Genomic DNA, 288358 nt, shown 5'->3' on the forward strand with positions numbered 1-288358 from the left:
AGTGGCTCCACGAGTGCCCTGCTCAACGATCAAGATTTGGCGCGTGTTGGTATTGGTACCGCGCCGTTCTGACCTGCCAAACCAGAGCTATGGTTCTACCAGTTAAAGGCCCAGTCTGGACCTTCGCTGGGATTTCTTCGGACGAAACAAAATACTTCTATGTCGTCCAGAGCATCTTGGATTCCGCGCTGAGCGAGATATTCGACATATTGGCAGCGCCTGCGGCTGCTGACGCGTATACGAAACTGAAGGAGCGACTCATCAGCATGTATGTGGAGACCGAGGAACGCAAGTTGAATGCGTTGCTGGGTGAGGTTGAATTAGGCGATGGAAAGCCGTCGCAATTACTACGACGCATGAAGGATCTTTCGCAGGGGTGAGCGACTGTTGCTGTCTTCAAGTCACTCTGGCTGCAGCGCAGGTGCAAGCCGTTCCTCTCGGTGTCTGAGCAGGGAAGTGTCAGGAGCACTACTGCAGTTACTGCATGTAACCATCGACACCTTGTCGGCTGATCACACTGGATCCTCGAGCAGTCTCGAGCAGTCTCGAGCTGTCTAAAGCAGTCTCGAGCAGTCTCGAGCAGTCTAAAGCAGTCTTGAGTAGTCTCGAGAAGTTTCGAGCATTCTCGAGCAGTCTCGGACATTCTAGAGTATTCTTGAGCAGTCTCGAGATGTCTCGAGCAATCTCGTGCAGCCTCGAGCAACCTCGAACAGCCTCGAGCAGCCTCGAGCAGTCTTGAGCAGTCTCGAGCCATCTGGAGTAGTCTCGAGCAGTCTCGTGCAATTTCGATCAGTCTCGAGCAGTCTCGAGCAGTCTCCAGCGGTCTCGAATAGTATCGAGGAGTCCAGCAGTCTCAAACCATCTCGTGCAGTCTCGAGATGTCTCGAGCAATCTAGCAGTCTCAAACCATCTTGTGCAATGTCGAGATGTCTCGAGCAGTCTCGAACCGTTTCGAGCAGTTTCGAGCAGTCTCGATCAGTCTCGGGCCGTCTCGAGTACTTTATAATGACAAATTCCTGATACTTTGTCTACATAATGTATTCTTTGAAAATTGCATTTTGGCTACCTTTTTGGGAACTGTTAATTGTTTCGTAATCATCGAGTAGTTACACACGATCGTCAGACCCGATAAATCGTCCAGTTGCCACACGATTTCGATTCGAAGCTAATCTTGTGAAAGTCGTGGCCACGAATGGCAAACGCTGTAGCACCGACGTGACGGAACCTTGCACTTCGTTCGTCAGAAAGTGGCGACCGTTAGCTCAATAAATACGATGTGCCCCGACCATCGCAGCATTTTCGCGTTAGCGAAATCCCCGTGGAAATTCACAGGCATTACCGATTTACCGGTACCAACGTCTGCACGAGGGAATGCCGGTTTATTGAAGACGGTTTTGTTGACAACGAGCAGCGCGACGAATCGGCCGCACGAAAGATGACGCGGCCAAAGGTCTCGCCGAGAGCAAGCTGGGAGTGGAAATCGCTTTTGGACTGGGGCTGCCAACCCTGGCAAAGAGGATTCGATGGAATGTATTGTGCAGCGTATATCATTATATTTATTATGCAGCGTATATCATTTCATTGACGATCACTTCACCGACATAATTTCATCGACATCGAACTTTGGCTGCAATATTTATTCACCCACGCATTTAGATTATCGAGTAGCGTTTCCTCGGAAGTATTTATTTATCGATGGAAATTTCTAGCGCGTATCGTGATTATTATTTTTATTCAATCACTGATAATATGCGCGTGCAGTGAGTAACGATATTGTTTGAAATACAATAACGTTTTCAAACTTCACCAAATAACTTGAATTTTTTTTATACACAAGACTAACTGATTTATTAGACAATAAGTAACAAGACGTGTGCAAGAATTACAATTAATTGGCATGAAAAACAAAAATAAAACACACACACATAAAAGCACAAGCACACGCGTTCAATGTGCTTCTAGCTATTTTATAGAAATTAAAAGTTTACTAAATGACTTATATTTATAAAAGTTTACGCTTAAATCGAAGCATTGGTTCAAAGTAAGACGAGATATTTTCTTAAGCTATTTTTTTTCTAATATCCTTTTGCTGCTTATCTTGTTCAAGTGAAGAAATTTATATCGATCCATTCAAATAGACAGATATTGATACTAGTATTAGTTACTTATTACTAGACTCCGGATTTTATGTATTTATGGCAAAAACGAGTAGACCGAATGCAAAATAGCAAAAACTTCCAAAAAATTTGAGAATGTTTTTTTATTACTACCAATTCATGAAAAATATTAAGAGAAGGAATTATATTTTACTTTAAAATATTTTCGTTAGGAAGTAAATATTTCTCCAGGGTTTTCATCAATTAAATACCAAATAATCGTTAAAATTGAATTTTCATAACAAAATTAAATTGTGAATGTAAAAGTTAACTTTTAAAACAGAAAAAGAAGTAATTCAGAAGTTAAAAGATCACCAAGTAACTTATATTTATAAAAATTTATAATTAAATTATAATTATATTCAAGCCCTGCCCAAGACTGCAACTTCATCTAGACTTGGTAGTAAACAACTAACTCTACGATATCTAACAGCTACGATAGTATTATTAAGAACTGTTATTATGAAGAACTGAAGAACAGCTCACCGAAGCAGGTGATACTATTTTACAGGGTTTTGTCATCTCCCAGTGTACACTGCAACTTGCACCTGCAATTAGTGTCGTCATAAAAACGACCCTGACATACCGATTCTCCGCTAGTTGGCTCAGCATTCGACGGGCACGTTTTGATGCGGTTTCATCGGCCCGTATTTATGTGCCTCATTGTTCCCCGTTGACCGGGGACGATTGTATACGAAAACGTACCTGTGTCAATTGCATAATATAACGTAACGGTATGTCGAGCCGAAGGGAAACGTGACCACGTTGCACGAACAATGAGCCGATTCGCAGTAACGCCGCGCGAGTTAAATGCCCCTCGATTTTTGTTCGCCACGATAGTCGATGCAACGGCTGAACGGCCACAGTAAATTTTACTTACCGATTGGCCGTGATCTCTTAGAACGATAGACCGATCGATGGTCGCACACCTGTCTCTCTGTGCGTGTTGCCATCTTCTAAGACGGAGGAAGAGACGAAACGTCCCGGTAGCATTTTAATGAAAGCTCGAGAAACAATAATGTGGAGTTGTTAAATGGTATTTAGCATCGCGTCATATTACCTGTTTAAGGCTTGATCATACGTTTTCACTGGACTAAAGAGATGGTTATGTATTTATGGCAACTTGTATAACTCGCGAGCACGCATCAAGATTTTAATGATGTCTCAATTTAGAATGCAGTCAAACTGCAACCACGGGAAATGGATTTTAGACCTAATTGTCTTTTTTCAGAGCTGACGTGAACCACGACTATCACGGTGCAGTAAGAATCTTGGTGATACAGTTTCGGGGCCTTTTTTGAACAAAGAAAACGGGGCATATAAGTAGTGGATTCAATGATTATGATTACGCTACGGATTTTTATAACAATGATCTATTCTAATTACAGGAGCTACGTAGGTATTTATTTTGTTTGCTAATAATGGCATTTTTGTTTTATTGTTTTTTGTACGATCAACTCATCTTTGTTGTAAATGCATAAAATCTGCAGTCTAATAATTCAATAGTAGAATCAAGACTAATCGATAGATTAGGGTATAAATTTATTCAGTAGATAGTGTGGAACGTTTTAAAATAAAAATAAGACAGTATCTGTTTCAATTAATTGCGTATCAAATCAGGAAGATTAATCTTGTGTAAGATCACCTATTAGAAGCAAATATCCAAGTCGTTGTAACAACGATATAATAACCATATTGATAAAAATGATACCGTTCGTTATTTCGGCTTATAATAAAATACTTTTCCATTTTAGTAAACACCGACAGGGCTAAAGAAATGCAAATGATTTGAGAAGAATTTCAAAAACACAGCACAGATTAAACCAACACCGTTCGCAATTAATTAAGCGGCGTATTCTCACGATCAACTTTTTAGCATCGCGCTGCTATCAACGACCCCGATCGCGACGCAAGAAACGCGAAATGGGCCCATTTTGCCCGATCTGTTGGATCTAGCGTCAAGAAACACTTTATTTGCTCCGGGACCCCACCAGTCTACGGGCTTCCCAGCAGCAGCCAGCACGATCCCATCGCGGAGAATAACGTGTATTCGAGCACTATTAAACTATAACACGACACGTAACATTATCGATACGATACACTCGGCGTTTGGAATGTCCCCTGGTGGAGGCTCACCGACTCCCTTAGTATCCTCTTCAGCGAAACGGCGCATTATCGCTATTAGCGTAATACATATCCCACGCCTTGGAAAACTGCCGGCGCATTCTGTGCCGTGGATATCTCGTCCGTGAACCCCGGCTCGAAACACTCGATTTACCGTTCGCCTCGGAGCCGTTCCATATCTATAGATCTAGGATAGACACGGTTTTCCCGTACTAATTCTGCGGTCTCTAATCTCCTATCACAATCTCCGCGTGATAAGGGCACCGGTCCCCCCGCCGACCCGCAGCCGGGAATCTTATCATTATGCTGATGAACGTAAATTATTATAATAGTCCGGCTAGTGATCGTAACTTTGTGGATCCTTACGCTCGCCGCCGCGAAATCGATAGTTTAATTATCGGCACCGGGGCAATCGTGTAACGCGCGCGGCTTTAAACATCGTTGTTGCGTCCCGGCTCGCATTACGTCCGGGGATCGGTCTTATGGGATAATGCTCGTGCACACGGCCGATCTAATGCATAATAAATGTCGACGGAATTCGGAAAATTGTTATCGTCCGGGGAACGAGCCGGCGCATTTGTTGCGCGATAAAGGACGAGGAAGCGATTCCATAATCCGCCGATGGAATATCCGAGGGTTAACCGATGATTTTCATTTATCTTTTCATGATGCAGCCGCGGATTATTGATATTTTAGATGGGATGCTGTGAAAACGGAGTCCGTTTGTCTTGGCTGATAAATTATAGCGGACGGTGAATTTAACTGAAATTCATAATCTGAGTTCATAATAAAATTGCTGTAACAACAATTTTTACTTAAATTCGTATCAAAATTTCATTACAAGTTAAACTTACAATAAAAATTATTAAATTATTATATTACAATAAAAAAAATAAATAAAAAAAAATAATAAAAAGTAAATAAAAAATATATTACAATAAGAAATTATGATATTACAATAAAAATTTATTATGATTGATAATATTCTCCTATCTAAAATCAATTAAATTAAATTTCTATTGAAAATCAATTGTGATATAAATTCAGTCTACCCGATTTTTATTTATCTGTTTACTTGTACAGGCGAAGTCGGATGCAAAGTTGGCTATGTGAAAATACAAAAATAAAGTTTCTATTAAAGATAGCTTTGTAGTTAGATTTTTCTAGCCTACCGTGTACATTGGTACGGTTTCGATTTCAGGATTAAGTGGCATGGCATCGACAATAAGATATCGATACTGATCAGCATCGATACTGATTCCAGAAGTATACAGCTACTGTATCGATTACTGAATTAAATTATTGCGACCATTAGACAAATTTACGAGCACTGTTACATGATTATTCTCCTCAATTTATTTCAATTATTAAAGGATGGAATACATTTTTATTTAACCTTCGTTCTGCACAAGTAACGAGAAAAGTTTATATGCTACACGAAATAGGTTTTATAATTCATTAAAGTGACGCCCGAAATTTCCGACAAATTAAATAGATTTCTTATCTATGTCGCGTTTCTTAAAACATTTCAATTATATTTATGAATTTTTTCATAATCTGAAATATACATGGCGTCCCTGAAAAGCATGTACAAGCGGGCACCAGGTGATTTCTCATAAAGAAACATGAAATAAATATAAAACAGCTTTTTTGGGGGACAGCGATGTGGGCGTCTAATGGGCGATTTGACCAAAGAATTAGAAGAAAAATCAATAAGTTCAAAAAGTAATTTGCAAACAAGACTAAAAGGAGAATGGGATTCTATTTATTCGGAATATTTAAAAAAGATTATTTACAATATGCTCAAATGGTTATTTTATGGTTATTTTATTATATGGTGTCATTAAACACAAAACGGATTTGCGAAAAATATTAAAATTGAGATATATCTCATAACATACGTATCAAATATTTATTTATCTCAAAAATGTTCGAATATTAATGAGACAAGAAAATGTAACAGCTTTTCATCTCTCCAACGTATTGTATTAGTAAATATTATTGTTGGACAACAATTATTTGTGTATTTTCAATCAGCAAGAAATGGCGAATCGTTTTGCATAATAAGTGATGCCTGAATCACGCACCTTATACGAAGCAAAAGAGATAAAGAAATAGCATTCAAGGCCAATACGGTGTGCGCCACATTAACTTCTGTCAACTATTATAGGAAATTGCACAGAGGTCTCATTTTGATGGAAACCAATGTTCGCGAATGCGCCCTGTCGGCAAGATGCTGCGGAATCGGTGACGACAAGCAGGCGGAGTTTTCCCTTCGGTCGACAATTCTGCGAAGAAGAAAGTAACAGTACTCGTACTGTTCACGGGGACCGCATAAATCTCGAGGTTGCAAGCAAATTGTCTGGTCCGTGGATAGAACGAGACGTGTGGAAGGAGCTACGCGTTGTGCGCGCAAGAATAACAGCTAACAGGAAACGTTGTACGTTGCCTGTTGTATCTGCCGTGTACGCGTTTGTAGCCGGCTATGGTAGTCCCGTTTGTGTTGCCGGATACTTGCGGCAGGAGAGATCTTGCGGCGGAACTCGGGCCCCGATTTAATCTCTCGTTCTCCTACTCTCGTATCTACTCGAGATGAATTCCGCGGATGAACGTATATGGCGTACGGTAATTGTCTCCGCAGGTGCCGGTGGTATCGATTGATTGAACTAGTCGATGCCCGAAGGAGTTTTGCGAAAACAATCTGAGAATTTGTGAGGCAGAGGGATGAATGTATAAAGTATTGGACGTGGTTAATGAAACGCTCTCGTTTGTGTGTAATAAGATTTCAAGATTTATTCGACGCCGTAGAGATAAGTACGTGTATTGGAAATAGTTATTTATATTGCGGCGAAGAAAATTGTTAATTGAAATAGTATCTTTTGGAATGTACTGGAAATAATTATTTGAAATAGTATTTCGTGTGTTCAAAATTTCTATTAATTGTTTGAAATTCTACTTCTTACGAGCAACATTTATGAGAGAAAATATAGAATATCGTGTTATTAAACAATATGGATTTGCGAAAAATATTAAAATTGAAATATCTCGTAATATACGTATAAAATTGCATAATAAGTGGCATGATACCTGAATCACGCACCTTATACGAAGCAAAAGAGATAAAGAAATAGTATTCACTTATAGAAAAAATACAAACACGTTGAAAAATAGGTTTTTTCTTATATATATATATATATATATATATATATATATTTAAGTAACGAATGTAATTGGAACATTTAACATTCGTTTGCTTTTAACAATGTACATATCTCAAATAATAAGATCGAAAAATTTCGAATTTCATGAAATTGTTTTTCTATTCGATTGTTTCACTTCACGCACAATAAAAAAAAATATTTATTTCAATAAAATTTTTCAGGCTCTTGTAAAGTATATATTTTAAATATGTATTATATATTTGTAAAATCAGTTAAGTGTTTCAACTAACGTTTCATTTAATACAGAAATAAATTACTACTTCAAACGAAGCACATGTGACACAGTTGAGAGAAATAGTATTCGCAAATATTTCTATTTCTTAGTTAATTGAAATATTTTCAGCCAGATCTGATTCTAATGTTATTGTATTGTAGAATCTGTTATGTAATGTGGCAATGATGGAAACATTCGTTAAGAAAATGTAAAATATATGGAATAAAAATTGTAGAGTTTTTTCAACTGTTTTCTTAGAACGGAAAAGTTAAAAAAAGGATAACTGTTACCAATTGAAAATTTTAACAGTTTCATTGAAGCACTGCTTTTTACAAAGAGCAAAGAGAAAATACCAAGAAAAAAGTGATTTCATTATTAAAATCATGTACTAAATCACGTCTCCAGTACTTATTTATAGAACAGTATCAAAGCAAATTCCCTAAGATAACTGTAAAAGTATAAAAAAAAAATGATTTTTGATACGAAGATGATGTTCTGCTTTGTTCCACGCACGGAGGTAAGTGAGGTACAGCTATTTACACATTTCACCGACACAAACAACATCTTTGTCCCTGTCATCACCTCCGGCATATGTACGCTGAGCCTAATCTTGGCATTCTAAGCACCTAATCCATCCTTCTGTGGATTCAGGAAACGAATGGCCACAGAAATACATTTAGCGTCGTCATCGTCTGCCTTCAAGGATGTTCGTTCATAAATTATTTTTTCAAGAAGTACACTATACTTTTGTTGTGCGTTCTTATTCTACTAGAGTTCTTTTTGCAACACTTTTTAAAGCAGTAAACGGGTTAGTTTTTGTCGAGACTATTAGATCATTAGGTGTTCTTCAAAGATAACGTGTTCGTTTTATTTTAATATTGTATTTGATCAACCAGTGCCTGTTGCTTTATGAACAAATATAGCGAGCACACACACGAGCTTATTTTTTTAAATATCATAATTAATATTTTACCAAAACTTTGCAAATAGATACTTCTTGCAAGAAATTGTCGATATATTTACGTAGAAAGTTCATTTAACATTGATTTTATCTTCTACACATGTTTTAAATCGTATTATTTACATCGACTTATCTTTCAACGTACAATTTTATCTATTAATAATTGAATTTGATAATTACAAAGGCTTCGCATAACGTTTCAAAGAAGAATTTTGCATCATTTTAAAGGCGAATTAACTGCAGGTAGTATAACAGGTAGAATGTGAATCTTTATGCGAATTTACATTTTCATAAAAGTCTGAAGACGGAACAAGCGTATTCCTAGCCGCGTACGTCGAATAATAATACAATTAATATTCGTTTATATCTACTTGCATTTTACTTTAAACTTGCATATACCATAAATGATCCGTAGTCTAATAATAAGAAATAAAACATTGCAAGTATTTAATTTCAAGGTGTTACGTATCGCACGAATTGATTTTGACGTCTGTTTCCAAGTCGTACAACTATCGGATGTCGTAGAATTAATTGTCTACAGTAGTTTTAAGTACCTTGACAGAGAGAGAGAAAGAGAAAGAGAAATATAAAAAGAAGAAGAGAGAGAGAGAGAGTGGTATTGTTTATAGCAACGGTGCTCTATAAGCTCCGGAATTTATGAATCCTCTTACTCTGCCGCTGTCTGTTCCTCCGTATGTCCATTAGATGTCAAGAAGAATAATTTGGTCCGTAGATTGGAACGTAACTGCGGACATCATTGTCTAAAGTTTTGCTAGTCAGCATAATTTCCGGTGGCCACGGACTTTTTTCTCACTCTATGATCGTTAATTTCCCCTTTTCACCTCTATTACTCTTCTTATTCTCTTTCTGTGGGCCAGCGCTGCTGAACACAAGCCACGCTGCTAATGGGCCTTCCATCGCTTTATGAACATTCGTTTTCTTATTCTGCCTCCATTACTTTCTTAGCTCTGCCCTTTCAGAGCCAGTACGAAATTTGCGGCAGGTAGAGGGCGGTGCTCGTCATTGGTAAACGTTACTACTTTAGTAACATGGACCAATCGAAGCGTTTTTTGGAACCATTTTTTTATTTATTGACCTCTCTTTATTTCTCAGCTGTTTTTAATGTCATTCAGGTAATTAATAAGGGTATGTAGAAGTTTTATACATTTTTAAAAATTTCTTTTTATTTATACGTGATATATGGGGTGAGTTAAATTTCTATTGGAAAGAACTCGTCATCTCTGCAAAAAAATGGTCCAAGAAAGATTTATTGTGTTGAGTTATAATAAAATAATCTTTAAATGATCTTGTTTATTGTTCATATTAATTTAGACAGAAGTATTGGAAAATGATCTGCCCAATGTTGAGATCCAAGGACAACGAAAGTTCACACTGTTTCATGGAATAGGTGCCGTTTAAAAATTTCTGTCTTTCTCTAATAATATTATAAAGTTGACAATAATTGCATGGATATTCTTCAATTCTGTGAATTTGTCTCTTGTTAAAATATGGACATTTAAAAATGGCACCTACTCAGACTTGCCATAAATACATACAATTACCGATAAAACTTATCATGTTAATCAGTTGTAGGTGTTCTAGGGTGTAGTAAATCATCTTAACATAGAATCGAAATTTGTATTGTGTCAACGAAAATATTGATTTTATTTTGTAATAATTTGTTAACTTTTCATTTCTATTTCATTTCTTTATCTTTACTTTTCTATTTCCTTATATTTATAAATTTTTTTAAAATATTGATCGTTGTTTCTATTTGTATATCGTATCAAACAATATCAAATGTCAACTTCTGTCGGTACATAAAATTCGCAGTGTGCGGACTGCTTGATCATTATTTAATCACTAAACATAACTGAACACTAATGCAGATCTTTATACAAAATCAAATTTGTCTACCACGACTGCAACAAACTAAAGCAAAGTAAAAGCTTGTTTTTCTTCTTAATATCTATTTCAATCTATTTTAATCTTTTCACTGTTTTGCATTCTGCAGTCCGCTAATCATTATCGCACATTCAAACTTCTCAATTTAAATTTCGCTAAATAAACTGCTCCGACGTTATGGAAATTCCAAGCTTTGCAGTATCTGCACTCAAAGTCCCTGCCAGTCATCGTCGTTCCAGGCTTCAAGATCGACTGAAACCTTGCTCCATCAGTTTAGAATTATTTACTCTGTATCATCGACTGAAAAAGATACAGTTCACGATAATATTACAAGCTTACGCGGATACCAAGCCTCTGTCCCGTCCATCGTGTTGCTCGCATGCTGAATCCAGTTTCATTGGAATCAATTGCCGACGCACAATGATCCACTTACGGTTCTGGATCCACGGCCGACCAGATGGAGGAGCAGGGACCCGGCGTTCATCGGAGAATGAAGTGTTGCTATCGCGGATGAAGCAGTTTACGTTGGACAAGATATCGCTTACAGCGACAATTTAGCGCCGCTAGTTAGAATTATGCGCGAAACTGAATACTAGCGCTCATATTACGCGATAGGGCGATTTATAGGCCAGGCAAATCCGGCGCCCTCACCTAGCTCTTCGGCGAATGGGGCACGAATTAAGTTTCTCAGCAATATGAGACGCGAATATTCAAAGTCGTAATTTCAGCATACTCTATTACGAAGTTCTCATGAACTCTAACTGGACTTCCCGTTCGTTCGTTCATCGATCATCCCGTTCGATCCTGGATACCTGGTCCCGTCGCGTCGCGTCGCGTCTCGTCTCGTCGTGGGATCTCGAAGGAGAATCGAAAACACCTTCGGACCCCGTCACGGATTAGACGAAACGTGGGTGAACACATTCTTTTCCACCACGCTGGACCGCGTCGACGCCACGCTAATTTGCATCGACGATCAACCGTAAACTGTCCTGCAGCCTGTAATTAACTGCGGTGTTGGGATTCTACCGGCGATCAAGACGTAACTGTATTGACCCATTAGTTTGGTGTTTTTTCTTTCAGGAAGTATGTTAACCACTTTTCAAACTTTTTTAAGATCGATCCAAATGACTTGAATTTTTTTTTGAGATGTTAGATCCATTAGTTTTTTTTCTAGAGGATGAATATGCAGAAATATTTTTACATATTTTTATTTTGGTCTGAGTGATAGAACAAGTATAAAGTAGTGTTTTTCTTTCAACTTTTGTACTTGAGCTTATAATAAAAATTAATTGAACGGTTAAAATATCGTTTCATACACTCTGTAGTAAGTATTTTATATTTTTACCTATTACTGTTCTAATTATAATAGACTTCTAATTAAAGACTAACTTGGAAAGTATGTATGAGGAATCGTGTGAACATCGTATTGCGTGATTTACGCACCCGTTGTCTCCTCTGATTTATCATGTGTAACTTAACAGGATGTTTTGAAAGATTATTTACAATTTTATAAAAATGACGTATGTGCGGAAGCGTTACGGCGTGGGAAAAACTGATATCTGTAAAAGTAAAAGTAAAGCAATTATAAGCAATTATAATGCTTTTTTGTGCGATTCGATTACATCTGGTACAGTATATTGAAATTATCAGCGTTGAAATCAAATTATTCTTTTAATTACGAGCAAGTCGAGACTGTAAATTTAATTTTTTTAAATAAATGAATAATTTGTTTGTATCAATTCTAATTGTTAAATCATTTTGTTCGCGTCGTTTCTCGTTGTTAAATCATTTTATTCTGTCATCATCTTTTGATCAATCATTTCTATTGATTGCGTGAATTTTTTCAACAATTTGATAAATATTGTTCAACACGAATTATTTCTATTCTCGACATGAAATGTCAATAAACAGTTGTGTAACAGATGTAACAGCGTTACTGTTGCACAAACAGTGTAACAGATATAGGATAACGCAACGATCGAACATTGATAAGTGAACTACTTTACGTTCCGGATATTTTGTAGGACTAGAAATTGATTGTCATGCGTTCCCCGCTAAAGGAGGAGAAAGTAAGGTCACTATGTCACATGTAAGTACTTATAAGTCAGTATTCTTGTTGAATATTAAGTTTATCCGGTCGTTCGTGTTTATGTCAGAACGAGTCGTACATAATTCCTGTAGGACCTTTTATTATATAGAATCGTTTATTTCGCTCTTACAGAGTGATCTGATAAGTTGTTTAAATTAGTTCGACATTTCAGAGATTTATTGCTGTCTAGGAAATGAAATACTATTACTAAATATTCATGAGAGGTATAACATTAAGATAAAACCACAATATTTTTCACTGTTCTCTAATCGTTAACCCTGACGTTGCTGGCTCAAAACGGAGAACTAAAACCACTTGAAAATGACAGTACGAATCTTCTATATCTCAATTATATCTCAATTACTTATTATAATTACTATTTACCCAATTACTATTGTAAACTGGAATTGAAAACATTGCCGAATCGGAATTAACGAAATGTTTTAGTTAAGACAAGATGCTTACAATAAATGAGCTATAACAAACGTAAATAATAAACGATTTCCGGCGAAGAAACGAAATCAGGCTTGAAAAATGTAAATTCTAAATGCGTGAATTAAAATTTATACAGCAGCACAGAAAGTGAAAATAATGCAAAGTTTCGAATAAGAAATAAAACATTTCAAAAGAATAATTGAAATTTCCATATGCATCCTTTGCACAATTTTACTGCATATAAACTTATCGAGCCAGAATTCTGCAGAATTTCCATGATACGAAATAAACATTAACTTGAAATAAAGTTCTACGACATTGTGCTAACGTACAACATTGAAATAAACGTTAGAAGGAAGTCGTAAATATGGGGAAACAGAAAGCATTACAGCCTGTATTTGTAGAAAATAAATTGTTCAGAAAAAGTAGCAACCACATCGTACACCTGACAGAACCACCCGGCTCGAGGATTTTCTACATTGAATTCCATGCTGCGGAATATTCTTAACTGTTAGCAAATTCTTTGGGTCGCGAGCAACCCATCTTGATCACCACCGCTATTACCATTTTTCCACAGTTGGAAATCACTTCTCAAAGTAATTCCGTTACGACAGAATACGCGAACGGGACGTTGTAATAGCTCTACCCGGCGGGAATTTTGCTAAATAAAAAGAAATATGGGTGCCCTCTCTCTTTCCTTGCCTCCCTCCCTCCCTCTCCCTCTCTCACTTTATCTCTCTCTCTATCTCTCTCTCACTTTATCTCTCTCTCAATCTCTCTCTCACTTTATCTCTCTCTCTCTCTCTCTCTCTCTCTCTCTCACTTTATCTCTCTCTCTCTCTATCTCTCTCTCACTTTATCTCTCTCTCTCTCTATCTCTCTCTCACTTTATCTCTCTCTCTATCTCTCTCTCACTTTATCTCTCTCTCTCTCTCTCACTTTATCTCTCTCTCTCTCTCTTTCTCACTTTATCTCTCTCTCTCTATCTCTCTCTCACTTTATCTCTCGCTATCTCTCTCTCACTTTATCTCTCTCTCTCTCTCTCTCTCTCTCTCTCTCTCTCTGGTGCTCTCCGTTGCTGCCCGACTGATTGCAGGTTAAAAGGCATCTTTGTATGTCCTCGCCCATTTACCGATAGCAGTAATCAAGAAACTGGCAAACTCACCGCCAGCCTACACTCGATGTTCCCAACGAAAGCAAACCGAGAGCGCCGACTTCAACGAGTCCAACATTTACACTAAACTTAACATTGTACAACCTCGTGTTATCGTTAATCGAAACGCGCGGCGCGGCTTCGCAACGGAGAACACGAAACAAGACGAGTTCGTATGACTCCATCCGTGGTGTGTATCCGTGCACACGGGGGACGCGCACGACTTCGCGTTGCAACATAATCGCAATTGCAAAAACACTGCAACCAACGGACCTGCCCGAACAACTCGGGCCCGCGTGCGCACAACGAGCGATACACCTCGCATGCACGTTTAGCAGCCGCGATCGAAGGTTTTGCAATGTTCCCACGTGAAAACGCCGATACCACGAATTTATTCTTATTACCCGGCCACAGAAAGCAACATCGCAAACATTTTTACGATAACGATCGGTGGCTGATGTTTTCCCGTTTTAGCTATTCCTGATACGAAGTGTTAGCTTTCTTTTACAGCAGAGTCTGGTGTAACGCTATACGTATTAGCTACCGAGACAAGTTTGGAGCTTTCAAACGTTTTGGAAATCGAATGGATTCGCCTGATTGCTATTCGTTATTCGCACTAAAATGAGCCGTTTAGTTTGAAAGTGGCATAAGTTACTTTGTTTTTAAGTCGATATATTCAAGGGTTTGCGTTTTAACACGTTTAAAAATATGGATGCTAACTTTCGAGAAGATTTACTTGTATTTGTTATCTCAGGATACTGATATTTTTCTCGGTATAAATAATTTCGTATAAACATTAAAAAATCACCACTTTTCATTACGGTAAAGTGACTTATGCCACTTCTTTTTGGCTCATACTGAACCAATTACTCGCACTGAACCAATTCCTCGTCATTAAATTCCGAATCTTTACATATTAATCGCGTTTACACATTTTTAAGCTGCTGGAAAACGTGCATATTCGCAAATATTATTGCCTAAAATTCACATCTTCAAACATCATTTGACAAAAATTAGAGAAAAGTTACCAAAGTCAATTAAACGATTGTTCATTATAAAGTGAAAATAAAAGTGCTATTTGACCTTGTTAGTTTACACGTTTTCCTGTATTTTAATGATCTGAAAATGCGAGATACTCAGTCGCTATTTTATTTGTATCTTAAGGAATTTTCTAGTTGGTGCAGCAAATTATACTAATAAAATAATCATACAAACGTATACTCTGTTTCTACTCTAAATTAATTTAATACTTGCACAACGGTCCTTTTTTCAATATTGTGCCGGAATATGCTTTTGCCTATTAAAAGATCGAATTGATTCTTTACAACTAATAAATAATTAGTGTTCGTATAGATTCTGTTCATTTCTTATTATTGAAAGATTCTTAAAATGTTCTTTTTAGTTTACACCACAAAATATCCGGCGAAATATTGCGAAATTGTTGATACAATACTACATTTTGACATACCTTTTTTTAAATTTCGAATTACCCCCGTGTACGTACCCGCGTACGTCTTTGAGAATTTAGAAGCGATTATCCAAACTGTGCATGTAATAGTTAATTGATATATTAACTATGTAGTTGATAGGCACTAAATAAATAAATAAAATACTATAGTAAATATAGAGTAATGCAACTATTGAACATTGATAAGTGAACTACCTCGCGTTCCGGACATATTCTAGGCCTACAAATTGATTTTCATGCAATTAACTTTATCACGGTTGTGCTGAGTTGATTCTCCCATTGCTTACCCAATTACGAGACCAGCCCGTAGCAAACTATCGTGCACAGCAACATTCTAGAGTAACGAACCTCCCTGAACGATGGTGCGGCGATCATAAAATGACGGTGGATCGACGAGCTTTTCCACGGCGAAAACTATTGCTATGTAGCCGTACAAAAGCGAAGAGCAAGAGAGAGAGAGAGAGAGAGAATTATAGAAACAGAGGGAGAGAGAGAATTACAGAAACTGAGAGAGAGAGAGAGAGAGAATTACAGAAACTCAGAGAGAGAGAGAGAGAGAGAGAGAACTATAGAAACAGAGGGAGAGAGAGAGAATTATAGAAACAGAGAAAGAGAGAGAGAATTATAGAAACAGAGAAAGAGAGAGAGAATTATAGAAACAGAGAAAGAGAGAGAGAATTATAGAAACAGAGAAAGAGAGAGAGAATTATAGAAACAGAGAAAGAGAGAGAGAGAGGATTATAGAAACAGAGAAAGAGAGAGAGAATTATGGAAGCAGAGACAGAGAGAGATCTACAAAAACAGAGAGAAACAGAGAGAGAATTACAGAAACAGAGAAAGAGAGAGAGAGAGAGAGAGAGAGAGAGAGAGAATTACAGAAACAGAGAAAGAGAATTACAGAAACTGAGAAAGAAAGAGAGAATTACAGAAATTGAGAAAGAAAGAAAGAATTACAGAAACTGAGAGAGAGAGAGAGAGAGAGAGAGAGAGAGAGAGAGAGAGAGAGAGAAAGAGAGAAAGAGAATTATAGAAACTGAGAGAAAGAGAGAGAGAGAATTATAGAAATAAAGAGAGAAAGGGAGACGGATGTACCCGTACGCGTTCGAACGCGAGTCGGTGCATTCCCGGCGATATGTCATTGTCGCCAGGCGTTATGAACGCTTGCTATCTCGGCATGTAATACGTGCGTGCGCGCGCGCGGGCACCAGCGTCGCGTCCGCAGGACTTTTATTTTCATTAGGATCGTTACAAATCAGCTTTGCCCCGCGATACGCACCTAACCGCACGTACACGCGGCATTCTTGACGGTATGTCACTGTCGCGCAACATTATGATCCCAATGTGTCCTGACCAGTCGCGTTGCACACGCGTGCACTATGCGTCTCTACGCTCCGCGGATCACGCAAGCGCCGCGTTACATAAGCATGCAACGTTTTAGTCCTACGCGCGGTCAGTTCCTGCATCCTGGAGAGCTGCTCGGTCGCCTTAGAAATTCGAAAGTCGAAATCATCGGCTTCGAAAAGTCTCGCGCTGCTTGCAACAGCGATCAATGACAGTTCAAAACATTATTTTGATATCACGGCGCGACAGACTTAATCTGGAAATTTCGATGCAGCGAAGTTATTGTTTGAGAATTTTTGGGTAACGAAGACATTACGTACATACAATGGCTATCTCAAAGAAACCAGGACATTATGGCGAAATTTTGGATTGACGAAAGCATTGTTTGGGAATTTCGGCGAAACCAGGACATTGTTCGTGAATTTTTGAGAAACGAAGACATTATTTAGGAATTTTCGGACAATCGAGAAACACTGTTTAGTAATTTTGGGATAACGAAGACAATATTATTGATTTTGGCGTAACGAGCACATAATTTGGAAATTTTGTTGCAACGGGTAACGGAGACAATAGTTTGGGAATTTTGGAGAAACGAACAGATTATTCGGGAATATTAGAGAAATAGGGAAATGCATAATTAATTTGGGAATTTCGGTGATACAATGAGATTGATTATTTGGGAATTTTGGGGAAACGACGACGTTATTTGAGAATTCTTTTAGTAAGGACCACATTATTTGGAAATTTGAGGGCAACGAAAATAATTTATATTTTGATATATTTATATATTTTTATATATCTTTTAAACATCTTCACATGTATTTCAATCGAGTAATTAAAGATAGCAGACGCGAGCTATCTTTTCGTCTGGGACTGTATCGACTTGCTACACCTTTACAACGTGCAAATCCTGGTTCACCGCGTGCTTGCAATCCGAAGCACTGAATCAACAATTGCGAACCAAACGCGACACGTAACAGACAAAAGTAAAATCACCTCGAAAACATCTTCGCAGAAAGTTCGAACGACACCCGACGTTCGTCTTGTTTCGCAACAATGGTCCCACAGAGTTATGGCAACAATGACGATACACCGGTGTCGCGTTCGACGACAGAATCTCTGCCGGCTCGGGTGGAAGCAGATGAATATCTGATATGGGAATCCTTGTCGTGTGAACGCGGACAGGTCCCGTACTGGTGCGTGTACGCGCGACAAAGCCGCGTGCATTGTAGTCCGATGCAAATCACGGAACAACGGCGAGCCGCGGTAGCGTCCCTTCGCGGGCAAATAGGAAATGGGACTTTCTCGTTCTCAAGCGTGGCTGGGGGGCCGTTTTCTGTGATCGCTGAAAGATAAAACCGCCGAACGGACGCTGTCTCGCAGTCGGGCTCCGCGACGCGCTCTGGAAACGCGCGGATTCGTACCCGAACAGGAAAAACCGGGGGGGAGTGAAAATCCTTTATGTAACACCGGTGGCACGCAACATCTTCTCGCTCGTGTAGATCCTATCTGCGGTTGATTAGGCATGCCGGTCCGTTGGGAACGATGCGCCACCGGAGTTTCACTTTTGTTCGCCGACGCGATCGTTGCACGACGCCCGAGGAAACGCTAGGCCCGAGAAGATTGCGGTGGGAGTGAGGCTGTTAGGACGTGTCTTTACCCGGTGCTTAATTACTGGACCCGCTACTGCCGAGTTTAGGCAAATGTATAACTTTTTTTTTCAAACTGGACAGAACGACTTGAACGTTTTTGCATATGGCAGTGGGACTAGTCTGCAAGACAATGACCGAATTGCTCTTGATTTACTTTTTTATGTAAGCCTGTAATGCGTTTTCTAGATCTCCGTGACATATGCACATGTTGAGAATTTCATGGAAATCGGGTTGACTTTGATATGAACAGTTTTAAAATCGCAGCTTTTTGACACTTTCGACTAGTAACCGTCAGAAATCTGCTGCAATTACAACGCATACAAATTGATAACTGTAAGTTGAATATGCGCACTTTAATTGGAGTTTAATAAGTAACTCGTTGATCGTCGTTAACAAACGCAAAAAAATTCTTGAGGAAGTTATCAACATTCTTTCGAATTCTTCATGGCTAGGTGCAGTAGACATTCTCTTGCCCTGATCTTTTTACATTCAAATCTGACCGAAATCCAGCCAGAGAATATTTATTGCGCAATGTTTATCTTGCTTGATATTCGAATGAAAACGAACGTGAGAATTGTAACTAATTGTACATTGTGCAAACGTGATGGAAGAAGGCCGCGCATGAAAAGTTAACGTCCTTGTAACGAAAGATTAACTTACCGGAACATTTTGCAAAATGCGATTACGAGATTCGTGTCTAAGAAATTATTTTTCGCTTTCGATCTTGCGCAATACAGCGATGTGAAGTTTAACTTTTGAACGATTAAAATATATTTATGTATAATTATTAATAGTAATTAATATTTTATTCTCGCTAAATGCGATTTCAGCCGGAGTCGATTCGTTTAGAAAACAATGTTAGTTAATCATGTTTTCGACTTTCTTGTATTGCTTCAAAATGATTCGAAGCCGTTACGGCTGCAGTTTATTTTTATTTACGTCACGTGTTTACGATCTTTATAAACATTTAATTGAAGAAAGCATTAGTGGTTTAGTGATTATTATAAAAACATGGCATAATTATAATATAATAATAATAATAATAATAATATAATATAATAATAATAAATAATTAAGAATTAATTATACCTAGAAATGTTCATTGTAAATTTTGATTTCTGAATACTTTTTAAATCGTATAATTCTATGCTGTAGTGTTGAAAGGTTGTTCATTTCTTTTTAAATTTTCATAGAGGTACACAAATGATTTATATGAATCGATTAACAAATAATTATTTCTGATTCTACATATTCATTGTTAGAGGTTGATAAAGAATGAGAGTTAAAATTAGATAATGTGTCTTCCATTCTTCTTGAAGCATGCACTTATATTCTGTTTAATAAACTAATTACGAGTCAGTAAATCGAATTTGATACTCAACGTTTGCGGATTTGAAACATTACAGTGTCTTTTTCAGATACTTCTCATTGATTTTTCAAACTTTCCATTGATTTCGATAAACATTATCATTGGTATAATTTACAGAAGATGTTTATTATTTAACGGCTAATTCGACATACATAAATACACCATGTAAATGTGACTGCGAAAAGTATTATAGTTTCTTTGCAAGAAAAATCTCAGAGGAAGTTGAACAAAATGCGATTTACATTAGAACGTCCAATTAAAAGGGATTGTAGCAACGGTTCTCTGATTAGAATTTTCACAAAATATTAACGTAAATTCACTTTCGAACCCCTAACCGCAAGTGAAATAAGACTTATTCGTGGTCTATTGAACCGTAAGTGGAACCGATTTTGTCGTGACCGCAATTAGAACGGTGGCAAATCAAGCGATGTCGTTTTCTCTTTTGTTACGTAGCTGGCAGCAAACTTTTCTATCTTATGGCTTCTCCAGGAGGAGCGCTGGTTAAAGGATGTCTTAATTACTTCTGTGTGATTAGAACAAGTATTAGAGTGTTCGCTTACCTTAGAAAGCTTCAGGAATCGTTGCGATTTTAAAAAGGAAAGCATTGTTTCGTAGCATGAACGTGAAGTGCAGTTGTCACACAGGTTAAGTTTTGCAATATTCACGTTTTGTAGTTCTATTGTCTATCGAAATTCATGTTTGTGAATACAGAAATTAAATAGAAAGTGTGCAGCTAAATACTTTAGACGTAGATCGACGACTATTGGACGGAATGCATTCAGAGTGCACTTTCATAATGAATAAGGTATTAAATGGTAATGCGGATTCTTATGCTATATAAAGACTAGACTATACACTAATTACAAGACACAGAAGCTACATAGTTACTAATACCGTTTCTTAATCAATTTAGCAAGTTGAAATAGTGCAACAGTATCTTTGAATTTGTTAAGGATGTAGAAATTCCTCACCCCGTTCCTTTTAAAGTAGTCTTTTTCAAAATAGTCCTTTCTCTTTTGCACTTCTTGCTTCATCATCTTGCACATCTTTCTTCAAATACTTACAATCAGAATATTCAAATAATTACATAGAATGTATTTGTACGCCTTCTAAAACGAAATAACTTTTTTTGATGATTGGGCCAAGAGATTTAAATTTTCTTAAGATGTTTAAGAGATAAAAAAATTGAGAAACCTCAGTTTTTAATTTTTTGATAATCCCAACCAAGTACAATTTCTGAAAAAAACATTTTAGCCATTGTCTAGTAAACTAACCCCTCTAACATTTAAACAAAAATTTAGATCGCTTGGCCCAATTATAAAAACGTTATTCCGTTTTAAAAGGTCTACGAATACTTTCTATGCGCTAACTGTGGTTACAATTTTCCTCGCTGCTCCTTTTCACAAGATCTCCCGATATTTTCAGAAAACTATACGTTGCTTCCTCGAATATATCCAACAATATCCACTGGAAGAAATATTTTCATATACTTTCAGAGTAAATGAAATAAAAGAAAATTAATTTCTTGAAGGTTCTACACTAGAATCCCCCCTTAACTTAAAGAGACTAATTAAACTTTTACATAATGTAACTGTAATGTATGTAAATATATTTAGAATTAGTTCATTTTCAACTATTTAGGTTGTGGTCATACTGAATCCGTTATGACCGATGCAACATATGAAAAAAAAGTTGATTCTAAACAGTATCATGAAATAAATAAATCGACGAACTATAAGAAAACACTTCATATCCCATTATTTTGATTAAAATCGATTATTCCCCGTACAAATTTCTGTACGAACAAATTCGTATTCGAATCAAATCTTATTCGACATCTTATAACGAATGTTCGAAGGTCGTCGAATTAAGACCATTATTTTCGAACAACTATGAAACGAAATGTGCAGAGGCCGCTTCAGCTACCAGAAAGCTGGCGTCCACCATGAACCCTCGCAGCGACTTATCACCTTTCCTAGCAGTGTACCATGAATTTTTCCGACGGCCGCGCGAGGCATCGTGGGACTTCCCCGTGATTTCTGCGTTCGTAACCGGTAATCCTTTCGGCCGGCACACAAGATTCCATTTTCTCGTGTACGCAACCTGTCCGACGAGGTATCCTTCAGGCCAGACTCTCACTTTTCACGGTATCCAACGTGGTCCTCCCACAGCCGGGTCCACGGGACGGCGTTCTGCTCTCCAGCGTACGCGCGCAGGATTTATGAAGCTTTCTCCCCGCGTCGAACAACGATCGACTCCCGGGGTCCGTTTGCTTTTATTCCGGCTGTCGACGTGATAACCACGGGAGGAGGTGGTGCCAGGGCCGGCCGCGCAAGGCCGGTCCCTCTATCGGAAGGTAGCATCCTCTTGGGCAAACGCTTGTACCGCTATCAGCGTGTGTTATGACGTGATACATGACGTGGACCACGATAGCAATCGTCGAAAGGCATATTCGAAGTCAAGGCTCGCGATGTTCCAGACGGCTGCACCGCCGCCCGAGTGTCTCGGCGAAAAATTCGCCGGGAAAAGGAATCGTTATCGGCGCTGTTCATCTCCTATAATCTACCAGCTCGATAACCTACGACCGCGTAATTTATCGACTGGTCACTCGACCGGTGCGTGTACCCGTTTTTGTCAGGGTCCGAGTTTTTCGGACCCTCTTGCGCGTTTACACGTGTATCGTGCTCGTCGGATATTTTTGCTCGCGACGTCTTACTCGAGATTGCTTGTCTGCCGACCGGTGATCACAATCGACCCAGTTGGAAATGTTTTATTCCGTTAATTAGTATCTTATTCGTAAGTTACAAGGGAACTTGACCGATAACACGTTCACACGATGTACTGTATGTGTGAGTTCTAAGGGTTCTTGAACGGAACGTGTACGATCTTTGGATCGAGCGCGATTTTTCGCAGCGCGAAATTTCTATAATGCCAACTTAATTTTCGCTTCCGTTTTTATAATATTATCAAGTTCAGTACTTTGTTTTATCTGTATTCATGTTTTGATGTTATTAAGATTGTTTAATACAGTAATGCGGCTTGACGTTAGTTACAAAAATGCATTAACCTACTTACAGTATGTTGAAAAGTTAATAGTTTAGGAGATATTTCAATTTAAATAATCGTATAAGTCACCATTTCTGTCGTTATCTCTGTATTTACCAACGTTGGTGTAACAAAAAGGATTGGTTGTATGTATTCGGTAGCGTTATTCAAAATTATTGTATTCTTTTATAAGACACTGCTAAAGTGTCTCGATTAATATCGCAACACTTAAACAACAATATATTTATACAAACGCAACATATTTATTCGCAACACTTACACAACAATATCTTTATGCAAAATAAAAATTCTCTACGTTCATTGCAACAAGCAGAAGTTGAATAAAACTTGATTCTCATTCTTAACGTTTTTAATCAGTTGAGAATAATCTAACAGCATTGTTAAATTTATTCTCTGCATTTACTGTTTTGTATTTTACCTGCTGCATCAAGATCTGCAGCCTATGTACGACACAGGCCGTGTACGCATTAGGTTTATATACAAATTTGTACAATAAATACATTTGTTGACTTTCTTTATATTTAATGGGTTCTATATGTTCCTTTTTATTTTCATATTGATTATTACATCCTTCAGTCAATAGTGCGATAAGTTCTTTTAGTCAGATCTATGATCACCATTAGTATAAATTTTTATGAAAATCGTAGGTTCCACGTAAATTGTACGAAACAGAAACAAATGGAAATGAACTTCTCCTTTTGATTATTTTAGTAAGTCGATGTTAATTTAATAATATTCATAACGTTATAAATTGAACTGCGATATTTAATTTATGGTTAATTGTAATAGAATTATATATAATATATGTAATAGAATTATATATTTAATTTATGGTTAATTGTAACAGAATTATATATAATATATGTAATAGAATTATATATTTAATTTATGGTTAATTGTAATAGAATTGCTGGAAGATTTAACAAAATATATTTGATGCCAATCTTTCTTATAATCTTGTTGATAATTATGTTTGAAAATTATCTTTAAGAAGTCTCTGAGAACAACCATAAAACATGTAATTATCATACGTGACACTATTCGAATTAACCATGAATGAAATATTACAGTTCGGCTATTACAATTATATATATAAATCGAGGTTAAATACTACAATAAATCCCTTTTACAATTTCACACAGTTTTGCATTTTACTTATTCAGTTCCACCATATTTCCATAAAATCTTAATACTTCATTGATACTGTTAATTAATTAATTGTCATTTATTTATGAAGCTTCTTCTTATAGATTCATCATCCTTCAGGAAATGTATCATTAAAAAACACGAGCAATTTCTTACGTATTAATTTTAGAATTGTAAAATGATTAAAAGGATTTAATAATATCATTCCGTTGCTGTCCGAACATATTAAAATTATTGAAGAAAGAAAAAAACATTTTCTTCCAGTTCTTACAATCGACTCGGCTGTTTTTTATTTTGCATGAAATTATTCGATTCGCAGCTTTTATTATATAGAGTTGATCGGTTCAGTTGATCCGTCTCAATTGTCTCGACTATCCCTTTTCTTGCGATCCAATCGTTTGGTAATCGACGATTTAGGCGTAGCCTAGAATGCGCTCGGTTGAATTCGCTTGGTACCGGTAAAACAGCTTAATAAATTCGTACAGACCCATATACAGGTCCGTGTGGCCAGCGTTCACGCACCAACGGCTACGCGTTCTGGCCACTGATACGCTTCGATACGGTTATTGTTGATAAATTCCTCCTTTTGTGCGGAACGCGTGCGTTACCCGCTCGGCCACCGACAGCTTCCTGTACGGGGCTACGTTATGAGCGTGCATTGACTAATTCGATGACTTGATCGGCCCGATTTATGGATTCCGGAGTAGATCAAGTGTGGTAGCACTAGAGTACTTGCATTCTTCCGCGGCTTTTTTACCGTGTTCGATAAGGTGAGACTAGTTCTCGCGATACGAGTACAAGTGTTGCACCGGATCTAATGTTAGAGCTGTCTCACCTGGAGCTAGAAATCACATTTTCTACGAAAGGGTCCAGCCGGATAAGATGGTCAAATCTGATCCCAGCGTTTTTTCCAACGAATATTGCATCGTCCCATATCTGACTAAGAAAGACTTCGATTTTTATATTTTCGTGACTTTATTCCACCCCTAAAAAAATCTGAGAAAAATTGATGATACTGTTGTTGGTGATATCTTTCGATAAAATTAAAATGGCGAGAGTAAAATTTTATGTTTCCGAAAAATCTGAAATTATTCCATTTTTATTCCGTTTCTCATCTCTTTTTAACCGCAGCTTGAAATTCTGAAAAAAATCTCTAATATGCGGCTTCTAATCATAGTTTGAAAAAGTAAGAAACAAATTTGGTACAACATCTTTTTATCCGCTTGAATTATCTGGCTCTTTCGTTTCTGTAATTACACCATAAAATGGGAGCACATTCTTTAGATGTTGTGTCTTTTTCTTTAAATGTTGATTTAATTTCTCATATTTTGCCTTGGATAAACTTGAATCAAGGAAAATTGCTAATGCTTCTTGAGAAGAAAAGCTATTTAATTTTATTGCTGAAAATATGAAATCACACGTACGACTGCGGAGCTCGTAGATAGTATTGCAACTAACGATAATGACAAAGATTCTGTTCAACAATAAAAATAAAGGATCACACTTTCGGATGCATAGCTGCATTGGTCGACTTAACGATTTTGTAAGGCAACCACTTATTTGTCGAATAGAATCACGTTCATCCATTCGTGATCCTACGATCGAATTGTAGCACGGTAGTCGCGATCCAGGACTGGATCCTTAGATCCCCTCGAACACTCGTTAAGAGCATTCCGCGACCAGCCTAGACTCCTCTGTTCCTGCAGCCGGCAAGCTGGGATACGATCTACCTCGAACGTATAGTAGTTAGACGGTGCTTCGAGTGTGATCTCATACAATGCGATCGTGATTTGTCGACTTTGGATGAGGTCGATGCTGGTATGCGCAATTTACTGGCTATGTTCACGTGCAACCAGATTGAAAAACCCGTGTCCGCTAATTAAAGGTGGAAGGAATTGAACAACCATCGTGGAACGGGGTGCTTTTTCACATTATATGTATTTATATCTAATGTTTTAGATGACTATTCATGTTCGTAAATCTGCTACTTTTACGTATAGACCGTAGACTTACGTATGTACTTAACCCTTTGCGCTCGAGTGGTGACTCTGAGGCACCACTAAAATTTGTTATATCACGTTTCAAGATAATTTTCATATTAACAAAATTTCGATTTGAAAGATTGCTAAGAGTTGAATTATTGCGCGAGTCCCAAGAGTCAATCTTGTGCGCATAAAATGCATTTTGTGTCACGTATAACAGAAATACTATAAGATGATTTTATATTTGAAGAAAGATGATTTTATATTTACAGTTAAAATAGCTTCGAGTGCAAAGGGTTAATTAGAATACATGCTGGAAATAGTTCCACGAATTTTCAAGATATAGCCGATTCACTTATAACACGATAGGTTCCATTCCATGTTGCATCGAAACCATGATGCACACCATGACACACGTCGAACGACTTCTATCAATAAACCACACACCATCGATGAATTGAAAGATAACATGCGACAGGTTATTCAAGGGATTGAGCAGCCATTGCGCGAGAAAAAAGAATTTAGGAAAAGGAGTGATTGAGTAACGTTTTTGAACAAGAATTTTTATTTAGAAAAAAACTATCGGCTAGCTCTTGTTCAAATCTAAATAATTTGATGGATTATAGAGGAAATTATGGTAGTTCTCGAACAATCTTTGCAGAAATTCTGAATTGCTGATCTTCGATTTAAAAAAATTAACAATCAGAAAACTGTCGGTTAACAAACATCGGTTAACAAACAAAAGCGTTAACAAACGAGCTTAACACGTCATTCTTCAAAAACTTTATATCACGAAATTGTATAATTATACTAATTATTTTTACAATTATTATACTAATATTAAACTATTTTATTAATCAAAAATCTATGTATTATTATATAACATCTATTTCTACAATTTGATTATAATTATATTCCTATACTTTACGAGATTTATTGATAACATTTTTTATAAAAACTATAAAATTTATATTAAATATATTTATTTAATCATAATAATTTCTAGATTTCTATTAATATTTATGTTTAAAAATAAAAATTCAACAATTATTATAAATCCAATTATAAATTATAAAATCTTCTCTCAAAATTTATACTTACCCTTTATTTTTATTAACTTCCTTAATAATATTATATTCTTTAATAACTATATATTTATCAATAAAAACATATTTAATAAGATATGAACAATCTTTACGAAAAATTAGAAATTATGAAAATTTCAAAATTTCAAAAATTATCAAAATCAAACTAATCTAACCGTTCCAAAGTAGAATTCCGTAAGTTCATAAATTTGCATCGGAATCGTTTCAGGATCTTCCGGCATCGCTATACTACGAATTATCTAGCAAATAGCAGACGTGTTAGCGCGTGCAATCTATCAGCGCAAAAAGCGCGTTAAATTTTCTGTAACACATTGCACGTACGAACGGAGGTCACTAGATGCACCTTGTAACTGATTTCCGTGAAACGCGTAGGTATTGTCCGCGGCGAGAAAGCCGGCTCTTGTCCTCTAACTCGTGCCAGCTCGCTATCGTAAGCAATTGTGTTCGCGGAGGGAACGCGACTGGGACAGCTGCCGCCGGTCGGTGACACGACGAAATCGCGCTTTTTCGTCATTTTCTGTTGGACACCTTTAGGCGTGTCGGGTCGATAGTGGACCGGCGGACATTGTAATATCCTTGTCGAACTACCGTTCGTGGGTTTTCGTTCGATCGCGTGGAATGAAGTACTTGGGCGTGCAGTTGTAACTTTGCCCGATAAGATCGACTGCCCGTTGCCGCGCACGACGCGACGGTTTGCTGGAAAACTTTTTCTTTCGCGACCGGCTATTTTAGTAGCTACACTATGCCGAGGTGGGAGTTAATGTGGCTGCGTACTTTTTGCTCGCGCCTCCTTTATGTTTGGTGATAATGTTCGCTGCGCCATTTGCACGAGGAAGCACGTTATTTCAGGAGTCCGAGCGAGCTGTGGATCTTTGTCGGTTTAGGAAAGATACTGGTTGAGTTACGTAGGTTCGACTAAGTTCGGTCGTTGACACGTTTCACGCTAAATATACCGAGCCCGTCAAAATGTCCGTTTTCACATTTTCCGTTTTAAGATTGTTGAATTTATAAGGACTCTTTCATAGGAAACAACTGAATGAATATCTTTTATGCATAAAAATGGCGAAAAGTTCAAGTAAATTCAGCCGTGTCGTTCTTATAAAACAACACACGTTACTCAATTTTAGCGATTGTCAGGTTTAGTTGACTGCCACGTCGATATATTGTGATATAGTCGTTCATTCGCGTCAACGAATTTTCATTAAGATTTATGCTGTCTAAGAAAATGAAAGAAGTAAACATTGTGGTGACATAAAATTTGTAAATCTTGTCATATCATTTTTGCCTGATTAAAATTATTGAAACAAGAGAGTTAATTTTATCTTATTTTTGTTTCTTATAATACTAAACTGCCGATCTTTATGCAAAATCCCATTTTAATACGTTATTTTACGAAATTCAGAATTAGAGAAAAGTTTCCTTCGTGAGTGACGAATAAATGCAATAGACTCGGCACATTCCTATTTGGTGTTCCAGATTTAAAGACTGACGAAATATTATTTGAATTTAAAATGGTTTAATAAATAATTCAGTGAAAATACACCAAATTAATGTATCCGTCTGATGTGTTTAAAATCTCCACTATGCGGTATTTATCTATTGACACCAGTAAAAAGTCCATACAAAATATTTTTCGTAACAGCACTATCGTAGGCGATACGATTTCACGTTCTCTTTTAATTTTCAAACTCGAAGGATATTTAACAAAAAAGAAACATTGGTAACTTTATAAACTTCGAGAAAATTACCTCAGAGAAAACATATTTTTCGCAACATATTAGATGTTTCAAATTAAATATTTAGGTAGCCATATTTATGCGAACCATCCTGCATAATTATAACAAAATATCGTAAGTTAAAAACAATGCTTGTGCCATTGGTGCCTGATTTTCCATTATTGGTCACACCTTAATTTCAGCAACTTCGAAAACACAAAGAGTACCGACTTTTAGAATATAGTATAGAATATGGTTTAGAATATGGCATCAATGTGGTTACCGATAGTTCGTGTTTCAATTACAAATACCGGGTACTCTTTTCACTTACTTATGAATATCAACAAAATTAGCTTGCTATCTTCTTAGCGCAGATTGCACGACTCCTCGAGCGGAGCCTACGAGGGAAAGTATGCGAGCCTCTCGAAAATATTTGGGTATTTATCGGCACGTAACTCGGCCGGCCAGTCAATCTGATAATTGGAAGCGGTTGGGCATTGCTCGTTGGTAGCCCTGGCTCTCAATCGAGCCGGATGGCTGGTCAGTCACGTAGCAGACTGTGAAGTTAGAGCCGGTTTCGCGCATTGCTACCGTACTAAAATATTGTTCGCCGTGGGTGGCTTTATGGGCTTTGCTGATGTAAGGCCCCTTCCGATTCCTTCTCTTGTCAGATGCAAACTTATTGATAGTTCCAGCGTAGTCTACCGGCCGGTATCTGGCTGGTATGCCGCTATCGTCAGCCACGGCCGTTCGGGTATGTTCGACGCGCGGGTATGCTCGGCAGTATGGCAGAGAAACGAAAAAAAAAAGAAGAGCATCGGTTTGCGAGCACAGAGTTGCGAGTTTTGCACGGCACAGCCGCGCCGATGCCAAATTGAATTTATACCCTCGGCCCTAGCACCTACCCGTCCTTCGGGCCTGACGCGGGATTGGCCTCCAATGGCGCCTGGGTCCGTTGACTCGGCGCATTCGCGCTTCGTTGCAGTCGCTGCCGCGACTCGGAACGCTTCCAGACGTCTTAGTCGAGACATCCGGAAGTAGAGGTTGTAGACATGTTTCTTGCAAGAATGTTGCACACGAATGCAAATTACGCTCGCCGGACTCTCGCTAAGGAACTTCCTGAACAGTCAAATTACGACTGTGACACGGGGCCTGGCAGATTTATACGGCAAGGGTGGATATTTAACGCCTGCTTTTGAACGTCTATGATTCACTGCTCAAGATTTCTTGGGAAACCGCCAGACAAAAATTACGATTTCTATCGTGTGCGTCGGGTCACATCGAATAATGTTCCAGGTCTTTTGGAGTTTGATGAAAGAAGACTTCGACCTTGGTTGCAACACCAAGGCGGTCGTAACGCGTTAAATATCTCAAAATGTATGGCAGACATTAATATACATTTCAGATGTACAGGGTGGTTCACCAGATATTACCATCTCGATTTTCGTAATCATTATTATACGTAGCAAAGAATGTTTATGGTTTCAAGGTAGGCACATTTTGGATATGAAGGTTATTAATATTTTTTTAAAATATGTATGTTTTTGCTGCACCAAACCCTTGTAGGTTGAATGCAAATAATTGACAAGTAATTGTCAAATAAGCTTGACCCGTCAGCGATAAGATAGCTTAATATGCGATAGCATTCCGAACAAGAACATATAGCATTCCAACACAAACTTTATATTATGAGTTAAAATAGCCCTCCATTCGTCTACCGAGACCATCGGAAACCATTCGTCTTCCGAGGGTTGGTATTCTCTAGAAAAAGGTATTAACCCTGTAATTTTTTGTAAAGTTTTTTAAAGTTTTTTGTAAAACCCAACTTTTGTATCACGTTCCAAAATCATTTTTACATTGTCAAATTTGCTTATGTTTATAAAACTGTGAAATGTGTAACCGTTGTATGATACACAATATTCAGTTTGATACCCATGAAATTCACTGAATCATTTAAAATTGAAATATTGTAAGTAAACCAAAAAATGGGGTCTAATATCGTCGTTCCAAAAACTGGTGAACATGGGGCATCAAATAATTACATGAACATCAAAACAATTTATATGTTTGCCATAACTGAAATATTGAATAATGAAGGAAAGACATGGTAATTTTTCATACTGCATTTCTTATTTTGCCTTTTGTTATGTGTATCATCCACTCTGTATGTATATATGTATATGTATATGTTATGTGTAATAATCCACTCGGGGTCGAGTATTTTTTTTTTTATTAATAACTTAGATATTCCAAAATGTATAACAAAATAGTTGTGCTTTAATAATGTTAGATAAGTGGATAATATGATCATTATAATCGTTATAAATGCAACAGTTTTGTGTAATTTTTTACAGTTTTTTTGTAGTAAATTTCTAAATGGTTTAGAAACTAATATTAATATTAACATAATTACTCGGAAGCAATGTAATTTGTTCCTTAATTATGCTGAGACGAAATTCAATATTATAATACGATATAAACAAAGGGGTGTATTTCTTTTATCAAAATCAAAATTTAAGTATGTTTCACAAGATTTCTACGTTTGATTGTTTTGGCCCTCTTCAAGGGACATAAGAATTATGCTAACTCTTACATTGAAGAAAGCAATTGTTTTTAAGCACACATAATATTGATTAACATTGAAAGAAAAAAAGACTGATGGCAAACTTGACGGATAATGTGATAATGTGTTTTAGTTAAATGATTTAAATATTCAATAATTCTTTGTCACTTAAGTGATAATATAACGTCACCCTAACCTATATTTACGCAACAGCAATTTTATAAAGTACATCGTATGAAACTTAACGTTCAGTTATGGAGAAAAAGGTATTCCCGTCTAGAGTTAAGTTACGTATAAGTTGATGATGATTAGTTACTTCACTCATCCCTTTACTCGTTCATTATCGATCAGAAGCATGAAACGATGAAACGCAACAACAAGTTGATGCGCGACAGCATTATTTGCAGTAAAAGTTTCTCGGAACCAAAAATAAAACGGCGATACTTAAAATAATTAAAAATCGTCATGTAACAATAGTCTGTTCGTTAGACTATACCATGAGCGTAGAAAACTGACAGTTTCCTCGTAAACGAACGGTAAGCTCGCGGTGAACAAGTGACAGTAAATTTGTCGGCGATGCAAAGGGTTTCAACCGGCAGCTCCTCATAAACGTACAAACCGCATTCCATAACTATTAATCATAGGAGACAGATTATACTGCCCCGCCCTCGGTTAAGTACTTAATTCGCGAAGGAAAAGGATCCGGGGTCCACCGAGAACGTTCGCTCTGATTAAAATCACCGCTAATCACTCTGATTACTGTAATTTGCAACGTTGTCATAATTACAACTTCTAAAATACAACAGCTGCTCCGCTGTGCTATCCTTACTACCAACCTGCGAATCATTTGCTCTCTTTTATATTCAACCAATTACCGGACGCTTGATAGATGCTGCGAAATTTGCATAGTCTCACCAAACTTATAATCTTTACCGTTAATAGCGCCAGCAAGATAAGTGACATAAATAATCCTTAATGATTCCTCTGGATATTCGAAAGCGTAACTTATTTTCATATACTTACGACCTCAAGTGGGAAATGTAAATTTTTTAATCCGGTTTCGGGAAACATCGATATCTTTTGTTCGGCGAGCACTTCCGGCAAAAAAGTCTGACAAAAAAATGTTTCGAACAAAAGTTAGTTTTTAGTCAGCTGCAGATTGCAATGTGACAAATTTGAGAGAAAATATTTTGTTGCTAAAAATCAAGATCACCGTCAATTTCTTGAATGGCATGGTATATTTTCTTCTTCACATTTTTGTAGCTCGAGCCAAGACAAATTCATCGATCTTTTATATTACGACCTTCGGATGATCTCGGCCTCGAAATACAAGGGAAATCAATGAGGTGAATTGGCACAACGTAAACTACAGATGACCACAGCACAAATTCAAACACATAAATATTTAGTTACGATGTCCTATATGGTGTTACGATCTTCTGTCGAGTTAGAGCAAGTTTTTTGACGTCAAGGTCACCCGAAGGTATAACAGATCGTTGACATCCTCTTGACAACAGTCACAATAATACGAAGTAAAATATACATGTTCCATGCCACTTAAAAAGAATGAAGATGACCTTGATGTCTTGCAATAAAATATTTTTTCTGAATTTTTTTATATTGCTAGCTGTAGCCGACCAAAAACTATTTGGTACAATGACAACATTTCTATTCTGTTTGACATAAGTAGACTCATGATTTTATGCATTCATTATAAAAAAGAATTAAAATATACTCTCCAGCTACTTTTAAGAAACGAAAAGTCGTTAAAAAATGAAATAAACGTGTACCCAGCTCCAGTATCTTGTAATTAGTGCGAACAATTTTTATATTGCATAAAAAACCGCAGTGTAATCATAATCGTCGAATCTACTATTTGCAGCGTCCCTTTGTTAAAAGATCGACCCAAGACCAAGATTCCTAATTTACTGCGACATTAGTGTAAAGTTAAGCTAATTGAAATTTTCACATGGTTCGTTGACGTCTGTAGAAAATCTAATGTGTCTAGAAGGAGCACTTCAAAAAATTTATTAAAGAAAGCAAGCATAATCATTGTCAGTTACAATTCTGTTAAAATGGTCCACTAGTCGCGTATCAAAAGCCTTACATGCGATTAGATCAGGACACGCCGATGATCACAAATTTCCTTCTTTTCCCAGGTACAATTACCAGCCATAAAACACCTTTAATCAGGAGGAATGCGAATGAAATCTGAACGCGATGGTACTCGCCGATGGATTCGCAGCTTGGCGCGCGCTGATCAAAATTAATTGGAGCCAATCGGGTCTTCGAGAATACGTATGCATCGGCGGCGCATTGAACCGGCTAGAATCCCCGCGACAGTCGAGTGACAGTTGCGTGACAAGCGAATCACGCGAGCAAAGGAACGTGACAAGCAATATCTGTTTTATCCGACGTGGCCAGTCGATGATAAACGACCGCCGGCCGATTAGGCAAAAGGAATAGGTCCGGCCCGACGCGAGGCATGGCGGAGGCGATTTTTACGGCTACGCCCGTATTTTCGCCCCGCGTAATTTATGATCGACCATTACGCGATGCCGCGATAGAGTTTCTTAAATAATTTATACGCTACAACGCTCGTTTTATTCGTTTACCGAGGCGATCGCGCTTACAGCGTCCGCTCGCGAACGTATCGCCTCGCGCCGCGCCGGGGTCGCGGATGCGCTTCTAGGAAATCGATCTTTTTTTTACCGTCGCCGGATTAATCGACTCCCTGACCTAACCTTAACCGCGTACGATGTGGAACGAGGTGAAATTCCTTTGGGTGCTTGTTATGAGCGGATATCGACGGGAACCATGCTCGATCCGTTTCGTCGTTCTCGGATCAACAGCACTCGTTGAGCGACGAACGTTAGTCTTTAATCCTGAAATGTGGTCAGAACCCGTCAAATTCAATTTTTACATCACATAAGAGTTCATTATAATATATATCCTTTGTTTAGGATACTCTATTGAAGTCCCTGCGATGGGTGGTAGAAGAAAATGCTCACATTTCTAACCTTAGCATGCTTAACGAAGAGCCAAAAAATGTGCAGAGAATTTTAAATTTGGATTTTTGTTCTAATAATGTTCTTTTATAATTTTCTTTATTATTATATAATAATATCTAAATGTATAATTTAATAAATATATATACCTTGGACAGAGAAAATAATATTTAAAGTAAAAAGTATTCGTACTCTGAATTTTATAGTTTACTAATTTATTATTTAATTTTACAGTTCGAATAATCGTATCTCCTTTTTTCCAAATTGCCCACTTTTGTGCGCAATCTCAGCGCGAATTAGGGAAAAATTACTGTACATACATATCTTACTTAGGACAATTTATTTTATTGGTTATTGATCTTCATTCCTTCAATATTTTTCTAAGCTTATTCATAAGCTTTACAGAAAATTCCACAAATTCAGTATAAAAAGATTGAAATCATTTTTATGGTATTTTAAGAACTTTCGCCTTTTTCATGTTTAATTTTAGTAAATAAATAGTAAATTGAATTTAAATAAACAAATTTAATGTCTCATTCGATAATTATACAGTTAATTATGCTTGAAGACAAACTAAAGGCATAATAATTGTATACCTTACAGTAATTGGCTCCACTACTCTAGTTACAGTGGCCCACAGAAGTGTTCGTACTCCTTTTAAAACACAATAACTATTTTAAAAGTGAACTAAATGACTTGAACTGTTTTTTAGATGACTGGAGGACTAGTTGTTTAAATATTATTAAGCACCGCCGCTGGATGAAGTTTAACTTTCTTCGCTGCGAACTAACAATTAAGTTTTTCAGTTAGACAGAGACTCAGCGTCGACATCGGCTGCTAAATGAAGCTTTGTCCTGCATACGTACAATGGGTTTAGAAAGCCTCTCCATACATCATTCAATCATCCGTCATACTTATACGTGAACTTAGAGTGGGCGGACCAGTAAATCAGTAAAATCTTCTCATACATTTGCGCAAACTATTATATTGAAACTTTTCATTTCTTAGTTAGTAACTTGCTTTACAATCATTACAGCCTTTCCGTCTGCGCGGATCTGATTTCAGACAGTTAAAACAATATTTTGGATTGTATGGAATTCATTGTATATAATTTGAACTTATGTTTGTTCATAATATACATATATTTGTTAAAATCATTACCATTGAATCAGTTATGAAGAAATTATTAACTGCCTTAAAATACAATACTAATAGCGATCGTTCAAAAAATAGATATTTATATATATTGTAAATAATTATTACATATTCTTGTAATACACATATCAAATTTCATTTATATTATATCCTGCTTTCAAAATTTCTCGAAAGAAAACAGATACTGTTTTTCAGTTTAAAGGAAAAGCATCATAATCCTTTTGATTTCAATATTTACAGTAATTACAGTATTAAAATATTTAAACAAATAGTACAGCTGAAACAGTACAGTATTAAAATATTTAAACAAATAGTACAGCTGAAACAGTACAGTATTAAAATATTTAAACAAATAGTACAGCTGAAACAGTACAGTATTAAAATATTTAAACAAATAGTACAGCTGAATAGTACAACAGTAACCAGAAAAATTGACAAAATTGAGATCTTGTAGAATAGTTATTCTACAACAGGATTCTAAGTTACTCTGGGGATGTTACTCAACACTTTCTAGTGAAGTCCACGCAGTGAAAAACGATCTCAAAAAGGGCCGATAAAGATTTTCCTGAAATTGAACAGTAATTCCTTTACGAACGATGAAGGAAATCCAATTCAATCAAGAATTTTTATATGAATATGAGAATACTGAATCAGAAGATAATAACTAATATTAAGAAATTTGTACAATATTAATTACCAGCTTTATATTCTGCAAATATAATACATAACAACATCTGGACATTCATGAGAGTACATATTTTGATTTCTGTAAAAAATTCTTCAATTCAACCCTTTTGAATTTCATCGTTGAAAATGAATTTCGACGAAAGCTTAAATAAATCGGTTACCTAACCAACAGATTAATGGATCGTTGGCCTAGACATTTCAGCTGTTCGAGAAACCACCCGTACACACGTGCGGCGCGAGATTCTCACAGTTAATGCACCTGCAAGCGTGGGGAACGGATAAGGTTACCATTCGGTCGGGCTTTTCGCCGACGAGTACAGCAGAAAATCAGCCGATGACAAGTGGCTTGTGTCTTGCAGTGGGAAACACGTTTCCGTAAAGGCAGATAGGCCGGCGCCATTGCGTTTTCGGATGGTTTATCGCTGTGGTTTAATAAGGCTAAACAGCTGAATAAGGCCTCGTCGTAAGCCATGCGCATTTCTAGGCGGGAATCGGTTACTGGGTCATTCGGAACAGCTGAGTGCAACGCAATCATTCGGTTTTGCTAATCTTTACAACTACATCTCGCGCTGCGAACATTCGGGTACTGCAACTTCGAATTCCATGAAATCTTTCTAATCGTTAAAATACACGTATACATATATTAATTCAAAGTAGTAAGACTTTTTATCCATTTTTATGGGAAGGTACCTTCCAATTGTTCGATTGAATTATTCGTTTATTTTCTAGCTTTTACGATGGCACCAATGAAAATTAAAAATTGCATGACGATTCGCAGGCTGTTGACACTCAAATGACAAACCTTTCTAGGAAATATATAACTTAGCTTGCTTAGGATCATTTTTAATTATATTTATTAATATAATTTAATATGATTCAACATATAATATGATTCAATATGTTTTCAACATATTTTTTAAGATACTCCTTCTAAATTGTATATTAGTTTTTCTTCAACCCTTAATGGAGCACGTGTGAAAGATAACTGAATTTTCAAGAACTAGATAGTCAAATAACAATTGTATTTATAGTCGAGGTCCAAATGGGCCCTAGACCGGCCATCAAAGTGTTAATCATTCAAACATTATTCTTATCACGGACTATGAAGCATTTTGTACAGATTTATTTAATCTTCAATTAAAAAATTTTGTCACCACTTGATATTTAATATACTTGTTTTAATCCCTTTTAATGTTACGATTACTGGACGAGTCAAAATATGTGGTTTTGGATTTAGAATTTTACAATTACCCAAGCTGTAAAAATATTTCGTGCCTCTAATAATTAATATATCAACAAATTACAGTAAAAAGAGTGATAAAGAACTCTTTATGTAATGAGAAGGTGACATTATTTAAACCTCTTCTTTAAAAATAAAACTGTAGAAAAGAGCTAGGAATTTTTTACAAAAGAACGTCAGAAGTCATTAATTTTGGCCCTTTCTCTGCAGGACCAAACACTGTATCTTCGTGTTAGTATTGATTAATATTTTTATTTTTAACAAATTCGAGCAAATAAAGTCGCCTTTAAAGCGAAGTTTAAAGTGTCCAGAAGTAGAACTAGAAGAAGAACTAGAAGGCATGACCCCCATTTCTGCTGCAGTCCGTTGTCGCTCCTATAATCGCAGGCAGTGATCGATATTGGTCGAAGACGGTGACAAAGATCAACGACTGGTAGTAACGAGACCAAGTGAGACGGTCATTTTTCCGACCTTTGTCACCGTCTTCGACCAATATCGAAGGAGGAGCGACGAAGCCAATCGCTCGATTGAAGAATACCGGCGTTTGGCTTTTCGAGCCAAACTAAGCCAAAACTAATCGTCACTTCGTGATTAAAGCCGCACGGCATGCCTCAGCGGCAAAAGTCAAGCCAGTGGAAATCAGCCATAATGTTCGCTAATTACTTTGAATCACATTCCAGGGCAGAGTTTGGCAAAAAGTAATCTGATCAATGCTCAACGATTACAACTATCATATTATAAGTTATTCTAGATTGTTATAAATTAGTTATGTTATGAGTTACTACAAATTGTTGTAAAGTCGTTATAATAATTACCTTTTGGCCAAGTCTGCTTTAGGATCTAATCGGCACTGGTTCGTTTTCACTTTTGCCGATTCCTTTGAATCTTCGGTAACCCGAGGAATTCCAGTAAATCGCGAAGAAAGAAAACAATGAGATGATGCCCGCGAGTGGTTGGAGCCGCTCATTTTCGAAATTTATATCTCGGTACCTAAGGCCGTTTAATCATATTCCAGCATTCCGGGAATCGCCTTCATTAGTGCGCCATTTATTCCGCATTAATCGCGGGAACGCCGGAGACCGATAATTCCGGACCGTTCTCTCCGCCGAGCGTTCCCGGTTACAAACGAGTCAATTAACCTTAATTACCGCGTAATCGTTTTAACTATGTCCCTAGACGGCTCATTTCTTTATGCACTCGTGCGTACACGTGCAAACTAATTATTCCGCGACGCAACCGAATAACGATAATTTCAAGGAAGGTGCGACGTCGCGGCGCTGTGCCTTGCCGCACCAAAGATGGCCGACGGGAATTCTATCGGGACGTTTTACGATCGTCCTGCACGGTTTACAAGTATGCCAGCCCGCTGTAATAATAGCCCCGAGAGAGAACAAGGACTTCGCAGCCGACCGTGTCAACGGTCTGACGCAACAGTTTCAACGTTTTAACGATTTCAGATTGTTGGACGCGATGTTTCATATTTAGGATGGGATTAATTCCACGTTTCAGAGCGTCGTATCGGACCTCTGACGAAGATTTCAAACAGTCTTTAACGAATACGAACGACGTTCTGATCCGAGAGATCGAGACATTTCGTCGTGCATTAGGAGACGTCGGATTATTCGGGGTGCAAGAAAAATTGGCTCGATCGTATCTTATTTATTCGTAAATGTGAAAAACTCATTAGTTTACATAGGTTATTGAACAATTGCAGGCGGTACAATGTTCTTCAAATAGATTCTATGAAACACATCTAACGAAATGCCGAATAATTCAACCATTTGAACAGTAATTATTGGCAAAAGTGGTAACGCGAGTAATCTACGACAATTTTGGGAATGTACAATGATTAAAAAAAGTATTCGTGCACTTAGATATTGCGCAATAATGTTAAGTAAACAAATGATACATTAATGCGATCTGCATTAATTAATAGTCTCTCGTGTGTAGAAACAATGTGTGAAACAACTATGTTTCTCTATTGCCTCCTGAAAGAATAATATAACAAATGTTACAATTTTGGAGTCAAGAATGTATTCGCATACTTATCAGTAAGAACAAGTTCATAATTATTTTAATTTGTGTATTACATTTAATATTTCGTGGGCATTCGTCAGCAACAATTTAAGCATATATACTATAATGTTCGAAAGAGATAGGCTCACAAAGAGAAAAATTAAATCGAATTGAGAGAAAACGAAAGAACAGTACTCCAGGAAGAAACGAATCGACCTACAAGAAATTTAGACCGGAAAATGCGGAGATGTAGAGTAGACAGAGATCCTGGCATAGTTAGACAAGGAAGAGCAGCTACAGGAATAATATGAAAGAATAATTGAGAGCAGATATAATATATGGTGCCAAATTATAAAAGAAAACGGTAAAGCAAAATACATACCAATTAAACGTAAAGGACGTAAACAATCGATGATTGCCAGATTGAAATGTGAGAACGTAGAAAAATGAAGCAAATACTGGGAAAAATAGGAAGAGAACGAATGTAGATTATGCAATGAAAAGACTGAAATGACATCACATGTAATTAACGAATGTGTAGGAATAGAGGAGGTAAAGGGAACAATATATGAAACTACAGGGTGTTCCACAATTATTTTAACAGCCGAAAATGAGGGGTAGCTGAGGTCATTTGATATCAAGGTTATATCAAGGTTATATGAAGGTTAATATCAAGGTTATGTCAAGGTTATGTCAAGGTTATTGATAATATTCTTCATATTTCTCTAACAAACATATCCCTTACGTCCTTTAACACGATTATTATTTATTAAATTAGCTTTGCGAATTATTCGTTGAACTGTGTTCGGACACGGAATTATTTAAATTAAAATATCATTTACGTACTTTGTTAATCTTCACTGTAGACCTTGCTTAAAAATTTCATGCGTTACACACAAGGTGTCATGCACACTAGAAAATTAAAACGGCCGTCACGGTTAAATTACTTACTATTTCGGGTCCGAAAAATTAGTAAATATTCTTCGGACGTTCTAAAGTAAAGGTGAACAGCGTTTTTCTTAAAAATATCACTGTTACGTAGTAAAAAAAATCCGGAAAGTTCTCGCTTCGTGATTTGTTCAATACTTCGAACGTGGCTCGAGTCCGTCCCGACCATCTGTCAAAGCCTCGTGCTGCGGGCTCTCGAACTTCGCGCCGTCACCTCTCATTGGTCAGTGTTTGCCGTTAATAACTCGTAAACAAAGCCGCAGATTGCATTTTCGCAAAGGAAAAAGTTACTTCAAATGACCTCAGCTACCCCTCATCTTTGGCTGTTAAAATAACTGTGGAACATCCTGTATATGAGAATCAGGAATTATGTAAGGAACAACCTGAACAAGGAATATAATTGGAAGAAAAAAGAAGAGAAGAAGAGAGAGAAGGGCAAATGAGATATTAAAATATGCAAATGTTGACTTTGTAAATTTTATACATATACAGGGTGAAGTATTCTTGCTTGCTTGTAACGATAGAAAAAAGGGGATCGAGCAAAAGTTGTTTAATTTTGAGGAGCACATAATGTGATGTCAATAGTTTTTTCGTTGGTGGAGGCGTAGGAGAGATATGAAGATCAAACTTGGTCTTTTTAAATGGGATGATATAGTTTTTTATTTATATTCTGATAGAGCCTTTAAACACGAGTGCAATAACCTATAAATGAAAGTCATTCTAGGTTGTACAAAATCAATGCATACATAGGCACTGATTCTTTCATATAATTTGGCATAAATGAGAATTTCCATAAATGAGAATCATGCCGATTCTTTCGGTTTTTGTATAACGCGTATTTCAACTTTGATCAGTCGATAAATTAAAATCATTGGAAGCACAGATAATGCTATGGGTAATTCAATTATATTCAATTACAAGCTTGAATGATTACAAGAGTGATACCAACAAGGTACTAACAAGCCGAGAATACATGTGATTCGACATAGAAGTGACTTGAGACAATTTAATGTTAATTACAATCGACTTTGTGTGATCTTAAATAATTTTCATTCATAATTCATTGTATTCGTTTTGAAAGACTCTATCAGAATATAAATGAGACTTGTATCTGCTAAGGCTTACAAACATTTGACTCCTATCGATGTGGAGTGCGATACGTGAAACGTTCTGTAGAAATTTTGCAACAATGATGCATTCTACCGGTTTCTTTTGTTTTCTTTCTTCTCTCTTTAATCTTTTGTCCGCTACTGTACGCGAGAATCGTTCCGAAAGAGAGAACGCACAGGTTCGCGACAGAAACCGGCACGACAAACTTCTAAATCGTTCGCAGGCCAACCAAGAATGGCGGGCCGACCTATTTCCTCTTGTACACGAGGCCTCGTCGATATTCGTCGGCACCCCGGCTGCGATTTCCTTCGCGGCTGTCCCGAATTTCCACAGCGATCTGAATTCTTCGAGCGGCTGGGATTCTCGAAAGACCGGCCGGCCTTTCCCTTTTCAAATCACTGTGATTCTACGAAAGTAGAAATCTTGACGGGCCGTGGGCTAACCGTTCCACTTTCCAACGATTTATCGAGCCAGCCAACGATCTTCGGTAATAAGCCTGCTGCGGCTCACCTTTAGCGGATCGATCACGTAATTTCGCATTGTCGTTTCGTAGCCGTCGTCCTCCATTGACCGCTTTTTTCGACGTTGGTGGAGAAACACGCGTTTGCTTCTACATATAGAAGCCATTACACCAGCTGTGACATCAATGGACGCGCGTCTGACATCCTTTTTTTTCGAGGGATCCTCGGACGCTTACCCCTCCCCCCTCCCCTCTGCGGCTTATCGACAACATTTATGCATTCTTTTCTTAGAGAAGCATTAGACGAGAAGTTTTTGCAACACTTTTACTGGTTACTGTGTCACCTATTCGCGTACCATTTGTTGCTACAAGCATTGCTATTGCTTTGGCTTCAACAATTTCCTTGGCAATTAACATTCGTATATTTGTTGTATGCCTAGATTCATTTAAAATCCATGTTTATTATGCGCCTAGATTTATTTCAAATCCATGCTTATTATACGCCTAGATTTATTTTTAATTCATATTTACTGTATGCCTAAATTTATTTTAAATTCATGTTTCTTCCATGCCTAGATTTATGTTAAATTCATGTTCATCGTGTGCCTAGATATACATTTCAAATTCATATTTATTGTAAGTCTAGATTTATTTTAATACTGGTATAGTGATAACAGGAAAACCAAATTGTGTTTAGATTTAAAAGGATTGAATAACGGTTGTACTTCATAGATTCTCTTTGAAATCTTCCATCACTAGTGTGATTAATGGGTTAAGATTAAGCGATTGTACGTATTTTCCAATTTGAAGAAATCTATTTTTTAAATTCAGGACGGTGGAACCTCGATTATACGAACCTTCGACATCTGAATTGTTCTTATCTGTTCTTATCTGTTCTTATCTGTTAATGCAGGAGATTAGAATTTCGTATAAAGATTCGTAGTATATTTATAGGGTCGTAAACATTTCATTCTTAATTAACAAAATTATTTTTAATAGCAAAAATAAAATGTATGAAGTTTTTTTGCGGTAATTGCAATTGTTCTTTTAAATTATTACTGTAAGTGAGATAATAATGAAACTGCAAACATGTACTGAAATTTTCTCGCTTGAAAATGTACGATTTGTGAAGAGTCAGCGTATAAAAATTCGTCAAGTATGTGCTTTTTAAAATGTTATCAAGTTATGTCTATTACCGAATATTTCTATTTTTATTAAATACCAATACCGACATGCTATTATCTGTCCTCCACGAATCAAATTATTTCTTGACAACTAATTAACAAAACAGAGTACAATGTACGTAATAATAAGTAATAATAATTATCACTATTCAATGTTTGATTAGATTAAGAAAAAGAGAAACATTATTTGATGTCATAAACGTTTTTACTTTGTTGGATGCTGCACATTTTTCTATACAATTCGACGAATGAAACAGCTTCGTTATTCATACCTGTTACTAGAAGTAGAAATAACCTATAAAGGTCAGACACGCGACCCAAGTGGTACTTGACACTAGAACTATTGCACGAGTTAAAACAACCTAATCTGGATTTCTCGTGTTACAAACACTGAAAACAGAACACTGCCATAATTTGATATTTCATATTGAACAAAATTCAGAAAAAATGTTGGAGAATACACACTTGTAATTTCTTTGAAAATGCATCATCGTGTGAAATAATTATTTATAATTTCTTTCTTTTAATTCTTTACTAACCAGTTCACTAAATTAGAAGCAAACCTAATCGAAGTCAACACTTCATTGTAAACGAGTACTCAAATCAGACGTTCGTATTTCAGTTTGGTAAATTCAATTGTTATTTTCTTAACTATTTATATTGTACAATAGGGCTCTATAGCCGCTTCAATAAGTAAATAAATAAATAATGTTCCGATGTTTTTCGTCTTCTTCATAATAATTTCACGTTGGATTCTCTAGAAATGTCTGATCTTTAAATGAATAATAGAAACTTCATATCTCTTTTGAAAGATATTTATTTAATAAAAATATAAGCCATTTGCTTCGATACACTTTTCCCAATGAGTTTTTAATTAAAACAAATGCCATTATTAAAGAGCTTCTAGCCTGAATGAATAAGCTCAGCTTATAAAAACGACAAATGACAAAAATACAGATTTCGATAAAACCTCCGTAAAAGAGGTTATGTCGTAAACAAGAACATATCTTCGAGCATTTTATATGCACGAATCTAATATTCGTTCTTGTACGCTTCGTGTAATAATAAATATTATTATATCCACCAAACGTAAGAATATTGTAAATTTATGTCAAACAACATAATTTTTCAGTATTCATAAAATTTTTTAGGTGATTGGCGCCGGCGATCAAAGTGCTGAGGCCTCTAGCTTCCAGGGAAACTTTAAATAGTTCGTGTTAGCTGGAAACTCAAAGTCCCTTTTGCGAAACTATCGATAAATTCCGAGATGCCTAATTTTTCTGAAGGCGAGTTCACGCGGCGTGGCTGGTACACGGGCTCGCGCCGGCCTATTAGTTACTGTCGCAGAAATTAACGACGAATATATACGTCGTATATCAGAGGCAAGTGTTGTGGGGAGGGCGCGAAGCCGCGGCCCAGAGACCAACTTTAATTATGATTAACTCGGCGTCGCATTAACAAGTAGCAATCCGTTTGACTCGTAACACCCGTGAAATGTACACTAGGGTCCGAGGGCTCGATGAAGTCGCTGACCCGCGGTTACTCGCGGGTCCCACAGGTCCCGCCGGGTCAAGGCAGTTAGACAGCTATCCGGCTACGTTCAATTATACTTCATTACGTTCGATCGGCGGTGTGCTCATCACCGCAGTGCCGCTTTATCGGATCGTTACCAACGTTGCGCTTGATGTCCTCTCCATTTGACACGCGACGCCGCCGACATTTTTCTGTCGAGAACGGAGCCTTCATACTTCTCACGTTCACCGATGTGTCAACCGTGTGTGGATTTACAGGAACAATTAACGCTGGTGTCCGGCTCAGCGACTTAGTTAAAAGCTTCACATGTTTCATTAACCCCTTCGCAATTTTCCGAAATTTTTGCAATCGCGATGCAGCCGTCTGAATTCCGTTTTAAATTCCGCACATGAAAGAATAAATAAATTAGTTACATTTCTATCGTTTTGCGTTGAAAAATGTTGAATATACTTATTCGAAACGATTAAGATACGGTAAAATATGTTCTCCGCTATGAATAATTAAAATATAAAAAAATAATTAACGGTTTTGAAGCGTACGATATGTTTCAAAACATTTTGGCGAATGAAGTGCACCTTGCGTTGCTGCAAGGGCTACAAGCTGCAACTTGAAAAACAGATGTTAATTTATAAACAATGACCTTCGAATCTCGAAAAACATATCTTGATAGAAAAAGCATACGAATCATAATATTCTTAGCTTCGAACTAAACTAATTTGTTCGGAGACACAATATTAGAATCTTGTTGTATCTGCTGAGTTTGGATTTTCGTGAGATAAGCCGTTCCAATTGTTTTTTTCTTTTTTAACGTAATAAAATATTCCGCAGTCGGTTGCAACGCGCCTGGACATTCGATTGCAACTTCCTCGAAGTTAATCCCGCGGCGAACCAGCATCGCAACATCGCTCGGAGTGGAAATTTCACCGGCGGATTTACAGGCGGCCCGATAAAAATGTTCGAACACGAATTCGCTGTTTGACAGAAACACAGTTGAACTTGGCACGGAACACAATTGAAGTTCTTAGAGGTGAAGGGAGCCAATCTGATAACGGCCGGCAGTTCTTCCGTGCCACAAAGCTCCTCTCTGTGCCGTCACGTTCAATGAGAGTAGACGCTCTGCAATGTTATCTGTCAGCGATCGAACGTGCGGCAAGGTTGCAAGTGTTGGCATAATGCGGCTGTATCAAACGGCGTGGTGCATAGTCGCCTCCATTAAAACTCTAGGAAGTTGTTACGTCATCGAGCCGCAGGTCATCCCTATTATATTGGAATTTCAGCGGCGTAATTGGTGGCAAGCCGGGTCCCTAACCGGTGATAGGTGACCGCTCACGGTATTTATTAACCCTGGTCACATTGCCACGGTTGCGCCGATGACGGTCAATCTTATCGGCCGTTACCGTGGAACTGTGTGTACGTATGTTCCCGAGGCAACTGGTCTCTCTCTCTCTCTCTCTCTCTCTCTCTACGGGTTACACGTTCGTAAACCTTCACTCGAACCGGACAATCTATTAATCCAGCCGTTTTAGAGATTTCAACCGGAATTCGCTAAGAACCGGAAACCGTTAAGATTTTCATCGACGCGAATTTCATTACGTCATTCTTCAGTTTATTATTGACGTTCTTTCCTCAGAATTTTAATTGCGCCCCATCCGCTGATTCGAAAGAGTCGTTGAACTTGGTTTTAAAAGCTTCGCCATTAATATTTAGAGGGATTAGAAGTTGCTCGGTTTAACGGTAATTCGTTTTTACAGTTCGATAAATTCTTTATAGAGTTGAAAGCGTTTGGAGAAATTGTTTCGTTTGTCTGGCAATAAATACAGGGTGGTCCGCAAAGAACCACTCGGAAACCGTTTCCTTTATAGAAATATGTTTCGAACAAAACATGTATGGCATCGACTGGGGCATACGCTAATATAATTCTTTTTCTATATTGCTTTCTTATCGAGTTTTGATGGTCACTTTGAAAACGTATGTTGATCAGAATGGGCGACATTTTGAACATAAGTAGTTTTCTTCTAACAATGTTCTTCTAAACGTTTTTTATATTTTATTTCTGCAGATACCTAAATGTATTATTTAATAGCATATAATAGCGTATTTCTTATAATACTTTTCTTTAAGCAGACACTAAATCTTCTAATGCCTTAAGAGTCCTAGGATTAATACAGAACAATTCAATACTGTTTTTTCGATTTAGCACGCGTTAAAAAGTTATTTGACTTAAATTCTAAGGACAATTACTTCCATTAACCATAACTATATACAGGATGTCCCAAAAATGTCTCGCAATCCGAAAGTGGCGGGTTCCTCGGATCATTTGAAGCAACTTCTTCCTTTACAAAAATTTTCTCCGAGGCATCGTTAACGAGTTATTAACGAAAAACAGTGACCAATGAGAGGCGAGCTCGGCTGGCGCGAGGCGACCGAGCCAATGAGCGGAACTGGGCTTCGTGCGCTGGTTGGCTGGGCCGCCTCGCGTCAGCCGTCCTCGATTCTTATTGGTCACTGTTTTTCGTTAGTAACTCGTTAACGGCGCCTCGGAGAACATTTTTGTAAAGGAAGAAGTTGCTTCAAATGATCCGAGGAACCCGCCATTTCCGGATTGCGAGACATTTTTGGGACACCCTGTAGACATATTTAGGACAGTACTATTTTTCTATGTTTGTACACGATGTCTTTTTTTACAGGTTCTTTTTTCAGGAACGTTTCTATCGTGAAACAAAGCAGAATTGGATGTACGTCTGAAGGAACTGTTTATCCCGAATATGTGACAATTATAATGGCAAACTGAAAAACTGTAATATAATACAATAACAGTCATTGGTCAACTATGCATAGAAGTAACAAAAATTGTTTATTAAGAACGAAGGAGCGATAATCAGCAGATCTGCGAAAGAAATCGTAGTGGAAGGTGTGTTGAACTTGGAAATAGGTCCGAAATCCTTTTCGAATCCGAGGTTTTGGTTGCTTGTCCGGTCATCCGTTGAGCGTATCGCAGGCCAGCGGCTTTACGTTCCCGGCGATCTGATAAAAATGTTACGCATTCAACGCATGCCTATCCGTCCGACATATTAGCCATGCTCTCGGGCAGCCTCGGCGTTTCTGTAGGAATCCTCAATTGGCCAGAGAGTCTCGGCACGGCGAAAGAACTCGCGGAAGAATAAGAAAAGGAAGGGACGGCTTTGTGGCCGGGTTCAGAGCACTCCAGCCATCCCTCTGACCGCGTGTTCCTCTTGAGCCCGGCGCTGCGCATCGGTAACCGACTTCGAGGTCGTCGATGGACCTTAGTCCTTCGGCAGACGATTTATCAGAACTGAAGGATCAGGCCAGGTGAGCAACACACGCGCGATCATAGACGCTAACACGTATCAGGCGGATAACGCCGTGCCCGTACACGATGGCTTAACAACGCAATTTATCAAGGGCTGCTTTCATCCCAGCCATTCTATGTAGCAATTAACGTGTCCACTGCGGGAACATCGTATTTTAAAGGTTTACGACGCCGGCACGCCCATACAAAATTCACTAGCGACGCACGCTACGCAAAGATTATTCTCTTTATCGAGATTCGCGTTTAAGTGCCGATGACAGCTTTCGGACACCGATTGATGGCCAAGCGAATCAGCCACACCGATCTCGCCGCGATCCGATGGCCAATATGTTCTCTCATTGATTCAGATGGGACGCTTAGGGGTAGGTGGATACGCTCCGGTAAACCGAAGTTATTGCGGGAGAAGATCGTGAAATAGCGTTGCTTTTCTTTATTGGGTTTCTTAGGTTAAAGTGGATTTCGTTTGCGAAAGATAAAGGTGATAAAGAGACTTTATTTTGTGCCAATTTAGAAACGATAAGTAGACTTGATTCTGTGCAAATTTAATTCATGCGCGTATTGTTTTTTTGTTTGTAGAAAATTTGTCGACTTCGTTACGTTTTCGATATTGATTCTTTTCGAAGTGTTACAACAATGTGCTGGGTTTATCAGTATGTAAGTGGAGTAATTTTGCGACCAAATTTATAGCTTGCGCTGATTTAAATATCTTATACGATTAAATTATTAAATGATCGCTCTTTCCTACGTTAAAAACGACGGCTTCAATTAATTGTGGATTGTGCCAATCATTTTTAACGTGATCACTGAACATCAACAATTTTATTAAATCTTATATCGTCTATTATTTTTACAAATTTTTCAGCGGATCTATTTAAAGCATTTGTAACTTCGTCATGCCGTATTAACAACACATTAAAGAAGAAAAAAGACCAGAAAACATTTTTATCACTTGAATAGATTTTGCGAGAAGGTATGATCTGAATAGTAAAAAGAAAATTGTCGGTATTTTCAATCTGTTGGTATAGTTTTTAAATATAGGTAACCGCAGACAAAATAAATATAGGTTTACTTAATATTTTTGCGTATGTATTTAAAAGATTATCATAAATTAAGAAAATTAAGAAATTAATTAATTACGAAGAAAACTTAATATTTAGTTGGTCGTCCATTGTTTTTTATGCCCTCAAATGTCTTTTGCAATATTGAATCTATTAATTTCTGTAGCATCTGAAACAATGTAAATTTAATTTAATTAAAATTATTTAATTTAATTCATTAACAGCTGGATATTGTTTACCATTGCTGTAAACTCTTCTTGCTAAAATGCGTCACAGGTTTCCAATGTGCAATAGGAAATTAAAAGATTTCCGAATTTTTGTAATATTGATATATTAGTAATCGTATCAATAAAAAATTATATTATTTAAAGAATTGAATGTTTCTCTGAATGCATTATAACGAATCACTTATTAATTATAAAATACAGAAATATTATGTAAAACATAATATAATTCTTATATTAATATATAATTGTATATAATAGAATTGTATAACATAATTGTTATATCGCGAAGCTGATATAAACGTCAACGTATTAATTAAAGAAAAGAATGAACGCTGATGCACTAGTACCACGCTTACTCGAACTAAACAGAGTGACATGAACGTTTAGCTAATAGAACAAATGCTAAATCACACAGAGTCATATTTCATCATTATTAGTTTGCCCAGTTAATCGGTTTGCACACATATAAGTTGCCTCAGCTTGAATCGATTGGACGTGAAACGGTGTTCGCGTAATATTTGATTCGAACAACGATTCGTAAAAACTGAATTTTTCCAAGGACAATGAACCGAAAAGTGATGTGCACACCGGCGGTTTGAGAGACCGGCCTCGAGGAAAAGAGCTTTCACAGGTATCTATCCGTAAAACGAGCACGAGAATCTCGCTCACTATTGGCATTGGGATCAAAGCGGCACTTAAGGTTAATCGCGGAACGCTTTTTCGTGGCAACGGTGCCGGACGATGTTCCCTGATAAACTCCGATGCCATTGAATCCGAGAGCGAGGCCTCTCCGCGGTCCCGAATGAACCCGAGAGTCGAGAGTCCAGCCAGCATCGATACTCCGTTTCTTCATGCCGGGCGGAGGCGATCGGCTCGCCTTCCAGTTTAGGAACGCCGCGCTGGCCATTAAGCGGTACGCGCGCGAGAGGAAACATACTTTAGACATTAACATTGCAGTCGTTCGGTGTCGGTGCATGTTAGGGGCCCCCCGACTTGCCCCCTCCGCCCGCTATTCTCTAATGGCATTCCGAGTTAAAGGACAATGAGAGAGGGCCTCTCTGACTCGGAAGGCCCACCGCCGGGACTTTATCAATGGCGTATACAGCATCTAATGGAAAAGTTGCCCGGGAGCCTCTTAACGCGTCCACGAGTCACCAATTACCGAGTTTATTCGGTGGACGCGACAACTCCATGAAATCGGCATTTCATGACCGCTCGGTCATGGCTAATTTAGCTACGGACGCTACCCGCCGTTTAGAGCATTCGCGGCTCTACCCTATCATGCTCTATCTACTCCTTTTGTCATCGTACACGACGGCGCTTTAACCTTCCGCCGAGCTGCAGGATATTTAGATCACCGGTGATAAGTTCCGATTAGGTACAATCGCTCTACTTTATTACAGTCTGCGACAACAAGATAGCGCACTTTAAAATTACGTGATTTTTTTTATTTATTTAACATTACGACCTAGGTTTTGTTTTTATGCAGATTTGCAAAACACGGCTATCGACGTACATAAATGAGACAGAATTGAACTCTGCTAGTCTATACAATTCCGTTTGAAAAGAAAGAATTTCTGTAGGGATATTGTGCGACAAAATGGTAGTATGTTTACTGAAATTTTTTTAATATTTTTTAATATGTTAATATTATTAATTATAATTATATTAATTATATATTAATAATAGTAATGATAATAATATAATAATAATTATATTATATTAATTATATAATATTATATTAATTATAATAATATTAATATATTAATATTATTTCTCTAATTGCTCTCACTCATTTTGACTACAACTTAAGATCGGATGATCTTAATATCATTTGAAAATCGTTGGGGAAATCTGGACAGAATTTATTTTAAATAGTAATTCAAAAATAATCATCTCAAATAAAGCTAATTGATATTTCGTAAGTGGTGTATTTCAAATAATTTGGTATTCTTCATTTGGTCAATTAATAGCGAATTGAAATACAGATTATTTGCTGAAATAACATTGATTTCTGAATTGGAAATTTGTATAACGATGTAAATAACGTTCATACTAATGTTCATTACATTGCTCAACGCTATAATCTGGTTTTAAATGAGATTTAAGATCAGATAGGGCTGCAAACTGACCTTTAATTTTCACATTATTTGGGCATTTCTTACAATTTGGTGTTTACAACAACGAATAAAGTACGCTTGTTAATTGCAACTTCAAAAAAAGTACAATCTAATGAAGCCATTATTATCGTTGTAATAAACGATTCTCGAACACGTCTAGAACTAGTAGCTGCATAGCAATTTTTCCTTCGACTCGTATTTCATAACTTCACATTTCACACTCCAAAATAAAATACAAATATAATAACTTCACGCGTGAAAGTTCATTCCATACTGATCTGCTTTCTCCACTTCGTAAGCAGTAACGGCTAACAACAAACACAAACCATAATAGTGAATCGGTCAATATAATAAAAATACTCGATCAAAGTAATCGCGCATTATTCTCAACAAAGTATAATAATAATATAAATTATAAATAAAATACACATATAGTAATAATATGAAAAGCAATGGAACATATTAAGAATCTAGTTATTTCGGTTAAAACCAAATAACAATAAACAAAGAACGAATAACTAATTCCGATATCGAATAACAAGTAATACATATTTAAAATAGCAAATAAATTGAAAACACATTCATGCATTCTCCCTACGAAATACTTTCCAAAATAACTGTATCACTTTGGAATTAACAATTGATCAAACAACTCTTTAAGATAATATGTTCCGAACATTTCTGAAAATGTCCACGTTTGCCCAGTACACGGTTCGAGTCGTATCGATTCGAAACACCGTCGAACGATTAATAACAGTAAATCCACGCGAAAACTCGCCGCACCAAAATCGATATAAACAGCCGAACCAGAAGAAACAGCCGCAATAAGAAATCCAGTTCTTTCACGAGACCTAAACAAATTCCCCAGTTAATCGCGAAGACCACGCGGAGACCGACCGCGCAAAAATCGAGGAACAGGTCTGCCGGTGGACCGGGTACGCTCTCGTAATTATTTCGAGCAATTTAAATAAGCTCTGGGGACAGCTCGACATCGGGTTGCAGTGATCGACGGAAGTCGGTCCAGCTCCGCGCCGCTCCGCGCCGCTCCGCACCGCTCCGCGCGTCTCGACTTGGCTTGGCGCAGCGGGCCGGTTGATTCGGCAAGAATGTTAACGAATCGCGGAATTCTGAAGGCAGATGGATAACGGCGGTGTCGGTCGTTCGGAGTCGCAGATGGGCGCTGGCCTGGCCTGGCCTGGCCTGGCCACCGCGTTCGAATCCACGGGACCGCGTGCGTTCCGAGTCGAAGGGTCATCGAACCGACGCGTTCGAATGTTCGGTGCACAGGCTGCACAGGAGTACCAGGAACCGAGAACAAAGTACCGGGTACCATTCACCGTGAAAGCGAGCGACGTCGTCGGGGGCTCCCTCGCCCGATAAGGGCGATCAGCCCCCACCTTCGCCGAGTCGGAACCCGTGACCGTCTCTTCCCACAAACAAGGAGACGGAAATCGCGAGCTGGACGTCCTGGCTAATGATGCTGCACTCTCCTGTCCGGGGACTGTACGCCATTCGCCGACTCGATGCTCTTTCGGCTAATTATTTACCGAAAGGTAGGTGAGACCGGGGTCGAAAGCAACAGGGGGCGTCAGTAACGATGTAAATAATTCGAAATCTATTGTAGCTATCGTTGGACATTTTTGATGTGCAGTGGAGCCTCGTTTATCTGAAACTTGATTGTACGAACGGCTTGAGGTCGGGCCTCTGTTATTCGAATTCCCAAGCGAATCTCTAATTAACGTAAAAGTATCTGCTATGGAACGCTTTTTTCAGGGGTAGAAGATTATCGTCGATTTTATTACAACTGGAAAATGTTATTGCTCAATATTGTTTAATATTTATACTACAGTTCGATAGATTTTTTTTCTTTATTTGAATGCAATGTAACTATGTAGTGGATTATTATTAGCAATGGTGGTCCACGAAAGTGTTCGTTCACCTTGAAAAATGTAATAACTTTTTCGAAACTGAACTGTATTACTTGAATTTTGTTCAGATGATAGAGCGATTAGTCTACTAGACGATGACTGAAAAGCTTCTTTCTTTTAATTTTGCTGTTACTTGGAATGAAAAGAACAAATTAAAAACTCTCGTTTTTTGACTTTTTATCTGAGCCTATAACGTAAATTTAAAGAATGCCTTTCGTAGATCCTCGGTAACTTATATGCGCGCTGAATTGCGATTTTTGCGATCTTTAATTTGTTGTAACTCGTAACAACGTGAATCGATTTCGATCAAAATTTCAACATGCATATAAGTTACTGAAATCTGTAAAAGATATTTTTTAAATTTTCGTTACAGGCTCAGCTAAGAAAGTACAGGCTCAACTAAAAAACGAAGTTTTTAAATTTTTCTTTCCATTCCAAGTGATAGTAAAATTAAGAAAAAAAAGCTTTTTTTAGTCATCGTCTAATAGACTAGTCCCTCTATCATCTAAAAAAGAAATTCAAATCATATAGTTCAGTTTGGAAAAAGTTATTGCGTTTTTAAAGGTGTACGAACACTTTTGTGGGCCACTGTATCTAGTGTTGAATAGACTATTTATTATATTGCAGCTGTTTCAAACATTAGCTGTTGTTTCATAGTGATATTATAATCTACGATCAGCGTATCTCAATATATTGCCGCAACAATAAATAATATATAACAATATATAACAATAATAAATACTTCCAATCGATGTTTCCATGGAAAACGGATTTTTGCCACTATCCCGGAATTGTTCGCTACTGTGCGCCGTAACAGTGGCTTCGTGGAAATTTCGGGGCAACATAGTTACACGTTGTTCGTAAATCCCGTTTGATAAACAAACGATCTCGGAACGCCAAAGTAAATGTCCCGGCGCTGGTAGTTCTTCGGCTGGCATCGCGTCGCGAGTGCGACGTGTTTCTCGTCCCACAGACATGGGGAAGAAGGAAATCAGAAGCTGGACGTCGCGGCTAATGATGCTGCACGGTTGTCCGAGTTGTACGGCAGTAGACTCTATTCTTTATTCGTATTTTATTTGCTTCTCTCCCACGTACAGCCGATTCGCTCGCGTGTCGCGGACGCCAGTTACCTCTTCCGTCGTGTAGCTTTTTGCACGGGCCGGCCGCCGCGCCGTTCCGGCTAATTTATGTACTTATGGGACACATCGCGTTTCCAACTGGCCTTTTGTTCGAATAATGACACCCGTTCGTCGCGTAATTTACGCTTTTTTGCTCGGCATGGAATGCAGCTCCGCCATATCCGAACGGCAAAATTTGTGGCTGTTTAACGCGTCTTGCCGGCTCGCCAACGTTCGTGACATAGTTCTTAGCAAATGCGAGAGCGACAGCGGGAGACACGATGTCGCAGAACGAAAGAGAAAAAGAGAAGAATCTAGAGAGAAAGATGGAGAGGAGAAATAGAGATAGAGAGTATTACATTGTATCACACTGAAGTAAAGAGCCGGTTACTTTAGGATGACCAATTACTGTGTCTTTCATTTGTTCTCGAACATGATTATTAACTTTATAGTCATCGAATAAGCATATTAAGTCTTTTTATTCTTATATTTTGTTTTATTTTTCATAAAAAGATCTGACGGCTTATTCAATGAATATAATGTTAACCCTTTGCACTCGAGCGGTGACTGTAAGGCACCATTGAAATTTATGATGTCACGTTCTAAAATAATTTTTACATTAGCAAAGTTTTGATTTAAAAATATTGCTAAGAGCGTAACCGTTGCGCGAGTCACAAGAGTCAATTTCGTGCACTTTGTTAAGGTTTTATAAAAATACTATAAGTCAGAAAAATTATTGTAGATTTACAGTTGAAATAGCTTCGAGTGCAAAGGGTTAATTATGTCCGATATTGGTCAACCCACAGTAATTAGCTTCACTATCCTAGTTCTCTCTCTTTAGGTACGTTATTGTTAGCTACTATTATGTATTAGTCTTATTATTATTAATATTATTTATTATTATTGTTACTGTTGGTGCCATTTCTACAATTTCTATCATTATTAGATGTCCTCCTCAAAACGTGATAAATTTTATTTGAAACATTTTTGAAACGAGGTATAGTTTAGATGATTGAGTGCGAAACTTCAAATGGGACACCCTGTATTCTGGGTGGTCAGTGTCTAGTGTGGTACAATCGGGAGAGGGATGATTCTACATGCAAAAATGAGACAGAAATGTAGCAAAATATTTTTTTCATGTAAGGCTTTGTTCTCGAGGACAATTACTTTGAGAAATAATAGCATTGAATAGGAATCAATTGCTGCTTTTTCTTGTTCCACTTCTTGTAATACTACAAGCCGAGCGAATTTGGCACATCTTCCAACTTATTTTCCTTGAGAAACATATACAGTAATGTCTCCCTAACCGACGCTCAGATTGTGCACAAAAGTGGTCAATTTGGGAAGAGGAGATACGATTATTCGAGCCTTGTAGCTTGTTTTTTAATAGTTGTGGACAATTCGAAACTATAAAAACGAACCGGAAGGCTCAAACGATCGTATCTCCTCTTCCCAAATTGTCCAGTTTTGTAGACAATCTGAGCGTCAATTAGAGAGACGTTACTGTATCTCTTTGAAGAACACATTTACGAGCATACTTATACAGAAGAAATTTGTTTGTTTTACGATTCTAAATCCATGTCTAAAGTTTGGCGAATTAACCCGAGAGCATCCTGTATAGTGAGATAGAGATAGAGAGATAGATAAAGAGAGAGAGAGAGAGAGAGAGAAAGAGAGAGAGAGAGAGAGAGAAAGAGAGAAGGAGAGAGAGAAATATAAAAGACTCATGGGACTGCCCTGGCAATTCGAATTCCCACGCAACCTTGAATCCTATCGGTCCTCGCCACCTGCGGAAAATAAAGTTATTATTTATAGAATGATCGGCTATTTAACAAGTCCCGCGAATGTGTCCCAGTAATACCAGCGCAATATAATTAGCATAACCAGACACTGGGAAACCGTGCGGACACACCGTGTTCACGCGAGCTGCGTGCAGACCATCTCGGGCCCAGCTCGGGCTCCGCTCGGGATCCGTTCGGACCCGCCTCCACGATAAAGGACCGTCGGGATCGCACGGTCGATCGGCCGATGTGGATCATTATGCCAGATACGGTGATAGCCGGCAGTCGTTCCTCAAGGTATTTAACGGTTGCCGAGTTCAGAGGCGAACCCCTGTCTGCCCCGGGTTACATTATTGTTTCAATTGCATTTCACGAAACGGGATCCCAGAGACACTAGATTGAGGATTTTATGCTTAGCACGTTCGCGCGGAGATAGTCTCGCAACGGATACAATTTTTATAACGCATCACGCGAGCGTTGCCGCGACCAAAAATCGATTTCCTTTGTGTTTCGATCAATTAATGTGAACATAGAGAATAGTGGTTTGTTTGATTCTTCGACGTTACCCGGATACGGTAATGTCTCTCTAATTGACGCTCAGATTGTCCACAAAAATGGACAATTTTGGAGGAGGAGATACGATTGTTCGAGCCTTGTGGCTCGTTTTTTTATGGTTATCGATTGTCAATGACTATAAAAACGAGCTTCAAGGCTCGAATAATCGTATCTCCTCTTCCCAAATTGTCCATTTTGGTGCACAATCTGAGCGACAATTAGGGAGACATTACTGCACGTGGAAATCGAGACTTGTTGGTTTTGGGGAACCGACGTTGTTCGATTTTGTAAGTATACAATATTGATTTAAGACGCTATTCTAGTGCAAATTGCGATCTTGTTTAAGTTTCTTTGTGATTCTTTTGCAAAGAAACACGAAGCTTTCGGCGTCACATTTGAGCCGTTTATTTTGAAAGTGGCTTAAGTCACTTTACCGTAATGAAAAGTGGTGATTTTTTAATGTTTATACGAAATTATTTATACCGAGAAAAATATCAGTATCCTGAGATAACAAATACAAGTAAATCTTCTCGAAAGTTAGCATCCATATTTTTAAACGTGTTAAAACGCAAACCCTTAAATATATCAACTTAAAAACAAAGTGACTTATGTCACTTTCAAAATAAACGGCTCATTTATAGGATTATGTGTTATGCTTGTTTCAAATAACATTTAGAAAGTTTTCGGGTGAAACAAAGTCCAAATTGGCTCCATTGGCTCCATTGAAGGACAAGTCCGAAGTCCGTTTTCATCTACACTAATTAATAGACATATTAATTTTTTAAATTATTTCGAATGTTTTAAAGAAGATATAATTCAGTTTTATATCCTTCAACGAGTTAATAAATATCCTACTTGTCGTAAAAATGTCAAGTAGAAATTTTTCTCCATAAAAGAAATGTTTGGAAAACATTATTCAGTTCGATCAATGATCTAACCATTGGTGCAATGTTAAATAGCAATGAAAATGTAAATTGTTGTCTAATCACTGAGCACGTCCAAGGACATTTACCTTACGATAATTTAATACGATTTTCCGGATTGCGGAATCATCTAATCACGTCCATTCAATTTCTTTATGGTCCTTCGCTAGATGCAATCGTGTAAAACTTAATGTTGCTGAAACAGCTTAAAATGTATTAAACGGCTATAAATAATTGATAAACTGTTTTATTTAAGACCGATTTATCGCGGCGGCTCTGCGAAAATGCTTCGGCGCGCGTCGTTGCATCATAAAAAAGTGAAACCGTAGAAATAGAGTTCTGGTTATATCATTCAATTACGCCTGGCACCGAGTGCTCTATTTTCAGGGAAACTGGAGTCTTTATCGGCCGCATGACTCATCGTATATAAAGTAATTAGTAGATCGGCCAGTTTCGCAGGCGTATTTTCTGATCCAGCAGGCCAATTTTCCGTTCCATTCAGTGACCGCGAGGACTCGAATATAAACCCGTATGCCTGTTAATTACCGGCTGACTGAAAGATTGCCCGTGTTATCGTCTGTTATCGATTGCCAACACTCCGCTCGCTAGTAGGTAACTGTAACTTGATGGATCATACGGCGTAGATCATATGATTTCCAGCGTGACTAGCTCGAAGCGATCCACGACAGGATGTTCCCATGCCGGTTGACGTTTCACCTGCTCCTTTTTTATCGTTCGCGAAGAAATTAGCGTAGCATTACCTGCATACTCGTATACTCACGGCCTGCGGATGCCGTAAATTGGGCTACCATCGATCCTTTTTTATGAAATTTTAATCTGGTGCCAGAATTGGCTTCATGGGAAATCGTTCAGGCGTCATTTCGTCGTCTCCGTGTCCGTCAAATTTTCCAAGGAAACTTGCGCTCCGCTGCGATTCAGAATTTATTAATGCAGTGCGCGACGAGATAAGGCGCCAAGTAGCAATAGAAGATTTAGGTCATTTTTCGAGGTTATTTTTCATACTTCGAGGTACTTTTCGAGGTACATACTGCGGCATTATTGTCCGGTACAATATTTTGTTCGACTGTTACAAAAGTTCACCATTAAACTATCGGTTATTGTTAGACATCTTGACAGTTATGACAAAAATCAGGGGTTCGGATGCAAAACAGTGAAAACATTTGATGACTTTAACAATACTGTTGAATTATTGCCAGATCATTAAAATCATTAACCCCTCTTAAGTGGAAGTGACGAGTCTCGTTCGCAAATATTTTCTCTGCCAAACTCAAATTTGACAGGCGATGCCCGTCGCATATTTAAGCGTTTAAAATTATATAAATTTCTTCTGACTGCTACGAAAAAGAATTGTTATGATATTTATGATATTTCTATCTTAAATATTGTCATCATATTGATATTTTCGAGTGGCAGTGACTTCTAAGCTAATTAGAAACTAGAAACTTTAAAGTTAAGTTAAGTTACTACTTTAACATAAAATTAAGTTAAGTTACTACTTTAATTTAAACTTAAGTTAAGTTACTAAAGCTAAGTTATTAGAAACTTAAAGGTTGATATTTTTGAAAACGGAGCCCCGGATAAAACAATGGTTATACTATATTTATTTCTTATTTTTTCACGTAGAATTACTCCCTGCTCTATTATACTACGAATTCTGCGGCCCATCCTGTATAACTGAGTGGATCATTCACAAATTTATTTATTAATCTTTGTCAACATATTCTCAAGATACTTTTCCTAGACGCGTTCATTTTTCAACGAATCTGACTAAAATATGAGAAAATTTGTATTGAGTGTCAGAAACTGCATAACGAAAAAACAATATTCAAATATTCATTATAATTAAATTCATTATAATCTATATATATATATATATATATATATATATATATATATATATATATATATATATATATATATATATAGATAGATAATAGTCTATACTATATAATATATAGTATATAATAATATAATATATAGTCTATACTATAATATATAATATACGATAATAGACTATATATATATATATATAGATTATAATTTATATATATAGATAATAGATCTATATTATATAATATATAAAATTCATTATAATTCACACAAATTTGTGCCTAACAAACGTTGAAGAAAATGTGCAAAGCAATGATGATGTTTCGTACGGCCACGCAGCTTGGAACGCCCTGTACATAACAGTATCCATTTGAAACCAGCTTTTGGCCGCCACTGTAACCTCGTTGGTATTGAATATTCTATGGAGGCAAAGTTTCATCGATCAAACGCGTAGCGGACAAAAGGCCACTTCGCCGCGCGGCGAGTATCAAAAATCGGTTCAAAATGTTATGATCGATGGCGAGTTTTAGGGAGACACGTTATCGTGCGCTATCTACCCGATCGGTTCTGGCCGACCGTTTCATGCAACAGGAACGGGCTCGCGAGGAGGTTTATTAATGGCGTGACATGTTATGTATCATTTCGATTGCTAGCCTCTTGTCAGAGGTCTTTTGAGGCCGCGCGGTTAAGACCGATGAGAAACGTGTGCGCTTGATAGGGGATCGCCCAAAGAATTCTCGCCTCGGTCTCGAATATATCGGCAGCGCACCGGGAAACTGAATGCACCACTGTTCGTTCGTAAATTTCGTTACCGGAGAAGCCTTGTATGAGAAGTCCTGTGAGAAACTTTCTAAAACATCGGAGAACATGTTCGTAGCTTCTTTGAAACGATTCGCAGCAATTCTTTGCGGTCTGTTGATTTTACGCGATTACGACGAACAGAAAGCTTTAGACGAATTCACGAATGTTTTATTTGATTTTTCACTAATTGAAAATGTCCAGAAGAGTATTCGATTCATTGAATAAAATAACAAAAAATTGTGTCGCGGAGTGTAAGTACGGAATTTCTTTTGGATCTCGGCAGGATTCAGCGTTAACCCTAGAAAACCATATGACAACGTACGTAAAAGATAACCATACGCTTCAGAGGCGCATGCTTTTCTAAGGCGTCAATTTTATACTAACAATGGATATTTATTTAAGTTAATCTAGTCATTTTAAAGGTTTGGCATTATTGTAAAAATAAAATGCATTTATATTATATTTTTTTATATTTTAAGTAATTTTAAACTTAAATCACTAGACCTCTATGAAAAATCAACAAAAATCAACAGTCTTCGCAGGCGCCTCTGCGACGTAGGTTATCTTTCTCGGGTTAAGGAGACGAAAACGCGTTGAACCTTCACGTTATAATCTATAGTGAAACGAAGTCTATGAACATATCTTGGGGAAGAATCTCTTCGAGGAGCGAATTTGCCAGATGGTGTGGGCCTGAATTGACAGAAACGCAGCGCGCAGCCCGATCACAAACAGCAGCTCCAGCTGGTGTCAGGTTGATTAGCCCGAGCCGTGAGTTTAGTGGTGACCGTTATGTGGACGTGACCTATATCGTCAACAAGAGGAGAGACCTAGGATCAATGAGCGATCGTTTCTTGGAAGTTAGGGTTATACCCGTGGCTATGCACAATGTTCCTCTCCCTGGCTGCAGAGAATCCTAACGGTTTGCTGGTGCACCAGTGACCTGAACACGACGCGCCAACTTCGCCCTATTGCATTGTTCTCCGTCCGGGAGCAATGAGGCTGGATACCTTATTTCTTTACAATTGCTACTAATAAGTGTATTCTAATGGGCTTTCACGGCGCGATTTTTTGCATTACAGGATCCGAGATTAGCCATTGTTGCCGATGAAATTTTCGAGTACTGTATTCGCGACGTGAGATCGCGATAGGCGAACATGATAGCGATCACGTGAATTCGATATTATTTCCTTTTGTTTAGCAATCGTTTTTAATATCTATGAATTTCATTTTTTTTTTAAATTTCGACCTAGTATTTGTTTACGAGAAACGTCCAAGCTAGGTTCCCATATCAGCGTGTAGCTTGTATACGTTGCGAATGCAATGATAAATCTATTTATTAGAACTCGAGTATAAATATAATTATATAACTTGCATATTTTTATGCTTTCAGTGTAAATCGATTTCTAGTAGAGATCTAACAGCGATTGTGCTGTTTGTCAACGCACATATGCAAAGCCATTTGTTGACTAGTTTGATGGTTCTCTAGTGTTAATAAATGTATGTGTTGGAATTTTATTTAAGATGGCGTGATAAACATGAAAGTTTGATGCAAGCAATAAATCATGACCAATCGTATGACATACAAGAAGACACAGAATTAATGAAAAGTGAAATGAGAGTTCCATGTGCTCTCTCTACATTCATAAATGACACTTCGATACACTGATACAACCATTTACAACAGTATGCTTGTTATTTTTACGCGATGCTGGACAAAAAGTTATCTGATTAATGGTTAACGATTATAACTAGTTAGTTATTATTAGACTACAGAGTTTATGCATTTACGATAAAAATATGTAGGAGGAGCTCGAAACAGGTAGAATATTAAAAGAATTTAGTAAGACTCTTACAATATTTCCAGCAGATTAAGACAATTAAGAATTTTCAGATCTTTCAGAGAATATTCTCGAAATATAATACTTACAAAAATAATCAAAATCAAGAAATTGGTTTTTTAAGATCTCTGACTGAGCATGACCCTTTAAGAGAAGGAATTACTTTCTGTTCAACTCTTGTTGCTCAGAATAGATGCAAAACATTTTTATTTTGCATAAAGATTCGCAATCTAGTTATTATAAATAAATTCTTCCTCAATACTTAATCAAATTTAAATAATCTATTTTAAAATAAATACTAAAATATATTATGTATTTAATAATTTGTTATATTAAATAAAATAAATACAAATATTTTAAAAAGAAAGATTTATCATGAAGAAACTATTTTATTTTATTACGAAAATATTTTTATATCATTTATTCTATATTGTACTATATATAATAGAACATATAATATATGTAGTTCCTTTCAGTGCTCCGTAAACCAAATGTTAAATAAAGAAAACCCTTAGAAACGGTGAACTGATCGTTTCAAAGCATTGCCTGAGTGTTTTTACTGTCAAAATGAATCGTTCGAAAATCGAATAATCCATCTCGCCATTCAATTGCTAAAGCACCCATTGTCCAAAGGGTTGGAACACATTTATCGGGCTCCAGAAGACTTTTCCGAGCAGCAATCCGCCGCAACAAGTTCTAACATCAGGTGGTTCACCCTACGCACGCCTCGGCGTTCGATAAGGTCGCTGGCCTATCTGACAGGGTAGAAGGAACGAGAATTAAATTAAAAGACGGTCTTTTATTTCCGCTCGCATAAACAAAATCGAAGGAACTTCAGATAAGTCATCTTAATTCCATCGTGACACGCGACGAGAAAAGCCCCTAGACAACTTGATCCACGTGTTCCTGACACTCGGGACGAGGTTTTGCCATTTCTCTTTCATTCCGCCGATCGAACTGACATGAACGAAGATGCATGGCAAATCAGGGGTCAGGGAGGGGGAGGCACGGTGGCTCTGCTGGCTGCTCGAATTCCTCGCGTGTCGCACGTCCACCTAATTTGATCGACTCGGCGAACGAACTGCGACGGTTTCCTTCTTTTGTCGCACGATCGAGGCCCCCGGTCGATCCCTTAGATCCACCGATTAAGATAAAAGGGGAACCGAAAATTTGCCGAGCAAAATCAGGGGACGCGCAGCGCAGTGCTTCGACTCGAAAGCTGGCAACAAGACGATTTACAAAATTTTGTGTAAAATATCAAATCGTTGCTCTCTTAGATAACAGAATGTTCATTATACAGGGTGTCTCATGCAACTCGACATCTAAAATATCTCGCTTGTTTTTTTTAAATAGAAAGAAATGTCAGAGGAAAACGTTAGTTGTTTTAGAGGTACAAATATTATGATAAGTAAACAAATTTGAGATTTCAAGGTCATCGAAGTTTTTTTTAAGTGGAATGACAATTTTATTATCGCTACATGATAGTCGAGGAAAAAACGAATCCAACGATCTTCGAGTACGAAAAGTTCATAAAAGTAAGATTCATACAATTCACATAATCTTGACAGAACTTTGACACAACCTTGTAATGACTGTGAACACGCTTACAATAAATTGTAAATACTGATGAATTGTTAATCTTGACATAACCATCGTTTCAGAGAAGCAACGTTATCTTATCGAATAGAATTTTAATATTTGTTACATTTATTCTTTCTAAAACTCAATATTAAAAGTAGTTATTTTACACATTATTTCTTCGCCCGAGAGACTATTAATTAATACGGGTATCGTTAATGTATCATTTGTTTATATAAAGATATTGCACAAAATCTAAGTGTTCGAATACATTTGTTACACACTGTATGTAGCTGTGAAAGACATCGTAGTGCAAAGGGGTGAACTTGAAGTTCAGATTTCAACAACAAATTTGCACGCTCGACAAACACCTGTGGACAGTTTGAAAAACTATATTTCGTTATTCATAGTTCACGATTCAAGACTTCTAAAATCTTACACTTCGAATTGAATGAGTGCGATGAAAGATGGCACCAATTTATTTAAATCGATAATTGCGAAAGAAAATTTGTATTGAAGTAAAATAATATAAAAAATCATATAATATTTATAATCATTTAAATCGATAATTACGAAAGAAAATTTGTATTGAAGTAAAATAATATAAAAAATCATATAATATTTACAATCATTTAAATCGATAATTACGAAAGAAAATTTGTATTGAAGTAAAATAATATAAAAAATCATATAATATTTACAATCATTTATAAATCCATTTGAAAGTTTGTTATTCTGCGCATTTTATTGTGAAATTGTGGCAATCGATAGTATTAATTCATTTCCAAGTACTTTTGTTCTCACGAAAACGAATGAAGTCGTTTTAGCCAGATTTTGAGCACGATTTCGACGACCGTCGTCCAGGGGTGAGTAGCTGTATTTGGCTCTCGGCAGTCAGCCATGCCAGCTGACTGAAAGGGGAGAGAGAGACCCCGAGAAGCTGCTAACAAGTCGGAGCTAATCCGCTCGTTTAGACGCCAAGTCCGGACGCGAGAAATGGGACTAATCCAGTGAGTTCTGGTCCGCTCGGCTCGTTAAAGAACTTCTGAAGGATTTGAATACTTAATTCGCTCGGATGTTACGGGCCCGTTCGGTGCCTAACGCAATTTCACGTTCGAATAAATTATCAGATCGAAAAAGCGAATCGATTCCAGGAACATTGGAAAAACTGTCTTTGGCGTTTTTGTGGTAGTCCTTGAATTTAATGAAGTTTAATAAGCGGTCGGGTTGCTATTATAAACTATTTGTGGCGGTATTAGTGTCCGTTTATGGCGCAATTACCGGCCAATAAATGGAAGTGATTTATATTGGCCAACGGTACAGGTGAGATCGAACTTATTCAGATTTTGTTTGGATTTTTTTATATGAGCGAGCAAAGACGTTCAAAAATTTCTCACCAATAGATTTTCTTATTTGATATGATCGTATTAGGCTGTTTGGAAATAAACTGTGCAAAAACTGTGCAACTGTGCAAACTGTGCAATTGTACACTTTTATGCAAAAAGATTCCACAGCTATGATCTATACGTCGGATTTTTGTGACATTTGTGCTTTCAAATAGCGTATTGTATAATAGTAATGACAATAATAATATATTTGAAATGTGTACGTATGCCTTAAAATAAAAATAAAAGAGAAAATCACAAACAAGTCATTTAAATAAATAAATCATACTTGCTTGATACTAATGGAAACAAAATTTGTCATATTGTTCACATTGTGTTGTAACTTCTTCTAAAATAAATATAGGTCAATAATATGAAGAATGGTTAATGTAAAAGAAGAGATATTTAAAGAATTTACTGTTATATTTCTATCAATTCATTCAAATTATTAATAAGTGAAATGAATGTGTATATAGCTGCTATATCTTGCAATTAATAAATTAATTATTTTTCACAAAAATTCGCGCGTAATCTATTCATCACCTATTATATTAAACTGCAGATGCTTCTTTATTATTATTTATATATCTTTGATTCTAGTGTGGTCGCATGATCTGACTACATGGCTTACAATGAACTCTACATGAAGACTTATAACGTAGATTGTAGATTATAATTAACACTTTAAAGGATCCTCTAATTTCCAGAAAAGATCAAGTCGCAATTGCGCCCGTATTCGAAGAGGACACTCAAAATTTATCCACGACTTCCTCGCAATTAAACAAAGTCCTCCCGAATGCACTTTACGTAAAAATGTTTCTATTAGATCGCGATGAAAACAAGGACTAAAAACTTGATAAGAAGTTAGTAAATCGAACGCTTAATCAACGTCTTCGCGTTTGCCCTACATTTTGAACAAGCATCCTATAACAGCAGAAAGAAGAGCCACTCGCTCGAATCTTGTCGATCGGCCATCAAACTAACAAAATTGCACGTTTCGCAGGCAATTAGTCTCCGGACCCGCCTTGATAAGATGATCTCACTGCTCCCAGCATGTTTGACAAGTCACTTAATCTTTTGTCTATAACGAAGAAACACCGTGGCATAATACTAATAACAAGCTAAGTAATATATTACAGCCGACTGAAAACGATGTAATCACTACCCGGCAACCATCCGCGCGTAGTCTATAGGCCTCATGATTGACGCAATTCGAAAAAATTTCACCGTGACCTCGACCTCAATCTGTTCTCTTCACCTCTCCCCGTCGGCCCTCTCCCGCCCTGTGGATCCACGCCACCCCGTGTTCCAGTGATACACGAACTTTTCTATGGCGTTGATCCCGCAGCCTCATTACATCCACGCCGCTCATCACGTTCTGATGATGATACTCTATCCACCTGGAAAGGAGTACGAGATAGTTAGCTGCTTGTAACGACGACGGGGTGATAAATTTTCGCGGTGTCGGCTAACAAGGCCGCTCCGGAACAGGACTCGAAAATTGCATAGCCTTTCTTAGAAATTCACCGGGTCCTTGTCACGGTTTAGCTACGCGCGGTCGGCTCCAGACGAAACCACGTAGGCGTCGCAAGGGACAACGTCCTGCCGCGTCAGGGTGCGTTCACCCGCGCGCGGCCACTCGCGAACCTTTGATCCGAAATCCTTAAACGGGGGGCTGGGGAGCTGATGACAAGGGTACAGGATCTCAGCGAGATCGCGGGGATCATTGTGAGAAGAGGGCATCGCGCCCACGTCGGACAAACCGGACCTGTCCGACTCTTCTTTCGCCGGGCTGTCCATGACGGTCGCATTTCTCATCCGACGCTTGCTACCTGCTCGTTTTCACCCGTGCTACGGGATGACTAATAGCGAGACGATTGCTCCAAGGTGTTAGATACTTTCCGTTTGACCCGTTCGCGTGATCAGACCGCGGCATTTCCACTCGTTTCCGCCGGCTGTTGTCATCCAAGCGGATGCGGCACCGCGAAATTCTACGACGGTTAACACCATTCGCGGTCGTGAATGCTGCGGCATACATTTTCATTGTGATGCGAAGTTACGTGAAAGATGTAACGTTGAAATTTAGGAGGTACATTATCGTGCGTTCAAATTGTTTCTAGCGTTTATTTTTTGAATTGATTTTACACGTTAACACACTGGTCAAATTCACCGATCTTTGAATTCTTCGTTTGCAGTCACTGGTATTGTAAAAATATTCATGCGAGAAATGTTTCACGTAAATCCAATCTATCAGTCACTATAAACAAATATGCATTAATCGCGTTTAGTAGTCTCTTATATTTCTGTAAGCATTTAGATTGTACTTTAAGACTTTTCTAGTTGTTTTTTAAACAGTTTCTTCAAATAAAAGTGTTAAAATGAATGTGAGATATTAATATGAACAAAAAACAAATAAGAACACTTACAGGAACACTGCTATGCAGCTTACTTGATACAAATTGACAAGAATTATTTTACTACTTAAATTAGGAGTTCTGACGACTATTAAACTGTATATTGTATAATGTGAATAATAATAATAATGATTTAAATGTCTACATTACTATAAATGTAATTACTATTTCTGTCCATTTCTTGACCAATCTTCTCCTATTTTATTTGACTTAAATATGGATTATGGTATTCTTTAATTTTTAAGTTCTATAAGTACCGCCGTTCACGAACTAATGTTATTAATTTATCTGTGTCCACGATTACATTCTTTTCTGCGAACGAGTTGAAGCGAGGGATCAAACACGTTTGAAAGATGAATTCGTAGCACTATACGTATACGCGACGGCAATCAATGCCGAAACAATGAAATTATATTACTACTACACTGCAGTTTGCTTAAAGCATTAACTAACATTCAGACACATTTCACGGAACGGAAGTCGGCAATTGTTTATCACACGATGGGGATCAAACGTTCTGACGAATTCGTCGGTCTTCTGTTTTCAAGAAACGCACCCAATGTAACCACTCGCATAAGAATCAACGTGATTGATTGTTCCGACGTGTACGACAGAAAGCTATTACGTACAAATGCACGTCCACTGTAACTGTAGCCTTATTAAGCGACAATACCTCGAAGGTGAAAAACACGTGACTTGCGTCTTTCTTCCTTGCAGTCGCATAATTATCCGAGCCACCTCGTGAGAAACTATAAAGGATCACTGAACAATTCACGGTTTCGCGATGATTCGCTAGGCAAAAACCCGTCGTCGCATTACGGGAGGTCGCACGGCAATGATCTTCCACGGTTTTCGGTAGCAAACCGTGCTATACTCTCCCGTACACTCCCACTCTCCTTCTTATTAAGTCTTTTACTTAGCCCGATGGGATTGTCGCGCGCTCTAATCTTAAGGTGCAGCACCGTTTCACCGATGGCTGCGAGCTCCAGGATTCTATTGGGTCGGCAACTAAGTAATTGCCGATTTGTTCAATGAAATAAAAAATTTTTTTACTTGGAATGAAGTTTAATCTGTAATGTATTTTCCATTTTGTTCGATGACCTTTTGCCATCTCTCTGACAACTTGAAAATTCCACGCTCGTAGAAAGTCTGATCCTTTTCGGCCAAAAACTGAGTTAAGTGAGATTTTACAGCGTCATCATCATTAAAAGTTTTACCACAGAGGGAGTTGTCCAGGGATCGAAATAAGTGGTAATCCGATGGCGCGAGATCAGGGCTATATGGTGGGTGTAACATCAATTCCCAATCAATATCCATCAATTTTTGCCGAGTGGACAAAGACGTGTGCGGCCTAGCATTGTCCTGGTGGAAAATGGCACCTTTACGATTGACCAATTCTGGTCGCTTTTCCTTGACCGCTGCTTTCAATTTGTCCAGTTGTTAACATTCGCGGATAATAAAAAATAACATAATAATAATAATAATTTTATAATATAATATTTACGGATATCATAAAAATGGGAGTGAGAGACATCTATAACTGAAATCGGCAATTACTTAGTTGCCAACCCAATAGTATTGGGTCTCAGACGACGGGGGAAATCCCGAGCGTCTCTGGGGTAGTACTCCATCATCCACGCCAGTCAAAATCCTTTTCTGACGGGATGACACGACGCAGGGTGGAATGGATCTTAGATGGAAGTCGCTTTCCTTAATTCAATAATAGGAGATCGGGTTTTATGGGTTCTGATTGCCTCCGAGCTGTCGGACCTGTGGGTGGTAGCCACCCCTTACCTGGACGGGATTTCACCCCCTTTTCAACCCCTTCACTGAGTACGGGATTTTTTGTCTGATCGCAAGTCGAGAGAGGTCCCAAGAACCGAGCAATCCGGGTGCCTCTTGGCGGCTCGTGGTCCGGTTCAGGATATCATTGGAAGCTCGACCGCACTCGGCGCGGAATTTGAAATAAGAAATCGATTGCTAATTTATGCAAAATTTCCTCGTGCTCTTGAGACCCATGAGTGCGCGTGTGGCTTCAAAGAGGATCGACCGGTCCACTGAAATGGCGTTTCCTATCGCCGCTCTATGTAGAGAAGTGACGTCGCGATTTTGTGTAGAAGGTGATCCATAACATGTGGGTTCCACTTTGGCAACTGAATGAATGTCTAAAAGTAATGAAAAAAAATATATGTATATAAATACATGTCGTTTATAATAGATATAAGGAATTTTTTTTCTAGATATAAAGAATTGTTTTTTTTAGATATAAGGAATTTTCTGTTTTAATTATCTTTACAGAAGATGTTCAAAATTGAGAAAGCCTTGGATTTGAAGACAAGCCTGCACTTATCTTGTCTTCGATCAGATTACTCTCTCTCTCTCTCTCTCTCTCTCTCTCTCTCTCTCTCTCTCTCTCTCCCTATCATTCCTAATGTTCCTCGAATTTGTAGGAAGCTTTGTTCTGATCTATTTCGTAGTATTACAGCATTTTCAATAGAAAATATTTTATTTTTTTATTTCCAGAAACTGCTCTGTTCATAAAATTCATTATATCTCATAAACGAAGACAGATTGGACATTTAATTTATATAACTTTTTTCATTGTTTTTAAACGTACAGTCAGCTCCCGAAGTGGGGTCCCACATGTTATGGAATACTCTGCACAACGTTCTTAATTGAAAAATCGGTTCCAATATTTTGTGAATATTTTGTTTGTTTATTTTCGAACAAGAGATAATCTGTCATTTTAATTATATTTGAATAAGTGATATTTGTTAATTTTCTTCACTTCGAATAAAACATTTAATATATGTTATTCAATAAATAGAAAGTTAATCATGCCCGAACAAAAACCAAAGACACAGCAATTGTTCACCCTCTCACCCTCCCCCGGATCTCCTATCCTTCGTACAAATGAACTAAATCTGTTAATATTCTATAATAATAATAATAATAATAATATAATAATAATAATAATATAATAATAATAATAATATATAATATTCTATAAATTATTTTTCATAATATTATATAACGATATTATTTTGAAATTCTATCAATCGTTTCTTTCTAAATAAAATAGATGTCCCCTTTCAGGACCAGTTCGCGTAGAAATAGGCGCACAAGAAACGTCCGCAAAACCTGGTGTTACCCTCATCGAACGATGTGCCAGCAGTTTGGTAAACCGTGACATCGTTTGGCAGTCGCTAGCCGAGCCCCATCGCAGCCCGGTGCCCTTAATAGGATTATTTCAACAGGCCGTTCGACAAACGCGCGGAGTTAACGCCTGAGAGTGGACAAGATTCCACTCACGCCTCTCTCCCTCTTCGCTCGCAGAAGAACTGTGTCAGTGTTGCGTGCCTCGTTTCGCAAAGGAACGTCGCGAATCTCATGCATTACGCATCGGCACCGGACTAATCCCGACCGTTCTTGATTGCAAGGTTTCGCGACGCCCAGGCAGCGGAGGAATTCTTCTTCGTCAGCGTGTCCACGATGCCCCTCGTAGGCAGCCGCCGGGGCCCCGATCTGGCCCCTCCGCGTATGGACGAGAGCCCCGAGACCGAGAGACGCGGCACGCGTCGGTATTCCGAATCGCGTCCCTGCGTTTTCCGGTTTGCGCCTCCGCCGATTCCGTTACTTGCGTTATGCGATTGTGCCGATGGCTCGAATTCAGAGCCGCGCTAATGACTGGCTCGCGTGTAGGCGGCGGTAATTGTCCCGGCGAAAACGGATGCCCGGCACGTCGACTTTGACGGCTCTTGCTGGACGATGATTTTTATCCGTGCGATTTTTACTCCTGGGATTAGCCCCTTAACGTGCACGCTCGAGTTAACTCGAGCGCGCTAAACTGGCCAAACTGTGCACACTCGAGATAATGCGAGCGGCGTTGTACTTTATGTTGCTATAATTTTTCACACTCGAATGCAATCGAGAATCGAAAATAACAATGTGAAAGCAACAAAAAAACAATCGTTTTATTGATATTTATCATTTACATGGGATTGTAAGCTATAACACTTACTTATTCAAGTATAAAATATATCCTTTTTCTATACTTATCACTTACGACTTATCTTCTTCCTTGTGAGCCGCTTTCCGACAGCGTATTCATATTCAGAGTCTGATTCGCTCATTTTTCAATATATATTTTACTAAAATATATTGTAAAATAAAATATAATAATAATAATAACAATAATAATAATAATAATAGTAATATTCTGAAAATTACTAGTATTGTTATTATTTATGTTTTAAAAGTATAAATAAATATTTTTACTGATAATAATGTTTATTCTGAAATGGGAATTCGAAAAGAAAGATTAAAAAAGTCGATGTACGTGTAATATTACAATATTCGACTATTTTCTGCAATGTTATCAAAATCCAGAATTGCAATAAAAATTTTGATTATTTTTGTATTTTTGTAATTTTCTTGCCAAGACAACGTTATAAATTGTGTTTTTTTACATTAACAAAAATTGATTTTTTTTGGCCGGCCTTTTTAAAAAAAACTGTGCAATAAGGGGTTAATTCAAGAACGATATCCGGGGTGAGCGGAACACAAAACGCAGAATTTAAGGGGATATTTTTGTCTGAGGGGGATATTCTTTTATTGTACTCTCTTAAAGTACATCTTAAGGTACAGAATTGGGGTAATATGTGCGAAAATAGGGGCCTGGACTAATCGCAAGTATAAATATTTCCACGTAGCCGATAATTAAAACATTAAACGCGCTTTTCTCGAAGGATCCCTCTTTGAACTGGTGTGCACGATATCTTACTTATATTATATTACTATTATAATATATTATATTACTATTATATATATTATATTTTCTACTATTATATATATTACTATATTATATTACTATACTTCATCGATTTAAACGAATTTGCACATTGTTTTGCACATCGAATTCGCGCAGAAATGTCCCGGCGCGAGTCACCGTAGGATTCGCTTACGCATTTTCCGCGGAATCGTAGAACGGTTCGCGAGTCTATCAATTCCGAGTTGGCAGTTCTCGGTTCGTGCATCGAGATTGGATCGATTCTCAAGAACGAGAAAGTAATGGCCCATCAAAATTCACGAGCCACACTGCACGGCGAGATAGGCTGCGTGGTAAGTGGCTAATCGTGATCATGAATAAACATTCCCGCGGAAATTGTGACATCTCCGTGACGATTCCCGCGGTTAGCTCATCGCGTACCGCTCCTCTCCTCTCGTCCCGTCTCACAATGGCCCCCCCCCCTTGTAAAATGCATCGGGCCAAGCTAATTAATTCCGTGTTCGGTGTCAATAATTAACCCATGAACCCAGACCAACGGCAGCGAGAAACAATTACCCTTTCGTGTTCCGGGGCGACCAGGAACGGGTCAGTATGATTTCAACCATGTACCGCTAGGCGCTACGAGTATCTTGTTACGATCTAAGCGCTGAAAAATTTCATAGTTTAGTACTCTTTGTTCGAGAGGCGTGAAAGTGAATGTTTCGATTATGGAAAGATATGCAAAGGAGATGGTGTTATTTAAATGCAGCGAAGATTGTTTAACGAATTTTTCGAGTTTTATATTTATTACTTTCCGGTTTTGGTGTTCAGGTTTTTTTAAACATTTGTATTTAAGAATTGTCCCGAGTATGGCGAACGTGTTATTTTGAACGAAAGTGTAAAAGTGTAAAGGGTCGTTCAAACAGTTTACAGTTACTCTGATGTATTATACTTCGAGTTACAGTATATTACAAGCATTTTTTTTTAAGTTGACGGCGCTAATTAGTGGGTTTTCCGGTAAAAATTAACTTGTATGATGTTATTAGTGCTTCGTTAAATTTACTTGAACATTTCGCGTAATTCCATAAATCCTGTATATTTGTAACGTAGCACTTATTTTCTTCTTCATTTTCTCCCTGCAATCACCAGGAATGTTTTTTAATTGAGCTATTTATTTACATTGCATACATATACATAGAATGTTCCATCTAACTTGACCATCATGAATATTTTGTTTATTTTTTATGATTAAAAATATCACAAGGAAGCATTATCTTGTTCGAGGAGGAAGTACAATGATGAGATAGATATTTTTGTTGAGGTCATATTCTTCGAGATTTAAAGGTTATCAAAGATTTTTAAAATAATACATATTTTCAGCGAAATAATATTTTTAACGAACATTTTTCCCTATCATAAAAAATAAGTGAAATATTCAAGATAGTCAAGTGGTTTACTCTGTATATTCTTGTCGAATGATTTAATGGTAAACTTATTGCTTCCAATTTCTGAATCGTAGCTATCAAGGTGTTTAACACTAGATTTACAAGTCCTGTCAAAATGACGGGTAACTAATTTTTTAATTTACGATTATTCATATCGTAAAGATACATTTATGAATTACTTATTCAATTTATATGTTACTTACGGAAAAATGTAACAATAACACTTGTTAAAAATCAGAATAAGAACAGCTGTTTTTTGTACTCCGTAAATCTAGTATTAAATAAGGCTTTAATAACATTGAATTTTGAATTTTAGAAATATATTGAAACGTGCTCTCACAGAATTCACCTCGTCGCTTCAATAATAAAACTGAACTGTACGAATTCAATATACAGATTATTAGCTACACATAATATTCAGTTATTAACTCGCCACCAACACTATTCGGTTATGATACAAGAGAGAGTGCTGACGAATAGATTAAATTAATTTATAAAGATAGATGGTCCAGATAGGCACGATATATGCATGTGCACGTCAAATAACATATGCAAAATATTATTATAAGTGTTATGTTATCAATACTAATCGATCTCTCCTGACAGAAAAACTATTTCAGATTTATATAACATTATAACATTATTATATAACATTACCATTATTGTAATAAATTAATCCGTACGGTAATTAAAAGATTGAATTGAAGTTGTGTGTTTACTGTTTGCATTCAGTTCTAAAGTATCATTAACTACGAGTTACGTTGCCGGTTCATTAACGTGTTAAGAAACTTATTTTCTCAATTACCGTGAATTTCTGAGCTCGAGCTCATCCAAACGCCATTGTATAGTGCTGAATACGTTTTCTCATCAGCTATAACAGTATGAAGTTAATATTATAATATACAGTGCTATGTAAAAAAATCAAGGAGACCTTACGTTTTTATTAAAGCAAAGAAGATTTTCGGAATCGTTATCACCGCACTTTATTCTCATCAAAGTGAATAACTTTGACCGGATAACTTTCATACTTTTTGACTGAATAACTGAATAACATTTATTCGAACATTTTTTCTGCCAGATTGACCTAAATGCCTCGGAAATCGTTGCGACCGTTAGGATGAACACCCTATATAAACCTTTGAAACAGTTATTTTCGGAACCGTTTCAACAGCTGGGGAAAAGGCATTGTGCGGCATGCCGTGAAAATGGTCCCGGCGATTGCAAAGAAAAGAGTCTCGTGAATCCTTGTCCTTTATATCCCCTGGTGAAATTCAACGGGGGAAAAAGAGAGATACGGCGGAGACGTGGAAGGTGCAGTCACAGTGAAACGACCGGTAGGTAGGCTGTAAAAGGTAAACCCGTCGTACCGGCAGCGTTCGTGGTCCGCGGGCATTCCAGGCGACGCCAACGTGCTCTCCTCCTCCGCCTCCTCCAACTTCTCTTTCTTCTCCTTCTTCTTTTCCTCTGGCCCGGCCACCTTCTTCCAGCCCCTCCACCGCCACCCCTAGAAGTCTCTCCCATCGCCGCCTCGCAATAATGCAACTGCATGCAGTTGCGTTACCGACCAACTATAGGTAGACTACCGTGTCGGAGGAGAGAGTGATACTGTTCCTGCAGTTACGTAAAAGTCGATAGAAATTTCGATTTTTGTGTCTCCCACCACCACCTCGCCAACCCCAGTCCTCCTTCGTAGAGTGCGGTTTCCTCCATGACGAGCTGTCCGATCGCTTCTTCGATCCCATTTCTCTAAGCAGATTAAGGTAAAAGTACCTATTATGAAACACTTCCCAAGGGGTTATAAGATTATCAGCCGATTTTATTGCAGCTTAAAAGCGTTATCGTTGTATGTTTACAGTGCTGTTCGACAGACTGATGCTTCCAGATAATCTAACGAACTTTTTAAATAATTATTTCATGTGACGAACGTATTTATTTAATATTATGGAACAACGTTTCTGTAACATGTCCCCGTGTATCATGTTCAATGTCCCTAATGTGGTACGTCCGTGTGGCATGTCCGTTTCAAAATGGGGACATTGAATAGAGATGCCAAAAATTCCAGAAATCGGGACAATGGAACAATTGAAGTACACAATGTGGAACGGTACGTTCTTAATTAGAAACACCCGTATTAGAATAAACATTTTTTTATTACAGCTGATTGTTACATAGCAGTATTTGTATGAGTGAATTTATAAAGAACAATGTTGTAAAACATGGGCAGAATTTTTACATCCACTTTCGTATGCTCCATCTATATGTTATTGTATTATTTGTGTCAATGTTTCAAGCAGGGGTCACAATTGAGCGGTGTCTCATAATAGGTACATACCTTGCCTTATCCTAAACGCAGTGTTAATTTCGCGTTGCATTAAAATTCAGATTCTATGCTTGGCTTTTTAAACACGGTTCGTGTCGGAGAAAGATCATTATTTTCAGAATTAATAATACGTGTGAATTAATTAATATAATAATGCAAATAATAAAAATTAATTAATAATAATCAGTGTTTGCAGAATAGAACGACAGGTTTTTTCTGTATCTGTATTGCTTCTTAGTAATGAAGCACTTAATGAAGTACGTAATGAAGTACTCAAGTATGTAACAAAGTATGAATAGAGTAGTAAATCTGTCGAAATTTTTCGCATATCAGTAGCTCTAATAGCGGCATTTCTTTATCTAAACATTGTAGAAATTAGCGATTAAGAATAATTTCCCAATGCTAACATTTTGACAACTATAAACGATTATGTAGCATCCGATTAATCAGCATTCCGTGAGTAATTTTCAATTGTTCTTCATTATTTAAGTCACTGATCTCTGCATCTTCAACATCGTGTGCTTATGCTAATTCTATTGCATACGTTTGGACGTTGTTATTACATCTCTGCGGACATGACGAATTTAAACGTAATGCCGAGCTATTATGCAGAATTACGATGATATCCAAGAGAAGTATTATGGTTAATTAAGGTAACATCATAATAATAACTAGACTGCGGATGTTCATGCAAATGTATATTTTTTTTTTAGAAAATAGAATTGCCAATGGAACATGAACAGGAATTTATGTCACACACACAAGAGAGAGGGAAAGAGAGAGAGAGAGAGAGAGAGAGAGAGAGAGAGATCAGGTGCTTCCAAAAATATATTTTTTATTCTGTTATTTTCGATTCTATACGTTGAAAATAATATAACGGTACCTTAAGATTTTTCTAATGTGTATCCACTATTTTATATTTCACTTACTCATTTTTGCAATAAATGCATAGAAACCGGCAGTCTGATTACAATCATCGTTATAATCATCTTATCGGAATCGTTGAAAAAAGTGTGAATTTTTTATAAGGCAATTATGATAGTAACAGTATAAATGAATCATCGAGAGCCATATGTTGAACCTTCATTTAATAGTATTTACAAGGCAGCATCTCATAATTTTTTAATTGCACTAATTGGGCATATCCATGTATATTATACTTATGCATATCATTGTTCGCAAGCAATAAATTTTCCACGACCGTGGCAGTGTAGCAAAACCACGCTGTTTTACTATCACGAATAAGGAAGTTTCTGCACGGCCAAGAATAAAAGGGCATTCATTGCTAATTTGAGTGATTCTAATACTTTGTGACCCACTCTCTGCAGTAATGCATAGGCGCACAGGCTGCGCAGCTAGGCAGGACGCGTTGATTCATTCGACTCCGTCGCGGTCTGAACTTTATGGACTACCGACAACAGATTTTCTAGAACTACTTGCTATGCATTGAGCATCGTCTCAAACGATAGGGTGTCGTCTAACGTGGGTTCCAGCGTCGCTGCGCCGAGCGCACTGCGTGCTGCATTTGCTAGAATTGAATTAAGCTGACGTACAACCGGCAGAGGCGCAGTTCTAGAAGCACTTCCCGTTTCCTTTTCACTTTCAATTACCTTTTCGAACAGTCGACAACTTTTTCCGTTTAAACAGTCTTGTCGTCGCTTCAAGTAATAGAACATTTTTTAAAATGCATTTCAGTCGTTGTGCAGTCAATTAATCCTTCTAATGTCTCGAAAAAAATCAAGTCATTCGGTGCTGTTGATTTTTTTCGAGATATTAGAGGGATTAGTTGACTGTACAACGACTAAAATACATTTTTTTTAATTTTCTATTACTTGCAGTGACTGAATGACTTTAAAAAATTTTTAAATATATTTTAAAAATTGTATTTTAGTCATTGTACAGTCAACTAATCCCTCTAATATCTCGAAAAAGATCAAGTCATTCGGTGCTGTCGATTTTTTTCGAGATATTAGAGGGATTAGTTGACTGTACAACGACTAAAATACATTTTTAAAAATTTTCTATTACTTGCAGTGACTGAATGACTTTAAAAAATTTTTAAATATATTTTTAAAATTGTATTTTAGTCATTGTACAGCCAACTAATCCCTCCAATATCTCGAAAAAGATCAAGTCATTCGGTGCTGTCGATTTTTGTCGAGATATTAGAGGGATTAGTTGACTATACAACGACTAAAATACATTTTTTTAAATTTTCTATAACTTGGAGTGACTGAATGACTTTAAAAAATTTTTAAATATATTTTTAAAATTGTATTTTAGTCATTGTACAGTCAACTAATCCCTCTAATATCTCGAAAAAGATCAAGTCATTCGGCGCTGTTGATTTTTGTCGAGATATTAGAGGGATTAGTTGACAGTACAACGACTGAAATACATTTTTAAAAATTTTCTATAACTTGGACTGACTGAATGACTTTAAAAAATTTTTAAATATATTTTTAGAATTGTATTTTAGTCATTGTACAGTCAACTAATCCCTCTAATATTTCAAAAAAGATCAGGTCATTCCGTACTGTCGATTTTTTTCGAGATACATTTTAAAAAATATATTTAAAAATTTTTAAAAGTCATTCAGTGCTGTTTAAAAAAATTTTATACCGCTTTAAACGTGTCCGGGAACTTTTGCACGCCACTGTGCCTCAGCTAACAGCTTGACATTGTCAAGAACGCTTGTTGCTTTTCTAAAACCATCTGCTGCACCGCGGAAAGAGTTTCCGCGCATCGTGACAGATCACGCAGAACCCGGTTAATTGAGTCGTCCCGATTTTCCTTGTTTCGCAGCCAGGCCCCGACCCTTCGCTTTTAACGCTATTGATGACCGTTCGTTTAATCTCGCTCCATTCTGCGAACCCGCATAAAGGGTGCTCGTCCATCATGCCGAGATTATGATAGGAGGCTGCTTCGCTAAAGACATTACGGGCACGATGGCTCGAGGATTCATCTTGACTGCCATGTATACGCCCGCGATTGTGCGCTCCGAGAGTCGCCTTGAAACGCAATCTGCGAATCTACCGGGGATTTTTCTCGATGAACGGTGAATCGAAGACGCTGCGCGCCTCCGGCCTTTAACGTCGCTTCTGAAGGAAGATAAAGTTGACTTCGCGGTGAAAACCTGCGCGGCTTTGATTTTTCACAAGCGATCCTCGAGATTACTTCTGGCCGATGAAGCAAGGATTAGAGCTTACCACGCGATCTTTTTTCTTTTTTTCTAGGACAGATTTCGTGCAATCAATAATGATTATCTGATTCGTGCGTTCTGTTCGTACTTTAGTTTCATACATTGTTAATTTGATCGGAAAGATTGTGCTTCCGTTGCTTTACGCGGATATCTTTTATGTATTGTTGTTATACGTTTCTATACAGGGTGTCCCAGGTTTCAGTGTTTAAAGTTTGTTAGTGTATTCTATGGCTCAAAGTAAGAAAAAAATGTCATGTAAACATAGGTCATATAGAGCTTTATTAAGAAGTTATAACAAACATTCAGAATAGGAATAGTAATCAACTTGCTGTTACTGCGAGCATTGGCTTGAATAGATCAGCACATGTTGTGTGTTTATGTAAGCTGTGTTTATTAATACATTTCGAAATGTATTAATAACCGTTGTTGACAATACATGATTGACATCGATCGAAGATTCTTCTTTATTTTTTATTTTTTTTTTAGTTGATTACTATTCCTATCCTGAATTTTTGTTATAACTTCTTAATAAAGCTCCATATGACCTATGTTTACATAACATTTTTTTCTTACTCTGTGCCATAGAACATACTGACGAAGTTTGAACATTAAAACCTGGGGCACCCTGTATGATGTATTCGTTCTATTTAATTTCTTTTTACGACTCCAATTTTTAGTTAACCTTCTCATCAGCTTCAACACATATATAAAATCTATCTGAACGAAAAAAAGTTTTCGTACACCTTTTGAATCGCTGTAACTTTTTTAAAACTGTACCAAATAGTTTGAATTTTGTTAGATGATAGAAAGATTAGTATCTACTAGACAATGACTGAAATTTTTATTAATTTTGCTATCACTTGGAATGACAATAAAAATAAAAACTCTTTCTTTTTAACTTTTTTTATCTGAGCCTATATCGAAAATTTAGAAAATGTGTTTCGTAGATCTCGTTAAGTTATATGCGTGCTGAACATTTCATCAGGCCCAAACTTGGGTCTCATATTAGGTATCCATCTTACAAATTTGTGAATTTGCATACATTTAGTTTTCTCTTTATTACGAAGAAGCGGAATTTTATTTCTCTACTTTTCAGTAGATTGTTAAAGAATACATACTGTAGCTTCTAAACGCGTGCCTACTTCTAACAAAAACATTTTCAATAAAAAATTACGATTTTTAAAAAAATGTGTCTTAAAAATCAGGCACCTTCATCCTATATATTATCACATCATTTTGGAATAAATCGTTTCTGACAAAATCTGATATTGTTCACTAACAAAAGACGTAGAACCGCCTGCATCCTTTTCAAAATGTCCAAGCAACCTCCCGAATATCTTTTGATCCTTTCAAGCCAACCCTGACAGACAAGATAGTGTTACAACCACCGCCGAATCTCCTCCAACTATACACCCTTCGCTAACTCTCCTTTTCGGAGCTGCTTCGAATCCTCCATCGCGAGAACAAAAAATCGTTTGAAAATGTTTTTTCCCAGGTTTCTATTGTCTGGTTGCGCGGATTGGCAGGCGTATCTTCGAAATCTGAAAGAAAGCGTTCCACTTTGTCGCAGCGATGAAGGACAGCTTGATCGCGGTGTCCATCGCACACGGTGAATACAGGGTGTTAAAAAAAGAGCATTCAATATTTATACGGTATATGGGGCACACTGTACCGAGTAAAAAGACCTTAGTAAAAAGTTGGGTCGTAAGTTCAATCGTCTCTGAGATATAAACATTTCTGTTCGATAGCATCTATCGCATGCGACGTTTTTTCGTCGGGAATCAGTCAGGGGATTTGATTAGTATCGCGCAGGTTACATCAATATTACACAGTTATTATCAATTATGATGCTAGCAAACGAAAGTGTTCATATCTGAGAATTTTCGTCGGGGATCTGATTAGTATCGCGCAGGTTACATCAATATTACACAGTTATTATCAATTATGATGCTAGCAAACGAAAGTGTTCATATCTGAGAATCGGTTGACCTTTTGACCTCTGTTTACTAAGGTTTTCTTAAAACGCCTCATTACACCTCAGAAGAATAGAATGTACGTTGTATTGAATATACGTATATTGTATTGAATGTACTGAGGTACAGTGTGTCCTATATACTGTATCGATGTCGAATGCTTTTTTTAACAGCCTGTATAACCTGAAAAGGTAGAGGAGAGAAAGCAATAATATTGTCTTCCATTCTTTGGAAGTGCAATGAGGCGTTTTTGGATCGGCGATGACTGCCGATGAGCGTCGAAAGTTACGTTCGGAATAACTTACTGCCGCGTTAGAATTTCACGGATCGCTTCCCGGGAAGATCTAGTACGTTGAACATTATGGGACCCGCGCTGCCGGCATTTTGCAATCGCAAGTTGGTATTCTCCTCTCATTCATCTTGGGGAGGCTCAGTGAATTTTGAATAATACATTTCCTTTCTGTGAATCTTCATAATTATCAGGATATTTTAATAAACATGGGACGATTTTATTATTATTATTATTATTATTGTTATTCTTACTGTTATTCTTATTGTTATTCTTATTGTTATTCTTATTGTTATTCTTATTGTTAGTCTTATTGTTAGTCTTATTATTAGTCTTATTGTTATTCTTATTGTTATTCTTATTGTTATTCTCATTGTTATTCTTATTGTTATTCTTACTGTTATTCTTATTGTTATTCTTATTGTTATTCTCATTGTTATTCTTATTGTTATTCTTATTGTTATTCTTATTGTTATTCTTACTGTTATTCTTATTGTTATTCTTATTGTTATTCTCATTGTTATTCTTATTGTTATTCTTACTGTTATTCTTACTGTTATTCTTATTGTTATTCTTATTGTTAGTCTTATTGTTAGTCTTATTGTTATTCTTATTGTTATTTTTAATGTTATTCTTATTGTTATTCTTATTGTCATTCTTATTGTTATTCTTATTGTTATTAGGACATTCTTCCGACGTTTTAGAAATTGGAAGTTCTTCAATCAGTAAATTTTTATTTTGATATTATTATTGATATCAATATTAATATTAAATTTGATTTCCGTACACGTTTAATTATATTGTAGGAATATATCATTTTCGATCGATTTGAAGTTTAATTAATATATTGGGTCGTTGCATAAGTAATTTGTGTTTCTTTTGTAAGCTATCCATTTGGAAAATTGAAATTACTTTTGTAACAATCCAATACTTGGATTGTTTATGCGCATGATTTAACGAATAATTTAACCTTTTTATTAGATTTTGTCTTAGTTTACGAAACCTGTGTACATTGATTAGTCATATTGTCAACAAAATGTAACGATGACAATCGTAGTATAAAAACTGAATAAATTAATACATAAAGGAGTCTTTGTAACGCAAGAATTCCGATATGACAAACAGTTATCATAACGAAAGAAACAAATGTAAAACGGGAAAGCTTAAAACGTGACGTGCTGTACATGCTCGATTCATCATTAGCATTCATCACAGCACTTTTTTAAAAGATCTTACCAAGTGATAATGATGATATATTAGACAGACGTTCATAAAAGCTGTACGGATCTTTCATCGGTAGAATCTCTTGAATATTAATAGGTAACTTCGCGTAACTTTTTTTTTATTAATCCTTAATTAAAATTTGTCATTTGTGCGGGTGGAAACGTTTGATACACCGATTTAATTTATATTTAAATAAGATAACATCAAATAGAATAAAATAACTTATACAACGAATTTGGAATATTAATACATTCTTATAAAATTACGCGCAAGAACAGAAAAATATCAACAATTATTCCCAATATTATTCGTATTATTTTACAATATCTATTCGAACAAATAGATAGAATAATTTATTACGAAATAATCGTTATACAAATATTGGAATAAAATATTTTAAATTATTATACAATAATATTAAATTATATTATATATTATAATTTTAATTTAATTATAATTATTATAAATTATTATAAAATATTTTAAATTTTAAAATATAAATTCGAACAAAAAATATTCGACTAAAAATAATTCATTCGTACAGTTATCACGGATCAAATAATTCGAATAACGTCCAACTCCGCCATAAACACGTAAAAGTCCGCAATCGAAATTATCCACGCTGCAAGAATTACCTGATGCGTAATTCCCGTCGAAAATTGACGTGAAAAAATGCGCAGCTCCAAGAAAGTTGCTTCGCTCGTCCGCAACTATAAACTACAGTTTCGTTATTTAAGGATAAGACTGACAATGAGATTGAGCAACATCGCCGGTAAAACATATAGTAAAGGTCGCGGGGGAGGGGACCCGGGGGTGGGCGGACTATTTGCATTTTAATTTGCATATTAAAACACGACTCGTCGATCAGCCGAGCAGGGCTGCGAAATATGATAGCCTGCGCTCCGCGGCCGTCGCATTAACGTTGTAAAGGTGAGTTACACGACCACAAGGCAACCCGACGGCCATGAAATCGTTCACGCATGCCGATCTTGAAATATGCACCCATGGACCAAGATTACCGGGCCCCGATAGCGCCGTTGTTCCGATCGGTATGGGTATACACACCGTACCGTCGCGTACGCGTCCCTGCGATTCACTATTTGCTCAGATCCCGGTGCGATCGGCCATGAGAGTGAGTGAAAACTACCGGCCAGGAATGGCGATGGCTGTTCGGGCTTGCCGGTCGTCCGATTTTCCCGCCGTTTCCCGAGATTTCAACAGTTCCCGACTGTCATCAATTTGTCCCTGTATTTATTGCACCGAATTGGCCTGATCGATCGTGATATCAAGCTTCATCAAAGAGATGATTTATATTTACAGTTAAAAATGAAATGTTGCAGAATAAAGGAAAATATAGAGAATATAGTATGGTCACTATTTTGAGCCGTTTATTTTGGAAGTGGCGGAAGTCACTTTGTTTTTAAGTCGATATATTTAAGGGTTTGCGTTTTAACACGTTTAAAAATATGGATGCTAACTTTCGAGAAGATTTACTTGTACTATATTTGTTATCTCAGGATACTGATATTTTTCTCAGTATAAATAATTTCGTGTAAACATTAAAAAATCACCACTTTTCAATACGGTAAAGTGACTTATGCCACTTTCAAAATAAACGGCTCATTTAACCGTGAAAATTTACGTTAAACTTGAAATTTTTCAAGAAAATTGTGATCCTATTAAATACCATGTACAGTGGGATTTTTTAAAATGATTGGAAATCTCATCATGTAGCTGTCTCTTCAGAATTTTGAAAAAAGATCAGCGGGTCCTGAAATTATTTCAAGGAAAAATTATGATTTCGTTAGTTTGTCACTTAAATCGATCTTTTCTCAGAACATCCAAGTGATAAATAAATTTTGCGATTGTAAAATTCGAAATTATCATATTAAAGGTGCGGGAAATGATATACAGGGTGGGCCGGAATTCGTTGTAAAGGGTGACACTACATGAAAAAATAAGAAACAAAATAGCATTTTTTTATTCGGGGCGCAGTTTACGAGAAAATCGACTTTAAAGTTTGTTCATCTTTGTAAAGGGTTCAGTTGTCGTCTATTCTTCTAACGCAATTGCCTCCATCCAACAAATTGAACTTTTCTAGCATGTTTGGAATTCAAAAGAGTTAAAACACCATCCACTACGATAAATCTCAACTTTCTAGTTTCAGTTTCATTAACCAAATTGCTCAGATTTCGTAGATCTCTTGAATTTTCGGGATCGATTTTCAGTACTTACGTTAACGTATTGATGAACATAATTAAAATGTTCGTCCTGGACAATAGCTGTCGCTCAACAATTTTTTTTATAAAATCGCATTACGCGAATAATGGACGTCTTCGACGTATAACCAAATAAGCTTGAAATGCTTGAATAAGAACACGATAAAATTGCTCGTTCCGTAAAATAATTGACACTCAACAATTTTTTGCAAAATCGCAGAGCGCCGTTTCAAGAAAACATGATAGCATTACACGATTAATACAAGTCTTCGATACACTTTTGTGTGCCGAAATAAGCTTGCAACGACGAAATAAAAAAACACGACACATAAAATTCGATGAAACACCGATCAATGGAATTTTCGAAGGAAGCATCCGTCTTTACGGTCTACTTCCAGCCCATGCAGTGTAACACCGTAGTCGGGTTCATTCGCGATCAAGAGAATTGAAAATGCTGAGATAAACACACCGGCTGGCTCTGACTTTGAGGAATAATAACGCGAGACGATCGTCAGCGGCTATAGGTCATTAATGTTTTACGAACACGTAGTACGCACAGCTGCGTCTATTCAATTATAGCCACGAGTCGGTCGGCGCGCGTTTTCTCTGTCTGGCTATTCCCATCGTCGGCGCAGCGATCCACGTTTACGTCCATTAATATTAACGGCTCGAAATAACGATAATAACGGAGAACTAAAGGGATACAGAGGTGTTTTACTTGACGATTCCGATGCCATTACGGCCCCTGCTGCTCCGAACACCGAGGGACGCGTAATATTGGTTTTCGGTGATTAATTCGTATTTCGATGGTATTAAGGTTGAGTAATGGATCTCTTTTACCTTCATCGAAGAATGCTCTGTCATTATTATTAACAAACACTGAAATCAAATACCTCGATCAACGCTGAATACGGTATACTTACTCATTTTTTTGCAGCGGCGGCTTGGTGTTCTTGGAAAAACGGCTGTCCAATGTTCAATTCATTTAAATCACTTCGTACTCGTTATTTATACATTTTCATTTGTAGTTGTTATATACGGAAAGTGCAATCCGTTCTACGATTTGACGTAATTATAAATATAACAGTACATGAAAATATAGCAGGCTGTATGTGTGCGTGTGAAAGTACGCCGTACGTACGCTTTATTTGTGTCTACACGCATTTTTCGTTGCATGACTGTTGAAGATAAATCATCATCGTCGATAATAGCTCGAGGTTCTGAAAGTTTTATTAATAATGTTTTAAATAATGCAGTCTCTTCGGGTGCGGAGTTTTTAATCTTATATGTCGTAAATTATGGCACCTGATTTATGCAACTCTTTAAGCCACGCGTGTATAAATATGGAAATGTTGCACAGCGATTGTGTATTGCATGTCACTGTACTTATGGTGATTCGGTAATACCATAAATGAATCGACAGAAAATTAGAGGGAATTTTGTATATGGCCAGTTTGTAGCAAAGGCCATATAAAAATGGTTCTTTTAGGTACTTACCTTGGGAGTATAAAAAATTAACAAGTATTACCGTTAGTTAAACCGTTTATGAACTTTCTTCTGCTTCAATTTTTGTAATGTTGGAAATCGATATTTTATTCTCTATAAGATTTAACGGAAGTCATTTACTTTATTATTTTGATTGTTTGCGGAAATCATGGCGAACTTTCCATAACTGTTATATATTATTATTAGATACACGTTACAAGCGAGTTATTAAAAAATTAACAAGTTTTACCGTTAGTTAAACCGTTAATGAACGTTTTTCTGCTTCAATTTTTGTAATGCTTGAAACCAATATTTTATTCTCTATAATATTTAATGGAAGCTATATTTACTTTACTGTTTGATTCTTGCGGAAATCATAGCGAACTTTCCCTAACTGTTATATTATATATATATATATATATATATATATATATATATATATATCATTTATATTTATATATCATTTTACATAACGGCATAGTTATTCCGATCACTTGCTATACTGACCGATGGATGCAGTTAGATACACGCTATAAGTGAGGCATTAAACCTCGAGGAATCATGAAAGCTTACGTTATTAATCCATAACAGCTTCCGGTTTTAAGATTTCGATTTGAATTCCTAATGTCAGACTGGAATTTAACATTACTTTTTACGATCTTCGAAATGATCAACTGAACGAAAGATTATTTTCCAGTGGCTAATTCGAAGTGACTCATTTTTAAAATAGTACCAATGAAAACAATTCTAAATCATTCCCAAATGCATTTTGCTACTCATTTTTCCTGTCATTTTGATATACATACATACAGGGTGTCGCATAACCGATTTTTATACTAATTAAAATATTTATTTATTTTTTATTTATACTAATTATTATATTACTATATTTATACTATATTTATTATTACTATATTTATACTATATCTATTACTATATTTATACTAATTAAATTTATACTAATTAAGGAGTGTTCACGTTTTTTTACTTGGGACAAGCAGAATGACCGAAATCATGGACACCGTGAGACGACCTTATTTTGTGACAGTAATTTTAACCTTTCTTTGTTCCAAAAAATGCTAAAACTTCGTCGAAATACATACCAATAAATCTTATCAATTTGACTGCAAAAACTATAACTATATATTCTTTGCAAAAAAAGTCTTAATAAAATTAAAAAAGCACACACTTCACCCTAGAATAACCCTTAACTCCGTAACCGAACAAAAAATCTCCGCTCAAATTAAAACAATTATTTATTCCCTTTCTAAGCGGGGAATCGTTGCTGCAAAAAAATAAAAATCCACGTCGTTGTCGCCGTAAAGCAGCTTCATCGTTGTCTCGGAGAAAACCTGGAGGAATGTTTCCGCGGACGATCGCACGCGAACGACGCGAAAACCATCGGCAGAAGATTATGCCTCTCAGGGATTTTTGATCGTGACAGGATCCGGCTCTCCCTGAACCATGGACGGCGATGGTTCCCATCTCCCTCCCCCCAGCTCCCCCCGTTCATTCTTGTCCCTTATTTCGCCCCTCGTAATCCCAGTTGCATCGTGACGCGCGCGGAGCTTTCCAGTTTCTCCGAAGCGTATTCGACGCGCGTAATCACACGTTCAACGAACGATCGGCTTGGCACGTCACGCAACGACCGCGAAACATCCACTTCGGCCGGTCTGGCACGAAGGGGAAAACTGGTCCCGGGGGCCCAGGCCCGCGAGACCACGTATGTATGACGAGTTAATAGATTAATCGTTGGAAACGACCACCCTCGCCAGATAAACCGACCGTTCGACGCGCCGCGGCCGAGCGGCTTCGACGACCTAGACCTTCGAAGGACGCCGATAATTTCCGGTTTCAGGAACGCTCTCTCGTTTACATTCTGCCGTTGATCTCCGGCGATCTACGCACCGCGAATAAGCTCTTTCACGGTGCCTGCCCTCGGAATTCGTTCGAACCGACGATTCTCGGTAGAACGATTCCCCGGGCGCTCCACGTTTCTATCCCCCGGGACGCCATCCGATCGGGGGGAGAAGGAAGTCCAATGGCCTAGAACGGACTGCAACAATAAAGTAATGAAACCGATCCGTTCGGGTATCGGCGGTTCGTTACGCTGTATATAGTGTTCCTAAACGGCGAAATCGTAGTCAAAACCTTACGACGCGTCGTTCAATTAAATCAGGGACCAGTATTCCGGGTTTTCTGGGAGCGCTAATCGCGAATCTGAAAAGACATTTTAGAAAAACGAAATGAAGAACTTAAACTGTTAATCAGGTACGAAGAAATATTTCGTCATACCAGGAAGGCAACTTGAATGACATCTCGACTACTTTTTTCGTCATGGAAAATTTTAAAAGTAATATACATTTTATTATTGTTCTTGATCATTAAAATCTAGTACGATTATGCAGGGCGTTTATTCTAACAATAGCTAGCGTTTTTCTTGCAAATATTAAATATTAGAAACAAACTGAAAGTGGAGAAAGTTATACTGTTTTTTGTAAGCAATGTAATATTGTTTGTAATTTTCTTTTCCCTGCATTATTTTTTTAGAAATGAAGATGATCATAAGTTTATTAAATGGAATGCTATGTATAATGTCAATGTATATAAGGTCAATGGATATGTATATAAGCTCAAGTGGAGGTTTTTTGACATGTTATTGTTTCCAATGTATGATATTTTTGGAAGTTTTTATTGTAATGCTGAACCAAAAAAAAAAAATTGAGGACTCAGTGGAAAACAGGCACATGCCACATGTAGATCTATTTTGTCTTCTTGCTTTATTAGCTTTTAATATAGTCTTTGAATCATTCCATAACCTATTATTGCCAAATCATAAAATTACATTTTCAGTTCTAATTAATAGAAAATTATATCAGCAATGAAACAAGACTAAACCTAGTTTTCGTACAAAATTTAATTTCTAATAATTTTTCGTAATTTTTCGACACTCTTTTTGCTCGAAAAAGGTAATAATCTTATAATATCCTCAATTTTGGTATTTTTTAATGCAACAGTCGGAGCTGATTTTAGTGAAAATTCTTGATAAGTATTTTTTTATTTTCTCATAGGTGAGAAACGAGCTATGGTTATTTGAATGAAAAGTGACAAGTAGTGGGGATAATCAGTGGACTCCTATTATACGAACCTACCCGGTTATATGAACTGGTTGGCCCCCGTCGAGTTTATAATGGAGTTCTGCTGTATAACTAGTCGCAGTGTACTTACACATTTCTCTCGGTAAGGTTAAGGTTCACGATGGGGGAGATTAGGAAAAGTCTCCGCAAACGTACGGAAAAGTCTTCGCACGTAACGTAATATTAAAAAATAGCAGGAAATTTACGAAAATATTGACTACGGTGAGGTGCGATTGTATAATGAGTAGATAGCGAAATTTTCTGCAAAATAAAAATTGTGAGCAGGAATTGCAAAACGCTGGAGTTATGTCCACATTTATAAATGCATAAAATCCGCAGTCCAATAATGAGGTTTTGATATTTCAATGAGCTTAGAAGAAGTCAATAGGAGATTATAAAAAGTATAAATGGAATAAATGTAACAGTATAACGATGATGCAGTTCGAAATTTATTATTAAAAAAGTATGACCTATGTGTGTCGAAAAATGATTGGTTTACGAGGTATTTTAATTTCATAAACTCAAATGCTTGTGTTAATAATTTTCTTTGACATTATTTAAAAGTAGTTTTAAAATTAATATAACTTCCTGACAATTAAATATATAAATTAATAATAAATTACTTAACATGGATGCCTATCACGAATTATACAATCTTTTGTGTCTCAACTTTTAGACAAACAAGATTTCATATTTTTAGGCCAAAAGAAAACTGTAGGTCAGTTTCTAAATATTAGATTTCTCCTAGCAAATTGAGATTGCTCCGCTAAAGGTACATTAGTAGTAAATAGAACGCCACTTTGATTAGTTGCAAATCAGTGTATTTTCAGATAAAAACTATACAATAAGAATCTCTTCTTGCGAACGTTCACAATCAGTACGCAGAGTATTAACAAATGTACAAAACGCATGGATGACATTTCAGTCGTTACACTAAGCTTACCATCAAATTTACAAAATGGTGGACGTATCATTGTCCTCCCTTAGGATAGCCTACAATTAAGAATCTTCGTTTAACCCCTCCAAACCCCAATTCATTCCACTGGCCAGACAGAGCTTTCACAGTATTACAAAAGTATTAGGAAACTATTATATGGGATTCGTTTATTTATACAACATTTTTATACATATACACATACAGATATTTTTACACACATTTTCAGCACCTACAATGTTTGAAATGCAATTATTTTTAGTAGTAGGTAAATATCGGTAAAGAAAATTAATTTTTCTAATCAAGATATTTTAATTGTTTCCCGAATTTTTTTATTATAAATAAAATTATTTTTTTAATTATAATAAAATAATTTTTCCCAATCTTTTCCCTTTAAAATTGATCTATTGATACTAATAAAAGCAATACGTTCTGACGTATGTTTAACCAAATAAACATAACTTCAAGTCCGTATATTTTTTCATTCAGAAAAGAAACATCCAATTCTAAGCAACAACGTTCGCAAGCTTGTACGATAAAAAGGTACAAATATTTTTTAATTTTACTTTTCACTCTCGCCCACATCAGAGACGTCCAAGATCCGCCGGTTTAATTCAGCACAGTGGGTTTGAAGGGGTTGAAGTCGATGATCTACGGACGGATCGAAAAATCACATAATTCCTCGCGATCATGCAGGAACTGTTCTTCACAAAATATCAGCTAGACGTTCGTCGCTCCCTTAAAACCAGTTCCTTACATATATTCTCATCGCAACAAAACGTTGGGTCGTGGTCTGTTGCGAATCGACGCTCGCAAATTTCACGTTCGCAGTATTCTCTCCACAACTGACGGATAGATCTCTACCGTAATTGGTGAAAAGATCTGTACCGTAACTGAAGAAACGTTAACCCCACCAGTGGGAGATTCTTCTTGGAACCAGTGAAGCGTTAAACACGCTCAACGATCGAACCAACGACGTGTCGAGTGTCAGTGACACTCGCACCAATGCAAGCGAAGCAAAAGTGTGTTTTCATCCTCATTTTTCATTCTATTTTACGAACTTTTCTCAAATACTCTCTATTCGTCTCGTTCATCTGATCAAAACAACGCCAAACATGATACAATTGCGATCATAATTACCTGTGTAACAAGCGATTAAACTTTCGCGATTCAACTAATTACTAATTACTACTGATACTAATTGCTGCGAATTGTATGCATTTATGGTAAGTGTTACTAGATCAAATACGAAACATGGAACACATCTAAAGACTTTCAAAAAGCTATTACATTATTTTCAACTTATTAACATTTCATCTATCGGCACTTTTTCAACAGTCTTTTTAGAAACGAACATCAACAGTTAAGAGTTTCTCAAAAAATTATTCAGAAACTACAATAATGTTGTTTGCAATCTAAATGAATTATTTAGATTAACGTAATGTAACGAGTTCTTCTGAAATTATTATTTCAACGAAAATTATCGATCTCCTCTTAGACACGGTTTATTCTTCGAAAAGTCTACTGATAAACTTCCGATAAACAAAGTATTAATTTGATTCAGAGAAGAAACATACTTATATTGAACTAGTATTCATTTGACATAAAACTTGTACTTATCAAAAATCCACAGTCCACTTGTTACACAAGTAATTACAATCGTAATTATACCGTGTTTGATGTTATTTTAATCAGCAACACGATACGAATATGCTGCCATAAGTTTCACTGCCGAAAAACCAAAAGCAAGGAATACTGGTTTTTTAATTTAAAAGCCTAAGCTCGCACGCGTCGTTCGATATCTACCGAGAGTCTCGATCCTCAGTTCACCGGAAAAAATGTCGTTCCACTACCATAACTGTCACTCGGCGGACCCGAAATTGGGACAATTACGGAGAGAATACTGTATCTCATTTACCTTGTCGAGCCGTGCACAAGTTAGTTCTTAGAAGGGAACAGTATCCGGTACATCTAAATTTACATATGCTGGCTCAAAAATCGGCGTTCCGACACGTTCCGCGCCGATCCGTTTTGATTCGACTTTTCATTCAGACCATTTGACGTTTCAAGTAAAACTTGACATATTACATGTAATTATTAATTATTCTACGTTCCCTTTGTTCTATACTGTATCTTCGCGTAACGCCTCATTCTTTTCGTGGAAATATTAGGTCTACTGGAAAGTTCTGTCCGATAGTGTCACTTCAAGTTTCAATCCATATGCACATGTTGATTTGAGACATATATGACTATCTCTCTTTATCATCGCATTTACACGCATGTACTCTCCTAAATAAACTGAAACAAAGATGTCTCATGTCATTATTAAGCGAGACGCGATCGTGAAAACTGTAAATTTTGTACACTTAACAACGGAAACGAGTGAATAAAGTGCGAGCAGTCGAAATATCGGAAGAAATTAAAGTTGCCGCTACACTCTTTTCAATTGATTAAAATTATTGCAAACAGACAATTTCTGCTTAGCTTCAGTCTCTTGTAATTGACACAAAATTTTTGTATTCTATAGAAAGATCCGCACTCTAGTGTCGACAATTGAGCACTTATTTGTAAATCCAATATATTAGGTCTACCGGAAAGTTCTGTCCGATAGTGTCACTTCAAGTTTCAATCCATATGCACATGTTGATTTGAGACATATACGACTATCTCTCTTTATCATCGCATTTACACACATGTACTCTCCTAAATAAACTGAAACAAAGATGTCTCGTGTCATTATTAAGTGAGACGCGATCGTGAAAACATGGCTGCCGATGATAATGCCAGACCACATGCTGCTTCGGCGACTCGTCAGGAAATCGCAGAGCTAGGCTGGGAAATTCTGTCGCATCCACCATACTCCCCAGACCTAGCACCCTCCGATCATCACTTGTTTCTCTCTTTGCAAAACTTTTTACAGGAGAAAAATTCAAAACTGAAGCCGATGTCAACCAAGCACTAGTCGAGTTCTTCGCCTCTAAAAATAAATCATTTTTTAAAAATGGCATTTACAAGTTGCCATCACGCTGGCAAGAAGTCACAAAGTAACGATGGAAAGTATATTCTACAATAAATATTATTAAATGTACGAAAATTGTGTTATATTTCAATTCAAAAACGGACAGAACTTTCCGGTAGACCTGATATTTATATTCGGTCCGAAAAACTTGTTATAAAATACATGTTCCACGCGCGGCCTAAATGGAAAGTTTAACGTGTGCCCATCGGGGCCGGCACACGTTGCACGGAACGTGTTAACCGTGCGCTACTGTAACTGGAACTCTGCGGACTCGAAGTTTCTCCAGTTATGGAGAGACTACTGTACATATTTTGTCGGTGATCGGATAGAAGCGATCAGCCGGTTCTAATAATATCGATCAGCCGCAGCACAGATTCCCGGTACCGGAAGTCACGCTGCGTCCCGGCGAGGCCCGCTACATCCTCTGTACACGCACGGGACCGTAATTACGCGATCATTTTCCCCGGTCAACAGCCTTGTAAATCTTCCGCCCGGTACCCCGTGAAGGACGCCGCCGTTCTCAGCTAGGAAAAAGGGGAGAAAAAGACCTCGGAGGGATAATTTCTTCGGCAAATGGCGTTGTAAATTCCGTTGGTGCATCGCCGCGCCGTTTCTGCCCGAACGGTTCTCCAGTTCGACCCAGGAAGTCGCGTGTTATCTCCATCAATGAACGCCGGGGACTCGATGCGTTCCGATATTGGTCGCCGTACTGTTAAGGGGTCATGCCTAGTCAACAGTATTAAAACGAAACTTTTTCGAATATCTTCGGAGATGATTGGACTGCGTACCTTTACAACCAATAATGTGACCGAAGCATGCTTGGGATCGTTTATCATTTTATTGGCAATTTTTCGTCGACGTAGGTTTTGAGTTACATTCTCGAGATACGGATGATTTTTTTTTATGCGTTGTTGAAACAGGTATAGATCGTACTTGATTGTCAAAACCCGGTATTTTGTAGTTTTGTATACAGGGCGAATCACTTAACATTTTTATTGATAATATCTACGCTTGTTTTCAATGATATGAGAAATATGTAAGAAAAAAACTGTGTTTCACTTGGAACGGCAATAATTTAGAAAAAAATCTCTTCTATCGCAATGACTGCATCACGAAAGACAATGAAGATATTTTAGGTGACAATCTTAGGTAATTCAGCCAGTATACTTACTTTTACCAAATTCATTTTTAAATCATTGTGAGACAAGTTGAAATACCAATTGTGAAGGAAGGTTAAATTGAAAGTGTCAAGTTTCTTTCGAATCAAGTTGTTTCTTTTATGAGAATAATACTAAATAACGATTTTGATACCGTGGGTCAACATAGACCCAGGGTTAATAGACTTTACTGTTTTAAACCAGTATATTGTTTAAAGTATAAAGTTGTACAGCTTGCAGTAATTATTTTGCTGTAACATAAAAGTTGCTTTTTTGTACAATAGAAGATGTGTGATTTTATTTATGAAATTAAATGATCGAAAGACTTTTAGAAAAATTGATTTTGGAGAAAATAGTAGTATTTTCTATGCAAAAAGTATATTTAGATAAAAGAAGAACTCTCATTAACGAAATTCATTTTTTAAGAAACTACAGCGAGAAAATTACTAGAAAGTTTTTAAGAGAGCTTATTTAAAAAAATGTCTATTTATTTTTCCAGGGACAATTCCTAAGAATCGCTTCCTTTTTCAGGTAGTTAACTAGACAAGACACCTTAATGAATTACTCGTTAACACGGCTTGAAACAATTGGAAACGTTCCCAGGGATACATTGAAACCTGCATCTTCCTGAATTTAACATCGTAATAACGATAACAAAAATGTGTAACTTTTTGTCTTTTTGTTTAAAATATTTTCCCTGAATAATTTTGTTGTAATTTCGTATCAGTTTTAAGAAGTTCGATTAAAATGTATCGGTAAAGGTGGATATAGCATGTATTACTAGATTGAGATAAAATACATTTTTCTGCGGTAATTTAAATCCATTTTTTTCTATATTTGATAATAGAATTTCTATATTTTTCTTCTTGATAATAGAAACTTATATATCACACCCACCTCTCCGCTTCCGAGTCGTCAATGGGAAATTGTCTAGGTTAGTTTTAGTATGAAAGTTCAATCATATAACAAAGATTCAATAAGCATATTTAATAAAAATGCTGTGAGTCTTATTATCGCACGTATGCTTTTTTTAATTTACATGTAACATTTTATTTATATTTCTTTTCATTGGTTTATTTGAATAGTTTACCAGGATTCGTTAAAAAATATAAAATACACAAATCCCAATGGAATTTTTAAACATAATAGAAACGACATGACTACAATTATTATAACCAAACTGTGGATTTTATGCATTAATGTGGAATACAAAACAGTAAATGCAAGAGGATATATTGAACAATGCAGTTAAATTGTTCTCAAACTTTTCAAATGTTAGAAATAAGAACAAATCTTGACTGATCAAATTGATCGAAAAAATTCGCAGTCTAATCATAACTTATAATTGATCAATGATTATCATAACTTATAATGTTTTGCATTTATCGTTAACTTGATTGTGGAGTTAACTGAAAGAACGTACACATTTAAAGCAAGAAAAAGATAATAATCAAATAGTATAGAATAATTCTGAAAAGTTTCATTCTTCTGGAAAACTCTTTAAATTATAAAACTGTCATAATAATGTTGTTTAGTATAATATAACAATTCTGTTAATGAGTTAGTTGGTTGCAATCTTTTTGAACAGCGTACGCGCGCGGCTGTTATAATATAGAATTCAGTTGAAATAAAAAGATTATTTTATTTCTCAATTTCATTATGAAATTTAATTTATTAATTTCATTTATTCACTTAACCAGTTAGCTGCATTTGACGAGTATACTCGTCACAATATAAAATCCATTTCGTCGCGACAAGTGTACTCCTGAAAAACCACTAACTGGTTAAATAATTCTTCGGCAAATAATTCTCTCACCCAAGTATTTAAACATCCAAATGTCGAATCCTTCATACTAAACGAACTCCTACACAATTTACCACCACACCCGACGAAACTTAAACGTCACCTCATGTCCGCTTAATGTACAACAATATTGTCTTGATACGTACCAGTAATCGTTCTCCGCCCGTCGAAAGGAACAATCAAATAACAGCTAAAGACAAGCAACACCGGTTGCACACTGGCCAACGTCGAAGACGACCGAAGGTCCGTGAAAAACGTTCCAATTGTTTCGCGATCGATGAACCCTCGCTAGGAAATCAGCGCGCGGCTGATCCATCCACTTCCTTCCTCCCCCTCGCCCTCCCCTCGATGCAGTTCGTTTCCCGGAAACATAACGAACCTCCTGTAGCCCAGGAGGAATCACGATCAGCAGACGGTATTATAAATTCCTTCTTCATCGTCCGCAGCGTTCGCGTCCGATATCTCCGACTGGGACAGCGCCAGCTTCACGTATCCCCTATCCTTCTCTCTGGTCCCATTCTTCCCCCCGGGTGGCGGTTTTTCTTCGGGAAGGCTGGCGATCGTCGGCTCGCAGATCTCCGCGTAGATTTCCTCTGTCTTCGACGGCGGGGTCGATGGCAGTGGCGTTAAACTGTCCCTGACCTTAGAGTACGGCGGGTCTAGGTCCTGCTGCGTCTGAACCTCGAGCACGCTCGTGGAAACCGATCGTTGAACCTGCTGCCTCGAGGACGGCGACGCCTGCAGTAGATTCGTCTCCGATTCCAAGCTGGCGTATCGCTCGGACCTCATGCCGATTTCCGGCCGAACGGCGAACGTGAACGAGGCCGACTTCTTCGCTGGGTTCCTGCTCCTGCCACCCTGAGCTATCCTCGAGATCCGGTCGAGGAAGCTGTGGTTATTACCGCTGTTCATCCGAGTGTTGCTCCGGTCCCGGATCGTCGTCCGTTTGATATGCTCGAGCCCCTCTTTCAGACTCTGCAGGATCGGCTTCGCCTCGGTCTTCGATTTGATCTCCTTCAGATGCAGCTCTTTCAGGGGCCCGTTGTTCAATGGAGGCTTCGGCGGCGCCACGCGAGGTTCCGTTGCTCTTTGGTCCAAGGCTCTTCTGCAATGCAAACGAACGGTCACGGTGCTGTGGCCGGTCTGGAGACTTCTGGGATTTTTTTTCGTATTTTCATGGGGAGGAATTTTTGCCGAAGCTGGTACAGCGCTCTCTTCTTTGAATAGTTCGCATTTTTTGTTCGTCGCGTTCGAACGCTTTCCCGGTTAATAGTTGTAAAACAAGCGTGTTTGCGTTCGTATATATTTTTAAAGGAACTCTTTTAGTAATTCATTCGATACGAAAAAGTGGTACACGTATTTTTCTACAGGGAAAGGTAGAGTGCACGGAAACAACTGTACGCTGTTCGTTTTCTTTTTTCATTTTCTACGTGTCGAGAGGAACTTCTACTTGTAACTTGGTAATAACAAGATGCGAAGTGACATTATTAAATTCTCGTAATGTTTATGCTATTTTAAATCGCAACGGTGACCTGTGCAGTGAATGAAAAGCCGTATGTTCGTTGAAATTATCGTTGTATAATCCCATGAATTATATTATCGTACGCGAAAGTGTAATACAGGATTCAGCGAAAAATAAGTGAAAGGACAATTGAATGAGCGCACTTTGTGAAATCGATAGATTTTTACAAAATAACACCTGCAAGACATCTATAACTATGCATAAATAAAACTACTGTATAAATTTTAATTTGAAAAGGACATGACAATGGTGACTTTTTCATATGATACGGGAGATTTTCATTCACTGGGAGATATTCAATTACTGAACAGATCACCCTAGTCAATTTTGCCATGAACGCATAAAATTCACCGCGTCTGATTATAAAGCTAGGTAGGTAATTAATTTGATCTCAGTAAAGAATTTTAAGTAATAATTTTCTTATTCGTGTAAATATCGAGAGATTTGTTACCTGCAAGCTGAAAGTAACCGTTGCATCTTCGGCGATGCCAGCAACCGTGCTTCAGAAGGACATCCGAGCCGCGCCCTCTTCACTCGAGGTGCTGTGGGCCCCGTTGCGACCAACTCAAGGAGTTCTGGGACCGTGGAATTCGGTAAGGGTCTCTCGGGTATCAATGGTACTGCACAACCTAACACTATGGGCCCCCTGGTCGCGGCTTCCAGCTGCATCAGGCCGCTATAATCTCGTGGTAGAGGTATGGGCAACGGTCCAGCAACTAATCGTACCTATTAATCAGATTTTTATCTGGCTGGTTAGTAATTTGGAAGTGTAAATTGTTTATTGGCTTCGTTGGGATATCGTGAAACATAATTGCCCTGATCAATTTTACGTAATTGCGCTCATTGCTTTCACAGAGGAAGATGATTTTCTCTCGTAACACTATACCCACGGCTATATAAATTAATGTTTATTCAAAGCGACGCCCTTTTCACTTCATTCGTGTGTAGTGGAATGATCAAATATGGTACTATGACTAATTAATTATTAATATTTAGGAAAAGCAACTTAACAATTCAATAAGCAATACTTATTTAAAACGATCACGTTTTTGTTTTTTTTGTATTTTTCACATTATTCATGACACGACAAAGAATACTATCATATAAAACATTTTGATTATTATTATTATTATTATTATTATTATTATTATTATTATTATTATTATTATTATTATTATTATTATTATTATTATTATTATTGTTATTGTTATTATTATTATTATTATTATTATTATTATTATTATTATTATTATTATTATTATTATTACATTGAAATATGTTCTCAAGGTTGACATCTGGACAACTTTTTCCTATACAAGTTGTCGTCGCTCGGCTTTAGTTTCCGAGATATTTGCAAAAATGTATTTGATATAACATATGTAGAGTACTGAAGCTAGTTACTGTGAGGGTAGCCAATTACTGCGCTTTTACTTGATTTTCAAGCATAATAAACTTTACATTTATCAAATAAGATACATAAAATTTTTTTATCTAAATTCGATACGCTATTCATTTGATGAAATTAAACATGCAAGAGACGAAACTTCGTGAAATACAAAAATTATTTCAATCTTTTTATAAAGAATTCGTTAAATTTTCTGCAAAGCTTATCAAGAAGTTCAAGAATATACTGAACGAACGGAGATCAATATTCAATAAAATAAATCGTTCTAGATAAGATATCACAGTTTATGTATTTCGTATGTATTATGTATTTAGACTATAAAATAACAAACCAGTGAATATTTATTTAATCTTTCATTTTCAGCTTCAACAGTTTATTTACCGTGCAGATATAACTGAATCTATTTTGCGCTCTGTATACGTTAGTTACTCTACACAGTAATTGAACCTATTTTTCGCTTGATATGTTAGTTACCGCGTTCAGACACGCTTCCTGCGGCTAGAACACGCGAAAATGTTGATCGTGCGTTAATTCAAGAGAATCGTCGTTGCACAGTACGAAGGGTGGAGCAATACTTTGGAATTCCAGAAACTATTTATTTCGGAAATTTTAAAACACTTTGCACTCGAAGCTATGTTAACTGTAAATATAAAATCATTTTTCTAACTTATAATATTTACATTTTATATGATAAAATGCATTTTATGCATATGAAATTGACTCTTGGGACTCGCACGACAGTTACACTCTTAATAATTTTTTAAATCTAAGCTTTGTTAATATCAAGATTATCTTGAAAGGTGATATAACAAATTTGAATGGTGCCTCAGAGTCACGACTCGAGTGCAAAAGGGTTAACCAGAAATTAGTATATGCGTTGCCTGATTGAGAAATTCATTCCACGACCGTTGACGGAGTACCAGAAGAATTATCGGGTGAAAGTGGCTCGAAACAATTTGAAATCTATCAGAAAAAATCCCTGGATAAAGATTCTTTCCCCATAGTCAACATTTGAGCCGTTTATTTTGAAAGTAGCATAAATGGTGATTTTTTAATGTTTATATGAAATTATTTATACTGAGAAAAATATCAGTATCCTGAGATAACAAATGCAAGTAAATCTTCTCGAAAGTTAGCATCCATATTTTTAAACGTGTTAAAACGCAAACCCTTAAATATATCGACTTAAAAACAAAGTGACTTATGCCACTTTCAAAATAAACGGCTCAAATGTTACGAGCGATCTTTTTAATTTGGTTTTCGAGAAATGTATGAAGAATGTCTAGTTTAATTCTTAACACGTTCAAACCACCGTCATTTACATCGTAATCAGATAATAATAGATAAATTAATTTTATTACACTTTTACACCTTATTACACAATTTTATTACATTATTGTGTTTTAAAGACTCGATGTATAGCTCAATTTCGTTTTGCTAAATTATTTTAATATCACGTAGCAGTGATGTTTACCAGGTGGTGGTAATGAACGTATTAATGTCTGCAAAATATTACCCAGAGTTCTGATTTGTAAAGATCTCTTCAAGATACGTTGGCATTTTGCAAAAATAACTGCTATCCTAAACGTAAGGATAGTAATAAAGCTTCGACGTGGAGAATAAGTGAATGATCTTTTAGAGACAGATTATTTTGAAAGTGGCATAAATCACTTTACCGTAATGAAAAGTGGTGATTTTTTAATGTTTATACGAAATTATTTATACTGAGAAAAATATCAGTATCCTGAAAGTTATCCTCGAAAGTTAGCATCCATATTTTTAAACGTGTTCAAACGCAAACCCTTAAATATATCGACTTAAAAACAAAGTGACTTATGCCACTTTCAAAATAAACGGCTCATTTCATTAAAAGCATCTACAACGAAATCTCCTAAGCAAAATCAGATGTGATTGTAAAGCGATAAACCACCCGAAGCCTCGTCTTATTCTTACATAAAGGGGGGGGGGGGATTCTGTGGACTTTGAAAGGATTAAGTATATCGAATCTGTAGAAGAAGGTAGTAGTCGCCAACACTCACCCTCAGAGGAAGATCTCTTCTGGCCAGCTGATGAACTCTATACAATACGGCGTCGCTTCCGGTGTCGAGGCTTCCGCTCTGGCAAGTCGCGTAAAATTCACCTCTCGCGGAAAGCGGCGCGAACAGCTCGTGCCCGTGAGAGTCCAAGCACTGCGCATACTGGTCTCGTTCCGATGACCTTGAACTCTTACCTTCCGGAACGCCGCTGGCGACACCGGAAATGCCGCTGGATACTGGCGCCCTCCGCGTATCTTGGAAAACCGCGGCGAGTCGCAGAACTTCTCCTGCCCGGACTGTCGTCTTCGTGTAGTGTGCCCTTAGATTACCGTTTTCTGCAACAGAAATGCGCATTGCGCTTAGAAATGCGCGTTACGCTCGGAAATGCACGTCGCACAGAAATGTTCATTAACCCGAGAAAGATAACCTACGTCGCAGAGGCGCCTGCGAAGACTGTTGATTTTTGTTAATTTTTCATAGAGGTCTAGTGATTTAAGTTTAAAATTACTTAAAATATAAAAAAATATAATATAAATGCATTTTATTTTTACAATAATGCCAAACCTTTAAAATGACTAGATTAACTTAAATAAATATCCATTGTTAGTATAAAATTGACGCCTTAGAAAAGCATGCGCCTCTGAAGCGTATGGTTATCTTTTACGTACGTTGTCATATGGTTATCTTTCTAGGGTTAATCAATAATTAACCCTTCGAGCGTTTATGCCCTGTATATATAATGCGTCACGGTCAAAGTCCATTCACAGTGGCAAAGACCTTTGTGTACAGAGGGTGAGTCACAAATAGGTCCGCACGATTTTTCAGCCCCCTCCAATTGTCTGTTAATTAGTGTTTAACGGACGAGAAATTGTAATTATTTAAATTCAAAAACAAATTAATTTTCGGTAGAAAAACACGGTCGCCGTTGTATTTTTAAACGAAACTAGGTAATTTTAACGGCTCTGTTTCAAACATGATCCAAAAAGATCTGAATGATCATTCTACTCCTTTAATGTTGCGCCACAAATATGCCGAGGCCACATTTCTTCGTTGAATTACAGTGCAAGCCGATGCGAGTCCATTACACGCGAAACACCGTGTATATTGCTGGTCGGAGAGATTATTTTGGATTTAGAGTTAAAGTGGCTTCGAGAGTATAAAGGGTTAATACTTGTAACAGCATTCTCGCTGCGTCCTTCGCCTCATGCGATACTAACAAGTGTTTACTGTATCAAACGGACTGCACGCAAACACGCGATAGATTTTTACGCGTGCGCTCTCGGCTGAAGACTAATTTCCGAGCAATTAATACGATCGGCAGATATCGTCTCTCGCGTGAATCTCCCGGCGATCAAAGATTCGAAATTACGCGTATCGTCAATAGAGAGAAAAAGAGAGGGAGAAAGAGAGAGAAAAGAGGTAAAAAGTCAGAGGGACGGAAATAAAGAGAGGAGGGAGAGCGAGGGAGGGAGGAAGATAGTGGAGAGCGGAGAGGGGGGTGAGGGAGAGGGAGAGAGAATCATAGGGACAGAGGGAAAAAGGGAGAGAGGGGCGAGAGGAGAGGAGGGGCGAGAGGGAGGGAGGGAGAGAGTAGAGAGGGAAGAGTGAGGGAGAAAGGGAGAGAGGGAGAAAGGAGAGAGGGAGAAAGGGAGAAAGAGAGAAAGGAGAGAGGGATAGAGGGGGAGAGGTAGAGAGGGAGAGCGGGGGTGAGGGAGAGAGGGCGAGCGGGGGTGAGGGAGAGAGGGCGAGCGGGGGTGAGGGAGAAAGGGGCGAGAGGGTGCGCAGAGGAGGGGGAGAAGGGAAATGGGGAGAGGAGCAGAGCGAAAAAGGGAGGAAAGGGGAGAGGGGACGGATGGAAAGGGTGGAAGAGAGGGGAGAAGAGTGAGATGGAGAATGACGATGGGGAGCGAGAGTGAGAGAGGGAGATACAAGCACCGCGACCCCCATAGGAATACCCTTTCACGCGCGACCATAATCGTTATAGCACATAATGGCATAACGCCCGTGTGTATCGTAAGAATCCCAACGGCTTTCACCGGTCCGCATGCCTATTACGTTGCGTGCCCCTCACCTACGTTTAAACGCACGAACAAGCGCGCCGTGGAGTCGCATTAACAGACACATTAACATTCGTGTCACGGCCAGTCGCTCTATCCGCGGGAATAATCCGAACCGCGGGCCATGCGTGAGTGCACGCACCGGTTTCGATGCATTGTCACGTCCTAGACGAGTGACGTACCCGCCGACAATGTTATCCTCGCTGCGATTCTACGCTTGTACATGGCGTCCAGGGCATTGTGCGCAACGTGTCGTCGAAAAGAATCTCCTCCTCCTAATCGATATCAAATTAACCCTTTGCTCACAGAGAGTTTTTTAAGATCTATTGCTACGAACTGGAATGCATTTATATATGAACTAGCTTTTTTGTATTACATTATATACATTATATAGTTAACAGAATACTTTGAACTTTATGTCACAGATCATATGCATAAAGGGTAGATGTCCCAATTTTTGCGTCCTCATTATATATAAAGTGATGATTTATATATATATATTTTTTATTAAGCTTACCTATCAACATGCAAAATTTGGGGGGAAGAATTACATTGTTTATGTGTTAAAATGTAGTAAATATTTTTTAATTGATTTTACAGTGGTTCTGGCCTCTAAAACGACACAGAACTATAATCAAGAATATCTATTTTTATTTAATTAAAAAGATGATTAAATAACTAATTTTTGTCACGCAAGAAAATATTTCTAAAGTCAAAAATGTCGGATAAATCGAAATATATTTTTAGTGTACTAAATGAAAATTAGATTATTTAATGACAGCTGACGCTTTTCACTTATCTTCAGAAATATAGATTTCTGTTACCTTACTTTATTATGTCATATCATATCCATACCATTTGTTACAACATTTCTCTTTCCATTTTTCTCTCTTTGTTTGCACTGTGTTAGATTGTTATTGTATTTTTGTATCGTATAACAGAGGGTTCATTCAGTTAAACGAATAAACGTTATCATTATCATTCTTAAAATAGAAAAATTTCATGTCTTATTGGATAAATATAATGTTAATTATCCCCGAAATCAAACCAAAAACAGAGCAATCGGTCACCCCACAGTAACCAGCTCCACTATTGCAAAAATTAACAGCAAAAATTAATTCTTTTCTGGTTACAGTGCTTTGCAATTAATGTTAACTGTACTATTTGAAATACTGCGTCAGCTTTGTGCAACAGGAAAAATAACTGTTCTTTAACAGGCGTACACTTATAGCGTGTTCTTGAAATAATTACTCGAAAATTTAACACGAAAATGAACATTTAAGACAATTTTATATTAAAAACTTTCGATATCTTACCCATTTTTGAATGCGTCAACGTGTAAGCTCTGAGAGGTTTAGCGAGTAGAAACGCTGGAACACCAGCCCGAACTAAAGCTCCTACTCTTCTATACACTCTGGCACTTCCGGTACCACTATTGTTTGAGACAACGGAGAACCAGCCTGTAACAAACAATTTTACAATAATTCGTACAAATTCATAAACAGTTAAACCTTAATTCATGTAAATATCAATGAATATTGAATATTAATCAACTTCGACTAATAAACTGCACATTAAATTAAAAATTGCACCTAGCTCCATTTTAATTTTCAACAATGGTATACTATTGTATTGGTAATACTTGAAAATTGATGGCAATTGGTTATCTCGTTAGCGCAATAAAAATATATTATTACGTAAAATTTTCTAGATATAATCTGCAACTTATGTATTTAGAATAAGTTTATCTCAAGTGTTATAAATTTTGTTTTGACTATGAACAAAAATGTAACAATAATCACAATGGGAAGTAGAATAGGTTATATGTATTACTCAATTTTTATGTATGAAACAGTCATTGGAATCTAGTATTAGTTTTAGCATAAAGTGAGCCGTAACGAAAGGTTTAATTCCTCTTATAATGACTCCTTAACCCACTTTGATATTTTGCTAAGCAAAACCTAAACTAGTTTCTTTCTTAACTCAATGTAGGTCTAGTCCAGATCTAGCTCACATAGACCTGACCCAAAACAATAGAATCGAGTCTGATGTTACGTGATCCGACTCGGAACAAAAAGTAATTCTTGTACAATCCGGACCTACACTACCATTCAGGAGTCACGGAACACTTCTGTTAGCAAGCCTGGAATCAATTTATTATCACAGATTTTCCAGTTAAGAAAGAACGAAGTTTTAACTTTCTTGACTCAAGAAAATGTAATATTTTAAGGAAACGGTTCAATAAAGTACCTATAATACAATCTAGCACATTTTATTGACGTTGATTACAACGTAGTTTAAAATTCCATAGATTCTGCAACAATTGCATTGGTCTTTTAAAGTCTTAATGTACGCATTTTTATCCTTATTAATTCATTTTTATACTTTTTGACATGAAAATGTAAATGAATAAAAAACTTCATGAATTTTATGATACATACAGCCAGGCGTTTCGAAATTTAAGAATTTTCGTTATGATTATTACTATCACTGTAATAAAAAATTATGTAATGTAATTATGTAATAAAATAATCATGATTCTGATTTACTTATATAACTTTTCTGTATATATTTAATTTTACTCATGAAGATACCTACTTCAGGATAATGACATGAATACGAAGTTCCTTTAATTTCTATCCAACATTTTCTTCATCGATGATACTTTTCGTTCGGAAACATTATTTACGAAAAAAGTGCGTTTGGTAGAGCACAATGCACTTAAAATTTCAGACAAAAGGCTGCTGACATAATTCTTGAGACTCAATAAAATTGTCATAAGAGGAAACGAATCCCTATTATTATTAGCGACAATACTGGTTATACAACTATAAATTATATAAACAACTTGAATTTTTGTTTAGATGATAGAAGGATTGGGATATTGTAGAGAATGGCCGAGATGTACAAACCGCGTTTCTTAAATTTTCGTTATAGGCTCAGATTAAAATATTAAAAAGAAAGGAGTTTATAATTTTTCTTGTCATTCCAACTAACAGCAAAATTATAAAAAAAGAATTTTGATCATTATTTATCAGGCTGGTCCTACCATCTAAAAAAAATATACAAATCATTTAGTCCAATCTTAAAAAGGTTATACCATTTTCCACAAATATTTGTCCCCATATTGTTACGGCGACTTGTCCAAATCAAGTCGCTGTAATGTGAAACTGCCCTGTTGTGAACAACTTCTTAAAGAATAATAGAAGATAGGGGTTGCCACGGAAGAGTGTTATCAACGGACAATCGAAGAGTGTTATCAACGGACAATCGAAGAGTGTTATCAACGGACAATCGAAGAGTCGAGATCGGACCGTCGAACGAGCAACATCCCACTTCTGAAAGATCTAAGATTTAATTGTATCGAGTTGTGTTATAGTTAATATTCTTTATTGTAAATAAAATGTCGCGACGCGAGAGAAATGGAGTAATTCGCAACAATATGTATACTATATATGTATATTTAAGTGGTCCAAGTACGGCATGATACTGACACAGCAATATGAACACGATGAGATTTGACCGGACCGAGATTAGACCGCGAACGACACGATAACGCGTGTTTCAGCCCTAAATACATATGCTGCAGCCACTTAAAAGCAGAAAAATCGGCGAAAATTGCGGCTGTAGACTGAGCTGGTAGCATCTCCCGAAAAGATACAGTTACCCGATCCGAGTAGAGCACGGTCATTTTCGCTTTCACGTGGAAGGACACGCAAGCTGTGGCATTTGTGTCAGGCCGAACGCAACGTCGCGTCGTCGTTCCACGTCTCGTTTCGTAAAGCGGCTCGCGGTTCGTTAACGTGTTCTCTCGGTTCATTCTGATACGAGGACGTGACTAACGTTACCGTTGCGCCGTGGAAACGGCGCTCCAGTTCCCGAAGAAAAACCGGCCTTTCATAAACTCGCGTTCACAACCAGCTCCGTCGTTAAAACCCGGCCCTTCGCCGGCCGGGAGAGTTATTGTCCTTTTTTTCTCCGTTCTTGCCGGTTAGACCGCGCGCGGTTTTTTCCCCTCCCTTCCTTATTACTTTTCTTTGCCGAGTCACAATGTCAATTCAACCCACTTTGCTAATACGACTGAGCGCCCGGGACGCGGGTTGCCTATGAAATGAGCTGCGACGTTTATGAGCTCGTTTAACGAGATCCTAAGGCTCGCTTTCATACGAGTAATTTAAAGGCGCCGCGTAACGCTCGCGGTGTTGCTCCTTACCACCCCGGGATGAGATTTCTTTGCATTCGATGGAACGCGAATACCGGCGTTCATGAGAATGTGCCGAGAATCCTGCGAACGAGACCGACGGACATTGTTATTTGAATTAAATTTGGGAGAAAACAACGCCTGGAATAATTTAATAGATCTCGACGACTGTTGCTTCTTTTTTGTTAATATCGAAGCGTTTTTTTTTGTAATTAGAAGATACATTTTCTCATATTGTGGTGCAGTGAAACAGCGCAGAATTTTGACTTTCGATTCTGACTTTCTTTTTGTTGGAGAAGTGTGTTCGAAAATTTGTTGACGAATTAATGCCATTAAATACAGTGTAAAATTATCTGCGACGAAGTCCACTGCCTCCAAAAATTATTGTGTGCACGATAAATTGTTTCGAGCAAAATCTAAATGCCATTTAGAGCAGGAACCATACTATTGGGTTGGCAACTAAGTAATTGCCGATTTGTGTGTGTGTTCAATGAAATATAAACAATTTTTTCTTACTTGGAATGAAGTTTAATCTGTAATGTATTTTCCATTTTGTTCGATGACCTTTTGCCATCTCTCTGACAACTTGAAAATTCCACCCTCGTAGAAAGTCTGATCTTTTTCGGCCAAAAGACTGAGTTAAGTGAGATTTTACAGCGTCGTCATCATTAAAAGTTTTACCACGAAGGGAGTTGTCCAAAGTCATTAGTTGATCTAAATAAGTGGTAATCCGATGCGCGAGATCAGGACTATATGGTGGGTGTAACATCAATTCCCAACCAATATCCATCAATTTTTGCCGAGTGGACAAAGACGTGTGCGGCCTAGCATTGTCCTGGTGGAAAATGACACCTTTACGATTGACCAATTCTGGTCGCTTTTCCTTGACCGATGCATTCAATTTGTCCAGTTGCTAACATTCACGGACAATAAAAAATAACATAATAATAATAATAATAATAATAATAATTTTATAATATAACATTTACGGATATCATAAAAATGAGAGTGAGGGACATCTATAACTGAAATCGGCAATTACTTAGTTGCCAACCCAATATTATAAGCAATGTGAAAGAAATCATCTTATAACAAGTAGTATTTTAATTCGAATCATTTGAAGGCCATTTAATACATCAGTCTGTAAAAATAGAATAATGAAGATCGATAGGTTTTATGTGGAACATTTTGAATAGATATATAATCGAAATAAAAATATAAATAGACCTAATAAAAAGTCTGCAAGCACAGGATGTATTAAATACATTTATTATGATAATTACGACATTTGATAAGAACCCAAGAGAATCTCTAATTATATCAGTTCATTTGCTAACGAATGAACGTTCTCGGAGATCCATGTGAATCAAACAATGACACGAAGCACAAATTAATAATATATCGACGACACAAAGAACATGATCATTCTGACAATTTATAGGCAAATGCGAATACACACGCATCTGCCCGACGTTGTCCCGACGCCAGTGACAATGGCGAGCCCGCGTATGTATAAATCGCTGAATCGATTTGCAAGCGTTTTACATCGTATTTCCGCCATCTTGAATTGATTTACAGCTATCACTAATACGCGAGTTTCAATGATTGTTCCATACTTTCCACGAAACGTCCTTTCTACGAACGTATTAACGTGGGTGTTTCATCGTCGATCCGGCGCGTCTGGTTTTATGAGAGATGCAGAATTTATCGCCGATTAACCTCGTCTGCGTGACTAGATTAAATTACAATCTCGTTTCCGAAGACAAAGAGGCGGCGAGCGCCGCCCCTGCAGCTAGTTAGAGTAAAAGCACTTATGCTAACGAGATTTTAAGAATTTTCTTTCGGCCCCCTTCGCGAGACGCAGCGAATCACGTGGGTACGGTACGATCGTTGAACTGTAACAAACTTGGGAAATTTTATTTGAATTGAGAATAAGAAGTCATTGTTTGAAATCATTCATTTCGAACAGTTATTTTTAATGCCGCGAATTGCAAGCGAAAATAATATCGATTCATTTGAAATAACAGCGATTTCAAAACAATTGTTTCGTCATTCTTTTATTTAAGAGAAACGGTCTCGCAAACTAAGGCTATTCGACGGATACATGGGTAGGAAGAAATTATTCAGAATGATGGCCTTGATAACGTATTTCAAGATCGTTGAGGTCGGTGAGGATCTCTCTTATTCTAAATAATTACCACAGTTTACTATAACTTGTTAACCGGCTATGATGAAATATTTTGTCGTAGAAATTTAAAAAAAAATGATATGTAGAGCGCATTACGTTTTAAGACGTTTTTACCTATTAATACTTAGCGTTACCATACAGTAACACTTGGAATTTGCACAGTTTAGTTTGGAACATCACTAGAACGTTTTTTATATGTAGTATACTAAAGGTGTCATCCCTTGAACAGTCATCATCTACTATAACAGGATGTCCTTCTTTGATGCCAAACTCATCTAGATTCATTGAAAAAAATTGAAACTGCCGATTGTATATATACCATCTTTTCGTTCAGTTGTGTTAGTTAAAACGTTCGTGAAAAGAATCGTGATTTTGGTGTCCCGATTGTAACGTTGATTTTTGTATGTCTCGCTACTTCAAGGAATATCATATTGTGAAATAATGATTTCAATTTGTTTAATTAATTCTTCGTACATTCGAAATATTTGATTTATAGATTATTGAAATATTTCACGAAATATTTTGTCAAAATAAATAGTCAACTAGTGAATATCGATTTTTATTATCACTTTAAACGTCGTAATTTCACTTCTCACTGCAACTCCTCATTGTGAAATGAATTCAACAAAAGCTAATTCCCCCGTCAACGGGTTAAGAAACTTTTAAATCAATTTGTTTCATGCGAAACTGTTTTCTCGAAAAGATCATCCGGTAAGAAATTTTTGTCTAGTTCCATCGCGAAAGCAAATAATCGTTCCAATGGTACGGAAGATGGAAGAGGGTTGCTATTCTTCAGAAAAAAATGCTCTTTATTATCGGATGATCGTTTATGAAACAGAAACGAGGAACAAAGTCGGTCGTGTAGAGCTCTCGTGGCGTAGGCGTAGGCGGGACACCTTTCGTTCGAAGCTCGGTAAAGTGACTAAACAAAAATCGTACATCAAAATTTAAGGAGTCACTGTAAAGGGGAGGCTTGAATCTTGAAATCTCTGTTAGGATTAATCGAGGAAACAATTTTCTAGATTATTTAGAGACGTTCCAATCCGCAACATTCTCCAGAAAGAGCGTGTCTCTAGTTTCCCACTTTACAATTACACTTTACAATTACATTATGCGAAAACATGTTATAGGAGAATGAACACTGCACAGCGTAAGCAGAAGCTTCAAACATTAAAATGAGTCCAAGATTTTTGTTGTACGACATGCTTTTACGATATTATAACAGTTGAAATATCGAGAATTTGTCAAAAAATCGGAAATACAGTGTACGAATACTTTTCATGCTAACCGCAATTTTAACAAACACAAGTCTGTTTCCTAATTCTTGAAAATCGTCTGTTCCTTTACAATCACGATAAGCCGTTCCAACTGCAGTTTCGTTGTACCTAATCATTGGGAAAATTCCGCTTTCGCACAGAGATCTGCAACGTAATCGTCGGTAAGCACGAGTCGTGAGCGTCTCGCATACTTTACACCGAGATCCGTTGTTCAAACACTATATCCAGATAAGAGGAGACCTCCGTACGATGATATGCATTAATGCATCGAAGTCTCTGCCTGTTCTATTACGGCTACCTGGTACAGTTCCGTCATTAATATTCGATTAACCTGCGCCCCGTGAGCGCCTCGAACAATGCAGTCAAGAGCACGTCCGTTGCCATATGTTTCGGCTGCCGGTCGAACGGAGAGTCATCTTCTCCATTCCTTTTTTCTCCCCCTCCACCCCCCATATTCAAACGATCTCCAATCACGAATTGGATGAATTATAAAAATAGGCACGGTTGTATGGAAATTGATGCCACGAGCCCCACGATTTCTTATCCTTGTGTTGGAAACCGGAGAAACTTCTTTATCTTCGCGCCGAAAACGTTGTACATTTCATTAGTGAAGATATTTGGACGTAGCGATTTATTTGGAAAGCGCTTGCCGATGTACCGATGAGATATTTATACCATTTTTCTCCTCCAAAACAGAACGAATTGCTGATGAACGCGTTAAGCGTCGAATATCAACCTCAAAAATACCCATATAATATCAAAGTTATTTAATTAATGCAATCGAAACCCGTTTGCATTCTAAACGTCGTAGTAACATTCAGTTTGTTGAATGTGCTACACTAAAAAATAAATTCAATTCAAGTCTAGAAAAATAAATTTAATTTCTTTTTTACACGATTTCATTAAATTTAATACGGATGAAAAAGTTATTCGATCTAAATTCGAAGGTGAATTATTTTCATTAACGGTAACTTTTTAGATGTATTTAAGATAGTACACACAATCTTCTTGTAAAAAAGTTCGATCTTGGTTTCTTGCGTGATATATATATTCAATGAAGAAATTGACCACACTTTCGAGAATATAATGTGACATTGAGTTTGTATGCGTGAAAACAATATAACCAATCCAAATATAATAAAAATATATTTCCACGTATGTACACGATGTCCTTTTTACGATTATATTATTGATACATTTACGATTTTCTCTGGAACATATTTATCGTGTGAGAACAGAAATTCTTGTATAAAGGGCGTCCTAAAATTATTGTACTTCCGGGAAATGAGAGATTCCTGAGGTCATTTGAAGTAACTTTTTCCTCAGCGAAATTGCAATCCGCGGTTTTGTTTACGAGTTAATAACGAAAAACAGTGACCAATGGGAGGCGAGATCAGCTGGCGCGAGACGGCCGAGCCAATGAGCGGAACTGGGCTTCGTCCGCTCATTGGCTCGGCCACCTAGCGATCTCGCTAGGGCCAGCTCCTAGCGCCAGCTGATCTCGCTTCTCATTGGTCAGTGTTTCTCGTGAATAACTCGTGAACGATGCCTCGGAGAAAATTTTTGTAAAGGAGAAAGTTGCTTCGAATGACCTCAGGAATCCCTCATTTCCCGGAAGTACCATAATTGAGAGACACCATAAAATGCGATATTTTAAAGTTCAATTTATTATTAAAATCAATATTCTATTCTATTCAATAAAAATGCGATATATAGATTCTCAATTCCAAACATATCGGTCCATTTCACGAAATTCTAGCGATATTTCGATCGTCGACGCATTCTGAAGAATAAAACGTCCAGCGTGCAAATACTTTTCGGAGCCACCGTATATTTTCATGGACACGATTGTATCGGTAACCTTTCGAGCGCAATGCTAACCAATTACGCCGGTCGCAGAATTACGCAAGGAGGAACGTTGGAGTCGTATGCTAATCGATGCGGGAAATGAAATGGGAGAAAAAAAGGAATTGGGGTATTGCGATACTAATTAGGCAAACATTGCCAAATACATACCGATCCAGACTATTCAGATCACTCTCATTATCTCGGAGGTCAGCGCAGACTGGAAGTAAGAATGAATTCCAGCCGGTAACTTTCACGCAGCGTAACGCGCGTTCTTCTCTCTCTCTCTCTCTCTCTCTCTCTCTCTCTCTCTCTTTCTCCTAATGCGTGTACGTACAACACCGTGCACTTACACGCGTACGCGCAGAAGCGCGCAATTGATGCTACCTCGGTAGCGTGTCAGTGTTAAAAGCAGGAAGTCGGATTAGAAATTGAAACTGAAACTCATAACCGGTTACTTTTCAATCGCGGCTTACTGAACGCGATTTCGAGACCATACGGAAGCGATAGATGACAGAATCGAGCGCTCGAATTGGATTTTAATCGGGCATCTTTGATCGCAATCTCGTAGCAATCTCGGGATTACGATTGACTATGCATATCGAGTGATCAAGTGAATAGAGAATTTATGGATCCGGGACGTTGACCTGAAATTTCATCGCGTCTATTCGTTTAATGATCTCTAATCAATTTTATTTATGCGGTTGGAACACGGCGATGGGATTCGATTATAGAAAGCAGTCGGTTGTTGTTATTTCATTGCGGATTTTAGAGATTTTTCATAGGCACGAACAGGTGATACAACCAGTCTACAGTATTTAACCCTTTACTCGTGTGCGACGAGTATAATTGTCGGAAAGGAGTAACTGATCTTTCTGTTACCATTACACTCGTCTTACTGTTTCGATTAGACATTTTGTGACAGCATTGGCATGCTTGTAAAACAATAAATAATTGACATGTATAAACAAAAAATTGTGCGCTACGTTGTAGAACATTTTATGCGGAATATTTACATGAAATTCGAAGTACAATCGATTTTGTGACGGCTAGGTTGAACAGTGTATTGGGTTGGCAACTAAGTAATTGCCGATTTCACTTATAGATGTCTCTCACTCCCATTTTTATGATATCCGTAAATGTTATATTATAAAATTATTATTATTATTATTATGTTATTTTTTATTAGCCGTGAATGTTAGCAACTGGACAAATTGAATGCAGCGGTCAAGGAAAAGCGACCAGAATTGGTCAATCGTAAAGGTGTCATTTTCCAGCAGGACAATGCTAGGCCGCACACGTCTTTGTCCACTCGGCAAAAATTGATGGATATTGCTTGGGAATTGATGTTACACCCACCACATAGCCCTAATCTCGCGCCATCGGATTACCACTTATTTCGATCCCTGGACAACTCCCTTCGTGGTAAAACTTTTAATGATGATGCCGCTGTGAAATCTCACTTAACTCAGTCTTTTGGCCGAAAAGGATCAGACTTTCTACGAGCGTGGAATTTTCAAGTTGTCAGAGAGATGGCAAAAGGTCATCGAACAAAATGGAAAATACATTACAGATTAAACTTCATTCCAAGTAAGAAAAAATTGTTTATTTCATTGAACAAATCGGCAATTACTTAGTTGCCAACCCAATAGTTTCGAGGAAAACGTAAAAGAAGTTTTATAGCAACTTTTCTCTGCGATGAAGATTTTTCAAATTTCACCTTCAATCTCTAAACGTTCAAATTTCGAGGTATCGCTTTGACATAAGATCCAGCACGTTCAAAATTTTAAGAGAATACAAAAGAATTCCTAATCTTTACTTATTTCTTGACGCCACACGATAGCGTCTCTCCCTTAAAAGAGAAACCGCCTATAATTCGAAAACAAATTCGAATTGAACATATGTTCGCACGAACTTTCTTCATCGTTTTCATGTACAGAATCTATTCGTGTCCCACGTGCTACACGGGACACCCTGTACATCAGCTTGATATGGTTATTTTCGGAACGTTTTCAATCCCTAGTTCAATCAGCCGTCACGGAGTGCCGGCGTCCCATATCGAATCGAAAGTAAAAAGCACCGAACAACTCCTATCTTTCATTATTGCGAGGCTAATTTGACCCTATTTCCAGACAGGTTCAAATTGCCCGACGCGACGCGACGAAACGAGAGAAGTTTCACTCTCGATGCATCAGCCATGGACCGTATTCCCATCCACCTTGACACCTTCAATTTGTCTTGGAGCTGATCTTCCCCCCTCGCCTTCATTCGGCGAATCTCCGCGGACATGACGAGATATAAATGGAAAGTGTCAACGTGCCAACGCGGATGACCGGTCCCTGACCACTGTTCAACGTGCTTATGGTTACGTAAGGCAGCCTTCGGCCGACGGATACCGGTCCCCGTTCCAAAGATGCGAGAGCGCGAAACGCGGCGTCGGCAATTTCGAATGCAAATTCCATTCTCTCCTTTCTTCCATAACGAGGGATCCGCGATAAATAACGATCAACGTCGGCAAATTGCTACTCCCTGAAAAGTTCACCCTTACGTTTTTCCTTTATATCGCGCACGCTCGGGCCTGGTTGAGCCTGCTCGGGCCGCGCCGGGCCGGGCCGGGCCGGATCGAGCATGTTTGTTACGGGCAAGCGTGATCTTTCGGAATTAATGGTTTCGCAAATGGATCGCAAAAAGAGCCGGGCAATTTCTCGGTAGCCGGTGCCGCGAAAGTGTCAGGGAAACCTTGTCCAGCAACGTCTTTGTATTCTCTTTGTATTCTCGCGGGTATTTTTGGAGAACGAGTCTTAATATAGCACCGAGCCCGCGACATAACAGGTTTTCGCAATGTTTATCCGGTCTTTTTCATCTTTCTGATCCTACAGGCGACAATGGTACTGCGGCAACTGAACGTTTCTCGCTGTTATTATTGTATAGTTCGCGATGCTTAGGCTGATTTGGATTGTTATTTATGTCAGTGGTTTGTACGCATAATTGGGCCAAAACAGAATTAGGCATTATTCGGATTGTTTCGAATACACGGGGTGGGCCGGAATTCCTAGTACAACCGAGCAGGGGGGGGGGGGGATTCTACGTGAAGAAAATAAGAAAAAAATTTGTTATATTTTTTTACCCGAAGCTCCATTTTCGAGAAAATCAACTTTAGAGTTTGTTCATCTTTGTAAAGGATTTATAATCTCTCTAAAAGGTTTGGTTAAATGAACCAGTCATCGTCATTCAAGGATGTAATAAATAATTACGATCATATGCAAATTGAAAAAATCGCGAAGAAATACGAAGTTTTACGGCAGATATTTACATACTAATTGAAAAAGAAGCAATTAGATAGAAGCTTATTACCACAATGAATAGTCTCATTAAGCAAGAATGAATATTAGATACCTATTCAAGAATATGATAATTTTCATTTTACATAAAATCTTGTATGCATTTTCAGCATTGTTATATTCAATCTTGTATTATCTTCACTGAACCTTTGTGCATTCATGATATGTGCGAATCAAGGCCAAGCAAAACGCTTTTTTAAATGGTAAACAATATCTGGACTATTCTAAGTTTTACGTATAATTTAAAGCTACATTGTAAGTAAAAACTAAAATACTTCATTTGTTCAAATCTATCTAAAGGATCAGTCATGAAAAAAGTGTTCCAATATCTTTTCAGATCACAATTAGCCGCCTTTTATTCAAGTTTGCAATTTAATACGAATTCGTATACTTAGTATAAAATAATGTAAACATTACAAATAATTAAAATTGTGAATTTTATTATCAAATAATAAATTATAGCAAATAAGGTAGCAAATAATATAGACAATAAATTATAGCAAATAAGGTAGCAGATAATATAGACGATAAATTATAGCAAATAAGGTAGCAGATAATATAGACAATAAATTATAGCAAATAAGGTAACAGATAATATAGACAATAAATTATAGCAAATAAGGTAGCAGATAATATAGACAATAAATTATAGCAAATAAGGTAGCAGATAATATAGACAATAAATTATAGCAAATAAGTAAATGAGATTTGTAAAAGAGTTAATCTTATTTGCAAAAGAGTTATTTTGATTACAAGAGAGATGAATATGATCTACAAACGGATTAATTTGAAGTGAAAAGCTTTTCACTTTTGAGATATTGTCTCTTGAAGTTCTGATCATTAATTACTCGCGTTAGTAGTGTTTCTTTGCTTTTTGATGTCCTTCAGCCTATCTCATTTGCTTTTATGCTTTTATGCTTCAATACTTTCATCAAGGTTTACAGACAAACTAACGTGTCCAGAAGAAGTATCTTAAAAATTGCGTTGGCAAAAATCAACAAATAAAATGATAAATGAGCCTAAGCATGCTAATGAGTTATATGTTTGTTAAGTAGGTTCGTCGTTCGAATGCTAATGCATAGACTTAAATTTTTCGGAATTATGACATTCAGCGCTTTGCGTTAGAGCCACGGAATTATCGACGATTCGTCGAGAATCGTAAAAGACTTTCTGGAGCCGGCGCAGCTCTGACGCAAGCGTCCGGATTACAAAACAGGTTAGCTGAGTTTCGAAAATGAGCATCCGCGCGGACACCCACGGCTGAGCGATGCTAATAAGCAGGCGAATCATAAACGTCGATCAGCCACCGAATAAACACGCATTAAAACGCGTCGACCGTGTCTCTTCCTAGTCATCCATCGGCTTCCTGGTCCCACAGTTATTGTGGAAAAAAGAATCCACCTTTCACGCGGCGACGTTACGCCTGTTACGCGACGGCGATACTCATTCCAGCCGAGGAGTTTGGGAATGAGGGGAACGTCTTTACAATACCGTTCGAAACCCCGCATTCCCTGGAAAGTGTAGTCGCGGAAGTTTCCATCGCAGTGTAATGCATTTATCCGTGGTAATATGGAGGATTATGCACGAGCCTGAGAACGAGCTGCCAAGGAAGTATCCTTTATGAAGAGACAACACCCGGAAAGTTCTTGTTACATCGGCCACTCGCGGTACGATCGTTTCTTTAATATGTAATTGAAATATATGGACCGCCGGAATTTATGTGCGTTTTCAGTACAGAGGTACCGAACTTTCTCTATCTCCCGGAATACTCGGATCCGTTCCGGTTAGAATCGCCGTTTAACTCTCGGTATACAGTGCCGGATTTATCCTGGCTCAACCGAAAGTAACAGAATTTACAGAAGTTACAGCGGGTAACGTTGACATTCGGTATCTCTTAACACTTTATCGTCCGGTCGTGGTTGAGGCTGCCACTCAGTAAGGACTGGCTTAGTCGCGCGCGCATTTGCTCCCAGTACCGGCTAAATTTTCGCTATTCATTGTGTTGTGCTTATTCCTTTAAAAATAATAATAAATAATAATATAATTATTATAATTATAATTCATAAGGATATGGGGAGGTCAGCATACAGGAGGTCAGCTACTAACAAAACAGTAAAGAAGCGAAAACCGTCGATAGCTAAAAGTCGATTAATAGGCTATCGGTCGATAAGCATTGGCAATCGAAAAGCCGATTAATAGGCTAGCGATCGATAAACATTGGCAATCGAAAAGCCGATAAATAGGCTAGCGGTCGATAAAGTGTTAAAACGGGGCTCGGAACGCTTCGGAACGCAACATATCTGCTGCCAAGGCCACGCCTCCTCACCACCGCCGCAGCGTCTCCCTCCCCGCGTTGTCGCGAGCGGTCGAAGCTCAGTTTCGCTCATTGGCTCGGTTGCCTCGCGCTTACCGAGCTCACCTTTCATTGGTCAGTGTTTTTCGTTAATAACTCGTAAATAGAGTAGCGAATTGCATTCGCGCTCAGGAAAAAGTTACTTCAAATGACAGTAACATAATTTTGAGACACCTTGTATACGTTTGTATTTGTAATGTATTTGTATATTTGTATATATTTATTGTTTGCCTACATTTATTGAATGCTTGACTGTTGGTGACAAGAAAATAGAATTTTATTCTGAGTTAAAAGGATAAAATAATATTCTTAAAATAATATTCTTCATAATAATATATATTATATATATTATTATATATAATAAATTTAAAATAATATTCACACTTGACAAGTTAGTTTTAGTATTTCTAGGAAGGTGGAAATAACATAACAATGTTGTTAAATTCTTCTGGTGTCTTTACTGTCCTGAATTTCTCTTATTAATTGCTGTCACAAATGCTAATGCTGATATGTTTATTATTATAAATTCTTTTAGTCTGTCTACTGTGTTAGGTTGCATCTATTAATTTTCATCATACATGCGTAAAATCCACAGTTTAAGAATATTTCCAAACGTCTAGTAACATAAATTTATCTTATTTTTGTCAATAACAATAGCACCGTTGTCCATCAATAAATCACCAAGCGATAAAATCAGATAATATCTTTTAAGATTGTTATGATTTTTTGTGATACAATACAGTAGACTTCCAGTTAGTACATAATGTGTAGAAATACAATGACGTAGGACTGTTACTATTGCGAGGGTTGGATAAAGAAAATGGCGTGGTCACAGGACAGTGAATTAAACAGGATAGTTTCACTTATTGTTCGAACAGATTAGCTTGTGAATGGATTTCTTACTTTCCATGTGAAATTATGTTAGAACGTGACTTGTGTTCGTACTGATCTTCGAGTTTTCAATAAACAAAATGTGTATGCGTTTGCTAAATCCAAAATCATTTTGCATTCTGCAACGTTTTTTATTTAATTTAACTTATATATATATATATATATATATATATATATATATATTGAAGTTACTAATATATATATAATATTATACTAATATTATATATACTTTATAACTAATATAACTAATATATATATATTAGTTAGTTAATTATTAAGTTACTAATATATAGTTAGTTAGTTATTAAGTTACTAATATATATATATATAATATTATACTAATATTATATATACTTTATAACTAATATAACTAATATATATATATTAGTTAAATTCTATTTTACGTTTTTTATTTAATTTAACTAATATATATATATATATATATATATATATATATATATATATATATATATATATATATATATATATTAGTTAAATTAAATAAAAAACGTTGCAGAATGCAAAATGATTTTCTGTAAATGCAAATGAAGTTATAGAAATAGATTAAACAAAAAACATATTATATATATATATATTATATATTATATAAAATTCATTATGAAACAAAAATAGATTTAATTTTCCTATGAATTTACTTATAAATTCTATACTTTTATATAATTTTATATAGATTCGCATTAAAATTTTATTGTAAATTTGTATAATCTGAATCAATTTCTATAAAAACTCACATTCCATTACGCTTACCGCATATTGTAACCACAGCACATTTAATTTTACAAAATTGTACCATTTTGCCGCATGCAACATTATTTTCTGCAGCGAACATTCTTGAAAGAATACAATGCATGAAAACGAAACTTGTCGAACATAGAATATATAGCAAACGTGTTAAACTCAGTGTTCCACTTTCCAAAGTAGAAACTTCAAACTAGATACTTCCTGTTATGCACCAACCGGCGAACAATAAAATATTGAAACAGCCGATTCTACGACAATAAAACTCGTGTTTTATGAGACGATATCGGTCAACGGAATGGAATTACTTTAATCAATTCACGAAAATCCTTTTCTTCTTAATACGGTGCGCGCTGTCATAATTGTTGACATTTACGTTGGTTTTACAGTCTGCTTTCTAATGCTTGTTATATACCGGCAACATAAGGCCGTGCTCGTTTTAGAAATTTATTACGTAGCCCGCAGTTATGTAAACAATTGTAGCGTGCACTCGTTGGGAAATTGCGGATCGAAAATGCAACGATTATGATTGAAAAGAAGCTATTAATTGAAAGGTTCCGCGATTATTTATCAAGATCGCAGAAATTTAAATGCCGACTTCAGTGGATTCGATTGTAGATAACTTCTGTTACTATTTTCTAAGGATCCGTCGGCACAGCACGCTTACAACGAACACTGGTTTATTAAACAATTTGTAATAACCGTTGAATGTTTACGTGTCCATGGAAGTCAATTACCGTGATTGTAAAACTGATTATGTAATCGAAAATTGGTGCATTAATCGATGCCAAGTACACAGTTTATGTTTCGTCACAATTATTAGAATAGCACAGAATGTTTGAAATAATTTTTGGGTACAGCAAATTCTCCCTAATTTTCCATCAGCTTGTAAATAAAAATGGACAATTTGGGAAGAGGAGACACGATTATTCGCGGTTCATTTTTATAGTTGCCGATTGTTCATTTTTGTTTCTAAGTTGTAGGAAAATTGGAGAGAATTTACTGTACTCCTATCGTTTAGAATCGACGCCATTTTGACTGCAGAACACACGAATTTCATTCGATTCGGAGTATTTTACGTCTTTGAAAAAGCAAATTTGTTCGTATTTTCTCATATTGCAACTTTTACAGCTTTCAGTAATTTATTAAATACAAATATGAATAATACGAAAATTGTTCCAAATTATGCGACTGAAATTTTTAATGGTCTTATTTGAAATGCAATATTATACGATTAACCTTTGGACTGCGGTTACCGGGTCATTTTGACCCAATTTATTTAAGTGATCACCTAATTAGTCAAGTTGCGGTAGTTAGATTTACATTAGGAACAAAGCAAAGGCTAATGTGTCTACACGAACTATCTACAAAAATATGTTTGAAAAAGCTGACAAATAAATCTGAGAATAGTTGTGAATATGATGCGTCGTCCGAGGGTTAAATCTTGTTTTCTACCTAAGGGTGTTAAAAAGCACTCGATCCAGTATTTCATCGATCAAAAACAGGATTTCCACGATCATAAGATATCATAGCTACCAGAAAAATATCAGAAAATTGTAAAACATTGCATCACTGAACGCTATTTATTTTAAGCGTCCGAACATTAAAAAATGCTGTTTCATTTCTTCGCGAAAGAACGAAATCACTTTGCAAACATTTCTCTCGTTGGTTCGAAATAATTCGATATGGAAACTAGAATATTCGAGCTGGCGAGTTTTTCTCGTGATCCCGCGAAAAATGTGCGAAGTAAAATGTGGCTTGGGTACATAAACTGCTCGGCGTTCTCCGTACGCAAAACAGATTGAACTATTTATATTGTCTTGCCCCATTGTGCGGTTGGCAATCGGTGCGTGGGCGTTTCGAGATACTCTGCTCGACGACAGCTGTTCGGCCGGAAAAGTATCGCGCTCCTCGAGGTAACCGACTTCTTGTTTCTGGTCCGCGAACCATGACGGCGGAACAGTTTTCTTGGATTGCAGCCGCGATAAGGCAACGCACTTTTGTTGCGGCTTCTGACTGCGGATTTGGAACGGATTACCGAGTTCGAGGGAAATTATTATTCCGCCGCGCGCCGGGACACGTAACAAGCACCGTTTCAACCAACGTTCATTAGAACGCGAGCGATCCGGCTAACTAATTTCTTGCTTGCAACTTTCCGATTCACACCAATTCACTACGAAAGATTCACAAGCTGTTAGACAATGATTGCACGGTTGCGTAGCAACTCGTCTTTGCCTGCAAGGGATCAGCTGTAACATGTAACGGAATTTTCAATGTTCTCCGCGTAATACGATAACTAGATCGTTGCGCGGAATTTTAAGCTAGTTTACATTGATTGCAAAACAAGAAAAACAAACAGCTAGTAATAATTAGTTATTTTATATTAACCCGAGAAAGATAACCTACGTCGCAGAGGCGCCTGCGAAGACTGTTGATTTTTGTTAATTTTTCATAGAGGTCTAGTGATTTAAGTTTAAAATTACTTAAAATATAAAAAAATATAATATAAATGCATTTTATTTTTACAATAATGCCAAACCTTTAAAATGACTAGATTAACTTAAATAAATATCCATTGTTAGTATAAAATTGACGCCTTAGAAAAGCATGCGCCTCTGAAGCGTATGGTTATCTTTTACGTACGTTGTCATATGGTTATCTTTCTAGGGTTAATAGTTCAAGATACAGGATCTAAGATAGAGGTGCTAAGTGATACCATAACTAAATTATGTCTGAAACACGTATTACTATTTTTATAGAACAGTCGACAAGAAAGAGACTTCTTTGATATTTTTCATTTCTATGTTTCTTATAATCGTTTAACATGCTTTATAAATTTCTGGCAAATTAACTAAGAATATTTGAAATTAAAGAAAATATATAGTGTTGTAAATCTTTCATTTAAAACATTAGAAGAATTTGAAGAATGTTTTTTTTATTATGTGCAACTTATCAAAATGACCAAAGAAGATAACACGTTTTTACCAAGCTTATGTTTCTTACAATTAATTTATGCAATTTCCGGGCGAATTTTTTATACTCTTGTATTATATAATTAAAAATGTAAAAAAAGTACCGTAAGATAATAGTAATAAAAATGGTAATAATAATAATGATAGTAATAACAACGAAATTTTAGTTGAAAATGTTTGCATATATGAGCTCATGGGTCCGTTTGAACCCAATCCTAGGGCTTCGCGTGAATGCCCAACCGCCGTTACTGCGCAGCGTTAATAAATGTAGAATATTTTGCTACTATGATGTTACCATAAGTGTGTAAGTGCCATACATTAGAGTTACTTGTACATTCACTTCGCGCTAGGTTGTTAAGAAAATTTGAACGAAAAACATTACTCTGGTTTACATTTGTCACTTCGTAACTGTACGGGATCATTCAGTAGAATGATTTCTATTTCTCCTAAGCGGTTTCACGTTCGCCGTTCCGATTCGTTTCTAATTAAAAGGGAATTAATCAACCTGAAGGCTGGTAGTTTGGCCGCGCGTTCGTTTCTGCGCAATCTTCTCGTAATCGAGAATTCCGTTCACTCGTATGTCTCTGCGTTGGTTTCCGTCATTTTAAGCTCTCGCTTGAATAGCTCCACGTCATAATTACGGACTGAAATAGTTGGCTCGTTTTTCAAGCATAACACACTGGTTCAGAACGGTTATGCACACGGAAGACACCGTTCAACGTGAAACGAGTTCCTATTAGCGATGGGTATAACACTGACGTGATAGTTCCACGGAAAACAATTCCAACCGAATTTATAGTCTCCGAGTTATGATTGCTGTAAAAAGTTACATACACATATATACGTACAATATTACATTCCATTTTGTATATCTACTTATTGTCTTAGACGAGATACTTGTCGATCTTCGAACGTAAACAATTTCGAAAAACTAAAGTTTGTTTGTACTCTAACAAATTTCACGAATGTCTGTTGTTGAAATGAGATTTTTAAAAATTTAATTTAAAGATTTTTAGATTTTTTTGAAATTTTTAAATGAGAAAGCTGAAATTTAATAATTTAATAATTTAATTTTTAATAATTTAAATTTAATAATTTTGTCATAATAAATATTTATCTGAAAAGTTCAATAAATTTTGTTTGCAATTCGTTTAAGAGTAATTTCGCACTGCGAAGCTTTCCTCTTACAACGACTCCGATCACATTTTGCATCAAAAGTGTAATATTGATATTAGAATAATCAAAGATATCTTTCTATGACTCAAGTAACTATATAATTATGTTACTGTTGTGATAACTACGTATGCTTAACGTTTTCAGAACAAAGAATTAATTTACGTCTTGTTACTTAATAAAGTAAAGAATGAAAATATATTCGTTAACAATTTTATAAAGTTTACAGAATTTGACAAAGCCTATTTGAAAAATCGAAGTATTACGAAACACGAACGACTCATTTATGTAAGCATTATGTGGGCGCATACTATTACCACACATTGAAATCACTGGAGCGCCCGGTGATTTCAACGCAGGGTAAGAAAGTTATTCTAGCAGTAGCGTGCTATTATACATACATACACTAACGATGGGAGTTAGTTTTGCGTACATTTTAATGGTTTAATGCATTTATGATTTTAATTTAACCATTACTTTCTTCTTTTCAGTATTGCGTAAAATTTGTAAATCAAATTATATTTTGAAACATTTTTCTTACACATTTATTATAGCTATATAATCACTATTAATTTTTAAACGAAAGTAAATATGTTATTGTTTTCAAAATATATATTTATAACTTAGGTCATCTCTCTTACCAACAATACACCTTCGTTTTTTGAAACAACTTTTCAGATAAACATTTATTGTGACAAAATTATTAAATTTTCAGTTTTCTTATTTAAAAATTTCAGAAAAATCTAAAAATCTTTAAATTAAATTTTTAAAAATCTCATTTCAACAATTATATTCTTAATTATTACTACAGACATATTAAGCTTGAACTATTATGAAGTATTAGTTGTAACAGTTGTAACATTCAGTATGATAGACTGTCCAAGAACTTAAATTGATTAACAACAATAATATAATATTAATATATTATTATATATATATATTATATATAATAATAATAATAATATATTAAATTGATTAACAACAATATATAATTGCATCCGATAATATTATATTACATTTCATTTGACAAAATGTAATATTACAAAACAAACTGGTTGTTGCTTCTACAACTTGGTGAATTATTCTTAACAACATTTATGCAGAACAAGCGGAGTAGATGTTTCTAAAGGAACGATCGATTTAAATCCCATGCGCAATCTGCGGCACGGTCGTTCACACCTGGCCATTTAACAACAGAATTCATGACACGGTACGTGATAATTTGCAAATGAATCGATCCGATCATTTTTCACGTATCCGTTAGTCATGCTCCGATTCACTGAAAAGGAACATCAACGACGACAAGCTATAGAACACTCTCAACACCTGTAATCTGCCAAAATTTCAATGTCTGACATCCTCTTTCAATTTCAGAACTGTCAGCGTCACCGTTTCATTGATTAATTATAGGTGTGGCTCGGCTTGTGAACACATCCCGATGTCCTTGCACTGTGTTCAAAAAGGAAATCAGATTTGTAAGCTACAATTTTAATCACTGCGTATAGTATACAATCAACATACCTGATTAATATTCTTGTGTTCACTGTAATTGGACGAAATAGTTACCAATTCTATCTGAGACATTTCAATAAATGTGCGACATTGATTTGTACCTTTTATTTAGTTATAAACTTTCCTCGGTAATAAAGTTACACAAATGTATAATATAAATTTTAGAATATTAATTCAATAATAAAATAATAAATTCAGCTAATCTATAATAAAATTTAAACATGAATTTATCAAATTACTGATCAGTCGATTCAGTCGATATTTATACTTTTGTGTGTACATTTGAAGAATTCTTTTCTGTTCGCTTTACATTGCCTCCAACGTGCATAAATAAAATTGCTAGTTAACAATGTTTCAACGGTTAACGATTGAACATCGTTATTGACAAAAAGATTATCCAAACTTTTGACTTTGGTACGTTCTAGTGAACTAAACGTTAAAATAAATATAACAATTATTTAATAATAAATATAACAATATAAAAATAATAAATATAACAATATAAAAATAATAAATATAATTTAAATTTAATAATAAATATAATTTAAATTTAATAATAAATATAACAATATATAACAATAATAAATAAATATAACAAATATTCCATTAAAAATAATTAATAGAAGTTTGAATCGCATGACAAGTTTAATCTCAACGTCGTCGTTAAATAATAAATTAAAAAAAAAATTCATACCAGTGTTATCAAGCAGATAATCACCGATCTAGAAATAAAATTCTGTGCACGGTAATAATTTGACCACGATAAAAATACCAAAAACAATAAAGTCTGCAGGATTTACGACGAACCGATTCGATAGGAGCGATATGCATCTCGATTTTTCGCGGAGCACGGCAATAAAAAACCGGCGACAAAGCGGTCGGACGAGGAGATGTTGCAACTCATAGGCGGCGACTTCGTAACACGGACGCGTCGAAGCGCCGGTGATTCGGATCGATCATTAATCAAGCTCACGATCGGCTTGTTCTAATAAACATCGAATTATATATCACGAGCGTAGGTAGTATCTCGACTTTCTATCTGCGCGATCGGTGAGCTCGGGGCCCCTTTCGTGCTATACTCACGATCCTCGTAAATCGGATCGTAAACCGTAAAAAGTAGGCTGGGACGAAAAATTAAATCGATCCTCGCCCATAGCCCCGGGGTTAGGATCGTTCGCTTATGCAACCGACCGCGCCGCCATACTTTCGCGAACCGACGACCGGCCCGCGTGGATTTCAGCTTAAATGCTTTCTCTCCTTTCCTACCTCGGGATTACGACCTTGTCCCAGCTCTCTTGTCGAGCCACTCTCGATTTCTTCCGGACTGGCCAGACACAACGGTGTCTAGTGACTAATCTGATGCGTTTTTCGCTATCTCTATCCCCCCCCCCCTGCCATTCTCTTTCAACCTTTTCTTGCGACGACTGGGTCGACGACGTCTTCGAGGCAAGTCGGGGTGATCGCTGGACTTTGCGGATTGTTAACAACAGAATTTTCTGATGACGATATTTTCATAAATAAAGTATACTTTTGTTTAATCGTGAACCTAGCTGTGGTGGAAAGTAATTATTTTAAACAATTGTTTTGTGTTATAATTGTGAAGTTTTTAACAATTCAATGTTCTCATCTCAACATTCGTCGCAAGTGCTTGATATTAGTAGTTTTTATAGATTCAAGTTGCATAATTTTGTTGAGTCTATAGAATCTGTTTTCACGGTGTTCTTTTCTGATAAATATGTAAATCCTACATGCATTGACTTACGTATATTGTTATTTACTACGTATATTGTTGTTTGTAATCGTTGACGTCGATAGTATCGTAATTCTGCCTATTTCACGATGTTCTAAGAAACAAATATATTTTTATTTCATCGTGGAATTAGTTATGGAAGAAAATAATTTTGACTAGTGCTTTGAAACATCAATTTGAGTTATGAGTTTAGATTCTTTTTTTTTAATTTAATCTTATCGAAAGTAGATATATTTTGATTGCCATTTTTAAATTACTTAATTGGTATTAAGTGTAAATAAAATTGTTACTGTTTAATTTCACGCCACAAATACTGCACAAACCATGACTGAAAACCATATACTAGGTTAAATCCGCCGATTTTTTGTCATAATGGTATCAATACACAAAGGTGTATTGGTATATATTGGTACAAAGTTAGTGTAAGTTATTAATAATAATCGTCAATACTCTAATAATTGAGTTCTCGTGCTTATTTCTCTATGAAAATTTCATAAAGCGCTAAAATTGAAATTAAATTATATGTTTACTTAGTTGTAAATTGTAAAATCCACCTAGAACGTAGATGCTGTAATGTAAATTGCGGACTTTATGCATTTAATACAAAAATAAATGATTGACATTTGCAAACAGCAAAATTAATAGTTTAAAGTAAACAAAAATGATATAAGAAAATTACCGAAGAGAGGATAAAATCACAATCGGGCTTTTGTTCGGCATAATCTTTACAAACATATTTTTCATATTTTCATCTTGTAACCAAATTTTGTAGTTTTAAAAAATTCATTTTCACGCTAATCTATATTATATTTTCCTAATGTTATTAGGAATCGTAAAACGTAAGGATATCCCACAAGTAATTGGTGTCATACAACTCAACTTTCAATTTTAATTTGTTTCACCGGTTTTTTACGAGTATACTCGTCATAACACAAAATATTGCCATTTCTTCATGATAAGTATCCACGGCAAAAACTGGTTAAGAAGAATACATATGTGCTTTGATATTCTTCATTAAATTACAAATATTACAAAAGTGTTCTATTAAAACAACATATGAAGAAAATTAAACATACGCCATAGAATTATTACAATAACTGAAACTTTGTAAATTTTTCAAGAAGATTGCAACAGCCAACTGGTGAAATAAATAAAGTACTTCAATTTGATGAAATTTTTAAGGTTGTTCGCGTGGCAATCAGAGTCTTCATATATTATAATATAATTCTTCAATTTGCTCAGAAGTGCAAATATGAAAAGAAGCGCAAAATACATGTATTTTCGAGACGAGAAACTGGCATCCGTTCGAACGATCGTAGAGCATTCTTTCCCTAAGAATGCAAAACCGTTGGCAATTTCCCCGAGTGGCAGCATTCTCCAGCCTTGAAATCGTAACCCCAACTATTCTCACAAGTCAGCGTTGCTCTGTTGGCCGGTGATCGCAAGGTTATACCAGTAACCAGGAGAATACGCCACGATCCTTTCGAGCAAACCGGTCACGAGGACCCGCGAGTTGCACCGTGTTGCAACGTCAGAAGGGTGCACGCGGCTGCACATTCCTTCGAAAGGGAACAAAGTGCGCCGGTTAGGCACTAACAATACCCGCGGACATGCCAGACGTTTTATTAGTCGCGGCGGGTATCGGTAACGATTGGCTGCAGATGCGCCATGCTCGCCGGTTTCACCGGAAGCAATTGTTCAGGCAATTGCAATGGCATGAAATACATGGTTCATCGGTTCCGAGATCGTCTCTTCCGAAGAAATTCGATTTACCAACGATCCACGGTACGCCAGCTCTTTTTAACCTTCTCGTTGTTAGGTTGACGCGATTCAGCGGCTTTGTGAAACACAGGGTGAACATAACATCGTGATATATTTTGGTTAACTACGTTATTTATCCGTTTTGAATAATTCGTGATAATTTTGGAATTCGTTCTCTTCGAGACAAGGAAATGGCACACTTAACGATATTTTTTTTATCGTTCTTTATTTATTCAAAGTAATTTTATAGTTCGTTTCGGTCTAGGCTACAAGACGATGCATTTAATAAAATTATTTATTGTTCTTCATTTATTCAAAGTAATGTTTGCATTCGTTCTTCTCCAGACTATAAAACACACTTAATTATATATATAAATATATATATTTATATATTATTATATTATATTATATTATATTATATTATATTATATTATATTTATATTATATATTATATATTATTATAATATATATATATATATATATATATATATATATATATATATTATTAAGTGTGTTTTATAGTCTGGAGAAGAACGAATGCAAAAATTACCTTGAATAAATAAAGAACAATAAATAAATTAATTAATAATATATATAATAACATATAATAATTATATATTAATAATATATATATTTATATATATTATTATTAATTAATAAGATTATTTATTGTTTCTCATTTAATCAGACTAATTTTGGAACTCATTCCGCTCTAGACTATAAAATGATACACTTAATGAAATTTTTCTCTTTAATGATGATTTTCCATCAATTATACGAAGTAATTTTGGAATTCATTCCTTCTCCAAGCTACAAAATGACACATTCAAAAATATTTTTAATTGCTGATCATTTATTCAAGGGAATATTAGTATTCATTACGCTATAGACAACAAGATGACACACTTAACTATATTATTTATTGTTCATCGTTTATACAAATTAAGTTTGGAAGTCCATTCTTTACCAGACTAGAAAATGATATATGACCTTGAGTACAACAATGGATTACTTTTGGTTCAGGTGTATACTAAAGTTTCTACCAAATAATATAAAGGAAAGAATTGCACATGCTTGCAATACCATTTCGTTAGCGATGATTGACCTTGCAAGCGAAACTTTTAAATCAATGGACAACATTTTGAACACTTATCGTAAAATAAATAAATTGATTACTTATAGAAATGAAACATTTTGCAATTTGTTTGGTCGCCTTGAACTAACGAAATTATTTTACTCAAGGTCATTTAAAGGTCATAGTGTCGTAGGTCATTAAATTCGTCTTGATATCAAGACGTTACAATGCTGTATTATAAACAATAGATGTTAATATGCAAGAAATGACGATGACCTGCAAAACTTGGAAAAATGACCTTAAAAGTAAAATCCATCAATTCTAAACAAATTTATTACGACATATTTTTTCATATAATCACAATTAACGAAGATATTTGAATCTGCAGAATAAAAGAAATATCCTGTATAAAAAGTAAATCTTAAATTTCATTGAAAGCACTATACAATAGCATTTATGAAAATAATTATACACCTACCATTTTTAAGACACTTGCAATATAATCGTACATTTTCAAGAACTTCTCGCAACGGAATTTTACAAGTATGTTTAACCACGACGCTTGATTAATCTAGTCGCCAACGAAAAAAACGAAACAACGAAATATGCGAGTTAATACGCAACAAAGTGCCGATGCGACACTTGCGACATCTGCAACGAAAATAAACCGATAGTCTCACATTAGAACAACTCCTCATATCAGACAACTTTTCCCTAATTGTCCCGCGAGGAACGCTGCAAGTTGGAAAAAAAAAACTATCTCGGACTCAAAGTTAAAATAACCTCGAGTTTAAAGGGTTAAGTTAATTAGGATCTACTGGCGTAGCAGACAGAGAGCAAATAAGGGTTACGGAGATGAGGCACAATAAGGAAGCCGCGCGTGCAAATAAATGCGGCTTCGAATGAAAACCTAATAATTAATTAATTCCATAAGCGTATCGCCGGCAGAAAACGAAGTTCGGTTTAACACCTTGAGAAACGAACAGGAGTTCACGAAGATTTCTGTCGATTACAGGCGTACGAGAGCAAACTCTAGTTGAATTACTCGGAGCGCTGGCCAATGCAGGCTCGAGGATTTCTACGCGAAACGACGGACCTAAATAGGCGATATCTGAGCATATTTAATTGCGGGTTGTTCTTAATGAGTCGCCGGTAGGAGCACAGCGTATCACTCGACGCGTTGACGGCTCAGAGCTGTGCAGAGCGGTGCAGAGCAATGCAGAGCAATGCAGAGCAATGCAGAGCGGTGCAGAGCGGTGCAGAGTGGCACGGCATGGCGCGGCGCGGCGATGGAACGCGTTCCTGATCAGCAGGTAGCGGGTAATCCTAGCATCCGCTTCTCTAAAAAGACGATCAACCCGCAGGAGCAGGGATTGCAAGAGAATCAAAAAGCCACGTAACGAACAACACAACCTGTAATTAACGCGCACGGGGCCAGGAAGACTTGCCAGGCCTCCCATTATCGTTCAGCAACTAGCTAGACCGCTATTACTTCCTCTACCATCGCCTCTGTTTCCTTTACCGCGGGTCAAGGTCTTTCAGCACACGCTACTATCGATGCAACGAGTATAAAGACCCGCGTAGACCCAGGAAGCTGATCGATGACGCGATACTGCAAGTCACGATCGCGTGAAGAAGTCTGATGCCATGCGTCGTTCTTACTGTTACGTTCGAGTATGCTGTCGTTGCCTTTTTGATTCGCCTTACTCGATCGAAAGGGTCTTCTCGCGTATATATTGCCAGCCCGCTACCGTGCCAGTGTATAATTTCATCGTTCGCGAATCGATGATAGTTACGCCGCCGTAGAAAAATATCCGACACCGCTTATATGGAGGAATCTTCGAGAGTATCCTTCGAATGAGTTTCGAATAATGGGACTTCCAGGGAGTTTTTCAATCATATAGGCGAGCGCCTAACTGAATAATAATAGTCTAGAATTAGCTAGTCAAGCTCCGACGTCCGTTCTTGTCTATTATTTTCCTTGGACTTTTCCGATGTGTTTACTACGAGGCAATTGTTTCGTAGTTGCTACACGGGTTCGTAAGCGTCGAAAGATCAGCGATATTTAAATTACCATAGTTATTGTCGGAAAATACTTGTAGGATTATAAGCTTCGGCTTATTTCAAAGCTTGAACATTCTGCTTTCATGTTTCGACGTTCGTTCTGTACTGAATTTCTTTTTATCAATTCGTATAACGGAGCAGCAATGCGTGAACACGTTTCATGCGAAATTGTTACAGATTAAAATATCTTTTAAAAGCATTTGCACGATTCTTATAATTAAAATGTGTATTCAGTTCTCCACCAAATAATCATTATGACACCTCACATGAGATTTGTTACAACTACGTTTCATTTAGTTATTTAATACGTAATTTAATTTTTAATGGTTAATACGGGAAATTCTTGCTTTCTTGTCATTTTTAAGATGACGGAATTTAGATTGTATTGTGTATTGATTGTTTTATAACTTTTGAAGTTGCTGTTTTTCTACAAAAATATTATTGCTTGTAAATGGTACAAATTACATATTTGATTTGACAATGTTTTGTATATTTTTTTCTGTAGGAGGAAATATAGTGAAAATCGCAGACATAACCTACAATCTAAATTTAAAAACTTTTACTATTCAATTTGCGTGAATTTATGGTATAATTATTATGACAAACGTTTAGTTTGTTAAATTAAACTTCCTTTCATTTATTAGCAGTTTGTAATTTATACAATGCCATGAAAGAAAATAATCATATGTAATTACAGGATGCTAAGATATAATGATTAGACTGCAGATTGTCTAAGTTATTTGTAAGAAATATAAATTAGATGAAAATGTGTTTTCTCTTTTAATATTTGAAAATCGTTCACAAAATCTTTAAATTCTTTGAATGTCACTTACAATTTTGTATTTTATTTATTCCTTTTTGTCATAAATGCATAATATCAAGTCTAATGATGACTATTTCCAAAAGTAAACATTGCGAATAAATGAAACATTTTTAATAACACTCTCATACTATCTCACCGACACATAATACTGCAAACTTTGATTAAACGATGTGACATCTTTTTTTACAGTTTCAAGGATGCAATAACATTTTTGATCTGCCCAATAAATACTGTTATACTGGTTTTGCTTCAAAAGGTATTTGAGCTAGTGATACATAAGAGTTTAATTCGATTCTATCTCAAAACAAAGCTACTATTCGTAACAACAAATTTAATAACAAATTTCGCCATATACTAACGAAACGTTAATATAACCACAAACATGTTAGTTTCTTTATGAGCAACAATAGAGCGAGAATATAGCTCATCGAGTTGAAGAAGGATTACAATCATTCGCGGTATTTTTTCACAGAAAATAGTGTCAGAGTTCGTAAATTCCGTCAGCGGAATTCCCTAAAAGCCGCGTCGGTGAGAACGTTACGAATCCCCAAGACATTAACCCGAGAAAGATAACCTACGTCGCAGAGGCGCCTGCGAAGACTGTTGATTTTTGTTAATTTTTCATAGAGGTCTAGTGATTTAAGTTTAAAATTACTTAAAATATAAAAAAATATAATATAAATGCATTTTATTTTGACAATAATGCCAAACCTTTAAAATGACTAGATTAACTTAAATAAATATCCATTGTTAGTATAAAATTGACGCCTTAGAAAAGCATGCGCCTCTGAAGCGTATGGTTATCTTTTACGTACGTTGTCATATGGTTATCTTTCTAGGGTTAAGATCGGAAAAATCGCGGCACTTCCCAGCGAGCCACTAACTACCAAGGCGGCCGATTCAAAATGTTTTCAATTCTAGCTCGTAGGTAGGCGTTTTAAAATTGGCGAGCTCCGCGGTAACCTTGCGCCCCATCATCAACAAGAAGCATCCCGGGGAACACGAGCACCGAGACCGCCGGCAATTTCCTATCGACGAGCGTCGGCGATCCGGGCACGGAATTCCATTATCGCTGCAAATTATATTACTAATTTTCCGGCCACAGACACCTATCGTCGATTACAATTAGAACATTCAGCGGCGAACCGTGGCCATAAAAGCAACCCCTCGCTCTGCTCAGCGATTCGTTCCATCAAGCCTCGCCGCAGGCGTCTTGCGAATTTTTGTTTTCCGGCGAGTCATCGGCCCCTGAGACCAGATAGAGGTGTGCGGGTACGCTATTCTCACGATAACTGTTCCAGGTCTGCCTTTAGTTCTGCCGAGAGACAGAGTGACAGTAGGGTGTACTGCATTTTTTATGTCGTGTTCCGAACGTGGAGAAGGATATCGATTTAAAAAGGAGAAGAGTCTGATATTCGATGCGTTCGACAAATATTAAAAGACTCGTGTCAGCTCAGGCTTTTAACTCCCCCCCCCCCCCCCCTCCCCTCTGCCACGCTCGAACAAAATGTCCCACGTTTCCTTTTTCGAAGAAGTGATATTGTCATGAGAAGCATGAAATTAACAATTAATTAAATATACTTGGAAGTGAGATATTAAATTTTAATAAAGGAAACGATGTTCTAGAATGTTCAAATGATATTCTCAAATTTTTGGGTCTTGATGGTATTGACAGCTTTCGAGTAACAGTTGTTTAAAAATAGAAAATTCACCTCTCTTTTTTCTATTCGCCGTTCACTTTCACGCGTAGAAAACATTAACGATGACTCCCATAATTGATCTTTTTCCAAAAAGTTGGTCACAATTCATAATTTCATATAATTTTAATGAAATTCAATACCATTATGTTCTTGAGGTTGTTAAATTTGAAGACATCGTCAAAAATGCAGAATTCAGAACGAAAAAGCCGTCGCGACTGACATAAGATTGCTTTTAACTTATTTTTTATCGATATAAATAATTTTACTATATTTATCACTATACAATCTGTAACATTCAATCACGTCATTCGGAAGTCTATTAAATACGGAATAAAAAAAATTATTAAAGTGCAAGGGATCAGAAATTAATGTTTATCGAGATATGCGTAAGTTTATTTTTACTATAAGAAATGTTCAGATGCGAGTGATACATGTCTAACGTGTTTCATATTTCGTCAAATGATCTTCATATTTTGATCGAAGCTTACTACATCAGCTTTTTGTTGCTACAGTGAGGAGCGAAATTCTTTTTTTAAATGTTAGAGGAACTGGTTTACCGTAGAATGACTAAGATACTTTTTCTTAATTTTGCTATTACTTGGCATGATGAAAAAAAAAACTCATGCTCTTTTAACTGAGCCTGTAACGAGAATGTAACAAAATCGTTTGTTTAGATATCGGTAACTTATATTAATAACGAAAACTTCATTGAAATCGGTTGATCTTTATATGATATATATAACACTAAAAATTCGTGAAAACAGCAGGTTTTCATCAAAAACAATTTTATTAGTTTTATCTACAAAATTTTGTATTTGAATATAAAGTATTTTTGTCATTCCAGCAATAGCAAACTTAAAAAAAAATCGTTTTACTCAGTGTACAGTGAACCAGTCTCTGTAGCATTTAAACAAAATCCAAGTCATTTAGACCAGTTTTAAACAAATTATACCGTTATAAAAGGTATTGACTCAGTTCTGCTCCTCGCTCTATATACCTTGAAGATTACATTTTGAAAAAAACGCACGTGTGCAACAGACCCGATCGAGTACTCGAACACCTCTACCCCTGACAAATCGGCCGTAGATTCGAGCAGCCAGGATCCCCGAGTCACTCATCCCTCTGGAACCCTTCTCTCGAACCCTCTCTCCTCGAACTGTGCGTCGAGCCCCGTGATCCAAGGTTAAACGACGCGTTTAACCTCAGCGCGCGGTGGCTGTTCGCGACGGATCACGCGAGCCCATCCCGCGGACCGTGAACCGTGAACCGTGGATCTCGAACCGCGAACCGTAGAAGTTGAACCGTGGATCGTGCGGCAGCCGGTATCATCGCCGCGACCTGGCATTAGCTCGCGTGGCCATAATACTGGAAGCGGGTAGTCCGCGAAAGCGGAAGCGATTAGTCAGATTACGTGATCGGAGGCACCGTTCGACCGAGCGAGCTAAACGCGAGCTACTCCAGCCCTCCTCGTACGTACGTGTGCTACCGGTTGTCACGTGTATACGGGTCCCTGGGTCGTGTCCTGAAAGTCCCCGGGACTCGTTCCAACGGATTAAGTCGACTCGCTAGACCGGTAGCCGGTAGCCGCTTGTCCGCGCAGGATGTTACATCGGTGATGCGATTTTCATCGGTGTTGCGTCGCGGAATCCTTGTCACAGATGCTGACGTGTATTGCGACTTTGTACGGCCAGGCAACCTTGCGTCTGGATTTGTGGAAGTATTAGTGCGATAGTGAATTGTACGATTATAATTGAAGAAGAGCGGTGGCGTACGGCTATGCGAAGGACACGATTTTTAATGCCGATAGGAAAAGTTGTATCTGTGCGGAAAGTAGCAAGCCTCGTTCATGTTGTTTGGTGAAGTTTCAGGAGAACGTTTGGTTAATCCTTTTTATGCCCATAGAGAAGGCTGTAAGTACAGAGTAGTGTCTCTCTAATTGACGCTCAGCTTGTGCAGAAAAATGGACAATTTGGGAAGAGGAGATACGATTATTCGAGCCTTGCAGCTCGTTTTTATAGTTGTTGGCGATCGATAGCCATAAAAAACGAGCCACAAGGCTCGAACAATCGTATCTCCTCTTCCAAAATTGTTCATTTTTGTGGTCAATCTGAGCGTCAATTGGAGAGACATTACTGTACCTATATGAAAAATATCGAGTCAAAATAATGTAATTTGGTGAGGTTTGAGGCAACAGTTAACCTTTTTTTCTGTTAACCTTTTTAGTACCGATAGAAGAAGTTCCCCTTCATTCAAAATATGGAGGAGAGGAAATGTTTCCTACAGTGAAATACAAGTATAATTTTTAAAAAAACGAAGTATAATTTTTTTCTTTAACGTTACATTTTTCGAGATTTTAAGGTGACAGACCTTTTTTTAAATGGCTGTCATGTTTTGATTTGGTACAACGTTACTGATAATGGAAAGATACATTCGACTATATAGAGATAAATTCGATATATAAAGATAAATTCGACTATATAGAGATAAATTCGATATATAAAGATAAATTCGACTATATAGATAAATTCGACTATATAGATAAATTCGACTATATAGGTGTTCCGAAAATGTATCGCAATCCGGAAAGGAGAGGTTCCTGAGATCATTTGGTCATACAAACAATCCAGAGCCTTCGCGAGTTAATAAAATAAGGAAAAAGATGCACAGTAGTAAAGATTAGCACTCTTTATCTCGTTCCGTTCACTAGAAAAAACACATAAATCCTTTTATGAATCATAAAACTGCGTTTCTTTTTAACACTTAGCTAACCGAACGGGGAGATCTCCCCGTTTTAAATTCAGCCGGTTGACGACCGAATGGATGGTTAACGAAAAATTAAAAATGACTGCTTAATTTTATTAAGATTCGCAAGAGGTACGAATGCTGAAGAAGTAATCGATGCCATATAAGTTTGCTTCATAATTTCTGTTTAATAGAATGAAATATTTTAATTTTATGAAAATTTTTGAGGTTTCCAGCGCGGTCGTGGAAGTGTTCAGAATACATTTTTATGAGATAGTTCTTCTTTCTTTTTCATTTTTTAGTGTAACGAGGACACACTTCGACATGTAATTATAAATTAAGCATCGAAATTCGTATCGGACCGTTCAGGTTTGTTTAGATCAGAGATTTTATGAAAAATTTCAGGATATACTGTTAATTCATTGTCGTTGTTTTACATTAAAATTAAATTAGATCATTTCTATTTTGCATAAACGTCCAGGTATCATCATATTCAAGAAAATATCGCAACAGCGAAATAAAATTGTACAACCCGAAGCTGATATTGAAAGGGAACAATCGTTGCAGACTTCGTTCGCAGAGACGAGTCGATGTTGCCGAATTTTTCTCACGGAAGTGAATAGCGATCGAAGAATGATAGTAACACGTTCGTGAGAGAATATGGCAGTTAATCTCGAGGAATCACAGTGATTCTCCTGTAAGATCGATCTTGTACCAAATTAAAACCACTTTAGTGCCCCGCGAACGTATTAAGGGCTACGTTGCAGAAGCGCGCTCGGTCCATTAGACTCATCTGATGTAATCTAACCATGCCGTACAGATTCCTTTCCCTCCGCGGGGATTACCAGTCTAAGTGGCCGCTCTCTCGAAGGCGAACTGACAGTGGCGTTCCAGAAAAGCAATCGGAGATGACTGCAAAATTACAGGATGCCAAGTGCAACGGGAGTGCAGTTACACTGCTACGCTCCTGACCCGTTTCTCTCGATCGGCATCCGAACATAATCTTTCGGTCAGTAAGGCGTTGTTCTTTTAGCCGATACATACCTTGTTTTACCAATCAATCGCGCAACATTCGTCTGCACCGACTGTTCCCTAATGAAATGACAATCGTTTCGGATATGTACAGTAATGTCTCCCTTAGTGACGCTCAGATTGTCCACTAAAATGGATAATTTGGGAAGAGGAGATACGATTATCCGAGCCATGCGGCTCGTTTTTATAGTTGTTGACAATCGATAATCATAAAAAACGAGTCACAAGGCTGGAACAATTGTATCTCCTCTTCCCAAATTGTCCATTTTTGTGGTCAATCTGGGCGTCAGTTAGGGAGACATTACTGTAATGATACGTCGACGTACAGTAATGTCTCCTTTAGTGACGCTCAGATTGTCCACTAAAATGGATAATTTGGGAAAAGGAGATACGATTATCCGAGCCTTGCGGCTCGTTTTTATAGTTGTTGACAATCGATAACCATAAAAAACGAGTCACAAGGCTGGAACAATTGTATCTCCTCTTCCAAAATTGTCCATTTCTGTGCACAATCTGTGCGTCAGTTAGGGAGACATTACTATAATGATAAGTCGACGTACAGTAATGTCTCCCTTAGTGACGCTCAGATTGTCCACTAAAATGGATAATTTGGGAAGAGGAGATACGATTATCCGAGCCATGCAGCTCGTTTTTATAGTTGTTGACAATCGATAACCATAAAAAACGAGTCACAAGGCTCGAACAATCGTATCTCCTCTTCCAAAATTGTTCATTTTTGTGGTCAATCTGGGCGTAAGTTAGGGAGACATTACTGCAATGATACGTCGACGTACAGTAATGTCTCCCTTAGTGACGCTCAGATTGTCCACTAAAATGGATAATTTGAGGAAATACGATTATTCGAGCCTTGCGGCTCATTTTTATAATTGTGGACAATTTATACGTTTAAAAATAAACCGGAAGGCTCGAATAATTGTATCTCCTCTTCCCAAATTGTCCATTTTTGTGGCCAATCTGGGCGTCAATTAGAGAGACATTATTGTACAGGCCGATTCCAAATTAGTGTTCCAATTTTGCTGAACCCAGCCGAACAGATCCGAAATTTATAAGAAAGAATTTATAAGAAAAATTCGGAAATTCATTGTCGAGCGAATTATCGCAGCGCGAGCAAATAAGAATCGCGAAGAATCGCGCCGCCGTGCTTCGGGAGGTTATTACACCCTATCGAATTAGGGGATGCTCTACGATCGTTCCCCAAGCGGCTCGGAAGTGTGCGCGAAAAAACGAATTAGATTTCAAAGAACTCGGGATGTCGCGAGGGTCGAAGTTCTTCCTGTTTCCACGTGGGGAATGTTTCACAAATTTTTGTGTTGGCTTCATTGCGCTCGTCTTTCTCTGCCAGCGATCTTTACAGTTAAATTGTAATTGCGCCGATCATTCCCATTTGCGACTTATTGTCACGTGACGATTCGTTATCGTGTACCCTATTACTGTACACTCTCCCGTTCGAAAATTTTGAGAACTTCGCACCGCGAGCGAACATCTCTTGTCAATATTGTAAAAGAGCGCGAGCTCTCGGCGACTGGCAGCCTCGTGACTGTCCGATTTGTAATGCTTGACACGATTAAAGATTGATCCAGAGCTCATTTTCAAGCCGTCATTCAATACTGTCAGATCCGCTCTGCCGTAAGAGCCACCCTCCGCTACCCTCCGCTATCCTCCGTATCCGGAGATATTTCTTGCGTTTCGCCTCGTACCCTTTCAGTTTCTCGGATTTCCGGAAATCGAGCTTTGTGCTCGAAAAAAGTCCGCCGTTAAAAAGTGTAGAACTGATTTCCACCAGCCCACTCTAGAACACAGCCCGATGTGGAACGAAATGAATATATGAATATATATTGTGCTCATGAATATATGCTCATGAATATATTCCTAGCTTTGCCACAAACAAATTTGTTCTGCAATATTTTTTCATGTCTGAAAAAAATAACGGAGATATTTAAATGTGCCGGATAAGACGAAGTATAGTATATCACGAAGAACTAATACTACCTCCGAGCATCCTATTCGTAATTTTAGAATATAAAACATAATCGTTGAACGTGGCAATGTCTATCATGTGCAAAATTAGAAACTATGTTCTTTTGGACATTTTCCTATTATCGATTTTCGTTTTAAACACAATTGACGTTCGGATTGTTCACGAAAATGGACAATTTTGGAGAAGGAGGTACGATTATTCTGGTCTTGCGAATCGTTTTTATAATCGTTGACAAATAATCGTATCTCCTCTTCCCAAATTGTCCATTTTTGTGTACAATATGAACGTCAATTATGGAGAATTTACTGTACATCTCAATCAAAACGCTTTTTGCCAGAAAAGATTATTTTTTCCCCACTTTTTACGCCAACAAAGTATCCGATGCTCCGCAAATTTCAATCTAGTTTGTTTATATTCATCAGTTAGTGGCGGCTGCTTCTTCATTTAAACCCTTTTCAAACGCTTCGAATCCTTTATTATTCTCTGCACTGTCCTAGCACATGTTTCCACATCGGATTCCGCTTATAGTTTTGTCGCGGCTCGAGTAACACGTTCAAATTTCTTGCCTCAGTTTTCGGGACCGCTGACTTACGTATTTCATACAACTGAAAATAATAATACTTGACAATACTTAACTACTACAAATAATACTGCCAGTGGAAGAAAAATAAATTTCCAACTTACATAGAATTTTTCGCAATGTTCACGAGCGTCTTACAGTTTTGTCGCAGTGTGTACATTGGGTTACGAGCACCTTTTTACATTATGGAAGAGGTAGCACGGAAGGTGCATTTTTCATTTAAACATGATACAATACAAGAAAACTGAATGGTTGTTCTACTTCGTTACGCCGCGAATATACGAAAGCCACGCATTTCTCCTTGTTATCCTCAGCGAGCTGGCGCAAATCGATTCCACGCGAGGCACCGTGTACATCGCAAGCTTGCCGCGAAACATCATTGTATCAGCCTCATGTCAGTAAATCAACGGAAAATATTGTCGATTCTCAGCTTCCATGAAACCCAACTCTGCGCACTTTAGCCGGCACGGCTCTTCGATTAAATCATTTGTCCCGCGTTTACACCGCTACCCGAAACACTATACTCGTACGTACGCGTAACAATTACAGGCGCAGGATTTTTCCAATGTAAACGCGTACCCGCGTTAAAGGAAACGTTGGGGGACCAGTTTGCCGGCGCTGGGACCGTCGCGCGCGGTATTTTATACTTAGTTCCCTTCTCTCTGTGCATAAACTCACGTCGAGAAGTTCTCGTTTCAGGCAGCACGGAATCACGAAACCGACGGGATGGGATCCCCGCGACGATCCAGCGCCGTGAGAGATCCACGAAATGGTCCGATCGCGGTGCCGGCACCACAGATTAACATAAAGATGCCAGGTTCTATCAGAGATTCCTCTTGTCTCGTTACGCTTCGCGCGCTCGTACCGTCACGCCGAGACACGCGCACGTCCCGCAATGCCACGGACAAGTTTCTGGATGTCGGCCCGAAGAATGAGTTCCCTTAGGGCACTCGCGAAGGGCCTGAAACGTCCCGATCGTAAATAACCACCCTCCTCGCTAGGTTTCTATTATAATGGTCACGGAACACGCCGCGGAATTGTAATAATTCACGCGCGAATATTTATAAATAATTCATACCCTCGCGCGCCGGCACGAGGAATCTCGCGCGGTTTCCGCGGGGGGGAATGGTAACCGGTGTCGTTTGTTCTGGCGAGGACTAGAGAGACGCTCGGCTTTCGTCGTTTCGCGGACGAAAATCGTTTTAACCCTTTGTCTAACGATTTACCTTCTAGGAGCGCGCCGGTGCCGACAATTTGGGGCGACTCTACGCGAGGTGCTATCACAATGTAAAATTATAATATTACTGATTTTGTTTAATATATTTATATATTTATATAGATTTATATATTTTTATATATTATATATATATTATTTTATATTATATATTATATATATTTATATTATATATTATATTATATTATATATTATTTTATATTATATATTATATATATTTATATTATATATTGTATTATATTATATATTATATATATTATATATTATATATATTTATATTATATATTATATATATTATATATTTATATATTTATATATATTTTTATAAATAATTAAATTTTAATAAATATATATTTATATAAACGTGGACAAATTTGAGCGATACAGTGCGTAAGTTTCGCAAGAAAGTAGTGCGTGTTGAAGGATTGGCGAAATATTGTCACGAATGTTTTTTTTTGTAGTTGTATATGAAATAGAGAGCCTGAGCAAGTGAATGTTAATTCACTAACTCTTCGTTCTTTTACTAATTTTGTGTGATGGAATTTTATGAACAAACAAGGACCGATCGCTCTAAATGGCTAATCGAAGATTTAGATATTTTCGAATAATCTTAAAAGAACTTGCCGAATAAAGCTGCACAGAATGTGATCCATAAAATGTGTACAAATACGTTTCTATTAAATATAAATATAAATAAATGAACAAATTATTGGCTGTGGTCGTAATCTAAGGTACCTAAGCTCCTAAGCTAAGACACGAGATTTGTATAATCAAATCAAATATGTGATAAATGACGATCTATCAGATAATTTTTAAACAAAAGTTCAAAAATTCGTCAATTACTTTTCCAAACCAAAAGCTGCGAAAACGTCGATTCAGACATTTCAAAAGCAACCAACAAGATATCGAACAAGCGGAACGATTCCGAATTCGTATTCGATAGCAGAAACAAACTCCGTGGAACAGCCTTAAAATACCTCGATGCTCGAAAAATAGTTACAACAATGTGTAAATCCTCGGGCATATTACCGCCGTAAAGTGCGTTCGCATAACACCCCCACGCAGGCTGGCCTGCAATAGACATCATTGCGAGTTGCAACAGTGCCTGGCCGCGGAACGAAAGTGCACGTGCGCGAGCCACAATTTTCATGATATGTCATTTCTTAGAAGCGGCTATCTTATGAACGTCAAGCTATGATCCCCGTGAACGTTGTTCGTCCACGGTGCCCGGCTGAAAAGTTCGCAACATTGCAAACTGGTTTCATTTCCATACAGACGTTCGGAATAAGTTTCGAAACAGCCGGACGGCCGGCCACGGACGTTTATGTTTCCTTTTTCGATCTCTCAAGACTCGAGGGCGACGGGGAGCGAGAAGGACGGAACGAAAAGGAGAAAAATAGGGAAAGAATAATAGAGAGTGACAGTGAGAGAGACAGAGACAGAGGGAGAGAGAGAGAGAGAGAGAGAGAGAGAGAGAGGAAAAGAAAAAGAGAGGAGGAGAGATAGAAAGAGAGTGTTGCATCCTACTTCATTAATTCTCCTTTTTCACGTACTTTAGCTGTAATTAGGTTTGAAATGTAATTTAATTATTATCATTATTATGAATATTATCTTTTATTATTTATTTATTAGCGGGCACGTTGGCCGCGAAATACCACGAAACGTGATCAGTTTAATTTATTCTGTTGCTAGTGGTTCGATTGGATATTTTTTGAGCGGAAATAACACGATTAAAGGGGAGATTTAAGATGATTGTGCCAAATTTTTGGTAAACCCTTTTTTATAGAATTATCAAGATCACCTTCAAACTTTTACAGGTTGATCCACGATTTTTGGATACGCATCTTTTAGGGAATGCTGAGGCAAATTCGGCAAGCATAGCAACATCATTTTTTCCGAATCTAAAAAAAGATTGTAGGTTAATCTTAATTGTCTAAATAAATCAATATGAAAGATAGGTACTTCTTTGATGGCGTGCGCATGATTGCGTAAAAACATTGTCGCCTTCAATTACGTTTTCCAACGTGTTTAAATCTAGTTAATCGAATATATACAGAATATGCAGAAATAAGATAGATCTATGCAAAAAATATGCAATATACAAAACATATGCAACATGCAAAATATGCAAAAAAGAAATTATAACTTTGTAACCCTCTAATGATGAAATTTCTGTCTAAGTCTCACAAATGTATCTGTTTCCTATAAACATACATACATTTGCATAAACATCCACAGACTAATTATTACACGTGGCTAACCTCCTTATGGTATTAGGCCATTAAGTATGAAATGTCCGATTACCAAAGCATCAAGTTTGATATCCGATGTTTCCGATATTTCACTTCGATCGTCTTTTGTTTCTTTTTGCATTGAGAAGAGATTGGTAGTTTAGGCGCATATTTTGATTAATTATATTACTTCTTGCCCGAGATATAATAAATCAAACTTTCCGTCTCAAATCGGACATTTCATACTTAATGACCTAATAGAATTTATAGTTTTCCAACAAGTAACGATGTGATACAACACACACATACGCCATAAGCACCCTAGATGCCAGGAAACTCACACAATACAATTGTAATATCCAATAATAACAATATATGTATATTGAACGATATCCATAAAAATAATAATTTTGGTTAAATTGTTTCTGCTCTCGGACATACATATTTCTTCATTACAACATGTAGTGTATAATGTATACATGTACTGAAAATACTGAAAACAGTGTAATAAATTCTTTGTATAGTTATGTATTGATAATTCGATAAGAACCAACCACATTTTTTCAGAAAATCTCTGGATGTGTTGTTGCTTCATTTCTGGAAAGAGGGAAAATAGAAGAAGAGGGAAAAAGAGAGAGAAAGAGAGACAGAGAGAGAGAGACAGAGAGAGAGAGAGAGAGAGAGAGAGAGAAAGAGTTGATAGAGAGGGGGGAATAGACAAAGAAACCGAGAGAAAGAAAAAAAGAATGAGAATAGGAGATGAAGAGAAAGAGAGAGAGAGAGAGAGAGAGAGAAAGAGTTGAGAGAGAGGGGGAATAGATAAGGAAACCGAGAGAAAGAAAAAAAGAATGAGAATAGGAGATAAAGAGAGAGAGAGAGAGAGAGGGAGAGAAAGAGTTGAGAGAGAGGGGGAATAGATAAGGAAACCGAGAGAAAGAAAAAAAGAATGAGAATAGGAGATAAAGAGAGAGAGAGAGAGAGAGAGAGAGAGAGAGAGAGAGAGAAAGAGTTGAGAGAGAGGGGGAATAGATAAGGAAACCGAGAGAAAGAAAAAAAGAGTGAGAATAGGAGATAAAGAGAGAGAGAGAGAGAGAGAGAGAGAGAGAGAGAGAGAGAGAGAGAGAGAGAGAGAGAGAGAGAGAGAGAGAGAGGGGCTCAAGAGCTTGTACCGAGAGCAACTTGTCGGTTTTTCCCCCGGGTGAAACTAAACGCCGCGCGCCGCGAGAGGCGCCCGCGAGGTTTCTTCGTCGTCGATAACACCTACATGCCTGTCGAGAGAAACAAAGAGAGGAACGTACGGCGCGGAACGTCGTTTCTCACGGCGTCACCGTTCGACGATATCTTTAGGGCCGTCGCGAAACTGATCGCCACGCTGGCCCGAGACCAGCCCTTTGTTTTATAGCGTTGCATCGGTAATCCTGAAAATTATGACTGGCGGAACGAGCCGCGTTCGGAGTTCCTTACGGCCACTCAATGTCTCTACACGTTGACGAGCACCGAAGACGACAACACGGTTCAACAACCCCGAACTCGTCCTATACAAGGTGTGTCTACGAAATGATCAGTAAGACGGCGATCAAAAAAGATGCCGTTCGTCAAGCGTTAACGTAAATTACAAATTTTCTGTGTCTATCTAAGTTACTAAGAGTAACTTAGAAGATGCAGTACTTCTTCAATCCTCGTCCGGCCCGCATTTTTCCAACTTAACACAATACGGTCAGAATTACTTTTGCGAAAGCTTTCGCGTGTTGCTGCCATATTTTAAGGTTTCGAATCTGTTGCGTCACTTTAAAAAAATGGTTGTAACTTTTAAAATATCAAATAGTTTTTTATAAAATTTGGATTGAAGGCTTTTTGCATAGTAATTATTTTACAATTAAATTTTTATTATTTTACTATTTTATTTACTAGGTTTCTTCGATGTAATTACTTACTTAGACATTTTACAGAAATCAAAATGAAAGACAAGTTTCCTTTGTCAACTAAAAGATTTCTCATTCTACAGAGAAAATAAAAACGCTATTAGACCTTGTTAATTTATTACGTTTACGCATAAAGATTCGCAGTCTGCTGATAAGATGTTGAGATAAAGCAGCGGAATTTTAATCCGTGAGAAACTTAAAAAATTATTGATTCGTAAAACTGTATTATTTTAAGAAAACAAGCTAGCTTATATTTATTATGTATTTTACAAGATCCAATAATATCCATATCTTTTTTTTATTACAGACTTGGACAAACATAATTCGTTAACACTTTGACTGCCACGCCAACAACTTCAACAATGTCATGAAATTAAAGAATTTCGTTTAGCCAAATTAAGATCGAAACATTACCAAGCTTGTAGGTCATGACAGATTAGCGTAAAAATGAATTTTCAAATTTGAACAAACAATTCTGTCAGCCACACATGGATGACGCGGCAGTCAAAGTGTTAAGACGTTTCCGTTTATGTCGGTGATTAGAATTCTCCTGCTGGTCGAACACAACTTTTTCAACACTCTGTATGCAGGTAGCACAGCAGAATGTCAATTCCGGGAGAAAACCGGCCCTTTACAGGAGACAGGAGAAAATTAAACATTGATGTTCCATTCCGGTAGCTCTCCGATCAAACCGGAAAATTGGCAACCCTGCGGCCATTTATAGACTGCGGATGTTCATGCAATTTCTACGGCAGTTCCCGCAAACCAATTCCCGCAGATCGACATCAAAGGAACGATCGTTTATTCTATAATAAATTCCAGTCCGCTAGGAATGGCCGAAATTGTAAAAAACTCCGTTGTCACTGAGTAAAAATTTGTAAAGAATTTTCAATATTCAGTAAATCTCCTGAACTTACTTCAAAGAATGAAACTTATTATATATGAAAATCTTATATATATAAACTTATTATTTATGAAAATATTTTCATATTTTCGTTTTATCTTTTAACACAGGAATTTAACATTTCATTACTCGCAGATAGTATAGATTTTTTTTATTAATAAATTAGGTCTTTTTCGCATAGTTTAAACAATAGTATTGTAATTTACATCAGCGAATTTTATTGACTTTCAAGGAAGGCGGAATGAAATAGTAGAGAAAAGGATACTATAATTTAATTGAATATAAAATTTATATTATATATATATAAATTATCCTTTATATATATATATATATATATAAATAAAGTGAATATAATAAGTGAATATAACTTAATATATATAATATATTAAGTTATAAATAAGTGAATATAATTCGCAAAAGATTGAATTTCATCTGCAAAAAGGTTAATTTCATTTGCACGAAGGTGAAATATGGTTTAAAAAATGATTAATTCATGGTGCAGAAAGGTGAACGTGATCTGCGAGAGAATTAATCCCGAGCGCAAAACCTGTAAATGTATAAACACGCGAAATCGACTGATTTCTAAAATGAGACGTTGCAAAAGACAATAACAAAGATTGTAAAATAGAATTCCGACGCGAGGACGCTTCTCTTCGAGCGTGTAACATAAACGAACGCAAGCGAACAATTTAACCGAGCATTTAACACGCTGTTAAAGCAAAGTTTACTAGTTTCAATCGTAGCATCGATCCCGAGAACATAAACTTCTCCAAAGAAAAGAGCGCGAGCAAGTCGTAGCGGGAACGCCTCGGCGCTATAATATGAAGTTATCATTCCGCCGCCGCCTCTCTTAATATTCTCGACGAGCAGCTTTTTATTCTTGATAGAGAGATCTAGATCCTCGGCGCTGATCGTCAATCGTGAATTACGGTCACACCTCAAGGCTCCGTAATCTCGATCTTCTATTGAAGGTATCCTTCGGACATGGCCTTCGTTCCGTTCCTTCCCGCTTATCGTCCGATAGAAGATGTTCCGAGCAGCAATGCTGCAATACTTGAAATGCCAGAACCCCGCGTTACCTCCGTTTTATTCTTATTCTGTAGCACGGGAACAAAGGTTCGACGCAACGGCGCAAAAGTTGCGTTTTCCGTTTTGTTTCTTCGGCGAACGCGCGCGCTCTCGTCGCTACAGGCCTTCGACCGATGATAAACAACCGGGTTGTAGAAGGTGTTCCGCGACGTGTAGACTGCGAATCCTTACGGGAATTTATTAGGCCTGCTGGGAAGTATTGCTCAGTTTTTTCTTTCGAATTTCGTATTCGCCCTTGAAAGTACAAAAAGTTGGCGAAAAATTGATTGCCGTGCTATTTCTGTTTTTATCCCGCGTGGGACAATGTAGAAGGCGACAGATTTTTTTCTTAATTCTAGTAAATAATTTATCGGCGATCGCTAGACCGCGGATATTTATGCAAAACACTTTACCAATTTTAGCAAGTTGGAAAGAATATGGAGATATTCTTGAATTTTCTTAAAAATTCCACTGTTTTACATTTTCATCTGCTCGCTTTTGTTACTATTTATGGCCATATGTTCCATATCGAGTTGCGAGTTTTAGTGTTGGGTTATTCTTATTTTGTTACTATATTCCGAAACTTGTCTTTCTTCTTTTATTTCTCTTCGTTCCTTCTCTTCTTTTTCCCGCAATTGCATCGTTTCTCTTCGCATCATTTTTTATATTCTTTTCCCTCTTCTTCGTACATTTCCTTTTGTTCTGGTTTTTTGCTTCACAGCTTTTCTCACTTTTTCTTTCTGGTTATACATTGATACATTCTTTTTCACTATATTGTTCACTACTAGTTCTTCCATCATTTCATTTGTTTTGATACTGAAGAATTGTAAGTAACAATTATTATGATTAGTTTGAGGATGTTTATGTAAACTAAAAGTTGTCTGATCGAATTACAATAAGAAGAAGTTAGATAACAGTTGATGTTAACTTCTAATAATTTCAATAAATTGTAGATAATACATTAGTAACTTAAATCAGACGTTTCTTTTGTTTTGAGTTTCACCTATTTCTTTTTGTCATAAATTTATAGAATCTACTGTCTAATCATGATATTATTATTTGAGGATGTTTATGTAAACTAAAAGTTGTCTGATCGAATTACAATAAAAAGAAGTTAGATAACAGTTGATGTTAACTTCTAATAATTTCAATAAATTGTAGATAATACATTAGTAACTTAAATCAGACGTTTCTTTTGTTTTGAGTTTCACCTATTTCTTTTTGTCATAAATTTATAGAATCTACTGTCGAATCATGATATTATAGTGCTGAGATGTAATTTTAAGATTGCACACATTTTAACACATTTAAGATGCGCACATTTGGAGAACACTTATCCAATAAATTGGTTTCATTGGGCAAATGCTGTAATCAAAATCGCTAAAACTCGAAATAAATTAACGCTTGTTACTTTTACGAAGCAAGTCATTAAATATGCTTTAAAGTAGACTATATTCAATGTCAAAGAAAAAATCGACGATGCTGATTTATTTTTTATCGAGCAGTATGGTGATGTCGTGACGGAAATAGTGAATTATCTATTGGCGCACTTGATAATAGTTCGTTACATGCAAAGAAGGTCCGCAAAGCACACAACCACTCCCATTTCTGAGATGAAGAAGGCGTGACCGAGGTACATACACGTATACATCAGCGGGTATCGCATAATTCAGCTGCTCGATTAATCGATTTCCGTCTCGGTGATCGATGTCAGCGTGAATTGGCACGTGCTGTCGATACAATGTCTCGCGAATACCGAATATCGTCAGTGCAGGACCACCGGAGGTGCATGGGAAAATTTATGTGCGTTTCGTGCCAAATGCACTTCTCCTGAACCCCTAAGTGGACAGAATGATTTGTTGGATCGTTCTTACAATCTACGTGAAATCTAAATCTTGTGGCATTCGTTCAATTTTTAACACTTTCAAGCGTTCACTGTTAAATGTAAACTGATTGTACGGTCCAGAAGAATTTTTAACACTCGCGCACAGTTCAGAGAATTGCTACAATGAAATTTTCTGAATATAATTTGATCAAAGTAAATTTTCAATGGAACGGTATTGAAGTCAGAATCGGTCAAAAATTTATTCAGGCAACGCATAAGAGATAAAGACTAACGAATAAAATCTCATTTGACGCTATCGAATAATTATCCAATCGAATACAAATTTATTTAGATAAAACTTATCCGAATGAAAGTTCACTCGAATAAGATTTTATTCGATCAAGAATTCATACGAATAAAAATTTATTCGGAAAATATATACGGAAAACGTAAAATATACGGAAAATAATCAGTTTGAATGAAAATGGTAGAATATAGAATATTTTGTTCACAGTTCATCGATTTGTTCGTTCTATATATTACTTTTTACAGTTACAAATCCTAATTTTGGGAACGCAATTTATTAATATAGAGTATTAGTATTAGTATAGAGTATTTATTATAATACTCTATAAAAGTGTCCATTGAAACTTTAAACACTGGATTATTTATAAAAGAAATTTCTTTTCATGCCTCTTACACAATTCTCTTATATTTACAATAGTTTAAAAAGGTAACAAAAATTACTTGGTTCCGTGAATAAATAAATTGGAATTTAGCGTTTATAATATTTCTACGCGATATGAATCTCAATCGACACCTAATTTCGTAAATGTGACGTTGATACAAGGAAATTGTTTCGAGTATCATTTCACAGGTACACATGTAATGTCATCCTAACAGCTCCTTAATGCATTGTCTTGTTTTCACATGCAATGAGGTATACGTAACCCTTCCAAGTACATTCGTGCCTAGAATATTTTAGTAGGCTACTGGAAGCTTCGACGTTCATACCAAGCATGCTTGAACAAAAGTACATACATACTAAGAAATTCGTATTTCATTATCATCTTTTGACATTGAAATTAGCTAAAAAGGAAATTTAATACTCATCGACTGTTTGAGTCAAAGATATCATTATAATATCATTATAAAGTACTTTATTCACTATTAATAGATTTTACATATGCAGTTCATTCACATTACTACTTTTCATTTATAAAACTTTATCTTATTACATGTATTAATTAATTACTTATTTATTTATTATCTATCATTTATTTACTTATAAGCTATTATATTTTCTGAACATGTTACCAACAAAATTGAAATATCAAGGTAGAAGAAATCATATACATATATATAATATATAATATAATAATATAATAATAATATAATATATTATATATATGTATATGATTTTGTCTACCTTGGTTTAAAATATATATATTTTGCTGACATGTACAAAATTGCATTATTTTATAATGTTCTCTCTCCAAGATACATAATATCAATTTTTTCCAAAAATCCTGTGATAATTATTGGAGTACGAATCTTATAAAATTATAAAATATGCAGATCAGAAGAAAATTGTATTAACGTTGGAGAAATGAATTGTCACATTTTTCAGTAAAATAATATTTTTAATAAAAGCGATCAGTATTGTATTGTCCAAAAATGTATGTTTGTGGAAATGTCCGTAATTCTGTAATACTGAATGAAAACAGCACCATTATATAAAGTATAACTAAAATTTGCATCTTCCTTTGAAATCAATAAATTTAAATATTCAGATACCATTCTCAGCGTATTATTGAAAATAAATCCGTGTTTATGATTCTTTAGAGGATAAATGTTTTGCAGCATCTATTAGAGTAGGTATAATGAATATTTATGAATTAAAACACGTTTCTTGGAACGTCGGTCAGTTGATCACTTAAAACAACTATAAATATGTTGTTTTTTTATTATAAATATTCACAGTAAAAAACGCCGTAATTAACGTTTTTGTCGCTTCCGACAAAGGTGCATCATGTTTTATACATTTCGCAGTAGACGAATAAAATTTGTTAATTACGCGCATTTACCGATAAGAAAACAATTCTAGAGATTTTAATAAATACACGTCTACATTCTTTAGTACTTCATTAAACATGGAAATCGTATGGTGATTTATAAATGCTAACACGAAGCGGAACGAACTTTTCGCTAATCTCAATATATTGTATGAATTTTTAATGATAAATCATTAACGTTTCCGAACCGATATAGTATATATAGTGTACATATATACAGGGTGGGCTGGAATTCATAGTACAACCGAGCAGAAGGATTGAGACTAGGAGGCGTTCTTTGTTTTTAATCGGCCGGACACGAGTCCCACGTTTCGCGGATATTCAGTGTTGCGTTTGAGCAGAAGTCAACGGACTTCTTCTGAGCAAGGCACAGTACACAGTTCGCAACAATTAATGTTTTTTAAACATTATCTTGGACGGGGGAAACTGCGGTAGAAGAATAGACGACAACTAAATCCTTTACAATGATGAACAAACTTTAAAATCGATTTTTTCTGATAAAAAAATATTATATCAAATTTATCTATTTATTTTTTATTTTTTCATGTAGAATTACTCTCTGCTCGATTGCACTACGAATTTCGGCCCACTCTGTATTAAAAAAAGAATAATAACTACAAATGTGAAATTATAATGGGATAAATAGCAATCGTCTGTTGTTCCTACAACGCCATCGTTTTTCTCTGTATTAATGTAACAGAGTTTTCTGTACTCCGAATTGAATTGAAAAAATTAGATTGTACTGACGCCACTTTTATCAATTATATAATAAGCGGTACCATTTTTATCTCGACATAAGATCTTGGAATTCTATTCCGCTCTGACGAGCACCGTTAGACAGGAAATTAACAGTTGCCAATAATGTGTACAGATTATAAGAAAGACCCAGAAATTGTTGTTTCAAGCTAACGTTTTCTGAGATATTCTATTCTTGACCCTTGACCCCGTGCGACAATCTAATTCCAGATGAACCATCCATTTACTTCTGTTCTAGTCTATATAACATAATAAAAACATGGAAAACAAAACTTTTCCTAGAAAATCAAATAGAAAGATGAGGTCACTCATGACCCAAACATACCAGTTAAGCGTTAATTGCGTGCAAAAAAGGGTTGCAGCACTAACTGACAATGAGTTTTCTGTTAGCAAACGATAAGGAACCGAGAAGCAGTCACGCCGGCGACAGGTGAAACTGCGGTCCGCAGGGACCCAAAAAACTGCATACAGAGTACCGACTGTAGTCCGGCGCAGTTTCGCGGAGTGAGGAGAGGGGACGGGCTGGTGCATCGGGGCTCGACTCTCGAGGTGCAACTAACGAGTGATAAACAACGATAAATTCCTCCCACGTAGCCACGTTGGCCGCTGCCTCTCCGGAGGTAATTTCAATGATCCCCGGTGCACCGGCTCGGCGTAAACGTGCCCACGAAGCTGATGCATAAGTACCTATAAATATGACACGCCGGGGCCCGCGGTAACGTTGCATATTAAATTACATTCTTAAGCAGCAGCCGGCGCGCACCAGAGAGCCGCATCAAGTCAGCGGGCCTGATTAAACGCAACTGAGCCGACTGGGATCGTGGCTACGAGGGCCCGAGAGAAGAGGGACAACGGACAGGGGGTTCGGAACAGAGAGTGAAAGGAGAGGCAAGGCAGACAACACTCTTCTGGGCATTCCTGAACGTTTCAGTCCGCCTCGAGTCGTTGTTCCAGCCCGGAGAGCCACCACCGGAGGCTGGCGATGCTAATTATTCTGGTTCATGCGAGCAATTTGTCCAGTACACCGGGGAGCGTATATTTAATAGCCACGGGGCTCTTTAGGCCCACGGGTATTTACATCTCTAGCGAATACCGGGCCTGTAATGTGGAACGGTGGGAATTATCTCGGGGATTACGGGACCAGTCCGGACCCCTCGCGATTCAACGATGTCCTTGTCCGATCCTGCAGACGCGTTTACATTTTGCGCATCCCTCGGATCCACTTGGATTCGCGACTTTTTTTAGGCATTTACGCGGCTGTGGATCGATGCTGCATTTTCGGCTTTGGAAAATATGTAAAGAACAGAGTTGGGTATTATTCGGATAGAATTGTATTCGGACATTTCAAATCGATTTTTTGAATAAATTTGTATTCGGACATTTCAAATCGATTTTTCGAATAAATTTGTATTCGTTTATTGATGAATTTGTATTGTTTCGAATAAATTTCTTTGGATTAAATTTTATCGCATTTTTAACATAGTAAATTATTCAAATAAGGTTTTCTTCTGATAATTTTTCAAGTAGGAAATAGGTGATCAAACTTCGGTATCGTATTTTGCCACCACCCCCCGTCCCTACGAATGAGAAAACGTCATATAAACATAGGAAAAACTCTTCGTTTTAGAGATAATAGGAAATTGTAGTAAGGTAATCGAGAAATAATACTATCGATAATTTTCAGCAATTTCTTTAAGTAAGTTACAGTGCTTTAAAATCTAATCTCGCGAACAAAAAGTATTTTATATGATCTCTTTTCATCTATAGGGGATGCAGAACACGATATCAAAGTTTGTTCACCTGTTTCGAAGGCACCCTACACATAAACTCAATAAAATTCAAATTAATTTTTATTCGAGTAAATTAAAAAATTTCGTACTGGCTTCCCTGGCCCCCCATTGTACTTTCTTATCTTCACAATCACTATTTACTTTATCATTTCACCAATTACACGAAAACTGCTTTTTCCTACAAAAATCTTGTCAATGTATTTTTGTATAACTTCTTTTACAAGTTGCAAGTTTTTCATGTATAATATAATAAAGTTAACGTGTGCTTTCGATTTCTATTGCATTTATTCTGTCTGCTTTACAGTCTCTGTAAAAAATGTGAGTCAGATAATAGTGCCTTTCCTCTTTTAATAATTTTAGCAACTTTTTATATAATATAAAAATATTCTCAAACTCTTCCCACGACTTTAGGCTTTTTATTCTCGATGTAGTCAATTTTGTCAAAAATGCATAAAATCCGTAGCCTAGTAATGAGGCACATTATAAATAACACGATTATTATAATATTATAATACTGAACGTGGTAACATATTTTTACATAGCATAAATGTTTCTTTAAAAAATAGCAAAAACGGTGGACTAGATATGCGAATGATATCACTCACACAAAAAAAGTATTAAAGTGAAAATTGTATTTCATTTGAAAACAGTGGACCATTGGTTCATTTAACGTAAAAAAGATGATATATTACATTTGAGTAAAACCAGTAGTAAAATCAGTAAAAAGGATATTGTATCATACAGTGTAATATATTAATTATATTTGTCAACGTAAAAAAAAAAAAAACATCTTCGAGGAAAGTAACATCTTCGAGTTGTCAATTCCATAATATTTCTTATGAATGAACTTATTCGTAAGCATATACCGACACGCACGTACGACACACACACACAGCAGCAGCAGACATATTCACCGCTCGTTTGCTGAAACTGATTTTAAATCTGGCTCGGACAAGTACAACGTGGCGACCTTGAACGTTACCGTGACTTTTATTAATCCAATGTGTGTCGTGCATCGATAAACTGAAGGATTATCTTCGAGGCATAATGACGCGTTAATCATGTTGACATGACGAGTGCAATATAACAAGCCGCAAGTAGGACTAATTATTCTAAATCGCCAGCTGATAAATACACACGCATTAATTTCTGTCGAGAGTGAAACCTCGGCGTGGTTCAAGCCCCGGGGCGACTAACTTTGCACATTGACAGTTGGCCGATTTCGCTGAAAAATGTCGGACTGAAAGATATCTCGCCAGTCGTTACAGTCTGTCGCTTTGTTCTTTGATTTTTCAGATGTTTACGTTGATTTTTTACGACTAATTTCATATCACTTCAGCAGCTTTGAAACGATTTTGTAAATTATGTTATTATTTTATAAATGTTATTTTATTATTATTTATTATTATTATATTTATTTATTATCTTATTATTATTTGTACAACAACAAAATATTTAAAAAAAAAATAGAATACATGTAATACTTTTTCTTTATAGAAAATGTCGTGCTGCGTCAACTAATATATAAAAAATATGCGATTCTAATTAAAACAAGTGAAGGTGATCTTGAAATCTCCGAAAATTCTCCAGATGCAATGAAATTATTACCGCCACATTATGGATCTCCTTGACATTGGACAACTTTTGTTAATAGAATTGTTCAATGTCTCTAAAAGTAACAGAGATATTAATTGGGTCTTCTTTAGTTGAGAGATCATGTATATGATCTAGATTCGTTTGATTATAAAATATAATAAGTAATTAAAATAAAGTATGTTCGTAAACTACGTTTGTGATATTATTTCTATTGTATAACCGTTCATTAACACGTCGAATGCCATGGGGGTCACCGGTGACCGGCGCGCCCAAATTGATAGAGATATATATAATTTTTAAAACAAATGTCAATATCTAAAATTTTGTATTATTACCATCGTCGATTCGAACAGTGATCCCCGTCGCAATTAACATGTCAAACATGGTTATACACTGTAACTAATCTATTGCAGATAATATTTCAACATTATATGTATCGCATAAAAGAAAATTCATCGTGGCGCCACGGACAATTTCTGTAAAACCGGCGTGGCATTGTACGTGTTAATATTATGCAACTAACAGGTACAAACAAAAAACTATTTTTACTAGCAAGATTAAAACGCATAGAAGATAAAGCGAATTTCGATTCATCTGATGTTCCTATTTATAATTCCGATTGTCTTGAAAATTTCGATCTCGGATAGCCCGCAATTACAGAACTATAAAATAGCCATCGATCATTATACCAGTAATCACAGAACTCTCCGCACGTTCGTACGGTTCTATACCATTACAGACAATATCCTTGTTCTCCTTCCACAAAACAATAAGGAGAAACGACGATCGCTATCGCAAGCATATTGATGCATGCGATCCCGGCGGAAAAAGTCCTCGGCAAAAACGAGAAATGATCCTAATGTCGTTGTATCCGTTCAGATCTGTCGTGCGATCGTGGCCCCGCGCAAAAAGAACAGACGAAGAAACGTACACGCGTGTGTTCCCATTTAAATGCCAACCCCTAATAAAGATTAAAATTCATACTTATGCAAATCAGATTCCTGGATGGTTCTTTCTACATGCAAAGCATCCATCACGAGTTAATTACAGGATACCGTCGAAGACACTCGGGATTCCATAAAACCAGTCTGTTTTATTTTTACCCCATAAACCAACCCGCGCGGTATTGCATTAACTTTTCAATTTAAATTTCACCGTCGCGGATTTCATTTTAATTCCCCTAGTCTCGAACGTCGCCGGCGCTGTGGCCCCTTTTCCCAAACAACTGGCCAAAATGCAATTTTCATCTTACGCGGCATCGAAAAGATGCTGCGATACGTGCAATGTTGCGTACATTTCAGAGAGCACCGAATTGTTTGACATTCGAAAGTATCCTGACGAAAATACTAACAAAGGGTGTTCGGCAACCCGAAGATCCTAGCCGAGAAATCGTATTTTTTATTAGAATTATATTTATGTTACGGGAATAACTTTAACGCTTTACGCTATTTGAGCTTCCAATTAGAACTTTTATTAATTAAAGAACGTAGAGAATACGTTCTCTCTTTATGAGATGTCTGCGTGAACTGACACGATTCAACTCGGTGAAAACGATAACGATCAGAAAAGACGAAACACGTTATCATTCGCATGCCTTCGCGATTAAATCATATCAGATCGAAAATTGAAAAATTATTTACTATAGATCGATATTTCTATTCAACCTATTTGTTGAAATTCAACATTTGTCGTATGTTAATATTTGGAAGAATAATTTTCATAGAGATAGAACCTACCTTGAAATAGAAAAAGTTTCAACATTTTTCTCAATTAACCCCTTAACGCGCAGAAACGCCAAAACGGTCTGCCAAAATGTGCAGACCCGTATATATACGGTCGGCGTCGCAACTTATGTTATGTTACCTATATTAATTGAAAACAGTACGATGGGTACAAAATTCGATCTGCAATGCGATTCAATATTCACTATAATTATTTATCCACTATTTTTATTGAAGTTTTAGTAATTTTTGCATTTTTTTTACATATTTATTGAAATTAAGGTCCAAATATGTATATATTTTCTTAGATAAAAAAAATTGATCTTTTTTGGTCGGTTTTTTTTTTTTAAATTGTGCATTAAGGGGTTAACGAACAGATCTGGAGATAATTGCATGTAGTGATAAAAAAGGGAACAGACTGTATATATACATATTTCGAAAATTGTATTTTGGTCAATTTTTTAGTGGAATGTACCATTACCATCCGTGGTGGTGCTCGTTCGTTGTCGACCCTCCTTTTGTGTCGACGCCTGTCTTCCCCTCCTCTCTTAAAAACCGTCCCGCACCATACATGTGCAAATGTTCGTCGATTCACAGGACCGAAGACACGCGCGAAATTCGTTCCTTCGAGTCGGATGATTTGAATTCGCGTGCATGCTAAACGGGGCCCCTGAATAGAGATTTTCTGCGCCGACGAGGACCTGGCAGGGGTACTAATTCAGGACACCGTCAAAGAGCCACGAATCGTCAGCGCCTCGTCTGTTCTTTTATCTCCGCAACCTTGAACCATACACAAAAGCCTCTTTCAAACGAGCATGTCGTCATTTTTATGGAGATTCCGTCGGACGCTGTTGTGTGCGCCGATAGACCGCGGAGACTTGCAAATTGCCGCCGGAGAACAAACAATGATGGAATGAGCTGTAATTAGTGGAATTAGAATGGGTTACGCGGCGTCCACAGGATCGTGGTTGTTCAACAAATGGTAGTCGCTGATTTGGAAGTGCGATGGACGAATCACTGTAAAACATGGTATTGAAGTGGGAATATGAATTGAATTTGGTTTTCGAGAAATGAGCCGTTTATTTTGAAAGTGGCATAAGTCACTTTACCGTAATGAAAAGTGGTGATTTTTTAATGTTTATACGAAATTATTTATACTGAGAAAAATATCAGTATCCTGAGATAACAAATACGAGTAAATCTTTTCTCGAAAGTTAGCAACCATATTTTTAAACGTGTTCAAACGCAAACCCTTAAATATATCGACTTAAAAACAAAGTGACTTATGCCACTTTCAAAATAAACGGCTCAAATGTTACGAGCGAGCTTTTCAATTTGGTTTTCGAGAAATGTATGAAGAATGTCTAGTTTAATTCTTAACACGTTCAAACCACCGTCTCATTTACATCGTAATCAGATAATAATAGATAAATTAATTTTATTACACTTTTACACCTTATTACACAATTTTATTACATTATTGTGTTTTAAAGACTCGATGTATAGCTCAATTTCGTTTTGCTAAATTATTTTAATATCACGTAGCAGTGATGTTTACCAGGTGGTGGTAATGAACGTATTAATGTCTGCAAAATATTACCCAGAGTTCTGATTTGTAAAGATCTCTTCAAGATACGTTGGCATTTTGCAAAAATAACTGCTATCCTAAACGTAAGGATAGTAATAAAGCTTCGACGTGGAGAATAAGTGAATGATCTTTTAGAGACAGATTATTTTGAAAGTGGCATAAATCACTTTACCGTAATGAAAAGTGGTGATTTTTTAATGTTTATACGAAATTATTTATACTGAGAAAAATATCAGTATCCTGAAAGTTATCCTCGAAAGTTAGCATCCATATTTTTAAACGTGTTAAAACGCAAACCCTTAAATATTATATCGACTTAAAAACAAAGTGACTTATGCCACTTTCAAAATAAACGGCTCATATGTATGCTCGCGCATTTGACATGCCAGATTTTTCACGAATTTGTTCGAGACTGGCCAATTGGTTTTATGGTGTCTTGTAGAGTTCCTTCGAATTAGGGGGGAATTTGGTTTAGGACGCTAAAATATCGGCGATTTTTAAGAATTTTTTTCCCAGCAACTTGAAGTTGAACTTTTTCAACGCTTTAGTAGTGTTTCATTGTACATTTGGACAGTAGAAGGAGAATTTTTCTATTAACAATAATGTCTATTTAATATTGTTACGACTGTTCATCTTCGTAGCGCTGCTGGCCGCTGGAGTTTCGTAAAATCGAAGATTTTTCTTATTCTGCGCGAAATTCTGTCGTCAATAAACTAATGAGATTACGGAAAAAGTATGACGATTTTAAGAAAAAATTATGATTTTTGTGGTAAAATATCGACTTGTTTACGCAAAATGCTTATATGACGTAATATTTTCACAACGGTTAAGTATTAGCTAACTAAAAAATGGTCGGGGAAGTTAATTAATTCTGAATGTATTCGTACAAATATATTCTTATATGATTACATAAAAACAAAAACAGTCGAAACAATTATTTGCATTATTATTCAAATAATATTAGAATCTTTTCAAATACAATACGTACAACTTAATCAAATAAGTATATTAATAATTTGTTCGCGAATAAATAATAAAGGAAACAGATTAGAGTAGATTCCAGATTTTTGATAGTATGTGAGAATAATATAAATGAGAAAGATGCAGAATGAATCAGTTTATTAAATAAATGCATATCTACTGTCGTCAGTCAATATTATTGTTGATCAAGCCTAGTGTCGGTGCAAATTCGTCGAAATTAGTAATTGGAAAAGATAATGAAAGTATATACGTTCTCCAATAAACACTTTTACATTAAAATTCTAAATCTTAGTAATCAACGTTACACTCTCAACTTTTTAATAAAGTCTCAATAATCTGAAGGAATATACACCTGAAATTTGTAACACAGAGATGTTGAATACCGTTGAAAAGAAAGTTAATCACTGTCTTAAAAGGTACGTTTACACACTGATATAATCATCAGTTCGATAGTGAAACTGTTTAATAATCGCAGGACAAAATATTCTATAAATTGCATGATCACACCGAATCGCAATAATGTTCTTCCCTAAACATTTGCATGTTAGTCGCGATTAATTTAATTGGACGATAAATCTAACGATAAAGATATTCAATGGCCAATGGTTAAAATATAAAAATTCCTTGACATAGAATATAAATGTTTCTTATAGAGCCCAGTCGTTATCTTAAATTATGGACACTGTAATGATCGTTCAAATGTATATTCTACACACTGTTTCTAGTTTAGGGGCACTTAACATGTTGCGACCGGCGGACGGGTCTCATAATCGTTTAAGTATCGTGGCTATCAAGTATCGCATTAATTGCTGTTTACTTACGATTTACATTAGTTGCTTTCCGATATCCCCCGAGCTCTAAGCGCTTGCGTTTCTTCGATTTCTGTGCAGCAAAGGGAAGAAGCGACCACGAGAAAAAAGAGAAGCTTCCGTGCTGTGAGGTATGAAGCTTTTAGAGACTATCAATTGGCTTGATAGGCTTGAATTATGATTGTAGATACAAATTCTTTCGCTTTCGCGCATTAGAAGATTACTTTATCATTGTTCGTCTTGGATGTTTACTATCAGCGTATTAAATACCAATTTTACTCCTTCGTTCGCAGTGATAATTTATTTGCCACAGTATAGACTGCGGAATTTCCATGAAGCAAGGAGAATGGACTACAAGCATTTATGCTTATGTAAAGAATTAAACGATCATTATACGCAAATAATGTCGATATATTTGCCGGAGATCTTGAAAATAGCGTAAGGCATATGCATTTCGTTTCTGAATTTTGCATTTAAACGTATTGAAAAGTATTTTTCTATTACAGGACAAAATATTCTATACATTGCATGATCTCCCAACGTCGAATTTATATACCATTGTAAAATTCTTTTCCTAACAAGCATTGAAACATATCATTCGAATGAATCAATGACTTTACCACTTTCAGAATTAATAGTAAATCCTAGTCATCGACTTGCAATAAAGAAAAATAGCGAATTTGATTTTACTTATGCACCTATTTATACTACTTATTTATTAATGTTTCATATATTTTCATTTTGTTCATTACACGTGTATTGTATCTGTTTTTTATATTAATATTAATTATCGAGAATTTTATATCGAACTGCTAAACTTTGCAAATTCAAGCGAACATTGTCGTATACCAGTTAACACATTATTTATCGGCGATCATTTTAAAACTTCCGAAATATAATTTAATATAATATAATATATAAATATAATATAATATAATATAATATAATATAATATAATATAATATAATATAATATAATATAATATAATATAATATAATATATAAATGTAATAAATTATTGTGCATATGCTTAGTAAATTATGTCAATCGGCGTATACGCCGATTAGGAGAGAGTATTTTCAATTTTGTTTGGATTTTGAGACGCAAGCTACGCATTTTAAGACAAATTATTGCACGAATAAATGATCTACCTCTGACAACCTATGTTTTACAATGTCAAGAATGTAACAGACATATTGTCCACTCGCAAAATAAATATTTCTCTGTTATTCTAGCTGCTCGGTCTACGCGTCTTCGCGAATTTGAATACTTTATTTCCCACTTAAATTTCCAACGCCGTTTGTCAGATAGCAGAAGTAAAAGTACAACTCTGATAACCTCGCAAAATGCACCTTTAAATGCTGGCGATATCGAGTTGTTCACTTTGAGTAGCCGACGCCATCTTGTCCTCCTTTGTACATGTTGTAACTATCTTATCACGCTTCACGGTACTTTCTGCAGAAAACCCGGGTTCGTATCAGCTTATTGAGGGTTGTGCAGTGTTTCCCGTCTGTTGGCTTTCCTTATCATAGGAAATTTGCATTATTCGTGAAATCTGTGATAAGTTTATTGTCGCCTCGAAATAAATGAATTCTATTTTTGTTACGTGTGGCTTATCGCCGCTATAACCCTTAGTGGAGTACCGTATATTCGTACAAGTTTAATTATTGATTTATAAATTTGTAGTTTGTTGTTTACGCTGAGTTTTTGATTATTTACCTATCGACGAAGACGTTTACCTTCTTTTTAGCTGAATTTGTGCAATTGTGAATTTGAAGACTCGCTTAAAAATACAAATTTTTAAGCACTGCATAATAGAATAAAAATTACCGATATCTTTTTTTTAAGTAACGTAATTATTTCATTTCTAGTCATTATTCAATCGTTCTCCCTGTATGCATCATCAAAATATCTAAGGATTCGCATACTATTTTATTCTATAAACCATCGCACAACAAAATTATATTAATCGAATGATTAATCATGTTAACTCCGTACACGCAAAAACAGATGTGATTAAATAATGCTTGAGGAGTCTAAAACTGTCGTTGCAGCGTATTGTCCAATAACTATTTGTAGTAACTTTTATAAGAGATAATAGTTTCTTTCGTACAATTTTTAATTGTGTTTCCTTACGTATTACCTTCTGCTAAAAGGCTTTTTTCGTGAATAAATGGATGAAATGAAATGTAATCCTAGGCATTCAACTGTTTTCGTTTAAAGTATATCTGTGTTGTTTCGTCTAACATTTAGCATTTGGCTTTTTCTTAACGTAAATCTGACGTGTTTCCACTTAGTTAGTTCACTATAATTTTTTCTTATAAAGTAACTAACGCGTGTGTGTTGCTTCACAACAATGAGAAGACTGCATCTATTCAAATCTCTCGCTGTTTGTATTATGATGTATGTGCTTGAATTAAGAAATTCACTCAATCATTTCTTATGAAAGACTCTCTATAATTTCAGCAACATTCAAATAAGAACTGTGGAAATCGGCGATTTCGATCGGTTCGCTGGGTTTCGCGTTAAGGTGGATATCGAAGTAACAAAACCAATAAGTGCCGAAGTAACGTAATTGGGGGCACGAGGCGCGAAAGGAAACTGATTAGCTTTCTTTTCAATATAGCACGGACACCGCGAGCCCTATTATTACGTCTTCCGGGTAGACAAGTGTTAACAAGCGACTTGCATGCAACGTCCGTGATCTCGTCCCGCTCCGTTAGTTCAAAATTATTTCAGATTGGACAAAGTAGCGTTTGGAATTTTTCAATCTCCGGACTGCTGTTTAGTCCGGATCACTTTGACCAGTAGCTGAACTGCCTCTCTGCAAACGGTAGGAGAGGAGAAGAGAGGCCTTAACTGGCTCGAGAAACCAGAAACTTGAGAATGATGAGATTTTTCCAAAGTTGCTACATTATTCCCGCGGAGAACACGCCGCGCTGGAGATCGTGGAGCTCTCGCGCGATTACAGTCCACGTGCACGTGCATTCTGAGTTTTCTAAATCAGACGTTCCCGGGTAGGTTCCTGTTCGTAGGGTAGCAATCTAGAGGTTAACAGGATCCTCGGCTGGGATTCCTGGTTCCGCTCGGCAAGAAAATCGCTCCAATTTTGTCCGGTGAATACGTGATATTAAATCAGGAACGAGCAGTCCGTCCCTGGCAGCCGCGGCTTAATCGCTCCAGGAAAACTGGTGAATTCATTTCAACAACAAGCAAGCAAATTTGTTAGTAGGAAGGGATGTCTGTTATTACCTGACTGGGAACTTCGCGCGCTCGCGGCGAACCTGAACGTGCAAAATACAGTCGCATAAGCGTTCCTAAGGAATCATCAAGATTAAAATAAAGACTGTCTTAAGAGGTTCGATAGGGAACGTGACGCGAAAGAAGTACACGCCGGTGAGAATGTTGTGTTGGAATAATGAGCGCATCGGTGTGCCCGCGAACGTGTTATTTATTTATCGCAAAATGAAGTAAATGACACGACCGAGCGATATAATGTTGCTTAAGCTGTGACGCTCCTGGCGAATTTACGTTTTTACAGAACTCCGACGGACAGAAGTTGGATGAAGTCTCTTCCCTACTCGTTCGAATAAATCAAAGATGCGCTCAAAGCGCGCTACATTACTTTAAGGTCTGTACTTTGCAAACTCTAGAAGATCGAATGCATAAAGATCTGCTACATTATTTGGAGCCTCGTTTATTCACTCACATTATTGTTTACTTTTCACACAAATTATGCTTAATTATACCCTTAACAATATTACAACATTGTTGTTACATTTTTTGTTACATTCCTCTTCTTCTTAATATACTTATTTGAATGTATAGACATTTTTAGATATGAATTATTCTAAAATTGCAATATGATGTGTTAAAGATTGCGAAAATCGCAGTGTTTTCAGCTCTCTATATCGATGCAATTTTTCAGCATGCATATAAGTTACCAAGGTGTATTAAAATACGCATTATTTGCGTTTATACTCAGATAAAAAACTTGAAAAATTCTCTATTTTTTTTATCATTCCACCCAATGCATTGTTTGCAAAACGTACACACATGATTTAGCAAGCTAATCCTTCTAACATCTGAAAAAAATTTAGCTCACTTCATCGAATCTTCAAAAAAATGATTCCGTTTCCAGAGTTCATGCATCGTACTGCTTACTTATATCTTCAATCAGTAAGGAATCATCGTCGAGTTTTCTGTGTCGCGCTTATCGATCTCCTGTAAAATACTTCCCACGATGTTTGGAAGTCATCTGTCGTGTTCATTACGGAAGCAACCGATTCAAGAATCATCGCCCAGGTTTTCCTGTCCTTAACACGACCACGTTTTTCCTTCGAAAGCACTTTCCTGAGTGAAAAGTGAAACTCGATGTCACACGCGAATGTGCCGGAATATCGGGAATGTGGCAGAATGTCGCGCCGAAGGAAACTCGGAAGATCTTTTGTGGGAATTGAAGCCACTTTCATTGGGAAGTACTTTCATAGATAGAACTGCTAGTTCTTGCGTTCTATTGGAGAATTTGCGGCTTTTTACCTTCTTCCATGTATCGCGACGTTATTTTGACAGACAGCGCTTCGTTTTGTACGTAATCGAGCGTATTATTAGAGGTGAATGGATGGTTCCGTGATTTTTCATACTCTGATACTACAGTCAGATATTTTATTTTGACTATTCGAGCTGTTATCGCATTTCAGGTTTCTAATTAACATCCGTAATGACGATAGATTGTAGATGAAAATGAAATTCCAAGTTATTGTGTTCAGATATATGTATGTATATATATATATATATATATATATATATATATATATATATATATATATATATATATAACATATAATAATATATATTATATATATTATATATTATTATATATTATTATTATATATTATATTATATATTATTATATATTATTAAATATATTATATATATTATATATATATATATATATATATATATATATATATAGAGTTGAGTATTTTATATCCATTTTTCAAAAAAATTCATATAGTATTCGCGGTCCAAAATTCTATCGACTTGTATATTTTGATACAAAAATGAATAGCTCGTTTGTTTTTCCTATTCTAAATCTTCATCGATCGATCAGTTTTTTGTTGATACAGTTTTTAGGTTAGTCGTCGAACTGACTATTCTATTACGTTACACACAATGTGGTCTTAACACGATTGAAACAATCAATGTTTGTGTTAATTATACATAACATATCTGAATGGTCTCTAACAAGAATTTATTAAGTTAGTTTAATATTATACATACATTAAAGTATACATTAACATCCACTTCAATTTTATTTCTATTTTATAGAATAAAACAACGCGTTTTTCAATTACCACACCAACCCAATTGTCATTAGAACGTTAATGTGCATTCGGAACTCAACATCGTTACACACCATAATTATTCTATAGTATACGCGTGGTCACTATTATCCATCGTAACGATTATTCTGTCTCTAAAAGATCATTCACTCATTCTCCACGTCGAAGCTTTATTACTATCCTTACGTTTAGGATAGCAGTTATTTTTGCAAAATGCCAACGTATCTTGAAGAGATCTTTACAAATCAGAACTCTGGGTAATATTTTGCAGACATTAATACATTCATTACCACCACCTGGTAAACATCACTGCTACGTGATATTAAAATAATTTAGCAAAACGAAATTGAGCTATACATCGAGTCTTTAAAACACAATAATGTAATAAAATTGTGTAATAAGGTGTAAAAGTGTAATAAAATTAATTTATCTATTATTATCTGATTACGATGTAAATGACGGTGGTTTGAACGTGTTAAGAATTAAACTAGACATTCTTCATACATTTCTCGAAAACCAAATTGAAAAGATCGCTCGTAACATTTGAGCCGTTTATTTTGAAAGTGGTATAAGTCACTTTGTTTTTAAGTCGATATATTTAAGGGTCTGCGTTTGAACACGTTTAAAAATATGGATGCTAACTTTCGAGAAGATTTACTTGTATTTGTTATCTCAGGATACTGATATCTTTCTCAGTATAAATAATTTCGTATAAACATTAAAAAATCACCACTTTTCATTACGGTAAAGTGACTTATGCCACTTTCAAAATAAACGGCTCATTTTAGTTTGCGAAACGGATTACCAACTGGTTTTGTCTTTTTTTAATTTCGATCTTTCGCGTATATATTTGATCTATTCGTGAAAATACAGTATGGAGCATAAGCGAACCAATAACCACAAGTTTTGTATAAATTATTATTTATTGCTAGGAGCATAAAAGGATAACAGAAAATAAACATTATTGTTATTTTGATCACATTTAGAAGTAACGTAATGTAATTATAAATCACACCCTATACAGATCGGTGCATTTTTCCGCAGGTTTCCGCGGCCCGCCCCCTAATGCACCGAGGAGCTCAACAGTTCGAGAAGCAACCCCCATAGGCAGGGCGTCGATTCCAGGCAGAGTCAACCAGGTGTAGATTGCGGCGGCGGTTTGCGGCGGTTGCGGCGCAGGAATAAACATATTTCGAGGCGATCGTTGGCTGAGCATCGGGCCATAAATAAAACAAGAAATTCCTCGCGTTGGTCCGCCATAAATCGCGGTTCCGCGGCGTTCGATGGCTCCGAGGAGCCGAGAACTCCTTCCGTCGGCTGCCTAGCCGATCGTAAACGCAACGCGCATGGGAATACCCTTAATACTCTCGCCGATGCTGAACTTTCGATTTCGTGGCTCCCCCGCGTTTCCGAGATTTATGCAAATCCAAAGGCGCGCGGCGCTTACTCCCGTGCCGCGCAGCCGCTTAGAAATCCGCGTGCACGACGCACTTCTGGTTGTAAATCAACGGGTTAGAAGGCGGGATGGTAGCGAGGGCGCACTTCCGCCCGACAACGAACTGTCCGGCTTCGTCTAATGCCTGATCACTCCTTGAAACTTCGCGTGTTTAATTCTTTTCGACTGCTGTGCAGACTGCGCCGGAGATCGCGCTGCCAGTCGGGATCCTTTTTCTGCAGGGTGTCTCAGGATTAAACGTTATGCGGGTAACCAAAGTTTTTACAGTCGCAATCAGGGTACTCAGACGTCCAATTTATTTTATTTTTAAATTTTAACTATGCGACAATATTTTTAATTGTGAAACTTCTTCGAAAGTCCTCTTCGATATTATAGAAAATGCTGACTTAAACAATTGGATGATTTTTAAAAATGCATCGATCAAGATGGTACAAATTGCGACAAAAAAACTGTTAAAAAGCTTTTTCCTTAAAAAGCCTTAAAATTCCTTAGAAATCTTTGTCGAGGCGAGTGATTGATTGCCTTTTAAATTATTGAATACTTGAATGAATATTGAATTACTGAACAAATTATTGAGTATAATGCTATATTATAATAATTAATAATTATTGAATCAACACTGGTAAGTTCGTGTTGCAAATTCCATTTTATCAACGTACGCCTTATCGATAGTAATTATATTTACAATAACGTAGATATTTGAAGCATTATTATTCGCATTGGATCAAATAACATTCGTTTTTCAAAATCAACATACAAATCCACGATCGAATGAATTTCTACAAAAATGCAAGTTCCACCGATGAACAATAAAACAAAGCAGCTAAATGAATGATCGAACGAAACTTTAAGGTAAATTACGCAAGAAACAATTAGGAGAACAGTCTCTCCCGAGGAATTCGAAGCTGCGTTGCATTTAGTTCTCAAAATAAACGTTATGCAGGTAACCAAAGTTTTTACAGTCGTTTGGCAATCAGGGTACTCAGACACCCAATCCATTTTATTTTTAAATTTTAACTACACGGCAATATTTTTAATTGTGAAACTTCTTCGAAAGTCCTCTTCGATATTATAGAAAATGCTGACTTAAACAATTGGATGATTTTAAAAAATGCATCGAGCAAGGTGGTACAAACTAGGACATAAAAAACTGTTAAAAAGCTTTTTCCTTAAAAAGCCTTAAAATTACTTGCAAATCTTTGTCGAGGCGAGTGATTGATTGCCGTCATAAAAAAATGACTGAAAATATTGAATTATTGAATACTTGTATGAATATTGAATTATTGAACAAATTATTGAGTATAATGCTATATTATAATAATTAATAATTATTGAATCAACACTGGTCAGTTCGTGTTGCAAATTCCATTTTATCCACGTACGCCTTATCGATAGTAATTATATTTACAATAACGTAGATATTTAAAGCATTATTATTCGTCTTCCAAAATCAACATACAAATCCACGATCGAATGAATTTCTACGAAAATGCAAGTTCCACCGATGAACAATAAAACAAAGCAGCTAAATGAATGATCGAACGAAACTTTAACCCGAGAAAGATAACCTACGTCGCAGAGGCGCCTGCGAAGACTGTTGATTTTTGTTAATTTTTCATAGAGGTCTAGTGATTTAAGTTTAAAATTACTTAAAATATAAAAAAATATAATATAAATGCATTTTATTTTTACAATAATGCCAAACCTTTAAAATGACTAGATTAACTTAAATAAATATCCATTGTTAGTATAAAATTGACGCCTTAGAAAAGCATGCGCCTCTGAAGCGTATGGTTATCTTTTACGTACGTTGTCATATGGTTATCTTTCTAGGGTTAAGGTAAATTACGCAAGAAACAATTAGGGGAACAGTCTCTCCCGAGGAATTCGAAGCTGTGTTGCATTTAGTTCTCAAATGACACACACCAACGAAGATATATATATAAACTTCCGTGTGCCGCGGGCACCATCAACGTGTCAGAATCGAAAATTATAGGACCCCCGGTTAATGGCCAATAAGCGTCAATGCCGATTAACACGCGGCAGCGCGAAACAAATTTCGTTCACGGACACGCGGCCACTTCGAGGAAGTCAATCGCTCGCACAGACGAAGATAGTGCCTTGAAATAACTCGCATAATAAAACGCGGATCGTTACGTTCAGAATTTCTGTTGAAAAGCGATTCCGTTTACCGGGAAGGCACTCCCACGGTTTCGCGGAGTCACGAGCGCGCTTTCACGCGATATCTTACCGAGCCTCCAATAAAGATAGAACTTCTTTTTTCACTCCTGCCATTGTGTAAAGGTGCACTTCCACGGGGAACAGAGGGCACGTCGTTTGTTTTCCATGAGCTGAAAGCGTAGGTACGGACCGGATGAAGAACGGAAACATAGACACAATTGATTAAATTCTGCAAATAATATTATTATATTTATTCATATAGGGTGTTCATTTTATCTCAAGCACGCGTAATGTCTTCATTATGCTAGAAGTGAGGGAAAAAATGTTCCCGTGGAAAATTGCATGATTTCATGATGCGTATACAAAGGTAGGATATTTTTTATCGTGGCCATTTTAAGTCCAGTTCTCAGGGTCATTGTCGATGTTTTAAATCTGGAACGGCATATCTTTGTTAATGCAATATTGTAGGTCACAAGAAATATGAATTCAGTCATGTGTGATATGACTTTGATGTAAATCACGTCGAAATAATCGACAATGCGCTAATAACGAATAATTACATTTTACGTGTACACCTATAAAGATCGTAAACAGAACAGATATTTATACATATATCTTTATCACTCGCACACCACGCTAATTTAATTAAATTAAAAAAGGTCGACACATTAATTCGCAGGCCTGCGGAATTAACAATTTTCAACGTTTCGAAAAATCCTTCGAGATTTGTTCATGTATCTCTAAAGATCACAAGATCAAAATCCCAAAACGTTACTCCAAAAGATGGCCAATTTCGCGCGGAATTACCCTGTAACGACTTAGAAATAAATCAAGAACAAACGACACAGTGACTGTAACTTTATTCGCGAATAAAACTATCCGTATAATTATCTAGACAAACAGTTATTCGAAGTTGATGTCCAACTCCGCCGACGAAGTATAATCGATGCGAACATCGTACATCGTTAATCGTGGACTTAAAAGGGGCGCGACACGACGGCAACAGGTTGTTTTCAGTTGTAGCTGCGCATTATCAGCGAAATTGATAGAGTATCCGTTCGATCAGGCTAATTAGACACACAATAAGCAGAGGAAGTCGATGTTTGCCAAACGTTAATCGAAACCCTTGAACCCGGCCCGACCTCGCCGCGCAGTATTCCGTCGGTGATGGCTGCTTATCATTAATTAACATTACGAGAAAGATTATTCTGTCAACGAGGATGTAATAGGCGGCGCAAAAGATTTATGCCTGGCCGGACCGAGCGGCATAATTGAGCGCTTAAGGGTTGCTTTCGAACGTGCCTGGAGAACGCAGCGATTTTTCCAAGGACGAGAAAGCCTCCTCTCTCGGTTCGAGCGTCGCCGTCCAGCCCCCTTCGACTTGTAATTAAATCCTCAAGGTGTATCGATCGCCGGCTTGACACGAATCGAGCGGGTTCGAGGCGAGCGTGCACGATGCCGGAGCGAGTGCGCGCCGCGTCGCGCTGCCCGGAGTGCACGATGGTCCTGGAACCGCTCGCCGATTGTTATACGGCTGATCTTTGTGGCTAGATTAGAGCAGTCGGGACTTCGTTAGCGACCCATTGTGAACAGATGTGATCATTATGCGTCTGCTTTGCATAAGTTCCTGCGGCGTGGGAGGGGAAGCCGAGTTGGGGATGAAGAAGTGGATAAAGCCTACGCTAGACAGCCGGCGAGCCGGTCAAAATTCAGCTCTAAAAATGAGCTTTTCGTTGCAGATTAATCGTATTAACCCTTTCGCTACGGCGGTTCAGTCCGCCGTAGCGCCCCTCCTGAACGGAACCACCCGCCGAAATTGTGCACATTGCGCGTGGATAGTGTATTTGGGAAGAAAAGGGATTTTTCTTTAAAACAATATAGTTATAATTTCTGCATAAGGTATAAAGTTATTTAATAGGTAAAAAAAGTTTCATTAACAATGGAAAAAGTGAAGAAATAATATATAATATACAGTGATAAAATAAAACATAATATTCATAATACAAAACATAATACATAATAATTAGTCCTAAAGTTAGTACTTTCGATTTTCTATCCCTTTATGACATGTATGCAGGTAGAACAAATATAACTTGAATGGTGTGTCGTTTATTTCGGACTGTCGTTTGTTTGTTTCGTCAAAAGATTCACGCAATACCAGCATGTCGGATATATCCGGCGTTCGTCCCCAGAGGGCGATCATGTGGATGTCGGATATATCCGGCGTTCGGCTCCGCGAGTGTTCATATGGATGACGGATATATCCGTCGTTCGGAGAGAAAGGGTTAAGCAGTATTTTTAACCCTTAGCGGACGAGAGGCGACTGTCGGTCGCCACGGCATTTCGCGCGGCAGGACGAATGGCGAGCGAGAGGCGACAGTCGGTGTTTATGTTAGATTTCGTTATCTCGAACATTATCCAACGTACTGTTTTATGAGAAAGTCCCTGAAGTGGTGGCGCAAATTATTTTTCCGGAGACTGGAAATTTGTTTAATCAATTCGTACATTCTCTACAAACATGTAAAAAGACAGAGAAACGAATAGCCAGTTACACATTTGAACTTTCGCAAAATTTTGATCAACAAATTGAGAGGAGATTTTCGTCAACCACGAGATAGATCTTCAAGTTCGACGACCAACTCTGACGAAATTCGTCTAAACGGGAAACTGCATGTAATTGTTACCGGCACAAAGAAAGATTGCAAAGTTTATTCCAGTCGAAACAAACCAGAGAGAAGACATGAGACGACCTATTTCTGTGATACATGTCCAGATAAACCAAGAATGCATCTTGGTCAATGTTTTATAAACTATCACACCGAACGAAACTACAAATCACAATTTTTGTAAAATTATATTCATAAAAGTGTGAATATAGATAAACTAACGAAATATAACGTTTTTGTAAGATAATTTATATGTAAGATCATTTTATTGTACCATATAAGACACTCGACATATTTGCAAAAATCGCCTCGTCCTGCTACCTGACTCGGCCGAAAAAGTCGTCGTCCGCTAAGGGTTAATTCTCGAATAGTCGGCCTGTGGATAAGCCAGGGTACGAAGATTTTATTGTTTATGTCTGCAAAACGGTTAGTGATCGAAGTTATGCTTCATTTGTCATGCGTGTTGCTCGTGATGCGAAGGGCGGAGCGGAAGCGAACAGTTACAGGTATACAGGGTGGCTGAAAAATCGTGGCACAACCGATCAGGGGATGTTTCTACATGGAGAAATAAGTCGAAGGAAACAGTAACATTGTTTCGTTTAAGACTTGCATGGCTCGCAGTATGACGAGAAGTAGAATTGGCATGCGATGGCCAGACGATAGTACAGTCATTCAATAGTATTATTTTCTCAACCTATTTTTCTTTTCAAAAGAGAAAATGAAAAAAATGTTGTCCTTAGTTTTCGATTAATTTCACCCACTCTGTATAATAACTCTATAAAAGAATATTTATTTCATTTCAATTCTGCAATATGGAAGCTGTTCCTGGAAGTAATTACATAATTTATTATCATATCCGTAATAGATAATGGTTATTTTGAGACACGAATGATCATTTATCACAAAAATTGGTGCAGGATTTAATATCAAAGACACCGATCATAAGGATGAGGAGCGTCCCGAAGATTCAACATATTCTTCTTATATTTACATTTTTGCATTACATTTGAATTATTCTCATATTATATATTTATATTTTTGTACTACATTTCCGACAATAATTAATACATTAATATTAAAACAATAATTAATACATTAATATTAAAACAATAATTATCACCAACATCGAAATAACTCGAGCAATAATAAAGTTTTCGAGCTGAAATTTTTCCTGCAGTCTGCGAACGCGATGTTGAAGAGAATTGGCAGAATTGTTCAATTCTCGATAATTTTTTCATAAGAAAAAGAAATTCTTTTCTTATTAAAATACTTTTAATGTGCATACTTTTATGTGCAAAATAATTTGCACATAATTCGAGTCAGCGCAAAAAGATACTGTTACGATGACACCCGATGAATTGCCATCTCGTCTGCTCAGGATCCCCTTTCCATAACCATGAAGATGGCGCAATAAAAGACGGCTCAGGGCCTTCCGATTAGTCGTCAGAACTGTCAGTTGGACATTGACAGACAGCGCGTGAAATTGTCACAGCGGAGTTTGTATATTCAGAAATTGTAGAAAAAGTGTAGATAAACGTGTACAATAAAATCATGTAAAGTGTATAGTGTAAATAATCGACTGTATAAATAAACTGTAAGTAATAAAATATACCGTGAACGTGCTGAACGAGGCGGGAAGAAGCGTACCAGATTCCGGGTGGTCGCAACGACACTATCAAAATGTATATTTTACAAATTTTAGCTGTTAACCCTTTGCACTCGAAGCCATTTTAACTGTAAATCTAAATTAATTTTTCTGACTTACGGTATTTCCATTTTATATAACAAAGTGCATTTTATGCATATGAAATTTATAGTCTTGCGACTCGTACAACAGTTAGACTTTTAACAATTTTTTTTTTTACGTCTAGACTTTGATAATATAAGAATTATCTTGGAACAGTGATGTAACAATTTTAATGGTGCCTCGGAGTCACCGCTCGAGTGCAAAGGGTTAAATTACTTCTAGTTGATTTTCGCTCGAATCGCCCCCTCCCTCCCCTTAATTTCTTTCTTTTCGTCTGAATCTTTTGTACCCAGCTGTACTTTCGGTCCGCACGCTCTGCGCGAGTTTATCTTCGATTGAGAAACGTTTCCCAGTTCGCAGCATCGGCAAGCGATATCAGGAACGCGAGGGAATAATACGGCGAACGCGGCGAAAAAAACGAGTCACCGGGCTCTGTCAGAAGCTGGAAACGAAGGTGGAAACGAAGGTGGAAGGAAGAGATATCCAGGAAGACTGGTCCTCGTCCCCGATAAAAATGTTGCATCGTTTCTGCGGAGTTACGGCATCAGCGTAATTTCAGCCCACGCTGCACCCCGTCCCGCATACGTAATTCATGCGTTTTCATTGAAAAAGTATCGTCCGGCGTTATGCTAATACGAGAGGACGGGGCCGTTATTCGCGGCCGTACATATGTCACTGACCACCTCCGCCATGGCCGCTCCGTTGAATAATAGAAACCCTGTTGTCCGTTGATCAGCGAGGGTGTGCGTATTCGGGAATGATCGCCGGCTAGGTTCGCATGTTCCTTGCTGTTTCAGCGAACGTTCGCGAATTCGTTGAACCACGCGAATATGATATTAAATTATTGGGTTGGCAACTAAGTAATTGCCGATTTGTTCAATGAAATAAAAAATTTGTTTACTTGGAATGATGTTTAATCTGTAATGTATTTTCCATTTTGTTCGATGACCTTTTGCCATCTCTCTGACAACTTGAAAATTCCACGCTCGTAGAAAGTCTGATCCTTTTCGGCCAAAAACTGAGTTAAGTGAGATTTTACAGCGTCATCATCATTAAAAGTTTTATCACGAAGGGAGTTGTCCAGGAATTGAAATAAGTGGTAATCCGATGGCGCGAGATCAGGGCTATATGGTGGGCGTAACATCAATTCCCAAGCAATATCCATCAATTTTTGCCGAGTGGACAAAGACGTGTGCGGCCTAACATTGCCCTGCTGGAAAATGACACCTTTACGATTGACCAATTTAGGTCGCTTTTCCTTGACCGCTGCATTCAATTTGTCCAGTTCCTAACATTCACGGATAATAAAAAATAACATAATAATAATAATAATAATTTTATAATATAACATTTACGGATATCATAAAAATGGGAGTGAGAGACATCTATAAGTGAAATCGGCAATTATAATACTTAGTTGCCAACCCAATATAATTCACAGCGGGCCTCGCCGCACTTATAGTTCCATTTGCAATTTATAAAGCGTGGAACAGCGACGGCTGCGATCCGAATTCGAAGGTTCAGAGGTCTAACTTTGACTTTTTGGTCAGCGTATGCACAATGGTAGAGCTTCAAATACAGTAAATTCTCCCTAATTGACGCTTTGATCATACACAAAAATGAACATTTTGGGGAGAGGAGATACGATTATTCAAGCTTTGTGTCTCGTTTTAATAGTCGTTAACAATCGGTAACTATAAATATAAAAATATAAATATAATATAAAAAATATAATATATAAATATATATTATAATAATATAAATATATAATATAATATATAAATATAATATAAAAAATATAAAAACAAGCCGCAAGGCTCGAATAATCGTATCTCTTCTTCCCAAATTGTCCATTTTTCTGCACAATATGAGCATCAATTAGAGAGACTTTACTGTACTGTGAAGCTAATGTTATCCCATTTTTGGAGCAAACGGACTGTTAAGACTTTAAGATATTTAACGTCAATGGTTTTCTTGTTTCTTTCTTGGAAATACAGGCGTAGCTCTTCTTTGATTGTTCGGAAACCTCGTTTTTCAAATCTTTTTTCTTAATTTTGCTGTTACTTGAAATGACAAGAAGAATAAAAAAGATCGGAAAAGTTTAAAAAATGCGTTCCGTAGAATTCGGGAACTTATATGCATATCGAGAATTGCATTGAAACTATTTAACGTTGGTTAAGAGTTAGAAACAGCTAGAGATCGTGAAAATCGCAGTATTTTACGGGTTTTGAGTGGCTGCGCCACTGCATATTAGTAGACACCGAATCTTTACGCGAATTCTCATTTTCACACGTCATTTTACAAGAATTAGAATTAAAGGAAAGCTTCCTTCGTCAACTAAAAGCTTACTAATTATAAAAATAAAATAAAAATGTCATTAGACTCTGTTAACCCTTTGCGCTCGAAACCATGTTAATTGTAAATCTGAAACACTTTTTCTGACTTATAGTATTTCCATTTTATGCGACAAAGCGCATTTTATGCATATGAAATTGAGTCTTACGATTCGTACAACAGTTACACTATTAACAATACTTTTAATTTAAACTCTGACAATATGAAAGTTATCTTGGAATGCGATATAACATTTTCATCGGTGCCCCGGGGTCACCACTCGAGTGCAAAGGGTTAATTTGTACGTTCGATACGCATTTATTTAAGTCGTCGTTATAGGCTCGCATAGAAACGTTGTAAGTAATACAGCAAAATTTAAAAAGTATTTATACAATAAACTAACCCCCGCTAACATTTAAACGAAATTCAAATCACTTAGTCCAGTTTCAAATAAATTATTATGTTTTAAGAGCTGTTCGATTACTTTTTGCCAGGGTTTCTCTCATCCGAAGGAAACTTCAAATTATTCGGTCCGCTTGTAGAAAAGTTATTCCGTTTCAAAAGGTGGCCACTGTGTATACTGTGTCGAATTAAACCCGAATCCCGCCGTCCGAGGGTTGAAGGCAATTTACCAGCTCAGACTGGTCGCCGCGATAATCGAGTGCCATAGGCCTCGTTCACGTGGACAGCCTTTTAATCTCGACAGACAGAAATGGAACACTTGTCCAGGGGATCAAAGGCGACTCAAGTCGGACGCTTCTCCGGCGCCCGACAGTCGGTTTCATTGTTAAATCGCTATTGCCACCTACAATCGTGTTACTTTACTTTCTTACCGTTGGCCTCGGTTAAATCACCGCCGTGCCACCAACAACCTGATTACATATGTGCACACTTGGCCGCAGGTAAATAAGCGAATAAATACGCCGGCTTATGTGTCCCGGTAGTTTTGCGCCAAGGAAATCTCGTAGATGTAATTGTAAGCGATTCTGGTCGTCTCGGTTCTGCGTCTTCGGGCTGTTTCATGTAATCCTATGATTATTTATTAGGATTACCTCGGTTTCGCTGGTCGAACATGCCCATTCGTTTGAATACAATTCAATCTTATGTGATCAGCTTGCAGTATCAATTTTTTTAGTATGCCTCATGATTTATGTGCCGGGCCGAGCAACATATTATTAGGTTGTATATATATTATATTTTATATTATATTATATTATTATTATTCATATATTATTATATTTATATATATATAAATATTAAATATTATTATATTATATATATATAAATATTAAATATTATTATATATATATTTATATATTATTATATTATTATTTATATTATATTTTTTATATATATTTTAGGTTATCGAATTTTCAATTTTTATGATGAAATTTTAGACATATTTTCTTGGCTTGTATTAGTCGTTTTAAAACAGAGCTCGGTATTATCGGCACGCAACATAAGGATCCCGAGAGCTACGCCTCCTGATTTGCCTCGCGCGTGCATCTGATGCCTTATGTGCGTGTGTGTGCGCGAGTGCGTTGTGTTTATGTGCGCATAGCATTTAAGCGAACACAGGCGAACACAGTCAAGAGAAATAGTCCTCGCGGTCCTTATGTTGCGTGCCGATAATTCCGAGCTTTGCTTTATAAAATTATTCGAACAAGATCAAAAATTGTGTCTCTGTATCACTCGAAATGATCTACACCAGGACTTGCATTCTACTCTAGTTAATATATAAGTATTCTGAAATACGATTCTTTTACTATATTCTAATTATTAAATACTATTCATAATTATTAAATACTATTTTTTAACAGAAAAGAATATGCGACACCTGTATTATATTCGAATTAATATAGAATTTTGATCAACAAAAAGGAATACGCGATGCGAAGAGGGCTTTGACTTTGTACCATTAAAATTTATAATAATAAATGGAAATCTAGAAATTTTATTTTGAAAAACGATATGCGACATAATTGAACATATATTAAAAGAATGGACAAGGCTGGAATTAAAAAATGGCGTTCTATTTACTCGGTGAAAAGAAATAATTTTGTTGACGAATGAATTTTTTTGGAGCTAATAAAAAAGAAAATATTGTCATTCTGGCGGTAATCTATTTAGGAAAGCTGAACTGCGAGAAATATCATAATAACACATTTATCTGAATGAATATGAATTATGACACTAGGTAACGAGATACAATGCTTCTCGATTAACATATCTATCGCCCACAAGATCTTAACGATCTGTAATTACATAGGTTTCGAAATGCTTACCGCTTAAATTGTTTAACAAGCATTCTCAATCGCGTGTGATAAATCAATTTGGCCGTTCTTTGCATACGATCGTGCTAAAACGATTGACGGATCCTTGATCAATTTTTTAATACTATTGCGATACAATCGTTTATGCCATATGCATATGTATTATATATAAAATAACCATTCTTCTTTCCATATTAGTGTTTTTTTACTTAAAAATATATTGGTAACCCATATGTAAAAAAACTTATTATTGATGCAAAATTGCTATGAAAATTCATTGTCGTTTAAATATAATCTTTAAATAATTAGAACTGTTTTCTTTGAACAGAAATATGAACAATTTTCAGTTATCTTGTTAATAATCTTAATTCTTTCTGCAATTCTTTCGAAGCAAATTTGTAACGTTACATCTGTCGTTTCTATCCAAGAATCTTAATCAAGCACTGCAATTCCAAAATAAATATACAGTGTATCCCAGAAAAGGTGTTAAATGTTGTTAACATGTTCATAAGATCATTCTCAGCAAAAAATTTACATAAACGACTGATCGATACGTCTTCATTTCCGAAATATGGATGGAAATGTTGATAATTTGACTTGAAGATAATGTAATGTAATGTATTGTATTAAGATAATGTAATGTATTATCATCATTAATCACTTATTATCGTTGAATATTTGTATTAATCTCGAAAACGGATGTGAACCGACCTACGGAGTGTGCAACATTTTTTGCAGAGAATGACCTCCCCAACGTATCGGCAGAGTTTGTCGGTTTCGATTTGGGACACCCTGTAGAGTCTTCATTCAAGAATAAATAAATTAAAAAACCAATTCATATATTATAAAATTCCCTCTCTCAGCTGTTATACAAAACGAAAGTATTATTCGCGTCGCTCTATTAAAAGCGCATCGAAATCTATCATTAGCTATTTCATACTTGAAACAATTGATCAGGGCATTTGATATCCGGTAGAAGAAATAACAGCCAAGAAAACCAACTGGCGGGACATTAAAGGTTCGACAAAAAAGCATGTCGACCGGTTAAGAACCGATCGGAAAGAAAATACAAAAGAAAAAGGTCGCAAGATAAGAAAAGAAAAACGAAAGAAAAACCAAAGATGGAAACTGCAAACGTTTTCATCGATCAAAGGAACAGTTTATTAATCGGCGGCTTTCTTGGCCGCGATCTTGTGCAAGCAGCTGCAATGCCTTTAATCCGAGATCGAATTCCCGATAGGATTCGCGCGCTCGATCGATCATCGCCGTCGACGTGATCGATATATCGACACTCCGCGCCGCGGCGCGGCCCGACTTGACTCGGCTCGGCTCGGCACGGCCCGACCCGGCCCGGCCCGCCGCGCGCCGGTCAATTCTATGCAGTTATGGATACCTCGCGGTCCATTAAGCGCCACCGGCGCGCCGCGGTTTAATGAATTTCTGGCTCCACGGTTATTGGCTTTCGCTTTTTCTCCGGCCAGCGTTTTGACGGTTCTCCTTGACTTGATTTATCGGCCAGGGAAAAGTTCCAGCTGTCCCGAATGCTAAAAGACACTGCGCGCCGATTCGAGAATGATAGAAATCTCGGCCGGCCATTTCTCCGAACGCCCTTACTTACTGTATTTACAGATTGCACGGATAACGAAATTCCATCCCGTCCACGGATTCAGTGTAAGCCGCATACTAAGCCACCCCTGCCACGCCGAACCTGTCCGTATGAATTTTCTAACTCGCATTGTATTCGCGAGACGCGCGGCGTAATACGATCGCCATTGTTCTCTCGCCGGTACCGTTGACGGATCCTCATTAAATTTTCAGATACTATATTGCGACACGATTGTAAATTACCGTGCTACATGCGCGTAGAAATTGGCTAACAGCGGTCTAATAAATCGCATTAGTTTAACGTCTCGTCGAACCGATATTATTCGAGGATTTTTATCGTACCTTGTTCCTTCTTTTTGTATGGACGTATGGTGAACACTCCTTGGTAATTTGTTAATGACTATATTGAACTGTTATCCGTGTGATATTCACGATTATTCATAGTCGCTTTGAGCAGTTCATTTTTAAAACAATTCGTAGCTGACATTTTTTCCCTTCTTTTTATACGAATTTGTTTTGTAGTGTATTTTTACATGTGTATTTTAACATCATTTATTATTCACATGTTATCGTAATTTTTCAGTCATCTCTGGTGCTCTGACAGAAAACTGTTTCCAACAAAAATTAATTAATGCTCGGTCTTCTATGAGTATCAATATAGAAAATTGGGAAAAAAATTTGTTTCTGAATTCATCGAAGGCAAACGAAATGAGTGAAGTGTTCTTAGCCTTCGTTCATCAACTTGCCTCTGCACACTACGCATCGGCTTAAGAAAAAAAAGCCAATTTCCATAGGTAGAGTTCTACGAACAACCTTATTATTCCTTTCCCATCTCGATCGCCTAAGTTGAGAAGCACAGCGAAAAACGCTAATAAGTGTCTGCCGGTGCCAGTGCGATACGTAGAAACCATGAACACCGTTCTAGGAACGGGTGGGGATAGCGTGCCACCACTAATTGCTCGGTGTGCGTACGTATCGAAGAGAAGTATAATTTCTCTTTCGTCCTAGCGAGTTCAGAGAGTCTCTGCGCAACGTGTATTTCTTAAAGGGGGTTGGAAACGACTATGACATTTGTCTTGACTCTTTAAACAGTTATAGAGAACCGAAGGAGACTCATAATTGTTATGACGCATATGGGTGTCAATTTTGATACTTCAGAACCGATATTACGTTGGTACTATATAGAGTTATGTCAGGGTTACCCGTACACTGATGTCCTTAATGAATATATATTCTCTTAAGTCTCTTGAATTTTTATGAAGTTGTATCTGGTATGACGAACAATCCTAGCGTTACTTTAATGCTTATCTTGTCGCACTGCTCTTGACATAACCTCTCGGTACTAATCGAGATTTAGTTAGGCTGACCTGTTTTACAGGACATTTACATTTATTAGCAACAATAGTGGTAAAATTGACTGTATATATAATTGAATATATACGTGTTAATTTTATCAAGGATGTGATTATATATATTACATATATAATATATATATAATATATAATACAATAATACAATAATACAATATATTATATTATATTATATTATATTATATTATATTATATTATATTATATTATATTATATTATATTATATTATACTATTTTGTATTATATTATATTATACTATATCATATTATATTATATTATATATAATATATAATAATATATATTGTATATAATATATAAAAATGTCATATAGGTACATGTCTCATCAGCCTCCGTTTTTGATATGTAATAAATTTTTTTTTAGTAATTAGCTCTTTATTATCATTCATATTCTCTCTCTCTCTCTCTCTCTCTCTCTCTCTCTATCATCTCTGGTCTCTCTCGCATCTTGTGAAAGTCCTGCTCAATTCTATTTCTTAGTATCTCAGCATTTTCAATAAAAAAATATTATATTTTCTTTTATTTTTAGATAGATGCCTCCGCGTACAAAAATCATTATATCTCATAAACGAAGACAGATAGAACGTTTAGCCGTACAATCGGCTCTCAAAAGCGGGTGCACATGGTACGAAGCATCCTAATAAAATAAATTAAATTAAATTAAATAACAGTTCGGTTATGTCAAGGTTATGTGAAGGAATTATCTCCGAAAGCTTTCGGATCCCCGACTTTCCTATGACAACGTTCACGGAAGAAATGGAAAGGCGGAGGTACTCACCGGGGTATCCTTCCGGGATCACGATTTCCGGCCCGACTTTAACGTCGTGACGGTAACGGTGCATCAGCAGGGTGGCCGTGACTCTGAGCGATCGTTGCTGTTGCTTGTAGAGGAGTATCGGTCTCCCACCGGCGCCTTCAACCCTAACCACCCTTGGTAACGAGAATCTGTCCAGGAACTCGCGCAGAGGCATAAATCCGCCCCCGGAGTTCGCTGCCTCCGCGGTTGCTTCCCGAGAGCTTGGCAACGAGTCATCGCCTGTCCCGGTCACTTCACCGCTTGACAGCGTCGAAAATTCACCACTCGACGACATCGTCGCACTGGCTTTCACGGGCTCATAGACACCGGATTCGAGGACCTCGACTTCAACGGCCAACAGAACGGTCACACGTTTCACCACGGAAGTCGGTTCGTCCTGGGAAAGAAAGATGATTTTCATGTTAGGTCATTGGTGGAGACTCCAATCGCGATTGTTACGAAGCGAATTGTATAGTTTGAAATATTCTACTTATTTATTTACGAATACGTTCAATCAGATTATATCATTATATCTATAATATCATTATATCTATGACGAATACATTATTGAATTTCTCGTTCATGCTAATAGTCGTATGGCAGACCTTCTTGAGAAAAGCGTGAGTATGCTTAGGATTATTTGTAATTTTGTACAACAATTTCTATCGGCATATTTTTTTTTGAAGCATTACTTTTGGCACGTTAGCGTTTTTATAGACACGAATGCAACATGTGAAAGTTTAAATAAATTGTCAGAAACTAGATAATCAGATAATATTTATACTTGGGGTCGAAGTGGACCCGATCTCCGCCGTTTGACGTTCAAAACGTTAATTAGTTTTCAATGATTAATCGAAACATCAGCCGGTAAGTCGTACAATTTTTCCGGTTCGAAGTCTTTTGTATTTTCTACGCTTTACGCAACATTTTCTTATCTTGAAGGTTATCATGGTCGTAGTTTTATAGGTTCCACAACTCGTTTTGATGTCGACTACAACAACAGATTGTAAGAAACCAATTACAATATGCAAAATAATGCCGATGACCTTGGAAAGGCCATCAGTGTTCAAGTTCGAACAACTTTTTCTTATATCGCCATCCGATACGTGTTTTTGTCTGCCCCTTTTTTCGGCTTTCAATATCGATGGAAATAATTTATATGCTCGATTTAACATTTTAACAACCGAAATTATTCCAGTGAATTTTTACGCAATTCTTTTCGAGATCCGCAGAACGTAAGAATGTTGAAGAAGCAGGGATGAAAGAAGTTCTGGAATTTTTTAATAGGTTCTATTTATAACACTATTTATGGAACTTGTCTTTAAAAAAGTTCTGGTCTCAAGTTACAATGAGGATACCGAAATAATGCACTTCGAAATAAACATCTTGAATCAAGTAAAATTTATCAGATGTAAAAAATAAGAATATCGCTGTAACAGGAATAGATATTTTCTTCAAAGGCCTTACTTTGATAATTCTCTCTCTCTCTCTCTCTCTCTCTCTCTCTCTATATATATATATATATATATATATATATATATATATAATATTATATTATATATATTATATATATTTATATAGTACCCATATAATAATATATATATATGTTGGTTAAAGGAGGAGCGGTATTATCTAAAACCATATTGAATTGAGGTTAGTATATATACTTGGAATAATAATATAATAATATAATAATTATATGTACTTAGAATTGAACAATCTCCTAACCTCAATTCAATATGGTTTTAGATAATAACGCTCCTCCTTTAACCAATATATATATATTAGTACCCATTTATATAGTACCCATATATATATATATATATACATATGTTGGTTAAAGGAGGAGCGATATTATCTAAAACCATATTGAATTGAATATATATATATTCAATTATATATAGTTTTTATTATTATTATATTAGTTTTAATTCAAATATATATATATATATATATATATATATATATATATATATAGAGAGAGAGAGAGAGAGAGAGAGAGAGAATTATCAAAAAGTAAGGCCTTTGAAGACCATATTGAATTGAGGTTAGGAGATTGTTCAATTCCAAGTACCGTTGGAATCCTTGGTTAATCATTTTTTTCTAGTAATTTACACACATCACTGGTAAGCCTAACTGGTCGATAATTGTCTGGTTTATGTTTGTCCTTTTGTTTGGTTCGAGAACTGGTACAGTTTCCTTCCAATTTTCCGGAAGAACGTTCTTGCTCCATATACAGTTGTATAATTTGATTAGGTAACTTATTCCAGTTTGTGACAGACGTTTCAATAGTTCGTTTGGGATAGTTTTTGCGGACCAGGAGCAAAATTCTTTGTTCTTGAGAACTCGCTGTTTAGTTTATTAATGGCGCGTTTAACACAGGATTCACGCGTTGTTCTCTGCGCAACGATTTAAGGTTTCCTTCAGGAAAGTATCATGGTCCGGATAGACGATTAATGACGAGTTATGGTTTTTGTTGCTCGAGTTCAGTTGAAATTGTACAGCGAGTACATTGGCAATATTCAAGTTCAATGAACTGGATTCTACGATGTGAACGGTTTCCATAATTCTTTCTCGCATTCTTCGATAATTCTGCGAAATTTGTTTCGTAGTTTTTTTAAACTCTATTAGGTTCTCAGTAGTTTTTTTTTGCTGTATTAAACACGTGGTCACACAGGGCTGTTTTGCAATCTTTATTCCAACAGGATACGGGACTTTCCCGTTTTTCTGGCTAGAATGTTCTCCGACAGTTTTTTCGCTGCTGGATCTATAATTGTTTGAAATTCGTTGATCGTTTCATTGATTGATTTTGATCGGATTTATTTCATTCTCTTCTATTTCCGTTAGGGAACTATTTTTCTCTATATTGGCCAGATTATATTATTAACGTTCCGTTCCCGTTGGTGGAAAATTTGTGAACGAAGGATGTTATTTTCATACATACGTTATCTCGATGGAAATGATTCGTTCTGCTAATTTGGTACTGGACATTGTTAAGTCTATTAAACCGTATGTTCCGTTACTTGTATTAAAGTGAGCTAGAGTTCCTGTATTTAAAAGGATTAGATTTGGGTCTCTTAGCATTTTTACGATTTTCTTTCCTCTGCTATCCAGTCTGGATGAGCTTCGGAGGGAGTGGTGACTGTTATAGTCTCCAGCTAGTATTAACGGTATTGGAATTTCCTGGATTAGGTCTTCGAGGTCTTTAGTTTCGAAGGCGTGGCTATTTGGAATGTAAATACTGTAGGTATGGATTTTATATGGGAGGGATGTTGAAATTGCTACTGCTTCTGTATTAGTGGATAATGGGATTTCATTCGAGTTATATTTGTCTCAGATCGCGATGACTACACCTCCACACGCGTGGTTTTCGTTTCCTTTATTTTCTTACGAATAGAGATCGAAGCGTTTTAAGACCGAGAGGTGATTTTTTTTGAAATTTACCTCTTGCAGGCATGGCATATCCTGGTTTCGATATCATTTTTAGAATGATTTGGAGTTGTTCAAGGTGCGTGATTGCGAAGTGTTGGTTTCGAGATCCGATTTTTATACTTCGTTCTTCTAGTATGGGGTAAATATTCTTAAGTCCCTGAATTAGGGCACTAGTGTTATCTGAGTATTTTTTTTAAATTTCTATTGGGCAGCTTGATCCAAAGGCTTGGTATATTGGTATATTGATCCGAGGAAACTCTTTTTACGTGGACGTAGTTTAATAGCCTATTATAATGCCTATTGTTCTCGATATTGAATATATCCTCTAATTTTTCGTGGTCGTATAATGTTGCCATAGTTCGAATTAATTTTTCTTGGTGACGTTGGGATTTTCAAATGTTTCAACTGGTAATAATGGAGTGAAATGAATGTCTTTTGTAGTTGCATCATTGGTGTTGCTATCATTCGATGAAACTGTTGGTATCTCTGTTAATAACTTCTGATTTGCTTTTCTCGTGGATCTGTTGATAATTCAACTAGTTCAAAGTAAGCAGTTTTTTTTATTTATCGACGATTCTGTGATCTGGCAGGTATAATGGAGAGTTGAGCTAGTGTCGATTGACGTTGATTGGCGGTTAAAAATAAATTTGGCTTTTTCTTTGCATGCTCTGCGAGAAGGTAAACTTGCCTCGCGAAACTTAAGATACAAGCAAATTCTGGTTCCGTCATTTCAGATTTTTGAAGAGACATTTTTTAACAGGATTTAACGTTATTATTTCTTTTTAATGGAACTTCGATGGTTTGGTTAAGAATGTCTGGAGAGACGTTAAGAGTATTATTCGCTCAGCTGGAATTAGCATAGGTCTTATTTCGATTATGTTATTATTTATTGCGATCGACTTTTGGTTAGTAGCCAGGTGTATTATTTTTTTTTCTTCTAATCTAAGTATATATATCTTAGATATATATATACACTTAGATTAGAAGAAAAAAATAATTCACCTGGCTACTAACCAAAAGTCGATATATAAATAATATATATATATATATATATATTTATTATTATATATATATATTTATTATATATTTATATTTATATATATTATATATATATATATATATATATATTATATATATATATATATATATATATATATTTATCCTACCATTAGAGATTCGGGATGTGTTATATTGCATTTGACCCCCCCCCCCCCATTATCATCTTTAATGCTAGTGCCGTCAGTAGCATGTAGAATTACTGCTTGCTCTTTTATAGGGTATGGTTCCTGTTATGTAACGTGGGCGTAGGATTTCTTTGGTACTAAATCTGTCTTGATATAGGGTTTTTATTGTGTAAGACCGGGGATGAGGTGCCTCTGAACTCGGATGTCGTTTCCGTTGCATCTTGCTGCATTCTTGAGGCCATTATTATCGGCAAACTCGCTTTTAATCAATCACGATAATAGTTAAAAAATTCTACAGGAATAGACATTTGCTTAAGTGAAAGATACAAGTACAAGTACTAACAGAATTATTTTCAGAAATAAGATGTACATATATATTCCGATCCTTGAAAATGAAGTAATTGTCGTCATAGAACTAAATTTTTCAATTTTAATTCGATTCAGTGAAATGATTGAATTTTATGAAATGCTTGACGTTGATAGTGCAGCAATAAAAGCGTCAAAAGGAACACCCTATATAATAGAAGTTGAGAATATTAGCGGGTTTTAGCAGCGTGAATTTACTGATACGAGTGAAACGTGAAAGAGAGGCGGAAGAAAGCCAGGATTCTTGAAAGGAATATGCTAGAGGCAGGTGCAGATGTTGGAGCCTCGATGCGTGTACATGCGTAGATGGTTTAAGAGAGCAAGAAAAAGAGCGTGCGCCGAGCTATCTCTATCAAAATACATGAATAAGCAATTAGAAAATGTGGACAATGAGAGACCTACAGATCCTCAACGAGAAGTACGTATAGAATAGTAATTTTAATAAGTTGAAAATAACATTTCGTCATTTACAAAAGCGAAACAAAATTTGTTTCTTCTGGTACCAGAGTTTAGAAATGAAAGTCATAATAGAAACAAAAAATAACCTGTTAACTGGAGAATTCACTTTTCTTCAACTCGTTTTAAGATGGACATCTTTTCCTTCGCAATAAAAAGTTATGTTGTCACGCCTAAACTAATTTAAAAGATCTTTCCTTCACTTGTTGACTATTCAATTTGACGAAATATTGTAGAACATATATAGAAAATATATAAATCAAATATTTCCAACGTTCAAAGAATTAATTAAACAAATTACACTGATTAGTTGAAAGGGCTCTCCTTCAGTTGTTAATTATCCAATTCGACGAAATATTTTAGAACATATTTAGAAAATATATAAATCAAATATTTCCAACGTTCCAAGAATTAATTAAACAAATTACAGTGATTAGTTGAAAGAGCTATCCTTCACTTATTGATTATCCAATTCGACGAAATATTTTAGAACATATTTAGAAAATATATAAATCAAATATTTCCAACGTTCACAAAATTAATTAAACAAATTACACTGATTAGTTGAAAGGGCTCTCTTTCACTTGTTGATTATTCGATTTGACGAAATATTTTCTAACATATTTAGAAAATATATAAATCAAATATTTCCAACGTTCAAAGAATTAATTAAACAAATTACACTGATTAGTTGAAAGGGCTCTCCTTCACTTGTTGATTATTCAATTTGACGAAATATTTTAGAACATATTCAGAAAATATATAAATCAAATATTTCCAACGTTCAAAGAATTAATTAAACAAATTACAGTGATTAGTTGAAAGGGCTCTCCTTCACTTGTTGATTATTCAATTTGACGAAATATTTTAGAACATATTTAGAAAATATATAAATCAAATATTTCCAACGTTCAAGGAATTAATTAAACAAATTACACTGATTAGTTGAAAGAGCTATCCTTCACTTGTTGACTATTCAATTTGACGAAATATTTTATAAAATATTAAGAAAATATATAAATCAAATATTTCCAACGTTCCAAGAATTAATTAAACAAATTACAGTGATCAGTTGAGACATACACAAAGCATCGTTACAGTCAGAACATCAAAATCTCGATTCTTCTCTCAAACCTTTTGAATAACACAACTTGCACCTTTTGATTACGTTTGCTCTCGAAGAAATGCCGGTCCAAGGGATGACAGCCTACTACATATAAACAACGTTATAGCGAGTTCGAAACTGAACTGTGCAAATACGTTGTGTTGCCACATGGTTGCGCTAGGTTTAAATGGATAAAACAACGTAAAACGTAATGCGATTCACGGATAATTTTCAAATATTTGGAAAGCGAAGAAGAGAAGGTGTCGAAAATGTTGCTTTTTACCTCCTGGATATTCCATTTCTGAGCCTCAAAAGTAATAAAAAATTAAATCACTCAAAAAGACGATCAGCACAGTTTCGTAGAGCAGAAAGAGCTCTATATACATTTGCTCTTTATACACTTTGTCAAACAGCAAAAAGATCTCTCTCTCGTTGTAAAATAAAAGAAAATATAAAAAACGCTAGAAACTTATTCCCCAACCCAATATTTCGCCAAACTCGGTTAACAGGTTACAAGCACGAATAAGTGGCTAATCAACGTAGTTGCGAAAGAAGTCGTAGCGCAAGGGATCGATAAAAACCGGTATCCAAGCAATAATAAGGCGTAACAGATATCACGCCGTCCTCAAAATTGGTTAGTCGCGCTCGATTACAGTTGTCTCCGGAAACGAAAGAGCTGAAACGCTAAGTTCGCCTGCTCGCGTTGGACCGCGGCCAATAAATCATCGGGTAGCGTTATGCGCTGAATAATATCAGAGATGAGAGAATGGCGTAGAACGAGGCCCTTTCTGCCGATGGAATTCGTTATTCCGCGAAGCGTGGCAGCCTTGACAGTGATTCGCCGCCGGCAGAGTGTGCCTCCGCTAACGAGTGATTATACTCCGGGGCGGCTTGACGATGATGGTGATGATGATGAATTTATGACGATGATTATCTCCCGTGGCGTACCGCTGTGTCGCCACCGGTGTTTGTCTTTCAGACGGGGAGACACACCGGCTTGAAAAAATCGCCACGGAATGATAGAATGAGTCTGGTTCGCGGTTGGTTAAGGTTTGTTCTTGCGAGCGGTGTTGACACGCGGCGGCTCGCTGACAAATTAAGGGTAATTGATTGGAACGAGGCGAGTATCGATCCCGTGGACCGGGCTGAACCCGATTTACACGAAACGTGTGATTCTATGCAGTTATTCTTCTATCGATAATTTATTGGATAGGGCAACCACTGTTCACTGAATGCACATTTAACAATAGAACTAGCCTAAACAGGGCTAATGAATATTGTCTTATAACAATGTCAAGATTGGATTTATTTGAACATCGTACGATTTCTATTACAATGTACGCTTAAATAAAGAGGCTTTAGCTATGAATGTTTCAAAGAAATCTCTTTATAATATCGGAGGCTGTGAAAGAAAAGAATCGGATACGTGGCTTGGTAATTCTAGTGATAATTGATGTCGACGTTGCTAAGAGGTAATTAAACATTTAAATCCAGGGTTAGATGTTACATAAAGAAACTCCTGAAGTATAAAATGTTAAGAAAAACGATTCTGTTCTTTTTGAATTTTAAATAGTGAACATGGAGATAAAGAAAAGGAACAAGCAGAGGTATGCAAGTGTAACTCTGGCTTTTTGATCAGTCTTCAAATACTGAAGCTTAATGGTATCTCGTTTTTGGTGCAGACGGCGATAGCTTTTGAGATATAAATTTTATAAATTAATAAATTATTATACTCATATATTATTATATATATGAGTATAATATATATAATATAATATAATATATATATATTATATTATTATTATTATATTATATATAATATAATAATAATAATAATATATATATATATATATATATATATTATATTATATATAATATAATAATAATAATAATATAATATAATATATATATTATATTATATATATTATACTCACTTCTTCTTTAATTATTAAGAAATGCGCGAAGCAGCGCGGACCATGCGAAACACAAAAGTATACGTAAGAATTTTTAACGAATGCTTCGAACTGATTCAGAAAACTGCGATCGCTCACGCAAAAATAAGCAATTCACAGCAATAATAATGGATAATAAAAAAATCGAAAAACCGTTCAAGCAACGAATTTTTAATGGATGCATCAAACTGATTCAGAAAACCGCGGTCGCCCACGCGATAATAAAAGATCACGAGGATCACAGTTATCTACGATTCAACCACACGCTTCGCAATTTTTCTGTAGCGATCTATTCAATCCCTTAATGGTAGCAGAATCTTGATTGCAAACGACGTTCAGCACCTGCTGTGCTCCGGCAGAAATTAAGCAAAGACGACTCGACGTCTTTGTGCTATCCGATCGAATCCGCGCATCGTTCCCAGCGGATTAACAAAAGCGCTTCGGACTAACGCCTTTTCGAACCGATTCCACGAGTCACGACAACGCGCGTCCGTCATCGTCTAATTGATCCAAATTAAACTCTAATAATCCGTTAATGCGAACGGCTTGGCATCAAGCCTCGCCGAACTTGAAACAAAAAAAACGCGGTTTCCTAGGTGACTTGCACCTGTAGCATCCTCGCGCAGCCTCGTCGCAGCATCGCTCGTGCATCGCATACGAATGACAGGAATTAATATTCCAGCTGTGTAAGATATGATGTGCGGAGACTCCGGGGCATTATCCACGGTTCCGGTCATGAATACGCATGACCGGCCACTTTTCTTTTTCTCCCGGTTCACTCGTAAAACCGGGGACCTGCTGCCTCCGCTTCCGATCCTTTTATTTCCGTTCTGACTCGCGTAATCGCTGTATAATTGTCATTTAATCGCTAACGATTGATGCAACGCGGGTGGTGCGCTTAAGTGCTCGAGGTGCGCGTAAGTGTGTTTCCGAAGTTTTACTGCGATATGCTCCTAGAAACCGCCGTAATACCAAGCAACCGCGCGAACATGGCACCGGCTTTGTTCTACGCTGTGTTTCACGATTCGGTATGCCAATTGGGTTCGGTCAAACATTCCGTATTCCGTTACCGGGATGCGGTCAGCTTCTGTCACTCGCATACGCGATCCGCTGTTTTAGACACTGTGACCTTTAGGATAGCGTTCATCGTCTTCGGGTCCTGTATTATTTTGTTAACGTAAGACGTCGATTTTAATGATATTTTAAGTTGGCGTCGTTTGCTGAAAATGTTGTATTCTTTTTTGTCTGCAATGATTCATAAGGTAAAAGTATCTATTAAGGGCGCTTACCAAGGGGTATAAGTTATCATGAATTTTGAATAAGATTATCATCATTTATTGTTGAATAGTTGTACTATTGTTCGATAAGTTGATGTTTTTAACACGTTCCGTGCCACGTGTACCATCGATGGTACACGCTTGCATGTTTACTTAGTGAACTGAACAAATTGTTTACAAGAAATTTAGAACCGAAGAATCAATTTCCACCGCAAGAATGGGCGTTGATAAGTTTTTGTTACGTTGTTATGTGTACGAGAATTAATAATTGCACGTAATACATCAAGTTTTAGTAAAATATCAAAGTGTGAAGATTCGAGTAAAAAAAGCTCGGCACGGAACGTGTTAAGTAACGTGATGAACTTTGAGATATTTATTTAATGTGAACACAAAATAGTACGAGTAAAATAGTAAACTACGAGCATGTTCCTATTATGGAACATAGTTTTCATGTACCCGGTGTTCCATATTCAATGTTCCTAATTCGAAGTGGACGATACTCTCTCAACGAACTACACATTTTACATATTTGTAATTTACAAGCATCGGCTTGAAGCGTCTATTAAGTGTAAGGTGTGTTTTTTTATTATTGTGTCTCCTAATTTATGCAGAAAGGGTTAAATAAATAACTAATCTTCTCTTTCGTTCTCTTATATTTGTCGATAAGGAACATATATACTTTAAGCTGCATAACATTAACTTTATAAAGTTAACCTAAATTGTAAAATTACATCTTCGCAGTTCTAGTATTTTTTTATATCGCGGGCATTTGTTTTCTCGTATACAACTACGAAAACCATAAAACCATTTTTCTTGTTAATATCTCGAGGGCTAAGGAGTGTAGAACAATTTCTTTTTTAAATGTGAGTTTTTGTTCGACAATTGTAGTTACACATTAAAAAATTCTCGAAAAAGTTAGTTGTTCGAACAATATTACAGAAATAAAATGTTTTTTCAATTTTTCTTGTTAACTTTTTATGCAATTTTTTTATGTAAACACGTATCGATAATCTTGTATAGTATGGATAGGTATTTTTGGAATTGTTTTGTTTACGTGAATGTGTTTTGTAGCCGATAACACAAATTCTTAACATTTGAATCTATAAATGTCGTGGTAGTCGGGTTAGTTATTTTTTAAATAGCCAAAAACGATGCAGTAAATTCTCTTCAATTGTCCCTCGACTTGTAAATGAAAATGGACAATTCGACAGAATTTACTATACGTATTAACGTGCCGCGATAATAATTGAATGTAATGAGTTAAGAAATTGTTAAGCAAACACAACATTTATTGTCGAAAAAAATAAAAAGGGTTACTAAGCCATGAAATTCTTGATCGATTGGAATTCGTTTCCGACAAAGGACTATTTGCAGCGGCCCGGCGGCGGCTGGTTCCGATCAGCAAAACTTTCGAAACACTTTCATTCTCGCGAAATCGGCCTGCGAGCCATTTCACTTTCAGGTACGTTCCTTTTTTGGTATTGCCCGCACCGGTGTAATCGACCGGCGTCTGTCATCTGTAACACGCGTAATCGCTGGCGCGCGCCGCTTCCCCGGCGAAATTGCCATGGAGCACGAAAGAAATTAATTACACGAGGACGGTCGTCCTCTCACAATTAACACTTCGCGACCAATCCGATGTGCTGTACATCTTTTAATCCGTTACGTTTCGGGTGCTGTATCTGTCGTAGTATCGCGAGCATGGCGCGCACTTTTTCAACGCGTTTTGAACCTTCGTGTTCCAGCCAGCATCTATTGGGTTGGCAACTAAGTAATTGACGATTTGTTCAATGAAATAAAAAATTTTTTTACTTGGAACGAAGTTTAATCTGTAATGTATTTTCCATTACATTCGATGAACTTTTGTCATCTCTCTGACAACTTGAAAATTCCACGCTCGTTGAAAGTCTGATCCTTTTCGGCCAAAAACTGAGTTAAGTGAGATTTTACAGCGTCGTCATCATTAAAAGTTTTACCACGAAGGGAGTTGTCCAGGGATCGAAATAAGTGGTGATCCGATTGCGCGAGATCAGGGCTATGTGGTGGGTGTAACATCAATTCCCAAGCAATATCCATCAATTTTTGCCGAGTGGACAAAGACGTGTGCGGCCTAGCATTGTCCTGCTGGAAAATGACACCTTTACGATTGACCAATTCTGGTCGCTTTTCCTTGACCGCTGCATTCAATTTGTCCAGTTGCTAACATTCACGGATAATAAAAAATAACATAATAATAATAATAATTTTATAATATAACATTTACGGATATCATAAAAATGGGAGTGGGAGACATCTATAACTGAAATCAGCAATTACTTAGTTGCCAACCCAGTAGTTTACATTGACTTATTCGCGAAACTGGCTGTTCCAAATTCGAAACGCGTCATTTTAACACTATGCCGTCCGGTGGCATCACATTGGTGCTATGCAATAACTATCTGTTGTATGCCGGTGGTGCCACTTTGGTGCCATTTTAAAAAACTGAAATAACATTTGAACTATAGCAAATAACTATAGCTACTATAGCAACTAACTAACTATAGCAACTAACTAACTATAGCAACTAACTATAGCATTGTGTTTTTTTAACTAAGAATTAAGTACGAAAATTCTTGGATGACTTATCAAACAAACAAAAGAGTCATATTTAAGATCTGCGTACGGAATAGTGTTAAAAATATTGGATGAATCGTGGAACTTGCAAACCTCAAACAAATTATACGTTTCGTGAAAAATTGTCGGATCGAAAGAGTACACATTTCTTCTAGTAAAAAGGTATTAATCTAGACTGGCGCTAAACCTAATTCTTGACGTGATAATTAAGGGATAAGTCCGAGATGCCGAAGGTTATATCGATACTACTCGAAAAAAGAAAGTTTACTTTGTAAACTACATTTGGAAATTTTGTATTTAACATGTTTTTATAAAAAGTATTGTACTAGCGGCCGTTAACGTTAGTTCATGCTATGGCACAACTGTTATACCAACGACAGGTAAAGTGTTAAACTATAGATTTTTATGCGAAATAAAGATTGTTTATATTAATACTTTAACTGCTACGTCATCCATACGTGAGAGACAGAATTATTTATTAAAAGATTCGAAAATTAATGATTGCGTTAATCTATTATATTTTCCTAATTTTATAAAGACCTGTGAAACATAAAAATGTAAAATAGAAAAGTAATCAATGTCATACATCTAAATTATTCAATTTAAAAAAGAAGTTGATTAAATAAAATATTTGAATGTTATCAAATTTTTCAGATTGAATATATAGGGTGATTAAAATATGTAGATATAATGTAATAACAGTTTAAATAACAGTTCATTAAATAGTTTTATCGTTTTGCTTTCCATTTACTAATTCTTGTCATAAGTGCACAAAATTCGCTGTCTAGTCATAATATATCTAACCTAAAATCTCAAGCACGATATATGTATAATTACACACAAAATTACACACAATAACTTTTTAAAAACTGAACTGAGTAACTTGAATTTTTTTGCTATTACTTGGAATGATAAAAAAAAATAGAAAATTCTCGCTTTTTAACTTTTTTATCTGAGCCTATAACGGAAATTTAAAAAATGCCGCTCGTAGATCTCGGTAACTTATATGCAAAGTTGAAAATTTCATCGAAATCAGTTTGACGTTGTTATAAGTTGCAACAAATTAAAGGTGGCAAAAATCGCAGCTTTTTATTTTTTAAATTTTCGTTATAGACTTCGATAAAAAAGAACAAGAGTTTTTTAATTTGTTTGTCATTCCAAGTAACAGCAAAATTAAAAAGAGGCATTTTAGTCATCGTCTAGTAGACTAAACCCTCTATTATCTACAAAAAATACAAGTCACTTAATGCACTCTTAAAAAAGTTATTGCATTTGGAAGAGTGTACGCTCAATTTTGTGAGTAACTGTACACAACTTTTACCCATCTGTACTTGCTAAGATGGAAATGCGTGTCCGTAGTTAAGCAGTATGAAGTGCGTCACTTTCAAGATGAAGATGAGAGCGACTTATACTATAACAATTTCCATTTTCTCAGAATCATTCAGACCACATCATGCATGCGCGATATATTCAAGATTTTATGCTTAGTAGGCATACAGGAAAGCGTGAAGTTGTTAAAATGGCAGCGCGCATTTGGCATTCGAGGAATCGTTACCGGAATTACGATGAAGATATTTCATGGAAGAAACAAAAGTTTTATTCTACATAGGACAATAATTTGAGAATATGAAGTTGAATAATCTTGCCTCGAATGTTTGTTAAAATTTCCAACATTTCCAAGCTAATGGGTATTCAAATGTTAAACAGATCAACATTAGAATTTCATTAATAATAAATTACCATTTCATGCATAAAAACTGTTCGCGTGCAACAACTGATAGAAGAAAGATGACTATGTTTGCCTACAAAGTCATAAAACGGCTGAATCAGCTCATTTGTCTGTGCATTGCTGGCCAGTTCTACTTGCGCCGCCATGTCCAATCGTTAACATAATCTTATTCATTCTTTGTAACAACAACAATTTAATACGAACTAAGATCATATAAGGTGAGTAAAATATAAAGAATGTTGCATAATAAATAATATTTATTTAAAATTCACCGGTAGTAATTATTATAAACTTTCCGACGGCAGTAATACTTTAAGTAACTTTCAAGTACAATAAATACATAAATAATCATATATATATATATATATGATTATTATATAATATATAATAAATATTATTATATATAATAATAATATTAAAATTAAAATATATAAAAATAATTAGAGATATATAATAAAGATAATATTAATATTATATTATAATATAATATATTAATATTATCATTATAATATAATAATATTATAATATATATTATAATATATTAATATTATCATTATAATATAATAATATTATAATATATATTATAATATATTAATATATATATAAAGATAATATTAAAAATAATTATATATAATAATAATATTATTATTATATATAATATATATATAAATATTTGAAATTGATCTAAGTTTGATATAAATTATTCTCTAGACAAATGTATCTTATTTTAAGTCTACATCTCGTTACTTAGATATCATACACAAATGGACAGAAACAAATAATCTCGATAGAAACATATTTTAGAGAAATGAATATTTTTTATAAGAGAACATCTATTATTTTTGAATCTGGAAATATCGTCATATGCTTCGTAGCATTGCTTTTACTACATTATTATTTTTGTAACCTAAACCTGGTGCGTTTGACCCGTTATTGCATCCTACTTCAGGAGGACGTGTGAACGTCCTTGGTTAAGCAACAATTGATGCTTCTTTCCTTTTAGCGTACTTGTTTCTCATGATTGTACTATAGTAGGATCCAGAATCACTAGATGGTCTCTAAATAAAATAATGACGATAATAATGATCAGACTGCAATTTCAGACTATTATTCCCTTGCATAACTCGGTGAAGTAAAGAATTCAATAAAATTATACACTATGCGTTATTAATGATTGCAGACTGTACAGACTGTAAGTATGTTGCAGATTAATTAGTTTAATTGTTGATTTAAGTAGAAATTTAAACTGTTATAGATTTTTAAAACAAATTCAAATTAATTGATTTTAAATAGGAGTGACATTAATTATATTAAATTTTCGATGTAAAATTTAATTATAATGAATTTTTCATATAGATAATATATAATAATATCATATATAATAAAAGCTAGATTTTAACCATTAAATTGTCGATCTAATGAATTTATGGCAAAAATCAGAAGAAGAAATGCAGAACTGAGAATACATATTTTGAAAAGCTTAAAAATACTGTTGCATAACTATCAACTTATTAAAATTATTGAACAAGGAAATTAATATCTACGTAGTTCCTGTATCTTGTAATTAATGCAAACAGTTTTTATTTTGTATAAAAAAAAATTCGCAGTCTTGTAATCATAGTCCATGGGAGGCATAGTAGCTCTTAGTTCAGTTTCAGATTTTAACATCTTTTTACGTGCAAATGTAACCATTGTTTTCAGTTATTATTATCTTATTATTACTATTATTATTATTATTATTATTATTATTATTTTATTATTAGTACTAGTATTATTATATCATTACTTTATTATTATTATTATATCAAATTTTTGTAGATAAAATGAAAGGTTATTTTGCCCGTTGATGTCAACTAATTAACTAAGTAAATAAATAAATGTTTGTCGTAAGTGTGTAAAATCCGCAGTCTAGTAATTTCTATAGAACGAGGTTTTCAAAACGGTTTGAAAACAGCTTCCCAGCAAACCTAACAACACATTTAATTCTCGAAGCATCATTTTCAGCCGATTGAAAGTAAAGCAGACTGTGTACCTACGAAATACTATTTTATCGTTTCCTGACAGAGCAGCGTGTTCGAAAGAATCCGTGGAACACGCGCGTGCACGCTCGCGAGACGATCGATCCGATTAAAAGGCTGCAATATCGCGGGGACGGTGGCTCCGTTCTCACGGAACTCGTTGAAAATCATCAAACGCATCGGAATCATAAATTCAGGCGGCTCCGGCTCTAAAAATAATATTACCGTTTTCTTTCTCGCCGCGTGCTCGTTAATTACACGATCGCGATCCGCAAGAAAGTAAGACGCCGACTTTCCTGCGCTTAATTAAATCCGTACGGGCCGTTCCGCGTGGCTCTGCCGCAGACGCGTTCCGCGTGAAATAAATGAAATTACGTCAGGAATAACGCGGCGGAATAACCGCCTCGCGGAACGCATCGGCCGTTTCGAGCCTAACGCTAACGGGCAAATTGCTAAACCCGAAACTTTCACTCGTCTCGATGTATCACGTGTTCGCGCGCCGGAGAGCTTCCTTTTTCTTCGTCGGCGTTTTATTAGATCGCGGACGATGATTCTGCGGATCCATGATCCAGTGGAACCACTGTTCTTGTTCGAAATGAAAATTAAGAATAAATTGGGTAAATGTATCCAGTTACTGCGCCTCAGGGTTATTATTAAACCTAACAAAATTTAGGTTTAACAGATTGGAATAAAATAGAATGAAGCAGAACTTTTATTTATGTATTATGACTGAAATCATAATATATTAATCAGAAATCTATATTAACGTGAAATATTAATATGAAATATATATTTGTATTATACATTAATATGAAAAATCATTGGTTTAGATCCATCGTGTTCTTATGGATGTTTGTGAACAAACGTTAGTTTCTGTATTATATATATTAATATATAATATTTTTATTTATTTATATATATATACAATATTTATATTATATTATATATATATTATATATATATATATATATATATATATATATATATATATTATATTATATATATGTTGTTCTATATATAATATTTGTTATATATATTATAAAAGATATTTTAAGTTTGTATTATACTAACGTATAATACAAATATAATATAATATAATATAACGTATAATACGTATAATACAAACTTAAAATATCATTTACACTAGACACTTAGCCATTTTTTCTAGCAGACTAGGCTCTCTATCATCTAAAAACGAAAAATGTCAAGTCATTTAGACCAGTTTTAAGAAACTTATACCGTTTGAAATGGTGTCCACATATATTTATCACTGTTAATTGTTCGTTCTGTACGTAAAAACTACATCCGGCTACAATTATTGAAATTTTCATACATGCAAGATGACATTAGATACCATTATTATTATCCAACTTCAGCAGATGCGAAATTTAAGACGAAGATCCGCTTGAAATGATTATATGTTTCATATCTCTCTCTCGAAAAATTGTAAGTGTTCAAATGTATGTGATAGTATGTATGTAGATGTGGAGAACATTTGTATTATAATTTCGCGATAACGGGTTCCAGTTTTGTTCGTATAATATGGCCATATCCGATAGGCCCTAATGATGTTGCTGCGGTTTCATAAAATCAAATATTCAAGAACCTTTAAATTAGGCAAATGCCATTATGCGGAGGATACGCCGCGGATTTTTGCAGAACTTATTGCTGATAAAAACTTTCAACACCCAGTAAGATGCAAAATCAAAGACAACACTGGTAGTATGGTTTTCCGATAAAAATTAATACTTAACAAAATGAGACAATAACAATTTCTTACGTACTATTGTTTGCAATCGCAGAAGAATATTAAACGTGCTTGTGGGAATAAAACATCTTACAAATGTTTATTCAAATGTATTATTTTCTCGTCGAAGTATTCGCAGCAATAAATACGTTTGTTCGATATTTTAATTAAAGCATTCGGTTAAAAATAGCGATGTTTCAAGACAACAATGACAAAATAGTTTAACAGATTCGTTGTTCCATAGAAGCATTAATTTAACAATCGATTCCCAACCGAATATTATTTAAAGCTTTCGTATTTTTACAGAAACCCAATCTAGTTTACTCGATCAAATTGTCACGTTTCAAATGAGCTGGTAAAACGGGCAGAGAACATCTTCCGTTCCGTCAGTTGTTATTATGGTCCCCCAGTACATTAAGGTGAAATATAATTAACAGAAATAAAATACAAATTGCAATAACCTAAAAGACTATATGCCTATATTATCTCGAGGCTCCAGACAGAGGCCGCGATGCCTCCCCGTTTTTCTATAACAATATAGCGGTCGAATGCAAAAACTTATCATTGCATCTAGCGTTATTACGCGGCTAGAAAAATCCTTATGTATAAGATAAGTCCTATGTTTGAAAGTGCAACGTGTCCGCAATAAACAGTCGGTCATTTGCATATTAATGCCCAAAGAAAAAGCGAAATCCTGCCGGCCAGTGCACTTTTACAGATTGCCGCGCCGGTATTTTTCCAGACTACCTTGGCCTCGCTCCACAGGACTAGAAAATTCCAAATAAACTCGTCAACAGGTTGTGATAAAGTGTTATCCACGTAAAAGTGCAAACTTCACTGTACGAGGCGGTTCTCGTAAAGGACGAGTTAACTCGTTCTACCCGGTGGAGAAGTTAAAAGCCGTCGTGCAACATTTTTGCTATACGTGCATGTGTAGACACGGCCACAGCCTTACCGCCGGACACTTATTTGCTTTTCTTATACCAACGAGCATCGCTAATTTTTCAGCGCGTCCCCGCCGTCATAATGGATGCCTTTAATAACTCTCTTCGGTTATTCTTGTTAATAGTTCTCTATCATAGGTTCTGTTAAATATCTAATCTCCATTTTTCTCGCGGCACGCTCGCGCTCGTTGTCGCGATCGACGAATTCGTCGAGGAGAAATCATCGAACACTCTATCAGATCTGTTTGTCTTTTCAAGTTTTTTTAACCTATTGTGTATTAGTCCAATTTTATAAAAGTTATTGCGTGTACGTGAAACGTAAATTTGTTTCAGTTACTCAGTTACTTCGAATAAAATCTAAGAAATCGATTATATCACTGTATTTTTTGTAATTTGGACGAGTTTTACGAATATAATAGTTCATTTTTTTTGTTTTAGGAAGCATTAATTTTGTATTTTTTTCACCTTTACTTTGCTTGTGTGTTTTTTAACAAGATCAAGGCAAAAACGCATCGAACCATCGTCTGAAATTTATAATATTGGTATCTTGATTTTATACATCCGAAGAAGTTAAAATTTTGATTCGGTTATGAAAAGCACGGATCAAATTTTATTTAAATGATTCAACAGCTTTAATTTAGTAATGCTGTTTTTAAATATAAGTGATATTATTATAAGGCTACAGCGACCAGGCTGGAGGCATAATAATTGACTTAGTCCAATTTTATAAAAGTTGTTGCGTTTTAAAGGGTGTACTTAATTTTGACTTAATTCAGTCATGAAAACGTAAATTTGTTTCAGTTACTGAGTTACTTCGAATAAAATCTAAGAAGTCGATTATATTATTGCTTTCCTGTAATTGAGACGAATTTCATGAATATAATGTGTTTCTTTTTAACAAGATCAAGGCAACAACGCATCGAATCATCGTCTGAAATTTAAAATATTAATATCTGGATTGTATAGATCCAAAGAAGTTAAAATTTTGATTCGTTTATGAAAAAAAGCACGGATCAAATTTTATTGAAATAATTCAACAGCTTTAATTTAGTAATGCTGTTTTTAAATACAAGTGATATTATTGTAAGGCTGCCGCGATCAGGCTGGAGGCATAATAATTGACTTAGTCCAATTTCATAAAAGTTGTTGCGTTTTAAAGGGTATACTTAATTCTGACTTGATTCAAACATGAAAACGTAAATTTGTTTCAGTTACTGAGTTACTTCGAATAAAATCTAAGAAGTCGATTATATTATTGCTTTCCTGTAATTGAGACGAATTTCATGAATATAATGTGTTTCTTTTTAACAAGATCAAGGCAACAACGCATCGAATCATCGTCTGAAATTTAAAATATTAATATCTGGATTGTATAGATCCGAAGAAGTTAAAATTTTCATTCGGTTATGAAAAAAATCACGGATCAAATTTTATTAAAATAATTCAACAGCTTTAATTTAGTAATGTTGTTTTTAAATATAAGTGATATTATTGTAAGGCTGCTGCGACCAGGCTGGAGGCATAATAATTGACACACTTACCCTAAGTACATTATCGATCCGCGTGAAAAACTTCGCTTTTTAGAGCCGACTGCACAAGATGTCCTCCTTAAATAATTACGTTCCCTCCTCGAACAATGAATCACGGGTCTTCCCATGCCCACGAATTACACAATTTTTCTAGAACCGCAGGCGTCCCAGTTAAACCGCGAGTCACATAATTTTCCATTTTAGTCACGAGCTGCACCAATTTTGCTGCGGTGCCCGGGTGAGCATAAGCCCCAGAAACCTTCCTTCAGCAACCGTGGTTACACCAGATACTTCTCCCAACGTGGAATGCCTCACGATCGCGAGGGTCACTCCAATTTTCTCGCGACTGAAACACGCTAATGATGTTTTGTGATCCGGCTACGTGGCTCGGCTGTGTATCATATAGGCCGGGATCGATCCGCCTAGAAAATTGCTTTATCGGCAAAACAACGCGAGCGTTCGCGATTGTTCTCTCGATTGACCAAACACAATGCTCCGTACTCGATCCATTATCTTATTCGTGTAACGTTCGATCATCTCCATGGAAAACTTCTTTTACCGGCCTCGTTCAATTGCGGCTTGCGGTAGCTACCGGCTACAGTTGGCCAAAGTGTAATCTGATTACTCGTTATTGATGCTGATTAGAGCGCGACGGCTGACTCGTTTACGAGTTACATCACCGTAATTTCGTCGGTTATTGCTAGAAAGGACTTCTATCTTGGAACTGTAAAAACGCACGTCGATAACCAATGAAATTACTTCATTAATTGGCGATCATTCAACATGATTTGTTGAAATGAAAATGGAATGGTTCTGTTTATATTGTCACCGCCGCGTAATTGCTAGGAAACGCTTTACAAATATGTGATCACTCGCGTCGTTAATCGCTTAATGGAACATCCAGCGACTTTCGATAAGAAGGCAAAACATTAATTTCGCATTTCTTTTTCTTCTAATTTAACGGCCAATGATACGCCTGAGTGCGCCTCGATTAAACTTAGTTTTCGTTTATTAGATTCGCGTTGGCGGAGTCGTAGGACGCTTTTGATTTCAATTCGCTCAGACTTATCTGCGAAAGTGTAAATTTGCATAAATTGCAGTCTACTCTTAAAATATATACGATCTCGGAAACAAATAATATGTGAACATAAGATAGATAATTTGTAATACGTAGACTGGCAGTTTATGTTTATAAAACAAATAATATGCATAAATTATAATAAAAAATAATAATTTATAATTAATAATTTAAATATAGTAATAATATATAAATTTATAATTTAATTTAATAATAATAATTTATTATAAATAAATTACAATAATACAAATAATATGCATTATAAACAAATAATAATATATAAATATATATAATAATATAATTAAAACAAATAATAATACATAAAATAGATAATTTGAAACACGTTGATCGGTAGTTTATGCAAATTTACACACATTGTTGTAGATCATTTTGTAATTCTGTTACTCTGAAACCAATACATAAATATAGAAAATGTATAAATTCATTTATTCGATCAGCGAATGCAAGCAATGCATTTTGTAGAATGACTATCACAAACATGTGACACGAATGCTTGTTCTACGATCATTCAAATTTCAGCTGATTTTCCATACACTTTCATTTGCATATGTAGGGCAATCATTAAGCCGAATGGTCTTTAGGAGACATTTTAAGGAAGCTGCTTTTACCTCAATGTTTCCGATGACAAGCATAATCGCGGCCCACTTTTACGAATAACGTATCTTACTGGAGGTCGCGGATGACTTACTTTTCACGTAATCTCGAGGAAAGTAACTCACGGTCAGTAATGGTAAAGTGACTTTCTATCAAATCTTGATCAGCTGATTTCATTTCATGCGATCAATCAGAATCTTTGTTCGAAGTTAGTCATATGCAGCTTTAAACAACGTTATTGCATGTCGTGTGTCCATGTAGCTTTATTGTAACAAATGAATATACTTATTGTTTCATATGTACCATTTTGATTAACAATTGTATAATATAATAACCTTTTTAACAAAAAAAATATATTAGTATTGCTTGAAAAAAAAATAAAATAAAGTAAAATGAAATAAAATTATACGAAATTAAATTACATTCAATACAAATGTATTACAAATCATCGTTTGTAGAAATCAATTCTTTTTCACTAGATGAAACGGTGTTTTCATCGAACTAAATCTCAATAAATATATAAATGATGAAAAATATGTATATACAGTAAATTCTCCCTAATTGACGCTCATTTAGAAAGAGGAAATATGATTATTCGAGTCTCGGAGCTCGTTTTTATACTTATCGATTATCAACAACTATGAAAACGAGCCACAGGACTCGAATAATCGTATCTGCTCTTCCCAGATTGTCCATTTTTGTGTACAATTTGAGCGTCAATTAGGGAGAATTTACTGTATTCTTGAATATATATATATATATATATATATATATATATATATAATTAATAAACATTAGTTACAACAGCTTAATAAACACTAAGCCATTTTTGTTTAATTTCTGATGGAACTTTCGGTTTATTAGAATCATTATTGATCAATTTTTATAAATAAAAAAATATAATTTAAATATATATATATAATTAATAAACATTAGTTACAACAGCTTAATAAACACTAAGCCATTTTTGTTTAATTTCTGATGGAACTTTCGGTTTATTAGAATCATTATTGATCAATTTTTATAAATAAAAAAATATAATTTAAATATATATATATAATTAATAAACATTAGTTACAACAGCTTAATAAACACTAAGCCATTTTTGTTTAATTTCTGATGGAACTTTCGGTTTATTAGAATCATTATTGATCAATTTTTATAAATAAAAAAATATAATTTAAATATATATATATAATTAATAAACATTAGTTACAACAGCTTAATAAACACTAAGCCATTTTTGTTTAATTTCTGATGGAACTTTCGGTTTATTAGAATCATTATTGATCAATTTTTATAAATAAAAAAATATAATTTAAATATATATATATATAATTAATAAACATTAGTTACAACAGCTTAATAAACATTAAGCCATTTTTGTTTAATTTCTGATGGAACTTTCGGTTTATTAGAATCATTATTGATCAATCTTTTATCACCGGATTAGAGATCTTTACGCAAAATAAAAATACTCTTCACTAATTGCAACATGCAGGAAACATAGACAATTATATATTTTCGCAATCATTTTAATTAGTTGGTAGTAATACTACAATGTTTTCAAGTTATTAGAAACCCTGATCAACAATATCCAACAAGACGATTTCTTATTCGTCTTTCAGAAATGTTCCACAAAGAATTAATGGTTTAAATTCTTTATTACATGTTGTTCATACACCGAAAAATTGATAAGCATCAAAACATAATAGAGATCTATCTGATGAGATAGATATAATATTAAAGTTCCTCTTTCTAACACTATCTTAAAGCGCTAATCAATGAAATTTTTCATCAAAATGTCACTTCATGCCTCAGAACGTCTCGTAGAAAGTTAAAAGTATGCGCGCTCTGTCAAATGTAAGTCCTGTTGCTTAGAACCCGCATGATTGGAACGTGCAAATTACGCTCCCTAGGTCCCGGATCATCGGTATCGAACAAAACACCAGTTTCCGATGTAAGAAAATTGCAAGACATTCTCCTATCGGTAAATTTTTAAACGGTTAATCGTGGTTGATCCTCCCTTGGAGAGAGAGAGAGAAGTCTCGATGAATATTAATTAACGAAATCATATGTGTCTCGTGTTTCTGGAACGACGCACCGCAAACGATTAAAGACACGCATCCCCTGCCACATGTTGATGCTACACCGAAGAACCGGTACGACTCGGAACATAAAATATACGCTCCTTAATGATCGATAATATCAAACGGATCACGTGGTTAGAATACTAGAATACGATAAAACCAACTTCCGTCACGAAGACCGTTTTTCGTAACTTCAGCGAACTGCGATTAATCGTCCACTATCCTACTAATGCTCGCGAGATTACGTTCCACAGTGAATCAAGTGCATACATTTCCTGTCATACGTCGAACCTGTTCCGATCAATTACAGATCGTGCGAGTTGCTTCCTTCCAGATCAACAGATTTCAACGAAACATACGTTCCCGATGTAACAAAGTTGCAAGACCATGTGTCACAAATCTCTACGAACTATGACCTCGACTCGTCTCTCGCATAATAATCTGACTAGTCATGATAGTACGACTAGCAATTAGCAAGACGATAACTAGAAGTCAATAAGACAGCAACTAGGAGCCAACAAGACGATTCTAAAACAATCCTCCTGGAACTACAGCAACGACGTTCTCCACAAAATCACGAGTACGCGTTCCCAGTCCACATGTCCAGCCAGTTCGAAACATCGATAGATCTAGATCATGCGAAACGCATGCTTCAGATCGACGATATCCAACAGGATACATGTATTTGATACAAGATATACCCTCTATCACGAACTTCTCAAACTAATAACCAACTCGTCTCCCATATAGTCTGCCGTGATTACTAATATCTTTCTCATGTTACAGGGAGGACGTTCTCCGAAGAATTAAGACCACGTATTATTCCCAGTGACATGTACCCGCTCGGAGGGGTCCGGAGTCCCGAACCGGCGCGTAATAATTCCCGAAGCAATCGTCCCGTGAATCACCATGATCCTCTGGAGATCCGAAAGCCTCGATCGATCCGGGCCGTTCGTCCGCCGCTTTTAATCCTGTTAATCGAGGACTTACTGTACCGATCGGGCAGACAGGGCCGTGCGATTGCACCTGCGTCCTCGCACGCACACCCACCTTTCTCACAGTTGATCCCAGGCCTGCGAAGAAGACACGCTCAGGAACCACCGAACGCGTGAGGTGTAGCACGCACGCGGTTCACCTGCACCGAACTCACGAGAACCATGACCACGAGACGTTATCGAGCTTTCGTCGGCGAAACTTTCACTGACAAAGGAGGATCCTCTGCGCCGCGGGCTAGCGTGTCCCGGGTCCCGAGCCGGTTCCAAGCGATCGATCGATCCGGGATCAAAACTGGAGGACCTTCGGGCACCATCCGGCGATTTTTCGGTGGCGGGGCGGCGGGCGCGGGGCGCGGGGCGCGATCAATCCGGAGAGGATCGATCCTCGAGGCCTCTCTCTCGAGCGCGACGTGGAGCGGCTCGACGCTCCGGACGAGATCGTGCGACTAAAGCTCGCGATCCGCGAGGACGCGCCGCGCTGCGCCGCGCCGCGGAGCGGAGCCGAGCCGAGTACCGTATCCCCACCTTCGACCGGTTTAAATAAACTGTATCGCGCAGACTCAGGGGCACACGGGCCCGCCGAGGGAGCTCTCCGACCTGCCTTTTCTTTTCCACTCCCTTTCTATTCGACTTCCGGGGGGCGGGGGGTGGGGCGGGAGAGGGCCTGGTCGCAGGAGCGATCCTCTTTTTCCCGCGCGCCGCTTCCGGTTCCGGCCGAGATTTCCCGCTGCGTGCCCTCTTGCCACGCTTTTCCGCCGATTTTCCTCTCGCCTGTTCTTTCCCCGAACGACGCGCCGCATCGCGCCGCCAATCGGTAATGCGAGATCGTAATTTGCCGCGATCGGAGCCGCGTCGTCACTACGCGCGCCCGGTGCGTTCCCAATTGCGTAAGGGATCGTCCGCGAACATTGCGAAATTTCATTCGGACGACGAATAAGAGATTAAGATGACAGATACGATTTTATTCGAGGCTGTTAAATGAATGTACGATCAAATGAACATTTGTCTACTGGACAAAGAATAAATTAAGAATTCGTTAAATACTGCGCGAATGGTGTGTTAACATCGTCTCACGGTAATACAGAGTGTCCCAGGTTTTAATGTTCAAACTTTGTCAGTGTATTCTATGGCACAGAGTAAGAAAAAAATATTATGTAAACATAGGTCATATAGAGCTTTATTAATAAGTTATAACAAAAATTCAGAATAGGAATAGTAATCAACTTGCTGTTACTGTGAGCATTAATACATTTCGAAATGTCTACCGTTGTTGACAACACATGATTGACATCGATCGAAGATCGAATTTATGATCGTGCGAATTTCGTTTCTATTCTCTTTCATTTCATTGAACGCATTATTAATCCTATTCTGAATTTTTGTTATAACTTCTTAACCCGAGAAAGATAACCTACGTCGCAGAGGCGCCTGCGAAGACAATTGATTTTTGTTAATTTTTCATAGAGGTCTAGTGATTTAAGTTTAAAATTACTTAAAATATAAAAAAATATAATATAAATGCATTTTATTTTTACAATAATGCCAAACCTTTAAAATGACTAGATTAACTTAAATAAATATCCATTGTTAGTATAAAATTGACGCCTTAGAAAAGCATGCGCCTCTGAAGCGTATGGTTATCTTTTACGTACGTTGTCATATGGTTATCTTTCTAGGGTTAATAAAGCTTTATATGACCTATGTTTACATAACATATTTTTCTTACTTTGTGCCATAGAATATACTGACATAGTTTGAACATTAAAACCTGGGACACCCTGTATAATATAGGGTAGTGGAGCCGGATACTTGAGGTGATCTCGATTGCTGTGCCTTGTTTTTTCTTTTAATTAAATATATATTTATGGAATAAGGCATATTAAATTTGTCTATGCTTTTTTCTTTTAGTTACGTTGAATAAATAAATAAATTTAATATGTCTTATTCCATAAATATAAAGTTAATTACGCCCGAAAACAAACCAAAGTCACAGCAATTGTTCAACTCACAGTAACTGGCTCCACTACTCTATAGCGCTAAACTGGGACTATGCTGTCCGTATTTGTATTTATTGTTGGAATTTCAACGATGACCCATCGAACTGTTTTATGACCCTTTTGTGAGGGTGAGCCGTTGGCGACAGAGGCCCAAGTCGGCTCAGACGATAGTCAGTTCAAAAGTAGAAACCGAACCATGAGGTTGCCACCTCGGGATTTCACCAACACCATATTTTCTGTATCTCTGTAGTTTTGTAATATATCACCATCATTTATTTTTACTGGATACGCGAATGTTCTGGAGTAGAATTTGCAATTCTGAATAAAGTGCTTTTAAGTATCTCTTCATTTTACAACATTTATCAACAAAAGTCTCGTAGCAAACGTTAACGAAATGATGCTACATGCTCATGAATTTAGTATTTACTTAGCAAACATTAAACATATGCGTGATAAAAATTACAATTACAATTACATATCTTTCATAACAATACGGTCAATTCATTTCGTGCTGTATCGAAACCGTGTTAAAAGAAACCTAGAGGGTGGCTGGAGAGACGTGGGGGTTCCGTGGGTGTTTGACGAAGTCGATTAGCTACGATGCGAAAGGTCGTGGGTTCGCGTTCCGTAAGCGGTTCCCTCTTTTTTCTCCAAGATTTTTGTTTCACCCTTACTATATGTACGAGGTGAACGTCCTGCTTGTGTCAATAAAAATCGTGACGCGCGATGGAAACATTTCTTCTACCAATATGAGCTCTGCCTGAAAAAAATCGTGTTATAAGAATATGTACCTTGTTTTAAAAGGACTGCGCCATTGTTTGTGCTGAGTTATATCGAAATTGTTCTCAAAGTATCGTGTTATTGAAGGATTATCTGTACTTTACTTCTAAGTAGCGTGTAAGATCTCGTATTTTCAATTACTTCGATCATGCTTCTTGCCAAAGAATTAACCCTCTGCACTCGAAACCAATTCAACTGTAAATCTAAAATAATTTTTCTGACTTCTAGTATATCCTTTTTGTACGACAAAGTGCAGTTTATGCATATGTAATTGAGTTTTGTGACGGTTAGACTTTTAATTTAGATTTCTGAAATCCGAACTTTGATAATATAAAAGTTATCTTGGAACGTGATATAGCAATTTCAGTGGCGCCACTCGAGTGCAAAGGGTTTAACAATTTACGAATATAATTTTGTAACAATTTACTCCATTTATCGTTAAGACAGTATTTTAACTCATTAATATTTTGAAATTGTTTGTTTTCCTTTTACACCGATCTTATAGTTTCACAGTACAACCAAGAAATCTATGTCCAATTCTAATTTGTCAAAAATGAGTATGGGTTGATATTTGAGTAATCGATTTTTTATAGAGATGCAGTCAAATACATCTTTATAAAACATGAATACTGCAGATGTTGACTGTGAATTCATAAAATCGTGATTTTGACAAATGTGTGGATGCGTCGATGTTTTTATTTTTTAAACGAAATCTTCGTGTCTGAATACAGTAAATTCTCTCCAATCGCCTCTCTCAGTTTCTAAACAAATGTGAACAGTCTGGGAAGTAGAGAAACAATTGTTTGAGCCTCGCGACTCGAATAATCGTATCTTCTATTCGTTTAGAAGCTGAGGGACAATTAAAGAGAATTTATTGTACAGTCGCATACTATTGCACAATTATTTCCCGGTTTCTGAATCATAGTGAATGGATCAATACGTAGAAAGTTGTAAGACTTGCATAGAAGAAAAGCAAAGTGTGCCTTAAAGCAATGGATATAATTAACACAGATAAAATATTGTACGCAGATGTAATTAATATTATACGTCCGTTTGTAATTATGACCATACAAAATATATGGAGTGAAAGGTAGGAAATTCAGCTGACCTAAAATGATGTTTATGTCAGTTATAATATTTATGATTCGTACCCAGTTATAATTAGTTGTGTCGTAAGTCATCAGTACGATTGAAAGTACTTTTCATTTAAATGAAAAGAATGCTTCATAGAATTCCATGTTCTACGACAAAACTATATAATAAGACACTCACGAACATTGCGAAAAATTCTATGTAACTTAGAAATTTATTTTTCCTTCACTGGTAGCATTATCGTTTACACTCTATGTCGCTCAGTTTTATGAAATACGTTAATTAACGGTCTCGAAAACTCAGGGAAAAACTCGATCCGTGATAAAATCATAAGTTTCTGATGAATCGGTAAACTAAACACTACGAAAAGAGATTTTTTGTTTGCAATTATTGTTATTAGGCGTGCAGTATTTAAAGTGAAACTGTTCGGAAATGCTAGCTGAGGAAGTATACTGAAGAGGAAAGCAGTTTAACGCCATAGGAGTATTAAAAAGGTGTATCGAGGATACAAGAGAAGAATTCGAAACCAAATACAATTAGAAACTGTATAAATCTTTGCCATAAAGAATGTTGGAAGTAGTAAAAAGGAAGAGTAGAAATGCACATTGTTACAAAGTAACAAAAAGAATTTTATGTGTTGATTTTTTACGGAAAACCCAACCTGTCCTATAATTTTGTCACGCCCGTTTTTTTTTTTTTATAAACTGTTATCATTACTGTAAAACAGCACGAATACTAGTCAATTTATTATAAGTTACTACAGAAGGGATATTCTGTATATGTTCACATACAACAACTTGTTACACGTCCGTGATTTTAAGAAACACTAGAAATTCAGAGGTGTCTTATAGTTTTGTCATGGTATGTAGTTAAGACGCGTTGAAATAAATAAAAAAATTTCTATTTAAAATCTCCGAATTCCTTAACAATCAAGATTCTTAACAATCGAAGTCCCTTGCTTAGAATACTGATATTCTGTATGCACGGCTGCCACAGTTAATTCAGAAATTGTTTGAATCAAATTAAGAATTACTTCCGTGGACGATGAATTACAGAACAAGTAAATGATATGTAATTTATTCGGGAACGTAAAAACAAAATTATTCAAAGTTATTCAAATGTTTCCTGTAATTAGATACACTTTATCTTACTGTTTGAACAATTACTTCAAAATGCAATGCTCGTCTCTTATAATCGTGCTTCGCAACCGCCATATAATCACGCCACCCCCGGCCACTTATGAAATACCACAGTTCTGAATGCTCATTAGTATATTTCGAACTGAAATAATTGGGGACAAGTATGTACTTATAATTAATAAATCAGTCTTGTGGAAACATTTTCACGAGATATCAATTTCCATAATTTTCAATAATTTAAAGAATATCTCAAATTTGACTTTCTATTGCATAGTTGAAAATCAATTAGTTTGCCCTAATAATCTTTCTAGTATCATCGATTCAATGAAATATAATACAGACAAATATAATAAAAATAAAAAACGACTTGTATATTTCTAAATACGAAAAGTTTATTTCATTATACACTTCAAGAATCAGTAAGATCTGAATAATGAAAAAATGAAACTGGATGATTCTCTTATAATTCACGTCCAACATTATTTTTGTAATTAGTAATTAAGTAATCTAGTAATCAATTAATTGAGTAATTAAATAATTTAGTAATTTAATAATTTAGTAATTTAATAATTTAGTAATTAAATGATTTAGTAATTTAATAGTTTAGTAATTAAATGGTTTAGTAATTTAATAATTTAGTAATTAAATAATTTAGTAATTCAACAATTTAATTTTATAATTCAATAATTTAATAATCAAATAATTTAGTAATTCAACAATTTAATTTTATAATTCAATAATTTAATAATCAAATAATTTAGTAATACAATAATTTAATAATTATATAATTAAGCGACCAATTAAGTCCACTGAATGAATAACTTATCATTCATACTTTTCTCTCCAGTACCAGAAAGAATGAACAATTAGAATAGAACTTACAGAATCGTTTCATTTTCAATTTACATGTGAATCAGGCTCGAACATCACCGACTAACATTTACATCGAATCGTGCAGTTACATTTGAATGAATCTGCTTCATTAATAGAATCGTGTTGCTACACGTAGCTAGAACAGATTGGATAACCATTACATTAATCAAGTATATTTTCTCTGGCGGCTTATTAATGGAACGAAAGTGTCTGATATTTTTCATTGTTGCACAACAAAAATTGCGTCGCGTACTACAAACCATTTACGATATGATAACAGCTAAATACTAGCTTATTTATTATCGTACCTCCGCTGGATATCACGGTTTAATTACACCGTTCGCGGTCTAATTAACAACCCCGTATTATATAACCTATCTGTATAATTAACATAGGTTACTACATCATAATTTAGTATTTCACGATGATGCTAAGAGAGCATCGACGTGTCTGTATAGCCTGCATAAATTCCTCGGGATTAAAGGAACGGGGCCATAATCTGAATACGTTTCACTTGATACCATAATTGCATCGGCAGCGTTGTGGTATTTGATTAATCTCATCACGTAACGTTACGTTTTTCCAGCCTGAAAAATTTCGCATCTACATTCCACTTTGATCCGTAAGCGACCACGGCCATTCTTGCCGTGTTAATCATGAATTTGACTCCGCGGAACGCGAGACCACTGGAAAAAACTGCAGCGAGTTTTTCACATGAATATCACTTAATTGGAATCACGCCAACTACAAGTTCGTTAACATAACAATTATTCGCCTGCGGTTAGAGTAATCTCGCGTATTCTACGGGAAAGCTACTTAATCGTAGTTTGGAAAACAAAAATTATATTCTATAACTTTACTTTCATTTATCGTTTTAATATATTGGTAATCATTCAATTTATTAACCCTTTATTTTTATTATCATCATTATTATTACTATTATTATTGCTATTATCTTATTGTACTTTTTTTCAAGGCAGGCCACGAGCACTGGGTCTAAAAGAACACGGACATGGTAGGACGAGGGTTAAGACATATTTTTAAATAATTTGAAAAAATAGAGAAAAACATTTCCTGTTTGTGTACTATTTCATATAAAGACGTAATTAATTGCAACATAAAGTTATCATTCTATTACATTGAATATTAAAGGAATGTTAAAAACATTCAACAAGATTTATGAAGTAACAAATTATACTCGCATAATAAAGTCTGCAAGTAATAAATTCTTAAATATCTGCTGAAAATTATTATTATGATACAACTATGACCATTATAAACTACTGATTTAATGTACTTCGATATGATTAGGATAATTATACTGTGAATTTAATGCCTTTACCAACATTATGTTGAACATATTAAAATTGTTCACACGGAAAAAACAATTTTCATGAAATTTATTTCGAACATTTTAAAGGAATTTAGAAAAGAAATTCACATTCGTGTCACTTAATGTGAACATATAAAAATTGTTAATTTATTTTGCACGTATGAATATTATTTTGGAAAGAAATCAACTATCATGTAATTTATTTTGAAAAAACATATGAAAATTGTATTATTTGAAAAATGATCTTTGATATTATTTGAATAACATCTGAAAATTGTATAGAGAAGAAATATATTTGCGTGCAACTCATTTTGAACATATGAACATTGTTTAGAAAAGAAATCATGCAATTTACATTCCGTTTAACTAACCGAGAGAATTTTCATTTAGCATAGAAACCCGCAACCTAATTGTAACATTACGATAAAGACGACGATCGAAGATTTTTCGAGAACATTCAACCGGTTCGACGTCTCAGCTGCTAAATAGAAAAAGTTAAACGCGAACGTTGCATTATTGTGATTCACGAAGTTAATATTTCACATCCGAATTATAGCTCGCGTTTCCCCCCCGAAGGATCGTTAACCGTTGAATTATGGGTGTCGGCGTGTATTCGAAGCGACAATAATCCCGTGTCCATTTTCATCGCCTCCGCCGTGAATAGAGACATCCTCGCAACACTTTCATTACCGAGTAACGCAGGAATTACCATAATTATCGTCGGCCGCCGATATCGATTTGAAATATCCGGCTGGCGCATCGTGTCCGTCAGATGACGTTCGAACATCTGGCGTGCCACTTTCCAGAAATCCTGCTGAACCGCTATGCAACGTGTCCTCCCGACGACGTCATCGACCTCCCATGTAAATCGTAATGTCTGTTTGCCTGGACGGTGTCTGCCGTGGCCGACCTTCGCTGTGTCTATTTGAACAATTAACGAGAGTTTCGATAATTCTTCCCCACCTTGACCTCCAATTTGCTTCCAACTCGCGTTTAACCTTTGCGCAAATCGTTATGTACTGTTAGCAGTCGATAGTCTCCTATTTCTCAAGTGTGTTCCAACACTCCGAACTTCTTCACACCTTTTACTTTTCATCTGTACAAATATTTCCACAATACTGTACACGGTTGTGCAAAATTCGGTGCCTGGCAGTAAAACAATATTCGTCAGGTAAACGGGGATGTAAATATTGTATCTTTTATTTTACAATATTCTTATTGCATTTATATTCTTTGTATCGTATAGTTTTGCTTTCTTTTTCATTCGAATATTGGAGGATACTATATAGTATATATTTTATTCTATGTATATTGTACACATAATAATAATAATACATATAATATGATAATATAATAATATGAGAGTATAATATATGTGGTTATATATATAATAATAATAATACATATAATATGATAATATAATCATAACATATAAATATATGATAATATAATATATGTGGTTATATATATAATAATAATAATACATATAATATGATAATATAATCATATCATATAAATATATGATAATATAATAATATACATATAATATAATAATATGACAGTATAATATATGTGGTTATATATATAATAATAATAATACATATAATATGATAATATAATAATATACATATAATACAATGATATAAAAGATATAATATAATAATATTACACATAATAATAATAATACATATAATATGATAATATAATAATATACATATAATACAATGATATAAAAGATATAATATAATAATATTACACATAATAATAATAATACATATAATATGATAATATAATCATAACATATAAATCATATCATATAAATATATGATAATATATATAATAATATACATATAATATAATAATATGAGAGTATAATATACATATATGATTATTGATGTATTATATATGATACAAAACCATTAATACTATACGATTCAGCTTTCTTTTTAGTTTGAATAGTGTAAAATAGTAAATACTCCCCAAATAAATACCCTCCCAAAAATGTTGTCTTACACGTGTATACTATATGTTACAATCGATGTATTAAATACGTTTTAAAACCATTAATATTGTACAATTTTACTTTCTTCGTAGTTCGAACATCTCTTCTTTCAAAGAACACTGTTAGTAGTACACTATATGTAGTTACGTTAATATATTAACCAAGAAGATTTTGCCACGCAGAATTGATTAGCGAGTAAAGCGAAGCCTTGAAATGGCGGACAATGGCGAAAACTATTTGGCGTAGGTGATGCACAAAAAGGGAAACAGCACGCAAACAAGTACCGTTAGGAGATCATTGCGTATTAACGTTAATGATGTCAGCAAGACGGTCCGAGCATTGCGGTACAAGGTTTCTCTCATAATTTATTCATCCATTTCTTGGAAAAACGGGCAACCGCGTATCGGCATGTAAGCAATAATGCAATTGATCGTTGCGAAACAAGGCTCGGCGGCTGCGATACTATTTCTTCGGTGTGTTAGCACCGATCTACGCGAGATCACGGTGTAACAATCGCTGTTTGATCAAGAATTTGTATTCCAGCCTCGGCCGGCAGCTTATGTTTTTGCCACTCCCTTTAATAAACACTAATAACACGATAACGGTGGCCAGGACCCAACAACAATGAGTATAATCATACGGCGTAAATATAAAATCGGTATTATTCGGTTCGACCTGGACTACTCTATTACAAAAGGAAACCGCCTTTGTTGTAAAGAAATTTATTGTGTTTCTGGGTACAGGTTACCCAGATAATTGAGAGGAAATATACGGTGCTACGATGGAACTGCAACTCTGTTCTAGCATGGAGAACAGAAAACCGATTTCGTCTATACAGAATAGCAATGAAATTGAGTTTGCTGAAATTTAAATAAAGAAATATCGAACTTATTTTATTCTTTTAGAATTTTCAGTATAAATTCATACAGTTTCGCAATTTATAATAATTACAATAAATAGAAACGTAATTATTTTTAAGTACTCTTGTGTATTATTAATGTTATTATTATTAATAATAATACTATTATTAAGTAACTTATTTTATTCTTTTAGAATTTTCAGTATAAATTCATACAGTTTCGCAATTTATAATAATTACAATAAATAGAAACGTAATTATTTTTAAGTACTCTTGTGTATTATTAATGTTATTATTATTAATAATAATACTATTATTAATTAACTTATTTTATTCTTTTAGAATTTTCAGTATAAATTCATACAGTTTCGCAATTTATAATAATTACAATAAATAGAAACGTAATTATTTTTAAGTACTCTTGTGTATTATTAATGTTATTATTATTAATAATAATACTATTATTAATTAACTTATTTTATTCTTTTAGAATTTTCAGTATAAATTCATACAGTTTCGCAATTTATAATAATTACAATAAATAGAAACGTAATTATTTTTAAGTACTCTTGTCTATCATTAAGTATTCTTGCAGTACAATTTACATGCCCTGCAAATAAGTAGCTTCAAGGTTGTATTGATTATTATTGATTATTAGTAGGCCACACAGAAGTTTATGCAATTGCACATTTTTGTAGAAAATAGTTAAAAGAATGGGACCTGATCAAAAACTTGTTTTGCGATTAGAGGATTCTAAAAATACTACCGATAACTGTTACATATTGTAGAGCGGTCATTCACTGTGTAAAAATTAATTCTGAAAGATGAACGTCACCAATTAACGACGCTCGTAATTTCTTGTCATACGAACTATAATGTATCGGACTAATTGTGAAAAACATTTTATATACATATACAGGGTGAGCCGGAATTCATAGTGCAACATAAAAAATAATTTTGATGTAACATTTTTTCATCCGGAGCTCCGTTTTTAAGAAAATCAACTTTAAAGTTTGTTCACCTTTCTCAAGGATTTAGTTGTTGCCTATTCTTCTACCGCAGTTGTCTCCGTCCGAGATAATGTTTACAAGTATTAATTGTTGCTCAGAAGAAGTCAGCTGAGAAAAGTGTAGCGTAGAAGTAGGATAAACGCGGTTACCTTATTGGCAGAAATGATTCCTTCCCATTAGCTCTAAGTTCGCCGCAATACTGAATTTCCACGAAACGAAGGACTCGAGTTCGGCCGATTAAAAACAAACGTCGCCTTTTGATTCCTATCATGTCGGGCTCCCCCGTGATCATCATTCTGGCTAGGAGCACAAAAATACTTGTACTTTCTGTAGGTGCTTTATATTTTTATTTATTATTTACGCGACCACGGGCGAAGGGATGCGTGGTGGAAATCAGGGGGCGTGAAACTAATCTTACAATGGCACAGATTTCTCAGGTAATTTGGACTAATTTCTTCCTTCTCGAAAATCTTCTCCTGCGGTTTCCTTAATAAGACATTAATGAAACACACGGACCAATTAGAGAACAAGTACGGCGCCTACGAATTTTGGCGCGACTGCTAGCGTGACGCGGCAGTGGTTGCGAGGGCGTGGCGCCAGCTGTACTCCGATTGATCTATGTTTCGTTGATAACTCGCTAACGAAGCCGCAGCCAAGATTTTCGCGAAGAGAAAAGTTTCGTCAAATCACCCGAGGCATCAACCCTTTCCCGGTGCGACGAATGTTCTGGGACACCCTGTATAACACATGTCTCCGCATACGGAACTCCGACGCTTTCACGTTCCGCCTTCTGACACCGGCTAATTACTCCGGAACGCGAAGAATATTGATGGCAGTGTTTAAACGAGAAATTGTTACGCGGCCGTCATTGTCCCCGTAATTGTCGTTCGCGGAATGATTATTGACTCGCGCCGCGGCACTGATTACAGCGACGACGAGCGACACTGTTCATTGTGCGCGACACCCCGGCCTATTAATATGTTTCTTCAGCGGTGTTGTTGACAGGGGTCAGGGATTGAGGAGAATACCGGTGCGTCTATCCAATGGATCTTCGTTTTGAATTATGCTTCATTGTGCATCGTCCAGGATCGCGCGGCACCGCCATTGTACCATAGATACACGTGGACGTGATTGTTTTGCCATCGCACAAAGTCACACCCTGACAGGAATCTTTCCCCTCTAATGAGTAAACACGTTACGAAAATACCATTTCTGCGTGACGTTATTTTTAATGAACCAATCCGGCTCTTTTCATCGCTTCTTTAATTATATCCTTCATTCTTCGAATTGATTAATTGTTTCGTTACTTTCCTCCTCGGCGACGCGACGCTGCGCTGCGTTCCGAGTTGCATTGAAGCGGCGTGAATTGTGTGGATGGACTGTGACTTGCGGCCATTGTTGTCGATCCGCGCGACTTTCCGCGAACAATTCATCCACGATTTTTATATAAAATTGCTATTTTTCAGCCGGTTGCCAGGCTTTGCATAGAAATTGCTTGCTTTTGTTGCGGCCTTTCTTTGTTCACGACTTAGTGCGGTCTTTTTAGACCGCGTATAAATGGTCCAAGATTTTTATACAGAACTGTAAGAATCTTGTGGAAGTTATTCAACGTTTTTCAACGTTTGTTCGTTCTTTTCTAGACACATTTTTGCGAAATGTCTAACGAACGATTCAGAGCTTAGAACGTCGTTTTGGATTAAACAGTTTTCTTCGAGCAACCATTTTGTTCACATTACCTTAATGCCATAAAGTTAGTTAATAACTAGATTGCGGAATCTTCGCGCAAACATCATATTTATTCTTCTAATATGTTTAATGAAATTAATAACAACAGTGTGACGTTATTGTAGGAACCCGAATCTCTCTCCATTTCCGGTCGACCATTTAACTCAATTAAGCGACGACGTTATATCCTAAATGCCACAAAAATGCCGATTCTTACACTGCTACTGATTTTACACTACTATTTCCTTTACTCATTTTTGCAACGAATGCATAAAAATCCGCAATTTATTGAAAAATCTATTCGTTGTTTCACATTCGAGTATTATATAACAATAATATAATATAATATATAATATATAATATATAATATATAATATGTAATATATAATAAATAATATATAATATATAATATATAATATATAATATATAATATATAATATATAATATATAATATATAATATATAATATATAATATATAATATATAATATATAATATATAATATAATAATATAATATAATAATATAATATTATATAACAATATGAGAAATCTCTGGAACTCACAAAACGCTCTAACTAATATTCGAATTAATATTCCCCATTTGCATCACAAGCGTATATATACGCTCAATTTTCCTGGTCACTATCACCGCAGCGTATATATACGCGACTGCGTTCGGTATTGAATCCAAATATTTAATTAATAAAATAACACACTCCCTTACAGTACAAGATCACAGAGACAAGCACCGATACCGATAACTGTTACACTGCTTGGATGCAATGATGATTTGTTATTTTGCTTCTTTTTGTTATCTCTGCAATCACTATCGCCGGTGCTGTGCAGATACTGAAATTTGTTAGTCACTAAACTTATTCGTAACCTTAAAATAGAAATGGATGGAATTCTGGAATCTGAAAGCAGTTTTTCTGATTGTAGCGCAGAAAAAATTATGCCGCTAAAAAGAAGACGAATTAGAGAAATAAGATCCGATAGTGATGATAGTGATAGCGATTGCGAAGTGCCTGTATGCATCCCACATTTCAAATATTACCACGCTGAACAAAATTTCTAACAAATAATGCTGAAAAATGATTCTTTCTTACTTTTATACAATTTTACACCTAAATGTAAAATAAAAAATTTTCGGTGATATAGGCCTTTTTTCATACTTCCATATGATGCAAATGGGTTAATATGTTCAGGGGCAGCGTGACGCCTGATTCTTCTCGAACCAGAGGAACGGTTGTATAAGTTCGTCCGAAATACGAAGGTCCGCGGTAAGAGATAAATAATTATAGTGCATAATTACTATCCTTCAGCGTATTAATGTTTGCCGGGACATTAAAGTGAAAGTTTCCGTGAATATATAATTTTCCACGTCGCAAACTGACAAGTAGCGGTGTTAATCATCGAAGATTCACGTCCGGTTGAACGTGCTAATACGGGCGTTATCAAAGTGTGTTAACTTACGTGACATCCTGAACGCCTAGCCAGCCTGTCGGTTGTCCCGCGCTGCTCAAAGGGACGAGTGTCATCAAACATGCCGTGCGTATTCAGAGAGTTTGTACACCGCTCACGAGTCGAGTACGCGAGTACATGCGTGTACTTGCCGCGCGTACTTACATGCGTGAACTGGCCTTAACCCAGCGATTCTCAACTTTCCTTTTACCATAATTACCTCGCAATGGTTCTAAACTTCTATATACAGTGAATTCTCTGCAATTGTCCCTCAGTTTCTAAACCAAAATGACCATTATTCGAGCCTCGCGGTTCCTTTTTATAGTTGTTGACAATCGGCGACTATAAAAATTAGCCGCGAGGCTCGAATAATCGTATCTCCTCTTCCCATATTGTCGACTTTCGGTTACAAGTTGAGTGACAATTGAAAAGAATGGTACCTTAAAGTTACGTACAGAGTCATCATGTTTTTTAATTTATCCTCGGTTCAACGAGACTTGCCAGGAAATATAAAAGTAATTTAATATTATAGCGATATCGTTGATTAACACTTAACAACCGGGAGATTTTTCTGATATAAGTACCTATCAACAATTCGGAGCAAATTTTGCTAAAATTGTGATTCTGCTGTACGAAGTTGAATTGAAATATAAATAACTGAACCGCTTTGAAATTTTATAGAAACTAATAAATAAAAGATTTTGTGTTTTTATTTATGTATTTCACACGATTACCTTAAAATGTAATAATTTAGTGTACTCGTATTCGTGGTGTCCGAGTGCAAAGGGTTAAATATTATTAATATTATTATACAATAACGTAAATTATATATATATATATGTTGCTGTTTTTTCGGATTTAGCTGTTTTCTCGAATTTAGCTGTTTTCCCGGATTTAGCTGATTTCTTGGATTTAGCTGTTTTCTTGGATTTAGCTGATTTCTTGGATTTAGCTGTTTTCTTGGATTTAGCTGATTTTTCAGATTTAGCTGATTTCTTGGATTTAGCTGTTTTCTTGGATTTAGCTGTTTTCTTGGATTTAGCTGATTTCTCGGATTTAGCTGTTTTCTTGGATTTAGCTGATTTTTCAGATTTAGCTGATTTCTCGGATTTAGCTGTTTTCTTGGATTTAGCTGATTTCTTGGATTTAGCTGTTTTCTTGGATTTAGCTGTTTTCTTGGATTTAGCTGTTTTCTTGGATTTAGCTGATTTCTCGGATTTAGCTGTTTTCTTGGATTTAGCTGATTTTTCAGATTTAGCCGATTTCTTGGATTTAGCTGTTTTCTTGGATTTAGCCGATTTCTCGGATCAAATTTCATGCCGATTAGGAATCAATTCTTCTTTAGATATTAAGAGAAAAGACCCTCCCTTAATACTGAGCCTCAATAACTGTGGTCAGTATCAAAATTTAATACCTAATATACTTTAATTTATTTTATTTTCTATAAAGAAAATGCTATATCATAATAAGTTATTTAAAAATTTTGTATTTTCATCTTTTCTTTTTAAAAATATGGCACAGATGATTTGAGATTTGAGGTTATACAGGGTGGGCCGGAATTGGTAGTACAACCGAGCAGAAGGTAAATTTGATGTAATATTTTTTTATCCGGAGCTCCGTTTTCTAGGAAATCGAAAAACTTTAAAGTTTGTTCATGTTTGTATAGAATTTAGTTGTCGTTTATTTGTCAACTATGCTCGGTTGTACTATGAATTCCGGCTCACCCTGTATAAGCATCTCCTACATGGCAGGGACCTCCCGGTGAGCAGCACAGTAACTAACGCATCGAGCGAAAAATTGGTTCATTTATTGTGGGCAGTAAATAAACTGCTGACGTTGAAACTGAAAAAAATTCAAATAAATAATCACTGGTTTGTTTTACCGTAATCTAGATCCGTTTTACCAAACAATTAACATTATGATATCTCACCCAGAACGATTTATTTTACTGAATATTGATTTTCATTCGTCCAGTATTTTCATAAGCTTTTGGACAAACTTCTTCGCAAGAAAATTTGGCGAATTCAGTATCAAAAAATTGAAATAATTTTTGTGATATTTTAAGAACATCCTTCTTTCACATGTTTAATTTTAACAAATAAATGATTAATTTAGATAAACAAATTTGATACGCCTTATTCGATAAATATAAAGTTGATCGTGTTTAAAAATAATTAAAGCCGCAGTAATTGGCTCGTCAGTGGTTCAATTCCTCCAGTATGTTGAAAATGGTTGAGAGACTATGATTATCAAACAACGATACTAAAAGTTTCTTCCCTACGTAAGTGTAAGAGCCGCATTATACTCTGAATCATGGTTATTTCATTCGCACAGGAAACCATCTGCACGCGATGAACACAGCCACACACGCCATGACACGGGTAACAGCGCGAAAAATTTTCCAAAATCAACCGAAGCTTTCTTCGTGAATTAATTTCACAACTTAATTCCTCCTATCAGTTAATTGGCCGTCAAACAGCAAGAAATAATGATTTTATTCACCCGCGGGTCAATATATTCCTCGAGGAGAGTGTGGAGCTGCCATTGCTGGCACACGGAAGCGTATCGTCCATCGTTGCAAGACGGATGACCTTCCGAAGGTCAGCGCCTTTGCTCTTCAACGTCGTTGGATACGCCATACACTTAATCGGAAAATTATTCCGTAAATAATCACGCGCGCGCAATAAACTAAACGCTTTCAATTAAAGTTTGGCCGCTCGGCCGGCCTGGGAATAAATAACCTCTATAATGCGGCTGTGTGGCGATGGAAATAATTAACAGCTGATTGTAAAAGGAACGTTTAGCGAGCCAGAGTTCGCATAAATCACGTCATTTAGTGCTGAAACTTTTCCTACCTTTGCTATTTCAATTTTTCATTTCACAACGTGCTCGGACACTTAAATAAATAAGGCTTACTTCGCTGCACAAAATGGTAGTTCTTGTTCGAGCAATTCGTGGGATATTGGAGACTCTAATTTAAGTATGAATCAATGACGTGACCAAATATTTAAGAAAATTTGATGGTGACAGTGAGTGACAGTTTATTGAACCAACTACGCGAGAAATTATTCGTTTATTCTTTGTAACATAAATACGAGTATTAAGAATAAAAAATTCATTTTTTGGAGTATTTTGTATAAATTTATTTATTTATTTAAATTTGATCTCTGGAATTTTAATTTTGCCAATGTGACGGGGGAGAGTTACCATAATTGAGACACATATTGAATATCTCAAAAATTATTTGAGATATAATTATACTCGTTTTGTGTAACTATATTATGCATATCTAATCACACGTAATTTGAAGCCGCTGTCGGTTAATACGTAATTATGTGGCAGACAATTACTTTTTCTCATATTTAAAAGGAATATTTTTCTTTTTCTTCAAGAATGTAGTAGTCAACAAGTTATGTTTATGGATGGGACACGAATAAATCATGAAATGAAAATAACGAAAATTTAAAACACATTTGAAATGTTTTTGAAGATAATTTAGTTAAGAAACAGGAAAATAAAATACAAACTTTGTTGAAGAATGCACCGAAAAAAAGAATAGAAGCACAGATATATTAAATATTACAGAATGTGGATCAGATAGGACTATTATCAAACCTAAATGTAATGCGAGAAGAGGAGTAAAAAATGATTTTTTTCTTATTATACTATTATTATATTATACTATATTACATAATTTTTAGGATATCTGTTCAGATAATTTTCAAGATATTTTTATCCAGAAATATTTATATTAATTTTGTTCAGTTTCTTTTTATCGGAAGAATTATTTCATGTCACAAAATACTAAAATATGATATCAACCAAAGATGTAAAGAAAGATTTAGGTAATTCAAAGTCATTATATAATATCTTATATATACTTTTTTTACAGTCAAAAAGGAAACAGTACTTATAAGATTAATACTAAGATTACTTTATTTTCTTACACTGTTACATTCAATACAACCAATTCGTGAATCGAGCAAAATGCACTTGCCAAACAAATTAAAAGTAAAACAAACAAACGGAGATAATTAGGTGACAATGTTTAGGTGTACCACCTCGTAGAATCTAGACATTCCAGCAAACTTCCGTTTCTATAAATAAATATAAAAAAGTTCAGAGTTCTACGATGTCTTAATTCTTGTTCTAACAGTGCAGGCAAATAGAACTAAATCACATTAAATTGCGTTGATTCTCATTTACACTTATCGAGTAAAATATCGTCTTACGTATTTAGTAAAATATGTATATGTAATGCAATGGATTGGCCGAGTTGAATTTTGCAATTCACGATTTGTCGAACATTCCTGCGCGCTGTGAACGTGCAAGTATCCGCGGAGGGCCAGCTATCAGCAATGTTTTACTGTCCAAGAACCACTTGTCAATGTCGATTTATACACCCTCAAGGATGATGAGTTAACTCTTCGGAACGAGATATCGATCCTGCAGCAAACGATGCCTCCTCCCAACCAGATCCCACGATCCCCACTATTTACGTAAATAATTGCCGTTCCAGTTTGCGTTTATTTGCACGTCGCATTTGCGCACTGAAGCCTGATTGCGTCGCGGTTCATGCGGCGTTGCGACATCGAGACGTTCTCCATGTTAACGAGGTATTCTTTTCAGGCGAACTGGCAACCCCGTTGTGCAACAAAGTTACAGATGTACTCTGTAATGGAACTGTCACCGGTTCACGGACTCATCGAATCTTGCTGTTCCTGAACTTCAGTTATTCTAATTCATTGTTTGCCCCTTCTATAGCTAATTAGGCAGTTGTTACTAGACCGTGAATCTTTATGCAAAATAAACATTTTCCGAGATGATTCTGGGGAACAGAGATTAAATGAAAATAAATCGTTTCTTTCAATCATTTTGATAAACTGAGAACAGCGCAACTTATTGAATTGTTTCAAATATTATTGAATTGTTTTTGCACCTTCGTTAATTTTATATTTCATGTTAGTTAATATAATTCAGACATCTTGTATTTGGAGGTTGCTGTGAATGTGCGTGCAAGAAATTAAGAGTGTACGTCTATTATTAAAATAACCTTTCGTTGTGTGCAATAACGTGATTTATTGTTATTAAATATATCTATATATACCTTTGCTTAAATTCTGAGATTCCACATTTCAACTAGACATTTTTGTTATAAATTCATAAACCCCACAGTTTAATTATTACTATTAGGTTCTTAGATATCAGTGCATTAGTAGTATAATTAATTAGTAGTACATTTTCTTTCATAATTTTTTGTGATCTTCCTAAGGTATCACAAAATCCTTCTGAATTCTTTGGACACTATTACTTTAGATATTATAAGCTTTTGTTTAAAAGTCTTAAGTAGCAGTTTTAAAACTCTGTTAAATATCTTTATCAAATGCTTGGTTGTTGCAACAATAACAACTGCTATATTAATCCATTTTATGACAAAAATTTAACTTTTAGAATAGATCTCATATCTACATCTACATTGTACTCGTTTTAAGGATAATAGGCAGTTAAATATTATTGCAGCACTCGAAGCTTCTTTAACGCAGAAACTGCGGCAACTGATCTAATATTATTTTGATCGCGTAGAATCTTTTTAATTTTATTTCTTTCTTGTATTCATTTCCTGTTAAGTGCTCCACAATTTAGCTTATCGGTAGTAACAGTAATTCTATTTTATTTACTTTCGGAGATAAAAAAAGCAAACAGAAGAAATAAAAACAAGGTATCTTGAGATAAGCAAGATCTAGTAAAATTTTGTTAAATCTCGATCGCATGCTAAAGAAATAGTGTCAACACGAAACCGTTAGATATAACGAGGCTAATGTTTTAGTCGCATTAGGTAGATTTGTTTCCAGTACACAAATTCATAACGTGTTCGAAAACGAACAAAAAATATATAAAAAGAATTAATGATAATAATAAATATATAATAAAATATAATCTTACTTAATTCTAGAACCGCGATCGTAGATTAAAAAATGTTTCTACTAGAATTCATTCAATACACTGATTGACGTATGCTATAGCAAAACTGGATTGATATTATGCATTTATCAAACATTTCTGCAACTCCGCTAAGAAAATCAAACCACTTTGATCTTTCGCTTCGTAAATCATCAAGCAAACGCAATTTACTTTCCAAAGGACCTTGCATCTTGAACAAAGAAAATCGATAGCGTGTAATGCCAGCGCGGAAACGACGCAATGAATCTAATTGAAATCTTGACTCTCTGACGGCAAGGTATTTCTTTTACTAACGCGGCTGGCAACCTGAACTTTTTTAAAGCTCGGGCTATATTTCGTTCGTTGTTTCGGGTTTTAGACAAATTTCTATTTAAATTCTGCAATACTTACTGAAGTTTCTACCTTAACACGACGACTCCTAAGCACGAGATTAGCTCGTGGTTAGTAGTTTGCTGGTAGATCCTAAAATTATTACTGAGAAACGATTAAAATTATTATCTTTTACTTATTATCGTTTATTTCTTTTTTTTCAAGTTAGCGTCTAGGACAAATTTCTTCAAAATAGGCTTGACAGTCAACGTGTTAGCGTACAATTGACGACTAAGCATTTTCAGAAAGGTGAACCCGATTCTTTCGGAGATAGAATTATTTTATCAATTATGAACATTATTTCTTTCGGAAATAATGTTGCCTGGCTGCATAAAGATTCAGGTCGCCGGCGGACGCTGAATAAAGAAATCCGTACAGCACGTTTAACAACGTCAAACGACGTTGATCCTTCGTAAATCATAAAACAAAAGGACACGCGTTTCGAAAAGACCGTGGATCTCGAACAAAGAGTATCAATACCGTGCAATTCCAGCACAGGAACAACGCAATGAATATTTACACGAGCATCATGAACCGACGTCGTCCTTCGTTCTCCAGCCCGTCGATTCTTTGTCCCAGTAACGCGTGTCGACTTTCAATCAGCCTTTGTAAAAAGAATCGATCGCGATGCATCGCGCGGCCGATTAAACGGCCGTTAATTAATCATGAGACCGTTTAAAGGGACGCGGCTTAATGAAAATGTCAATGACGCCGGGCGGAACGGACCGCGGCCAGCGACGTTATTCGGTATTCGCATGGCGTTCGAGATCGGTCGGGACGCGGGCACCGCTTCTTGCCGGCCGCCATGCTCTTTTTCTCGGCGTTGATTTGCGCCGTGGGCAATATTCGTCATTGCGGACACCTTGCTCGATCACGCCCCGAGCAAAGAAACGAGGCTCTCTGCGTTTCATGATCCGGGACGCATCGCGTTCCCGGCAATCTTGCATCGAACCGTGGTTTCGATGCTCATTTCCGCCTCGACCCCGAGAGTCCTCGTCCTCTACGCGTGTTTCTTTCGCAACCGTAGGCCCTCTCTTTCCCTCCGTCTATATCGCGGGCTTTCTTCTCGTCGTTCTCTGAATTGCCCAGCCGGTATAAATGAATTGGAAGCGTGGATCTCGTTGCGCCGTCCCCCAATGTTGCCCCGATCGCATTCTTCTTCGAATCACTGCGGTTCCAAGCTGACTCGCCAGTTACGCGATACCGCTTTTTCACGGTTTTGCGAGTGTTGCGTACGAAGAGGGCAAATATTAGCACTTAATAATTTATGCTACCGAGCTGCATTATTTACAGCTGCGTTATTAACACGTCCTTAACCGTTTGAATCGCAAGCAGCGCGACCGCGCTGTTTAGATTTTGCGTCGCGTTAAACTTTACTGAGGGGAGACGTAGGGGTGACCGGGGCTAGGAATTCCGGCGATAAGTTGTTTTTTCCGATGGCGATATAGTCCAAATAAAAAAGAATTGCGTTATGCTTTGAATTGTTTTGAAAGCGTGGAACAGCGCCACGCCGTGATTACTAGCGTCCGCGACAGCGAATTTTGTAGTTTTAGACAAGATTGTTGTCACATATCAGGTAAGTAAATATTTCGCAGTCACTATCTTTTTGTCCAATTCAATGATTTGATGTCAATATCGCCTATTGCTCTGTTCTTATAAATCAAATAAGTAGTATAATATAGTAGTATAATAGTAGTATAGTATAGTATATAGTATATAGTAGTATAGTATAGTATATAGTATATAGTATTATATATAGTAGTATAGTATAGTATATAGTATATAGTATTATATATAGTAGTATAGTATAGTATATAGTATATAGTATTATATATAGTAGTATAGTATAGTAGTATAATAATTTAACCAGTTAGCTGTGGCGCCTCCATTATCCACTCGTCAAACACAATGTAAGTGTCGCTGTTAAAATATTGAATCAAAACGACGGTTTTATTTGATAAAATTAACAATTTCATTACTAATATTTACTTATTCACTTGACGTTAACATATACCATATAATAATAAACGAAAAACCCAGGGATAATCAAATACTTATAAAAGTTAAAAATTCAAAATTGCTGCTGCAGAGAGAGAGTGGTATTTAGCAAAGCAAGGAACAATATATAATGACACTTTGCACTTCGAACACCAATACCGTGATTCTTTTCTAATTTTATTTTTAAAAAAAATAATAAACATCTTGAAATTTCAGAATATGTTTTTGTTTTCCTTAAAATTACAATTTAAATAGCCAATGGTCACTACTTCTTACGCACGACGAGTATACTCGTCGTGTCACAAAATATTGCCATTTCTCCATGACGAGTATACTCGTCAAACACAGATAACTGGTTAAGAACGTGTTGTAATAGCGTTTATTAGAATATTTGAAGATATAAACGAAATATTTTTATACATTGCCACACATGTCAATTGGGGCTAGTTGTTCACGTGACTCGGGACATATTGTTATCGTAACAACCTTCTCAAATGAACAAATAGTTTCTGTTGCGTTGCGATGCATATTCTAAATCACAGGCCATGTTATGCAAGAACTGATCTCATACCAAATGCATAATGAAAGTAAATGCTGTACGATAAATTTGTCCAAACTGTGATTCTGACAAGTCGTTCGACGATGTCTAATATTTTTCGTTTAAAGGATTACGTCAAAACGTTAAGTTCAAGTAAAGTTGTTCCTAAATTATCATAATATTACATTATTATTTCCACTACACCACATTAACGTTCGTGCCAAAGATGATATATTTGTTTCTTTCAAAAATGTATACTTATTTCTGTTAATCCGACGTTAATAAATAAACTTCGCTAACAAAAATTGTGTTTCGTTTCATCAGAGAATGAGATAGCTCATTAGAAAGTAACATTTATATTTCTTAGTAACAACTAATCACAGAGCGTTAACGACTTGCCCCACTGCGGGGTAAAACTGAAAGCATTCAATTCGTGGATATCTTTAGCCGAGATGAACCGTTCGCAGCAACTCGTGCAGGCGGATGCAGATTTCCCAAATTTCCCCTAAAAAGATCCAAATCGTGTTCGATGGATATCCGCTAGCCGTTGGTTTCAAGGTGGACACAAGAATTCGAGAAACCGGTGCAAGAAGCCGCAGCCTCCGGTGGTCTCAGTTTTTACGATCGCGTACTGGTTCACACAGGGCAGCGAGCTCCAACTTCGTTAGTCCAAGGCTGTAGGCTATGCGATGTATTTATTCCTAGCTCGTAAATTGCGCAACCTCTTGTCGCGTCACGCCCGGGGCTCGATTATTAGTAATATTTAACAATGCAAACAGCGGAGCGCGCCGCTCGACACGGCTCGGCTCCGCTCAGCTCGCATGGGGGCCGTGGAATTTGCTTTTGAAATGATAATGCGTCCACAAGATACATAATATATATTCCCAGTATTAAAAAATATCTATTAGGGTTCTGCCCATTGGGCCTGCCTTCGTTTTTTAAGATAATTTGATTAAGCGATATGCGACGGTTGAGTGGATAGGTCGAGTTCGAACCCTCCCAGAGGAACTGTTCTTTTTATTTTTCGCTTAATCTTGATTTTAAGTATTGCACTTACGGTTCATAATATGTATATGTTTTATACATATAATATGTTTTAACCCATTTGCATCTAGACACATTTTTGCGAAATGTCTAACGAACGATTCAGAGCTTAGAACGTCGTTTTGGATTAAACAGTTTTCTTCGAGCTACCATTTTGTTCACATTACCTTAATGCCATAAAGTTAGTTAATAACTCGACTGCGGAATCTTCGCGCAAACATCATATTTATTTTTCTAATATCTTTAATGGAATTAATAATAATAGTGTGATGTTATTGTAGGAACCCGAATCTCTCTCTATTTCCGGTCGACCATTTAACTCAATTAAGGGACGACATTATATCCTAAACGCCACAAAAATGCCGATTTTTACACTGCTACTGATTTTACACTACTATTTTCTTTACTCATTTTTGCAACGAATGCGTAAAAATCCGCAATTTATTGAAAAATCTATTCGTTGTTTCACATTCGAGTATTATATAACAATAATATAATATAATATATAATATATAATATATAATATATAATATATAATATATAATATATAATATAATAATATAATATATAATATATAATATAATAATATAATATATATAATATAATAATATAATATATATAATATAATAATATAATATATATATAATATAATAATATAATATTATATAACAATATGAGAAATCTCTGGAACTCACAAAACGCTCTAACTAAGATTCGAATTAATATTCGGAAACGGAACGAACAAATGAATTCCGATTTTTCTTGAAACAGCTAAATTTATTTGTTCGCTTAACCCATTTGCATCATAAGCGTATATATACGCTCAAGTTTCTTGGTCACTATCACCGGAGCGTGATTATATGCGCGGCTGCGTTCCGTATTGAATCCAAATATTTAATTAATAAAATAACGCACTCCCTAACAGTACAAGATCACAGAGACAAGCACCGATACCGATAACTGTTACACTGCTTGGATGCAATGATGATTTGTTATTTTGCTTCTCTTTGTTATCTCTGCAATCACTATCGCCGGTGCTGTGCAGATACTGAAATTTGTTAGTCACTAAACTTATCCGTAACCTTAAAATAGAAATGGATGGAAGTCTGGAATCTGAAAGCAGTTTTCCTGATTGTAGCGCAGAAAATATTATGCCGCTAAAAAGAAGACGAATTAGAGAAATAAGATCCGATAGTGATGATAGTGATAGCGATTGCGAAGTGCCTATATGCATCCCACATTTCAAATATTACCACGCTGAACAAAATTTCTAGCAAATAATGCTGAAAAATGATTTTTTTTTACTTTTATACAATTTTACACCTAAATATAAAATAAAAATTTTTCGGTAATATGAGCCTTTTTTTCATATTTCCATATGATGCAAATGGGTTAATATATAATATGTTTATAATATATGTTTTATATATAGAGGGTGTCCCAGGTTTTAATGTTGAAACTTTGTTAGTGTATTCTATGGCACAAAGTAAGAAAAGATGTTATGTAAACATAGCTCATACAGAGCTTTATTAAGAAGTTATAACAAAAATTCAGAATAGGAATAGTAATCAACTTGCTGTTACTGCGAGCATTGGCTTGAATAGATCAGCACATGCCGTGTGTTTATTAATACATTTCGAAATGTATTAATAACCGTTGTTGACAATACATGATCGACATCGAGCGAAGATTTTTTTTTATTTTTTATTTTTTTTTTAGTTGATTACTATTCCTATTCTGAACTTTTGTTATAACTTCTTAATAAAGCTCTATATGACCTATGTTTACATAACATTTTTTTCTTACTTTGTGCCATAGAATACACCAACAAAGTTTGGACATTAAAACCTGGGACACCCTGTATATAATTTATGTAAATTTGACAAAAGATATTTCTTAAATAAAATAGATATATATATATATGATACTTGAACGCGTTGTCATTTCACAAGCGATTTCTACGACCGTGCGGTCCCCTGTCAGCTCGGCTCGGCTCCGCTCCGCAACCGCGGTCGAAGAAAGCATCGCGTCGCCGGTTCTCCATTTAAGGACCGAGCGTCGCGAGGCTGGCCGCGGTAACCCACAGAAATTAACGCTTTGCAACGAATAAACGTCCAAAGCCAGATTTACACTTGCCTTCGCGCGCACTTTTACAGATACGCGCGCCAAGGCGGCTCGCCGCACCACGCCGCGCCGGCTCGCATACCGAATACATGAGTCATTTCACGGTGTGGCTACTTTGTTTTCTGCTGTCTCGCGTACTAATGCGCCGACCCGCAAAAAACCGGCGGCTTTATCGCTCTGTTTCGACGCCAATGATAAGTTGCATTCGGACGCCTCGGCTCGTCCTTTTGCCGTGGCGGACGCGCGTGCTGAGGTTACCTGGCCTAAGGGTGGCAATACGAATATCAAGGCACCGACGCTCGTTTCATAGTGACAGGTCGCATCTCGCCGATACCGGACCCTCGCCCGCCGCTGATAATTACGCTGATTGGCGGAATGGAGGCGGCAGAAATAATGCAACTGCGAGATCGTCCTCGCGGTTTTATTCGATCCGCGGTGCAGTACGTATGTCACTTTCCCCATTTAAAAGATGGATCTGCTTCGAGTTTTGTTTGCTAGTTGTCGTGCGCGCTGCTTTTTCATCCCTCGAACGTCAGCCTTTTCCACGACGTGTACATACGTCGGACTAATGCGCTGCTTCGTTTCATCTGCATTCTCTATAGAGGGATTGAAATTAGACTGTGGATCTTTTATGCAAATTCCTAGAAGAAGGAAGCAAACGTTCATTTCGTTCAGTAAAGAATGTGTTGCGATGCCGATACGGTTTGCACTCTTATGATTAACGATCATGACACGTTAGATATTATAAATTATTATAAATTGGTTATTATGAATTATTATAAATTGGTTATTATAAAGTATTATAAATTAATTATTATACATTATTAAAAATTAGTCATTAGAATATATATTAAAAATTAGTTACGATAACTATCGAGTTATACTCGTCAATCATTAAACGAATTACTTTTTGCCCTACTCTTCTTTAAATTAATCCTTTTGTGAATCGTATTCACCTTTCTGCAAATAAAAATTAACCTTGTTGCTCGTCTTATTCACCTTTTCGCAAATGAAATTCACCTATTTTCTAATTAAATCCACGAATTTGTAACAAAACTCATATTACATGAAAAAATTGAACGTCAGTTTATAAATAATTAATGAAGATTACTTATGTAATAAGATTAATTTTTATTTGCAAAAAGGAGAATTTAATTTGCGATAGGATGAACATAACCTGCAAAAGAGTTAATTTGATTTGTAAAAAGATGAATGTGACGTTGGTAATGATGGACCTAATGCATATTTCTTGTTAACAAAAGCCACGTTGCGGGGAAAACTGTTAACAACATTGAATATCTTAATTAGTCCTTACAAAATCATAAAATGGAAGTTCTTTTATAAAATTTTTATTTCTATCCTTTCAAGATAGGTAACAATTCCATTTCGTTTTAGATTTATCTTACAATTTATTTTAATGAACAAAAATCTCATATGTACGTCCCATTGCTCTCATGAATACCTGAGCGACCCTCGTGTGCCCATTCGAGGCATCTAATACGCTGAATTCACGTTTGCGGATTTAGATTTACTGGTTTAGATTTACTAGTTTTGCCTCTCTCTCTCTCTCTCTCTCTCTCTCTCTCTCTCTCTCTCTCTCTCTCTCTCTCTCTCTCTCTCTCTCTCTCTGTGTGTGTGTGTGTGTGTGTGTGTGTGTGTGTGTGTGTGTGTGTGGTCATCAAGTATCCGGTTTTTCCTTGAATGAGATACATTGCAAAAAGTTAAATATTTTATATTACCTATGACATGAATGACGCGGTGATATTGCTACGCCTATGTGATTGATCGATTTTCTCGCTGCGCCGATGCGAAGCTTCGTCGGAGTCAGTCAAGCGTATGATGCGGCACGCGCCGCGAATTCCCGGAAGACGACACAAAATTGTCTGTTCGGGTGTAAGTTAGATAAGAAAAACCGCGAATATAAGTACTAGGTGGTAGGTCCAAGTTCGTGACCGTCGAATTGTGGCATCTGTTCTCCGAATGTCGTCGAACAGAGGCGATCTATCCTCCGAATGTCGTCGAACTGAGGCATCTCTTCCCTGAATGTCGTCGAATTGTGGCATTTGTTCTCCGAATATCGTCGAATTGAGGCGATCTATCCTGCGAATGTCGTCGAATTGAGGCATCTCTTCCCTGAATGTCGTCGAATTGTGGCATCTGTTCTCCGAATGTCGTCGAACAGAGGCGATCTATCCTCCGAATGTCGTCGAACAGAGGCATCTCTTCCCTGAATGTCGTCGAATTGTGGCATCTGTTCTCCGAATGTTGTCGAATTGAGGCGATCTATCCTGCGAATGTCGTCGAACTGAGGCATCTCTTCCCTGAATGTCGTCGAATTGAGGCATCTGTTCTCCGAATGTCGTCGAATTGAGGCATCTCTTCTCCAAATGTCAGTCGAACGTAGCCCCGAATAGCATAACTTCACTGACATTTTCTTTCGATCGATATATGTACATATGAGCCGTTTATTTTGAAAGTGGCTTAAGTCACTTTACCGTAATGAAAAGTGGTGATTTTTTAATGTTTATACGAAATTATTTATACCGAGAAAAATATCAGTATCCTGAGATAACAAATACAAGTAAATCTTCTCGAAAGTTAGCATTCATATTTTGAAACGTGTTAAAACTCAAACCCTTAAATATATCGACTTAAAAACAAAGTGACTTATGCCACTTTCAAAATAAACGGCTCATATCTTCTTTGACGTTGCTTTTAATATTTCATATGCAGTTAACAGTCGATTTTTCTAATGCTTTTTTCGTAAATAAAATAAGTTACTTACTGAGTATAATGAATAAGCATGGTCTAAAGCATGTCGTGTTTGGTATCACTTTAATTGGAAGAATCTGACCAATGATTTCATGTATAGAAAATTAGAAATAAAAAAGGTAACTCATCGTTTTATATATTCTAGCATTATAATGTATTCGTAGTAATACTCCGATTTGCTGGCCGCTGCCTTTCTAGGTAGTTTCGTCCTCTCTCTCTCTCTTTCTCACGAGAGATGTCGGCAACTATAAAGGCGACCTACGAGGCTCGAAGAATCGTGTCTTTCTATTCTCATAGCTGACGGTTACAATTCCGACCCCGCGTCTTTTAGGGAGAGAATACTGTACTTGGACATGGTGAAAAGAATTGTCGTTATAGAGACGAAAATTCAACATATTGTGCACTCATTGCAACTGGACTATCTAGACGTCTTACTATAATTTACTAAAAATTGCTATAACACGTTTCAAAATATTTTTAACAGTATCAAATTTGTTTCTATTTAAAAAAATAAAACAGTTAAAAGTGAGAGTATTGTACGTGTCAGTAGGTTTAATTTTATATTTACAAGTTGCAATAAATCGTATGAAGTGGAAATATTGTAGATCAAAAAACATGTTTTGAATTTCGAATTATAATAGCTCCGAGTGCAAAGGGTTTGTGCCAATTTAGGATTTTTATAACCTACAGTTTGAGGATTATTAATTACGTATATTAATTAACACTTACTTTTCTACAATAAACGTATAACAGTTCTGTAACATTTTGTTTAATTTAGCAGTAATATAAATTTTGTTGTGACTCGATTATGCACCACACAAACAATAATAGGAAATTAGAGTTTTATGAATGTTTTATACTCTCCACTAAAGTTTTACATACTCCTAGAGGAATTGCATATCATTGCTCTTCAATTCTTTCTCATAATTCGTCGAGATTTTTTGGAGGGAAATCATATTCGTCCCGTAATTTTTTTTTGTACTGACCATAGAAAAAAATATATATATATTTTTTTAAGTCGTGTTTTGTTACTACATTATGCCACTCAAGGTTTTTGTTATAAGTTTCGCATTATGGAAACGTAAAAGTACCATGTTATATATATTTATTATTTATTTATTATATATATATATATATTATATATATTATATATATATTATTATTATATATATATTATAATTATATATTATATATATTATAATTATATATATTATTATATATATTATAATTATATATATATATGAAAATATCATTCATTTTTCCATTTTATTTTTCAACGCACGGAACAATGCTACATTTCAATTTTAATTCTCGCGCGAATAAACGTTGATAATGACATTCACGTTTACGATCGAACGCTATACGTTACTAGTACGTATAGCGTGACTAAAACCTCTGGCTAAAAGCAAAACTATTATAACTAAATATTGTGTTCGGAGAACGCTATAAATGCTACATCAAGAAGTTATTATAAAAATATGGAACTATGTAAATATAGGCGTTCCTTTATGGTGTTCGTCATTAATGAAAAAAGGGTCGCACACATTGCACGATAACGTCGTAGGCAATCGAACCAAGAAGATATGAAGAAGGTATAAAGTATGGGAATAATTACATTTTTTCGTACGAAAATTATACACCGATTTTGTTCGATAACTTTTAAAGTGTTCCGAGAAATTATTGTACCGGCTATAAATTGTGAACATATTCTGTACGTACGAGGTGTTTCCCATAAATCTTAAAGGCTTAATATCTTCACAATTATACGATCCACCGTAAATTCGCTGGTCTCAAATTTTGTTCAAGGTCTCTTGGCGTACACTGTCAATCAACTGAAAATAAAATTTATTTTAAGGATAATTTAGATTTACCAGAAGATTTCATTATAACGCTGAAATGCACACACACACACACACATTCACAAAATAAGTTTTTCAAAATTGATGTTAGATCTGGTAAATCACTGCACCAATTTATTTAATATTTTATCTTTTTACTTTACATTAAATAGAATACTTTTTGTGTCAATCCATTTTTCTATATATTTATATTTCTTTTTAATCAATAAAAACGAATTTTAAGTTTCGTTAGAAGTAGTATCATTAATGTAAATGTTGCTAAATTCAGTATAAGTTGTTTCATGAATGTCATAAATATTAGATAGGCAATCGATTTTCTGTATACCACAAGATTTTGCCTTAAAAATAATGTTTTACAATGATAGCCGTTAAGAGACGTCAGACATATGCCATTTTTAATGAACAGAACTTTATTCTCTGACTGAATACATAATTTCTCAATATCCACGTGTCGAACCATGCATCGTCGTACAAGAAATATTTTCTGAATAAACGTTTGTTTCGAAAATATTTTGACTCTTAGTTTTATTACTATTTTATTAAAAAATAAATAATACATTTTATTGTATGCAATGGTAAATATCGCATGGAAGTGTAATGTTGATTTCTTTGGAGCTTGGATTTCAAAGTATTAACGCAGTACTTTTTATGCAAAAGCGTTCTCTTATCTTTATCGATATCTTGAAAAGAAACGCACCGTTTTGTAGGTCGATGGCCCCATGAAATGCCAATAAAATTTTCCCGCAGTTAGTGCTCAAGTCGCACAGAATATTTATTGCAATCTGCGGCTGGTGTGCCGTGGAACTTTTGTGGGAATTCCGCTCGCATCTTATCGTTGCACCTCGCAACGCAGAAATAAGCGTAGCCGTGGTCAGTGCGTGAGTTAATCCAAGGCTGAGTACGCTCGTACTCCAGCTGCAGCTGCGATTCATACCGTTACCTCTCCTACCATGGAATTATTTCATCAAGGTTACTGGGAAAATTCACGAAGGAACATTTCTTTCAGTGTTCCGATAATCTCCCACTTTAAGAAATTAAAGTATCCGCAGAATATTACTATGAGTGAGTTATGGTGTATTGGCACAGTTCTTTATGAACAATATGATTGTTTATCAAACAGAATAATTGCGTTGCAATGCTATTACATTATCTATTAAGAAATAAAAGTATCCGCAGAATATTATTATGAGCGAGTTATGGTGTATTGGCACAGTTCTTTATGAACAATATGATTGTTTATCAAACAGAATAATTGCGTTACAACGCTATTACATTATCTATTAAGAAATAAAAGTATCCGCAGAATATTATTATGAGTGAGTTATGGTGTATTGGCACAGTTCTTTATGAACAATATGATTGTTTATCAAACAGAATAATTGCGTTACAACGCTATTACATTATCTATTAAGAAATAAAAGTATCCGCAGAATATTATTATGAGTGAGTTATGGTGTATTGGCACAGTTCTTTATGAACAATATGATTGTTTATCAAACAGAATAATTGCGTTACAACGCTATTACATTATCTATTAAGAAATAAAAGTATCCGCAGAATATTATTATGAGTGAGTTATGGTGTATTGACACAGTTCTTTATGAACAATATGATTGTTTATCAAACAGAATAATTGCGTTACAACGCTATTACATTATCTATTAAGAAATAAAAGTATCCGCAGAATATTATTATGAGTGAGTTATGGTGTATTGGCACAGTTCTTTATGAACAATATGATTGTTTATCAAACAGAATAATTGCGTTACAACGCTATTACATTATCTATTAAGAAATAAAAGTATCCGCAGAATATTATTATGAGTGAGTTATGGTGTATTGGCACAGTTCTTTATGAACAATATGATTGTTTATCAAACAGAATAATTGCGTTACAACGCTATTACATTATCTATTAAGAAATAAAAGTATCCGCAGAATATTATTATGAGTGAGTTATGGTGTATTGACACAGTTCTTTATGAACAATATGATTGTTTATCAAACAGAATAATTGCGTTACAACGCTATTACATTATCTATTAAGAAATAAAAGTATCCGCAGAATATTATTATGAGTGAGTTATGGTGTATTGGCACAGTTCTTTATGAACAATATGATTGTTTATCAAACAGAATAATTGCGTTACAACGCTATTACATTATCTATTAAGAAATAAAAGTATCCGCAGAATATTATTATGAGTGAGTTATGGTGTATTGGCACAGTTCTTTATGAACAATATGATTGTTTATCAAACAGAATAATTGCGTTACAACGCTATTACATTTTAAAACAAAATTTAAAAAAGAACAACATGCCAAGAAGGAACACGAACTCCAGATAGCGTAATTACTAGTTTCTTAATAGTTAATTTAAATAATTGAGATAGTTAATTACTAGTGAGATAATATTCATCCATAATATTTTTCCTAACAATTGAATCATTGGATGCAAAAACAATTTAGCTCAGTTTTGGTCTGCAAGCGAAGAAAGACGAATGAAATGCTTATTTATTAATTTTATATGACGTAATTAAAACCAACGAAATTTTCCAATGTGATCAAATATTTTTGTTACTTGACAATAAACAGGCGTTAAATTTCAAAAAAATGTATAAACAGATTTAAGTTGTTTTCGCGATTATCGAATATTCTTGATTGAAAATGAAGTAAAATTAAACCAGAAAAGCTTGGTATTTAGTTTTAATGAAGAATTTGTATTTCTTAGTATGGGTAAAGTTAGAGTACATATAAAACAATGTATGTGTTGTTAATGAATTGTTAATTCCATTGTCCATTGATCAACTATTTGTAAATTTTCTTCTTATTTGTACAATACTTATAAAATACTTCCAAGAACACTCTCGATTCATTGATTTTGGAGAAATCGCGGAAAATTGTATGTTCGCTCTTTCGGTGCAAGTTATTAAATACATAAGTGTCTTGTTTTTCCTTATCGCTTAAATTATACAAATTTTGACATTTATCTTCCTATATGTTTCTGGCAAATTGTTCTCGTGACATTTTTTAAAGTAGCACTTAGATGCTAATGCACTGAAATTTATTTTCATATACTCATTTATTTTTATATCCAATATGGCTTCCACCTCGCGTGGAATTTCTTTTTCTTTTATTTCTTTCCCATTTAGCACTTTTAATTAAACGTTTTTTGATTTTTTTAATCGCATCTCTGCACAATTTGCAATTTAATAAATTTGCAATTTAATAAAACTGTAGCAGATGTTACTAAAGATCGACAAATTCTTTGTAATGGAGCATAACGTCCCATTTTCTGAATTCTAAATACTAAACCTAATAAGAGGACATCGTTAATTCTTCCATTACAGAATTATGCACTAAAGTTTCTAAGTATAGCTATAAGTTTTTCATGAAATGATAACAGTTCAATTATCAACAATTTGTAAAAAATCAGAAGTTACAGTGTACGAATCATTCGTACACTGATCAATCATTTTATGCGAATTATCGATTTGTTATTATATCGTTTAACGAATGCTGTTATAATTTTCTCAAAAAACGTATTGTTCTGAAAGAAGTTTTTATGTAGCTTCACCCATTGCACATCCAATAATCTTCTCGCCGGTCGTCGTCCGAGGAGACAGGGAAGCGAATGTTCTTGTCCATCGAATTGTGCAAGTTCTCCAAAGTGAATTCTCTGCTCGGCCGGACTATAATGACCCAGCTTGCGAAAGCTATGCAGTCTTCGATCAGCATACGAAACGATCAATGATCGGGGACCGTGCGTATGGACATGCATGGTCAGATACACGCTCGATGCATCATCGCGCCGTTGCACAATTTACCGCAGTTCTCGGAGCCCAAGATGGCGTGAACATGGCTGAAAGAGAAATTGAAAGTTTAGTGTGTATGAATGGTTATGCGGAGCAAGCCAGGCTCTGTGTTGCCTTCTTCGCGATCGCGCAGGAAGTTGCTCCGTGGAAAATATCGTAAAATCTTGCGGAGATTGATACTAAAGAGCTCTGTCTCGTGTGCATGGTTCTATACCGGACGTTGTTTCGATAAAAATAGTTTCCGAGAAATGGTTGAAAATGAGAAAAATAGTCGAAGCGATGAGTTGAGGTATAAATAAATTCTACGTACAGGAAGAAATTCTAATGATGCATGTATCGTCATAATACTTCGACATGTGCGTCTTTTTGCAGAATAAAAAACTGTTGGTTCGAATTGCAACAAACAAGAATTAAATAAAATTTGTTCCGTATATCTGTCATTTTTCTTTTGACATTTTCACTGTTTTATATTTCAGCCAATTACGTTTCCTAGAAGCATATAAAGGGGTTATACTGGAGGAATTTCCTGATAAATCATGACAAGTCGTTGTAAATGATAGTGAATATATTATTGTGGTCACACAATATTCGCATTCTAAAACAAAAAATATTGCGAACTCGATGTAACGCTATTTGCAATATTAAATGATGTACAATTCAAATCAGAATTGGGTAAAATTTTATTCGGATGACGGATAAAAGATAAAGGCTAACGAATAGAATTTTATTCGTCTTCATTGAAAAAATATCCTATCGAATAAAAATTTATCCGAATGAGATTTTATTCGAATGAGAATTTATTCGTACAGATATTCATACAGAAAAAGATTGATTTTATTAAAAATGATACAATACAAATTGTCTCTCTCTTTTTTCATAGTTTATAGACTAATTTCTTCCATATTACTTTTTACAATTAATATTTTTTTGAAATGTTGCATCGATGTCTCATGCACACATGCTTCCCTAGCCGTGTTTGCTCGACGTCGCGATGCGTAGGTTGAATAGAACGATATCGGATCCACTGTGACCACAGCCTACGTTGTTGAAATTCAATTGATCCTGAATGTATTCGTATAAATATAAACAAAAACAATTATTCAAGGATTATTCACATTATTATTCGAATAATTTTATAATTTCTATTCGAATAAAGAATTATTCACCAAAATATTCGAATAAAATATTTCTCCGAAAAGAATTCATTCGGATAATTGTATTAGATAAATATTTATCCGAAACAACTCGAATAATCGAGAAATTCGACTGATCCTGAATGTATTCGTATAAATATAAACAAAAACAATTATTCAAGGATTATTCACATTATTATTCGAATAATTTTATAATTTCTATTCGAATAAAGAATTATTCACCAAAATATTCGAATAAAATATTTCTCCGAAAAGAATTCATTCGGATAATTATATTAGATAAATATTTATCCGAAACAACTCGAATAATCGAGAAATTCGAATAGGAAGTACAGTAAATTCTTCTTAATTGATCCTCAGCTTGTACACAAAAATAGACAATTTGAGAAGAAGCCTTGCGGCTCGTTTTTATAGTTACCGATTGTTAGCAACTATAAAAACGAGCCGCAAGACTCGAATAATCGTACCTCCTCTTCCCAAATTGCCCATTTTTGCTTCCAAGCTGAGGGTCAATTAGAGAGAATTTACTGTACAACCAGAGAAACGATTTTGCGACAGTGTTTCCAACAATTACACATTTTCTGCCATATTCCGATAAATGTAAAGTAAAATTGAACGTTCATTCAGTAAAGAATAAAATGCTCTTTTGCCATAAGTGGACAATCTTTCGTGAAATAAATTGCAGAGATGCGTTGTAAAATGTATAGGTGAAGACCGTCCAGTGTAAATATCTCGTCGAAACGACGACGCCGCGTAGCGTTGTGCTAGAAGTCGAAAAACCCTTTAACAAATTCATTGTTGATCACGGCTTGCAATTGTCGCGGAACTGTATCCTAATCTTGCAAATTGCGTTCAAAGCTTTAGGCGGATCTGAAAGATTTTTCACTGATATATATTCTTAGCAGTAATCGACAGATAAGTAAGTTTATTTATTTTAGGGATATATTATGCACAGAACTGCTGCATAGCCTCAATAGTACGCATTTATTCACTTCTACTTTATACTAAAAATGCGGTCGATCTCTCGACCATGCTAATCCGGGAGAGTTCGACCAAATTAATTATTCCGTCCTTCAACAGAATTTTTATTCTTCTCCTAGCCATTTTTCTTCAAAGAGAATTTCTTTTCTTTTCAAATTGGAAATAGCTTAAGCACTCCGTTAGTCAACGACTGGAAAACGAATTTCCATCAAAAACAGAACACACGATTTTTCGTTCGAGACCGCTTCGAGATTTTCCAACATTCCTCCTCGCTCGAGTTCAGCGCACCGCCGCGCCCGCGCGGGCACGAAAAATTCAGCAACAATTCATTAATCCTGTGAACGCGTAGCGCCACGGTGGAAGGATTAATCAACGCGAATCCGCTGGTAAGTTCGCTCATTACGGGAAGAGGAGAGGGAAAAAAGCACGGTGAAAAAAGCCGCGAGAGTGAAGTGACCCCGGCTTCCAACGCCCGTCTAACCTTCAGTTATTCGCAGTTCAGATAGCGACCGTTGATGCCAGTGGGAAACCATTTTTTCCTCGGACTCATTGATTGGCACCGCGCACCAAGAATCTTAATTACCCTTTTCTTCGAAACATAGCGCGGCAAATGTTTCATTAGCGGTGACTCCGGCGTCGTTCCGCCATATAGCTCGTTCCGCGCGCATATTTTTCGTGCAAGCAAACGCATGCCGGCGACCATCGGGAGAATTTCCGTGGGTACGTACAGTTACTCTTTCGTTTCCGTATGTTCGACGGATGCCCGGGGACGAGGCCCGTTCTCTTGTCTAACGACGCTTTACGATCGGGCAACCAGCCTCGGGGCCTCTCCGGTGAACCTGAAGTGGGTCACTTGGATCGTTCAGGGTGAATGGAGACAGTACGGAATGAAGAAGCGGAATGGAGGGTGTTCCGTCTGGAATCCTGTTGTTTCGACCATTAGCGTGTGTCACGGTACGCGACAGATGGATTAGATGCATTCTCTGTCGGATTTATAATAGCGTAATTCAAATAATAACAAACTGTAAATATTTAGCTAACGGAACGTTATCGGAATTGTAATCCAAATAATAACAAACTGTAAATATTTAGCTAACGGAACGTTATCGGAATTGTAATTCAAATAATAACAAACTGTAGATATTTAGCTAACGGAACGTTATCGGAATTGTAATTCAAATAATAACAAACTGTAAATATTTAGCTAACGGAACGTTATCGGAATTGTAATTCAAATAATAACAAACTGCAAATATTTAACTAACGGAACGTTATCGGAATTGTAATTTAAATAATAACAAACTGTAAATATTTAGCTAACGGAACGTTATCTGAGTTCATTTGTCTATCAACATTTGGCATACATTGCAATTACCGCGATCAATAATTCATCCGCATTCAACTGTCTTCGTCTTCTCTCCTGTCAAGTTTAAGTTCTTTCCCACTCGCCGATTAACATATTTATACAATGTTCATAAATTTCAGTAAAATCATTTTGCACACCTTCGAAAATCACGGACAGCGCGGTCTGCTGCGGTCAGAGCCGGGCAAAAGGTAATCTGATTAATGATTAACGATTAGAACTCGTTAGTCATTATAACTGGTTCGTAATGATTTGGAAAACCCAACGAGTCGTAATCGTGAATTATTAATCAGATTACCTTTTGCCCAACTACGGGTGTGGACAAAAATTAAGAAATTATTGTTTGATTTTAAACTAATTAATCAATCGATAAGTAAACTATATACAGTGACAGATTAAAGTATTCGTTTACCTTTTAAAATGCAATAAATTTGTTTAAAATGGGCTGATTGACTCGAATTTTGTTATGATAGAGGGATTAATTTGTTGGACAATGTTTAAGCAAATGTTTTTCAAAAATTGCACCAAATTATTTGAGTCATTATAATAAACGATTTTTAATGAACGAAATTCTAAAAATTGCAACTGGCAACAATGATAAAGAAAAAAATTGTGAGAAAGGGTGAGAAAGTGAGAAAGAAATTTCCTGAAGAAGCCAAATTGGATGGAACCCATTTTTCATATTAATGAATTTGCATGCATTTAATTTTTCTTCGTTTGCAAAGAAACGAAATTTTTTGTATTTGCAAATTTCGTTAACTCTTTGCGCTACAGGTCGCGGCATTTTATTTACGATGGCACAATACAACAGCAATTATACAATGGATACTCGAATGTTGGTAAGTTGATCGCCCGGCGGTTCGATCGCTCTGTCGGTACAACAGTTCCGTGGCAACCCCTATCTTCAATTATTCCTTTAAGAACTGTCTACCACAGGGCAGTATCGCATTATAACAATATTTAATTAAAATAAATGTAAATAATATAACATAAATAAATGTAACATTATTTTAATTTTTAATCGATTTTTTAAATCGAGAACTATGATTTGAAAAACAACGTGTCTCATATTAGAAACCTTCGCCTCTGATGTAGTTAGTCATTTCAATTCTGACATCTAAAAAGAAAAAAAACCATTCAAGCAATTAGATAAGCGAGAAAGTGTCCGAATATTTCAGCGAGTGGCTGTAATTTCGCTGACATTTCCCGGCTGGTAAAAGTTGCGCACGTGTGCGATCGCCGGCAATCACGTCTAATATTGCCGTGGCATTGTTCGATCTTGTTTCTTCTGTCTCTTGTTTCTTCCTTTTTCTCGTTGGACAGAGGTAATTCGAGGCATGCCGAGTTTATGAGTGTATCGCGGGACAGCCGAGGAATGCCTCTAAATACCGGTTATAGGCCGGCGAATGGTTATGCGGGAACTATTATTTCTCGTGGTGGATGCTGGATTTGCTTGCCGGTTAGCCGTACATTTGTATCTGTTGTAAAGCCGTCTGTGCAGAGGTGTCAGAATACGGATTTTTCTAAATCGACCGTTTCCAGCATCGGCGGGATCGCACGCGAACAGCGTATTACACGCGTTCTTGCAAATCGTTCGATTTAATACGCGCGATCAGCACGAATCGCGTGGCTCGACCCTTTTAGTCCTGTAATTGCTTTTGGAAGGAACTACCGCCGTATTTTAACCTCGTTGAATCGTCTCCTGACACCCACCTCTTTCGTCTGTGCCGTTAGACGTTGTCACGTGAACCCTTTTTAACGGTGACCGATAAATGTTAAGGCGGAGCGAACAAGTGCCGAGCCAAAATACAAAAATTATGTTCATTTCTCTATCGTTGGATATTGTTGTATATTTCGATAGCGCTGAACACTTTAAAGACCGCGTCGGTCATAAAATTATGATGTTTCATTCAATTCAGTTGAAATTGCAAAGCAAAGTTGTATGACATCGGTTACTTTCTCGACATTTCTATCGCTCGCGAATTATAATAAAATTAAGAAACTATAATGGATTAGCGTGAAAATTAATTTCTAACAATTAAATCTTAAACAATTCTATCGCAACAGTCGAGGCGTTAATGATGTGATTATGACGCACATTTTTAACGACACAATAATTTTAACTTTATTAATAATATAAATAGGATAAATTTTGATAATAATATAACATTGTTTAGAAAACTGCGAATCGATATTTATATAATTCGAATTATCGCGGAGTCATGTGTACGAAAATTAAAAAGATTTATAATTAAATCTTTATGCTAGCTTAATAAAGCAGACTATAGTGCTATTTTATTATTTTCATGTTCGTATGTTTACAACTCAATGAAATATAATATATTTGCATTTTATAAAACTGTAGTTTGCATATGTAAAAGTGTAAGTTTGCATAAACTTCCGCAATCTAGATAAAGTGGTAACTCGTTTCACCAGATGGCATTGCAATAATGTAAACGCAAATGGCGAATCCACGTTTATCTTTTCAGGAACGTAAGTGGATTCTCAGCGAAGAGGAGTCGCAAAGTATCTATCTCGAATTTCTGGCATACCTTTAATTTGATTTTTATTTCTTGAAAAATAAAATAAAATTACTCGTTAAATGTTAAGTTTAGCGCCAATAAGGGTCAACACCTTTTTACTCAGGTTTCGATATTTTTCCATATTTGAAATATGGACGATATATAATAATTCTATTATAATATACTTAATAATAATTAATAGTAATTAAGTATATTAATAATAATTAATATTAACTAAGTATATTAATTTAAGTATATTAATTAAGTATATTAATAATAATTAATATACTTAATTCTATTATAATAAACTATAATAGAATTACGTTAATTGATAATGTAGAGGAGAGAGATAAGGAAATTATGTGAAGCTATTTGACGAAAATTTTAATTAAAATATATTTCTTTAAATAACATAGAAAAGTGTGTCTAGTTCAATCATTTGTTCGAATGTACGTGACATTGCAAATATACTACATTTTATTTTCCAAAGAACATGGATCGCACTCGCATAAGCTTGCAAGATTCCTCAATTTTAATCTGTATCCCGTACACAACTGGAGTGACGCGGGGCAACAGTTCAGATAACAGGAACACAGCGGGAGTTCAGTTTACCCCGGCTAAAATTTCGTTGAAACAAATGGAATTCTACCATATCCTCGGAACAACTGTACACTTCCCGCCCATATCATCGCAACTAGACAGCGTATTACCGTGCACGTGCAGCGAATACTGTCGGTCATGATCCGTCAAAATTATAATTTCAATCCTTCTAACTACGGATCCCCTCAATGAAATTGCAGTATCTAATGGAACCGTTCAAACCCAAAGTTTCTTTCGGAAGAAATAGTAAATTCTCTTACCGTTTATATCAGTTATGTAAACCGTTTACATAATTTATATCAATTTTTATACCATAAATCTTGAATTTTTTGCACGTTCTGTGTTTTGCCTGTACATATTTAACATACACTTACCGACAAAAGATAAAATACACAGATGCATATTCTTGGCTGCAGTAAACCTTCTTAAGACAGAATCCAAATTTGTATTGTGTCGCTGAAAATATTAATTTTATTTTGTGTCATTTCTCATTTGATATTTTATTTTCGTATTTTCCGTTTTGCCATTTATTTTTGTTTAAAGCAATCTTTTTCTATTTTCATATTTTGCTGTATCTGTTGTATGCGTTAAATAAAACAATATTGCAATATTATAATAAATATAAATATATATATAATATAATACAATATAATGCAACATAATATATATATGTTATCGATCAAAGTTAAGTAACTTATAATAAATATACGTTTTATTATTATTATATATATATTATATTGCATTATATTATATATATATATATATATAATATAATGCAATATAATATATATATAATAATAATAAAAATAATAAAAATAATAATAAAAATATATATATATATATATATATATATATATATATATATATATATATAATATAATGCAATATAATATATATATAATAATAATAAAACGTATATTTATTATAAGTTACTTAACTTTGATCGATAAGTGTAAGCAGATCAACTCCACAATGCAATCATAATATACAGATTTTTATGCAAAATAAATATAACCTACACATAGAGACAGGTAAACGAACTACATCCACATGTATATTTCCTTTCACAATGATTTGAAGGAGTTCAAAAGAATAAACAATATATTGTATAAACTACAACGGTATTTCGTCACAAATGCATCGAAACCTCGATCTAAAAGAGATAAAGGTTTAATGCAAGGTACTTGATCATCGGTTCCGTTTAGCTCTTCGCCGTAAATATAGTGATCGCCGGCTGCGTTGAAAATTCGGATACTTTCGTATGCACGATCCCAATAGATCATCCAGCATCTTCACTTCCTGGACAAATAAACGACGTCCTAGCCTTGCCGCGGTGCTAACGGATGAGAAGGTCTTACTTCTGGCCGGACGTGTACGAATGGCCGCAATTATGTCTTTGTCTGGACAACGGGTGAACTTTGACATCGATCGGATCAACCGGTCGATCCGCCGGTTGATGGATATCTGCAACGGCTGGCGATAAAGCTGGCGAGAGAGCGGTGGACGCCCGCATTTGTCACAGAGGAGATCAGCGATCGGCGATCGGTTCGCCATCGACACCTTCGCAATCTGTTCCGCGTGCCCAGCGTATCCTGTGGCCATGACACCGTGCAATCGCACCGCACAGTGCTCCAACACTAGACCTATAAACATTTCTAATACATGTACCTATTTCTGCCGAAAAAGCGGTCCGATCGCCGCTTTTTAGATAAACGATGTATCATTTTCTCAATTGGCTACAGATAACAGATAATTGTTTAGCGTGGGCGATAAAATCCAAACTAACTATTGCATAATATTTTGTCTATTTTTAATCTTAGTATAAAATATTTATATACAATATTTTTTTATTCATTTATCTACCGCTTCGAAATCTTCCAAAAAGAACAGCGCCTTATCGAATTATTCAACGACGGAATCACGATGTCGTTACTTTTCTCACTTAAATCGATGTTTTGCACAATCCTGAAGTGACAGATAAATTTTGCGACCGGATTTGAAATCGCTGTGTCGAAATCTGCGGCGAATGATGTGTAACATGTCATAAAAAATGCAAACGTGCAATCGCAAATTTGTTCGAACGCTTCAAGTTCAACATAAATTTTCGCGATTAAAAAATATCCTAACCTTGTTCCACAATATTTCAGCTTTAACTTAAAGAAAAGAACGCATCGCTTTATCTCATTTCTATCAAAAGTTCTTCCACTTGGTCACAACTTTGTCATTTCGCCCCACTGTGCGCCGTTTTATCGTAGTATACTGGCTCGTTGGCCGTCGCACGAGATCCTGGTTACGCCGCGAGTGAGATCGCATTAAATCACGCGTATCCGTGTCAAACGCGTCATTAAAGATTATAATGCTCAGCGGCGTTGCCGTAAAACACGGAAAAGTGGTTACGGCCGTAACAGAGAAGACGAGATCGTACCGTTTCCGCGGGGATAAAAATCGCCACCATTAGCGTCCATTGCTAACCCGTAACCGGCTACATGCCTCTTCGTGGATACGATTTTCATGGATCAATTTCCGTTTCGTATTCGTCGCTTTTTCTCTATACATACACGTTGCAGACGGTTACCGATTTTATCTTACGGTGCTATACCGTGTCTTCAAAACATGCTTACTTACCGCCTGCCTGCGAGCAGAGCCTCCTTGATACGAAGATTGGCTGCCATTAATTTTATATGAAGCTCGCTCGAACATTGTGTGGGTAACTGGGTATTTTCTGTAGTTTCTGGAACAGTGTCGGCTCCTCTGAAAATGTTGCAAAATCGTCATGGATCAACGTTCTTTCACGCTGTCGCGTCGATTCAGATTCTTCGAAAAACAAGGAACGAGAAAGATCTTCGATCGAAGTATCTCGAAGATTTCTTATTTGTTGCTTGCACAGGCAACATAGTGGCCGAAATAATGACAGGTTCGTCTAATTTTTGTTATTATAACAACATGTTTTACGTACGCGATACAATTGTTTTCTGTTATGAGTAGGCGATTCGTTACAATGCATTTAGTGAAACATATAATTACTGAAATAATTTAATTCATGTTACCGTGGTTATTGTATTGATATTACAAAAATTTGGGAATTGTGCAAAATAGGTTGTTTAGAGTGTTTCAATAAATTTTCTTGAAATTACTACATTCATTTTTTAAGCCCCAAATTGGTCCCCGAGACCCGACGTTGGCCAAACGGAAAGTTCACTGTCGTTCATATTTATACAATGTTCACAAATTTCAGTAAAATCATTTTGCACACCCTCGAAATCACGGACAGCGCGGTCTGCTGCGGTCAGAGTCGGGTAATCTGATTAATGATTAACGATTAGAACTCGTTAGTTATTATAACTGGTTCGCAATGATTTGGAAAACCCAACGAGTCGTAATCGTGAATTATTAATCAGATTACCTTTTGCCCAGCTACGGGTGTGGACAAAAATTAAGAAATTATCGTTTGATTTTAAACTAATTAATCAATCGATAAGTAAACTATACTATAATAATTAATATAATTATACTATATATATACTATAATAATTAATATTATAATATAGTTTTGTTATAATTGATTGATTTGTTGGACAATGTTTAAGCAAATGTTTTTCAAAAATTGCACCAAATTGCTTGAATCATTTTAATAAACGATTTTTAATAAACGAAATTCTAAAAATTGCAACTGGCAAGAATGATAAAGAACAAAATTGTGAGAAAGGGCAAAGAAAAGAAATTTCCTGAAGAAGCCAAATTGGATGGAACCCATTTTTCATATCAATGAATTTGCATGCATTTAATTTTTCTTTGCTTGCAAAGAAACGATATTTTTTGTATTTGCAAATTTCATTCACTGTCGGTCCTTAGGGACAACGTGTTGAATAACAATTTATTACCTCAAGCTCTAAGCCGGAGAAAGAATCACACTTGCCCGAGCGTCTGGCAATCGACGCAGACGCTGTTCACCTCGCCGAAAGATCCGCATCGTAATAACAATGAAAAAGAATGATCATTGAGCCAATCACATTAGTTAACCAGTCCCTCCCTCGCGGCGTAATACAAAAATCCTGGACGTACAGTTAAATCAGCATCTCCTTCAAACGCAATAACATCGTCTAATAAGCCCCCACCCCCCTACAATTAATCATACAGTTTATAATCGCCTGGCAGATAATCGTTGGCTCGCCATCGTCTGTTATTTATTTATCCGCGGGCGAAGGATTGGATCGTCGTAAAAGAAGTTCCGGCGGTTTTTATTAGAACATCCGCGTTCGCTGATAATTCGTGGGGGTGAGGAACCTCTCAACCCCTGAGACACGCAATCCACCGACCAATCACGCAACGTTTCCGTGAGAAACCATTCATCTTCCTTCCGCGCTCGTCGATACCGACGTGACCGAGCCCGGCCCGGGCCTGGGTTTCGCGCTAAGCATTCGACGCTGAATCCTGAAAACTGCTGCCCCCGACCAGCTCCGACACGCCGCGCCGCGGTAATGATAACTTTCACAGAGAAACGAATTATGCAAATGACAGTCCGGTAATGCCGGCATCCGGGTAGAGGTCGTTTCAAGCTGATACGCTCCCGCTTCGGATCGCGGCCGGACATTCAGCCGGGCGTTAACACCTCTTATCGGCCGTATCCTGAACGCTTATGATAGATAGCTTACGTAATAGTTGTAATGAAGCCTCTTTATTCTGTTAGCGGGCAGCGTAATAAACGTTCGTAGGTACCATCGCCCGGCAATTACGGCCTCCCGGAGGTGAAGGTATCCACTTGCACGCAGGCTCGCACGCCGCAGCGGCACGGCGATGCCCCGCGCATCTGCATCGACGATGCCCCGAAAGCTATTGGGGGAATTGAATCTTTATCGGCGCCCTTGCGAATATCGCGAGTTTGTTCCCCCGGATCGAACCGGGACCATGGAATTCGAATTGTTCCAGTCGCGAGCTCGGGGCGCGTGTAGTCTGTGTGTGTGCTTTTTTTCTGAAATCGGGACGAACGTTTTGCGTCTATTATTAGACGAGCACAGAGATTTTAACCCTTTTTGCACTCGAATGGCGACTCTTGGACGCCTCTAAAAATTGTTACATCATTTTTGGAAATAATTGTAACAGTATCAGATTCGTTTATACTTGTGGCGTCGCATCCCTCTACCTGAGCGCGGCCGCTAGCAATAAAACAAGTACCGTTCCTAATCCTCAAAATTCCCTAAAAATCACGCAACCCTAATAAAACAATTCTCCTCACATCTGGACACCTCGACCCGCACGGGACTTTCCCAACTTTCTCCTTTCTTACGAAAGCCCATCTATTCCTTTCTTCTCTTCCACTATAAAAGAGACAAACGCGCAACTCCAAAAGCTCAGTCTGTCCTAAGTTGCTAGTCCTACGACACCACGCTAGTCGCGCCCGCGCTCATCGATAGCAATTCAATAAATTGCATTAATAGTAACCTTAAACACGCTCTCCGATTCGCTTACCTTCCCTTCAGTGCTAAATACTTGAAAAACTGTTAAAATTGCAATTATTGTGCTTGCCAACAGGCACAATTTCTTATGCACGAATCGCAGTGAATCGTATAAAACGGAAATATCCTCGATCGGAAAATATGTTTCGGATTTCGAATTAAAATAGCTCCGATCGCAAAGGGTTAACCTAGAATCAGTATTTTATGGCCGCCGATTCCAAGTAATAACAAAATTTATGAAAAGTATTTTAGTCATTGTGCAGTAAACTAGTTGTTGTTTACGTCAAGACGAGTTCAATGATCTGCACAATGATGACCTTAAGATGGTCTTGACAATTAAAAAAAGAGTCGAAATTTAAGGAATACAGAAACGGTGCTTGGCACCTAGAGCATTTGCAATAAAATAATGTAGGTTACACCGTTTCTGAACTCTTTAAATTTCAACTCACTTTTTAATTGTCAAGATCATTTTATCGTCATGATATTATATGTCATTGAATTCGTATCGACACAAGCAATAACATGGCACTATAAAAAATTAACGTCAACGTGCAAGAAAATCGTCGATGACCTTATGACAATCATTACACTGATCTTAGTAGAACGATCCTTGTTACCGTCAGATGAACGCTGCGAAAGCATTTTAATACCACTTTGTCATTTTTTCATACCTTCCGTAATAACAGAAATAACTTACTTGTTCAATTTAATTGAATCACTCTGTATATTTGTAATATCTAGGTATTCATATAATTGCCTAAACGCGGTCCAAACTGCCCAAAGTTTCGTTCCAATAAATGGAGTTCAATTGTATTCATTAACCAAATAACATTTCAGCGTTCCAAAAGTTAAGAAGAAAGAAACATGTCCGCAGAGTTGTCAATTTCTCCAAATTGTCTACAATATTTACATGATATTAAAATAATAATAAATAAACGCAAAACCGCGTAAAAATGTTTAATGCTTCGAATTTTTTGAAGCTGTGAAATTAAAAAAGCTTCCTAACGAAGAGAAACATGTACCAAAGCAGATGGCGCGCTCGCATATTTTTAAATCGCGATAACAATTGATCAAATAATATAACAAGAAACATTCTATTGCGCGCTATTAGTGCGCTGTTAACAAATTCTTCAGCGGCTAATTGCCAGAACAATTGCGCTAAATCTATACGAAGACGGTTTTCAATAAAACGATGTTTTTAACGCGACCCCGAGTTGTAACGGCAGATGTAAGATCAGAGTTCGACACCGGGGGATCTCGCACGCGAGTCGTTCGACTCTTAATTAGCAATAACTCTCGTAACATTAAAGGATCGCGTTATCTGCACAATTTCGTACGCAGTTATCTAACACCCACCATTAAGGATCTAACCTCGAAGGTCTATTAGCGTTTGGGGGCTTGCCCGTCCGATCGCCGGCAAGAGCATTTGTCGCAGTTATTCGAGCCCGTGGTGCAATAACGGGGCACACGATAGTAAATCCTGATTACTATTACTGATACGACCGCAAAAAAAAGCTGGTCGCCGCCGCGCACACACGGCCACGGTTTCCGTATACCACGTTTCACCGGCACAGCCGCATTGTCCTCTGTACGTGTCCGGACCGCGGCGAGATAAGAAAGCCTTTTAACGAATGTTGGAAAGTTCAGTGCACCCATTATCGCGTGCCTTTATGGAGCTAACGATTCGAACAATTGCGTCTGACAATCAGTCGGACCTGGTAAGAGCGTGTGTTACACTTAGTGGCTGGTATTAGGCGAATAGCTGTGAAGATCATTAAGACAGTAACGACTACTGGATGTTAGGCAACGACGCAGAGATCCCACCACGATCGGCTTCACTTTCTGCTTCTAATGTATCGGGATTATGTCAACACTTCGCTTTCCCTGTTTCAGAAATCGGCCGGTAGTCAAAAGTCGGTTCGAAACTTAGGGGAAGCGGTAAAATTGTCGATATTTTACTTGTATTTATTTGTAGGAGGAATAATTTTATTAATAAAAAAATAAGAAAAAAGATATAATTCTTATATTAAAATATAAGAATAATTTTTTCGATATTTTACTTATTGCAGTTTCATTTATTTGTAGGAGGAATCCTTTACGTGTTGACTAAAATAAGAATAATTTTATTAATAAAAAAATAAGAAAAAAGATATAATTCTTATATTAAAATATAAGAATAATTTTTTCGATATTTTACTTACTGCAGTTTCGTTTATTTGTAGGAGGAATCCTCGGTGTTGACTAAAATAAGAATAATTTTATTAATAAAAAAATAAGAAAAAAGATATAATTCTTATATTAAAATATAAGAATAATTTTTTCGATATTTTACTTACTGCAGTTTCGTTTATTTGTAGGAGGAATCCTCGGTGTTGACTAAAATAAGAATAATTTTATTAATAAAAAAATAAGAAAAAAGATATAATTCTTATATTAAAATATAAGAATAATTTTTTCGATATTCTACTTACTGCAGTTTCATTTATTTGTAGGAGGAATCATTTACGTGTTGACTAAAATAAGAATAATTTACGTGTTGAATAAAATAAAAGTATCAACTATGGAATGCTTTTCAAAGGGTATACGATATCATTGATTTTATTACTTTACTTGAAAGTGTTTTTGTTGAATATTTATACCACTGTTCGATAGATTGACGTCTCTGGATAATGTAAGGAACTTTGAAATATTTATTTGATATGAATAAAACATAACACGAATAAAATAGTAAAACACATATTTTACATCGGTGGATGAATTTGCCCTTATTTGGGCATCTTTTAAATAAGGCGGAAGTATTTATTATGGAACACCATCTCAATGGTGACGCCTTCGTGAAACAATAGTACAAATAACATAATAAACAATGGATAAAGCATATGAGAGTGAATGTAGAAATTCTATCCATATTTTACGAATCCTCTCGCACAAATACTTTTATGTAACAATTATCTGTAAAAAGATAAGTTGGCAAGCTAAATGTTTAGTTGGCAATCTGGGTTTCGTATGCATTAATAATGCATGAATCGCATTTTGTATAGCAAAAATAACACTGCAGTGTAGATAGTATATGAAAATCAAGTTTTCATCTTGCATACGGGTAAGTAAAAAAAGAACAACAAATAATGAAAGAGAAACAGGCTTTAAGAAAAAAACAGTTGCAGGATAAAAAGAAGTTAGCCAAGAAGAAAAAAAAGTTACAGCAAGAAATGCTCGAGATACGAGAAAACATTACAAGAACGAAATAATGTAACTTCACAGTTTTGTTTAAATTTATAGTGTTAATGTTATATAGTTTGAAATATATATGTTTCTTATTAACGTAGGTATGAACGGAGTTAAATGTAGTAGTAGCAACAGATTTTTGCCATTAACTCGAAAGCTTGTTTACCTTGACAACGTACTTCAAGGTCATTGAAATCCGCGAGGTGCACCATTTTCTAAATAATTACGAACGAAGTACAGATACCGACTTCTTTAACACGAAAAACAACAAAAAATATTCGATTCTTTCGATTACTTTCATTTTCAATTCAATCATTTCGTAAAATTAACGAATATATATATATATATATATATATATATATATATATATATATATATAATATATTCAATTATTTCGTCGGCCATTTAACGAATATATTTCAGTTTTGATTTGTTGTGAATCATGTACTATTTTCTTATGTTTCTTGTTCGTATATAATAAACGCATCCGAAACAAAGTAATTGTTCTCAAATTGATTGAAAATTAATTTCTTTCGTACTTTATTTCACGCCTTAAACTTTAAACTTTAAACAAATCAATAGATTTCGAGTATGAGTCACTGCATGCATTAAGTCATTAAGTATGGAATGCATAGATTTTATATTATAGTAAGATTATAGAGTAAAGTATGTATTTCATACTGAATGACTTAGTATAATATGTACATGTAATAACCCTGTATTTTCTAAATAAACCATCTGTTTACTAAATAAATACTAAATAAATACTAATAAATACTAAATAAGTACTAAATAAATACTAATAAATACTAAATAAATACTATACTACTAAATACTAAATAAATACTATACTACTAAATACTAAATAAATACTAAAATAAATACTAAATAAATTTACTAAATAAATAAATAAATAAATATGGTTACTTGTAACAAATATTACAATAAAAGTTGCTAGATACATCGGAATAAATATATTATCATCATTTTTACAAAGCAATAGAGAATAATATAATAATAACAATAGAGAATAATTGGTTTTATTCCTTCGTAAATCCAGTGTTAATAAAAAATAAGCCCACAATAAACGCGTTCGAGCTGTTGGTAGGTGATCCGAGAAAATTCTCCGAGTAGGAAAGGTTAAACAAGACAAATAGGCGAACACGAAGTGCAAACGCGTAAAGAACCATCCGCAGGACGCAGGATATTCTTGCGGGTGCAAAAATACACGACGAAAGATCGCACATTTTACCGGTCGACACACACGAGCGACTTGTGCCGCCGCGCCGCGCCGTACCGAGCCGGTTATTTACGGCCGAGCGGTTTATTGAAAGTGAGAACACGATTGTTCACGTGAAAACATTTCAGTGGCGCACGCGAATCGGCCGGACGTCCGCGTGTGTGCGAGGATGCATTATTATTATTATTACTATCATTATTAATATTAATATTATTATTATTATTATTGTTATTATTATTACTATTATTGCTTTATGGCCGGCTGGATTCCTTAACGTGGTCTCGTAACAAGGAATAACAGAACTGCGACGAAACTATAAACCTGTCGGAGCTGTCCGGATTTTTTCGACGAGCTTTTGTCCTCCCAGAGAAAATCTGACGTTGCGATTTGACTGGTCAACGAAGCCACAGTAGATGCAAAAATTATTTGTACACCGACTTTTCGATTTTTCTGAAGTGATATAAAAAGATTTGAAGCATTAAATGCAAACATTTCAGTAAAAATTCTTACGAACTTTATGTTTGTCAATGTAACATTATACAGCTTATTAGAAACGATTTCGCACATTCTTTTCTGTCACAGAACGCACCTAGACTGCAGATTTTATGTATTTGTCGCAAAAAATGGGGTAATTGCAATTTAAAATAGCAGGAAGATTCCTAAACAACAAGATACTAATAATTGAAAAATTGTCTTACGTTACTTCTAAATGTGATCAAAATAACAATAACGTTTATTTTCTGTTATCCTTTTATACTCCTAGCAGTAAATAATAATTTATACAAAACTTGTGGTTATTGGTTCACTTATGCTCCATACTGTACTTCCACGAGTAGATCAAATATATACGCGAAAGATCGAAATTAAAAAAAGGAAAAATCCAGTTGGTAATCCGTGTCGCAAACTAAAATGAGCCGTTTATTTTGAAAGTGGCATAAGTCACTTTACCGTAATGAAAAGTGGTGATTTTGTAATGTTTATACGAAATTATTTCTACTGAGAAAAGTATCAGTATCCTGAGATAACAAATACAAGTAAATCTTCTCGAAAGTTAGCATCCATATTTTTAAACGTATTCAAACGCAAACCCTTGAATATATCGACTGAAAAACAAAGTGACTTATGCCACTTTCAAAATAAACGGCTCAAATGTTACGAGCGATCTTTTCAATTTGGTTTTCGAGAAATGTATGGAAAATATCTAGTTTAATTCTTAACACGTTCAAACCACCGTCATTTATATCGTAATCAGATAATAATAGATCAATTAATTTTATTACACTTTTACACCTTATTACACAATTTTATTACATTATTGTGTTTTAAAGACTCGATGTATAGCTCAATTTCGTTTTGCTAAATTATTTTAATATCACGTAGCAGTGATGTTTACCAGGTGGTGGTAATGAACGTATTAATGTCTGCAAAATATATCCCAGGATTGTGATTTGTAAAGATCTCTTCAAGATACGTTGGCATTTTGCAAAAATAACTGCTATCCTAAACGTAAGGGTAGTAATAAAGCTTCGACGTGGAGAATAAGTGAATGATCTTTTAGAGACAGATTATTTTGAAAGTGGCATAAGTCACTTTACCGTAATGAAAGTGGTGATTTTTTAATGTTTATACGAAATTATTTATACTGAGAAAAATATCAGTATCCTGAGATAACAAATACAAGTAAATCTTCTCGAAAGTTAGCATCCATATTTTTAAACGTGTTCAAACGCAAACCCTTGAATATATCGACTGAAAAACAAAGTGACTTATGCCACTTTCAAAATATAAACGGCTCAAATATTATCGTTGAACGAACGCTTGGAGAAACAACATAGGTCGGAATGGCGCAAAGAAAGAATTCAGTGCGCAAATTTCACCGCGGTACTTCGCGTAATATCGTAATATTCCTTTCGACATTACCGATATTTCGCAATAATCCAGCAAAAAGTGATTGACCGGCGCGCAATATAAAAATGCGGCTAACGTTTGTCCGGCGATTTGAAGCATTTCTGTCGAACAATAAACGATCTTTGGTCCCGCTCCCATTCCGGTTCGATATTCATAACGTGTAACCGTGGAACGGAATTTACATTTATAGGACAGTTCTGTCTTTCGACCGCTCAAATGTCTCTATCATCGGCAATGAAAAATACCGCTCGCTCGGAGCCCAGGGAAAGCCTTATTGTTAGCGTCGGGCCGTTTCGTAAAATACAAGCGGAGAACGGTGATGTCATAAAAGATTTTCAGCCGTCGTTTCCGGGTACGTCGTCGTTCCCAGGGGTGAAAGTCGACGAATGCCATTTTGCGAATAGCAAACCGATCGCGACTAAATCGCACGTAACGACGGTTAGGTAAACGCGGATCGTTCCCGATCGGTTATTCTGAAAATTTCATCGTTAACGGAACAGGTTGCCGGGAGTTCCAACGATTTTTATTCGCTTAGCGTACACACGCGGCAAAAATCCTATCCCCTGCGTATCTACTAATTGAACGGCAGCACGCCAGCCTTATAATTACAAAGGCAATACATGTAATCAGATGGTCGAAGAGCAATCATCTCCGCGGGAACTGTTTATTTTCTATGTTTATATGGGTTACAATTTAAACTAACAATTTACTTCGTTGCGATGATTGATACACGGCGAAAATAATTACGACTGTAACCGATCCACTTTATCGTCTCCATTATGAAGGGTTGACGGTCGTTCTTAACCCGAGAAAGATAACCTACGTCGCAGAGGCGCCTGCGAAGACTGTTGATTTTTGTTAATTTTTCATAGAGGTCTAGTGATTTAAGTTTAAAATTACTTAAAATATAAAAAAATATAATATAAATGCATTTTATTTTTACAATAATGCCAAACCTTTAAAATGACTAGATTAACTTAAATAAATATCCATTGTTAGTATAAAATTGACGCCTTAGAAAAGCATGCGCCTCTGAAGCGTATGGTTATCTTTTACGTACGTTGTCATATGGTTATCTTTCTAGGGTTAATCTTGCTTTTTTCATTGTCAAGTTTAATAGGTATCTGTGCTGTATACGGTGGCTTAATTGAACTGTCGCTACGTTGCGATTCCATTGGAGTTTTCGGTGCCTTCGATTTTGTTAAATATTGCGTCTTTCAATTCACTGAAAATTAGACGAGATTTATTCAGGAATACGAGCATTTCCAAAAATGAAATAGAATTTTTAAATCGCCTCTTGAACATAATTGGATTTCGATGTTCAGTATAGTTTGAAATAAACTTTCCTACACTAATAAGAACAGATAAACCAATTAGAGCAGATAATGGAAATTGTTGGTGCTTCCTTTACGACTCTAACTCCATATCGCATTTAAATGATCGTCACATTTGTTCACTATTACTAACTTGAATCGTTCGACGAACTATAGATTATAGTTATGGTCTGGTACTATTAAGTTAAAGCGATGCTTTTAACGCGACGGGGTTAAAGTCTTATTGCTAGACATAAATGACACCATTTCTTGTAGCAGATTTATCTGTTAATTAAAATAAATTATCATTCCTCCTTCTGAAATGTATTTTATCTAACATTTATAGTTTGTACACGTTACACACAAGTACATGTATGCGAGATAATCGATTTTAATCGATCAAGTCAAATATCTTCGAAACCATCGATGAAACTAAAAAACGTTTCAAACGAAATTTGGATAGTTTTAGGGGACACGTGATCCAACATCAATAACATTTTTCCAGGTGAACGCGTCGAGAATATACGGAGGTCAACTTCATTTTTCTAAATGGAATCATATATTTTTTATTACAGTAGTCGATTTAGCTCGTCATTCTTTTCATAAAATACTAAGTAATTTATAGAGAACAATCATTGGTTTAGAAGATTTATAGATTTATAGATTTATAGATTTATAGATTTATAGATTCATAGATTCATAGATTCATAGATTCATAGATTCATAGATTTATAGATTCATAGATTTATAGATTTATAGATTTATAGATTTATAGATTTATAGATTTATAGATTTATAGATTTATAGATTTATAGATTTATAGATTTATAGATTTATAGATTTATAGATTTATAGATTTATAGATTTATAGATTTATAGATTTATAGATTTATAGATTTATAGATTTATCGATTTAAATAATTTGTCAACAAATTTTCTGCTTGATATTATCCAGTTTCATATTATTAATTTTTATTATGCATTCATTTCTGTACAGTAACAATGACAACAATAGTAGGTAATAGTAATAGTAGATAGTAATTACAATGATAGCAGGTACTGTACTATAAGAGCGTCGCAACGGATAAAAATACCTAACAATATTATCAAAAGTTCTGAATAAAATTCTAAATATCCCAAAACATATCGGCTTATATTTCGTTCAGATACGTCGACCGTTCGTTGATAAAATGCCGCGCGTAGCAACTTAAAAACCATCGAGACGAAGATTCATGGAGAGTCGACAGGCTGGTAACCAGGGAGAAAAATCCTGCGGGATCAATTACAGCCCCCAAGTGGCCGTCCCCTAAAAATCGAGTCCGATAGCAGAGATCGCGCTGGCTCCGGAACGGAGGGAAATCAATTCCGCAGATCAGCGGCGCGAGATAGTAGCAGTCGAAGCTTTCATTAGGTCTTAATTAAGAAGGCCGTGTGTTCTCGTTCAGCCGGGGACCGCGCGGCTGTGGAGAATAATGCCCACAGCGACGTCACGTCCGAACCCCAAGGACGCGTACGTTTCAATTACTATTAACGCGACGCGATCCGATCCGAGAAAGAAACCGCCGGGCGCTGCGCAGAGCCCTGAAGAGAAGCACAGAGGCCTGGGCAACCTCCGGCGACCGGACGCGACGTCGCGTCGCGTCGCGTCGTGTCGCGTCGTAAAAAGAGATCCGCCTTTTCGAACTTAGCAGGACATCCATCCGAACTGGATCTCTCGCTGGGCGGAGCTGGCTATCGGAACCGATCTGAACAGAGACGTCGTCGATCTCCCCGCATGCCGGCCAAACAGCGTCGTCCTGTGGATCGCCTCGGGGTACCTACGCTCGAACGAAACGGCCAGCGGCCTGGGGGCCAACCTGCAACGATGCGCCAATGCAAATTGATCGAGTTGTGATTGGGCCCATTCAGCGGGTCGACGATCGCGGTTCTCTTTGATGTCATCGATCAGGTGCCGTCGCCGCTGCTCCAGACGATTGTCTTTACCTGGTGGGAGCTCAGGCTGAAACTTGACGCTCAATGGGAAAATCGGATCGATTTCGCGTAAATGGATCGAACAGGATTGCTCGCGTTCAGCACCGCTTCGAGCTGCGTTCAACATTGCTGTGACGACGAACTTATTTAGGCGCGCCCTCTGTAGACATGCGTTTTTTCGACTCACTTATTTCTTCGTTTTACAGGCTTCATATACATATTATTTCGTTTAGTTTTCAGTCTTTTCTTGTGCTGTGATATTTATACAACTATTATTTTTACAGGTTGTTGTTTTACATTTATTCTCTTGAAATATCAAATTTAATTTCTTACATTTCGCACATTTAATTTCTCAAACATTTGTAGTTCGTTAAGATCTTTAATATTTTGTAAATATGGATGTTTTTTAGCTGATGATACAGCAGTATAAGAAAATTAGGTAACATTTGGAAACAACATTTTCCGTGCATTATTTTTTTGTTGACTAATTATACACTTAATCGTGCATTTAAAACGCTTCTTTAAAATTGTATTTTATCTATGTTTTATTATTATTATATTATATTATATATAATAATAATATATATTATATCATTTTATTTATTATATTTTATTATATTTTATTATATTTTATACATGTACACTGTCATTTTAAGTAATATGTATATGAACTTTATCGTGGGAACAGATAATACACATTTTAATTAATATTATTATATTAATATTATAATAATATCGACTGATCAAGAATATGCGTCTTCTTGCGTCCTCTAAATAGGGTATAGATATTGTACTAATTTTTTGTCTAAGACCTAATTAGTCAAATCATATCGAAGTAACGTCAGCAAGTAATATTAAGAATATTAATAAGTAATTATCTAAGTAGTAAGTTAAACTTTGGGAATACTGACGCTTGAATACGATATGTTAATCGTTTAACAAATTGTACAAAATTATAAACAGGTAATCTTGTTTCAAGACTTTTTTTCTCTCTTTACAGTTTATGAATAATAGCTATAAAATACAAAATAGCCGAATATTTGAAGGTTAATTTCCACTCCTTAAAGCAATAAGGTATGATCCTTTGTCGAAAACAATTTTTATTTTGCATAAAAATCTGTACTCTACTAAATCATTAAGATCTGCGAACAGAACTTTTCAAATTATAATTGCGAATGGCATAGTGCAGGGAATATTGTCCCGCGAGAGAGAGAGAGAGAGAGAGAGAGAGAGAGAGAGAGAGAGAAATTAGATTAAAATATATCTTCCTTCATAAGGAATTTTCTCAACTGTTGTTACAAAATCAAATTCTCTTCTTTCCACAATTTGTTCCTCCTGTTTTCACATCGTTTTTACCGTTTCGTACATTTTGTACGCAATCGTAATGTTCCAGGTGTTCCAAGATTTGAAGAAAATGTTTCGCCTAATTAAAACGATGATCTAAACTGCAAGTTCCTCTAAACCGCTGTTAGCAGCTCGGGGCGCGTGGTAACTTAAACGACACTTAACCGAAGCCACAGCGCGAATCAAACGACTCGAATTTATTACAGTGGACTCTTATACATTACAATGTAATAATTGCACGCTCGAGTCGAACATGATTCAAAAGGCACGCACGCGTTCCACCAGAAGGTGCAATTATACGCGTTGCACACTCGCGTGCAAATACCCTCGGTGAGACACGAAGGTACAGGCCTTATGAGCTTTCCACAGCGAGGCTCTTAAATTCTCGGCGACGAGGTTTAAGTCAATCAGCGTAATTAACGCGCGCTTTGTACCGCTAGCATTAGAATGCTCTTGGGATCTATTGCAACTCGGTTTCTCGTGTTTGTTCCCCTGTTCCCCGTCACTGTCGCGCATTCTTCGGGCCTTACGATTCGAGCTTGATTCCTTTTAATCTTTGCGCAATCATGTAATCTGTCTTATGTGTTTCATGTAGCAGTAAAAATCGCAATCCAATCTCCGATAAGCATTTCCTTTTTCTTTCAGAAGATCCCTCGATTCGCTTCGTTTCGTATCAGACGTTATTTAGAAGAACATATTTTGATGGTTTGTTCTATTGCAGTTATTGCAGTTCTTTGATGCTCGTACAAAATTTTATTTTATTTAACATTTGTTATATTTAATTTGTACATGATTCATGCATTAATGAGACACGATCACGAGCAAGGTGATAATATTTGTTCGATTCAAAGGGAGACAATGTTATTTGTATAAACAATGTACAATGTTCGTCTAAAACAAATATGTTCTCCTAGAGACGACGTGAATTTATTAGGTTACTTATTTGACGTAAGATAATGCAAAAATCGTAACTGAATAATATTTTTATATTTCCTTATTACACAGAGCTTTCCTGAAAATATCGAACGTTTGCTGTTCATTAATTGTTGCTCGCTATTCTCAATGCTTGATTTGTATTTTGATGCACATTGAAATGTGTAATTTACATCTTTCTTAACCATTGATTTCCGTAAACATTTTTTCAGACTCCAAAAATGTTTTGGATATATTTATTTTATTTTTCAAAATAATTTTACGCATAAATAATATCTTTTCCTCCCTGTATTTTTCTACTTTTTGATTAGAGCCTTTAGATCACACGAAAATATTTTGTATCGTTTTCTGTGTAATATTAAAAAATGGAAGGTACGACAATTGAAAGTAATTGTTGAGAACATTTCCGCAATGAATTTTTCGAAGTAATTTTTCTTAACAATCAAAATGATCGTAATGATTGTAATATATACTATTTTCCACTGCAATTGTAAAATACGCAAAGAAATAGTTAATAAGCAAGACACTATACAGCTATACCAGTATTTTGTATAACATTATAGCTTAATTAATTCCGAAACACCAGCAGAGATCCTGTTTTATTCTCTTCACGCATTCCTAGCAACTAGCCAGACAATTTTTTCAAATTTCGAAAACAGGTTGTGGAATCCTACTTGGGAAACAATCGACAATGCAAATATTAACCTGAATGATACAACGTTGAATGATCAGTGGGAAGTAGCAAACCGCAGTAAATTGCAATGATCTGTAGAGCTTCGTTTTGTGACCAAAAGTCAATTTTTCAAGATCGATATATTGGAAAAAATTCTTTTGCTATAAAGTGATAACTCTTTAAAGCTCCCAAAAACCAATATATTATTCGCTTTAGTTGATTCTGTGCTGAGATATGACGTTCTAAAGACAAAATCATAAAATTCGAAGTAAAATTAAACACGAATTATAGAATGTTCGAAAATCGGTTTTAATGAAGATTATGCGCATATTAGCCGGTTTACTTGGAGCATTTAATCTAGTTTTAACCATTTTTGAATTCAAATACATTGAGATTAATTTAAAAAAAAGCTATAAAGAGTTATAAGCATCAAGCTGTTTTTATATGAAAGCTTAAACAATTGCTATGAAGAAGATATCAAGCTTAAGTGCAACCTCTTGGAACCTTCGTATGTAGGATCATTTTAACAAACAGAAAAAAAGGAACAATTTGGCTAGATTTAATAACAGACTGCTTTACATTTAGACATGTAACAACATATTTTTGTTATTAAAGCGAAGAAGGGCTGTTTTACTGGGGTGAGATTTAGTCCAATGTTAAAAACATTTCTGCTAATAGAATTTATTATTTTTTCCAAAATATTTGTTGCTCTTTTCACGGCTGAGAATTTACTATTATCAATATAGGCGGATTGTTAGTGATATACGAGGCACAAAGGATATAACATCAAATATTAGCTTAAATAATCAGAGACAAAAGCGATGTGCCAACAAAATAAAATCACCATTTGAGGTTATTATCTTTATTGTATCCTCCAATAGGAACAGTACCATCGATATTTTCAGGAATAGTTAATGAATAAAGAAACCGATAATGAAGATTTAGGATAAAGATGACGAAATTGATTGACTAATGCTTAATGATTTACATATAATTTCGAAATAGAAACAAAAATCTTTTATCAATTAGACCTTAAGGTAATTAAGCTAATTAAGGTAAATTAGATCTAATTAATTACTCAATACTAAAATTCGATTGATTAAGATACCATGTCGAAGCACGTTCTCATCAGATATCCAATGAAATTTACTGGACTCGTTCCAGAAAATATTACACAAAAGTTGATATATTAATAATAAATTATTTATAAATTATTTATATTAATAATAATAAAAACTAATGAAAACCTGCACCATTAATATATATATATATATATATTAATGGTGCAGGTTTTCATTAGTTTTTATTCGAACTTTAATAAAACTTTTTATTATTTAGTGGTTTTAAATTCCCACGAAGAAGTAAAACATTTCTGCAGCAGATTATCGAATCGCGTACAGCATTCGATGAAAATAAGGAAACACACCATTACTTATCGTTTTAAGACCATTGCTTTAGAATTATTTCCAGACACACGTAGGAATATGATTCAAATGAAATCTCAAACATTCTTTTGCATTCCAAGTATCCGGTCGCTGGGTCATGAAGAAAATGCTGAAACATATTTTAACGATATCGTATGCACCGGTAGATGCTCGATACCGCATTCGATCTTACCCGATTTCATCACTACCGCGTTGCAGCCAGCCAGCTACACCTAAGCTTCGCAGCGTCGTCATCGATGTGAAAGTATCGAACGCGAATAGTCGCTCGGATGAGACAAATTTATGAAACAACGGGCATGCTCATTGTACACGGGCCACCTTCCAATGAAATTCTCCCCGATTACGTAAGAATTTCCATGAACCTTACGCGCGCGGAGGATCGGTGAAAGCAGAAACAACGACTGTTATGACCTTTTAGCGTTATGTTCCGCCGTTTTTACGATAATCACTCCGCCCGGGATACTCTGTACGGGACATAGACATTGAATGAACGAAGGAGAGAAATGCGTGTTCGGTTACGTCTATGATAATCAATTCAGTTCGCGGATGTTGCGACACAAACTGTGCGCAGTGACCCGGAGAGCGTCATTCCGTGGACAAAAGTAAAAAGACGTATGTATACAGGGTGTTCCACAATTATTTTAACAGCCGAAAATGAGGGGTAGCTGAGGTCATTTGAAGTAACTTTTTCCTTTGCGAAAATGCGATCTGCGGCTTTGTTTACGAGTTATTAACGGAAAACACTGACCAATGAGAGGTGACGGCGCGAAGTTCGAGAGCCCGCAGCACGAGGCTTTGACAGATGGTCGGGACGGACTCGAGCCGCGTTCGAAGTATTGAACAACTCACGAAGCGAGAACTTTCCGGATTTTTTTTACTACGTAACAGTGATATTTTTAAGAAAAAACGCTCAAGGTTATGTCAAGGCTACGTCAAGGCTATGTCAAGGTTATGTCAAGGTCAACATATGAAATTTTTAAGCAAGGTGTACCAGTGAGTACGTAAATGATATTTTAATTTACATAATTCCATGTCCGAACACAGTTCAACGAATGATTCGCAAAGCTAATTTAATAAATAATAATCGTGTTAAAGGACGTAAGGGATATGTTTGTTAGAGAAATATGACATAACCTTGACATAACCTTGACAAAACCTTGACATAATATTGAACATATAACCTTGACTGGTAGACCTTGCTTAAAAATTTGATATGTTGACCTTGACATAACCTTGACATAACCTTGCCATAACCTTGACAGGACCCTTACAGAACCTTGACATAACCTTGACATAACCTTGATATGTCAAGATTATATGTTCAAGGTTATGTCAAGGTTTTGTCAAGGTTTTGTCACGGAATTATTTAAATTAAAATATCATTTACGTACTTTGTTAATCTTCACTGTACACCTTGCTTAAAAATTTCATATGTTGACCTTGACATAACCTTGACATAACCTTGATATGTCAAGGTTATATGTTCAAGGTTATGTCAAGGTTTTGTCAAGGTTATGTCAAGGTTATTGATAATATTTTTCATATTTCTCTAACAAACATATCCCTTACATCCTTTAACACGATTATTATTTATTAAATTAGCTTTGCGAATCATTCTTTGAACTGTGTTCGGACACGGAATTATTTAAATTAAAATATCATTTACGTATTTTGTTAATCTTCACTGTATACCTTGCTTAAAAATTTCATATGTTACACACAAGGTGTCATGCACACTAGAAAATTAAAACGGCTGTCACGGTTAAATTACTTACTATTTCGGGTCCGAAAAATTAGTAAATATTCTTCAGACACTCTTTATTAAAGGTGAACAGCGTTTTTCTTAAAATATCATTGTTACGTAGTAAAAAAAAATCCGGAAAGTTCTCGCTTCGTGATTTGTTCGATACTTCGAACGCGGCTCGAGTCCGTCCCGACCATCTGTCAAAGCCTCGTGCTGCGGTCTCTCGAACTTCGCGCCGTCACCTCTCATTGGTCAGTGTTTTCCGTTAATAACTCGTAAACAAAGCCGCAGATCGCATTTTCGCAAAGGAAAAAGTTACTTCAAATGACCTCAGCTACCCCATATTTTCGGCTGTTAAAATAATTGTGGAACACCCTGTATATCAGCACTTTCTACACAGATGTAATTAATTAATACCATTAATATGTCGTATTAACGTAGGTATATGTATTGTATATATCCTCTATCCATTAATCCATTAATAATAAATCATTTTTCAGTATTGCCACATAAGTATTTGTGCAATTTAGATATAAATAACATGTGATTGTTTACACGCTATTTTATATTATTAATGATGACCTGTATAAAATTATATAATCTTGATTTCATTAACAATGACTTCGTACAAATTGTTTTATACTAATGTTGGTTTGGAGGAAATCAAAAAATGAATTTTTTGTTTAATATCTATTTTATTTTTGCAATCTGTCTTATGATATTCAGTCAAATTTGTAACATTGTAGAATAATATGAATTGCATGTAGATACTATTTTATGGTATAACACAGAGAAATTAAATGAGGTTGAGATTACTGTGCTCTGTGTTTAACGTCTTATTTTTAGTGTATTTTATACGAATTACAGCGTTATTGAATTCTAATGTAATTGAATTACTTTGCAATTATAATTCCTTGAGTAATTTCTATTGTAATTCTACGCAACTCTGTCACATACCTACATACATAGAATACACATCGAATTATGGTAATTAAACATTGTGTGAACAGCTAAAAGACACCAAACCAAACACACTTGGCACGTACTTAAACTAAAGCGTTTGTTTTTGGTTAAACATTCGAAGAGAAAGGGAGAGTTAAATATTTAGTCGATTTGTATTCATGAGTAGGTAGAAGAAATACTCTCTCATCACGGTGAATAGGCACACGTTCGTTTGGTGCTTATGTAATGATCACGTCGATATGAATTTCTTTCTTCGCGACGGCGATTCCTGTTTCCCTCGCGTCGTCCTGATCCGTTTTATTATCCTTTTTTTGAGCGTCGATGGTGCGAACAGCCGGCGAGAGAAAGAAAGCCAACCTTCGCGACTCTTTGTAAAAAGCAGAACCTTGGGTGAAGTATTTATAATCGTTCTGGGAACGGAATAATCGGCGACATTCGTATTTTCTTTCTCTCGTTTCCAAGAATATGAAAGATGATCTTCGATTACACGATCACACGTCAGAGTGTTTCGTCACGGGATCGCATGAATCTGGTTTTTTGGAGGAAACGACGCCTGCGAGAGCTTTTAAAATACGGTAGCAGCAGTTTCGGTGAATTCCGTCTGCATACGGAATCATGCATCTTTAATGCGATGACATCTTTAATATACGGCACGGCGGAAAGGTTAATTTAGTCGGCAGTTATTTTGATTTATTCAAGATTTTATCGAATTTAACGTAGCTCTGTAAATTAGTGTAGAAATAATTGAGTAGCATTCATATCGGATGATCTAATAAATAATATGCTTATAAACACATAATTGCAGACAATATGGTTAACGATCATGGGAAATGGATCTTCAATTGTATCTTTAACAAACTTTTCTTGGTTTCTTTAATTTCGTTAACGCTCGAACCTATCCTAATATTAAATCAGTGAACAGAATGATTACAATGATCAGAATGATCAGAATGATTAAAAATAGAAAATACATTAATGTTAATTCAATTGGTTAATTCCATTCGATGTCACCGTTAGTTCAGTTTAATCGTGCATTTAATCACACTCGCATAATTACGTTCTTTGTATCAGACCATTGTAATTGGTACTGTTATAATAGCGGAGTTTATAAAACAGAAAGTAAGTACGTAGTTTGGTGCGTAACCTCTAGCTGAGAAAGCGATAGACCGGATAAATAAAAAATATGAATCGATAAGATATAAATAAATAAATAAAACCGAATAGTCGGCGAGGTATCTTAATAATCGTTTTATAATTGATAGAAGATTAATTTTTCGAAATCACACATTTTCGAGAAAAATGTTTTAGGCCAAACTTTTATACTTATTTGCATTATATTTGTTTGCAACAAAAGATATCAAATTCTATTTAGAAAAGCTAATTTCTGATGAAAAAATCCTATTTCCGGTCAGTACCGAAATAGGAGCAATTACCATAGTAGCAATTACCACCATTCGATACATTGCACTCGAATTAGTCACTATTTGTTTACTTTTCGATAAAAATTTCAATAAAACCCCTCCTTTTTAATAGGGGTGAACGGGGGGTCTATAGAATCCCCTGTATATTCGATTTTCTAGAAATAACCAAATATTTAAATCGCCTTGACTTTCTGAAAAGACTCAAATATCTGCACGTGTTCGACTCTCTCAAAATAATTCAATAATTAAACGTATTCGACTTGTATACCAAGCAGAACAATAAGCCCAATAACTGTCATATTTGCCAGATTATTAAATAGGATACCAATAGAAGAACATAATAAAGTAATAATAAACATGATAAAGACAATTCTTAACGGAATTACATCAAAATATCCTTCAAATTCCATTAGAAAGAACAACACAATTATCGATCGTCTCTTTCAATCGATGATTGACGATCAATTTCATTAATCGATACATTCAGTTGTCGATCTTTCAACGATTAATGCAGCTATTCATCGACCCTAATCGCTGTGACAGCTATAAAAAAAGAATAGACAGTCATCATCATCACGAACTAGTAAGAAAAACTATATAAAACAAGTCTGCCTTCGCAGACTGCATCGGGAAACACCCGAAGGATCTTCTATCCTAACGGCACCAAGCCTCAACAGAGGTTACGTCCTTGCTGGAGAAATTGTAAAGATTCCTGGAGATAATAAAAAAAATAAATCATCGACTGGTAATTACATTCATCGATCGATTTATGCAATCGACGACTTTTCGACGATTAATGTCTTCGATCGTTCTCGTCGATCGTTCAAACAAATGAAAAATTTTAATCAATTGATACCTAACGCTGCGGTAGGTTTGGCGTTATTATTATTATATTATTATAAAAAAACAGAAATAAATTCAAATGCTTCTGTTTGCGGCAATTTGCGCGAACCGTTTCCATTCCGCATCGCGTCGTCCAGCGATAGTTACTCATTTCCCAGAATTCGCTTAAGTGAGTGTACCAGTCATCGTTGTATGTTTTCGAATTACAATTACAATCGAGAGCCCGAGAGCTTCTTTGGTATCGAACCAGAAGCATTTACGGACAGAATAAAGTCTGAGAAAAGTGGTTCTCGTTGTAGCGCCCAGACGTTTCCATCTCGAGTAGAACTCGTCGCGCAACCAGTCGCGATTACGTGACTCACAATCAGCATGCGATTCCTCGGGCCGATTCGGTACAATTAAATCATCGCCCGACAGCTGCAGGTAATTAACCAGCAAGGTAAATGCCCCAGTGATTGGACGATTAAGGAAAGAATTTCCGTTATAAGGCGCTTATTATACTAACAAGAGTTTATCTGGGAGGATAGATCGTATATTTTTCAAAATCCACCTCGAAAGAAATCTTTATACGGTGTGAAACGCTTTGATTGCAAAAAATGTGAGATTCTTTCGATGGTCCATATATATATATATATATATATATACTGGACCATCGAAAGAATCTCACATTTTTTGCAAAATATATATATATATATATATATATATATATATATATATATATATATATATATATATATTCTATTTACTGGACATAGTACTGCACGCATTTGTTGTTTAATTATTTGATTAAACTAGGACGTAGAGTGAAACTTACAAAGTGTAAAATGGCAAAAAGTTTATAATCGATGCGCATATACATATTAATTACACGATGAAAATATCATATAAAAAGATATAATTTTTATCAAGAAGGTGGAGAACATTGCATATTCTCGTTAATAGGAGAGATTAATATAATTTTAACTGCAAATAAATACAGTATATTATTAAGAATTAATGATTAGGTTAATAATGGAATCGAATTAAGAATTCCAATACAATTATAAGAATTAATTATTTAATACAGAGCACATATTGGCATTTTCTGTATGATTAAGTAATGGCTTCCATGAAAGAATTGAGTTTATGTTCTTGTAAGATAAATATATATATATTTAACAAGTTTCTAATTCGGTGTGTAAATGTAAGCAAGAAATAATTATCGTTATATTAATGCAATAAAAACGTAATCTTATGGATTTTTCGCTTATTATATCGGACACTTTCGTCCAGAAAGAAAATATATCTCAATTCTACATCCTTTAATGATTTAATGAATATCCTATTTGTTGCAAAAATGTCAAATACAAATTAATTATATGCTTAAGAAGTAAGCAGATTTTCTTGGTAGAATTGTAAAAAGGCATACATTACACAGACGATTTCTGGAGTACCCTATGTTTTTTTTCTGTTTGATATATTCTATGTTCAACAACGCTGTTTGTTCAATTGTAAAAAGTAATGTTTGGAAAACGTTATTCGGTTTTATCAATAATTATTAACCCTTTCTAGTCGGAATTATTTTAAATCGAAATCCAAAACATTTTTTCTACCCTATAGTATTTTCATTTTATATATCTCTTAGTATATTTTATCCATGTTATACATATTATTTATATTATATATATATTATTATACTTTCTTATTCTATGTGTAAACAAATTTGATAATGTTGAAATGATTATCAAACGTGAATATTTTGCAATTCTACAAAGGGTTAATATGGAGCGCGATATTAATGAACATCTAAATTGATGACTAATCACTGAGCATGTCCAATCATTAATACATTTCCGAGATACAGTAAATTCTCTCCAATTGTTCCTCACTTTATAAACGAAAATGGACAATTTATCCGAGCCTCGCGGCTCGTTATTATAGTCGTCGATTGTCGACAACAATAAAAACGAGCCACGAGGCTCGAATAATCGTATCTGCTCTTCCCAAATTATCCATTTTTGTTTACGAGCTGAAGAGAACATCCTGTAGAACGGCAATGACTAAAAGAGATAGCGGATCCAAAATTTCAGTGTATAAAAACGTCGTCGGCTTCGTTCCACATATTAATCCGCGATTCTAATTCGACCGAAGCAAAGGCTCGGTAGCCCCGATCGGCTGGTCTCCGCGATCGTTCTCTTAGGATGAAGGTGGATCGAACGTTTATCACCGGCCCGAAGATCTAAATACCCTCGCGACACGCAGAAACTCCCGAGTCATTAAACACACGGACGGGGAGCGTGGTTCCGCGGCGATCGAACCGGTACCGGACGCTTCGCCGGCGTACAAATCTGCATTTTGATCCGACGATAGTATCGCGGCTAACATTACTGGAAACTGGTGCCTCATTAATTCCAGCCAACGGCTCTTGTTGCTCAAACGCTCGCCGGGGCAAGTGAGTCCACCGCTAGATCCTCCGGTATCTATTAACCGGTCTTTCTGACGTATGGGCTTTCTGTGTTCCGTGCAGCCCGTCCAGCCAGAGGTCGAACAGGAACAAGTACCTCCGCGTTCCTCCCGATGGAACCGAGTCAACCTCTATCGGTGAATGGGGCCCGGCCCTCTATCGGCAACCACGTCCCTGGAATTGTTACGTGCCAATTACTTTTCGTATCTCGTCCGGCCTATCCGGGCTTTCCGGCTCGGATCTTTTCTTCGATTTGCTAAGCCACTCTGGCGACGTACATTTTTCTCATCCGGACTGCTCTTTCTGCCTTTCTTTTTCGCTTACTCTCCATCTATTTCTCTGTGCTATTCTCTCTCTCTCTCTCTCTCTCTCTCTCTCTCTCTCTCTCTCTCGCTCACTTACATCCCACCATTTCACTTCCTTCGCACACTTTAGTTTTAGCTAAATTTATTATTATTATGTCGGATATTTATTACGTGGAAACGTAACTTTTGTTTAATCTGCTTGCGTAATCTCTTTTACGATCTTATTACGATCTGACATAACCATTACTGCCGAAAGATATTGCCGTGACGAAATGCGTGAAAAATGAACAATTTTACGCACCTGACTCATCAGTCCGCATGAGCTGAATTAACTCCTTGCGCTCGAATGGCCCTTGCACTCGGATGCACTCTAAATCGTTATTGAAAATTGTTACATCGACGCTTGAAAATAATGTTAACGTCATCAAATTTGTTCATATTTAAGAAACTGTTAAACGTGTGACTGTTGCACGAGTCGCAAAATTCGATTTCATACGTAAAAGTAAGTCAGAAAAACTATTTCGGATTTCGAGTTAAAATGGCTCCGACTGCAAAGGGTTAAATTAATTGAAGTATCTGATCTGTCGCCCACAAATTTTCATGTTTTCCTTAAACAGCTAGAACATCTTTTTTACGGAAGAAACGTTTCGCGAACGAGGATAGTATTTAAATCTCCATGACCGAGTTTATTCGTGCCAAGGACATGAACTTCTTTAAAAATGGCATTTATACGTTGAAAGCTCGTTGGGAAAAGTCGATACTACTGGGTCGTATGTTGATTAAATAATCGTTATCCAAAAAAGATATGAAGTTTTTATTATTCATTTGAAAATTCGTCTTTCATATATTATTATTATTATCTTATATGGCCAATCCGGTACCCACTTCTATGTAATTCTGTAATTCATTACCGAATTATAGTTAACTTACGACAATAACAACAATAATAATAATAATAATAATGATAATAATAATAATAATAATGATAAAACTAATTAGTACTGAAGTGTGCCAATAGACAAATAGTATGTAACAGTCTCTGTCTTTTTCCTCTCCCCATCCCTCTCCCTCTCTCTGTCTGTCTGTCCCTCTCTCTCTCTCTCTCTCTCTCTCTCTCTCTCCCTCTCTCTCTCTCTCTCTCTCTCTCTCTCTATCCGTGTTACTTTCTCTCTCTTTCTCTCCTTCTCTTTATCTTCCCCTTGCTCTTTTCCCTTCCCTCTCACGGTTTCTTTCCACATACATCGGTGGCGTGTGTCACGCGAGCGAAGTCCCGCCGCGATTTCTTAAAAGTGAAACCTATCGATACGGACCTTCGTGTTACACTTGTTCTGATAAACGAGAGTGAGCCATAATTAGTGATAGATTAGGGCTGCTCGGGTCTATCGAACCCAGGAAGAGATCTTATCCGCTCATAATTATATCAACGACCTCAACTTGCCGATTTTATGACCGTAAGCGCGATTAGGTACGAGGGTAAATGATCTGATGAGACCTGTTCTAGAATGTGGAGATGTTTAACCCTCGGCCGGCCGATCCTGAGTCACTCTTAATCCGAAAAGTATGCGAACGATTTTACGCTTATCGTATGCAGCTGCTATCAGTATTCAGCATAGAGCAGAACAGTAAAGAGAGTACTGTGTAAAATTCTATTGCACTTCTTTGCAAAATTTCGCTTGTAATAATATACTATATTGCGATACCAGAAGAAAATTTGTTAAGCAAGATGTTGTCTTTAGATAATTCGAAGACCCTGGAAATAGTGACGATAATCACAGTGATATATATATATATATATATATATATATATGAATATATCACTGTGATATAATAATATTATATATATATATATGAATAATTATATATATTAATTTAATTATTTATTAATTTATTATTATTAATTTTAATTATTTATTAATTATATTATATATTATATATGATATAACATGATATATAAATATATATATGAATAATAGTGATGATAATCACAGTTTTCGAAGCAATATTTATTTGTAAAATTCACACCGACAATACTATTATAAATTATAAATTGTGAAGATGACGAATAAAAAAATAATTTCCTTGTACTCTGCGTTCATTTTATAGTCTCTGTCCCTTAAATGTATTAGGTCTACCGGAAAGTTCTGTCCATTTTTGAATTGAGATATAACACAATTTTCATACATTTAATAATAGTTATTGTAGAATATTCTTTCCATCGTTACTTATGACTTCTTGCCAGCGTGATGGCAACTCGTAATTGCCATTTTTAAAGAATGATTTATTTTTAGAGGCGAAGAACTCAACTAGTGCTTGGTTGACATCAGCTTCAGTTTTGAATCTTTTTTCCTGTAAAAACTTTTGCAAAGAGAGAAACAAGTGATAATCGGAGGGTGCTAGATCTGGGGAGTATTTGGTGGATGCGACAGAATTTCCTAGCCTTGCTCTGCGATTTTCTGACGAGTCGCCGAAGCAGCATGTGGTCTGGCATTATCATCGGTAGCCATGTTTTCACGATCGCGTCTCGCTTAATAATGACACGAGACATCTTTGTTTCAGTTTATTTAGGAGAGTACATGTGTGTAAATGCGATGATAAAGAGAGATAGTCATATATGTATCAAATCAACATGTGCATATGGATTGAAACTTGAAGTGACACTATCGGACAGAACTTTCCGGTAGACCTAATATAATGATACATAATAACAATAGGAAAACTGGCACAAATATAGTTTCAAATTGTCAACAACTATAAGAACGGGCTGCAGGGCTCGAATAATCGTATCTCCTCTCCCCAAATTGTCCATTTTCGTGCACAATCTGTGCGTCAGTTAGGGAGACATTACTGCAATTGGATATAACTATTATAAATAGGTGGATAAAGAAAGATTAATTTTTAACGAGTCCTTACCGCATAGATGACGACGCCAAGCCCATCGGTCGGTCATAAACGGTGAAAAGCTCAGCGGGGTCAAGGAGGTCGAAGACAGTAACGTTAAACCAATGCACACCTGGTGTCCATTTAGGTGAGAAAAATTAGCTGAGCAGAGCCAACGCCGCGGCCGCTGCATCTATCACGTGCTTAGCACGTTGATGTTTTGTTTATCGGCATTGACCCGACTCTTTGAATAGACTATAAATAACGCACAATTTCCAAGCAGTAGTTTTCAATTAACATTCTCATCACCTGCAGGGAAAGTTAGCTGTAGCTGGTCATTCAGAGACTTCCAAAAGGGTCAGTTTCTTGCGAACATTTGCACGTATCGCTTCGATGAGCAATTAACGGTTCGGGCACATTACGAACGCTTCCTGAATAGTCCGGGCCTCCTTGTCATTTCTACCTTTACATTTATTTCTCATTAATCTCGCCTTAATATTTACTTCTTTTGTGTTTTTGCGTGGCCCGCGACCGTTAGTTTTCGTGCGCGTTGGCGAGCGTGTCTGCGCCTCTACGTAATGGAAACTTGAATAGGTGTTTTGTGACGGGGGAGAGACGCGGGTCGAATACCCATTCTACACGAGAGGTAAGTTTGCATAGGATCAATTTAATTATAGGATCAACCATAATCGTGTTGTTGTCTGAAATTAGTTGGGGATCAAATCTAGATAAAGATAACGTCGTATGCTTTAGAACCCGTCACACGATCGTCCGATGTAATTAAACCTGCAGCAATTATGGTGTTTTGTACAATTTTTGTGGGAGTATTAGGGTAGATCATTATTATATGGATCTATATTTTATATATTACAGACTACTACTGCTTTATGATTTGATTTTTCTGTCAGATGTACTTTAAAAAATTTGGAAGACTAACATAGATATATTGATAAATAAAGAATACTTCGTTTAAGGTGTGAGGGCTTACAGAGAATCATTTGAAAATCATTCAAAAACGAATATATGGCAGTTTTGAATATATAAGTATTTTTAATCTTTATTTTAATCTTATTTTTAATCTTTTTAAACACTTATTTATATCGTTTATAAACTGAGGGACAATTGGAGAGAATTTTTATTAATACTTTATTAATATTTTATCAATATTAGACGTATATAAGTAAATAACACTGTAAAATTTGATCAAAATCAGAGTGTCGACTCAATAAAACTGCAACGCTTTAAAACAGTACACACACGTTTATTTAATTCCCTTAAAAAATGCTCGGAAACCGAGAAAGACATAGACAAAAACAACACGTCTGCTACGTGTTAAGCTGAATTTTGAATACGAAAATTTCTTGAAATCTCGACAAAATACTGAAACAAGTGCTCGTTTAACACCCTTATAAAACTCTGGAATGTTGCTTTTTATTTCAATAAAAAGACGTCTCAGTATGTAATAACATGCTTTTTTTTAAATCACCTGTGCGTTCTTGGACGTCACGGTGGTCCAAACCATCGAATAATCGGCATCGCCATAAATTTGAAAAATGAAGACAGAAAAGAACCCAATAAATCGGCGATTGTTGCATTACATATTTTCGCGAATTCGTCGTAAAATTCGCGCACGAACCCCAGATCGCGCTCGTACGCTCGTGCACACGTGTCACTCACGGACACAGATGCAAGCGTGTGCATTTGCTCGCTCGCACGGTCTTAAACGGCACCAGTGTTCTCCGCAAAACAAGTGGTCTAGCCAGTCGAGCAAATTACCCACACTTATTCTCCCGGCACATACGCGGGGGAACAGCCAGGACGTCTTCATTCGACATCGACAGTAGATTGCAGTTGCAGTTGCCCGGTACTGCAACCGACGCCGACCTGTCCCGTTGCTCAGCCAGCTCGGATTTTTCCGGCCTCACGCACGATCGGCCCGTCGATAATTATCGACACCGCTTCCATTCCCTCTCGGACTCACCGTACCTGTCTCACCTGAGATCCGGGCCCGCTGGTGAAGCCCCCTTTCGGTCCGAACGGACGGTGACCCCCCGTATTTTCCGCGACCGATCGTTGACCGAGAACGGAATAAATTTGTGCAGCGTGTACCGCCGCCGGGAATTACCACGGACTCGCAACACAGTGCTCGCAAAATATAGTTCCGAACAGGATGATCTAGGCGTTGATAAACTAACGTGCTTGAGTTCTCCATTGCTTCGACTGCATTTCGGTTCCTGATGCCTGCCGCTCGCTCGCGAACACATTTTCGAACTACGAGATCTGGCAATTAAATTATAAAAAATGAACTTTCATCTACCCGATAAGCTTGGCAATCATAACTAGTCGGATAACTGAATTTGTCGAATAATAGGAGTCCATTAATTATCCCTTCTTTCGCAGTTTATTCATCCGTATGATTGGAGTTAAGTTTCACACAGGGTGTCCCATAATTATGTTGAAATCCGGAAAGGGGTGATTCGTGAGGTCCTTCGAAGTAACTCTTTCCTTAGCGAAAATGCAATTCGCGGCTTCGTTTACGAGTTATTAACGAAAAACACTGATAACACGCATTGATAAATATAATAATAAAAGAAATAAGAAAGAAATAAAAGAAATTGCAATAATAAAATAAAAGAAAATGCAATTCGCGGCTTTGTTTACGACTTATTAACGAAAAACGCTGATAACACAGATAACACTGATATAACACGCATTGATAAATATAATAATAAAAGAAATAAAAGAGAAATAAAAGAAATTGCAATAATAAAATAAAAGAAAATGCAATTCGCGGCTTTGTTTACGACTTATTAACGAAAAACGCTGATAACACAGATAACACTGATAACACACATTGATAAATATAAAGAAATAAAAAAAATGAAAGAAATTCGTAATATCTTTGAAGGGTTGTTTTCACCCCAAACGCCGTTTTTCCGCAGAATTTTGAAATTTCTTTCACTTGTAGGATGATTTGAACCGCGTTCCTGCGAAGTTGCGGATCCTTTGAAATTTTGTAGTTATAAATTAGAAAATTTGAAGTTGCAAATCGTTGTGTAAGTGCATCTAAGATATTAGTTACACGCGGTGCAAAAACTTTCTAAAGCACCGTGTGTACCTTTCCAACTTTCCGCAATTTCCTCGAGGTGCTTGGCGAAACGTAATTGCAGCAAAAATGTTGAAATACTTTACGCGATACGGTTTTTAGTTTCTCCATAAATACATGAGATTCCTTTATATATTGTATGCTACAATGAAATCTGCTTTACGTCGATAACTTGTCGTTAAGAAGAGCATCCAACGGAACGAAGTAAACGTTTTGGCACGTTGTAATACTTCCTTTCACTATCCTCGGAATTCCTGGATCATTAACAGTACTTTATTTCGACTCGAGCGATTAACATTTGTCGGTTTCCTAATTTGTAAGCCGCGTTCAGATTTTGCCGCTTCGACGTTGCCTAATCCAGAAATCTTAGCTTATTATTAATACCGAGCGTCCGGTAGTTTGATTCGACTAATTACACCGTCTGCGTGTAAAATTTGTGCGTGCACAAATGAATGTATTAATTGTGTAACCGAAAGTGAAATAAATTGACGTTATTTAATATCTGAAACGAATGATTTCTAAATAGCTTGCCGACGTGTTATGCAAGAGATACGTGAAAGATTAGTAATGAAATTTTCTCAGAAATGTTTCTATACTATATCGTAACAGTTTTCACGTTGTTCAAAGTGAATGTACAATGTACGTTGGAGGTGTAAAACTTTTTTTCGTAGATTAGATTAGGCTTAATCCGAAGTTGTATCTTGTCGTTCATGCTCTAATGAGAATGTATTTTCCGTGCTTGTCGTGTGTAATATTATTTGCACCGATGTGCTATGCACTATTTTGTAATAAACTTGTGCGCACAGCTCTAGCATGTCCGTTTCCTTTTTTAGGCGCTGTTCGAAGCTGGTTGATAATGATTTCTTCAAATCCTGATTTTGTTCCATTTGATAAAGTATATGTTGCACGTTTTCATTAATCGAAGCAATTGTTTGTTCTGTGCACGATACAAAAACTAATTTATAAATCATTTGCATTCTATTCAAATCGAACTAAAATTAAATTCTTTCACAAATTTAAGTCAAAATGTTAAGGCTCTGAATAAAAACATTATTCGGAAATATATAATTTTTTTCATTAGCTAACTGATTTTGAATAATTTAATAGGTAACAAATAAAATTTTATTCGCTTTATTCGCTTTATTCGCTTTATTCGCTTTATTCGCTTTATTCGCTTTATTTATTAATTTATTATAAAATTTTATTTATTATATTTATTATCTAATTTATTCATTTTAAGTGTTGCGTTCCTAAAAAGCAAAACGTTTTTAAATGTACTTGTTCATTCACTGCTGTTATTAATTACTATTTATATTAATTACTATACTTTGAGAGAATGATTTAATTTCGAGTGACGTGTATATATATAAAAAGAAATAATACTGATAATTAAACTCTCGATTCAGTGGTGCAATGTTGCTTTCTCTTCTTCCCCGTATAAAAAAGAACATATGAGCCGTTTATTTTGAAAGTGGCCTAAGTCCATCTTTCAAAAACATCGAGCTAGCTATTTCGGTATATACATTTATATAAAAGCAGAAAAACATGGTATTATCATGTTATCAGTTGCCAATATTTTTAAACTGATTAAAACGCGAAACGCTTAAATATCTGGATTTTAGAATTTAATAAAAAATAGCAAATTTAATCGAAATAATGTGGTAAGTCAATGAAAACTCGTCGAGAATCTTACCGTTTCATACCGGGACTAAATTGGCGGATTGAAAACGTACGGAAACGTATTAGCCAGGCCGTATCTATTTAACGCGTGTTCATTTATTTTCCCGCGAGATTAATTTCCTGTTACGGTTGTCGAAGCATCGACAGGTCAAGTAAAATCCGGCTGATTTATGTAGGACTTCGTTAGAAGAAGCTTCCGACCTGATCCGGTCTACAATCATACAAATTATAAACTTCGAACATTCTTGCAGAAGCGACGGGTTAATTAAAGTCCTTGGAAACTATTCGACTTCATCATTGCACTTTTTTGGACACACGTGATTGCAGACGGATACAAGTAAAAAACATGCATGCATAATTCAAGATGCGCTGCTGAAACGAGAAATGATTTAACTTTCTAGACATACTAAATCAAACTTACTTGCGAGCCGTGTTCTCGGCTAAATAATTAATCCCTTGTCGTGTAAACATTCGAACGATTTATATTACCTGAATACATTATCTTATATTTAGAAAATGCGTGCGTTAAAACGACTTACTAAAGAATGAAATATACTCGTCTATTTCGTGATTTAATTGTTCCTTCGCAAACTATATTTTCGTTTCGTTTTTACATTTATTTATATCGTTCGTGCGATCTACCATAGTTTCGTTCCATTAAATATTCGTTAAAGCAAACTGTGCATGTGTTATTACATGTTGTTATATAAATAAAACTTACTACCTGTGAGAGCTAATTTACATTAAAATTGTGTGTACCAATTTATTTATAACGCATATATGGCATGCGTCACAAACTGGCTTCAGTTGTACAACAATTAAAACAGTTGAGTATCCGTACACGTATTTTTACACTACTTTCACTGTCGTATTTCAGAACAATATAAAGATTCAACTTTCTGAAATATTTCAGTATGCTGAATTACAGAAAATGAATAATGTGGACGCATGACATCCACGGTCTAAGTATACTAGTCTAGTTCGAGCGTTACTACAATAGCGCGAGCTTTTAGAGTTATTCTAATGGAGAAAGCTTCCTGAATAGGGGAACTGTTTCCTTCGAGGAGAAAGAATTTCGCAACAGGAAATGGTGGCTCGTTTCGTCTTCGGGAACTTCAAAGGGAAATAGCGAAACACGGTGAAAGTTATTGTCGTGATTGTTAAACGCAGCTTGGTATTGTAACGCGTCATCGAGCATTCGAAGGGAACAAGGATCGGTCCTGGGAAATGATGTAGTACCTCGAAGAAACTGTATAGTCCCCGGCTATTCTAGTAGTTGTGGGTAGTACCGAGGCACAAGGGACTGGAAGTGCAGCCATGCTTCCTGAACAAGCTATGCTTCAAATTATGCAACCCGATGATTTAAGGGTTTAGAAATTTTTGGTACATGGTGGTTGCATTTTGTTGGTCGAGTTCCTAGATGCCACTTGCTTTTGCATCTTTCGTTTCAAAAACTAACAGATTGATGAAAAATATGAGTCAGAAACTATTCTATAACCAGATTCGATACTACTTTATAATGTTATCAGAATATTTATTAATTATCTCGTGCAATGGAACATAATTTTTATATGCTACTGCTGATAAGAACAATGAACAAATGTTTGATAAGAATAACAATAGAATGCTGGAAAGACCGATAATCAAATATTAAGAGAAACAATATTGTGATGTAAATTCATTTTATTAAATAGATATAACAAACTAATTTATATAATAATTTTGAGGAAACAAGATGAAAGAAAATATTGAAGCTATTATGTTATATGACTTCAGCATAAATAAGCAAAAAATTGCTGATCTTAACACATAGATACAGAGACACTGATACGAACTTATATATGTGGTCGTGTTGCTATTGATTTTATTATTAATTTCACTTTAAAGTTTTAACGATCTATTCAATGCTAAAAATCTATTATGGTCGATCATTTATCTATGCCACCATTTTCCCAGTTCACCTCTTAACGTAAAACACGTTCCGTTACACATTTTGAAAATGTATTCGCTTCACTGTTGCATTGTACTTGAACTATCCCAACACACATATTAATAAATAAATTGATGTTTCTTAAAAATGTTCCCAAAAACTACATAAATAAAATATAATAAAAACTGTATAATTATTCAAGCGCTTGATTGTAAACGATTTGTGCAAAATAAAATTGAAATGATTATAGTCGGAATTGTATTATAAGAAATCAGCATTAGTAAAAAGTTATAACTAGTTTACGGATCTTTTCGCAAAATGAATATTTTCTGCCTCAATTTCAAATATAAGAAACCAGACAGGCATTTTACTCTTGCTTGATCAATATTAACTGGTTGAAGCTCAATCAATTCAACTTTTTCAGTATTTTCGCAACATATTGGCTAAATAATTTATTGTTCGGAAAGTAATATCGTTTTCCAGAAAACACTTGATCCAATGTTTTGCCAATAGAGAGCTGAACTTCTACGAGCATGGGATTTCATAGTTTCCAGAAAGACGACAAAATGAGTGGCCGACAAAAAGTGGTCGACACACGTTGAATAAAATTTATTCAAAATTTATTCTGTATTTTAAAAATATTTTATTAATTTACTTTTGTAAAGACCTCTTACCGACGTCCCGAACGCCCAAAGACAGGCGTCTTTAAGACGTCTTAAAGACGTCTTTAAAACGTCTTAAAGACGTCTTTGCGTTATCTCGGCCTCCGATTTTTCGTTCTAGCGCGCATAGTCACACCACGT

The 288358-nt window shown here is 36.1% G+C and overlaps 1 protein-coding gene and 1 long non-coding RNA gene across 6 annotated transcripts; one reads left to right on the top strand and one right to left on the bottom strand.

The window, feature by feature from the left end:
- Positions 1-75235: 75235 nt before the first annotated feature.
- On the top strand, positions 75236-77409 carry LOC117224895 (uncharacterized). Of its 3 annotated transcripts, none has more exons than XR_013034661.1 (3): positions 75241-75888; positions 75984-77101; positions 77162-77409. It is a non-coding gene; the product is annotated as an uncharacterized LOC117224895 (long non-coding RNA). The 3 variants fall into 3 exon arrangements; XR_013034662.1 differs by having other exon boundaries at positions 75310-75888; positions 75984-76232; positions 76939-77409; XR_013034660.1 differs by having other exon boundaries at positions 75236-75888; positions 75984-77409.
- A 13367-nt stretch (positions 77410-90776) lies between these two features.
- Positions 90777-209864, bottom strand: LOC117224889 (uncharacterized). 3 transcript variants are annotated; one of them, XR_013034737.1, is made up of 7 exons: positions 209424-209864; positions 184221-184635; positions 105228-105371; positions 101858-102189; positions 98865-99139; positions 97038-97996; positions 90777-94656 (listed from the first exon to the last, which is right to left on the bottom strand). XR_013034737.1 is itself a non-coding variant. In XM_076526157.1 (6 exons), exons 2-6 carry the CDS (start codon positions 184531-184533, stop codon positions 97297-97299), a joined length of 1764 nt encoding a protein of 587 aa, XP_076382272.1. In that variant the 5' UTR covers positions 184534-184635; positions 209424-209864; the 3' UTR covers positions 90777-97296. The 3 variants fall into 3 exon arrangements, 1 of the variants encoding a protein (XP_076382272.1); XR_013034738.1 differs by having other exon boundaries at positions 90777-95338; XM_076526157.1 differs by having other exon boundaries at positions 90777-97996.
- Between the last annotated feature and the right edge of the window lie 78494 nt (positions 209865-288358).

Source organism: Megalopta genalis, chromosome 13 (assembly GCF_051020955.1).
Source record: "Megalopta genalis isolate 19385.01 chromosome 13, iyMegGena1_principal, whole genome shotgun sequence".
In the NCBI taxonomy this organism is placed as follows: Eukaryota; Metazoa; Arthropoda; class Insecta; order Hymenoptera; family Halictidae; genus Megalopta; species Megalopta genalis.

Excerpts from the sequence above, each read along its gene's own strand:
- LOC117224889 (XM_076526157.1), bottom strand. The coding sequence starts at position 184,533 with ATGTCGTCGAGTGGTGAATTTTCGACGCTGTCAAGCGGTGAAGTGACC. Across the intron at positions 105,372-184,220 it reads GATCCCGGAAGGATACCCCG|GCTGGTTCTCCGTTGTCTCA; the intron begins GTGAGTACCTCC and ends TGTTTGTTACAG. Across the intron at positions 97,997-98,864 it reads CGGTTACTTTCAGCTTGCAG|AAGAGCCTTGGACCAAAGAG; the intron begins GTAACAAATCTC and ends TTTGCATTGCAG.